The sequence below is a fragment of the Leuciscus leuciscus genome (genome assembly GCF_965113295.1).
Source record: "Leuciscus leuciscus genome assembly, chromosome: 24".
Lineage (NCBI taxonomy): Eukaryota > Metazoa > Chordata > Actinopteri > Cypriniformes > Leuciscidae > Leuciscus > Leuciscus leuciscus.
Window position 1 is genome coordinate 4210479 of NC_138723.1, and position 238546 is coordinate 4449024.

The 238546-nt window shown below is 40.8% G+C and overlaps 8 protein-coding genes and 2 long non-coding RNA genes across 24 annotated transcripts in view; 3 read left to right on the forward strand and 7 right to left on the reverse strand.

The window, feature by feature from the left end:
- Positions 1–10511: 10511 nt before the first annotated feature.
- hint1 (histidine triad nucleotide binding protein 1) lies at positions 10512–13807 on the reverse strand. Its single transcript, XM_082156821.1, has 3 exons — positions 13640–13807; positions 13092–13196; positions 10512–10806 (listed from the first exon to the last, which is right to left on the reverse strand). Exons 1-3 carry the CDS (start codon positions 13748–13750, stop codon positions 10642–10644), a joined length of 381 nt encoding a protein of 126 aa, XP_082012947.1. The 5' UTR covers positions 13751–13807; the 3' UTR covers positions 10512–10641.
- A 489-nt stretch (positions 13808–14296) lies between these two features.
- On the forward strand, positions 14297–22320 carry ubxn8 (UBX domain protein 8). Of its 2 annotated transcripts, none has more exons than XM_082157364.1 (8): positions 14297–14426; positions 18231–18334; positions 18457–18530; positions 18642–18764; positions 19805–19936; positions 20887–20928; positions 21039–21113; positions 21179–22320. In XM_082157364.1, the coding sequence occupies exons 1-8, from the start codon at positions 14407–14409 to the stop codon at positions 21338–21340; spliced, it is 732 nt and encodes a 243-aa protein (XP_082013490.1). In that variant the 5' UTR covers positions 14297–14406; the 3' UTR covers positions 21341–22320. The 2 variants fall into 2 exon arrangements, with proteins under 2 accessions (XP_082013490.1, XP_082013489.1); XM_082157363.1 differs by having other exon boundaries at positions 14299–14426; positions 18231–18356.
- Positions 22307–41727, reverse strand: ppp2cb (protein phosphatase 2, catalytic subunit, beta isozyme). The gene is made up of 7 exons (XM_082157362.1): positions 41337–41727; positions 33099–33308; positions 32847–33020; positions 32638–32727; positions 26935–27096; positions 26740–26858; positions 22307–23034 (listed from the first exon to the last, which is right to left on the reverse strand). Exons 1-7 carry the CDS (start codon positions 41436–41438, stop codon positions 22962–22964), a joined length of 930 nt encoding a protein of 309 aa, XP_082013488.1. The 5' UTR covers positions 41439–41727; the 3' UTR covers positions 22307–22961.
- A 472-nt stretch (positions 41728–42199) lies between these two features.
- On the reverse strand, positions 42200–72713 carry tex15 (testis expressed 15, meiosis and synapsis associated). 3 transcript variants are annotated; one of them, XM_082157323.1, is made up of 9 exons: positions 72618–72713; positions 51544–51682; positions 50886–51051; positions 50539–50773; positions 50301–50444; positions 50050–50212; positions 44913–49858; positions 43296–43342; positions 42200–43185 (listed from the first exon to the last, which is right to left on the reverse strand). In XM_082157323.1, the coding sequence occupies exons 2-9, from the start codon at positions 51656–51658 to the stop codon at positions 42531–42533; spliced, it is 6471 nt and encodes a 2156-aa protein (XP_082013449.1). In that variant the 5' UTR covers positions 51659–51682; positions 72618–72713; the 3' UTR covers positions 42200–42530. The 3 variants fall into 3 exon arrangements, with proteins under 3 accessions (XP_082013449.1, XP_082013447.1, XP_082013448.1); XM_082157321.1 differs by lacking the exon at positions 72618–72713 and adding an exon at positions 52739–53490; XM_082157322.1 differs by lacking the exon at positions 72618–72713 and adding an exon at positions 52059–52722.
- On the reverse strand, positions 54312–61633 carry purg (purine-rich element binding protein G). Its single transcript, XM_082157361.1, has one exon. The coding sequence runs from the start codon at positions 59991–59993 to the stop codon at positions 59049–59051; it is 945 nt and encodes a 314-aa protein (XP_082013487.1). The 5' UTR covers positions 59994–61633; the 3' UTR covers positions 54312–59048.
- wrn (WRN RecQ like helicase) lies at positions 71818–110189 on the forward strand. 5 transcript variants are annotated; one of them, XM_082157324.1, is made up of 37 exons: positions 71821–72329; positions 72493–72566; positions 73458–73576; positions 78728–78873; positions 78951–79099; positions 82235–82384; positions 82639–82681; positions 82873–82984; positions 85668–85917; positions 85996–86070; positions 88972–89077; positions 89643–89718; positions 89866–89933; positions 90384–90492; positions 90958–91026; positions 93278–93360; positions 93585–93691; positions 93762–93949; positions 95207–95381; positions 96465–96646; positions 96737–96838; positions 97073–97165; positions 97246–97375; positions 97628–97798; positions 98189–98286; positions 98637–98700; positions 98777–98862; positions 98992–99073; positions 99244–99356; positions 99709–99823; positions 100457–100579; positions 101528–101690; positions 101782–101906; positions 103703–103810; positions 104147–104296; positions 109314–109447; positions 109618–110189. In XM_082157324.1, exons 2-36 carry the CDS (start codon positions 72513–72515, stop codon positions 109428–109430), a joined length of 4101 nt encoding a protein of 1366 aa, XP_082013450.1. In that variant the 5' UTR covers positions 71821–72329; positions 72493–72512; the 3' UTR covers positions 109431–109447; positions 109618–110189. The 5 variants fall into 5 exon arrangements, with proteins under 5 accessions (XP_082013454.1, XP_082013452.1, XP_082013450.1 ...); XM_082157326.1 differs by having other exon boundaries at positions 71819–72329; positions 104156–104296; positions 109314–110189; XM_082157325.1 differs by having other exon boundaries at positions 71821–72215; positions 109314–110189.
- On the reverse strand, positions 107940–171061 carry LOC309488925. Its single transcript, XR_014202297.1, has 2 exons — positions 167586–171061; positions 107940–108467 (listed from the first exon to the last, which is right to left on the reverse strand). It is a non-coding gene; the product is annotated as an uncharacterized lncRNA (long non-coding RNA).
- On the forward strand, positions 116504–206711 carry nrg1 (neuregulin 1). Of its 8 annotated transcripts, none has more exons than XM_082157339.1 (11): positions 116504–117250; positions 151984–152158; positions 152440–152561; positions 187850–187988; positions 190849–190907; positions 195354–195377; positions 197720–197822; positions 197990–198104; positions 199299–199432; positions 200601–200801; positions 204114–206711. In XM_082157339.1, the coding sequence occupies exons 1-11, from the start codon at positions 116800–116802 to the stop codon at positions 204691–204693; spliced, it is 2103 nt and encodes a 700-aa protein (XP_082013465.1). In that variant the 5' UTR covers positions 116504–116799; the 3' UTR covers positions 204694–206711. The 8 variants fall into 8 exon arrangements, with proteins under 8 accessions (XP_082013465.1, XP_082013469.1, XP_082013467.1 ...); XM_082157340.1 differs by having other exon boundaries at positions 116533–117250; positions 197723–197822; XM_082157346.1 differs by lacking the exon at positions 116504–117250 and adding an exon at positions 146016–147201.
- LOC309488923 lies at positions 132367–145678 on the reverse strand. Its single transcript, XR_014202295.1, has 2 exons — positions 133810–145678; positions 132367–133572 (listed from the first exon to the last, which is right to left on the reverse strand). It is a non-coding gene; the product is annotated as an uncharacterized lncRNA (long non-coding RNA).
- A 23664-nt stretch (positions 206712–230375) lies between the features above and the next one.
- The window catches only part of pofut3 (protein O-fucosyltransferase 3), a 14378-nt gene continuing 6207 nt past the window's right edge, over positions 230376–238546 (reverse strand). The window contains exons 3-4 of the mRNA XM_082157352.1: positions 232957–233792; positions 230376–231708 (exon numbers count right to left, since the gene is read on the reverse strand). Coding sequence (XP_082013478.1) covers positions 231466–231708; positions 232957–233792 — 1079 coding nt within the window. The 3' untranslated portion in view covers positions 230376–231465. The remainder of the gene's footprint in view (positions 231709–232956; positions 233793–238546) is intronic.

The following is a 238546-nucleotide window of genomic DNA, read 5'->3' on the forward strand; positions in this document are numbered from 1 at the left end:
AGCCTGGCGTGACGTCACGGCCAATGAGGGCGCGCGCGCCCTCACGCGTCACAGCCCGCCAGAATGGGAGTGGCTTAGCGTATAAAAGGAAGGCTCGGAGGCTGATACCCTGGTTTTCGTCGACTGAAGCGAAATGAGCTCGTGGCGTGAGCACGGCGGGTTACGCAATACTCGTTCCCTCTTCTAGAGAGAACCGAGGTTACGTTCTCTTACGAGAGGTTCTCTCGTATTGCGTAAGTTAGCTTACGCTACGGGAACCCCTTGTCAACGCCGTGCGCGCCCAGCATCCACTACATGAGTCCCAGGGGAAGCCCGGGGAACACTGATAAGTGGGAAACAGGTGGCCGACAGAGTGGGTCAGCACATGTTCATAAGCACACATTAGGGGGTGTAGAGCGGCTCGGCCGGTCTATACAGATACGGACACAACCCTTTCTAGTGCAGCTCAACCAGGAGAGCTAAATCGAGTAAGTAGCCCGCGCACAAAAGTCTGGGCAGGGCATACACACGACTTAGACTGATAGAAGTTTAGCCTGCAGGGCGGGAACTTCCAGGTTATAAAACCTAACAAATGTAGAGGGGGAGGCCTAACCTGCCGCTGTACAAATGTCATGAATGGAAATCCCGCTGGACCAAGCCCACGATGAGGCCATGCCTCTGGTGGAATGAGCCCGGATGCCCAAGGGGCACTGCAGGTTTCTGGACGCATAAGCTGCCGCAATAGCGTCCACTATCCATCTGGACAGACTGTGTTTCGAGGCGGCGAGACCCTTGGTGCGCCCTCCAAACGAAACGAAAAGCTGCTCCGAGCGCCTGAAAGCGGCGGAGCGCGTGACGTAATTCCTCAGAGCCCTGACAGGGCAGAGGAGGTTACTATCAACCTCGCTGCCGGATGCCGGTAGGGCTGAGAGGGAAATGACCTGCGCTCTGAAAGGAGTGACCATCACCTTGGGGACGTAACCATGTCTCGGTTTGAGAATGACTATTGAGTCATTAGGTCCGAAGACACGCCGCGTTAACTGATAGCGCGTGCAAGTCACCCACGCGTTTAACTGAAGACAGAGCTATCAGAAAAACGGTTTTGAACGTGAGGTACTTCAGATCCACAGTGTCCAAAGGTTCGAAGGGATAAGCTTTCAGGGCCTCTAGGACCAAAGACAAATCCCAAATCGGAACCGAGGGGGGCCGCGGGGGATTCATCCTCCTGGCTCCTCTGAGGAAGCGGATGATGAATTCATTCCTTCCTAATGCGCGGCCGCGCGCCGATAGCCGCAACATAAACTTTGAGCGTGGAAGGGGACCTGCCCACGTCCAGCAGCTCCTGAAGGAAGCACAAAACCCACGAAACCCCACACGTTTGTGGGTTTAGATTTTTCCCCGTGCACCACTTGTTAAACACAGACCATTTTGACGCGTAGAGCCGTCTCGTAGAGGGGGCTCTAGACTGCGTGATCGTGTTCACGACCCCTTTTGGCAAATCAACGAGTATCCATTGATTATCCACGCCTGCAGAGACGAGCGCTCTGGATGGGGATGCCAGATCGAACCGCGGGCTTGAGAGAGAAGGTCTCTTCTCACCGGGATCGGCCATGGGGCTGAGTCTGCCAGCCGCATTTATTCCGGGAACCATGTCTGGTTCTCCCAGTGCGGGGCTATGAGGAGCACTGAGTGGCGCGTTTCTCTGATCCTCCCGATCACCTGAGGTAACAGCGAGATCGGGGGAAAAGCGTACAGCGGGACGCTGGGCCAGGCTTGGGCCAGCGCGTCCTCGCTCTTCGAGAAGAATATCGGGCAGTGGGCGTTGTCGTCTGACCCAAATAGGTCGACTTTCGCTCTGCCGAAAAGGCGCCATAGAAGCTGGACCGTCTGGTGGTGCAGAGACCATTCTCCGGGGGGAACGTTGTCTCTGGACAGTCTGTCTGGGCCGTCGTTCAGGTGACTGGGCACATGCGCGGCTCTCAGCGAGCGCAGTGAGCCCTGAGCCCAAACGAGGAGGCGTTCCGCCAGTGCGCAGAGGATTTGGGATCTGATCCCGCCCTGACGGTTCACGTAGGACACCACTGACATGTTGTCTGTGCGAACTAGTACATGGTGTCCTCGCAGGTATGGGAGGAAATGTTTCAGTGCATTCTCGACCGCTAGCATCTCCCGACAGTTTATGTGAAGGCATTTCTCCCGGTCTGACCAGAGGCCATAGACCGGTCTGCCCTCGAGAAGCGCCCCCCAACCTAGGTTGGAGGCGTCTGTCGAGATCGTTTTCCGGTGCGAGATAACTCCCATTGTAACTCCCCGTTGGTACCATCCGGCCGCCAGCCAGGGCTGCAGGGCTGAGACGCAGCCCTGATTCACACTGACTCGCGAGCCGCCGGCAATCCACGCTCTGCGGGGCGCTCTCGCTCTCAGCCAGCGCTGAAGCGGGCGCATGCGCAGTAAGCCCAGCTGAAGCACCGCTGCAGCTGAAGCCATGTGGCCCAACATCATCTGAAATGTTTTCAGGGGGAAACACCTGCCTTTCTGAAAAGACGCGGCGAGATGTCGAATACGGCGCGCGCGCTGTGTCGACAGTCTGGCCGTCATAGCCACCGAGTCCAGCTCTATTCCCAAAAAAGAGATTGACTGACTGGGTATTAATGAGCTCTTGGTCCAGTTGACCGAGAGACCCAAGCTTTTCAGATGGCTGAGTAGCGCTAGTCTGTGGGATATGAGTTCTTCCTCTGACTGCGCTAGAATCAACCAGTCGTCCAAATAGTTCAGAATTCGCATGCCCTGTGTTCTCAGGGGAGCGAGGGCCGAGTCCATGCACTTCGTGAACGTACGGGGTGCTAAAGACAGGCCGAACGGGAGGACGGTGTATTGATATACCTGACCGTCGAAGGCGAATCTCAAGAATGGCCTGTGACGGGGTATAATCTGAATCTGAAAGTATGCGTCTTTCAGATCGAGAGAAATAAACCAGTCCCTCGGGCGGATTTGCGCGAGGATTTGTCTGGTTGTGAGCATTTTGAACGGCCGTCTCATGAGAGCTTTGTTCAAATATCTCAGATCTAATATGGGTCTGAGAGCTCCGTCCTTCTTGGGAACGAGGAAATAACGGCTGTAAAAGCCCGTCTCGGTCAGAGAAGGATGCACTCGTTCTATCGCCCCCTTGCACAATAGTTTAGCTATTTCTGTATGAAGCAGATGGGCTGCTTCTGTATTCACTCTCGTCTCGGTCCGTGCTCGAAAGCGCGGGGGACGGCGAGCGAACTGCAGCGAATAGCCCCGTTTCACAATGTTCAGCACCCATTCTGACACGCCCGGGATAGCTTCCCACGCTTCCGCATGCATAGCTAGGGGTCGAATGGCCTCTGGATCCCGGCCGCTGCACTGCGCGGGATAGGGAACTCGTAGCAGAGGAATTTGCGCGGTGCGCGCGTTGTCGATGCTGGGGAACGGGAGCTCGCTGATAGCGATAACTGGCTGGACAGCACTCAATGACTCGGTCACTTGGGACGGAGAACGTTTTGCAGTGAGAAACCCGTGACGCAAGAGCGGCGTGGGTGTTAATGTGTTTATCAGTAAGTGTGAGCGCTCGTGGGCGGGCACAGGGCTTACATTCATAACACGGCCAGTGTTGGGGAGCTTTATGTGATCTAACCCCCGGGGCAGCTGTGTGACAGAGCGGGCAGTGGGTGGGTGTGAGCACTGACTCGTGGGCACAATTCCTACGCTTATCACTCGAGCGGCACGTGCCCGCTTTGTGAGAGTGAGCTCTGTGAGAGACACAGGGGAGATCGTGCTTGTGTGTAGGGGTGAGCACTGGGCTGTGGGCACATTTCCTACACTCAAAACAGCCGAATAACCAGAATTAATACTCTTTTTCAGATTTCTCTGGGTCGCTGTGCGAACGGCGTTTGTGTGCAGGCGAGCGAGTTGTGTAACTGACTCGTTGGCTGCAAAATACACATCTGCAGTCGCCTTTTTAGGTGACTGACAGCGCAAAATGCTTTGAAGGCTCAAATGTTTAGACTCTCATATTTACTCAAGCACCATCATGTGAGCGGGAGGGTGCGAGGGGCGGGTTCACTTTCTGCATGTGAGAAGCTGGCCGCGAGCTCGGAGCAGCGAACAGCATACATTTTTTTTTTTTTTTTTTGCCACCAGAGCCAGACTCGAACACGGGTCTCTGGCGCGAAAGCCTAAGATTCTGCCACTGAGCCACAAGGGGAAAATACATAGGCTATCGGTTCGCGCGAGCATATGATAGAGCGTCGTAATGTTTCGTGTCGGCGTTAGCTTGCAGGCGTGCGTGTATTGTAACAGGCTCGTTTACTGCAATATTAATATTTCCAGCCGCCTGAACTCAGAGGGGGCTGAGAAATGTGTGAGAATTGGAGATTGGCCCGGCCTCAGCGGGGCTACAAACACTCTCTCTCCTCCTTTCGCCGGTGAGTGAGGCACGCGGGGTGCTGAACATTGCTCGTGACCGTCCACTCTGACATCCCTTGAGAACGGCGCAGTTTGCTATACTGGCTATACTGCTATACTTGCTACACAAGCAAAGGGAGAGAGCGCGGGAAGAGGGGCGAGTAGCCAGAGAGCGTCATCATGTTTTGCAGGCGTGCGTGTACTATAAACAGGCTCGTTTACTGCAGTATTGATATTACCAGTCGCCTGAACTTGGGAGGGGACTGAGAACTATGTGAGACATGGCGGTCAGTCAAGCCTCGGCGGGACTCACACACTCTCGTTTCTCCTTTCGCCGGTGAGTGACGGGCGCGGGGGCGGTAGCTTTCTTGTAACGTAAAGAAAAACTAGCCCCGTGATCGTCCGCTTCATTACAGCAAGTCCCTGTGAGTCTGTGGCCAGCACTGTTTATCTGCTGGTCTAACAGCTGTGTGTGTGTGTGTGTGTGTGTGTGTGTGTGTGTGTGTGTGTGTGTGTGTGTGTGTGTGTGTGTGTGTGTGTGTGTGTGTGTGTGTGTGTGTGTGTGTGTGTGTGTGTGTGTGTGTGTGTGTGTGTGTGAGAGACAGAGAGTGTGTGTGTGTGTGTGTGTGTGTGTGTGAGAGAGACAGAGAGTGTGTGTGTGTGTGTGTGTGTGTGTGTGTGTGTGTGTGTGTGTGTGTGTGTGTGTGTGTGAGTGAGTGAGTGAGTGAGTGAGTGAGTGAGTGAGTGAGTGAGTGAGTGAGTGAGTGAGTGAGTGAGTGAGTGAGTGAGTGAGTGAGTGAGTGAGAGAGAGTGTGAAGGGAAAACTTTATGAAATGTCACGCTCATCCGTTCTCATAATACGCTCCTGCTAAAGTGCAGAAATTGATTAAAAGCTGCTGAGAATGCATGAAATGAAGACTTTACCAGAAAATATCATTATTCAGAATAGAATCTATTACAGTGTACGAGTGAATCTGCGTGAAGCTCTAAAATGTCTACATGAATGGCTCTGAAAATGATAAAGACATAGATGCTCTCAAGTGTTTCTGCTGCAACAATAGTGTATGATCATTTTGTTTCATTAATATTTTCATATGAGACTGTACAACAGATAGTTTGAAGCACTTGAAGAGCTGCTGTGTTACTCCGAGGAAGACTGTGCTGGGTCTCACATCTCCAGTGTGTGTTCATCAGCTCCTCACAGAGATCACAGTGTTCAGATGAAGAGCACGCAGCGCCCCCTGCTGGATCAAATCCATCTGGAAATATGAAAACATAACTGAGACTTTCATATTCAAATGCTTTCAATTCTTTTTATTGACGTCTTATTTATTTATTTTTTCCTTGTTATGAATCTTATTTATGTTTTCTTTATAAATTCTAGATCCTTTTTATGCCTTATGTTACATGATTCATCTTTTACATGTTATTGATTTCTTGAATCATTTACACATATTCTTCTTGTGCTCTAATATGATTATTTCCTAATCTTTTGTGTGTCTTCTGTAAGATTAAGTGTGTGTATTTCCCATCAGAATGGATTGTTACAGTTTTTCTCGATTGCTAACACACTAGGACTGACTCAGCCCCCCAAACCTTTCATTGAGTTCTAGAAAAACTGAACATTTTTAACACATTTCACACACGTTCCAATTTTCTCAATGTTTTCTATAAAACTCTACTCAAAAATGTCCTCATTTTGCCTCCGGTTTACCATGTTCTCATTCAGAAAACACAAGCCCTTCCCTCAGGTGTCCCACTGTGAACTCAGATCGCTCACATTTATACATGTGTACACATTAAACGGATGACACACCAATCAGAATCTCAGGATATTATAATTAGGGCCACGGGAGATGATGTGTTTTGGAGAATGAATCCTAGTAGAGGGAGACGAAGAGGAAGAGGAAGAGAAATGAAGGGACGGGGTCAAAGGTCATTTGTTCCTGATGAAATACAAGGCACTGTGGTTGACCATGTTCTTCTGCAGGAATGACCGTGAGAGAAGTTTCTCTACAGGGTTTATACTACAGTATAATTACAGGACCCAGTATCAGTCCTTCAGATGAGAGAACCTCCACTATTCTGTGTACAGTAAATACTGGAGCACATGCTGGACACCCTCAAACTCATAATTGTCAAACTGATTTGTAGCATTTCATATTTCTGCAGACCTGAGAGACGCCAGCCCAGCGGAGGAAGAGAAAGTCATGTGTCAGAGACTGAGAACTGCTCTTGTGTTCAGAGGATGAGGATGATGAATTATTTTGTTACTGTACTGTAATTGACAGTATAGTGTATTCCATACCAAGCTCATATTCACTTCATCTTTGGTCTTTGAACTTTTCTTTTCTAGATCTCTTCACAGAAGTGTAATGAAAATAAACTATTCTGAAAGCTAGTTGTTGAATTTCTCTGTATCTGCACCACTATATGCTGTTTACTGTCATAGACACGGAGCTGGAACACGATTCCGGAACACGATTCCTGATTGCCTAAAGTGTATTTGTTGGGTTTTGTGTGTCATATGAGGCCAAAGTTTGATTCTGACAAAAGAGAACGTGTTTTTGACTAAAATATTTGTATTTGAAGTGGAAGTGTGAGTGTGAGTCAGTGTGTAGTTATGAGAGTGTGTTTATAGTTGTGAGAAAATGGTGTTAGCATTCAAGAAAAACTGTAATACTTGGGATTAACTTATATTAAAAACGAATTTGCTACATTTTATAATTGTCCTGAATCAGCGTGAGAATCTGCTGGGAAGCGGTCAGAAGTCCTCATGTTGAGTCTACACTGCTGTATGTTCTCCAGACGATGCCAAGACAAGCGTCCCTTTAGCCGGATGTGTTGAAGCTCCATCGGTCAAGGCAAGGCAAGGCAAGTTTATTTATATAGCACATTTCATACACAATGGCAATTCAAAGTGCTTTACATAGAAGAAATTAAAATAATAAAAAGAAATAAGAATAATTAAAACAGTTTAGAAAAATAAAATGAAATACAGTACAGTACAGTCGGACGAACAGCGGCACAGTGCTCATTCAGTAAATGCATAGCTAAACAAAAGTGTTTTGAGTCTGGATTTGAATGTGACCACTGTAGGAGCACGTCTGATCTCTTCTGGAAGCTGGTTCCAGCATAATAGCTAAAAGCAGACTCACCATGCTTAGAGTGAACCCTTGGTATTTCTAGCTGATATGATCCTAATGATCTGAGTGATCTGTTGGGTTTATATTCAGTGAGCATATCTGCAATGTATTGAGGTCCTAGGCCATTGAATGATTTATATACCAGTAATAATACTTTAAAATCAATCCTAAATTTAACTGGGAGCCAGTGTAAAGACCTGAGGACTGGTGTGATATGTTCATATTTTCTGGTTCTGCTCAGAATCCTAGCGGCAGCGTTCTGTATGAGCTGCAACTGTCTTATGGTCTTTTTGGGAAGGCCAGTGAGGAGTCCATTACAATAATCCACCCTGCTGGTGATGAAAGCATGCACAAGTTTCTCTAAGTCTTGCCTGGAAACAAAGCATCTAATTCTTGCAATATTTTTCAGATGATAGTATGCTGATTTAGTTATTGCTTTGACATGACTACTGAAACTAAGGTCTGACTCTAGTGTCACACCAAGATTCCTGACTTGATGTTTAGTTGTTTGACCCCTAGAGAGAAGGTATGCGTTCACCTTGAGAACTTCATCTTTGTTTCCAAATGCAATAACTTCAGTTTTATCTTTGTTTAACTGAAGAAAGTTTTGGCACATCCAACTGTTGACTTCATCAATGCATTGGCACAGGGAGTCAATGGGGCTGTAATCGTTAGGCGATAGGGCTAAGTACAGCTGTGTGTCGTCTGCATAGCTGTGGTAAGCAATTTGGTTCTTTCTCATTATTTGGCTCATTGGGAGCATATACAGGTTGAACAGGAGTGGCGCAAGAATTGAGCCTTGAGGGACTCCGCATGTCATGGATGTCCACTCAGACTTATGGTCTCCTATACTCACATAATAACCTCTCCCATCTAAGTATGACCTGAACCATTTTAGGACTATCCCAGAAAGCCCCACCCAGTTTTCCAGCCTGTCAAGAAGTATGTTATGATCGACAGTGTCAAATGCAGCACTGAGGTCGAGTAGTACCAGCACTTATCATTTGCCTGAATCAGTATTTAAGCGAATATCGTTTATTATCTTTATGAGCGCTGTCTCTGTGCTGTGGTGCGGTCGGAAACCAGATTGAAAATTGTCAAAGTATCCATTCGAGCTTAAGAATTTGTTCAGCTGATTGAAGATAACTTTTTCAATGAGCTTGCCTATGACAGGAAGATTTGAGATCGGTCTATAGTTGCTTAATATGGTCTTATCCAGATTGCTCTTTTTCAGGAGGGGCTTGACAACTGCAGTTTTCAGGGAGTTTGGAAAACTCCCAGAGAGAAGTGAGGCATTTACCACTTCTAGAAGATCTGCTTCTAAACTGTTTAACACACTTTTGAAAAAAGATGTGGGAAGTGTGTCAAGGGCGCATGTTGATGTTTTAAGGTGCTGTACGGTTTCTACCAAAATTTTGCTCTCATTTTTTTAAAAATCAGACAAAGTTACTACTTTTTCAGGTGGTCTGATCTGTCTGACCCCAGCGCAACTCAAGGATGTGCTGATCACCTTTCTGATATTATTGATTTTGTCAGAGAAGAAAGAAGCAAACTCGCGAGAAGAAAGAAACAAACACGCGTTAGGCCTCGGCTAAGAGTTTACTCGCCTCAGATCCAAGAGATGAACGCTTTTCACAAAATTACATGCAGAATCTAAAAATAGTTTGGCATGACATGAGGGTAAGTAACTGATGACAGATTGTTTTTTGCAAAAAAAAAAAAAAAAAAAAAACACTTCAAATTTGTGAAAAAGACAAACCATGTTTCTTTCCACAGTGAGTGTTCCTTTTAAAGCACAACTCGCACTCATCATGTTGGCGTCAGGGGAACGACAGGCGTTCTTACTGAGGGCCGCATGACATCATGAATGTACAACACCCGCCGTGTGTCCGTCGTTCTTCACGTGGTTCCTGGCCAGTTTCAGCTGAGCTTAGATGAGCCTCATGAGGGCGGTGATGCCGGAAACAGCGTTTCACTGTCGGGTAACAGTTGTTCTGCGCGTGAACCACAGCTGTATATGCCATGAAGCCTGTTATTCACATTTATGTCTTGAAGCCTGTTGGGATTTTACAAATGTGTGACTGTATTCAATAAAGGAAAAGTTGAGCAAATGGAAAAAACTTGACTTGAAAGCACACACTGTAAAGCTGGCCGTTAGAGTCAATTCAATATGCTTTCAATTATTCTCAGTTTATTTCTGTATTATATATAATATTATTTCTGTGCTGTATTATTAAGAATTTAATTGAAGTTATCCTATTCAGTTTACTTAAAGTTTTCATTATATAGAAATTACTTGAAGTTTTCCTTATATAGTTTTCCTGTACTGCATTTACTCTAAGTTGTCCTTGTATATTTTACTTGAAGTTAGCTTTAAAGCCACTCCTCCTTATACAAGTATATGCTGTTTTAGCTAAAGGGATTCAAGAGAGGTTAAAGGGATTTAGCTAAAGGGATTCAATCTTACTGCCAAAAACGAGAAAATGGTCTAAATCGTAATCTAAGGACGATATAATGCGGATTTAAGACATGTAAGATTTTAAAGGAATTGCTTCAGCGCTGTTTGGAAGAATTGGCTGAATGAATTTCAAGGATTTTCTGGTTTTGCATTTGTGAAAATAAATGTGCAACACTTACGGACTGGCCGTGTATTTTTTGACGCGCGAGACACTTGAACTCCTAGTAGAAGCAATAAAAAGGTGGCTTTGATCCTTGTTTCTATACTGGTGTTATTCATGTAAAAGACTGATATATGAGCTCACGCACCGCAGTCGTTCAGTTGTTTCAGGGGGAAATACTCAAACACAGCCTTTATTTGAATGCCCACTGCCATCTCACACACTTTAAAACCCTTTTTATTTCTCAATGTCATAACATAAGATGACATTCAAAAGTCATTCAACTAAAAACACGCACAATATTTGTGGCAAGACTGAAATAATGACACATTTCAAACGGTAACATTGAATGGTTTTTATTGACATCCTCAGACAGAGCTTTTTTTTCAGTTGTTTTCTGGATGGATTCCTCCTTGACATCTAACACTTCACCTCAGCTGTGGCGGACAGAGACAGAATCTGCACAGGTGTTACCCCGGAGGCCAGCCCAGCTGCCGGCCGCCCAGCACATGGATGTGCAAGTGGTACACGGACTGGCCCCCGTCGGGCCCCTCGTTCAGCACCAGCCGGTATCCTCGCGGTAAACCCTGCTGGTCCGCACACTTCTTCGCCACCAGCATCAGGTGACCCAGCAGCTGCGCACAAACAGACAACAGATTACACTCACAACAACAGCCAAGACAGAAGAATAAACCTAAGACATGAGATACAAATATAGACCATAATACAACCTTTCAACTGTGTTTAACAACTGAATAATTATGAAGAGAATCTTCAATCTGCCAATCAGAATCACAGGAAATAGCTGTGACTGTCCAATCACATCTTCTATATCTGAATACTTGCAATAAACTTAAAAATAAACTTTTATATGATATATATATATATACAGTCAGGTCCATAAATATTGGGACATCGACACAATTCTAATATTTTTGGCTCTATACACCAGCACAATGGATTTGAAATGAAACGAACAAGATGTGCTTTAACTGCAGACTTTCAGCTTTAGTTTGAGGGTATTTACATCCAAATCAGGTGACCGGTGTAGGAATTACAACAGTTTGTATATGTGCCTCCCACTTTTTAAGGGACCAAAAGTAATGGGACAGATTAACAATCATAAATCAAACTTTCACTTTTTAATACTTGGTTGCAAATCCTTTGCAGTCAATTACAGCCTGAAGTCTGGAACGCATAGACATCACCAGACGCTGGGTTTCATCCCTGGTGATGCTCTGCCAGGCCTCTACTGCAACTGTCTTCAGTTCCTGCAGTATGCTTCTGGTCATTGTCCATCTGCACTGTGAAGCGCCGTCCAATGAGTTCTGAAGCATTTGGTCACAACATGCTTTTCTTCACAGCATTTGGCCAGATCAAGAACACTCTCCAGGAGGTAGGTGTATGTGTGTCAAAGTCAACAATCAAGAGAAGACTTCACCAGAGTGAATACAGAGGGTTCACCACAAGATGTAAACCATCGGTGAGCCTCAAAAACAGGAAGGCCAGATTTTGCCAAGCAACATCTAAAAAAGCCTTCACAGTTCTGGAACAACATCCTATGGACAGATGAGACAAAGATCAACTTGTACCAGAGTGATGGAAAGAGAAGAGTATGGAGAAGGAAAGGAACTGCTCATGATCCAAAGCATACCACCTCATCAGTGAAGCATGGTGGTGGTAGTGTCATGGCGTGGACATGTATGGCTGCCAATGGAACTGGTTCTATTGTATTTATTGATGATGTGACTGCTGACAAAAGCGGCAGGATGAATTCTGAAGTGCTTCGGGCAATATTATCTGCTCATATTCAGCCAAATGCTTCAGAACTCATTGGACGGCGCTTCACATTGCAGATGGACAATGACCAGAAGCATACTGCGAAAGCAACCAAAGAGTTTTTTAAGGGAAAGAAGTGGAATGTTATGCAATGGCCAAGTCAATCACCTGACCTGAATCCGATTGAGCATGCATTTCACTTGCTGAAGACAAAACTGAAGGGAAAATGCCCCAAGAACAAGCAGGAACTGAAGACAGTTGCAGTAGAGGCCTGGCAGAGCATCACCAGGGATGAAACCCAGCGTCTGGTGATGTCTATGCGTTCCAGACTTCAGGCTGTAATTGACTGCAAAGGATTTGCAACCAAGTATTAAAAAGTGAAAGTTTGATTTATGATTGTTAATCTGTCCCATTACTTTTGGTCCCTTAAAAAGTGGGAGGCACATATACAAACTGTTGTAATTCCTACACCGGTCACCTGATTTGGATGTAAATACCCTCAAATTAAAGCTGAAAGTCTGCAGTTAAAGCACATCTTGTTCATTTCATTTCAAATCCATTATTTGAATCTGTATTTGTGGCTTTGTTCCTGAAGTCATTTTCTTGTTCATTTAATAATTATTCTATAGAGTTCTGATCCAAATCAACCAGCTTACAACATTACAATCATTAATTTATATATATACAGTCAGGTCCATAAATATTGGGACATCGACACAATTCTAATCTTTTTGGCTCTATACACCAGCACTAGCTCAGGTAGAGATGGAGGCGGCAAGAGAAAAGGTGAAGACTGGGGAGTGGAAGCTCCGCAAATACACAAACAGAAAGAGCAAAGTGTGGGAGACATTTGCCGAAATAATGAAAGATGATGACCAAAGTGCTGGCTTTGTCATGTGTACTTCTTGCTATGCATTTACTACTTTTAAAAAATGCGGGTCAGGTGCAATATTTTCTTCTTTTCTTTTTGCGGTCCGAGTTGAGGGCGGGTTAGTTGAAAACGTCGGTCGGGTGCGGGTTGTTTATACATTGACCCGCGCATCACTGCTGGTCACCATAATGAAGGTGATCTCAGAAACCTGTAAACACACACACACACACACACACACACACACACACACACACAGAGTTTAATACTGACCTCTTTATCTGCGTCCTCTACTTGAGAGATCTGAGTGATGGGCTTTCTGGGGACCACCAGTATGTGAGTGGGAGCCTGAGGGGCCACATCATGGAAGGCAATGCACTGATCATACATTACACAGAGACAGAGAGAGAGAGAAAGAGAGATTAACAATGTGTATTATTCATTCAACAACTGGGTGTATTAAATAAAAAAGTGTAAAAGTAGTATAACGGCCGTGTAACTGAAAGCGTTCACGTTATTTTGCAGCGGGTTCTTCGTTAATCGCTGTTCAATGTGCAGAAACGTGACAGTTCACATTCAAGTGCAGAACATGTGAACTAGCACTGAAATCTGGCACAGTGCCAAATACTGAGCACAAACTCATATTTCACTGATACAAACTCATATCTCAATTGAACTGTCAGCAGAACTCGAGATGGATTTGCAAACGCGTTGAGGAGACACTCGATGACTCTCATTCGTATGATCGAGTCTGAAGCGCATTGAAACGCTGCAGAGCAGGCGCAGTTTCGCCATCGCTGTACAAACAGCTGAGATCGCACCTGATCATCTTCATAAATGATGTTGGCAGGAATCTCTTTACGGATGATTTTGCCGAATATCGTGTCTCCTCCTGGCAGCGCGCTCTGCGCCCGCGACACCTCATCCGCCATGATGATGATCACAGATCTGCTGCAGCGCCTTGCCTTCTGCACTCACTCAGCAGCTGCGCGCAGTGCGCATGCGCACACAGTTCATCGCCTATTGGCTGAGACCAACACGACACCAGAGCCATAGAGAGAAACGACAACACCGACTGGACAGCGCCCGCTGACGACCGGCTACATGATTGGACAGCTGAAAATGAACTCTTTTCATAATAAAAGCGATATGCCGATGTGATAGTTTATTGATAGACATAGATGTGTATAGTTTGTTTGCTTTCAATTGTTCTATAATGATTTGTCGATACGTACTACTATATGCATAATAATAAAACACAATTCAACTGAGAAGTTTCATAATTGTAATATTCTATTATTGCAATCTTGCTGCTAAAATGAGCACAGATCTGTTTTTTTTTTTTTTTTAAGCGCAGGAATAAACTGAATTTCAGTCTAAAGCTCAATGCAAACCTAAACACTCCATAATAAAGCAAGGTCTAATAAAAGACCAAAATAATACTATTTATGATTTTTTCCCGTCTTGTCAGCTTTTAATTTGACAAGACGATATTGTTTGACTTCCGTGTTGTTATTCGTATCACTGCTGACATGTCTGACAAATTTGCTGTGTTCCTTTGTTTACTGGGAGGATTTTGCTTCATTTCATGGAAACACTCGTTAATTGGTAACACGTTATCATGATTATCATTATTCTGGCAATAATTATTTTGATTTTTGAAGTAGAAAACCTTGAGTTACATGATGCTGTCTTTCACTTTAGCAGAGCAAAAACAAATGGCTCCAAAGTCACCATTCAAATGTCTTTTCTTGAAAGACTTGAAAAAGTCTTCAACTTGTAATCGATACAAAATGTAATCAATGAAATTGAATTAATTTGATCACTTATTTAGATACCTTTTCGATGTTTAAACATGTATGAAGTCCTATGGCAAATTTGGAATGCCAGTTTTTGTGAAACTAGCTTGTGTTAACGTTGCTGCAGTTGTAAAGTGATCCATGGCTGCTGAGATCTGACTTGATGTGTGTGTTACAGGTGTTACAGATGCTCTGACAGCTGTCTGATGTGTGTGTTACAGGTGTTACACATGCTCTGACAGCTGTCTGATGTGTGTGTTACAGGTGTTACACATGCTCTGACAGCTGTTTGATGTGTGTGTAACAGGTGTTACAGATGCTCTGACAGCTGTCTGATGTGTGTGTTACAGGTGTTACAGATGCTCTGACAGCTGTCTGATGTGTGTGTTACAGGTGTTACACATGCTCTGACAGCTGTTTGATGTGTGTGTAACAGGTGTTACAGATGCTCTGACAGCTGTCTGATGTGTGTGTGTTACAGGTGTTACACATGCTCTGACAGCTGTCTGATGTGTGTGTTACAGGTGTTACAGATGCTCTGACAGCTGTCTGATGTGTGTGTGTGTGTGTGTGTGTGTGTGTGTGTGTGTGTGTGTGTGTGTGTGTGTGTGTGTGTGTGTGTGTGTGTGTGTGTGTGTGTGTGTGTTACAGGTGTTACAGATGCTCTGACAGCTGTCTGATGTGTGTGTGTTACAGGTGTTACAGATGCTCTGACAGCTGTCTGATGTGTGTGTTACAGGTGTTACACATGCTCTGACAGCTGTCTGATGTTTGTGTTACAGGTGTTACAGATGCTCTGACAGCTGTCTGATGTGTGTGTTACAGGTGTTACACATGCTCTGACAGCTGTCTGATGTGTGTGTTACAGGTGTTACACATGCTCTGACATCTGTCTGATGTGTGTGTTACAGGTGTTACACATGCTCTGACAGCTGTTTGATGTGTGTGTAACAGGTGTTACAGATGCTCTGACAGCTGTCTGATGTGTGTGTTACAGATGCTCTGACAGCTGTCTGATGTGTGTGTGTTACAGGTGTTACAGATGCTCTGACAGCTGTCTGATGTGTGTGTTACAGGTGTTACACATGCTCTGACTGCTGTCTGATGTGTGTGTTACAGGTGTTACAGATGCTCTGACATCTGTCTGATGTGTGTGTTACAGGTGTTACACATGCTCTGACAGCTGTTTGATGTGTGTGTAACAGGTGTTACAGATGCTCTGACAGCTGTCTGATGTGTGTGTTACAGGTGTTACAGCTGTCTGATGTGTGTGTTACAGGTGTTACAGATGCTCTGACATCTGTCTGATGTGTGTGTTACAGGTGTTACAGATGCTCTGACAGCTGTCTGATGTGTGTGTTACAGGTGTTACAGATGCTCTGACAGCTGTCTGATGTGTGTCTTACAGGTGTTACAGATGCTCTGACAGCTGTCTGATGTGTGTCTTACAGGTGTTACAGATGCTCTGACAGCTGTCTGATGTGTGTCTTACAGGTGTTACAGATGCTCTGACAGCTGTCTGATGTGTGTGTTACAGGCGTTACACATGCTCTGACAGCTGTTTGATGTGTGTGTTACAGGTGTTACAGATGCTCTGACAGCTGTCTGATGTGTGTGTTACAGGTGTTACAGATGCTGACAGCTGTCTGATGTGTGTGTTACAGGTGTTACAGATGCTCTGACATCTGTCTGATGTGTGTGTTACAGGTGTTACACATGCTCTGACAGCTGTCTGATGTGTGTGTTACAGGTGTTACAGATGCTCTGACATCTGTCTGATGTGTGTGTTACAGGTGTTACACATGCTCTGACAGCTGTCTGATGTGTGTGTTACAGGTGTTACAGATGCTCTGACATCTGTCTGATGTGTGTGTTACAGGTGTTACACATGCTCTGACAGCTGTTTGATGTGTGTGTAACAGGTGTTACAGATGCTCTGACAGCTGTCTGATGTGTGTGTTACAGGTGTTACAGATGCTCTGACAGCTGTCTGATGTGTGTGTTACAGGTGTTACAGATGCTCTGACAGCTGTCTGATGTGTGTGTTACAGGTGTTACACATGCTCTGACAGCTGTCTGACGTGTGTGTGTTACAGGTGTTACAGATGCTCTGACAGCTGTCTGATGTGTGTCTTACAGGTGTTACAGATGCTGACAGCTGTCTGATGTGTGTGTTACACATGCCCTAACAGCTGTTTGATGTGTGTGTTACAGATGCTCTGACAGCTGTCTGATGTGTGTTACAGGTGTTACAGATGCTGACAGCTGTCTGATGTGTGTGTTACATAGGGGTGTAACGATACACAAAACTGACGGTTCGGTACGTCCCACGGTTTTGACGTCTCGGTTCGGTTCGGTTCGGTTCATTTAGGTGGAGTGGGGGGTTTAGAAAGCTAAAATTGTTTTTGTTTTTAAACAGATAATTTAATTAACAAATTGTGTCCTTGTCTTTAAATTAATTCAATTACAAGTAAACGTTTCGCAAGGATAAAACTAATTATCTGCTAATGCTGTAAACTATATAGGAGCCCTTACTTGCACATTACTATAACATTAAAGCTTAACAACAGAGCCAAGACTTTTAGCCTAAATTCAGTTGCTATTTATTTTTAGATATAATAATAATCAACACTCAAGTAACAAATTGTATGAAAACATGTAAACTGCACATAAGGCAGTTTTTACATTAACATATGTTTTTACTCTAATTTATTATTGAAATATAATAATTTACACAGTTGCTGTCATTTTCATGACAGATATTTTAAACATACATAAAATAATCAAGATGTCATTAACAGGTTAAGTAAAATATAATATATAGGCTAATATAGTGCATTTATTTAGTGAAAGAGTTCATTTCCTTAGCAAACCAACAAGCTGTGGACACTGAATGACTTGCCTGAGGTAAATAAAGCTATGTGAAAAAAGAAGCGTTTTATTGACATATTTCCGCTGTTGAAACACTGACTGAGCGATTACACGAGTTATGATGCCTTTCAGTAAGTATACTGTATCTTTCAACATACCTTCAGGTGTCCATTCATGTTTATTCTGTAACTGAGGAAGAGAATCGCGTTTACTCGCGCTCCGCGCTGCCGCTTGAAATGAGGAGCCTAGTACGGTGATCTGTCACGCCACATCAAAGAGCGCCAAAACGACATTTAATGTTTGAATTTCGTCATCAAATAGACAGAATTTGAAAGATTACACCTTGCTTATTATCGAATGTAACAAAACACTGAGCTTATTGCGATTAAATGTGGTTAATGGTGGTTAGGCAACGCTGTATTCGTTGTGTACACATAATGAGGTCCAATGAGCCGGGACAGCAGGGGGCGGGGCAGCAGGGGGCGGGGCGGGCGTGTTCGGTACGCCATGAGAGTATCGCGATTCGTATCGTGGGTGGTGTATCGCGGTTTTTTGGTTCGGTTCGAATATCGTTACACCCCTAGTGTTACAGGTGTTACACATGCTCTAACAGCTGTTTGATGTGTGTGTTACAGATGCTCTGACAGCTGTCTGATGTGTTACAGATGCTCTGACAGCTGTCTGATGTGTGTGTTACAGGTGTTACAGATGCTCTGACAGCTGTTTAATGTTTGTGTTACAGGTGTTACAGATGCGCTAAAGCTGGCTGGACGTGGGATCATATTCCTGGGCATCTGCACATGGCTGATTTACATGTTACCGAGGCTGAAATCTTTCTTCTTTCCAGTATGTCAAGAGCTCCCAGACAGTACGACCATTTTTATTATTGTTCAATTGTGTAGTTGTGTATTTGGTGTAACTGTAATGGCTTATTTTTATGATTGAAGTTACAGTCTGTTATCTTGCAGGCCCACTGCAAGAATCCGACAGACTGAGACAAGAGGAAGTTAGAAGAGTTCAACAACATCAACACAATGACAAGGTTCAGCACAACATCTCTGCCTTTAAAAGCTAAGAAATGTTCCACTGTAAGTCAGTAAATATGTTATGAATATATTCTAACCAGAAATATGCTGTTTCTCATATCATGAAGATGTCTGACTACTCTGAAAGAGTGTTAAAGCCGAGACAGAACTCGTTTCTCCAGCAGAGAATGGAGCGTCACTATAGCATGACAGGAGAGACCTGGAGACTGACCCAGGGGTTTCCAGTCGGGGTGAGCAAACTCAAACTCATTATCACTTCTGCCACATGCAGCAGGACGGGAAATGTGTTATTCTGTTTGGTTTTACAATTAAAAATAAGTCAAGTCACCTTTATTTCTGTAGCGCATTATACAATACAGACTATACCATCAGCTTTACAGTGATAAACAGGAAAATAATGATCAGTGATGCAAACAGAGTTCAGTTCTGCTGTAAAGAGCTCTAAAAGACAATAGAGTCAGTTCAGTGTTGATTCAGTTCAGTTCAATAAAGGTGTAAAGATCATCAATTATAAAAATGAGTTCAATTCATGAATAAAACAGCTATTCAGATATTTAGATTGAATTAAATAGCAACAATAAAAATATCTAGCTAGTTTAGCAGATTATCTTAAAAGTCCACAGATCTCGCCCTCAGTTCATACTGCTGATAACACTTTCCCAGATGAGCGGATGTGATGAGATCTGCTTCCTGTTTGTTCATGTGGTGATCAGCATAAAGCCTATTAATAGTAATCAGGGCTGACTACAAATAGAGCATTTCTATCATGACACTGGTAACAGAAACACTGCACTGGTTCCAGTAGGAGTCAGTCTGAGTCTGAGAAAGGAGTGTTTAATCCTGCTCCTGTCCCAGTCCAGCACACCTCAACCCGCTAGTCAAGCTCTTACTAAGACGCAACATACAATATTACAATACTGCTTAGTTGGGGACATTTAATATTCAACAATATTACTGATCTGCCTGCATTGACACCATTATATGAGAACTGAACTGAGCTGGATGATGACATCACTGTTTTCTCCAGAACGGCTATATATATATATATATAACTGAATTAATAACTTTTTTACAACAAAAATGAACCATCACTTACTTAAGCTGGACTATGACGCTATTTTCTTCTAGAAACAAACTTTGTAGCATTATTTTCCTGTTATCTCTGTAAAGCTGCTTTGAAACACTCAGTATTGTAAAAGCGCTGTATAAATAAAGCTGACTTGACTGAGAGAGCATGAGAGAGCACGTTTAATAGCATGCTGTGGTTCAGGGAGAAGAGGATCAGGAGTGTCTGGATGTCGGTGTAGACGAGAGCCCTAACCAGGGAGCCAGGAGGAGACGGACGCTGCTGCAGACTGTGACTCCAGATCCGGCTCGAGCACAGCCGCCCAAGCAGAAGAAGGTGGGAAACACTGCACTTGTGTGTGTGATGCTCTAAAGCCCTTAAGCACAGGCATACATGTAGGTAGGACTTTCAGAAACTTACATGGGCCTGTGTGGAAGAAATGTGTTTTTTGTAACACTTTACAATATGGTTAATTAATTAACATTAGTTAAAGTTACAATGTGTCATTTGTTTCGCCGCTAGGGGTCGCTAACCTCTTACAGTAACACAGGCGTATGTTGATGACGCATGAGCGGAATTATGGATCTTGTTCGTCATGCTGATGGATCTAATAATGTTTATGGATGAGTGAATACACTGATGTGTTTAGCATGACTGTGATATGAAGCAGGGCGCGAGTGCTAATGAGAGACAGATCTCAGCGCCACACGCGAGTCCCGCGGGTATAAAGCAATGAGGACATTTCATTCTACAGAACACACACACACACACACACACACACACACACACACACACACACACACACACACACACACACACACACACACACACACACACACACACACACAGGGCAGTTAATGTGACGAATTACACGTGTGAGGAAACGCACTGCTGTTTCACCTGGTCTACACTATCCTATGTTTCACAGTTTAGTGTGCTAATGTAAGTACACAACTGACAGACATATATAACACTGTGCAAGTGGTTTTTGCAACAAAATTCATACATATTGTACCTTTAACTACATTAGTTAGCATGAACTATTAATGAACACTTATATAGCATTTATTCATCTTTGTTAATGTTAATTTCAACATTTACTAATGCCTTATTAAATTCTTATCATTAGTTAATGCACTGTGAACTAACATGAACAGCTTTATTTGTGTTAACAAAGACTTAAATACAGTAACAAATGTACTGCGCATGGTTAGATTATGTTAGTTAATAAATTAACTAATGAACCTTATTGTAAAGCGTCACCATGTTTTTTCTTTCCATCAAAGGTCCTAGTTTTGCCCGACGAGCCGCCCGAGGACGCTGAGGGGGTGAGTGGACCAACATGTGACCCAGAGGAGTAGAAACAACATGATAACTGGCACTTTCTCCTGTGAACTGGTGTTCTCTGTTACATCTCTGCTCTGTGATGCTCTGACAGGTCGTGAGAATCGCTCTAAGATGTCCCAGCAGAAGAACCATCCACCGGCGCTTCCTCAAAAGCTGGAGCTCGACGGTGAGTCCTCCCTCATTCCTGTCCTCTGCTCTGACTAGATGATACTCACTTCTCCTGATCTCTAGCTTCTCCTGGACTGGATGATGAAGTCCGGCTATCCTCCTGCTCTCTACACGCTGTGCTCGTCCTTCCCGAGGGAACGCCTGCGCACGGCTGAGGGCCTGAGCCTGGAGGAGGCAGGGGTTCTCACACACACACTGCTGCATGTGGAGGAGAACAGCACCTAACAGCACTTCTGCTGCTCACACACTTACAGGACTTGAGATGCATTTCATTGTAACTCTTGTATAGTCAGTTAATGTTCAAGAGGTCAAAGAGGGACTATTGTACAGCTGATTTTGCGCTTCCAATGGTGTATGGATGAATCTTAGTTATCCTGATCTTAGTTTTTCCTATAATACATGAGCAATCCTGTCCAGATACAATGTTTATTAAATCAGCGAACAAAAAAGGGCAGTGAAACAAATGTTACCTTGCCGTATAAATACATTATTTTCTTTGATATTATGAGACTTTTAAGAGTAGTTTTCATACTAAGCTGCAGATTGTTACACTCGTCTTGTTTTATCTAGTATCTGAATGTTCATACACTAAAAAGTTTGAGGTTCATACAATTTTGACTATCTTTGATTAAAAAATGCAGGTGAAAAAATTTTTCTTTGTAATCTTTCTCCAAAATGTATTAACTTGCCCAACTCTGAGACAACCTTTGCTTGTTTTTTTAGCTAACGTCACAAGACTATTAACAGTCGTCTGTGTTTAGTCGTGGGCCGCTGTTGTAGATGCTGCAGCCTTTCTAAAAACACAAACACGTGGTTATATATTTACATAATGGTTATGGCAAGGCTAGAACTGAAGCGTCGCCTTTGGGATGTGAAGTGACAGTGACTTTGACCTTCAACCCCAGGGGAACCAAAGAATCAGACCAAAGCACTACAAAGTGATGAAATGTTTGCTTGCAAAAGTCTATTTTCTCAGAATACATGGATATTCCAGACCATCTGTGAATGGAGAAAGAGTGTGTAGTTTCAAAGCTTGAACAATGACCTGCATCATTCCAGTACAGAAAACAAAAACACTTCATGATCCAGGCAATCCTTGCCGGAAACTACAATATTTTTTTTTTACAAAAATGGTTTTACTGTCAATAAAGACGACAATCCTCAATCCTCAATAAAAGCACTACTAGTGTGTGGTTTTGGAGTAGCTTGCGATTAAAAGTACTTTATTAGTTCAAATACACCAAAGAAGAGGCTATCACTTATTAACAAATACACAGAAGACAGGAAACACAAAAGAAAAGAAAATGGTAAGATAAAGTCCATGTACACTTGTGTGTGTGTGTGTGTGTTCACTCCCAGAACGGAAGAGGCACGTCCTTCGGTTTCGACATTCCTTCCCGAAAGGATTTATTTTCTGTGTGTGTGTGTGTGTGTGTTGTTTTTTTGGGTGAATACAGGAGGAAAGAATGTCAGCTTGTGCACTTGTATAAAATGTTACCGTATTTCACATGCCTGGCATTGCCATGTTTTTTCCAGTGATACTGTAAGAGAGAAAGCTAGTCAACTTGCTTGTTTTTTTAACGATTCAAGAACGAAGGGAACATCTCTATTCATTGTATACAGCAGGCAATTTGCACTATATGCTAAAACGAGACACTTTGTAGCAGTACTGAGACAGAGCGATCGGATTTGGGCATTAAATGCTTGTATGGCACATTTGGTCCGTGTTAGTGTTGTGTCAGAACATCTCCCCCATGATATATACACACTGTGTGAATAGATGTATGCGTGTGTGTGTGTGGAATTGTCCTCATGTTTGGTGTTGCGTCCGGTCTCTGGCGCTGGCTTATAGGAAGTAGTCGGGGGTGCGGCGGGTGACGTGGGGCTCTCCGCGTCGAGGAGCGGGGTCGAACTGAAGACTGAGGGGGACAGAGGAAAACACAGCTCATGAAAACCTGTCACATTTCACTCCCAAACCTCAACAAGAAAGAAATGAAATGTTGCATAAGAATGAAGCATGTGTGAAAATGAAGCATCATTTTAGGATTTTTATTTTTTTGCCATTGTGACATTTTAATAGCAATTAAACATTTCTGTAATATAGTATTTTTAATTCCCACTATTCTCAATGGAGATTGTCATTAATGAGTCATTATTGCAAGTCATTCTTTCCTACTTTCTCCTTTTATTATTCAGCGAGACGTTTGTAGGCTGATTTCCCTGAAGTGTCCAACACTGGTGCTATGAAAACATTGCTCCGTTTGTTTGAACTTCTCAACACAGCAACACTAGCTCAACCAATGACAGGGCTTCGGGCCGGTTCTACTGAACCAATGGCAGATGGGGAAGTGTTCAGAGAACCAGCTTCAATCATTTTACTTGCAGTTTGTCAACAATTACAGAATGAGAATGAGAATTTTGCAGCAATATGGTTTAAGTATCTCTATTATACTATTTTAAAGGCTCCTAATGTAGTTTTGGAGTCTCCTACAATATGCTGACATACAAAAAATACTTTCATTCTCTCATAATATACATTGCAGCATCAGCTCGTCGATCAACGGTTGGATCAAGGATTTAGTATCATTTAACCCTTTCTGAAAGCCTCTGCTCGGGCAGACGGCCCGGTCTGCTGTGATTGGTCGAACGCTTACAGCACGTGTCAGAAACTCATTACTATATCTGAGTTTCAGCTCTGGATCTTCTTCAGCACTTGATGCACAATGATGCGAACCGTAACACAGGGTATCTGCACAATTTTTAAAGTCAAATTTAAGGCTTTTTAAGACCTGAAGAAATCAAAATTAATACCGTACATTAGGGGTGCGCAATACTGACAAAAATATGTCTAGATATTTTCAAAGTTTTGTTGATAATAATTAAATTATATTTTACTGATTGTATTTTTGTACTGGTACCCTGGCTGGTTTAGGCCTGTTGTTGACAGAAGACTCACGAAGATATTCATATTCAGTGGTCAGTTCACAGTAGTGACCGAAATTAACATTTTTATTAAGGGGCAATATTTGCCACCTTAAATTGATTTCCAGGGGCATTTTCACCTAGATATGGACATTGTTTCTAAACGTATTTAGAGGTATGCATCACGTTTTATGTCAAATTCTAACATTCAAATTAAATTATATTAGAATAACACAGTACCAATGTCAAAATAAATCATTAAATTAAAATCCATCCTTGCAGTGCAGAGGTGACACAGAAGCAGCATCAAAACTGGCATTAGCCTACTAGATTTACACTTCATTTACAATTGCATAAATAAACCTATTCAATATTTAAATATGAAATGATTTATAATTTTAACGTTTTAATTAAAGGATACTTTAAATATGAAACTAAAACCACCAGTAGGTGGCGGCAAGTCACTGTCTTAAGCGAGTTGTTGGAGTAATTTATTCAACAAACGGCTGATTCATTCAGAAAAACAAGTGATTGATCATTGAATCGTTAAAATGATTCGTTCAAAACGCGGATTTCAGTAAAAAAATAAATAAAATAAAATCACTGCTGTCTGTTGAACTACGGCTTCATTATGAAATTCTCGTTGGCGATATAGTGAAAATTGACAATATTGTGTCCAAAAAGTAACTCACAATGTTAACTTTGTTAATTTAACTGTTCTATAAAATAAATAGCACATTTGCAATTGTGCACAGGAAAACGGCACTCTTAATCATATGATATTCTAATATAACAACATAATATGATATAAATATAAGACAAAAACTCATTTGGGGACATCTATAACTGCACTGACACATCACGCAGTGAAAGGCAAGCATGAGAGACAAACGCGATGTCAGCTCGCACTCGCAGTGCCTCGTACATAGTTAAAACAATGATTACAATTATCATCATAGTTCATAGACAATATCGCACACTCCTAACCACAAAGAATGAACTTACAATTGAACTGACATTTACTCGTTTTCTTCTCTCCTCTGGCGTGCAGGAGACAGACGTAGGCTAATATACTGCCGTAAGTGACGCGAATTGTCACGTGAACAAGCAAATCCACCAAGATAGAATTAAAATAATACGTAGGGCTACGCTAATTAGATAGTTTTAATTTCGAAAGCATTTAGATAAGTCGAAGTCAAAGTGTCATCTAAAATTTAAGACCTTTCATAAGTAAAAATAAGACATTTTTTTTTTAAAAATTGTATTTTTAAGACTTATGGCCTTAAATAAAAAATATCTAATTTAAGACCTTTTAAGACTTTTTAAGGATCCGCGGAGACCCTGTAACAATGGCGTCAGTTTTACCATCTGAATTTCAGCAGAAGTGGATTCTCAACACGTTGCTTTCAGACACAACTACAGTGTTTGTTCATGGACAGCCAATGAAGACCACCGGTGGGATTATGCAGATGTGTTAAACACACACAGACGAGCTACGGATGCCAGACTGGAATCACTGATGACCAGTTTCAGCCGTTCACAATCACTTGTAGGAGACAATAACTTTATGCGTCATTCACTTTGATCTTCAAAACGTTGCCGACGTTACTAGGACTGTAATCTCCCAGTCGATTATTTGGTCGATACGTTCTGGCTCGACCAAAATTCTGATTGGTCGATTTTTTGTCGCGTTCATTTCATCAGTTTTGCCGCGTTCTTTTGATCAGGTGGAAAGTACTAATTGCTAATGGGGGTGTTTTCAGAGCACCGCTGTTTCACAGGTAACAGTTTGTCTTCAGAACACCCCCTTTGCTTTCACTTCTTTTGGATTAGCCCAACCCACCGGAGAAGAGAGACAGATTGAAGAAAGTAGGCTACTAGAAGGTTTGCTGAATATTGTTACTTAATCTGTTTGTTTAATAAATATTTGTATTTTATTAAAGTGGACGTGCCTTTTGTGTTTAAGAATAAAAGCTTTAAGTTAATAGTCTATTCGTGTCTCAGCCGCGAAGCTGAGCTCCTATGTTCATGCGAGCTTCCCAGAGCGGCTGCACAGAGCGGCTGAAATGATAGTGTCTGTCAGTTATTATAATACATATGACAAAAACAATTGTCTAAATTGTGTTGCATATTCCTCAAAAGTTCTTGAGATGATATCACTAGTTGACAACAGTACTATTTTCGGAAATCATAAGCTCTGATATTGCGCAGGTGCACGTGATGCAGCGCTGTCAGAGCCCACAGACTCGTGTGTCAGACTCATTTCAGTGCAAAATAATTAGGTCAAAAACGATTTAATATACTGCAAATAGCCTACTAGTTTTTTATGTTTATTTATAATTCATTTAGGCGGACAACAAGGCTACCAAGTACTGTGCACAGCTCATTACTTTAACGTTTTTTTTCCCGAACGTAATTTTTAGTCGAAAATTTCAGGACTTCAGTCGACCAAGATTTTCTTTGGTTGATTACAGCCCTAGACGTTACATTCACAGATAACTATTACACGCAACATGAACGTTAATATCTGAAAAGGGCGTAATAGTGCACTTCAATAGCCACAATATGAAGATAATGAAATAGAAACAGGCTTCATTTTCATTCTTTAAGTAAAACAACTGAAATATGGTTCAGACATGTTCTTGACATCACACTTTATATGAGGACATATTTGAAAGATTATCATAATAAGTGTAACTTACAACGAGTATTTAAGAGTATCATCCAGCTCCATAATGGCTGCCTGGTTCCCACAGCGATAGCAGTAGTTCGGCGCGCTGAAGATCGTGACAACGTTCCTGTCATGACACCAGTTGTACCCCTGGGGGAAAACAAGCTGTTTTATCTGATCTGTTATTGCAGTGAAGGGTTGTGAGGAGCTGAAGTGTGTATCTCACCTCCATGACCAGCTGATGGGCGCGGGACACCAGCGTCAGGCCGTTAGCGTGGTTGAAGGTCTCGGAAATGTCCTGTCCAAAGGTGTAACCCGCTCCTCGAGGAGAGATTCCCCAGCCACCACGATCATCAGGGTCCGACCACAGCAGGTCACACATGGGGCCCTGGAACACAAACACACACACTGACTTACAGCCAATCCCCAGCGAGAGCCTTCATGAGAACCTGTGTTGTACATGTGCCATATATCTTAAAGACTTTAATTAGTCTCGATATTCACAAGTACAGCTGGTGTCTTGGTTTCTTCATCTGAAGAGCTGAAGCTGAAGAGACGCTTCTACAGGTCTGGGCAGTAAAGAGTTCAGCTCAACATGACTCTGGTCTTGATAAGGGCAGACGAAAGCCCATAATGCACTGCAGGTGAGGCTGAATGAGCGTCTGCAGCTGAACACAATGGCCTGAGCTAGGGGTGTCACAATATACCGGTGTTGACGATAATCGTGATATTCAAAGCATGAAATATCGACATCGTGTTAATTTAGAGTGTGACAATATACCGGTATTGGCGATAACCACAATGTTTAAAATGAATAGGACTCTTATGATAACATGACACGTAAATACTCCAGCGCCAGTACCTGGCTGACCTCTCAGGTGGCAGTATTGCACCCGCTGACACAGGTCTGTCAAATAAGAAGACGACGCAGCGCTCGTCCGCGCAGCTAGAGTGGAACACTCTGTCCACACCCGAAAAAAGTAAGCTCGCCAGTATTAAGAACAGAGTTCTTCGGCTTCAAAGAAAACAGCACCTTAAAGGTGGTCGCACACCGGACGAGAAGCGCAGCGCCACGTCTTTAAAATTCGAACACATTCTCTATGAGTGTAACGTACACACACCGGCGGCCGCGACTCCCAGCAACGGCTCAGGACCATGTTCAAAATCCTGCCGCGACACAGAACGTCATTTACATCGTTTTATATTAAATTTACATTATATTTGTCTCAAATCATCGTAAATGATATACATTTAATTTTACATTAATTTACAGAAATCAGCTGCTTGAATGAAAATAGCTGATGTTATCGGATTTTCAGGTGATATTCTCAATTCATTCAGTTAACGGAAGCTCTGAGGTAAAGTGTTCAGATCACAGACTCAGCAACTATTATTTAATTGTACAGTGTAATTATAACATAGTACAGACATTATCTCAATTCCATAATGTCCTTAAACAATGATATTGCTGGCCATAAACTGAGACGCGCGTGCGTGTGCGATACCTCGAGTTGTCATAGACGCGACGCGGCTCCGGCTATTATTTTACTAGTCATGGAATGGGAAACGTGACATTAACTGTTAACAGGGGGTTTCTGTGTTCATATATAAATAAAGGGTGATTATTAAAATTAAGAACCCGTTTTCTTTACTCATCTTATTTTTGTATTTGTATTTGCACTTGCTATCTGCATGACTTTATTGGCGCCGGTGCAACAATAGGTTTAAGAGCTTTTCAGTTCTTCAGGAAACCTTCAGACAGTGTTTTGCTTCAGTTTGAAACCAGATAAACTTCACATGCTTGTCTTCCTTCACAAGAATTTGCCATAGATTGAGTACGCAAGAAGTAAAAAATGCATGTGCCTTGTCTATCAGTATCCTTATGTTTGTTGGGTAAAAAAGAAAAACTATATAAACAAAGTAAAAATGTGAATTTTTACTTTGTAAAATTCAAATTAATAAACCCCCCCCCCAATAGATTCTATAGATATCGCGATATATCGATATCGTGAATTCTTTTGGCCACAATAACCGTGGTGTGAAAAATCTAACATCGTGACAGCCCTAGCCTGAGCATTTCAGTTATGACGACACGTGTGCCGCTATTTAAAATCAGAACTAGCGCAGTGAATGATTATGCAGAGTTTTTGTTTCTGATGAACTGGCCATACGCGTTGGTAAAATAGTCTGATCTGAGACGCAGCACAAGCACTCGTTTCGCTCGTGATCTGACGGAGACGCAGCACAAGCGTTCGTTTCGCTCAGGATCTGACGGAGACGCAGCACAAGCGTTCGTTTCGCTCAGGATCTGACGGAGACGCAGCACAAGCGTTCGTTTCGCTCGGGATCTGACGGAGACGCAGCACAAGCGTTCGTTTCGCTCAGGATCTGACGGAGACGCAGCACAAGCGTTCGTTTCGCTCGGGATCTGACGGAGACGCAGCACAAGCGCTCGTTTCGCTCAGGATCTGACGGAGACGCAGCACAAGCGCTCGTTTCGCTCGGGATCTGACGGAGATGCAGCACAAGCGTTCGTTTCGCTCAGGATCTGACGGAGACGCAGCACAAGCGTTCGTTTCGCTCAGGATCTGACGGAGACGCAGCACAAGCGTTCGTTTCGCTCAGGATCTGACGGAGACGCAGCACAAGCGTTCGTTTCGCTCAGGATCTGACGGAGACGCAGCACAAGCGTTCGTTTCGCTCAGGATCTGACGGAGACGCAGCACAAGCGTTCGTTTCGCTCGGGATCTGACGGAGACGCAGTACAAGCGTTCGTTTCGCTCGGAATCTGATGGAGACGCAGTACAAGCGTTCGTTTCGCTCGGGATCTGACGGAGACGCAGTACAAGCGTTCGTTTCGCTCGGGATCTGACGGAGACGCAGTACAAGCGTTCGTTTCGCTCGGGATCTGACGGAGACGCAGTACAAGCGTTCGTTTCGCTCGGGATCTGGACGCAGCACAAGCGTTCGTTTCGCTCGGGATCTGACGGAGACGCAGCACAAGCGTTCGTTTCGCTCGGGATCTGACGGAGACGCAGCACAAGCGTTCGTTTCGCTCGGGATCTGACGGAGACGCAGCACAAGCGTTCTTTTCGCTCAGGATCTGACGGAGACGCAGCACAAGCGCTCGTTTCGCTCGGGATCTGACGGAGACGCAGCACAAGCGTTCGTTTCGCTCGGGATCTGACGGAGACGCAGCACAAGCGCTCGTTTCTCTCGGGATCTGGCGGAGACGCAGCACAAGCGTTCGTTTCGCTCGGGATCTGACGGAGACGCAGCACAAGCGTTCGTTTCGCTCGGGACCTGACGGAGACGCAGCACAAGCACTCGTTTCGCTCGGGATCTGACGGAGACGCAGCACAAGCGCTCGTTTCGCTCGGGATCTGACGGAGACGCAGCACAAGCGTTCGTTTCGCTCGGGATCTGACGGAGACGCAGCACAAGCGTTCGTTTCGCTCGGGATCTGACGGAGACGCAGCACAAGCGTTCGTTTCGCTCAGGATCTGACGGAGACGCAGCACAAGCGCTCGTTTCTCTCGGGATCTGACGGAGACGCAGCACAAGCGTTCGTTTCGCTCGGGATCTGACGGAGACGCAGCACAAGCGTTCGTTTCGCTCGGGACCTGACGGAGACGCAGCACAAGCGTTCGTTTCGCTCGGGATCTGACGGAGACGCAGCACAAGCGTTCGTTTCGCTCGGGATCTGACGGAGACGCAGCACAAGCGTTCGTTTCGCTCGGGATCTGACGGAGACGCAGTACAAGCGTTCGTTTCGCTCGGGATCTGACGGAGACGCAGTACAAGCGTTCGTTTCGCTCGGGATCTGACGGAGACGCAGTACAAGCGTTCGTTTCGCTCGGGATCTGGACGCAGCACAAGCGTTCGTTTCGCTCGGGATCTGACGGAGACGCAGCACAAGCGTTCGTTTCGCTCGGGATCTGACGGAGACGCAGCACAAGCGTTCGTTTCGCTCGGGATCTGACGGAGACGCAGTACAAGCGTTCGTTTCCCTCAGGATCTGACGGAGATGCAGCACAAGCGCTCGTTTCGCTCGGGATCTGATGGAGACGCAGCACAAGCGTTCGTTTCGCTCGGGATCTGACGGAGACGCAGCACAAGCGCTCGTTTCGCTCGGGATCTGACGGAGACGCAGCACAAGCGCTCGTTTCCTGTCTTCTACTTCCTTCTCTGAGTATCTTCAGATGTGATCCTGAACGAGCTCATCTGATCCAGTGCTTTTGCTCTCACAACCTGTGAGTTTGGACAGGCTAGATACACCAATCTACGGCTACACCACATTTATTCAAATAGAAAATTATTTTTATTTTATTTTATATTACTCTTGTAATATTTCACTGTAAAACACTAAGTATTTTAAAATAATTTATAATAATAATAATATTATTTATGGTCGTCTTAATTTTCAAACGTTAAACCACAGAACATTTATTTTCACAGGAAGCCCACAGATGTGTGAAGATGGTTGTGTTCCCAGACGCAACAAAGTCAGAAAGTTGCCAGTGTTTCTACGACAGACAGACAGGTTTGATTAAAGCCCAGTTTGCCAGCAGTGAATTAAAGCCCTTTAAAAAAAAAGTCTTTCTTCTCCCACTGTTGACTCAACTAGAGGATATGTGCCAAATCATCATGGCAACGGCAGAGCAGTCGAGATACATTTCACTTTTACACTAATGCTGCAAACACTTAAAGTCAGTGTAAAGGCAATGCAGAGATCTGTTTCTAAACACATTATAAATGTTAGAAACGTATTGCAGAAAAAAACATTACAAAGACTTTGAACTAGTTCTGAATTGTGGAGTTAGACCGTTAAACTGTTTTTCACCACCTCGTGGCCTGAAATCGTGGCTTGATGACGCACTGTGGTTCACCCACTAAATCGTAAGTTACTGTCATTACCATTAGTTACTGCAGCCTACAGTTTGCTAGCTAGCTATCGTCACGTAAATGCATATTACCTGGTTAATAGCACATTTTTCTGTGGTGTGACAAACTGTTTAATATTGCTTTACACAGACTTTAAGGAAACATCGATTCCTTTCAGTGAGTGATATTTCTTCAAGCGGTTCTTAGCTCATGTTTTTCTCTCCTCTCTCTCTGATAAACCTCAGAGATTGCTGCAACTCTCTTTACTCTGGCACGTCCACATCCTCCATCGCTCGTCTCCAATTACTGCAAAATGCCGCTGCAAAATTCCTCAAAGGCAAACGCAAACTCGATCACGTTACTCCAATTTTAAAACCTCTACATTGGTTACATGTGCATTTTAGAATTGAGTTTAAAATTCTTTATGTTTTTAAAACCTTAAATAGTCTGGCACTGAGCTATCTGTCTGAGCTACTCTACACAATCCCACACGAAATCTGAGGTCTGGTGATCAGAGACTCCTCTGTCATCTCCTCTATGCTCTAATGGAGATCTGGAGGTCGAGCCTGTGCTGCTGAATCGTCTCTTAAAACACTTTTTTTCCCTTGGCATTCAATTGAGTGTGAGCTTCTGTCATGAATGTGTTTCTCAGTTGTTTGTGTTGCTCAGCACTGTTGGGTCCCAGTGAGCGCTGGGTCACAGGTGTTTAGGGGGTGTTTGTTCCACCTGAGGCTCATTTGGGGTGAGCTACGACGACTGCGCCTGATATTTTGTTGCTTTTCATTACATTTATTTGTTTGCATCCATTCTAGACCTTAAGCTTACACTCCTCCTTAATGCACGCCTTCACTACTGACTTCCATTATTGCTGATTATTGTATCTTTTGTAATTATGTTTATTACGTTGAATAAATGTATTCTTTCACTACTTGCACGTCCGTGTGGCCTCTCGTTCACGTTACAATCTTGAGCCGGTTGTAACAAGCACAAGATGTGCTATATAAATAAAACAAAATTGAAACCAGTAGTGTGTGTTTGTACTGACCTCATGCGGCACCTCCTGCAGACGATCCAGCGCACGAATGTGATCCAGCGTGTCTATGGATGGAGAGAGACCACCGTGCAGGCAGAAGATCTGACAGAGAGAGAGAGTTACACGAGTTATCAGCGGCCGTCAGCAGGAGTCAGAGACGTGATGTCAGTTCTGGTGTTATGGTTATAATGTGTGTTTGTCAGAAGCGGAGGATCCCTCACCTGCCCATCCACCAGGGCTGTGAGCGGGAGGTAGTCAAAGAGGTCTGTGAAGTACTTCCAGACGTTTGCGTTGCCGTATTTCCTCAAGCACTCGTCATAGAAGCCGTACACCTGTGTGATCTGCCTGCTCTCGTGGTTTCCTCGCAATATCGTGATGCGTTCTGGGTAGCGAACCTACAAACGCAGTAAACATCAAGTGTCAAGAAGTCTGAAATGTTTGCAAGACCATCATAGCAAATGTAGTAAATGTACCTTTAGTGCAACAAGCAGTGAGACCGTTTCCACTGAGTAATATCCTCTGTCCACATAGTCGCCCATGAACAGGTAGTTGGTGTCAGGTGACTTCCCACCGATTCTGAAGAGCTCCATGAGGTCGTGAAACTGGCCGTGCACATCTCCACACACTGTGACGGGGCAGCGCACCTCCTGCACATTCGACTCCTTCGTGAGGATCTCTTTAGCCTGTGGGTGTGAGAACAGGACAGCACATCAACACAGGATCTCGTGTGTAAAACTTCCCGTAGAAGTGTGCATACGCACAAGACTTTTCAGATTTATAAAACCATGCATAAGCCAGAACCAGTGCAATATCCCCCTTATAAAACCCAGTCAGTGGAGGATTGTGCGCACATGCGTCTCCTCCCCGAAATAACTATATAAGGAGCTCACAGCGCCTCGTTTCACTACACACAACGTCATCTGCACATCATTTCCATATGCATATTCCCCATCTACGAGATACCAAGTTTAACGGTCCAAGACATTAGGAAAATATGAGATACGGACGCCATTTTGACGCCATTTTGCAATAACATTACATTAATAAAACTTTCGTATACTATATCAAAATATCAATTAAAAGCCATCTAAAATACTCATTTTATTCTCATTCTTTACCACTGACCAAATAATAGCTTTTATTGTTTAAATCGTATCAAATATATTACTTTGCAGTGAAAATATAATTGTCTGACTCAAAAACATTCTAAAAAACATGCAAATCTTACCGTTTCTTTCAAATTCTATCCTTCAAATACACTGGTATCTTCCCTAACGTAGATCACAGGAAGCGTATCATTAGGCTACAGTCTGTCTGCGCACGACATCATCAGCAGTGGGTGTAACTGTGCCATCGGACCCGTGCAAACCGGCCAACGGACCCAACCAATCCAGCAGCGACCTGCCGTAACAGAGTCGAGCGCGCATCATTTACTGTTCTCGCGGGGAATATTCTCAGAACACGAGTTCTGCAATTCAGAGGAAGCATAACGCGCCGACTAGCTCTCTTCTCTGTCAGTGAAGCGTAGCGTCCCACAGGAAGAGTGTTCAACAGCAGTGCATCCACTACAGAGGTTTCTAAACTCATCAGATTTTTTGTTTAACTTCTGGATAATGACTTCATTAATGGAGTTAAGCACTCAAATTACATAAAGCGCCTTTATCAGTATATTAGATCCGTGCATTCAGTCTTAAAGGGACAGCAGCCTAATAAACCTGTGTCAATGTGAATCAAACAAAAGAGAAAATCACTCACTGCTCTAAAATAAGTATAGTGAGATGCATTAACTGTTGTAGTTCGTCCACATGTGTGCATGAAACAGACGCTCAACCAGTCAAACTGCCCCATAGCAGCAGTCGGTCAAACATCACGGTTTCAGTCAATGATTTCGACCCTTCAAAACCATTTCAGCCTGAACATGTTTGGCAGCCTAAACTAGGTGAAGTGAAAGCATTCGGTGCGTGCCGAGCCTGGGCTACCCTCCAGCACACCTGAGCAGAACATGTACAAAGCCACAAAGATCCAGCCTTATCCCACACAACGGCAGCACCAAGCCTGCTTTAGACGATGTTGAGCATTTATTAACGGCGTCTGATAATGCGAGAGGCTCTACTCCTCTCATGCAGTGCGCTGAACCAACAGTACACCCGTTATCAGGACATGAACTCGCTCGTGCTTTTGTTAAGAGGCCAGGCAAGGGCCACTCAAACCATCATCAGAAAATGTAAAAGAAATCTAGTTTGATATTATAAATTCATGCTCCCATATCTCTCTGACACATCCCCTGTCTAACGCTGACCACGCTGAAAATCCTCAAGACCAACAGCAGCTCTCAAACGTGCAGAGATATGAAATATTAAAGCCACCACATCAGTGCTCATCTGATGGACGTGCATGTCTGTGCATCTGTATCGCTGTGAAAGCAAATCAATATCTGCGAGAGAACAACCCCCGTCACCATGGAGACCGATGAGAGAGAGAGTGTGGATGAGAGAGAGAGTGTGAGTGAGAGAGAGAGCGTGAGAGAGTTAGAGAGAGTGTGAGTGAGAGAGAGAGCGTGAGAGAGAGAGAGAGAGAGAGAGAGAGAGAGAGAGAGAGAGAGAGAGAGAGAGAGAGAGAGAGAGAGAGAGAGAGAGAGAGAGAGAGAGAGAGAGAGAGAGAGAGACACACCGACCTTTGGTCCCATTTCTACTCAGTCCAGCAGGGACACCACAGCACATGATCACAAGGGCAGATTTGGACATGCTCGAGGGCTCAACACTAGTACTGCTATTACTGCATACCTTCTTAAAAACTACACACAACACAAAAGGCATCATGTTTTGAAGACACATCGACTCAAACTCAAAGAAAAAAGCTTTTCTCTGCTCTTCCTGAAGAGCATTATGGGTAACACGTCATCTCCTGACAGTTATGAAAACACCTCTTTGTGTTTCAGGATTAAGCAATACCTCAATATTGCTTCATGTCACAATGTGGAAGGTATGTTAAACGTTCTGTCAGGATCAGATCTTCTACTAGAATAATGGCAACTAACAAATGCTCTTCATATATAACATTAATGATGGTGACCTCAATATTATTAATAACCAGTAACTCTTTTATAACAGCAACAGGGCTTTCTTTGCCACACTACAGGACACAGTTACTCGCTGTGTGTAACAACGCTCTTCAGCCACAACTAAACTCACAATATAGCACTAAATCTCATTCTTTATTGCCTAAATGAAAACCCTTAGACACCGTAAAGGACTCCAGATAAAGCCTTGCTACGTTTGACCCAGAAACACATGGAAACATATGGAAACTAGGGCTGTAAGAATTACTCGATTAAAAAAAAATCCTCGATTGCAATTTCCCCGTGTCGAGTAACCGGCAAAATACCGGAAGTGGTGCATTCCAAATACGAGAATCCATGAACCGCATTATTACACCGTTTTCTAAGCCTACGCGATCTATTTAAAACCATAGGGCTGGGCGATAAAACGATAATTATCGCGATATAATTTCTCGATAAAACGATATCAAGAGTTCGACAAATGTTCGATAATGTTTATGCGCCAAAAGCGGAACGAAACTCATTTGAACCGCGCAGAACACAGACCATTTATCCGCTCGCCTCAAAGTCCAAACGGCAGCGCGAGCGCGAACCAAGCGGGAAGGAAGTCGACCGGAAGTTGAAGCTGGCCGCGTGCCACCATCTTGTAGCAGAACTTCACCTGCTGTTAGCATCCCATTGACTCCCATTCATTTTGGCGTCACTTTGACAGCGAATAACTTTACATCTGAGGCGTTTGAAGACTCCATTTGTCCATTATTTATTTCTAAAGAAACACGACAATGTATAAAATGCTCCATTACCTTGTAGCTTCCGTTATGGCCCTGTAAAAACAGTTTTTGTAAAAGTAGGCTAACGCGTCATAACCACGCGACCCTCTGTCGCACAGTAGAGAGATTACCGTATGGACAGGAGGAGGAGCTCACGGGCAATCGGGGGGACGTGGAGGCAAAATGACAAAATAATTAATCAGAATACCTAGCAAAAGTTTCTCCTGCTCCTAGCTCATGGACACCTCCTACTCACGATCTCCGTCTCTGCAAGATTCGGAAGGGAATGATTCAGATTTCTCATGCCACAGCCACTAGAAGACAGATGGGTTGCTCACGTCACATCTACGTCGTCAAGCTCAGTTTGAGTCTGCGCGTCAGGAACGGAAGTCCTAAAAAAAAAATCGCTGAAAATGGGCTTCACTTGCCTCAATTGAGTTCCAATGAGATGACTCTGTCCATTTCTTATACTGTCTATGGCGCGAACTCACTAGAGCAGATGCGTTTACTCTGATCGCTCTCGTCACGAGATCCAGTGAGAAGCGCTTGAGTTCAGCGAAGAACACAATGTCTCCGTGATTTAAACCAGTTTAAAGGCAGATGAAACAGGAGAAACACTGTGCGCAACGATACAGTCTGAAGGCTTTTCCGTCTACAAATTCCCATAATTTACCATGGATTTACTGTAACGTTAGCCTAGTAATATTAACTGCACCATGAAATGTGGGATATACATATTGAATTGTATTATATTAATGTAGACAATGTATTAAAGGACTAATGGAATATAATTGCAGTATTTCAGTATTTAATAATGTATTTAGGCTACTGTTTTTCATACAAATACCTTAGAAACCATAAAGTTAGATTTTGCCATGATAGTGAGGTGCTACAGGGTATGCCTGGTTTTATCTGTGGTTATGATCTAAATGCATGAAACTGGATGACCAATGGTTAATTTTAATAAAACTCAAACTGTCAGAATATTACATTTGACCAAATAAAAATTAGCACATGCAGAAACTAAGAAATAATTTTTTCTATTAAGATATTTATTTTGTTAAGGAAGAAATGTTTGAATGTTCTACCTCAGGTTTGTGAAATTTTCACCAGTTTGGCAAGTGTTTTTCATGATATCTTCTGACAATAAAGAGTAGTTTAAAACCACAGTTAACGCTCTGGTTTCTACAACTTTCACTTAAGAGCAAAAATTTGCCTTTAAACTTGAAAGAAATAATGATTTGACATTTATCGTGATAATTATCGATATCGACTGATATAAAAAAATTATTGTGATAATTTGTTTGGGCCATATCGCCCAGCCCTAATTTACAATCATAATATATATAGCATAGTGCTATCATGAAATCACAAAGGCTGTGATTCAGCTAAAAATATGCGCTGGTTTTTTATTTTTTATTTTTTCACAGTCTGAAGCACAACGCTTCATTTATTTACATGCGTGCAGATTGTGTTGAAAGTAGGCTACCTCAGCTCCGTTCACAGCAAACTCTGCTCCGCACATAGGCACCTACTCAGTCGCTACATGTCCTGTTTGTTTAGGTTTCCAATAATGTTCAGTTGGGAACGCAAAACTTCTGATGCGCGTTTCATAGTTGCACTACGTAAGGGTTAATGCCCGACGAGGGGTCCATTGTCAGGTATTAATGTGAGGTTGCCTCCGCCGAAGTCCATTAATACCTGACAATGGACACCTCGAAGGGCATTAACCCGCTTATACCATGGTCACTTGCCAAATAACACATTTTTAAAACATTAGTTTATATTTTAATTAGTTTTACAATTGAAATCTAAAGTTTTTACAAACAATAACTTGGTTTCCCTGGTTACGCCTGACGGTTTATTTAGCAACCGGAGATATTTATAGTCCGCTCAGCCCGTAGAAGCCTTCAGTTTACTGCCTGTTGCTATGGTTACTCACAGCTGATGTAGCCAGCGCATTTATTTATTAATTTCGAACGGTAAACAGTTTCACCAGAACTCCTTTACTAGGTGTCCTCAATCACTTTTTAATGGACACCGTGCAGCCAATCAGAATCGAGTATTCACCCAGACCATGGTATAACATTTATGCGTGTCAGCGTCTCAGGTTTCTCAAACTCCATATCTCTGCGTGCTGTGAGTGTGTGGCTTATATCGTTAATCTGCACACAGTGTGCTCAATTTCACAATTCGTAACGCAACTAATTTGTAATATCTTTCTGAAATATATGCGAATTGTTGTTCATCGCGATTTCAAACTAGAAGTTTAACCCTTGCACTGAGTTTGCATGTTTTGATGTGCACATGTTCTTGTTCAAGAAATTACTGCAACTGTTGCATGTCTATCGTACTGAAGTGACCAAATATTAAAGATTAAGTTGACATTTGAATTAAATTTTGTTTGGCCATGATATTAAACAAGGATTTGATCATATCTTAGTGTAACCAGGATGTTGGCGCTCTCTGCGGACATTTCTTTTTACATAATGTACAATGTTTATATTGTTTTATATCATTTATTTTACATGAAGTATTTTAACAGCGTTGTTCAATAGAACCCATATGATTACTGTGATACTTTATTTGAACAAATAATTATTGCTTGTTATAATATATTTAGGTAACACTTAACAATAAGGTTCATTAGTTAACATTAGTTAATGTATTAACCAACATGAACTAACAATGAACAATACATTTGTAACTGTATTTATTAATCTTTGTTAATTAATGTTAGTTTCATTTTTTGTTCATGTTAGTTCACAGTACGATAATGTTAACATACGACCTTTGATTTTAATAATGTATTAGTAAATGTTGAAATTAATATTAACTAAGATTAATAAATGCTGTAGAAGTGTTGTTCATTCTTAATATGTTAACTAAGGTAGTTAACTAATGTTAACTAATGAACCATATTGTAAAGTGCTACCTATTTGTATTTTTAAGTAATTTTAAAGGCTGTTGTTCACTTGGATCTATTTTTATTACCACAATTTATCCGATTACTCGATTAATCGATGGAATAATCAGTAGAATACTCGATTACTAAAATAATCGATAGCTACAGCCCTAATGGAAACACATGGCTGTCTGAGCCACCGGAACGGCTTTATTTTCTAATTTTAATGGCAAGATTGCACTTTGTTACTCCTGTATTATTAACACCTTCAGTGACATCAAACAGAAACTGCACACATTTTCTTTGGATCATTTCAGGAGAGTCCAGATCCACAGAGTGAACATGCTGACGTCAGCCAGATGTGAGGTAACATCTGTGTCACATGTACACAACAGTGGTGAGTGTAAACACACGCAGCTCGAGTGTGTGTGCTGGAGGTCACCGTTCAACCACACACACTCCAGTTCACACTGTAGAGACGGCACATGATGACAAACGCATATAAAAAACACTGGCATGAATAACTCGGGCAACTAAACGGCACGCATGAATGAGAATATTGTATATATCAATATTGACGTGTGTCGACTGTGGTGTTACATCAGTCAAATGATGCTATAACAACTTACACTATCACATCACAATCTTTTTAATGTAGACAGTGACAAAAAAAAAAAACATGCAAATCAGGAGCATCATATGGAGAGGTCCTCGACACGGTTGGGTCAGCAATATGACATTTTACACCGCCCAAATCATTCAGCCATTACAGATTTAGTGTACGCAACACTGTACGTGTGTTTAAGGACTTACTGCGAACTTTAAAAACAATCAAAACAAAGTATTCATACTTCGCCACTATTCAGAATATAGACTAATATGTAAAAAGTAGCCTAATTTTCATCAGCTAAAAATGTATATCATCCTCCGAAACAAGAAAAAAAAAGATTTTTGAATTTAGTATTTCATGCTTTAAATATTTGAGATATTCACGTCATTGTTCATTGTTTAGAGCATAAGGGACACGTGAAAAAAAACTTTTTGCAAATATATTGTATTCATATGTTCTGCTATTCCTCTGTGGAGACAACAGGACTTGTTTAAAAACTAAAAAGACATGAAATGACAAAAACAATGGGATTTTTTCCCATCCACCAATACATTTTTAGGTTTCAGGGTTTTTTTAACCAAAATTTGTATAAAGATTATTCTCAACTTTGTTATGAAATATAGTAGATTTAATTGATTTACTTTATGCAATATGTGGGTAAAATGGCCATAAATGGGTTACAATGCATCTATGACCTGTATCTAATCTGCATAATATTAATGTATTCTTGGGGTATAATAATGGGGAGTTATAATGGGCAACATTTCCATAATAATAGTTAATATTTCATAGGAATATTGATCTATAATTTCACTTGTTGTGTCTCTACACTGGACATTCACAGTATGAAATCAAGTCATATTTGATTAGAAGAAACACCATAACACTTTCCTGAGATGTTGATTTATGACAAAGCAATTTGAAAATTTGTCAAATGATAAAATAGAATCATATTTCCATAAGAGTGCTACATTTGATCACTAAATGAACGTCAGTCACGTTTAAAGACCGAGCAGAAGTTGTCCTGGTGAAACCTCTGAACATTTGGTGTCTCTGAAAAGCCCTGAATCTGCTCTTTACAGGACATGCAGACTCAGAGCTGGCATGTGTGCTGTCAGAGAAGTACACTACAATATAGAGTCCACTACAGAGGACACGAGTCTAGTCCTGGCTCCCGGGAGGAGATATCAGTGTGTGCAAATCACATTCCTTGTATCTAAAATTGTGTAAAGAATCTTGATATAATAATGATGTATACCTTTTATTTGACTAGATATGTTGTATCTAGTAATGCTAGACGTTACGTTTCATAGTATGGTTTATGTTTATTAAAAGCTAATGATGTATGAAACTCGAGCTTTTCTTTACCTTCTCGCAGAGTGTTCGCACTTGGTTCTCGCTCAGCTGTTTGCACTCGTTCAGCTGCTCGACCCACTGGTCTAACTCTTTCGTGAAGGTTTTATCATCCATTCTGCGGTGTTTCTCACGGATTCTGCGGTGACCGAATCAGCAGTGAGTGCGCGCGCACTGAACACTGCCACACTCACGCGCGGGCCGACGCACGAGCACCAAACACTGCTGTTCGACTCGGCTCTCAGCTCATTAAACACCTAATGCGTGTCACCGGTGGTTTTATATCTAGGGTTGACGGTAACGGATTTCTGTCTTTGGACGGTCTCCGCGATCTGTCGGTAATTATGTTCCGTTGACTCGTCGCGCTTCCGACCTTCCTCCTAAACGCGCTGTGTAATGGCCGCCGCCCGTGACGTCATCAGAAAGGCATGCAGTGCCCGGGACGCTCTGCTGCCCCCAGTGGCCAGGAAGACGCGGGGAAATAGATTCGTGCTCACATGTTCAATGAAGGTTTATACTATAGGCTGTACATTTTTAATCAGTTATTCAATGCATGCTGTTTACAACGAGTAAGTGGGAAACCTATTAGACAACACAAGCATCTCTGTGCCTAACAATGCATAATGTAGGCAATATGTTCTGCAATAAAACAAAAGTAGTTACCCCTCAAATGACATTTCTAAACTGCAAAGTACAGCAGAGTAATACTGTTAGTTGTGTAAAGTACCTGGCAACATTGCGTGGCTGTGCCAGAATCATGAATAGTGCAGTGTAGTGTAGTAGCTATGTAAGTATCATGTTTCTGATGTGTAAGAGATCAGTAATCCTACTGTACAGTTCTGTGAGTGTAAGTTTCTGATTAAAAGTTACGAAGTGTGTAGAATTATCAAATCATTTCTTTATTTACGTTATATTGTTGTAGATTTTTTTTTTTTTTAATTGCAATAAATAAAGTAACTGAACTCTTTGTACAAAACACTGTTATATACAGAAGCCGACAAGGATGGTTTTACCTGAACATGTATGTTATATTATATAAAGTCACATTAAAGTACATTTGCTTAAAAGTACCAAGTGCATGTATGCATCAATAGGATTTTTAGTTGTAAGATGTAAAACCAGTTCTTTTTCATGTAACGTCCCTGTAAATAAAATTGTAAATACAACAAAAATGCAAATGCATGTGATTCTCTGGTATCTTGTAGTTCATCAGCCCATGGTGTTGGGATAATATCTAGTCTCAGGGTGAGCGGCTGCAGTGGATCCTGTGGTGTATGTTTGTCCGTTCAGAAGGAAGTATGGGTAATGAATGGCCGTAATCCTGCTGGGCACAGGCACATGTGTCAAAGAGTGAGGAGCAGGAGGAGGAACCACATTCACGTTCAGAGGACAGTTGGCTACATTATAAGGTTGTGTCATGGCTAAACTGAACCGGTTCACTTGTTCTTGTGTGAGCACAGGACGATGTGCTGCAGTGTTATTTTGTCGATATTTAACACTATCAAATGCTGGATGTGTGACACGAGAATCTCCTCGTAAAGTTGCTGGGGGAGCCGAGACTAAAGGCCATTGAGCTCTTTGTACGTCTGCTAAAGATCTCCTCTCATCAGATTGTGATAAAGTCACTCGTCTTTTAGACAGAAGATGAGGATTTATGTCTGAGTGTGCATGAGACGTGGAAGGTGCAGACATAGTCCAGTCCGCAGCCGTGCTTCCAACCTTTCCCCAATGGCCCGGGTCTACTCTGTGAGGAAGAGGGTAGTAAGGCCTCGGGATCCCAACGTGGGTTGCAGGAGTTGTTTGGAAATGGGGGTTCACACCTTTATTATGCATGTTACATTGTGTTACGGGTGGATGAGTTGCCCTGAGGACGTTGGAAACATTTATCAGCCACACATTTGTTAAAAAGGCAATGCAATATGCATTAAAAATAAACATTTGATCTTTATATTAAAAATTAAAAATGTCTCCTACCTCCTTTTGGCCATGTTGTCAGCCACCTCTTTGTCAACATTTATACTCTAGATTATTCAAAAAAATTAAAGCATTTAGAAAGATACACAATGTTTTTCTTTCAGATAGAATTCAATTTAACATCTCTATCATCCAAAAAGCAACATCCTTACACTCTTAAAAATAAAGGCTCCAAAAGGTGGGGATGCCATAGAAGAACCATTTTTGGTTTCAGTGATTTCAGTGATTCATTTTCTTGGTTTGAATAACATTTAAAAAATCTAAAGAACATTTTTCCACTTAAGAACCTTTTGTGTAATGAAAAGGTTCCATGAATTTCAAAGGTTCTTAATGGAACCTAGCCTAAGAAAACCCAGACAAACTTCGGCAAATTTAGATTTGCTCTGCAAGTAGTCTGGCAAAGAGCTCATTCAGAGCCGATTTCTAATCCGTCCAAATCGAGGCACCAATCAGAAACGTGGAGGCGGGCTTTACACGATGACGATCGCTCTGATTGGTTTTAGGTCTATCCAATTGCGCCCAGAGGCATTTGAGCGACGTCCGTTGGTGAAGTGCATCAACTTTTAAATGCATTTTTATATTCAAATTGCAAACACATGAGGACAGTCTCCATGAAAGACCCACTGGCAGATGAACATGCAGCTACATTTCTCTCCGAAACGGTAGGAAATTAAATTAGATTTAATAGAGGATTTTAACTGTGACAAGATGATTGACAGGGCAGTTTACGTGACAGGATGCACTCAGATCCGTCCGATAAAGATGACGAAGTAGTATGTCCCAAAGCTTGCCTACTTTTTTGCAGCACATTCAAAAGTAAATACCTTTTCTTCACAAAAAGAGTACATACTTTTATGGCGTAGTGTAACTTAGGGACGCAGCATATGGCTTTACACCAGGGGTGTCCAATCCTGCTCCTGGAGGGCCATTGTCCTGCAAAGTTTAGCTCCAACCTCAATTAAACACACCTGAACCAGCTAATCAATGTCTCACTAGGCATACTAGAAACTTCCAGGCATGTATGTTTAGGCAAGTTGGAGCTAAACTTTGCAGGACAGTGGCCCTTCAGGACCGACTTTGGACATCCCTGCTTTACACGATGATGATCGCTCTGATTGGTTTTAGGTCTACCCAGAGGCATTTGAGCGACGCCCCTTTGGAAATGAGTTATTAATGAAGCTTTGCCAGACCATAACTCAGTTACTACTGAGAATGGTCTGGTTTTAACCAGGCTAAATGGAACCACAAATGCCAATAAAGAACTTTTATTTTTAAGAGTGTAAAGTCAAAGTAAACTGCCATTTGCAACTCATATCGCAATGTATTTCTATGTGAAAGAAGATATTCAACGAGAGAAAAGGACTTTATTCACTGGGAACTGAATGGATCGAGAAAAATGGATGTTATGTCAGGAGCCAGATCAAGTAAGAGTTTGCTAAAATAATGCATTATATGAGGAAAGGGGAAAGTAATTTCTGACAAAGTTATTACATTTTAATTAAAGACAACCAACCCAAACAATTATTTTTCTTTGGAATAACATGAACCTTGAATCATCCACACTACAAGCCTAACGTTTTGATTTCATGTTGTCTTTATATTTGAGCGAAATCTTACCTGTGCATCACTGGGTTGAGAGGACATCCATAACTGTAAACCTTTGCGTTTCCGTGCAGGATCACTCTTATGTCTCCTCTCTGCTCCATCCATGGACGGAGGTGGCTGTTCCACTTTGTTCACGAGAGCAACACCTGACTCCGTCACCCCGAAAATAATCTGCGGGTTTGAATTCTTATATGTCTTGAGAACCTCACTTGGTGCACCATGACCCATGTCTTGCCACACGAGAACCTTAGAGGCGTCATAAAGAAGGTGTTCAATCCCAAACCATGATATTTTGCTAATCACTTCCTTGCATGATTTCAAGAAAATGGCTTTTTCTTGGAGATATCTGCATGCGATGGACAGATGCTCTGCTTTCCCCACATTAAATGTCCCAGGCAACTGATCTGATGGTGTTTCCACAAAAGTCATTATGACTTTATGGACCTTTTCCAGTCTTTCCAAACTGTCTCCAAAATTGATCATCGATGCAATGGGTACCGATAAAAAGAAGCTTTTAATATCGTGGGGATTCCTGAGTGCGGCCTCAGCCTCGAGGAGCTCACGCTTGCTCTTCAGATACATGTAGTAAGAGGCATCAGGCGCCGCATGGAGCTGTCGGTGCAACAAGGACACGGCACTGTAGTATTCCTGCAGTTTGCTGTAGCCCTCTTGTGCCAGGATATTTTGGAAAGAAGCGAACAACGACGACTGCTGCTGAAAGCCAACCTCCCCCTTGTAGAGTTCTCCATAAAGAGAGGGATCGTACCATAGCAAACTCCTAAATGTAGGTTTACCTCGCATGAAGTTAATTTTGTTTTCTACAAACTGCCAAGCTTCCATCATCATCTGCAACTCCAAGTAAGAGTTCACTGCTTCATACTTCAGGTCTACTTGTGCAGGTGGATGGTCCAAATATTGCTCTAAGATGAGGCATCTTGAAACGAAAGACTGGTTGAATGGCACTTTCTGATCTTGTTCAAAACTAGAGATGAAATGCTGCAACATGTTTTTGCATTTAGACTGCAAAGATCCCAGTTCGGTTAACGAGGTTGTCTCGTCAGCCAGTTTAAGAGTGTTTGAAATGTCACTGATGCTGTATTCATTGTCAGCGAATGTACTGCTTACATCGCCATCGTCAATGATTTCTATCGTGTTCAAAGACTGATTCTCTTGACTCTTTCGTTCACATAAACTATCCAAATTCTCTGAGGGATTTTGTTGGCCAGTTGTGCTCGCTTTTTGCATCTGGAACTGGGCATTGGGGGTGTTACGGATGGAGATTTCTGGGGAACCAGTGTTCAGGTCGTTCACTTGGACCAGAGGACTCGTATTATCTTTGACGGTGTCTAATGCACTGGTACTGTCAGGACTGACACTAATAACTGAGCTCCTTCTTGATCTTCTAGTGCATTTGGTTTGAGAAGATCGTCTGACTCTCTTAGACTCAACAGGCACTAGCAGGCAAACATCAGCTCCAGTTTGAGCACGCTCCCCTCGAGGAGCCCTCCTGGTTTGAACAGGGGTTTCATTGCATTCACTGGGACAGTCTTGCGTAACAGCGTCGCAGCTGGGAGGCTTCAGGCAGGGAAGATCCACCATACAGTACTGGCCTTGTTCAAACAACTGCTGTTTATGTGCTGTACTGTCAAGTGTTATCCACACCACTGATCTTTCCTTCAGATCTTCATTCACTGCATCTTGTTTCTTGACAGTGGACTCAAATTTGGTCAAATAATCTCTTAGCTTAGAAATAAGATGGGTTTCTGGTGAGTTTGCATCATCTTTTTTGTTTGGCTCTGGCCTTGATAAATCACATTTGTCTTTGATTATACTCACAGTACTTGGTGATTTGGTTGAACCAAGCGAATTGGTGTTGCTGCTCTTTATATTCTCTGAAGAAATCTCACATTGGCCATTTAACACTGGATCATCAACAGTAAGATCTACAACATTATTTGATGCACATTTCAAAGTCTCTAGACCACACTGCTTTGAATCTGATGTTGTGTCTGTATCAGTATTCAAAACACTGCTGCCATTAGATGTGTTGGTAGAAATTTCAAGACATGATTGGTTCATATTTGGGATATTTGCTGGCATGTCTTCTCTTACTTGTACATTTCGAGAACTAGCATTTTGCTCACATATGATAGTGTCTGTCTCAGCTGTATTATCGATAGTATCAATCACTTTGGCTCCTTGAGTCATGTTTGTCTGTTCAGTTGTATGACTGTTGTTTGTGTTGCTTGCAGCCATATCACTGCTGGCTTTTAATGCCTCATAATCACAAATACTCAAGCTCTCAGAAGTATCTACATTGTTATCTACTGATATTTTCATTGTGAAATCCTCATTGCTTAATGGATCCAATCGAGTCTCTGATGTGACTTTCTCCTCCTTGCGCTCTGTGATACTCCCATAATCTTTGCTAGTGCTTTTCATCAAGGATATTTTGTCTTGACTTGAGATGTTTTTAGTTGTCCTAACTGGTTCTCTTTCATCCACCATTACTGAGATTAGGTGTGAAGTTAAATCTTTTGACTCCTTCCCAGTGTGGTCTGAATTGCTTTCACAGAGATCTTCTGCCTCAGGAATAGTGTTGAAACCTATGGATGGTGTCAGATCTTTGCTGATAACAGACATGGTTGGACAACACTGATCTTGGATTATACTTTTAAAAGCATTAGCTTCCTGACAGCTCAACCACTGTCTGTCATCATCAGCATCCGATGTGTGGGATGTTACTCTTAAATTAGAGTCCGGGTCTTGATCTTTTTCAGACGACTGTGACAGACTGTTTGAAGAGTCTGACGTTGCCTTGCGGTTTACTGTTTCTTTGGCACTCTTAGCTGACACAATTCTTCTGCAAAGATTCTTCTTTGCTTTCCAAAAATGCGTCCTCTTGAGATATTTGCTTCTCTTTAGAGAGTGAGCTAGTGATAAAACAGTGTGCTGTTTTCTGAGACATGCCTTCTTGATTCCTGGTCTGCTCAAGCTCTTGCTTTTACTGAACCTTTGAGCTAGTAGCTGTATTAGTTCGGCATTACAGGTTTCCGTTTCTTTGTGTCCTTCACTGCTGCACATTTGGGTCCCTGGGGTTTGAATCACTTTGTTGTTTCTTCCACTCAGCTTCTTTTGAAGGCCTTTGATTTTTGAAAATCGTTCAGAGAGAGAAAGCATTTCTCTTTTATGGGCAGACGCAGACGTTTCGTTGGCCTTTAGATTAACTAAGAGATGGAGATTTCTCGAGCATCTTGTGTCTAGGTTTGTTTCAGCTTTGCTTTGATCTTTGCTTACATTTTTTGGCGTGGAAATGGTGTCTGCGGGTCTGCCCATAACTCTGGGTGTAAGGTAAGCCCTTGAGGAGAAAACATGTTTTTGATTTTCACTTGGCAATAGCTGATCAAGCTGAAGTCTTTTATACAGAGTTTCCAGCTGCACTGTTTCCATATCAAGCTCTGGAGATATTTCTGAGAGTTTGCAGCATTTTTCCTGTCTAAAAGAATCCATCTCTTGAACACTGCTGCAACTTTTCCCATCCCATTTTTGCTTTACTGCCATGGCAGGACTGAGATTGCAGTTGTCTGATGCCCCACAGCTAGAGACTTCGACACAGCTTGCAATTTCCATGATGTTGTTTGTATACACAAGGAATGATTTAGTGCTAAGCCTTTCATCCAAGTTAACCCCGGGAGCAGATCCATTGTCCTGCTCGTCCTCTCCTGCACTTCTGGAAAGCTCACACTCATTGCTGTGATTAAGAATAGCTTCATTAGAGGGACTCGGGTGCTTGAGGTCAAACTGAACACTTTGTCTATCAGTGTTTTCATTGAGACTCAGTGACCCCAGCACAAAGGATTGCTCTGAAAGTTTATCTGGAGACTGAATCAGACATCCATTGGGATCCTCCTGATGAGTCTCTGGTAGCATGTGATCCTGTCCCTTTATTTCTGTGCTGGGTTCTGGATGATCTGGATATTTGGTCTCATGAATGCGTGTTGTGCTCCATTTATCCCCGTTAACAAAATCATTGTAATCTGACAAACTTGCAGCATCATGTGGTTGTGCTTGTTCGGACTGATTCTGTTCGTCTGTGTGTTTTGTCTGTAAAACAAGATTTTCTTTGGGCTTACTTTGAAACCGACTGGAGGTCTCCTTTGTCTCATTGATTTTTTGAAAGAGTATGCCCTTTTTATACTTCTCGTAATAAACCTCATAGAAATGTATACGGTCAGCTAGTTCTTGCTTTTGCTCTGGTGACATGTTTTCTTGTGACCAGATTTTTTGATGTCTCTCTTCCTCATTTATTTTTAAGTATGCAGCATATTTCTGGAATTTCATTTTGAATAACTTCATTGAGGGCAATGCTGGGATGGGCACACATTGATCAATCATTGAGGATTTTAAGGAACAACCATTTTCTCTTTGAACTTCCATCTGGTCAATGTTTGATGGCTCTTTTGAGTCACACTTATTTCCAGCAAATCCATAACTATCCTCTTGGGTTTGACAGGCTCGTTGGCCGTTTATATGATCCCACGCTGCCTCGGCCTCTGAGCAGTTGGTCTGTCGGTTTGCTTCTTGTCTAGACAGACGCGGATCCCTGACCAAGCGTGAAGAATACACTATGGTGGAAATTTGGTCCAGTGGACTTTGAGGCATTTTGTCCCATTTACTGTCACGTCTTCCACGTGTGAATGCTTTCTTTCCCAGCGAGCTTTGGGAGAGAGCAGTGTGACCCGTAACTGGCACTGAACTGCTGTCCTCGCTGGCAGGAGTCCGGCACTGCTTTGGCTTGAGTGACTGAGTGTTTTGCATATCCGTCTTTTGAAATGGAGCTGGATTTTGAGGTGTATAATCCGTCTCAAAGCAGCCCGGCGTGCCAAAATGTTTGAATGTAATGGTGGCTGTGTTTCCTTTTCGTCTTCTCTCTGCCACAGTACAGGCTTTGAAACGATCTAGTGCATTTTCAGTGGTAGAATAAACACATGTTGTTGATTAAATAAATAGAAGCATAATTATGAGACATTTCTACAAAGCCGTTTCGAAATCATGTATTATGAAAAGTGCTATACAACTAAGCTTGACATGATAATGATGATGCATGTATGTATTTGATGTGTTAATAAAGAGGTTTGTGTTATCTCACCATGCACTTGGCCGACAGCTAGCGCTGAAGGAGAGAGTTGTAGGTTTACAGGTACAGTCAGAATGGCACTGCTGGCAGGAGCGAATGAAACTACGGCATACGGCAAACACTGCCTGGGTCTTTCACTGAGCTCCTGTTTTTCATTATAGTCAAATAGAAAAACCTAGAAAAACAACGTTTGATTAAGACTCCTGCTGATCTTTAGGTACATTTGATTGGATCGTTTGCTATTCTGAGAATAATCAACTCACAGCAGAGCCGAGTACTTGCTGGTGAAGAGTGTCTCGATGGGACGCTGCATCTTTACACATGTGACAGTCAAAGCTCACTGTGGGATCCTGCGTTTTGTTCCAGTCCAAGCTTGGAGCAATTTTTTTCACCTTTCCATAAAAAACCTGAAGCCCCAAGCACAAAAATGCTCACAAATGTCCTTCCACAAGTAAGTGTCATTTCAAAATGTTTAGAGGGTACAAGAAACATTCAACTAACCTTGAAAATGATCAATTTCTTTGCACTTAATGTGCTGGTAGCTGACTTTAATGCCACGTCGACATGCTTAAACAGATAAACACCATGTGATGGCTTTCCCAAGGCATGCTGGACTGTGTTTCCAACCCGCAGGCCATGCTGATAAATCTGGGCCGCCATTTGATCCGATGCAGCTAAAAAACAGAAACTTTCCTCCATTTCTCTCCCGTGTCTTCCTTTGGCACGCATCTCTGCCCTGCAGTCAGCCGACGAGATCAGCAACATTCACTTAATGAACCGCACAGCTACAGTAGGTAACAGCAGAATCACTGAAGATGTTATTGCACGATGCAGTTTTATGTAATTACCTTTTTTCAGAGAACTTTTTAAAGAGCTCTTCATTGTGCACTAAACAAACATCTCTCCAGATCCATGTGTTTGCTCGGTCCTTCCTCGAGTCCAGGTTGGAGTCTCTCAGTTTTGTCTGAATGAGACTGTAATCGCGGCTCTCCTCTGAACAACGTTCCAGAAGGACTGACCCAAGAGAAGTCAAACAGCACTTATTAAAAACAGCAGATGAACTCAACATTAACTCTGGATTGTGACAGTACTATCATCCGTTTAAAAGACGTCTAATATCAGTCTAAACACACCCCAGACGTCTAGGCTAAAACAAGGAAAGATTTGGGCTGTCAGTGAAAATGTAATAGAGGTCTAAACCATAGATCACGAATATACTAGTCATCAATTAGATAACAAAGAAATGAAATGAACCTTGTAACCAAACACCTTGTAATCACTGTTTACTTTGCTAACATGATGGAATATCGTACATCTCGCCAGTTATTTTGGCAAAAACGACATGTGACTACAGTAAATTCAAGGTTATTTTGGCTATAAGTGTGTTACTCATAGCCAGACTATATCGGGTCTATAGTTAACCTAGACGGTGAAATGACGGCTATTGCTTGCTGGCACAGTTTGCATGCCATCACAGATATGGCTTATGTGAAAACCTAGTAAAACCTTCTCCAGAGGAGCGTTTCTTCCTGGGAATGGTGAAGTTCTTCAGGGTTGCTGTTAACGCTGAGTGCTGTGATCTGGAGCCCTCTACCGTCTCCTCACGCTGTCGTCTCTCCATACTCGTTCACAGCTGACACTCACCCTGAAAAAGACAATATACCTTACTTAATCTGATGGTCAAAAGGAGTCTGATGACTCTTTGCCCAGCGATATTCCCACTATAACAAACAGATAAAACTCGGAAACCTTAACAGCCGATTCGCTTTTTCACACACACAGTTGGTGTCTCAGGTGTTTATATAAGATAACCAAATGCACACGGATTCAGGATCATTGGTGCAGTCGTATAGCAGTCGTGCTTTTAAGTGCATGTTCCTTAACCTGTTGTCCACTAGCACTGAAGCACACTTATCAGCACCCTGTAATCATTTACTTATTTACAGATCTGAAGACCAGCGTTACCGTACAGAGAACAGCCTTTATGTAGAATAATGTTTAGAGTTAAAACTAAATCTCACCAAATGTCATGGCAGCGAGAGCTTCCCTGTTGTCCAGATTACATGTACTGTATGCTAGTAGTGCACTGCTCACTAACGTGAACTTTGATTACTCTACATGCTGTTAAACCTGGCCACCTCTCTGTTTGCTCTCTTTACCATGTGACTACACAACCATAAAACGCCATTGAGGTTTTATTTCAACAATGACCCTTTAAACAGACTAAGAAGATGCTATTTTAGGACAAGGAGGGGTCGCAGAAATCTTGACTGAGAAAAAGAAATGCATCTTGGAAATGAATAACACTGCCAAAGCAAAACTCAACACACAACATGGTAAAACACCTCAATGAAATGCAAACATTGACACAGGTATTTTAGCTTTTACATTTGAGCTTTTACGTGGTCAGAACTGATATAACGGTTTAGGGAACGTTGCTGTTATGCAATGACAATCACATGGTTTCTAGAGAAGGCTGATTTTTGCTAAAGCTGTATTATCAGTAGATTTAAAACTACAAGTTGGTTATTTTCACATGACAGTGTATGTGAAAACACAGATATGAATATATATGAAATGTTTAATGCCTAGTAAACTCACACGTCTACACCATAACCAAGAAAACATACTGATATGTATCAATACTCCGATGAAAGATATCGTCGTTTTGCTTTGTAAGATCAAAGTTTTAGGTACTTACCATCATGTAAAATGGCAGTTAAACATGCATGACATGATCGAGGATGTCTTAGCAGGGAACTGTGCGAAGTTTGTCACTTCAGTTTGAGGAACATCAAGTGAGACATACCAAAAAGGAAATCGCTTGACCTCAAACGCTGAGCAGCAAAGCACAGGAAATTACCTAGTACTGTTAGCACTAACACCACGGGTTCTTCTTTAGTCCAACCACCAGTGAGCCTCGAGAAAATATCACACACACACACAAGAGATCACAACGTCTGGTTCATTTGGCTTTGAGAATATACTGTTGAGTTTTAGTATTATACTATTTGAGAAACTTCTCTTGATATATGGGTCAAGGGTCGCCACACAGAAAATAGAAAGAGACTAGCCAGCATATTCATGTAAAAGCCTTGCTTTTACAACGTGTTAAGATTCAAGATGACACTTGAATCTGAACAAAATGGTTGTTTCATCTCTCTCTCTTTTTTTGTTATTGTTTTTTGAAGTACTTACATTTCCAACATATGTGCAGTTCTCAGATGCACTTTGGATCGTTTATGCAAGAGAGGAAATGTTTTTAAGTTGAGGTTGCTTACCAACTGACCATCGTTCTCAGAAAGAGAAGTCTCTATTTACAGCGTTTACGCCCATCATCTCACTCGCCGGTTTCTGTGCTTCCTTTTTTTGCGGGTATTCTTGAGAATGATTCGAATCTCTGACAAAGTGCTTAAAATACTTGCACATCCTATGAATGCAGCTCTGTAAAACAGATTAAAAACAATTACTTGATTAAATAACCAGTATTTCTGAAAGAAAAGGCCAGAGACCCAGCAAGCAATAGCCGTCATTTCACCGTCTCTGTTAACTATAGACCCGATATAGTCCGGCTATGAGTAACACACTTATAGCCAAAATAACCTTGAATTTGGTCGGTTTTGCCGAAATAACTAGCAAGATGTTTGATATGCCATCATATAAGCAAAGTCAACAGTGATTACAAGGTGTTTGGTTTCATGTCTTTGACATGCATTGATGACTAGTCTATTCATGGTCTATGGTTTAGACGTCTATTCAATTTTCACTGACAGCCCAAATCTTTCCTTGTTTTAGCCTAGACGTCTGGGGTGTGTTTGGACGGCTATTAGACGTCTTTTAAACGCAAAATAGCTTGCTGGGAGAGGTCAGGATCGGGCAGTTATCGGTGACCATGGCTCTCTAAATGAGCCCGAGTCAGAGGGATATTTCGTCCTGACACGAGTGTTAAGATTCAGTATATGCTGAACACACTCGCCAAATACAACACTTAAAGGATTAGTTCACCCCAAAATGACATTTTCCTAAAATTTACTCACCCCAATGCCATCCAAGATTTCCATGTCTTTCTTTCCTCAGTGGGAGAGAAATTATGTTTTTTGAGGAAAACATTTCTGGATTTTTCTTCTAACAATGGACTTCATTGGTTACCATCGTTTTTAAGTCCAAATCAATCAGTTTCAAAAGTCTTTGAAGTGTTTAAACGGGCTGTACGCGATCACAGCTGAAGAAGAGGTTGTTATCTAGCGAAACGATAGGTCATTTAAAAAAATATATATAATTTATAGACTTTTTACCTTAAATAGTTCGGATTGAGCTGATCAACAAACGGACAGGGAACTACGTCATCACGTTGAAAGGTCACGCCGGCGCCGGCAGAAGAACCGACCCACTGTTTACAATGCGACCGTAGGAGGATAGTTCAAATAGTATTGTTTGCTATTATATATATAGTAATAGTATTCAGTGAATATGAATATGAATAGTATATGAATTACATTCTGATGAATATGAATAGTAGTTCAAATAGTATTGCCGGCGCCGGCGTGACCTTTCACTGTTTGTACACATTTGTCCTCGTGACTCTTCAGAGACTCTAATTATAAATAAAAAAACGTTTGTGTTTATATACCAAAATATTAGTGTGCAACGTCTAGAAAATAAGTTATGAAGTCACTTTAATGGAGAAAAAGATAAAAAACGTCCCCGTTTTGCCAGCATATCCTTACAACAGTCAATCAAATATATTCCTGTTAGCCAATGATATCTGATCAAAAGACACATTTTAAACATAAAAAAGTTGTACTTTATTAGATTGTCTGTGGAACTTTTACACACAAATATTAGGTAACTGTAAATAAGCATCACACATTTCAGCATGTACTTTGGTGAGGATATCCCCCAGGAGACACCTTGATTCACCCGCATGTTTATAAGCGCTGTTATTCAACGTAACGTCTGAGTATCAGACTGGGGTAGATGGGCTGCTCCCTGGTTGCACTCAACAGGGGAAAACACACCTCTCCTATGTCAACCGTAACGGGAAAACAACGGCCACCAACACACGGCTGGGACTCAGGATCACGAGCGCTCGGAAGAATGCATGACTTACAGTTACGCAAAACTGCTTTTGCGTTGAGAACGGGCATCGTGAGATTTAGGCCGGCGTCTGGCCTCGGGTTTGCTCTACTGTTTCCATTGTCATTCAACATGCATGCAGCTAGGGTCCAGTTCAGCACCTTTATTTGTTCTCTATAGCACCATTTTTTCATATATATACTGTCTATACTGTATATATACTGTAAGTTTGTTAGGACCCTACTGTTGGCATGCACATATGTCTATTTTAAACTTCATATTTCTCCAGATATGTATAATCCTACATATTTCACCCTTTTAAAAACATTACAAGGCAAATCAGGAATATTCATACTGTACCATACATGTTAGACAGAAACTAATACAGTACTCACATTAAAGAAAGTGCTACCAGACAGAACCATTTCTTTCTTGTTTTTGTTTGAGTCGTATAATATTCGAAGGCTCTACAGGAGGACACACTACATTACGGTACACCAAAATATCTTGTACATTTTTTTTTTTTGCCATCTTTTTAAAATCATTTACCAAACACCAACACGTCTTAATTCCAACGGCAGATGATCAACACAAAAAAAGAAAAAAAGAAAAAAAAGGAACAACTGAAAAAAGCTTGTGAACAACCACTGTTTTCTTTTTTTGGACGTCACATCACCCACATAACCACCAAGAACAAATACAGAAGTTTATGCATTTCTGCTCCATATTTCCAGAACTAAAATATTTGACTTTTTTGTGTTATTGTATTTTTGTGAGATCATTTGAAATACTCTTTCCCCTGTTCTTTTGTTTTCTTACATCATGCGTACAAAATGTTACGTTTTAGAGATGAAGGCAAACTACGTTGGAGCGACAATTTGTAACCCTAAAGTCAATCATTACAACCGCACCGTAATGATTTTAAGGCCTATGGGTTGAAAACGTGACTTCAGTACATGTAATGCATAACAGTCCAATTTCATGATTTCAAGTGTTTAGAGTAACTCGGATATAGCTGCAATACAATAGCATTTTGAGATGGCCTTTATAAATTGACATAGCTGTTTCCTCTAACACTAAAGGAAAATAGTCTTCACAATAATTGCTTTTTCTTTAAAATGAAATCAGCTGTTTATCAGGGTGATAAATTGTGTACACAAGCAATATTTGTATACCACCTATACATAAAGCAAGAAAAACATCATACGAACACTGCTCTCTTCTGGTCATGCATTGCACATACACGTATAACAAGCATACTTTACTCGTTTTCTTTGTTGGGAACAAACCTGTACTCAGATTTTTAAAGTGCACACGGTTCATCCATTTCGCATTAGCTTTTACACTGCTTCATAGGTAAAAGAGAACAACCTGCCGCTGCCTCATCATTCCTGCCCTTTAAGTACAGTTAATCTGAATAGGCATTATGACCCACACTAGCAGATACTGCCTCCTATAGCAGCCCTTATTGTAATACATCTGTGTGCAGACAGTCATAGGAAAACAACAGGCCGATGAGAACAATACAATCACAGACTTGAGTACGTGGTGTCAGTGATACACTAGTCAGACACGTCGCAACCGAAACAAACCCAGAAGTGCAGAGAGCAGACGGATGAACGCACTTCTGGAAGGCTGAGGTGTTGGTTTGGGAGCACGATTGTCACTCTTTCACGCGGGGCACAGACGAAGGTCCTCTTGCAGTGGTGAAGCAGGTGAAGCAGCTCAAAGTGCTGTTTGAATAAAGTGCTTCTGTAGGAGGTGTATAGATGTACAGATCAGCGCCTTAACACTGACCCATAGAGCGTACCCATAATTCAGTCATATTCTGGTGCAAGATAAATACTCTCTCTCTCTCTCTCTCACACACACACACACACACACATGTACGAACAGAGAAAAAAGGTATAAGGTAACAGCTGTTGATAGCTGAGAACTCACTAGAAGTGGCGAAACGAATTGCTTTTCTTGTCAGCTGGACAGTAATTACAGTACAAATAAACAGAAGCCAACTCACGTCAGACCTAAAACCAATGCAAATATTCCTTTAGTTGTGCTTCATCCAGAAAACAACTGCCTAGATGCACGAACGGCATGCCTCTAAATGCTACCGGCCCACGAAAAAAAGGTTTGGTAAAGGCCACTATAGTTAACATACGCTTTTTTGTGTTTCCCATAACAGCACACTACTCCACAGACACTCAGTGTGAAGAACACACACTCTGTGCATAGTACGCACAATTTCAGTGTAGTCTTTAAAACTGTAGCCTATGCCAAAATCTGCAAAACCATTTCCCACAATCCACCTAACTGGGAACGATGGGGACGCAGCAGTTTGCTTGTAATTTGTTCATTTGATCATACGCCATTTAAAAAAGGAATGACTAATTATTAGTTATGCAGTAGAAAATATGTTGTTTTAAACACAGCTATTGTTTCGAGCAGAATGACGTCATGTCAAATGCATTAAACCTTTTTTTAGATCTGTGTAAACCCATAATGCAACACCTCACGTAATAACCCTCCAAACCAAGCTAAATTAAACTTGGCTCTTTTAAACCCATAATGCTCGCTTTGCTTTTGCACAGTTCTCGTCTGATCCCAGTGACAGGAACTGATGAAGATCATATATTGCACACCTATCGAGAGCGAATCTGTATTCGTCTAGTCAGAGAGATGGATTTTGCTGAAATAAAGCCATGTTTAAAAGCTTTTAAATCCAAAAACCTAATCTTTGTGTTCATCATTTATGCTAAAGCAACACACTTCGATTATAGTTCAAGCACCTCTTGGGCATTTTTCATTAGGCTAGTGTGTAAATAATTCATCCAAATATAGTAAGTATTAAATGCACTTTTTGGTTTCTGATTTCAAACGGGGAAAGTATTGTTTGTGCAGTGGCAAAGTGTAGCAGATCTTTTGATCATTGAAATGAAGTCAGACTTCAAGCTTCAAAAGACAAAAAAGCCTTCACTTTGGACCATGAAATACTCGGCACTTGATCTCGTGTGTGTATCTCTGACATAAGTGCTTATGATTATTTGATTCTCAGCTTGGAGAAATTGCACAGCAGCCTCATTCACGTAAAGCCTGTGAAGGATGCAAAGAGACCAGATCCTAATGCTCTCATATGCACACACACACACACACACACACACACACACACACACACACACACACACACACACACACACACACACACACACACACAGCAACCCCAGCAGATGCAAAGAGACCAGATCCTAATGCTCTCATATGCACACGCGCACACACACACACACACACACACACACACACACACACACACACACACGCACACACACGCACACACACACACACACACACACACACACACACACACACACACACACACACACACACACACACACACACACACACACACACACACACACACACACACACACAGCAACTCCAGCAGATGCAAAGAGACCAGATCCTAATGCTCTCATACACACACACACACACACACACACACACACACACACACACACACACACACTGCAACCCCAGCAGATGCAAAGAGACCAGATCCTAATGCTCTCATATGCACACACACACACACACACACACACACACACATACACACACACACACACACACACTGCAACCCCAGCAGATGCAAAGAGACCAGATCCTAATGCTCTCATATGCACACACACACACACACACACACACACACACACACACACACTGCAACCCCAGCAGATGCAAAGACACCAGATCCTAATGCTCTCATATGCACACACACACACACACACACACACACACACACACACTGAAACCCCAGCAGAGCCTCTCTGCACAGATCCTGTCCAGATTCACACATCAGCTGCAGTGATGGCCATGGACGGAAGGGTCCGGACGGGCCGGTCCTCCAGAGGTACAGCTGGCACCGGAGAGGTCCGGAACAGTGCTCAATCCTCCGGTTCCTCCGTGTCTGTCCGCTTCTCTGTCTTGTGGCAGCTGAAGATGTGTCGCATCTCCTCCTCGTAGCGGGTGAAGTTCTCCCCGAAGCGCGCCCAGGCCTTCAGCGGCACGGTGATGGTGTTCCTGTAGGGCTGCCGGACCTCGCTGACCTTCAGAAACACGCCGAACCGGTTCGAGCCCACGTCGAAGTAGAAGCGCTTGTTGTCGACGCGGAAGGACGCGGCCTCGGGCAGCTCGGGAGACTCGTCGTGGTTCCGCGCGCACGCCCGCTCGGGCTCGTCGTCTCCGTACTCGTCGATGAGCTGCGAGAGCGCGTCGCGGAACTCGATGAGCCCCTGCGCGGGCAGCACGATGGTCTGCTCGATGCCCTGCCCGTAATAGCCCATGCCTCCGTGCCCGCGGGTGACGGTCTGCCGGATGCGCAGGAACCGGCCGCGCTGGTTCTCCTTCAGGTCCAGGTAATACTTCCTGTTGTCGCGCTCGATAAACTCGCTCTTCAGCACCCGGTGCGTCTGCTCCTCTGACGCCGCGGAGCCGCTGGGAGACGCCGCTGGTTCTGCTGCTACTCTCCGGCGGGCCTGTCCGTTGCTCTGCTCCTCCGCCCGGCACCCGCGGAGCCCGATGTGCGCGTAGTAATCGATGAAGTCCGCCAGGCAGTAGCGCAGGGCGGGCGCCATGGCCATGGACAGGGTGAGTTTGCTCTTGCGGATGTTGTCGTGTCTCCCTCGGCCGATCCACACCTCGGCGATCTTCAGGAAGCGGCCGCGCGCGCTCTGCTTCACGTCCAGGTAGAAGCGCTTCTTCTGGATGTCCACGCGCTTGGACGCGAGCTCCTGTATGTCCGACGCTTTGCTGCTCGCGTACTGCGGAGAGTATCCCGAAGTCATCCTGCCTCTGCCTCTGTCCCTCCGCTGACTGTCGGCCATACTCATGCACGGCTCTCCATCATCATCATCATCATCCTCATCCTCCTCTCTCCGCGCGCGGGGTTACAGCTCGAGCTCCGGCGCGTCTCCTCGACTGACCTGAAAACGGCGGCTCCGCGAACGGCTCATCGACTGCCTTTGTCCTGATGAGAGGTCAAGCGAAGCGCAGAGGCACGCACCGTTTGCACCATATTTTAAAAGCTCTTGTTTTTCGCCTCACCATCCATCTGACACATATTCCTGCCAGCTGGAGTGAGTGAGAGAGAGAGAGAGAGAGAGCGAGAGCGGATCTCTATGGAGGGCGCCGCTGCTGTAGTGCGAATGAACTCAATGACCCACTCACTCGCTCCCCCTCCCCCTTCCACAAACAGGGGCGCGCGCGCGCTCCCGAGCGCAGCTCAGCTCAACGCGCATACCGCTTCTGCGCTCTACGACGCGCGCTGTGCTGTGCACGGCAAAGTATGCAGCAATACATCAATAGTCCATACTACCAGATGTACGGTTTCTATGGAGGTCCATTTCAGTCACATGCAATAAATCATGCTTTTGTAAATCACATCACATGACATAAAAAGTCAAAAATATGCATTCTAATTCATAATTATGACATCAAAATGATGAAATAAAAAGGATAACACTGTAAAAATTGGCTGGCAACCTCCAATTGTTACCTTAAAGGGGATCTATTATGCAAAATTCACTTTTACATGGTGTTTGAATATAAATGTGAGTTGGCAGTGTGTGTACACAACCACCTTATAATAGTAAATACCACCAACTCCTCTTTTTTAATCCCCATAAATCATAAGCAGTGTCTCAGAACAAGCCTTTTGCAGATTCTAGCTTTTGTGAAGTCACATTGCACAAACCCAGCCCACGACTGCTGATAGACTCTGCCTTATTAGCATAGCTCCGCCCCTCAGTGATCTGAACACAGTCCGCCATGTTTATCTCCTCGCCAGAGCATTTAACAGCAGCATTAACGTAATGTTGTATTCTTATTAAAGCTACTAAAGTTATTCAATCAAGAGCAGTGAGTGATTTTCTGTTTTTTAGTTGTTGTTTGATTCATATTAACAGCATATCAGTAAGTACTGTATACTACGCTGCTTTAATACACAGATCTAATATACGCATGCGATTTCTTAACTTGCTGTTTACGTTCACAGACATAACTGACCGTTTATGTGAACCTTGTGTGTTTTTGACATATTCTTGTGTGTATTTGATAGTTTAAGCGCAATAAGACGTGAAAGAGAGCTTAGTTTAATACTCACGGGACATCCAGCTTTCTGTGTGCGTGATCCAGATGTGTGGCTCAGAAAACCATATATCAGAGGTTTAGACTGATATGATTTTAAAACGCATGCAGATAATAAACTTTCATGATGATGAAGAACTGCAATGTCACGTGAGCGCGATAGAGATGATAATCAGACCCAAACAGATATTCTAGTTTTCGGTAGAGTATGCGAGGCACGAGCTGTACAGGCTCCGCCCTCTTCTGGAAAAGGGGGCGGGAAGCAGCAGCTCATTTGCATTTAAAGATACATGCACGAAAACAGTGTGTTTTTTTTCCTTCCACTCAAAAATGATCTGTGGGGTATTTTGAGCTGAAGCTTCACAGACACATTATGGGGACACCTGAGATTACATCTTGTAAAAAGGAGCATAATAGGTTTAATGAGCTATTTCTACCTGATTTAACCCATATAAATTAATTTTGATGGTATAAATGAATTCATTTAGGTTGATGCAGTAGTGTTAAATAATATTTTTGACTTTAATAAAACTAGATAATTTAAATGTTTCCATCTTTTTAGGTTACTATTGTTTACAGTGTATGACAGTCATAATTTAGACTTTTTATCCCATCATTTCATAATTAAGACATGTCTCTTTTGTTATGAAAATAAAGTTGTTAGGTTATCAGTTATCAGTAGGTTATTGTACTGGTTATCAGTACATCTTTCAATAAAATTGTTTATGTTTTTATTCATTTGTAAATCACGTTGTATAAAAATGACTAACGTGATTGACTAATGAATTATAATCTTACCCCTGATTTCACAGACAAGGTTTAAGTCTAAAATGGGATAACATTGACAGATGTAAACATATTGACATATATTATTAAAATATATAAAATATGTTTTGTCTCAAAATGCACATGTTTATAAAAGCTACTTAAAACTAAGACCTAATCCTGGCTTAATCTAAGCCCGGTCTGTGAAACCAGGTCTTAGTGTACGATTAGCATTAGCCAGCACTTGATCTTCAAGCAGGAGGAACTGAAGGACATTTTCTGAATGAAACCAATTCACAATTCTGACTTGTGATGCAGCCTGAATCATAATCACACCATGTTTGTTAATTTGGCCTGAGGAGATCTGGTCTCCCGACTGAGCCTGGGTTCTCCCAAGGGTTTTTTCTCCATTCTGCCACTGATGGAGTTTGGGTTTGCATCTTTACATGCAGTTATTGAACTGAACTGAATCAACACTGAACTGAACAATGACTCTATTGTAGTCAACTCTCTGTTTGCATCATTGATCATTATTTTCCTGTTTATCCCTGTGAAGCTTTGAAATGATCTGGGCTGCGTTTCCCAAAAGCATCGTAAGCCTAAGTTGATCATAGAACAATCGATGGTCTCTACGATCTTAGGCTTACGTATACCCTGTATTGTATAAATCACTATATAATCAGTGTTAGACATAACACATAACACATACAAAAGTAAACTAATTAATAGCTGATTTAACATCAGAAGGAGTCTATAAGTTTATATTGTTTAAAATCTTTTGAGGACCCTTTGACCAGAAATAAGTTCAAAAGGTCAGATATGGACTTATATGGCTTATGATGCATCTGAAGGAGTTTATGAGTATGTGTAGAAAGTCCAAGATCGAGGACTCTTTGGCCAGAAATATGTTCCTTGGGTCAAATATGGACTTCTGTATGGCTGACGTAACATCAGAAAGAGTCAACGAGTACATATGGAAAGGTCAAGTTTCGAGTACTCCTTGGCCAGAAAAAATTCAGTAGGTCAAAAGGGGACCTCTGTATAGCTGATTTATCATCAGAAAGAGTCTATAACTTTATATAGTTTTAAATCTTTTGAGGACCCTTTGACCAGAAATAAGTTCAATAGGTCAGATATGGACTTCTATATGGCTTATGAAGCATCAGAAGGAGTTTATGCGTATGTATAGAAAGTTCAAGATCAAGTACTCTTGGGCCAGAAATGTGTTCAGCAGGTCAAATATCTGTCTGGCTGATATAACATCACAAGAAGTCAATCTGTATATAGTCAGTTACACTTCAACAGTGTAATTAGATTATTGTATGAATTACTCTCTCTAATAAGCATTGCACTATAATGAAATGGTACATTTATATAGCGCTTTACTATGTACTATACCCCCGAAGCGCTTTACTATCACACCTCGACTTCGACCAGTTGAACAATACAGGGGTGGACATTAAACTGCTCTTTTAACTCTTTTACATTTAAAACCAAATGTATGCTGTTTGGTAATCGTAAAACCGACACACAAGTAAAAGTTATGATTAATAATGTTAAAATAGAAAGTGTGTATGAAAATACATTTTTGGGTGTGATTCTTGATTATAAAATTTGTTGGAAACCCCATATCAAATATGTTAGAACAAAAGTAGCGCAGAGTATTGGAGTAAAGGGGAATGCAAGGCATGTATTGAGTAAAAAAGCACTTGTTATTTTGTATTGTTCACTTGTGTTGCCTTATTTAAGTGTTGAAGTATGGGGCAACACCTACAAAACCACCTTACAAACATTAAGCACAATACAAAAAAGAGCAATTAGAATAGTAAATAAGGTAGGATATCATGAGCATACTAATTCACTAGCCTATATTTCTGATTCTAATTATTGGACAAAAAACTTCCTCACGTAGTAACCTAGAATACTGTCTAACACTTGATGGCTGCTCTGTTAAGTCTTCGTCGTCGGTTAGGAACCTGGGTGTGCTCTTTGATACCAATCTTTCATTTGAAAGTCACGTGTCTAGTATCTGTAAAACCGCATTTTTCCATCTTAAAAATATATCTAAATTACGCCATATGCTCTCAATGACAAATGCGGAACAATTAGTTCATGCGTTCATGACCTCAAGGCTAGATTATTGTAATGCTCTACTGGGTGGTTGCCCTGCACGCTTAATAAACAAACTACAGCTGGTCCAAAACGCAGCAGCTCGAGTTCTTACCAGAACCAGGAAGTATGACCATATTAGCCCGGTTCTGTCAAAACTGCATTGGCTGCCTATTAAACATCGTATACATTTTAAAATATTGCTGATTACTTTCAAAGCACTAAATGGTTTAGCTCCGCAGTACTTGAGCGAGCTCTTAACGCATTATAGTCCTTCACGTCTATTGCGATCTCAAAATTCCGGCCAGTTAATAATACCTAGAATATCAAAATCGGCTGCTGGCGGTAGATCCTTCTCCTATTTAGCACCTAAACTCTGGAACAGTCTTCCTAACATTGTCCGGGAAGCAGACACACTCTGTCAGTTCAAAGCCAGATTAAAGACACATCTCTTTGAACTAGCATTCACATAACACATTATAGACTTCTATAATTCAATGTTAGGCTGCATAGATTAGGTCAGCCGGAACCGGGAACACTTCCCATAAATCCTGATGTACTCGTTACATCATGAGAAGAATGGCATCTACGCTAATTTTAGTGTCTGTGTTTATCTCGAGGTTTTCCCGCAGCCTGCCGGATCCAGGCCGTATCCAGATCTGATGAAGGACCTTCACCTGGACCCGATGACAACGCAGTGCTGAAGTGCCAACTAGTCTCTCCCTATGGAGGATCCCTTTACCACTCTCCAGATAAGGTGTTGTAGGGAAATTTCGTTTCGCGTTCCTACCCGAAGTGACAAAATAAAATAAAATTCTCTATCAAAATTTATAAGGAAAGCCCAGTACTTTGTTTAGGCTTGGTCTGTAGGGAATTCCAAACCTGCCCACATATATTCAAACGCACATAACTATAGAACCAATTCTAAATACGCATGTGAACGCCATCAGCGTTTCTCACAGGTTCGCGTTTAAAGTCTGTGTAGAGAGAATGGTGTCGTCTTAGCGGCCCCTAATTTAATAACAAATGATCGTTGCGACGGAAACAAATCAATCAAAAATAACTTTAGCTTGAAAATAACTTTATTAAAGAACCGCTATAAAGCCAAAACAATCTCTGTTACCTTAAATTATACGCTTGTCTCTGTAAAGCTGCTTTGAAACAATCTACATTGTTAAAAGCGCTATATAAATGAAGATGACTTGACTTGACTATATTTAAAATTGCACACTCTAAAGTTTAATGATCTCGTTAAATTTAAGACAGCTCAATTAATTATAAAGCAATAAATAAACAGTTGCCTGGAAACATACAACAGTTATTTACAGATAGGGTTGGGGGTTATAACTTGAGAGGGGATTTAAATTTGAGTCAACATAGGACTCGGACAAAACTCAAAAGTACGTGTATTTCGCTTTGTGGGGTGCTTTTGTGGAATGGTCTGAGCAGTTCGATCAAACAAAGTGTTAATATGTTGCAATTTAAAAAAAGGTACAAAAGTTTTATTTTTGATAAGTACAGAAGTGGAGAGGGTGAATGATAGCTCAGTATGGTTGTAAATGCTGCTTGATAATGTTTTTTGTTTATGCTTTTTTTTCTCTCTCTTTATCTTAATATTAAGATAAAGCATTATTTTAATTTGGTAGTTTTTTTTTATTATTTAAAACGTTATGTTTGATTTATCTTGTTCAATTGTGAATTGGTTTGGGTAGTTACTGGGGGTAGGTCTTGATAAGCCTAGGGCTTCTACCTATCCCTTTTCGAACAGGTTGATTATTATGCTAAACTTTTTTTTTTCTTTTTTTTTTTCTTGTTTATTTATTTGTATGGATATTTCATATACTCCTGTCTTTTTTAATTTTATTATTATTTTATTAATTGTTCGAAATAAAGATTTCATTCATTCAAACAAATAATAAAACATTCTTAGACTGACTGAAGTTTTTAAAGACAAAAGGTTACATTAAAAACATATATTTTAACATTAGATGTTACATTTGAATGTGAAATCCTCTATTTTTCTATTTAAAGGGGTCATATAATGGTACATGCACTTTTACAAGTTGATTGTACTGAAATGTGTGTTGGCAGTGCCTGTACACAACCATCATAAAATGATAAAAATCCATCCAGTGGTTTTTAAAAAATCTTCTTATACGTTTCCCCCCTCTCAAATCAAGCCGTTCGACCTAGTGACGTCACAAAATCAACGCCCCTCCCACGATTGTTGATTGACAGCAGCGTTTCAACACAGACCCGCCCTCGCTCGTGAGTGAACTGTCAATCATAGTCCGCGCGTCATTGTTGATACGCTGGAGCACTGTCTATGAGCAGAATGGCGTCTAAGTAAGGGTTAATGCCCGACGAGGTGGTTGCCTCCGCCGAAGTCCATTAATACCTGACAATGGACACCTCGAAGTACCATGTACCATCGAAGCTTATACCATGGTCACTTGCCAAATAACACATTTAAAAAATATTAGTATATATTTTAATTAGTTTTACAATCGAAATCTAAAGTTTTTACAAACAATAACTTGGTTTCCCTGGTTACGCCTGACGGTTTATTTAGCAACCGGAGATATTTATAGTCCGCTCAGCTCAGCTTCAGTTTACTGCCTGTTGCTATGGTTACTCACAGCTGATGTAGCCAGCGCATTTATTTATTCATTTCGAACGGTAAACAGTCAGTTTCACCAGAACTCCTTTACTAGGTGTCCTCTATCACTTTTTAATGGACACCCTGCAGCCAATCAGAATCGAGTATTCACCCAGACCATGCGATGGTGTTCTGTTCTTGGGTGTAATAAGGAACACAGTCATTTTGATGTTCCTAAATCCGAACCGCTGAAGACGCAGTGGCTGAGTTTTGTTTTCAAAGGGAATATTCCCCACGATCAACAGCAATGCTTTCATGTTTGCGCGAATCATTTCACCAGACTGCTTTATAAACGAGAACATTGAAAAAGGTATAGCTCCTGTCTCAGTATGTGTTGTTCTCTTACGAGAGGTCTCTCGTACTGCGTAAGATATCTTACGCTCGGGGAAAATCCTTTTTCCGCGAGATATTGAAGCCAAAAATTATCCTTAATTTTGTAATAATGCAAAACGCGTTGCGGCTGCATGCAGACATAGGCGAGGCAGCTCGCGTGCCTATTGGCTGCTCTGCGGCAACTGCAGCAGCCTATCGAGCGAGGCCTGGCGTGACTCGTTCCGCTGCGGCGCGTCTGTCCCGCTCAAGAAATTTCAGAAGATGCTGGGTCTCATGGCCTCAGCATCATCAGTGCTCCAGCTGGGCCTGCTCCGCATGCGCCCGCTGCAGTTTTGGCTGAAAGCGCGAGTCCCACGCCAAGCGTGGGCATCCGGTCTGTTTCGCCTCAAGGTCAATCAGAAGTGCGTCACAGCTCTGAAACCTTGGAGAGCGGACGACTGGTACCAATCAGGTGTAAGCCTGGGGACTTCCTCGAGGGTGAGAGTGGTGTCCACGAACGCATCCACCTCGGGATGGGGAGCGTTGCTCGAGGGCAGACCGTTCTTCGGCCAGTGGTCGGAACGGGAGAAGCTCCTGCACATAAACTGCCTCAAAATGCTGGCAGTAGACAACGCGCTGACGCGTTTTTGTCCCCAAATAAAAGGACGCCACGTCCTGGTATGGGCTCAGCGCAACCTGCGCTCGCTCAGAGCAGCGCAAGTGCCAGGGCTCCTAAATATAGGACCAGACAGACTGTCCAGGAACAATGTTCCGGCAGGCGAATGGTCTCTACACCCACAGACAGTCCAACTGCTGTGGAAGAAATTCGGCAGAGCGGAAGTAGACCTGTTCGCGTCTCAAGAAAACGCTCACTGTCCGGAATTTTTCTCCAAGAGCAGGGACGCGCTGGCTCATGTATGGCCCCGCCGCCCGCTCTATGCTTTTCCCCCCGTCTCTCTCCTGCCTCAGGTGATAGAGCGGATCAGGGAAGAAGGATGCTCAGTATTGCTTGTAGCACCGTTCTGGGAAAACCAACCTTGGTTCCCAGTCGTGATGCAGTTAACGAGCACTGCCCCGTGGCCAGTGCCAGTGAGGAGAGACCTCCTCTCTCAGGCCCACGGCTCGATCTGGCATCCTCACCCGGAATTTGGGTCCCTTCATGTCTGGGCCATCAACGGGTACATGTTGAACTCCCTAAGGGAGTATTAAACACGATCACGCAGGCTAGAGCTCCGTCTACGAGACGGCTCTACTCCTCGAAATGGTCAGTGTTTTCGGGCTGGTGCACAGCCTGTGGCGTGTCACCCACAGACTGTGGAGTGACGGAGGTGCTTTCCTTCCTACAAGAGCTGTTGGATAAGGGCAGGACCCCTTCCACGCTCAAAGTTTATGTGGCGGCTATAGCAGCGTTCTCAAGAACAACGCTTGGTCAGTCAATATGAAGGAACGATTTAGTCATCCGCTTCCTTAGAGGGGCTAAGAGACTGAATCCTCCCAGACCTCCCTCAGTCCCCGTATGGGACCTTTCTACGGTTTCTGGAAGCCATGAAAGGTGGACCATTCGAGCCTTTACAGTCAATTGATCTGAAACATCTGTCTTTCAAGACTGTGTTTCTGCTGGCTCTCGCTTCAGTGAAGCGCATAGGGGATTTACACGTGCTTTCTGTGAGCGCGACGTGCATGGAATTTGGGCCTAATGACTCAAAAGTTATACTCAAACCTAAGCACGGTTATGTTCCGAAATCCCTCAACACACCGTTTAGGGCGCAGGTTATCTCCCTGTCAGCCCTACCGGTCCCTGATGAGGAAAGAGACGCGGGCCTCCTTTACCCAGTCAGGGCATTACGAGCTTATGTGTCTCGCTCGTCTGTTTTCAGACAGACGGAGCAGCTCTTTGTTTCGTTTAGCGGGCGTTCTAAGGGACTAGCCGCGTCGAAACAGAGCCTATCCAGATGGATAGTTGATGCTATAGCGCTGGCATACGCCTCCAAGGGCATGCAGTGCCCGTTGGGTGTCAGAGCGCACTCCACGAGAGGCATGGCCTCTTCGTGGGCCTGGTCAAGTGGGATTGCCTTGCAAGATATTTGTACTGCGGCGGGCTGGGCCTCCCCGTCTACATTTATAAGGTTCTACAACCTAGAGGTTCCCGCCCTGCAGGCCAGGCTGCTGTCAGTCTAAGTTAACCAGTATTATCTGACCTGATGCTATCAGCTCAGAATGCTGCGTCTACTGAGCACAGCTCGATGATCGACAGTGAAAAGCAGTAGCACGAGATGTGCCTGGGCAAACTGTGTAAGACCCACATTTCCCCATCAGTTCAGGCCGTACCCCGCCCTGTCTGTATGACGAAATTTGCGTCTAAGCGACGCTGCCATATGTGGAAGAGTGCAGCTTCGCCCCTCCCTCTTCCCGGACTCCCTGTGAGTTCCCCGGGTGATTGTGCACTATATGAACCCCGGGCTTTCGCCCTTGGGTCTTTGGTGTCAGATCTCAGCATGCACGGCGTTTTGCATTGGGTCTCCTAGCGTAAGATATCTTACGCAGTACGAGAGACCTCTCGTAAGAGAACGTACTCGGTTACTAACGTAACGTCGGTTCTCTCTAGAAGAGGGAACGAGTACTGCGTATCTTGCCGTGCATGCACACGCTCTGGTTGCTTCGATGATGAAAAACCAAACCAGATAATAGCTGCCTGCGAGCGGTATTTATAGGCCTAGACCACGCCCGTTTCGGCGGGACGTGACGCAGCGGGCGCGAAGCACCCTCATTGGGTCTGGCGTCACGCCAGGCCTCGCTCGATAGGCTGCTGCAGTTGCCGCAGAGCATCCAATAGGCGCGCGAGCTGCCTCGCCTATGTCTGCATGCTGCCGCAACGCGTTTTGCATTATTACAAAATTAAGGATAATTTTTGGCTTCAATATCTCGCGGAAAAAGGATTTTCCCCGAGCGTAAGATATCTTACGCAGTACTCGTTCCCTCTTCTAGAGAGAACCGAGGTTACGTTAGTAACCGAGTACGTTTATGTGCCTAATAATGACTGTGTCATAGTCTCACAGACTGCTTATTTTTTAAACAGATCAGTCAAATGTTACGTTAGTGCTTCAGCCCTGACAGCTGTACCTAACACTGCTGAGATAACGTTACGCATCACGGACAAGCCTACATTTACCGGAAAAAAGTTTTTCATGACCATTAGCTGTAACATCAATCTGTCAATGAACTAACGTATACATCAGTAAACACACATAGCGTTCGTATCTCACTACTCTAACTTACCCTGCCAGTACATACAAAGATATATCAAAGTGACATTACGTTAACCAACCATTCAGAAACGTCCTGTTTTCCGACTCCGGTTAAAACTGATACGGTTGCACAGTGTCCTCAGAGACTCCCGCTGCCATTCTTCAAAATATACCCTAAACTGTTGTCAAGGCAACACTCCACGTGTGTTGTTGTGTCAAAACGCCCTCAGAACAGAGGGGCGGGGTGAGCAAAACTCATTATCATTTAAAGACACATGCACTTAAACGGCGTGCTGAAAACAGAGCTGTTTTTGACCAGGTAAAATTAGTGTTTTCTTACAATACTAATGAGAATTTTTAATTAAAGTATATTACAAACTTTTCATTTAGACCCTAAATAATCATATTAGCTTAATGCAATTACATCAGAAGTGACTGTAATTCAATTACAGAACGAAGAGTAATCCCTTACTTTACTTTTTAAGGGAAAAGTAATTAAATTACAGTAATTAATTACGTAGTAATGCATTGCACTCAGCACTAAATAAAGGCGACTCGGAAGCGACGCTGTTTTGACGCTGCTGTGACTGTGTATGTCAATGCAAATAGCCAATGATATCTGATCCCGCTCCGTTCCCAGGTTTAACCCTGTGCAATATTCAGTTGTTTTATGAGAAACAGTCACAATCTTTGTATTAAAGTATTTTGAGAGAGTTCACATCATATCTGAATAACTGTAATGAAGAGCTTTCATCTTGAACTCTTATTACCTTTTAAACCTGGAATCTTGGCACTGACATATTTTAAGATATCTCAGTGCAAGAGACTTCAGTTCAGACAGCTCCAGCATGCATTTAGTCTGGGACTAGCTTAAGCCTCGTCTGTGAAACCGGGGGAATAAGTCTAAGAAACATTCATGATATTTTATTTAAATTTTCCTTGTGAAATTTGTATCATTCTATTATTTTAAATAAAATATTCACACAACATGATGCAGACAAAAAAGAGAGAGTTTTCACTTGTGTCCTATATTGAATTTGAGTCAGCAGTCTATGATTAAGTTTTCACATATCCGATAGCCTATAGGCCAGTGGTTCTCAACTCCAGTCCTCGGGACCCGCTGCTCTGCACATTTTGTATGTCTCTCTTATCTGACACACTCAGATCAGTTCATGGAGTCTCTCCTGACGAGCTGATGATCTGGTTCAGGTGTGTTAAATAAGGGAGACATACAAAATGTGTAGAGCAGCGGGTCCCGAGGACTGGAGTTGAGAACCACTGCTATAGGCCAATGTGTCAGGAGCACTAAAGCTTTTAAAACGCATAAACACAACAGAGATTTTCAGTGAGTTTAAGACTGTGACACTTATGCATTTCCAAATGTATCTTCTTATTGAGAATTATGAAGCACTATTGATTTGTCAAAATAGCCTATATTAAATGTTAAGCATTGTAACTAGTATAATGAACCATGCTAGGTCCATGAAGACTGTGTTCACTTCACACACAGATGCTTTACTTCACTGTAAAAAGTGTTCAGGTCAATTACTTAATTTTTTTTTTTTTTGTAAACACGTTGCGTTAAAATTATTAAGTAAATAAACTTAATACTTAGGTTAATAAAAAAAAAAAAAATGTATGTGAACTTGACAATTCCACATACATTTTTTCGATTAAACATGAAGTTTATTTACGTAACAATTTTAATGCAACGGGATTCCTTTAAAAAAAAAAAAGTTAAATCAACTGATCACTTTTTTACAGTGTTATTACTTCATTACTGATTTCCCTCCAGTCCCACAGGTGGCGCTGCTCGACACACACACACACACACAGAGCGCGGGAGAGTTTGGCTGAAGTAACTGCAAATGTTGCGGGTAAATATAAATCAATATTCAAAACGAACAGACAGTCTGTGTGTTTTCAAAGCTTTTAGAGGAATATAAAGTGCTGAATGAAAAGCAGAGTCAGGAAGCGGGACATTCAGCGCGGTGAGCAAGACACGCGTGCTTTGTGGATGCATATACATATAAGTGCAAGTATATGCACAATATTATTATTGTCACACTGTAACTTTGTCAAACTCGGAAACAGTCTTACTAGCATTACTGTTATCATGTGCCGAACTAGCTTTGTGGTGTTTTCTTGTTAAAGACGTATGAAATGAAGCTGTAATGGGTGACAGGACTCTCCCTGAATGGATGAACAACAAACCTCAAGAAAAACAGGTGAGAAAACTCTACAACACTAACACACACACACCACTACACTACACTCACCTGTTTGCTCCTTTTCTTCGTCCATACACCTGTCCTCTTCATTGGTGTGTTGTGTGTTTGAGGAAATGCTCTCAATGTACCTGTGCTTTCGCTAATGTGTGTGTTTTCCATTGGTTGAGAGAGAAAAGGCCACTTATTTGCATTATTTACTGAGACACCTGCAGGACTATCATGCTCATATTCAAATAAAACCAAAGCACTGTTTGCAGGTCAACAGTCAAGAAATACTGGTTTAATACTGGTCTACTTATCTACTGGTCTACTTATCTACATCATACTCTGTAATACTGGTCTATTGTTAAATACACATCATTGTATAAATGCTCAGATGAAACATGCGTTCTTGTGCTCCACATTTATTGAGGTTTATGTAGCGTAAGTCCGTTCAAAAGCTTTTATAATGTCTATATCATGATCTGTAGTTTCGTGGCACTGAAGTGCGCTGTACTATGAATATGATATTTGCATGATGCCACCTTTGCCATCAGAACCGACATATTTCTGATTCTGTATCAGTCAATGCACAAATCTTCAAATCAACGGTCTTGTTATTTGTATTTCTAAATGTTGTTTTTAAGAGAATAGCTGTGTGGGTTAACCAGCTTCAAGTAGAGAGACAATAACTTAATTGTCTAAGCTGGAAAACAAACATGGTAAATATAGAAATCGCACACCTGAATGAAGGGCACCTGGCAGCCCTCCACATTGTCCATCTGACTGTAGTAGGATCATGTATCTCAGTGTCAGCGCTGCCGTGAACATGGACTCTTTGGTTGTTGTGCGCTTGCAGTAAATTTGCCTCAGATTTGTTCTGAATGGGCTTATTGTGTGTTTCTGCAGACATCAGGAAGCTATAAAAAGAATATTCTGGAGGATTATCTTCCTTATCTGGAGTTTGGTGGGACGGTCATATACAGCCAGGAAAGACACGACTGCTCATTTTTATCAGAAGATTTAAGGTAATATATTTGGATGAACTTTACAACTTTATTGTTGCATTTTCAGAACAATTAAGATGCACTACAAATGATTTCTCCTTTAAAGGGATAGTTCACCCAAAATTGTAATTCTGTCATCATTTACTCGCCCTCAAGTTGCTCCAAACCTGTGTGAGTTTCTTCGTTGTGTTGAACACAAAAGATGATATTTTGAAGAATATGGGTAACCAAACAGATTCTGGTCCTGTCCTGTCCATAGTATGTAAAAAAATACTATGAAAATCAAATGGGACAAGAAACTTGCTGTGTTCTCAGTGTTTCCCACACATAGACTAATTCGTGGCGGTGCGCCACAGAATCAACACCGGCCGCCACAAATTGCGCTTCGTTATAAAAAAATGTTTTGCGCTATTTAAAACACGCAGCGTATTCATTCAGCTGCATTTCCTTTCCCTGCTCTCCCTCCGTCTCTCTGTCACTCACGCGTCTCTCTCACAAGCGATTTTTTTTTTTTTCTCGCCAAAGCCTTATTTGATTGGTGAGTGATGTAGATGACTGCTGCGCTTGCGATAGGGTGCATATTACTGAAAGAACGAGCAGAGAGAGAGAGAGAGGCCTGGTCGCGCGCGCGCACCCTCACCGTCTTCAAACTATCTTGTTCTCTCTCGCTCCCTCGTGCATATTAATCAAAATCAATTGAGAATTGACACAATGGTAAAAGATCGGAAGACCGAAGTTTCACGTGGAGCATTCAGGTATTTTTTTCCTGAATTACTACTGGGTGTTGTGCTAAAAAATAAAAATTACGTTACCTTATCTTCTCTGAAAAGCGTTCCGCCCATTCAGCTGACATGAAAAACACTTTCAATAAACAAAACAAAACTATGATGAAATGTTTTCTGTGTTGACAAATCTTGTGCGATGTCCTAACTGCCGGGATAATCACACAACGCGTAGGCCTACAAGTCCGCTAATGACACGTCCGATTCGCGAACTAATGACTCCTTTGAACCATTGGAGATTCCTCATTCAACCAAAACAATCTTTTAGTTAGACTGTTTGCGGTAAATGCAGTTTGGTTGTCGAGGTCAAAACTCTAAATAAGCTGTGAATCAAATAAACTTACTATAAATAATGTTATGTCATTTTTTACTCTTACACTGAATATTTGGATTTTGTGAAGGTGTGAATCATTTTTGATTAACATTTAATATAATAAAGTTCTGTGTAACAGATTATTAACGGAGATTATTACCCGCCCCGCCACAAATTGATTTATAATCTGTGGGAAACACTGGTTCTGTTTACATATACCATAATAATCCGATTGCATACGGACTAGTAGCACAGTGGGAATAAAGTCACATGTAACTATGCCCCTTTTCACAAGATGTAAAATAAGTCTCTGATGTCCCCAGAGTGTGTATGTGAAGTTTTAGCTCAAAATACCCAACAGATAATTTTTTAGAGCATGTTTAAATTGTCACTTTTTGGGGCTCAGAAAAACGTGCCGTTTTTGTGTGTGTCCCTTTAAATGCAAATAAGCTGCTGCCGCCGGCACAGGGGCTTGCGCTCAGTCAGGACAATCTCATCTCACGGAATGATAATCTCAGAACAGAAACTCTCAGTAGAGGTGTTCATTTCAACCCGGAGTCGGGCAATAATGCCCACAGAGCAAGAGAATATATGCTGTATGGAGATAGAACAGGTATAGTTTAGTTTAATTAACGTATATGTCATCTGCTTTTAACCACTATTAAAGCTGCCGTCGGCAACATTTTTTTGATCATATTCAGTGTAATCGACACTATAATCCGACAGAACAACATAAATAAGGTGGTTTTAGAAAAAAAACCGAGCTTCTAACTCCACCTGGAGCGTGTTATTTGTTTTGCAAAAATCCAGCGCTCCCGCTTCATCAGGTCCAATCAGCGCAGGGGGGTGTGAGATCTGACTGTCAATCACAGGTCGTGCACACGCCACAGATCCCCCCTCACTCGCGCACGTTAATATCACATGCACACGCCACGCCTGAAGTTCGCCTGGAGATTGCATGAAGCGTGATGGCGGAGAGAAAATCTACTAACAATCGTCCAGTTTCTCGGTTATTGCTATCTATGGATAGATTAGCCTGGGCAGCCTACCTCCGAGTCCATGGTGTTGATAGATGCTGAAGAGACGGACGCGTTCACAGAAAATCAGGTACACACACGCACAGTGACGCACTGACGAGCACGACCTCGATGGGAGGGTGCTCGCTGGTAGTGGGGAGGGGCATGAGAGTTGTAAACATTCAAAATTTTGGCTAATCGACCCAATCTGCCAGACTTGCCGACGGCAGCTTTAATACAAGCCTGCTGTAGCGGACCGCGTACACGAATGATGGCCAAAAAATATACTGATGAGTTCAATTAAGTTTATTATACATTATCACTGTAAGAGCTGAATAAACACAGTATAAGAAGTGTGCATTAAAGTCTTATCCATAAACACTCTCTCTCTCTCTCTCACTTTCATTATCATCAACATACACAGCATATTACACAAAACACTCGTTACACCTAACAGTAAACCAATATATACACACCCTTTCAGTCGGTGCTTAATAAACTGGTAAACTGTATATCCGTACAACGACTCGATGAGCTGTCATAAAGTGTGTGCTCTCACTTTCATTTCTGCCGTGATCAGTAACGTTAGGCCAGTCGCTTCGGAGACTGTAAGCTGGATCACGAGCAGTTGGTACTGATCCATCCTCGAGTAACAACGAGAGTAACTGAAGACTGCTATGTTAATTCTTATTCTTATCTTATTACTGCTATGTTAATTCTTATAATACTGCTGTATTAGCATAGCCCCGGCCTGATGGACACTGCTGTATTAGCATAGCCCCGCCCTGAGTGAGCTAAAGACAAGCCCCGCCTACGACTGTTGACGGACACTGCTGTATTAGCATAGCCCTCCCTGAGTGAGCGAAACACTGGCGGCCTGTGTTTAGCTCACTCAGGGCGGGTCTATGCTAATACAGCAGTGTCCGTCAACAGTCGTTGGCGGGGCTTGTGCAAAAGTACGTCACATTGACCCGAATCTGAGAACGGGTTGCTCTGAGACACTGCTTATGATTTATGGGGATTAAATAAAAAGCACTGGGTGGATTTTTATCATTATAGGGTGGTTGTGTACACACACTGCCAACACACATTTATGTTCAAACACCATGTAAAAGTGAATTTTGCATAATAGGTGCTCTTTAATGAACGATTGAAATTTCATTCGGATTGTAAGGGGTGATTTAAACCTTTCGTAATCTGATCGAAAGGACATGAAAACACTTAATCTGATTGAAAACCGACACTGGAAAGTACTGCTCATGTGCAATGACACAGAAATGGTGTAATGACGTATGATGTGTGGAATGAGCTGCTGTTATTGTTCAATGAAGTGTCATAAATTACTGTCATGTCATTCTAAATCTTTCCTTCCACTCATCGTCTGTGAATTAGAGCACCATAACATCTCATCCACAGACGCCTTGTTTTAGCTGCTGGAAGGGCCGTTTTTACTGCTTGATTAATATAAGCAGCATGGCACAACGGTTCATGTGCTCTACTTTTCCTAATCAGGACCCGAAATAGATAAATATTAAGTTTGCTCTTAAAAAAAAGAAAGCAGCAATGTAGGAGAATAGTATGTGCAAACAGTGGGAAACTCTGTATATTTGTGCAGTGTGTGCATGTCAAAAAATCTTTTCTGATTTGAAGCTTGTGACATATAAACCGGCACATCAACCCGATCACTTTATTTAGCGTTCATCTCCTCTGGAAGCTTCCTCATTCCTCGTCTCTTCGCTCCTCGCCTCCTAGCTCCTCGTCTCCTCGCCTCCTCCTTCCTTGCCTCATCGCTCCTGGCCTCCTCGCTCCTCACCTCCTCGCTCCTCACCTCCTCATTCCTCTCCTCCTCGCTCCTCGCCTCCTCATTCCTCGCCTCCTCGCTCCTGGCCTCCTCGTTCCTCCTTCCTTGCCTCCTCGCTCCTGGCCTCCTCGTTCCTCCTTCCTTGCCTCCTCGCTCCTGGCCTCCTCGTTCCTCCTTCCTTGCCTCCTCGCTCCTTGCCTCCTCGCTCCTCTCCTCCTCGCTCCTCACCTCCTCATTCCTCGCCTCCTCGCTCCTGGCCTCCTTGTTCCTCATTCCTTGCCTCCTCGTCTCCTCGCTCCTCGCTCCTCACCTCCTCATTCCTCGCCTCCTCGCCTCCTCATTCCTCGCCTCCTCGCTCTTGGCCTCCTCGTTCCTCATTCCTTGCCTCCTCGCTCCTGGCCTCCTCGCTCCTCATTCCTCGTCTCCTCGCTCCTCACCTCCTCATTCCTCTCCTCCTCATTCCTCTCCTCCTCGCCTCCACATTCCTCGCCTCCTTGTTCCTCGTCTCCTCGTTCCTCACCTCCTTATTTCCTCTCCTCCTTGCCTCCTCGTTCCTCGCCTCCTCGTTCCTCGCCTCCTCGTCTCCTTGCTCCTCGTCTCCTCGCTCCTCGCCTCCTCATTCCTCGCGGTGCAGTTAGAGAATTGAGATGTCCTTCAAGATGGCTGAGTTCGATCGGTTTCCGGGTCACAGGCTGAAGGACGAAGGAACGAGGAAGCACCACCCTGTTTGGTTACCCATATTCTTCAAAATATCTTCTTTTGTGTTCAACAGAACAAAGAAACTCACACAGGTTTGGAACGACATGAGGGCGAGTAAATGATGACAGAGTTTCCATTTTTGAGTTAACTACCCCTTTAAGTTTTTGTTAGAAAATAACATTGTTAAAAACCACTAGTTTGGTAAGTCTAATAATGATTTATATAATGTCCATAAACCAATAAATAAAGGCTGTGACAGATATGCTACTTACTTGCTCAGATGACATCTTTTTCTGTCACGTCTTGTACGACTTTGTTCTTGCTATCAGTGATCTTGTTTTAGCTGATATGTTGATCACAGATTATGAATATTCTTCAAACCATCAGTCATGAACATTTCCATTGTGAATGTACATGTTTTTCTGCTTGCCTTCATTAAAAATGTTGGCGTAATGCTGAAGGTTCGGGGCTGTTCATTCAGTCCTGTGTAGTTTTGACCCACACAAATCTGGTAACCTTCCCCTTCTCTCCTTATGTCTGGCTTTTGTGTGTCTCATCCAGGTCTGGTCTGGTGTTGGGATCAGCAGTGGGATTTGATCTGGAATGGCCGCCCAGCTTCACCAAAGGGAAGACGAAGAAAGTGGCCGTAGTGCAGCTATGTGCCTCAGAGGAGCAGTGCTTTCTGTTTCACATCTCCTCCATGTCAGGTGAGCTCAGACAGAAGCTGTCGCTCAGTGTTCGTCTTTACCTGAGGATCTGCTCACGTCTGTCTCATCATGCCCAGGGTTTCCTCCCGGCCTGAAGCTGCTTCTGGAGGACGAGAGCATCATGAAAGTTGGAGTGGGAATTGAGGGAGACAAGTGGAAGTTGTTATCTGATTTTGACATCAAATTGAAGAATATTGTTGAGCTCTCTGATCTGGCCAATGAGACGGTACGTGGTCTCGGTATTTATAGATGTATTTCATTATGCGGTTGTTGGCTCGACATTAACGCTTTTTTGGGACAAGTGGATGTCCAGTGAAAGAGAGTTGTATTTGCCCGATTGGACAAGTTGCCTGATTACTAGGCATGTGCCGGTATCACATTTTCATGCTGCGATTAATTGAGTGATCTTTTATCACGGTATACGGTATTATCACGATATTTTAATTGCACATGAGAAACAGATGGATTTGGGGGGGGATGTAAAAAATTGAATAAAACTTGCATCACAAGGTGTAATTGTGATTATCAAAACATTTGGTAACTAAACTGAATTTTATTAAGTTTAGTGACAACATCATGTTACAATGATTACATGGTACAATGACTGGTAGGCTACTGTTTGTATTGCTTAACACAAATTTAACGATTTCAATTCAATACTTGGGATTTGATTTAAATTTTGATTCAATATTGACTTATTTTGGATAAATATTAGGAAGGCTACAGTAGATAGCCCACATGTTATTTTTTTCTCATGAAAAAAAATATCTCACATAATGCTATGTAACCATATAGAGCCCTATCAGCTGGTATTATTAAAGGTTACAAATAACTAATTAAATCAAATATAATGTGGTTTTCATTATAACAATTATGTAAAGTAAACAAGTAAAAATATAATAAATATGTAAAAAAGTGCAGTGCACATATTCAGCAAAATACTCCTCTTTATCTATATATATGTTTTAGTCATCTAACATGCTGCTGGTCATTAAATAGTTTAAATGTAACGTTCTGTGACACAATTGTTCTCCTGTTTCATATCAAAAGTAACCTGCTCTGTCTTGTTTGACGGTCTTCGTGTCCTCTTTGCTCCGCGATTTTTCTCTGCGTGAGAAAACGGATGTGTGGCGTGAGCGTGTGAGGAGTCTCGCGCTGAATGCGTCGAGTTGGCAGCTCTGCTTTTAGAAGCGGGATGGATCCGGATAGATCGGCGGCGGCCATAAACTGTAGGCGGCGGCGTTCCTCCTTCCGCCATGCTGCTTCTCCATGTGAGGACTGTTTACATTAGACTAGAAGTGCGCACCGGCCGCATGCTTATACACGTGGCGATTGTTTATATCAGAGTGCGCACGTGTTTCGCGCAGCATACGCAGTGTTTGTTTAAGCGGTTGATGGAAAATAAGCTATAATGCGCGTTCTAAAAATCTAAATTCGGATCTATTATTTTTCACGGTATTTTGAAGTGCCCGCGATAACAATATCGTGCATGTTCATTACCGCGATTTATCGCATTACCGAATACCGGCACATGTCTACTGATTACAATGTCAAAAACAACTAAATAACTATGGAATCACCAGAACGCGAGATTGATTCAGATTTAATTACATTTAGTGGATAATAATATATAATATATAATGTACTGACAACAAGATTGTGCTGTTGAGTCTCACACATTCTCACGAGGAGATATCAAGACAAATGAGAGCAGTACACACAATCTCAGTTAGGGCCTGTCCACACGGAGACGCGTTTCGCTGTATACGTATACATTTTTTATCGTATTGGCATTTCGTCCACACGGAGCCGGCGTTTTCGGAGACTGAAACCGCTATTTTTTTAAACCGGGTCCCAAGGTGGATAAATCTGAAAACGCCGCCCTTGCTTTTTCGTGTGTACGGCCAATCCGTACATTTTGTGAAACGATGATGAACCAACTAGATGGTCAACTAGTCAGACTCCGTTAAGTCACAGCAACTACATTTATGGTTTTTCATATTGTTCAACAAAGTTCTTGTTTAAAAAAGAAAAAAGAAAAGAAAAAAAGAAGCTACTGTGCCTAATATTATTGTTGTATACAGCCATAGTATACAGCGCGCAAGGTTTAGGTTTATGCGCATGCTTTAAGTCTTCTTCTCCGTTTTTAGTGTATGTCTGTGGCAGAATTACAGCGCCACATACTGGTCTGGCATGTATACTACATCGTTTTGAGTCCGTTTCAGTGGTTTCGTGTGTACGCAGATATTTCTTGAGACGACGCCGTGTTTACGGAATTTTTTTTTTGAACGGGGAAAAAAAATATCGGATAGGGAAAGCTCTGGCTTCGTGTGGATGTGGCCTTTACCTACTGCGGTAAAAATGTGAAGTTTTTATATTTATAACATATGATAATATGATAATATGAAAGTAACACTGATACAAGGACATTAAATATTGATTTGAGGTAAAATGAGATCTTTTTATCTTGAAGCTTCAGCTAAGGAAAAAATCACTCCATTACAGTGTAAAAAATTGGCCTAGCAACAAGATAAACACTAAAACAATATTACTTATATTAATGCTGAAGTAATTTTCACTGCAGTCAATAACAGATTCAATTCACATTTATTTGTACAGCCCTTTTCAAAATATGTATAGTTTCTGACTGTCAAAGTAAGGTCCATGTTTCAGAAATGTACTAAGATGATACAAATCATGCAGTTGGCTAACATTATGCGTTCATTTAGTCCGAAACAATGAGCATGTCAAAGCAATTATTACAAGTTGTGATTATGTAGATTACTATAGAAAATTTGGCAGTTTTGTGAAATAATTCAAAGTTGGCATCATCTGCTGTCCTGGCAGCATAACAGTGCAAATAAAATGACTGAAAGATGACTACGAATATCTGGAAATATCGGCCTGCTGGATGACACAATTGACCAATCAGAGTCAAGTTATCAATTAAGCCAAAAATAATGAATCTCACAGACTTGTGTTGAAGGCACTCGAGCCATTTCTACAGCCCAGAATCACAAGAGACTTGACTCTTTTGACTTGAGCCAGTAGGAAACCACCTAGCAACGACTCAGAACACCTTAGCAACCACATAGCAATGCACTTAAAACATTTAAAGCCCCCTGCAACAACCCAAGCATCGTAGCAGTGAGAGTTGAGAGCTGTGAAGCATGAAACAAATACAATAACAAACCATGTTATTCAGTGAAGCTCATTGTCCTCAAAAATAAAACCTTATACTAGGTCATAATGATAAAATCATGTATTGCATAAGATGAAAGTTCCTGCTGATTTTGAGTGATTTTGATGTATTGACGTGTGTGTGTGTGTGTGTGTGTGTGTGTGTGTGTGTGTTATTCAGCTGAGATGTTGTGAGAAGTGGAGTTTGGATGGTCTAGTGAAGCACTTGTTGAAGAAGCAGCTCTTCAAGGACAGGCTTGTGCGCTGCAGTCACTGGGACGACTTCGGTCTGACAGAAGACCAGAAGAGATACGCTGCCACGGATGCTTATGTGAGTCCTGATAAACCAGAGTAAATGGGTAAAAGTTGTGACAAACTAAACACTGTCTACAATTATTTGAACAGCATTTTTCGCAGGACCATTTGAAATGTGAAGACAAATAGATTATTAAAATAAATAGAAATGGTGACCATTTACAGCACCAGATTATATTCTTAACAGTATTTATATATTTTATCGTATAAAATTCGATCTTTACATCTTGATGCTAATAAAGATCATAATTGGCTTTATTTTCCTAACAGGCTGGATTGCTCGTTTATCAGAAACTTCAGGAAATGATGTCTGGTGAGATCACTTATGTTCTTCTCTGTTGTGCTGCGCTGTTCTGATGTTCTTCTCTGTTGTGCTGCGCTGTTCTGATGTTCCTGCATGTAATGATGATCAGATAATGTTTTGGCTCAGTGTAACCAGCACTTTATATGTAATATTTGTATATCTGTGTCTCTTTCTGTGCTCTTGCTCTGTTCATTTGCCAGGAGGCCGCTCAGGATGTTCAGCGCTTGGTTTGAAGCAGAGAGTTGTTCAGGTTGCTCATGATCTTAAAGATCTGGCGGATCATATTCCAGATGAACTCGACTGCTCGGACAGGTCGGTTTATTTTTCTCTGAGGTCCAGAGGATTTGATTATATGTTTGTTCAGAGCATATTGTTTTGTAAACGAAACAGTGTAATGGAGAGTTTGCAGAGGAACTTTTGTGCAGTGATGAAGCAGTGACGGTATTGGATCTGACAGCAGCTGCATCTCAAACGCAGAATTAAATTATTTCATCATGCTTTGTCTGTAAATGACAGGTTTATATGGATAAGGTTTTCAAAACACTTAGTATCAACGCCCACTCGCTATTGAGTGTTTCCTATGCAATGATGTTAGCCAATCATAAGTGAACCTCAAGGAGCATATTGAAATAATAAATAGATCCATGTCATGACCCCTATAAAAAGGTCTTAAAAAGTCTAAACTCACCTAAATAGTGTTTTAGACGGCTAGCTGTAGTCTCGCGCTGAAGTCCCGTGGGAACTCAGTTGTAGCCGGAAAAAGGTAAATAGCAGTGTGCAGGTGGGAGGAGCGTAGTGTGTGAAGAGTGAATATCGGAGTTGCTCACAAGTGAAGAAGAAATGGTTCGTGTTTGTTGCTGTTCCGAATTGCGGCAACAGAATGCGAAAATACAAGAACTTAAATTTTCATCCTCTTCCTTTCCATGACCTCGAGATTATGCAGTTGTGGCTAGTTGTACTTCAACTTGATGTGCAAACTCCCATACAAGTTCTACACGCTAAAGATTACCGCATTTGCAGCGAACACTTTGACAAGGATGACTACACAGACACAACACAGCGGGGTCATGGAAAGGGAGACGATGAAAATTTAAGTTCTTGTATTTTCGCATTCTGTTGCCACAATTCGGAACGAACAACTGAGTTCCCACGGGACTTCAGCGCGAGACTACAGCTAGCCGTCTAAAACACTATTTAGGTGAGTTTAAACAATGGCTAAGTTGCTAAACACATCTTGTTGTCATGTAAGGGTCCATGTTGGACAGACATTTTAATTGCATTTTGTGTCTGTAAAGAGGCACAAAGACACTCTTTAGGTTTATGCCCCCATAACTGCCGTTATAGCTGAGTGGGAGCTCTGGACATTAGCTGTAGCAGCTCCGTGTTGCAAGCCCCAATCCAGTTCGTTTTTTTTTCTATAGACAGTACTCACAAAGGTGTAACGATCAAGATTAACTTAAAAATTGCCCGGAGTTTCTCCTTTAAATTGATTTGGCAGTAAATGTTGCATGCATTGCAAAAATGTTACATACATTTTTGTCCTTTTTCTCAGTACAAATAATATGTCAAACCTCTTTAAATCAAGAGACATTTGCTTAAGATGCAAATGTAAAATTAAGTCAAAATTAAACAAGTTTATGCTTCAAAAAAGAACAAATATCTGTCAATGAGTTATGAAAAATTTCCTTTGAATTAAGTTCATTTGTCTGAGCCCATTGACATTTTTCTTGTTTTACTCATAAACTCGCTTCATTTTAATCAATTTCACTTAAAACAAGACTTCATTTTTAGGTCATTTTGCGTTGTGAGTTTTGAGAACAGAAGCCAGTATCAAGAGTACACAAATGTACGACACACTGTTCAGCTCTGGTCTTGGAGGGCCACTGTCCTGGGCTGTGTTTCCCAAAAGCATCATAAGCCTAAGTTGATCGTAGAGAGCATTGGTTGCAGTTGTGCTTTTGGGAAATGCAGCCCAAACACGGTCCTCCACGAATGGAGTCCAATAGCCCTCCAATAATGTACTGAATTTTGTCACAATGTGTGGCCACGATTAGGAAAGTCAAGCATTAAATGAATGAATGAAATGAATAACCTCTAGGAGTGTAACGATACCCTCATGTCACGATTCGATCACGATACTGAACTCGCAATACGATATTATTGCGATACTCAAGACATGTGATAAAAGGTTCACAAAAAATGTACTGTTGATTAAAATGCTAAATTTGGCGTTACATTGAGTGTGTAAATGAATAGTCTTGGACTTGGTGCTGAAACCCAAAGCTCAGGACAATAGAGACGCCAGAATAACAATATTCATGATTCTGGAGCTGAAAATACTGAATTATTTTAGATGAATATGCTTGTTCTCTGTCACTGACTAGATATATGTATAATAATGTAAGCCACTTTCTACTAACATCAGACATTTGGCATTATCAGGACCCACAAATATTCCCCCATTGCATTATTATCATTTATTCAACATTATATATAGAAGTTTAATGTAGTTCTTCTGACACTAAAACTCTGAAAACTTGATTCTTTTTTTGATTTTCATTTTGGGTGAACGATATATATTGTTACATTTTTGTATTGCGATATATTGCCACACCCCTAATAACCACGCTCGAATCTTGATCACAGTGTGCTAACACTTCTAGTCTTTATTCAGTGAGATGAGGAAGTCTCATGACTGGAATTCTCCATGTGCATCAAATCCAGCATTTTTCTTAATTTCTGTGATATGAGCATTTAAAGTGCTCTCTCTCTCTCTCTCTCTCTCTCTCTCGCTCTCTCTCTCGCTCTCGCGCTCTCTCGCTCTAAAAAATGGCATTTTCAGGGTGCAACTAATTTTACTTGATATGAGCCATGCTTGAAATGCAGAGGCAGAAATGTGATTTAAAATAAATTCCACAGTCCATGGTACATGATTCTCCCTGTGCATGATTGTTATAAAGACTATGATGTTAAAATGATGTGTATGATTCTGCAGTGCTGAGAGACTCGTGGAGGATCTGTCTCAGACACTTGCGTCCCTAAGAAGCGTTCTGTCGAATGGCATCAAAGCGGCGGATCAGTCTTCTCTAAACCACAACCTCAGCGATGCCAGAACCAGGACCGGTCCGGCAGGCGTTTGCACAGCTCCTGAGGAGTGTCCGGCTCTCTCGCAGTACGAGCTGCAAGCGCTGGAGCATCAGGCCAGGCAGGAGCAGCTGGAGGAGGAGTGCATCCTAGCTTTCCAGGTGAGCGCCGCACTCAGCCCTCCTGCGCTTCTCCTGCGTCGCTCACTGAGGCCTCATGACGGTTGTGTTTTCCTTAAGACCCAGCAGGCTTCAGCCCCCGAGAGCTCTGAGGACACGCAGAGGGATGAGGAGTTTGACGATGAAATGATGAAGGTGAACGTGTTTGTTTTCAGGTGATTGCTGTGGAGTGAGTGTTCACATACCGCCACAGCATTTGTCTTATTTGTCCATTAAGATGAAAACTGTGATCATTAAAGCCCCTTTCACACAGTGCGTTGATCCCGGGAAATTGCCGTAAAATTGCTAGAGTGCCTTCTGTGTGAACGCAAACACGTCCCGGGATTGATGCCGGGATGGGACCTAGTAATATTGCCGGGATCAGTCCCGGAACGCGCCCTGTGTGAACGAGCCAGGACCAATGCCGTAAGGGGTGTGTCGCAGTGATAATTTGACGCACAACGTAATGACGGCTTATCAATTTAACACATTGAAACGAAGTCATTAGCCGCGTTTCCATTACCCTTGAAATTGCGCAAATTGAAATTGCGATTTGAAAATACGCTTAATGGAAACGTAATTTTCGCAAAAACTCCCATTTATCGCAAAAAATGTTTACGCTCGCATGAGGTGGTTTTTCAGGCAATTCGAAAAAGAAATATTTCGCAAAACTACAATGGAATTGGTGAAAACTGCCATTTACAGGTCACCTGACGTAGATGACGCGGTGTGTTTGGACAGAATACGAGACAGAGTCTTTAATAAATTCATATAAGACAAAAGAATTACAGGAATAATGGATTCTAAACCTCAAATAAATGCCACAATCAAGACCTCGAAGCAGATCTGAGGGAGAAACACCCAGAAACACCTCATATGTGCCGCTCACAAGTATAAGGGTCGTTCCTTACCATTAATGCTTGGAAAAGACACATACATCTCCTTCGATTAATAATAATAATAATAATGGCTAGTGCAGTGGCTGAGATTACGTCCGTTGCCATGGTTTTTGGAATGATTTTAGTTTAGGAATTTAAGAAAGATATTTAGGAAAAAATTAAGTTTTAGTCGCTTAACATCGGTTAATGGAAACGCCATCATTTCGCAATACTTTTTTGCCGACATTTAGAAAAAATCGCTAAAGTTCTGCTCAGATCTGTAATGGAAACGCGCCTATTGTCTAATCATCTTTATCGACAAAATCACCGACATTTTTTGTTAATATCGCACACTCCTACCTAGGTGGCATATACAGTGAGGAAAATAAGTATTTGAACACCCTGCTATTTTGCAAGTTCTTCCACTTGGAAATCATGGAGGGGTCTGAAATTGTCATCGTAGGTGCATGTCCACTGTGAGAGACATAATCTAAAAAAAAATATCCAGAAATCACAATATATGATTTTTTAACTATTTATTTGTATGATACAGCTGCAAATAAGTATTTGAACACCTGTCTATCAGCTAGAATTCTGACCCTCAAAGACCTGTTAGTCTGCCTTTAAAATGTCCACCTCCACTCCATTTATTATCCTAAATTAGATGCACCTGTTTGAGGTCGTTAGCTGCATAAAGACACCTGTCCACCCCATACAATCAGTAAGAATCCAACTACTAACATGGCCAAGACCAAAGAGCTGTCCAAAGACACTAGAGACAAAATTGTACACCTCCACAAGGCTGGAAAGGGCTACGGGGAAATTGCCAAGCAGCTTGGTGAAAAAAGGTCCACTGTTGGAGCAATCATTAGAAAATGGAAGAAGCTAAACATGACTGTCAATCTCCCTCGGACTGGGGCTCCATGCAAGATCTCACCTCGTGGGGTCTCAATGATCCTAAGAAAGGTGAGAAATCAGCCCAGAACTACACAGGAGGATTTCCAAGGTTACTGTTGGTAATACACTAAGACATGGGACAGGGCGACTGCACTGTATTAAGGAGAGGATGACCGGGGCTATGTATTGTGAGATTTTGAGGAACAACCTCCTGAGGGAACAGTTAGAGCATTGAAGATGGGTCGAGGCTGGGTCTTCCAACATGACAATGACCCGAAGCACACAGCCAGGATAACCAAGGAGTGGCTCTGTAAGAAGCATATCAAGGTTCTGGCGTGGCTTAGCCAGTCTCCAGACCTAAACCCAATAGAGAATCTTTGGAGGGAGCTCAAACTCCGTGTTTCTCAGCGACAGCCCAGAAACCTGACTGATCTAGAGAAGATCTGTGTGGAGGAGTGGGCCAAAATCCCTCCTGCAGTGTGTGCAAACCTGGTGAAAAACTACAGGAAATGTTTGACCTCTGTAATTGCAAACAAAGGCTACTGTACCAAATATTAACATTGATTTTCTCAGGTGTTCAAATACTTATTTGCAGCTGTATCATACAAATAAATAGTTAAAAAATCATACATTGTGATTTCTGGATTTTTTTTTTTTAGATTATGTCTCTCACAGTGGACATGCACCTACGATGACAATTTCAGACCCCTCCATGATTTCTAAGTGGGAGAACTTGCAAAATAGCAGGGTGTTCAAATACTTATTTTCCTCACTGTATCTGAAGAAATGTCAGAATCCGAGAGCCAAAATCCAATCAGATTTCCTTTGAACAACTGGGCCCAGATGATTCCCCAGAGGTCAAAGATGATTGATGATTGAAGTTTAAAGTCTAAGCAACTGTGTCCTCCACATACGCAATATAGTCTTCCTTCCTGATATAACCACGCAAAGACGAATCACCTCAAACTGACCGCTCAAATGATAAATCATCTACCATCGGTTACATAAGACTTCAATGTTCAAAACAGTTAGGAAGACTTATAGCACTGACGTCTTATGTACTTCCTCCATAACTGCTTTTTGTTGTTGTTTTTTTTTACCAAAAAAGTTACATTCTGCAGCTTTAAAGTGAGTCTGTCAAGCTCCAAATATACCAAACAGAGCCATTAAAGAGAGCCAAGGAACTATTAAAGATAGTCACAAACTCAATGGGTTTGGCAAGACCTAAGGGTGAGGTAAATGATGCTCACTCTTGTCATGTGTCTCTTCTGTTGTCCGTCAGTGTGCTGATGACATCGAGAAGTTAAACGAGAAACCGGCCGGTGTCCCCCAGTCTGCTGCTGACGACGATGACGAGGATGTTGAGGAAGATGAGGAAGAGGTGTCTGGTAAATGTACCGTCCTTCATGAACATGAATGGCCTTCCCAGAGTAAAGGTCCTTGAGTCTGAAATTCGCCTCCGAAATTTTCGCACGTTAAAAAATAAATACGTTTTTCGGATCTGTAACAAGCATTTTGATTGGTGTTCTGACAATTCAGAGCCACCGAATAACGAATATGAAAAAACACATGTGAAACTTTCTGACTCTGTGTGCACGGACCTTAATATACAGTTATTTTACGGTTTTGTGATCTTTGACTGAAGACACAGCTTGTTCAGAGTGAATGTTATTCATGCTCTGTGAATATATCGCTCAGTTTATGGGGTTTCAGTCCTAATATTGTAAGAAAAATCTACAATCAATACAAGAAACAAAGCTTTTATCTATTTAAATGTAAATGATGCATGAGATTCTAAATAACACATGGTCAGGTTTCCTTTATGCACATACTTTTTGGTTCTATTGAGTTATATTGATTTTGCAAATATTTTTGATTTATCAGTATGTTCTTTTATTTAATGTTTGTTAGCAGCAGTTTTGGACCTCTACTAACTTGTTTGTTTCTGTTCAGATTCGAGTATCTCACCACCAGTTCCTGAACAAATTACATGTCTGAAAACGTACTTTGGACATCACCACTTTAAACCGTAAGTTTTGAAACCCAAGCGTTCTTGGTGTGTCTTTTTTTATAGTTGATTATGAAAGTTATGAAATTCTTCATCAGTTATTAATGGCGTTAGCAGCACACTGTTTGTTTAGTATCTGATCTGTCACATGATGCTCGTGTTTTTCAGGGTTCAGTGGAAAGTGATTCAGTCCGTTCTCACAGAGAGGAGGGACAATCTTGTTGTCATGGCAACTGGTATAACTTTTTCTTGATTTTTGAAGTTATGAGATATTTACTAAATGATCGTGTAGTCTTTATAGTTTGTTTTCTGAGTAATTGTTTATTTTTGTGAATGGTTTAATGGCGTTTAGTCAGTGTACATCTTTACAACACACACACGTGTCAGTTTAGTTGTAGTTCATTCTGCATGATCTGCATTTCTTGGCTCTGTTGTGCGATTAGCGTCTATCAGGAGAAGTATTTAAGTCTCCTAGACTTCAGCTATTAAGCATTTGTGTGTGAAGCAGAATGTTATCGCCCAGATAATCTGCTAGACATGAAGAGGTTAAAATATTATAAACATTTAGATCATGATTTTCTGTAAGGCTGCTTTAAAAACAATGTGTATTGTGAAAAGTGCTTTGCAAATAAATTTGACTTGGTTTGTGTTCAAATGTGTGCTCGCATGAAACGCTGTGTTGGCAGGTTATGGGAAGAGTTTGTGTTTCCAGTTTCCTCCGGTGTACTGTGAGAAGATCAGCGTGGTCATTTGCCCTCTCATCGCCCTGATGGAGGACCAGGTGCTTCAGCTGCAGTACGTCACAGTTATCATATCAGGCTTGATGACAGATCGCCATACGACTCTACCATCGAGTTATGACCTTTTGAATGTGCATTCAGGGCTGTGGTTGAAAGCTCAGGTTTGGATGTGTAGTGGAATGGTCAGCCTGTAGATCAGGGTTTCTCAAACTCGGTCCTGGAGGGCCGCTGTCCTGCAGAGTTTAGCTCCAACCCTGATCAAACACACTTAGCTGTGAGTTTCTAGTGATCCTGAAGACATTGATTAGCTTGCTCAGGTGTGTATCAGGGTTGGAGCTAAACTCTGCAGGACAGCGGCCCTCCAGGACCGAGTTTGAGGAAACCTGCTGTAGATGATACAACATTAATCAATGTTTCAGAAAAAGAGATCCCATGGCAGCTCTGGGAAGAGCATTGTGTGTGTTGTGATAAATCAGTCTCATTCATTCATCTTTCATTGGTCTTTGTGTTTGTGTTGCAGAATGTCAAACATCCCTGCTTGTTTTCTTGGATCTGCTCAGACCAAAAACCTAATTGAGGAAGTGAAGAGGTGAGAGGCTGTTTGGCATCAAATACTCTTGTGCACTTGACATGTCATGCGATGTTACATAAAAAAAATAAAAAATAAAAAGATTAATAATGGGAAAAAAATGTATTATTAAGCAGATACACTATACAGGACTTAAAGTCCCCCCGTAGTCAATTATTTTATCCCCTAAAACTCACCTTTGATGACCAAAATGACTATTGACACAAATTTCACAATTCTATTCGATTTCGATTCACAAGCTTTATTATTTTTTATTATTATTATTTACTATTATTTTGGATATCAGGGACAATACATTGCAAATTCTCTCAAGGAAAACAAATCTCTCCACTAATGCTGTAAACTATGGGAGTCAGTGGTAGCCTATAGGCTTCATTAGCTTACTGTAATACTGAAGGTGAAAATTAACTGATTTGTATACAAACACTTAAAATACACTTTTATTTATTTTTATAATAATAAAGTTATATGAAAAATTAAATGGTGGCTGTCAGATTTATTCAAACATGCATTAAATATTGAAGAACATTAAAAATTATAATGAATATGTAATATGGTGCATATATTTAACAAAATGCTCCTCTCTAGAGTACATTTTTCTAGCTGAGTTTATGGTCACTGGATATGGTTTTTCTGAGTTAATGTGACGTTACATGACATTGTTTACTGACGTCTTTCCACGGTTGAAACACTGAGCGAGAGATTCCATGTCACATGATACGGACTTCGATAAGTTGTACTCTATCTTTTAACACACTTTCAGAAGCTCATTCATGTTTATTTCGCTCTGTAACTGGTGTTATTAAGGCGGAAGAGAAGATCATGTGCTTCTCTAGAGCTGAGCCAGAGCGCCAATTAATGTTTTTGAATTTCGTAAGAAAATGGACGTAATTTGAAATCTGAGACTTTGTTTCATGTCAATAATAACGAAGCACAAAGATTAATGCGATGTATTGGATGGGATGCGCTACAGTGTTCCATTCATTCATCAACTGAAAACAGGATGACTAATCGATTCTTGGGATTTAAGAACCGATATCGTTTCGTAAAAATGAGAATCGATTAAAATCGAGAAATCTATATTTTTTACCCAGCCCTAAAAATGGCATATTTAATTGTTTTTTTCCTTGGAAAAAAAATCTAAAATTCTTAAATAGGGAAAAGAAAAATAGGGAGAAAACATGGTTTGTCTTAAAGCGTATTAAAAACACCACAGCACAGACATATAAACAACATTAAACACTGGATTTTCACCACAGGGGGACTTTAAGTGAAATCTTAATTTAAGTTTATAGTCCCCTATAAACACTGATCAACACGCATAACTACAGCTCATCAAAGCTCAACCAATGACGTTTGTTCTCGCGTGCCAAACAAAGAACAGTTGAGCTTCTGTTTACCTTATTTGATGAGCTCTATGTGTGTCTGTTGATCAGTGTTACATCTTCATATACATCTACCTTCAGAAGGCCTGGATTAAACTTCTTGATATGCATATTTATACTTTTATATATGGATCTCTTTATGGACTTTTTAACGTGTCAGAGTTTTGGGGAATGGATTTTCAATAGAGTGGCAGAAGTCTTCATTTGTGTTTCAAAGATGAACAAAAGTCTTATGGATTTGGAATGACAAGAGGGTGAGAAAATTAATACTCTTTTTATTTGTGGGTGAAATAGCTTTAACCCACACACTGTTCATTTTTCTTTTCTCCTCAAAATGTTAGATAATGTAATCGCATTGGACTCAAATGTTCCGACTTTGCTCACACAGTGTATCACACATTTTTTTTTTGTGTAGTTTTTTTTTAAACCTTGTTACACTTGTGGTGTTCCTGGTCAAAAATGACTGACCTACATAATATTGCATACAAATCATTGACCTGAGCTTATGCACTTATGAACTTTTCTCACTCAAAAACTGCTCAGATCAACTGCGATCCGTCAGTTCCAAAAAGTAATACAAAACCTGTCCTAAATAAAAGAAAACAAGTGGTGATGATATATAGCATAATGAGAGGTTTACAAGCCTGTGTCCAGCACAAGGACACCTAGCAGAGATGCTGTGGAATGACCTCGAGAGCCAATTTCATGACATGACATGACAGTACAGAAAACCAACTGTATATTGTCCCTCATACATTCATATTGTCTGTAACATTAAATCTTTAGGTTGTTTAAAAGTAATTGGCATGTCACGCTGAAACTAAAGCTGATTCAGTGATTGTTGTTTCCCGTTGTCTGGTCTTCAGGGGTGATTTCCGAGTGGTGTACATGACCCCCGAGTTCTGCTCTGGGAATATTCCTCTGCTAGTGCAGCTCGACACCACTCCTGGTGAGTCCGACACCAAGACATGACCACAGGATGTTTGAAATGATCCAGTGCTCCGGCGTAACTGAGGAACTTCTCTACTCTGTGTGTGTGTGTGTGTGTGTGTGTGTGTGTGTGTGTGTGTGTGTTGTGTGTGTGTTGTGTGTGTGTGTGTGTGTGTGTGTGTGTGTGTGTGTGTGTGTTGTGTGTGTTGTGTGTGTGTGTGTGTGTGTTGTGTGTGTGTGTAGGTTTATCACTGGTTGCGATAGACGAGGCTCATTGCATCTCTCAGTGGGGTCATGATTTCAGAAGTGCGTATCGTGACCTGGGGAAACTCAAGAAAAATCTCCCTGGTGTAAGTCATATTTGGTTTTGATTTGTCATTATTGACCAGTCTTACTCCTAATATGCTATTCTTTAATCAGGTTCCTATTTGTGCGCTCACGGCCACCGCGAGTCCGTCTATCCGTGAGGACATCGTTAAGAGCCTTCATCTGATCAATCCCATGATCACCTGCACCTCGTTCGACCGGCCGAACCTCTACCTGGATGTCAATCGCAAGTCCGGTGACGTTATCCAGGACCTCAAACAATTTCTGGTTAAAAAGAAAGGGTAGGCCATGATGATTCTCCAAATAACTTAAAGAAACATTTGCATAGAATTATTCTGATAAGTGTTTTGGCTCAGGATTGCCTGATGTACTGTTCTCAACCAGGGGCCCGGGACCCTGAGGGCCTCGTCAGGCTTCCCCAACCCCTAAAAATAAGACAAGACTAGCTTTAAAATGAGTTAAGAGATGAAGATGTAAGCTGAAACTTATTTTAATTAGTTCCCTCAACAACTGTCAATTCTATATACGTACCAGGATTCTCTCAATCTGGATTTATGCAGCAATTTTAAAAGTGTGATTTGTAGACCTGAAATGTTTATGAATATGCAGTTTTTTTTGGTTATTTCAAGCCGCAAAATATTTTATTCGTTTAAAATTTTATATTTGAGTCATAAAGGGCTGGGTAAAAAATATCGATTTCTCGATTTTAATCAATTCTCATTTTACGAAACGATATCGATTCTTAAATACCAAGAATCGATTAGTCATCCTGTTTTCAGTTGATGAATGAATGTAACATTGATGCGCTGCATCCCATCCAATAAATCACAATAATCTTTGTGCTTTGTTATTATTGATATGAAACAAAGTCTCAGATTTCAAATTACATCCATTTTCTTACGAAATTCAAAAACATAATTACCGTTTTGTCGCTGTGGCGTGAGATCGCTCTGGCTCAGCTCTAGAGAAGTTCTTCAATATTTAATGCATGTTTGAATAAATCTGGAAAGTTTATGACAGCCACCATTAACATTTTTTATATAATTTCATATAACTTTATTATTATAAAAATAAATGTGTAATTTAAGTGTTTGTATACAAATCAGTTCATTTTTACCTTCAGTATTATAGTAGGCTAATGAAGCCTATAGGCTACCACTGACTCCCATAGTTTACAGCATTAGTGAAGAGATTTGTTTTCCTTGAGAGAATTTGCCATGTATAGTCCCTGATATCCACAATAATCAATATTGAATCGAATCAAATCGAATCGTAATCGAAATCGAATCGAATTGCAAGCTTGTGAATCGAAATCGAATGGAATTGTGAAATTTGTGAAACTACTAAAGAATTGGTCTTAGTCTTACCATCTCCACTTTTACTCTAATCTTCTGAATCCGATGAGAGTCCCTTTACACACAGTACAGATGTATTTTTGAATGTTAGTCTCTCTCTCTCTCTCTCTCTCTCTCTCTCTCTCTCTCTCTCTCTCTCTCTCTCTCTCTCTCTCTCTCTCTCTCTCTCTCTCTCTCCTCTAGGGGTGGCTTTGAGTTTGAAGGCTCAGCCATTGTGTACTGTCCATCAAAGAAAGAGGCTGAGCGTGTGACAGCGGCGCTGTGTAAGCTGGACATCCCATGTGGAGTTTATCACGCAGGGCTGAGCATCAAGCAGAGGAGAGAAACACAGCACCAGTTCATGAGGGATGAGATCCAGGTGAACGTCATTCAACATCCACTCATAGTGCTCGTCTTGGGCCAGAAACAGAAATGTAGTTTTTAAAAGCTCATTTTCCTCTCTCTTGCTGTCAGTAGCGGTGTATACGAGTGTAATCGGACAGTGGGAATAAAAAAAGCCACATGTAAACACTTCAGTCGGAATGAATTGGCCAAATCCGATTGAAATTCTTTAAACCTTTTCTAATCCGATTGATAGAACATGTAAACACTTGATCGGATTGAACACCGAAACTGAAAAGTACTGCTCGTGTGTCCGTTTGTTTCGGACTCTCATCCACAGAACTTCTTGTTCTTGAACTTCTGGCTGTGTGATATATATATATATATTTTTTTTTTTTTATTTTTTTTTTACTTTCGTTCACTCAGCGTTCATGTTTTTGGGAACACTTTACAATAATGTTCCATTTGTTACAGTTAGTAAATGCATTAACTAATATTAACTAACAATGAGCAATACATTCGTTACAGTACTTATTGATCTTTGTTATCATTAATTAATAAAAAAATACAGCTGATTATTGTTAGTTGATGTTAGTTCAGGTTTATTAACTGATGTTAACAGATACAATACTTTTGATTTGAATATCATATTAGTAAATGTTGAGATTAATATTAACTAAGATTAATAAATGAAAAAGTATCGTTCATGTAAACTAAAGTAGTTAACTAATAAACCTTATTATAAAGTGTTACCGAAGTCATTTATGGACGGGTGATTTTTAATTAAACAGTTTCAGATAATTAATCATTTTAATAATGGCATATCAAACTGAAGAGCAAATGATCACCACGAGTCAAGACATCTGTGTCTCAGGATATTGTCCAAAAATATATTGCATTGAATATTTTATTGATGAATGAATGCATTTATGTAAACTCTTCCCGCCACACTGCCTGATCCGCAGCATCTCGTCATCATCAGGTGCCAGCATGTGCAGCTTTTGCACGGCCTCTGGTGGCCATGTGCTGATGACATCATCACGTGGTCTGGGGAAGATGAGCTGGTTTGGTTGGTAGCGCGCTCCGTCACTGTGTTGTTTCCTCATGGTTTTGTCTGCAGTGTGTGGTGGCCACTGTGGCGTTCGGGATGGGCATCAATAAATCTGACATCAGGAAGGTCATCCACTACGGGGCTCCCAAAGAGATGGAGTCGTACTATCAGGAGATCGGGAGGGCCGGCAGAGACGGGCTGCCCAGCGCCTGTCACGTCCTGTGGATGCCTGGAGACATGGCCCTGAACAGGTGAACACTCACCCTTCCTTAACTAGCTGGACTTACAAGACGTTTTCTGATGCGCCTACTTAACATATATCTGCTTTTGTTTTCCGGAAGATTCATACTCAATCAATCCAAAAGTGAGCGCTTCAGAGGCTACAAAATAGACATGATGGCAAAAATGGAGAAGTATCTAAATTCAACCAAATGCAGACGAAAGTAAGTGAATTTAATTTTGGGTGAATCTCATGAAGGAATATTTCAACTCAAAGAAAATGTGTTTTAGTGGGAAATTTTCCTACTTATGACAATAATGTCAAAAACTTGAGAATCATTCATAACATTATTATTTCATTTTTACATATTTATTAACACTTTTACAATCCTATTGAGATGTGATTTTTGTAATGTAAAGGTGATGGTTTTCTGAGCATTGTGTGAATTGTATCCTAGGTTGATTTTGTGTCATTTCGAGGACAAGCGCCTGAGGAAAGTGACGTCGGGAATTCTGGGTAGCAGTGCGTGTTGTGATAACTGCAGGACAGGGTGAGTGGATCTGCTCTCTGTGTGTCTTCAGACTGCTCAGTTCATGGAGGATGACATGCGTTATGGTGTTGTGCTGTCAGTGTGAACCGAGGCGATCCAGAGCCGGTCCTGCAGGACTTTGGCTCGTGTGCCTATCAGCTGATGAAGGCCGTCAGCACTATGGATGAGAGGTTTGGCATCACAGCGCCCATCCTCTTCCTGCGGGGCTCAGTACGTCACACACACAACACCCCTTAACATACGATAACATGCAAAACCAAACCCTCTGCCTCAGAATGTGGCCGAGTTTGTTTTGTCACTTAATTAAAATCAATTACTAACCCAAAATGTCTTGTCTCAAGATGAGGGGACGCAAAAGGAAAAAATAGGTGCATAGTGCATCAATGAGGCCTTTATTACATTATTTACACATGAGTTTTTAAACTCAGAACTACAAATGAGTATGTGTGATCTCTGCTTCAGAGCTCTCAGCGGGTTCCCGATCGCTTCCGGAAGCACTCTCTGTTTGGCATCGGCAGGGACGTCTCAGAAACCTGGTGGAAAGCTCTCGGCAGAGAACTGGTGGCTGAGAAATATCTGATGGAAGCCACAGGACACAACAAATTCAGCACTCTCTGCAAACTCACACCCAAGGTACTCACACCCAAGATATCTCATGAAGCTTTTAGTAAAGCATGTTTCAGGGGTGCGTCGCCTGAGGGGGAGGAAGGTGGGACTGCACTTTCAGCCGAGAGAAGAGAGAAGAAACGCTCATTGGACAGTCATTTCAGCACTTTATTGGCGGCAGCATGAACTCTGCACTGGATTTATTGTCTGGATGCATTCAAATCTCTAAAACTGCCTCTCATGATGGTGGTGTTTATGTTAAAATATTAATAGGGGGATTTTTAGGTGCCAAGTTCACTTATAGTACATGTTAGAATTATCACAGACTTTATGCATAAAATGTTAAATCTTCAACAATGTTTTCAGTGCACACACCATGATGTGTTCATCGAGATTGTTTGTGAATGTTTGGCTCAGGGCAGATCGTGGCTGAGTAAAGCTGAAGATGAGCAGCACAGGCGACTCCTGCTGCAGCCCAACAGGGATCTGTTCATCAGAGCCGTCACCGTACCGCGGTAAGACCCGCACACACACACGTGCACTGTGTAGGGGAGGACACACCGGGTCCACGTGGCAAACCTGAGTTAGGGGGTTGTGGCCAGTTTTTTAGGTTATTTTGCTCACAGATTCCAGTGACTTCAATCTAATACATAGCTTACCTCTAATAAACATTTTCTTGTGTTTTTTATCTTCAGTGATTTACATTTTGTTAGCTTTTGTTTTTTGATGTACTTCATGTAACACTGTGAAAGGTGTTCTTTTGTTGCAGAATAGCAGGCACTGGACATTTTCCGGCCATGCCAAATAGCGTGGCACAATGACCTCTGTGTGCATTTTTCATTGTATTCCTGTTGTGTCTTTGCAGGAGAAAAGCAGATCCTGCACATGTTGAGTTTACTGCTTCTGACCCACAGCCAGATTACACTCGGGTCAGTGTCAATGCGGAAATCTTCCTTTGAATGAACCGTTTTACTTTTAAATGCCTGATTTTATTGTTTTCTGCAGCCCTCTCTTGTTTCTTTTCAGAGGTCAAAGGTCAGTTCTGGAGTTGACACGCCTCAGATGGTGGAGAAAGCAGTCTTACCCTCAAGGTATGAATTATACATAAATATTTACTGGCAATATTGGCATTTTTCTTTGATTCTGGTTTGTGTATGTTGTTCAGAGGTTTGTACCTCTTACTGTGTCACGTCACAAACTGTCTTGGCATGTGTTTACAGATCCGCTGCCAGACCAACCCAGATCCGCACTGAAGTCCGAGCCCAGCCTCCAGCGGTCTCTGCTAGAGAGATCCAGCTACAGGTACTGAATGTAGATCAGCTCTGCCACAGTGAGGATCAGCCCAGTGCTGACATTTATCAATCCTTCTGATTTCTCACGAGTAACTGAGTGATTTCTGAAAGCTCACACAGCAGCGTACGTCTCTGGAAACAACAGCCAGGATCAAAGTCTTGTTTCTTCTGTTTTTGCAGTCTGAACTGTATGGTAAGCTGGTGTCTGAGCGTCAGAAGTTAGCTAGTCTCAGAGACATCCCACCAGCTCTACTGGCTACCAATAAAATCCTGTTGGACATGGCAAAATTAAGGTAATGTTTTCTTGAAGGAAAGGGTTTGTTGGCCTTTTGGATAATGTCACGTTTACCGTTGCTCTGTGCAATCTCGCAGACAAAATCTAGTTATTCTAATAGTAATCTGGAGTTTTGCGTGAGGGCGAAAAAGTTCCCCATGAAAGAGTCTTCTGTATGAGCTGTGCTTCATACATCGCTACGCGATTGACTGTAAACAATGGACCTTATGTGACCGCACTTTGTTAAAAAAAGCCAAATTTGTCCTGACGATTTAAAAGAAGAAATAAACCAGTGTTATAAGGTGGTGATGTTAAACTTAGACAGACATGACTGTCATATTTTGATGCTTCATGTGGACTTCGTTTGGCAGGCCGTGCTCAACATCCAGCTTGAAGCAGGTGGACGGTGTTTCAGAAGCCAAAGCGTCCATGCTCACGCCTCTGATAGATGTCATCACCCGCTTCTGTCAGACACACAGCTTACAGGTACTCATAAACACTGTACATTCTGCACTGCTCTTCAAAAGCTTGGGATCAGTACGTTTTGTTTTGAAAGACGATTCTTATGATCGCTTGCATTATTTGATGCTTTTTTTCTTATTTGATGCAATAAAATGTATCATTGCTGAATAAAAGGACTAATTTCTTTTAAAATGTGATCCCAAACATTTGAACGGTGTGCAAAAATATTGATAGTTTGATGTGCAAAAATAATCACTGTAGGCCACACTATATCAGGTGTCCTACTATATACTACTATATACCATTAGATTTAATACACTTACTAATTTCGTACATGTCGGTGCATTTTAATTATATTTAAAGTACTTGCTTAAGTAGTTACACTCTTAACACACTATAAACCTACTTTACTTTACCCTACTTTACTCCTAAAGCCAACCATACCTCAAACTAATTAGCAGTAAACGTGCGAGTGCATAGTCTTGTGGTTATTTTATGTTAGTACATAATAGTTAAGGCCACTAACTTTTTTTGGGATTGACCTGTCAGCATCCAGGACCCTGTCCATACATTTTATAGTGGATGTTACTGATTTATCATCTTTAGGAGGAAGTGTTACACTGTATGATTATGAAAATGAGTTGTTCTGTGAATCAGGCGGATGCTTCCTCCAGCTCGCCTCCACCCGTCCCAACAGCAGGCGTAGCATCTGGGGGCCAGTTTCTGCCGGAGAGCATCTCCGTCACCTACAGACTGTTCCAGGTGGAGCACAAGAGCATGGTACGACATTCCCCTCGTATTACTCGCCTTAAGTGCAGTCTCGCTCATGTGCTTTTGACAGAGTTATTATGACTGAGTGTGGTGTGATTGAGGTGGTGTGATTAGCTGGGGCTCGTTCAAGCTCAACGTTTGCAACGTTTTGCTATGGTTTCCGGGTTTCCTAGAAACGGTGTGTAACGGGGTGTAACAGGGTGTAACGGGGTTTGAGACACGTTTTGTCTTGTTTGGTGGGTGTGTCAAATGTCAGCCTCAGCAGCAACATGTGTATAAACCACGCGGTATTAAAGAGACTCGCACTATGGGTCCAAGTAAAGTCCTTTACAAACATGGCCGCTGCCGCTCGGTATACGCAACACTTGAAGATATTAGAAGACATGTTTGTCGTAAGAGTTTTATAGTAAAAATATAGCATATCAACAGTGATCAGCAATAATGATAAGCCTAATTCACACAATAAAAATAATAAGGTCATATAGATCATAAACACAGTCTCGGAGGTGAGAAGTGGATTGTCCTTCACCTGAGATGTTATCCTGAGATGCGAGGCAAATGTTGGATCACAATAATTAGGAACCACAGTTTCCACAAACCCCCTCACTCGATTGGGATGTTCTCTTGTATTCTGGACGGCGAGGGCAGTGACTGTAACATCGAGCGTATTTTGCATTTACACGTATTTATACCGATTTCACCAGGATCTGAAAATTCTTCAAAAAGAGCACAGAGAATGTCCTTCTCAGCTGCCGTAGTTGCAACTCTTGCATCATCAGAACAGGGAGTTCAACACACCACCGTTTCCGTTTAAAAAACTTTTTGCAACTTTTTGTCGGGGCTGAACACAGTTCAGTTGTGTTGTGTGTGTTGTGCAGAGGCAGGTGGCAGACGCGCGCTCTCTGCCCGTGGCTGTGGTGTGATGTGTGTGTGTGTGTGTGTGTGTGTGTTGTGCAGAGGCAGGTGGCAGACGCACGCTCTCTGCCCATGGCTGTGGTGGAGTCTCATCTGCTTCAGGCACAGGAGTCAGGCTGTGCTGTGGACACGGGCAGAGCTGGACTCTCAGAGGACCTCTACAACACCATCAGGAAACACATCGCCTCCGCTCCTGCCAGCTCAGGTCAAACACATCAGCACACTATCACTGATCTAAAACATCACAGTCATGAATAATTAATCTTTTATCTTACTTCTGTTTTATTCCTCAACAGATCTGAGTGATTTTAAAGCGATCCGCTCTCGTGTTCCTGAAGATATCAGTAACTTTCTGCTCAGGCTGGCGGTGTACCGACTCCAGAGAGACGCTCATCAGGACATCAGCTGGATCGAGCCGCGGGTGCGTCTCACCACTCGCATTTCATCGAAATCATTTTGTATTAGTTGAATATTATATATATATACAGTACAGGCCAAAAGTTTGGACACATTACTATTTTTAATGTTTTTGAAAGAAGTTTCTTCTGCTCATCAAGCCTGCATTTATTTGATCAAAAATACAGAAAAAAATGTAATATTGTGATATATTATTACAATTTAAAATAATTGGTTTTCAATTTATTATACTTTAAATGATCATTTATTTCTGTGATGCAAAGCTGAATTTTCAGGATCATTACTCCAGTCTATCACATGATCCTTTAGAAATCATTCTAATATTCTGATTTATTATGAGTGTTGGACACAGTTCTGCTGCTTAATATATTTGATGAATAAAAGGTCAAAATCAAAGTATCCTAAAAAAGTATCACAGGTTATGAAAAAATATTAAGCAGCAGAACTGTGTCCAACACTCATAATGAATCATCATATTAGAGTGATTTCTAAAGGATCATGTGATAGACTGGAGTAATGATGCTGAAAATTCAGCTTTGCATCACAGAAATAAATGATAATTTAAAGTATATTCAAATAGAAAACTTTTATTTTAAGTTGTATTAATATTTCTGAATATTACTTTTTTTTTTCTGTATTTTTGATCAAATAAATGCAGGCTTGATGAGCAGAAGAAACTTCTTTCAAAAACATTAAAAATGGTAATGTGTCCAAACTTTTGGCCTGTACTGTATATATATTTTTCATTTTATCCATGTATCATGTGTGTATATGGCAGAAGTGGAGGTCACCAGCAGAGGGCAGCACAGTTCTGTCTCTTCTGGATTAGAGGAACTGATAAACTGATCACTGATAAAATTACTGATTTCAGTATCAATATTTTTTTACAGCTGCTGTCTATTATTCATGTTTAAGGGTTTATTAATTCTTTCCACTTCCTCTGTGGTGAGCTATATTATATATATTATATATATCTGCTCTTAATAAGGGGAAAATGAGTTTTATTATCTCAGAAATCATGTCCCAGAAAAATGCATGTGTTCAGTTCAGTGCTGTGATTCAGGAACACACTGTAGTCAGAGAATCCTGCAGTGTGGCGTGACGAGATCGGTCTTACATCACTGTATAATGCTGATGTGCAGCTCATGTTGATTGAGACACTAAATGGAATATTTGTACTTCGTATTTTTACATAATTTTTTGTGTGCGCGTAGAATGCACTTTTTCTTGCACGTTTCATCCTAAAACCGTCATGCTGTTTGTCCTCCATGTGTGATGTGTGGCGTACTCTCATCTGTGTCGAGCTCTTGGAGTCTCAGTATTCTCATCTGTGTCGAGCTCTTGGAGTCTCAGTATTCTCATGTTAAGTCTCAACATCTGCTGTGTCTCTCAGACTGATTACGGCAGACCTACTTTATTTTTCTTAGCCGTCATCCCAGCATGCCTCCTGTCCAGATGTGGCATCATTGGCTTCTGCAGCTGTAGTCAAGTCTCCTTCATTTATATAGTGCTTTTAACAATTTACATGTTCAAAGCAGCTTTACAGTGATAATAGGAGATTACAGTCACAGAGATTGTTTGGGCTTTACAGCAGCTCTAGAATAAAGTTATTGTCCAGCTAAAGTTAGCTCTACACCTCATACTTGTATTACTACACCTTTCCCAGAAGCCTCTGCTAGATTTGATGATAATATTGGTGATGTCTTATAGAAACGGTTTTGTAGATGTTTCACGCTATTGCTTGTGTGATGGTCATGTGTTCCTGAGATGCCAGAATACAGAGATGTGTTTCTGCTGCAGGATAAGTCAGCGACCGCTGTTAAACGTGTGCTTGAAGAGTCACAGCTTGAGTCTGATGCCATGGACACGAGTGAAGATGAGCTCTTCATCAGTATCCCCATGCCCCAGGTGAATGACATCACAGTGTTTCTTCTTATGATTTCTGAAATCAGTGCATATGTGGATAGACTTCATTTAAGAAAGCTGATCTTTCATTAGTTTGTATCTCTAGTCTTCCTTCTGTCCCAGGATCAATGTGGTCCTGCATGATAGTTTAGAGGGAACATTATATCAGATTAAAATTATTAGTGTGCGTACTGATGTCCAGTCCCATACTCTTCACTCACTGACTCATTAGTGTCTGATTGCAGCTGAGGTAAATCTCTACTGATGTGATGCACACATGATTTCTAAAATCAGTGCATATGTGGACGGACTTCATCTGAAAAGCTGATCTTTCATTAGTGTGTCCAGGATGAGCCGTGCTCGAGCGCTGATGTCCGTCTGACGTCACATGACCCGGGTCCTCAGAGCAGTGGAGTGGTTCTGGCCTCCTGGAACCAGGATAAACTGGATAAGGACACACAAGATCTCTTCAGCGATTCCCCTGTGAAGGTGCATTTTCAAGAACTGATACATAATCGTGCAAAGAATAATCCACTACTGTTCAGAAGTTTGAAGTTTGGTACATTTAAAAAAATTGAATACTTTTATTTATCGATGCTTTAAATTGGTGTCAGTTAAGATGATAATAATAGTTACAAAAGATATGTTTTTTTTTTTTAAAGAGCACATTAAATTAATCAAAAGTCACAGCAAAGACATTGTAATGTTACAAAAAAATGCTGTTCTTTTGAACTTTCTATTCATCAAAGAAAGTGTCCACAGAAATATGAAGCAGAACTGTTTTCAGCTGATCATAATCAGAAATGCTTCTTGGGCAAATCATATTAGAATGATTTCTGAAGGATCATGTGACACTGAAGACTGGAGTAATGATGCTGAATATTCAGCTTTGATCACAGGAAGAAATTACACTTTACTCTTTTTATATATATATATATATATATATATATATATATATATATATATAAATTGTTACAATATATTCACATAGAAAACTGTTTTTATTTTAAATTTTAATCATGTCACAATATTAATATTAATTTCACAATGTATTGTTAATAATAGAAACTGCACAAAGATACATTTCTAGTTTCTCTTTATTAAAATTAAAAAAGTTAAATATTTTATCATGTGAACTCAAATGAGTCTAGGATACTACGCAGTAGGGATAATATAGAGTCAGACAGTTATTACAAAATAACCCAGACAAGGTCCCGCTCATAAAAATTATAAAGATAAAAAGACATTTAGTCTAAAAGTATAAAAAAAAATACAAATCTGAATTCGCTACATTGCTACTGAGTGAAAATTGTATGTTGTCCAAAATAGTATTGGGTACAGCATTATTTATGCTGTTTATTTTTATTTATTTATTTATTTTACAATAAAACTATGAATATATATATATAAAAATTGTGAATACAAAATAAATTGAAAATTCTTGTCAAAAAGTGACTAGTATAGACTGTGTAAAACACTTGAACTTCATTTCCGAACACTGTGACTATGATTGTAACATGTATGCTGTTTTTGATGAATGCAGCACCCTCATCACCTCATCACATGATGTTAACACACACGTCGTTTAGGCTGTAATCTGAACCCCAACCCTTGGTTTAGGTGTAATCCTGTCTGCCAGAGTCCCTGAGCATCAGACACCGTCCCCTGAAGAGCTGAGCACTGTCGCTGCTTTAGCATGAGCCAACTGTCTTAACCCCTGCTTGACCTTTGACTCGCACCATTACCCGACACCTCCCATTGTAAGCTCAAAGCCATTAAGGTCATAAGGTTGTGACCTGTGTCACTCCGCTTCACGTCTGATCTTCAGGGGATCAAGAAGATTTGATACGTTTGGCCCGTGTTTCTAAAAACAAAGGAAAAAGGCGAAGTGAAGTTTATTATGAAGACATTAATAACACAATGTAATAATACTACTACTTATTAAGACTAATATATTGCATAATGTTAATTTTTGTGTGCGTGCTTCACGTCTTTTCCAGTAACTTCCCGCCATAACTGTCTACCGTGCATCGCTCTGTCCCGTTATCACATGATCTGTGACAGAAGCTGGTTTGAAGAGCACGTCCATCATTGCTCTTTTGTCCTGCAGTGACACGAGCCTGTAGATCGATGTGAGATCATTAGGGCGTCTCTAAACACACCCTCCCTGATGTTCCCTCGCACAAATGATTTAACATGAAGACTGAACAGATTGCGAGGCAGGGAGATAAGAGGAGCTGGCTGGAAGGAAATGAAGTTTGGAGGGACACATAAATGGCTTATGAGGAATTGTGAGGGATGTTAATCCGATGGTGGGGTTTTCCTCTGTTGATGCAGCTGTCTGCGTCATGCAAGCCTGCAAACCCAGCGTCTGCTCAGTGCTGTGGCTTAAAGGGACACACTCGGAAAGACAAATCCGCACGCATTTTAGGGCTGCGCGATTAATCACAATAAAACCACACTGATTGCGGCTGATCAGTAGTAAATGCTGCCCCATCTGAACACCAGAGGGCGCTCTCACGCAAACACACTAAATATGCCCCGCCGCTGTAGCTGAATAAACAGGAGACTGAAACGCTTTGATTAAACATGACTAATAAACACACGACTGCCTTATTCTGTGTCAGAAGCACATCATCTCACAGAAGGAGGAGCTCAACTGTCCTTAAGAAGTGAGTCTGGAGTAAAAGCATGTTATTAAATGTGGTCTGTTGTTGGACAAGAGGTTCATAAATGCTTGGAGAGATGTTTGCAACAACGCGTGTTGTTTTTTCAAATGCACGTTATAAGTGACTCAAACTCAGTGCTTTCAGACGGAGCAGCGTTTACTGAGCCGTATGTCACTGACAAGCTGCACATAACAAATAATCACAGCCTTTACGATTTAAAAATCACGATAAGCCATCTCGATTTAAGTGCAATTACATGGAAATTGCGATTTAATCGTTCAGCCCTAATGCGTTTTGCGGAAGAGCGTTGTTTTAGTTGTGCTTCAGCTCTGCGTGACTGTGGATGAATATGATCTTCACAATAGATTTACAGTGAACTCTGTTAGAGAGCTTCTCATGACAGTTTATCTGTTCAGTAAAACACCTCACTCTCCTGTGGAGTAATAACACCATCACTTTTACAACATTTCAAATCCCTCCGTCCTCTCCATCTCCTAAAGCCACGCTGATGTTGATTCTTGTTTTATTACGAGCTCGTTCTCTTTTCTCCAGCAGACTCTCCTCTGTTCGGCGTTTGCTTAAACGGGGGATTCTCCGGAGGATGGAGATTTAGCGGCTCCATGTCAACCTTTCTCACTCGTTGTGTCAATTAACCTCGGCCACCCCTGCCAAGTTACACACTGTACCTTTGAAAACCAAACATTGATTTTTTTCAAGCATCAATTTGTGTGTGAACAGAAAACGGTGGACCGTCTGCGCAGGAATGGAGAAAGACCGAAACTTGTCTATTAGCCAGCTTTAGTACACGTGTTCTAGAGGAAACCAACTCAGTTGTAAGTGTGAGGAGGGACGTCTGTCCCTATAGCCACCGTTACGATTTCCTCCATTCATATACACGCACGAGTCATTTGACGTGACTAGTCCTGTTCCTTACACACACAGCATAAGGTTGAGCTTGGGCCATTGTACTAGTGTCAGATTCAGTCGTAACCGTGATGCTTTTTGGTGTTATGATCTTGTCTTTTTACTCCAAAATCACCATATAGAGAACTGATGGGAGCAAGCTTCTTCCTCTAATCTTTATAATTATTTGGCTTTAAAAGTTGAAAACTCATAAACATGTGTAACAGAGGCCAGCTACTAAGAGCTGTGCAGATCTAACTCTTTCCCCTGAGAGTAGGACCAGTTACACCAGCTACGGTTACATGCACCTATAATACGCCTATAATCCGATTGGTGGCTCCGTCAGACTGAAAAGCCTTCATTCTGAACCTCAGTCGATCCCAGTGAAAGTTTGATTGGAGCGAAAGGGGAGGTTAGACCCGAAATAATCCGAGATGCATATGGTTACATACAGTACAGGCCAAAAGTTTGGACACATTACTATTTTTAATGTTTTTGAAAGAAGTTTCTTCTGCTCATCAAGCCTGCATTTATTTGATCAAAAATACAGAAAAAAACAGTAATATTGTGATATATTATTACAACTTAAAATAATAGTTTTCTATTTGAATATACTTTAAAAAATAATTTATTCCTGTGATGCAAAGCTGAATTTTCAGGATCATTACTCCAGTCTATCACATGATCCTTTAGAAATCATTCTAATATTCTGATTTATTATGAGTGTTGGAAGCAGTTCTGCTGCCTAATATATTTGATGAATAAAAGGTTAAAAAGAACTGCATTTATTCAAAATAAAAAAAATATTTTCTAATAATATAAATCTTCTTTACTATCACTTTTTATCAATTTAACACATCCTTGCTGAATAAAAGTATTGATTTATTTCAAAAAAAAGAAAGAAAGAAAAATGACTGACCCCAAATGACTGACCAGTAGTGAATATTGCTGTTACAAAAGATTTATATTTTTAAAACATTTGCTTCTTTTTTTGTATTTTATGTTTTTTGTGTTTTTTTTTTACTTTTTATTCGTCAAAGTATCCTAAAAAAGTATCACAGGTTATGAAAAAATATTAAGCAGCAGAACTGTTTCCAACTTTGATAATGAATCATCATATTAGAATGATTTCTAAAGGATCATGTGATAGACTGGATTTTAAGATTTTAAGTTGTAATAATATTTCACAATATTACTGTTTTTTTCTGTATTTTTTATCAAATAAATGCAGGCTTGATGAGCAGAAGAAACTTCTTTCAAAAACATTAAAAATAGTAATGTGTCCAAACTTTTGGCCTGTACTGTATATTTTGTGTCTTACAAACGTATGTTTATTTAAATCTCATGTGTTAAAGGTCGTTCACCCAAAAAAAAAAAAAAAAATCCTGTAATTTACTCAACTTTACCCTCAAGTTGTTCCAAGCCTGTGTGAGTTTCTTTCTTCCGAACACAAAAACAGTTGATGGACCCCATTGACTTCCATACTATAGAAAAAAAATTAAATACTATGAAAGTCCACGTGGTCCATCAACTGTTTGATTACCAACATCCTTCAAAATATCTTATTTTGTGTTCGGAAGAAAGACTCACACTCTCACAGGCTTGGAACGACTCGAGGGTAAAGTTGAGTAAATTACAGAATTTTCTTTTTTGGGTGAACTAACTTTTTAGACATACAATCAGGGGAAAAAAACCGGCACAACTTGCGTTAGCTCCGGTGACGTGACATCTAAACATGGCGACGGGGTCTGCACATGTGCTGAGTTTTTGTTCAGAGTACATATTAATGAATGGGATTGAAAGGTTTAGGGTTGATATTAACAGAGGTTTGAGAATCTCGACTCAGATTGGACTTTAGCACATGAGCGTGAGCTGTAGATGCTCCGGCTGGTCTCTGAGCAGGATTAACCAGTGGCTGATGGGTGTTTCCACAGACGGCGAGTCAGCCTGTGAAGAGGAAACTGCCTGACTGGGCTGAGCGACCCAACGCCACAGTGACGGCTGCTGCTGCCGACAAGAAAACCAAGAAGAAGAAAGGACTTTTCAGCTGACACTCTGTCTAACCTGTGTAATGTTTTGATATTTTGTACAAGATTTCAGATTATTTTGTTGTTAATGGTTGTGAATACTAATATAATCTAGTTCTTCGAGAGCGTCTCCTCATTTGTCAGTATTTGTTGTGGAGGATCTGTGAGAGAAGGGGTCCAGAACTCAGATCACTGTTCTTGATTCACACAGATCATGTTTCTGATTCTGCGAGTGTCCTGGAGCTGAACGCCACTGTCCATGTGGAAACACTTCTCCCAGAAAACACCAACTCCCGGGCCTCAAACAACAGGGACAATTACAACGCCTTCAGAGGACTTTCTCCCTGAATTGGTTCATTCCTAGGTGTAAATATTAAGAAAAGAATTAAATATTGACCAGAGACAATATGATTTTTGAAAGTTGATATTGTTTATGGCTAAGGAGGAAATACTTTTGTTAAACAACACAAACACCTGTAGTGTGTGTGTCGGCCCTGTCACTTTGTACATTCTGCTTCTGTTAAACACCTGCATTATCAAGCATGACAGATTTCTGACCCCTCCAAACCTCCCCCGTCATCATCATCATCATCTTCATCTGATGCTCCTGAGCACTTCCTGTCTGAGTCTGTCTATGGCCAACATCAGCTGAACACGAACAGCTTTAGCACAACTGTAATTGATTTAGTGACGTGCGTATGGTGCTTATGTAACCAGTGTAAACCATTGTTTTGTATGAAAATATAACGGAAACAATCACATTATTAAAGAGATGAAACTGTTCCTGCATCTGTGGGACTGAGTGCCATGAGTCTGGGTTTACCAGTCGGAGATGAAGAGTCCAGGAGGAACACTTTAAAGATATTTCTCTGATCTATACAGACACATGATGACATGAATGTACACTACGGGACAGAGGTTCGTTACAGATAAAACAACAAAGCAGACACATTCTTTCAATAGAAAATTGTGATGTAAATTTTTATAATATCTTAATATCTTCATGCCTTATAGTCACATTTAGCAGATTAGAGCTGGTCGGTAATATAGTTTACATTTTGAGACGATACAAGCAGTTGAGATTTTCTATATAATGTATCGCCCAACAGTGTGTGATTATACTGTGTGTTTGCAGATAAATATGGATATACTATATCAAACTTTATATAAAGAGCTGGCTGATAATATTGTTACATTTAGCAGTGATATAAGCAATCAAGCATGTTATTGGTAAACTGCACATCTTTAGAAACGTGATATTGAAACTAAGATGTTCTAGGAATTAGTTTTCTTGTCTTAAAAAAGTAAGATTCTGCTGTTGGAGAGAGTTATAATCTACAGCAGTGTTAGTGCATTAAATCATTAACCAGACATACAATCTATGAATATACATTTTAACCATCGACTGCAAGCTTGCCTCCAACAAATGATAGAACAAAGTCCCCGTTCTTTTCTGATGATTTGTTTCATAAAATGCAGGAAAAGCTCTGTCTCTACTTCCATTTCATGACAACTTTCAGGAAATGTTTGATGAATTTTTAAAGAATTGCTGTTATAATAGATTTTTCTTAACAGAAGCTGGTTTTCATGTGGCCCCTCGACACCTTCCTGCCGGGACCTCCACCCTCTCAGGCTTGTCCACATGTTCGTGTGTGTGGTTGAGGAGGTTGGTGGAGTATCTCAGGAACTGCCTGAAGCTCTCTGTGACATCCACACTCTTTGTAGCCGCCAGCTGTACCGTGTGGCAGATACTGCGCATCCAATGTCAGTTCTGCATGGCTGAATCTCTTTGATGAAACCTGCCAGAGAACTGTGCCTGCCTTTCATGACACTGATGTTGTCGCTGATGAACATTCCCACACTGGCGGAGGGAAAGGTGCAGTTCCTCATGCCTGTACTACAGTCCATCTGTACCACAGCACAGGTGTCCAGCTCTGCTCTGGAGAGTCCAGCTCAAACCAGCTCCAAAACACCTGCCTGGCTGTTTCTAGAAAGCTTTTCTGCTAAAAGCATCATAAGCCTAAATTGATTATAGAGACCATTGGTGGCAATAGTTCTACGACCAGCTTGGGCTTACGATGCTTTTGAAAGTGTGCGGCTGCGTCCGATGTATGCAGTGACTTGTTGCCTCGCTGCCCAATCAGGCAATGACTTTGCAAGCAGTGTTTGCGCACGAAGGTCCCTCACAGAACTGATCTCAGACAGACTTCTGACGCAGTGTTACGGTTTAATGATCTACAGCAAAATAGAGCGAGCTTTGGTGAAAACTAAGTGAATATTTAATGACTACAATAGTAATTTCTTGCTAGAAATTACATTAGTGTAAAACGTTGAGCAAAAATATACATTTACACACAAACTGAAAACCAGCCACAACTTCCATGCCATCTTTATTTTTCTAGCTCAACTGTCACAGAATGGAAAGCACAGGATTGTGGGATATCAATGGCAGTGAAGGATACATCTATGCTGCCTTCAAAAATCGATCAGATGAAGGGATCTTGAAATGCATCCTCTGAAAGCAGCATTTATCAGTTTTCAGACACAGAGTTCACTAGTTCACTGATCAGGGAGTCGGCCATTTTAAGGTCTGTCTCAATCACAGAATCCTTCCAGGGCAAAAATCCCACAATGCACCGTATGACACGCGATAGAGGTTTTATAAAGTACAAACCATTATTTTATTATGTCAGCATAAACATACATCGCTAGACAGGTAAAGAACATAATATAGCAAACATTTTTTATTTATTTCCGGCTAAAATGTTGCACATATATGTAACCCCAAACAAAAATGTAATATATGGCCATATATGTACTTATATTTTAAATAGCCTGACATATATCTATACATATATTTGACTTATCTGAGAACACAATATAGCCTATGCCTACAACATATATGAACATTTATGTGTCCAAACATGTGAAGAAAATATTTGAGTTCATCCATATATGATACCATATATCTGCATATATTACAGTATAGTATTGGTTTCTCGCATATATGGACAACATTAAGTATAAATATGTGACATACATATTTGTTTTCCACATATTTAATAAATGTATGTAAACATACATGTGATACTGATGCATTTTTAAAGCTGTGGCATATGGTTATGGACTTATGGTACTTTGTGGATGTATTTGTCAAAAATGACAAAGAAAACACTGCATTATTGTATTAAAAATACTATATTTGGTATTTACACAATACAGACACAAAATCTCCAATTATAGGCATTTAATTACAAGGCATTCAGATAAAAGATACATATATGCGTCTTACATATATTTCACATTTATGTGCATATACGGGAAAATATATGGTACTGCATGAAAACGGCCATTTTTGCTATATTTTGAAATATATGTTTCATATATGTCTATGTGTTTTACATATATGAATTTTGCATATATTCTCATAGGCAGCAGACATACATGGGCACTGACATTATATATGTGATTTACATATATTGACATATATTACATTTCTGTATGGGACAGGCCGAGTATTTATCATAATGTACTTTAAATAACATTATAAGTAATGTCAGAAAGATTAATGACGTTGTCACTGGAAATAAAGTCATCAGCGTGTAGTGAGCCAGCGTCCTTACTGTCCTTTAAGTGCTTTGAGTACGCAGAAAAGTGCTGTATAAATGTAATTAATTACTATTATTCTTTTTATTATTACCAGTGCCCGAGTTTGTAAACACGATATACTGGTTCACAACCTAGGAATCTATAGGGAGCTGACTGAGACACACCATGAGTTTTGACTCCCCTGAACAAGAGGGAAGCAAAACACAATTTAATAAACTTTGAGCAAGTTGCTGGATGGAGACAGACGGTTTGTACTGGATCAAACCCAATGGACTGGAAGGGAATGGTTTCACAAACAGCTTGTTTTGAATGGGTGGTTCTTGGACACCATCAGCTCAGCTCTCCTCATTGGGTTCTTCTCAGAGCACTATGAGACTGGGTGAATCTTGAACATTGCCTGTAGTCTGAAACTGACCCAAGCGAGAATGTTTGCCCCCCTGGGCAGTTTAGTGTGACTGTGTGTTTAGCTGGCTCTAGTACTTTATTGGGACAAGTGCTGAAATGTTTACATCAGCCCCTTTTATCTATTCTAGATGTTACTGTGGTGGCAGAATCTTATGTTTGTGTTTAGGCACAGTTTTTGAATAAAACCAACGCTGGGTTTTATACATGAGACTCCATCAATGCAGGAATATTAGCAAATATAATTTTTTATATTTTTCAATGACTGCTTTAAATAACATACAGTCTAAGTTGACCACCAGTGGAAGTAAAGTTTTAGAAGCTTTTAATTATTTTTGGTGGTTTATTTCAGATTATTATTCTGCTCCATGAATTGTGCCTTGCATGTTCTTTTGTTTTTTCTTTTGAAAAGCCTTTTGAAATAGTTTATTTTAATTTGACATTATTTTAGAGGCAAGGCTATTCCTTCTAAGGTCACCGAACTCAATATCATTTGACTTTGACATGGAAAACCTTACTTGACATTATATGGCCACACAATGACTTTTAGGTCATCATAAAAGTGGCGTACCATGAATTGCTGTGTACCTTTACAGCTACTTTTTGTTCTGTGTATATTATAATCTGTGTGATTGTATTAAATGACATCATGTAAAATACAAAAAGAGGGGACCAATTGAAAGCAGTGGGTATGGCTGTGGGCACCACTGAGAAAGGCCCTTCTAAACAGCTTTTAAAGTTTTGACATCAAGTCTGTATAACTGAGAGTTTGGAAGCTCACCAGGGCAGGGCCAGCTGAGTTCACAGAAGATAATCTAGGATCAGACTGTTACATGTAAGTGTTTTGGTTCTGTTTTCCCTGTGCCTGTCATTTGACCCAGTTTTTCAGTTTGTTTTGATTAATCGTCCCGTTCAGTTCACCTGTGTTCTCATTAATTATCTTATTAGCTCTTTTGTTCGCTCCGTGTATTAAGCCCTCAGTTTGAGTTCACAAATCCCAGTCCGGTATTGTTTGTGTAAATGTGTAGTTTTGACGTTTTCTCCTTTTTCATTAAAAAGACTCAAAATAACGTTGTTATTTCTCAACTCAGAATACCGGACTTAAACATTTTCTTCCCATTTTTCTTTGTTTTCTCCCTTCTATGGACCTGCCAGCTATTCAGTTGCTCTGCCTGGAGCAGGGAGACCATCCCCTGGAAGTCCGCTGGGGACTTTCTACAGCTAGCGTGCCGAACGCACTACCCAGCGGTCTAAGGCACACATATTCCAGCAGATGGTCCTAAGGAAAACTTCGCCACATTCGTGGAGTGAACAATGACTTGCCTGGCTGAAGACCACACCAGCCCCACTCCACATCCAGAGACCAGCCACCCACGGGTTGCACGATGCTGACGCGAGAGCCTACCGCAGACGAAGGAGATCCACCGGGCTCCCTCGTCCCACTGGCTCCATCTTGGTCAGAGATCATCCTGACGGCTCCACTGGGCTCCCTCGTCCCACTGGCTCCACTTGGTCAGACATCATCCTGACGGCTCCACCTTGGCTCCTACAGAAACCATCATCCTGATGGCTCTACCGGGCTCCCTCGTCCCACCGGCTCTGCCTTGGTCACACATCATCCTGACGGTTCCACCGGGCTCCCTCATCCCACTGACTTCGCTTTGGTCAGACATCATCCTGCCTGCACCTTCTTCTCCGGCTCCCCCCGGCTCCGCCTTCGTCCTCAGTCCCACCGGCTCTGCCTTTGTCCTCAGTCCTCATGCTCGTGGCAGCGGCTCCACCTCGGTCTCCAGTGCCAGCTGTGTCGTGTGGGCTCTCCGGCTCGTCAGCTCCACCTGGGTCTCTTCTCCATCGGTCGTCTGCCCAGTGTCCACCTTGGCTCCTCCCTCCCTCTACTCCACCCTGGAGATTCATCCTGGCTGGTTTCTGGACCTCCATCTGGCTCCTCCTGCTCCTGGCCCCCCTTGACACCTCCCACCCTTCACTTCCCCATGAACTTATGTGTTTGACTTGGTTTTGTCTTGCTCCTCTCCAGTTCCTCGACCTCCAGAGCCCCCGTCCTCTCTCTTTACGGCGCGAGGACGCTCCTTATCAGGAGGGGGCATACTGTTACATGTATGTGTTTTGGTTCTGTTTTCCCTGTGCCTGTCATTTGACCGAGTTTATAACTTTGTTTGATTTAATTATCCTGTTCACCTGTGTTCTCATTATCTTCTTAGCTCTTTTGTTTGCTCTGTGTATTTAAGCCCTCAGTTTGAGTTTGTTTCCTGTGCGGTATTGTTTGATGTTAATGTGTAGTTTTGACTCTGTTTCTCTAGACGTGTTCTCCTTTTTCATTAAAAAGACTCTTTGCTATTTCTCAAGTCGTGCGTGTATTACTACACATGACAGACAAGCTGGACAAATTCAAATACGTTTTCCATCTCAATATAGTAGAGGAAATTGTGGATAGTTGTTAAACGGGAAAGTTGTCTCAATGTCTATCTAACAAAACTCTTAAAGTTTTTTTTGTTCAAAATCCAATTACACAAAAGCTTGTTTTCTCTTTTACATTAAGATGAGTTTGTCCCCCAAAGCTAAAATTCAATGTCGTCTAATTTTTTTTTTATGTTTGTTAACAAGTAAATACAGTAAAACACACTGACGACATTAAAACAAGAGTCACTATTGATGATTTCTTTTTTCTCAGATCAAGAGTATTTTTTTTCAGAAATGTCCATCACATTTATGGAGTAGATGTTATACATTTTATTTACATTCATTTTAGTTTCTATTTGCCAAAACGAGTTTGAGATTTTTGCTGTTTCGTTAAAAGCTGTTTAAATTTTTCTCAACAACTTTAAATAGCCTTTATTGGCCTATAAGCAATTGTTGGGCAAAACTGTAACAGCTTTTAATAAAACTTTTAAATACACACTCTAAAGAAATCTGGGTTGTTTCAACCCATGTTTGGGTGAAATATGGACAAACCAAACCATTGGTTTAATTTTTTTATTCCATTTTAAATCAAAACGGTTGGGCCTGTCCATATTTGACCCAAACATGGGTTGAAAGTTGACAGCTTCATTTTTTTAGAGTGCAGATAGGTTGTGGAAGAATACTTTTTTTTTTAGTTTTGACAGAATATCACAGGCCTATTTAATATATTTTCAAATCCCTAACCACTATTTACTTGGGCTATTAAGTCCGTTAACCCACACACGACGCGACAAATCGCGCTGTCCTTCGTCGCGTCGCATGCGGTGTCGCGGAGGGGAAATCCTCACCCCGCCTCCTGTAATACGATCAGCTGAAGAGCCGACAGAACCCACGCGTCTCTTCATTCACTTCTCCTGCTCCACTTTAATCCGTCCCGTTGAACGCAAGAGACGCGCGCGCGAGGATGCGGCGGATTCCGTCAGGTCGCGATTGTTCCGCGCTCTCCGCGCTCTGTGGAGTCGCCGTGTGTTTGTGCCTGTGGACGCGCGTGGTCCGGGGTGGGAGCGTCGCGTGCTCACCGCCCGCGGCGTCAGTGCAGGAGCGCGTGCGCCGCTCGGGGGTCGTGTTTGAGGGCAGGCTCCAGGAGGAAGAGCGGCCGGCCAACGCGTCGCGTCAGGTGCGCGTCAGGGTGCAGCAGGTGTGGCGGCTGAAGGCGGGAGGGCTCCTCAAGAACTCTGTGGTGTCGCTCATCTGGTTTGAAGGTGGCAGATGTTTCCAGCTCAACACCGGGATCCGGTACATGTTCTTCATGGAAGCCACTAATGACACGTCCGTGTTCACGCCGGTCTTCCCTCCGGTGGAGATCAAGCGCACCGTGAGGAAGGACGTGAGTCTAGTGCTCTGTCAGGAGTGCGGTAAGACCCTTATATATAGCCTACCTGTCAGAAGTGTATATGCACGGGAGTTTAGTTCCGTGACACATAGCAGAACTAAACTGGAACTTTCTTTGCGTTTTGTTTTGTCTCCTGACTGTTGATCTTGGTGCTGATGTGGAGCTCAGGGGAAAGTACAGTGATGCTATCAGATACACATATTCATTCAAAGCGCATTATAATGCAGCTTGGTTCTGGACTGGACATTTTAAAGTCACATTATTTTGCATAATGATTTTAAATGGAGTCTTTTCACATTCCAGGTTTGGGTAAACTTGAAGGGAAGCTACATTTGATCCAATAGCAAAAGAAAAATCAGTAATATCATGCTACTGAATGAGACATGATAGTATTTACAGGACACTCCAACATTCTTCAAAGTGGTAATGTCCATTGTAGTGTTGGACAGTGAGAGTTGCTATCTGATGTTCATTTAACAGAATAGTTAAGCGTACATCCTCTGATCTCAGATCTCAGACTGCTGTCAGAAGGTCTTGTGTGTTTGACAATATTGTATTCAAACTTGTTTGACCAGCTTGACTTGATGGATGGATAAAACAGTTTTTCATTTATTTTTTTTCATTTTTGGCACTCCAGTTCACGTCATGCAGGATAATTATTCAAAATCTGGACCGTCAGTGCCTTAAATCTGTGTTTTTGGCAGGATTTCCGCACAGATTATTACCACTAATGTCATCACCAGATTCTGATGGATTACAGAAATTCCTGCTCAACCCTGTTGCCTCTGTATTAAAGCTAACCCTGATGATTTGAGCGAGGAGACATTACCGGAAGCTTTGGCTTGTGTTCACTTTGATTAGCTCATGTCACATCATCTGTACTTACAGAACGTGAGGTTGAAAGGTTAGATGAGGTGTTAATGCGTCTAAAGTTAAAGATGATTCTTCTACTTCTCATGTTCCTGCTATAGTTTAGGCTTGATCATACTCATAGGTCTGACGTATTTTGACTCGTGTCTGCTAGCGTGCCTACCTACAGTCAGTTGATTTTGCTTGGTGGTTTAACACAAGGTCCAAGTATAGTTCAATTTTAGCATATAGGCTACACGAGTCCTTCTGCCTTTGTATGTTCCCTACACATTTATTTTTTGTTATGTGCACCAACAGTCTTAAAGTTCTGGCACTACACATCATAGTGAACCAGTTTGTTTGGGTTATTAATGGTTAACGGTTATTAGACCTGCAACATAACAGCATTTGTGATAGAAACTAATGAATATGTATTTTGGCTTTGTGATTGAGCTGCCTTTGTTTGAATTTGGCAAGATGAAATCCTCCAGTATTGCTTCATCGCCTGTGTGCAGCAGTAATGCTGTAAGAAGCTTTGAGATGTTCATGAGCTCAGCGTTGTGTTGTTTTTCTCACTCAAAAATAGTACAATAGATGCAATAAGTTGTTAGTCTTGAGTGTTCATTCCAGTTACACCAGTGCCGTGTTGGAGTGTGTTTAATACCCACTGCTGCCCTCTGGGAGAAGGTCACTCACTGCTCTGGTGCTGACGCAAATATTCCTCTGCTGTCTTTTAATCTCACTATTGTCAGTTTATCTACTTCCAGTCCTGGCATGACCTGAGAGATCTGTCCCATTAATATTATGAGAATTTAATGATGAGAATTTGAATAGATTATGGACATCTAGACATCATAAAGATTTAGGGTTTTGAAGAAGAATGAAAAAGCATGTGTCAAATGAATGATGAAGTGTTCAGAATCAGATCGGGAAAACATCTCTCATATCATGATGTACAATACAGTTAGCAAAAGCAGGAAAGGTTGCAATAATAATTTCAGGGACAGGTAATTTATGTTTTGTTGAATACTTTTAATATTAATCGTGTTTAAAGCGCTGATTTTCAAAAAAAAAAATTTTCTTCCAATTTCTATAATGGCTATTGAATTGATTTTAAAGGCTTCAACTCCTAAGGGAACTACAAATTCCATCCTTCTGTCAGATAATAACGTTATTCATTTTCTTTATTGAATCTTATTGATTTACAATTGCCTGCAGGAGAAGGCATTACTGAATGGAGTTTAGCCCAAAGTGACGAGGAGAATAATGAAGACGAGGAGAAGAGAAAACCGAGAGCTTCTAGAACATTATAATGCAGTTTAAAATGGGTTAAGTCGCTGCTGATCTTGGATTGTTATAAATCTTAATAATGTTTCATTGTTTTACTTCAGTGAATAAAATCAATCACACAAAATCCAAAGTTAAGGCTTCAAAGAAAAAATTGCAATTGCATATAATGTGATGCTCATAAACAATCAGGACAATTTATTTTATAAACTTTCTGTTTAACTTTAGTGGAATTCTAAATCGTATTGAATAAACTGGGTTGTAAAAGAAACGGCAGAGGTTAATTTGCTGTATTTTGAGTGTGTACCAGAGATATTTATTTGAAGGACAGCACCTGAGCTGGATCTGTGGCAGATGAATATGAGAGCTGAAGTTAAGACTGGACACATATCTCAGAAGGGTTACACAGATACCCAGTCATAATCCCCTGTCCTTTCACAGATTATCCCATAATCCCATCTTTATTCTGCATTCAAATGGCCCACATTCAGGACGAGCTCCTAGAACACCAAAAGTGTGACACCCTGCAGTTTTATTATGTTGCTTGCTATCTAGTTACAATTGCTAGTGTACTTTATTTATACAAATTAGTATTAGAATTACAAAATAATTATTCACATACAGTTGCTTTTCGAATGAATTAATGCATGCAAATTGCATATGTAATTGCATCATCCACAACACATGTGTTTTGTCTTTCTTTATTATTATTTTACTACCAAAGCAGTGTTGTAGTGTAAGGGCATGGTGTGTTGACACTGGCAAACCCTGGAGCGATTGCTCTGTTAGTGCGGATCATTTGAAGAAGTGTGAACGCTGCCATCGAACAAGCGGAACAAGACTTGTCCACTTCCAAACAAACTGAAATTCATCGACTGAAATATGAACGTAACATGGACCAAACACATCTAAACGAACCATGATAGATGTGACCCTAAAATGTGCTCAAGCATATCTGTTTCCACTCGTCATAGTCCCGATTCAGGACAGGCGTCAGAACCGCGTCTCCAGGTCTTCATGTGTCTGTGTGTGACGGAGGGATTCCTGCCACTGTTTTGACTCCTTTACTCATTTTATAAGCTCTTTACGAGTTCTCAGCTTGTCAAAATAGCATCAAATGTACAAGCACATACAACAAGCGCATTTAGCCCAGAACACAGCATTGTTTTAGATGTTTGATCGCATAAAAGCTATTTCTTTTGTTTTGTATCTTTAGGTTCAGTTTTTAAAATGACACTGCGAACGCTAAGCAAACCAGGACTAAATGTATCTTTATTTAGTCCGGACCAAAAGAACCAAGAGAGTTACAAGTGTGAACACCTCAAGTCCTGTAGTGTAGTGCTGGATCTCTCACCGCTGGCCTTCGAGGGCCATTGTCCTGCAGAGTTTAGCTCCAGCCTTGCCTTGATCAAACTCTGGTCTTCAGGAGCACTTGATAATTACAGGCAGGTGAGCTCAAGTGAAATGCTCTCTAAAGCTGTGAGCGCTTCAAGCGTTTCACATTACAAGGCTTTACAAGATCAAAAAATTGTGAGTATAAAGTATATTTAACTTCAAGATTGAAATTTGCGAATTGAAAATACGGCCAATGGAAACACGTCAATTTCGCAAAAATTCACATTTATCGCAAAAAAGTTTTTACGATCGCATGAGGAGGTTTTTCAGGCAATTTGAAAAAGAAATATTTCGCAAAACTGCAATGGAAACAGTTTTTGTGCATTTCCAGGTCACCTGTCGTAGATGACGCGGTGTGTTTGGACAGAATACGAGATGGAGTTCTTTAATAAATTCATAAAAGACAAAAAAATTACAGGAATAATGGATTCTAAACCTCAAATAAATGCCACAGTCAAGACTTTGAAGCAGATATGAGGGAGAAACACCCATATGTGCCGCTCACACGTATAATAAGGGTCGTTCCTCACCATTAATGCTTGGAAAACACACATACATCTCCTTCCATTAATAATAATGGCCAGTGCAGTGGCTGGGATATAGTACATAAACCTACTAACGTCTGTTGCCATGGTTTTTGGAATGATTTTACTGATCGCGAGAGGAATAAATTAAGTTTTAGTCGCATAACATGGAAACGTTTCGAATAGTTTTTTGTCGACACTTAGAAAAAATCGCAAAAGTTTTGCGCAAATCTGTAATGGAAATGTGCCTATAGTCAGTTTAAATGGGGAAGTTTGGCTCCGACATTTGTTGTAACTTGTTACTCATTTGTCAAGTTGAATGGGAGTCATATGAGAAGGGAAGAACTGTGTCTTTACCGCTGGAAGTACCCTGTATCAGTTCCAAGGCATGCTTATGAGACTGACAAATGCTCCATCCACATTTCTAAGATTTGTGGAGCTGCTGTTCTGGCCTGTGCTGGAAAATATGTGTCATCTGTCTTGATGATCTGCTAGTGTTTCGCTGGAACTTTACAGAACAAATCAGAAGCCTCAAGAAATTGCTTTTAAAAGTTAATAAATGTCTCTTTGCACAACAACAAACGTCATTCCTCAGCTGACAAATACAGCAGTGGTGGTCAGTGAGGGTCCAGAAAATATCCAGGAATTATGGACTCTTGACTTTTTACACAATGTAGTTAGTTTGACATTAACCAGTGACAAATGTCAGTCAAGGTCATTACAGCTTTGTCACCAAGACTTAGTGAAAATGCAGATAGGTTGTCATTTGCACCCCTGTAAGGCGAAGATAGAGGTCATCATTTCCAGTTATGTGAAATTTGTCACCATTGGATTACAAATTGGTGCATGTTTTGTGCATATTTTCACACCTCTAATTCTAACCTTCTAACTCATTTCAACATACTACCATTTGGGACACACTAACTTTATAACAGAGAGTATGTGAACTGGGACGCAGCATCGGAGTCTTACTAATGAGCTGTTGTGTTGAGTCAGGTGTGTTTGGTTAGGGAGTCACTGACCTTAGTCAATTGGGAGGAATTTGGTCTTGAGGAGTAACTGTGGTTTTCAATGATTGAAATTCTCAATCTTTCATTATTTTGCATATGCGTTTTATCCACTATAGTTTATACACGTGATGCTAGATGGTCGTCTTTGGCTCTTGCGCTGTGTTTCTGTCTTGCAGGGCAGTGAATCAGAAACACTGGTATCATTAGGTTTTGAGCTGGGCTCTTAACCTGTTCATAGAATGAAATATGTATGGAAGCTTGTTTCCGCCACAGAATAAAACATTTAAAAAGATAATTGCGACTTTTTATCTCACAATTGCGAGTTTACATCTCGCAATTCGGACTTTATTTCTCGCAATTGCGACTTTATATCTCGCAATTCTGACTTTATAATACGCAATTGGGAGATATAAAGTCAGAATTGCATGATATAAAGTCGCAATTGCGTGTTATAAAGTCAGAATTGCGAGATATAAACTATTCTGAGGTAAAAAATTAATTTAAAAGTCCGTCTTTTTTCCCCCCTTAGAATTGGACTTTATATCTCACAATTCTGAGTTTATATCTCACAATTCTGAGAAAAGATGTCAAAATTGCGAGATATAAACTCGCAATTGCGAGAAAAAAAGTCAGAATTCGGACTTTATAAGACGCAATTGCGACTTTATTTCACGCAATTCTGACTTTATATCTCGCAATTCTGACTTTATAAGACGCAATTGCGACTTTATTTCACGCAATTCTGACTTTATATCTCGCAATTCTGATAAATAAAGTCAGAATTGCGAGATGTAAACTCGCAATTGTGAGATAAAAAGTCGCAATTATCTTTTAAAATGTTTTATTATGTGGCGGAAACAAGCTTCCATAAATATGAGAACAAACGAAATGGAAAAAAATGAAAATAATCTATTACATATTTTAATTTGGCAATCAACCAATCATGACCATTCAAACCATGCAACCATTGCAATAGGGCAGCCTATGCTAATGTACCGTTGATGCACCAGTGTGAGTGAAATGCCCATGCTCAGAGGAGAGGATCATAGGCTTTCTTTACTAGTCCGCCACGACTGCTCTGCCGTTTTACAAACAATATGCGACTGCGGCTTTTGCCGCTCAGGAGTTTTTATGAGGATATGTCAACAATAATTAAAGAACTACATTTGAGTGAGAATAAATGGCAGGTCAGATCCAGTTTATTGTGTTTTAACTAGTGAAAATTGCAGGTTTCCTATGTTCTTTTCCCACTGAGGTCGTCACACACAGGTCTCAGAGTGTCCTCTCTAATGAAATCCACAATATGTCACCTTATCCTAGTGCCCCAAAAACTCCAGATTAAGAATAAGAATATTTCATGCACAAGGCAGATTTTGCACAGATCCTGTAGGCCAGTGGTTCTCAGTTCTGGTTCTGGGGTCTCTGGTGTTGTTGTGAATGAATGTTTGTGTTCTACATTATGCTATTTTGTTGATAGACATGATGTCATTCTAGAAAACCATTAACGAAGCTACTCAAGGTAAAAGAAAACATATAAACATGCATGATAAACATGTTTTTTGTCAATCACTAATGTGGTTTGTGCCAGGCCTGTCAGCGAAATTACATTTCTTTAATGGTAATGAAATTAAGATTTAATGTATTATTAATGGGGCTTTTATTACTGAGGGTTGAGGTTCTGTTTGGTGTTGGAACAAAAGGGACAGGGGTTCACCACCATGACCTCCCTGAATGTACATGGACACACCTATATACCCACACCTATACCCATGCCTGTGAAATTTAACGACAGCCCTGCACACACCACTGCATGATACATGATATATATCAGTACCAAGACGCTTAAACCATGGCCCTCTCACTCCCTTCCCTCGTCGGGGAAAGTTAACTTTGACAGTTCCAGCTCTGAAACAATTAGGATGCTGCAGTCTTAGAAATGCTGGCAAACATCACAGCGAAGGAGAGAGTTATCACCAAAATAAAACAAAATGTAATAAAATGCAAATCCTCATTACAAATAATTGCATCATCATCACAATCGGTGTGTGCACTTCAGTGAAATATGGTGACACCCTCGCCGGGATGCAGAACGTATGACAGACACCTCTTCCTACCACACAAAACCAACACAACTTAATGTAAGCCGACACGTCACGACAGGACTCACAGCAAAGCAGATACGCGACAGACACTTCCGCATCATAGACAGTGAACCGCGATCGTGGCCGTCTGGAGACCAACACCTCAAGTGTTGAGGATAAATCACGTCATTAGACTGGCACAGCACAGCAGCCTTTACATGTCTGGAACAGACTGTAATATACTTAGTTTATTTGGGGAAAAATGCACTATTATGCAGAATTGCAACAAATATTCATAATGGTCACAGATTTGGTAAATATACAGATTGACCGGGGATTCTGCAAAATGACTGTTTTCTCAAATAAAGCTTAACATGTACAGAGCAGTGGCGGCTTGCTATGGCTTGGCTCTGTAATTTATAGCGGACCACCAATCACTGAGCTGAAGGCATTAGGCAGGTTTAAAGAGTTTATTTCCTCAAAAACATTTTATATATATGTTGATTGTGAAATTCTGAATTCCTAAAATAAAATTAGAACTGATGACTTTTTATTAAAAAACAATATTTAAAAGTTTTTTTGTTGAGGCCCTCTCTGAGGTCTAGAGGACCTGACAGTTCTCCTCTGATATCTATGTATGATATGTCAATTACTCCACACCTCAAGACAATGTTCAGATGTTTTATTTCAAGACAGTTGTCAGGTGTTTGTCCTCACAACGCTCATTATGCTAATTTACTACTCATCTAATCCCAAGCCTTCGTTGCCAATTCCAAAACATCATTTTAGAGCTAGTAATGGAGGCTTGAGCCACTGATATGATGACTAATGCCGAGTCTGTATATCTCTCAACAGCGTCTCTAATAGCGGAGTTGTAAGTTTAACTGTGTCATGAACAGCAACGTTACTACATCGCCTCTTTGAAATGTCATCTTGCTTTTCAACTGCGGAACTATTTTATTGATATAGTCGCGTGGCAGCTCTGACAAGAAGTTCCTATGCACGTGTGTGTGTGTGTGAGTGTTAGTGCTGTATTGTGAAAAATTAGGATATAGTTTGCCATTTTTATCCTATTATTTGTTATATTTATATGTTTGGTCAATGTTTTGTGTGTTTTGGTTCTTTCGCTGTTGTCGGCTGTAAAGACCTTTGAAATAACTGAAATCATTTGGCGCAGTGATATGGAACGGTAATGCGATCCTGGAACTACTTTAACCGTGCGTTTACTGGAAAACATTTGCACACCTTAGAACACTCATCAACCAATCAGAATCAAGCATTCAGCGGCCCTGCAGTATTAATGCGAATAGTGCGATTGTGTCTTTTTTCTTCTTTCAGATTTAAGACTTTTGTTACATGTTGGTTCTCACCAGGTGCAGATGCAGAGATGTGGCTGAGACATTCTTAACTCTGTCTGTAAATAACCTACACAGAAGTGTATCTTACTGCAAACACTTATCATTTAATATCTTATATCTACAATAGTCAACATTTGAAATGGATCAAAACCTTTCATTAAGATAATACATGAATTTTGAACAATACCCGTTCTTGTCTTGTCTTAACTCTGATGAACTTTTTTGATCCTCTTCAAATGTTGTCTACTGTATATAGTGTTGTGTATATAAATGAATGACAGATATTTCGCATGATCTGCAGTTTCATCCCTGATTAGAGCTGTTAGGACTTCATGCGCGACACACACACACACACACACCTGTCCCGCTCTGGCGTGTGCCCACTAAATACCTTCCTAAACACACTTCCTCAGCTGCTGAAGACAACTGCAGATCAGCCGTCCTCTCGCTGCTCACTCTTCACAGGATCATAAGAAGTCCATTGTTGAAGTCATGTTCAAATTTCAGGGGTTTATGCTCTGAAATTCCTGTCGTAAAATGCCAAGACATTCAGCAGTTGATTTATCCCGGATTCGTCTTGCCTGCAGTAAATTATATCCAATCTGATAGAGCTTTTGACAAAATACATTTTTAAATAATACACAAGGAAAACGTAGAAGAGTGTGTTGCTTTCTTTTCTGAGATGATACTGTAAATAGAATCTGTTTTAAGCCACAATGATTTTTCAAAGGAATGGATTTAATCAGCCTGGCATTCATTACCATAGCAGTGTTTATCCAGCTTTGACCCCTGGCCTCATGCGTTTGTCCAGTGTGTGCCAGCTTGAAGTGGGTAGAGTAGCCAAATACTTGCACAAGTAAAATTACTTAAATGACCTTCAGCTGTTTTTGTTGTGCAAGTAAGAGGGAATGGTTTCTGTGCCGCTGAAATGAGCTGTGTTCTTTTAATGGAGATTATTTTAATTGGTTCAAGGATGGAGACTGGTGTCAAACTGCTAATGGACTGATCTGTGGGTTGTCTTCATTATTTTCAGGTAATTGTATTTGATGTTTTCTGAGAATGTTTCTGCATGACAGTTTCACACCAGTGGGACCCATTTTCACGATCTGGCCCACAAACCCATAGGCCAATCATATTCTGTATTGTCATTGATATTTGCATTCATATGTGAGCAAGTGTGGATGCTAGGTCAGTCGTGATGTGATGGTTTGCCTCTGCCTGTGTGAGTAGCAGGAATCCTTCATTTAGGCATGTGTTCAGATCTGCTGGGTCCTGGGCTGTAATGGACAGTAGCAGCTGCCTCTTCATCTCCTCCAGACACTAACCACCATTGTATAAGTTTGCTCTCCCCTTCCAGTACATTCCTCCACTGTGGCCTAGACTGGCTCAACTCATTCTCAACTCTACACGCTGAGAATAATGCTTCAGGGTGAAAAATAAAAAGGGATGCAAAATACAACCCCATTTCCAGTTGGGAGATTTAGTAAAATGCAATAAAATCAAGAATCTGTGACTAAATTCTATTCTCTTGAAACTTTATTTAACTGACAAAAGGTACAAAGAAAAGATTTCCAATGTTTTCACTGACCAACTTAATTATACTTTGTAAATATAAAGAAATATTGATTTTGATGGCTGCAGCACACTCCAAAAAAGTTGGGACGGAGGCAAAATAAAAGTAAAAGGATTGTAGAATATCCAAGTTGAACTCTTTTGAAAACAGTCCCCAATACACAGGTGAACTGGTAATAGGGTGAGGGAATCGTGTTTGGGTGTAAAAGAGCTTCTCAGTCTTTGCATGCAAAGATGGGTCATGGCTCATCACTTTGTGCCAAATATAATAAAAGAATTGTCAAACAATTAAAAATATCACATTTCTCTTTCACCCTCTACCATATTGTAAAAAGATTCAGGGAAACCAGAGAAATCCCAGTACAAGCCAGGAAATGTTATGTGACCTTCACCCCTCAGATGGCACTGCTTGAGAAACCTTCTCAGGCTCAGGACTGCTGTGGGATAACCGTGGTCACTGAACACTGTCTGCCGCCGCATCAAGAAAAGCAGCTTGAATCTCTGTTACGCAAAGAGAAAGATATACATCAGTTCTAGATGCCAGTGAGTTCTCTGGGCCCGAGCTCATCTCAGGAAATGTGTGCTGTGGTCACTGGTCAGATAAGTCTACGTTTCAGGTTGTGTTTGGGAAAAATGGACATCAACTTCTCATTTCCAAAGATAAAAGGCACCATCCAGACTTTCATCAGCGACTGATGCAAAAGCAAACATCGGTCATGGTATGGAGATGCATCAGTGCAAATGACATGGAAGACCTCAGGCCTCAATCTGCATTTGCTACAACAAAGTGGTTTTAGCCACTCTGTCCCATAGAAGAGATGTGCCTGACTGCCCGTCTGCGGCCCAGATCTGATGAAAAGGAGAATCAGGCAGCAACGACCAACCACGGACTTTCTTACATCAGTCGAGATTGCAGAATCCAGAGTAAACCAGCATGAATTCCAGGCTGGTTTATGCTGGTTAGTGCTGGTCTAGCTGGTGGACCAGTATAGTCATGGTGTTCTCAAGTAGACCGGAGCTGGTGAAGCTGGTCTCGCGGGGTTGACTGTGAGTGGCTGTCTGTATGCAAGCTGTGTTTTGGGGAAAAGCATTGTTTTTGCTTGCATATTTCTGTTTTTAACACATTAATGATGTAAAGGAAAAACAATATAAGATTAAACCATGATTTATTAAAATATATAATTATAACTTTGTAGTTTCTTTTGTTCCCTCTGTTGACAGTAGAATTAAATATTTTAATTGTTTTAATTATGATTATATTATTATTTAATGTCATCTTAAGTTTTAAACAAAGTAAAAATTCAAAACGGGTGAAACGTTTCAAAGGATCAAAGGATCGATGCACAAAACAGTTGTGTATAAAAGAGATTGCAAAACAAAAATATTCCGAAATATGAAAACAAAGAAAAATGCCAAATAACAGCATAATCATAAACCGTTTGTTCAATAACACAGGTTATGAGAAGAGCTCTTGCTGCTGAGATAGAGCTATTAATGATGAAAGCTCAAAATTGAAAGTTGCTGTTTTTAAAGACTTTAATGGTCATTTGGGAATTGCCATGTCAAAACCCAGCTGTCAGTCACTGAACCCAGAAGTGTACATAGTAAAAGACATGTCAGTGCAGTCAGGAGCATGAAATGTAGTCAATAATAATAGCATGCACTTTCAACAACTGCTGAAAAAGAATAAATTTAACCAAAGTCAGAGGTCAAGTGTCCCACTAAAAGTCACATAATGAAACACTGATCACCATAACGGTGACTTCAAACAGACTTCAACAACTTTTAACAAGTTTTGTTGAGGTCTTGCTGGAAGGAATCATATCAGCACCCAAAAGTCCACATATGCTGCGTCACCATCACACCATTCTCATGCTGGGAACCAGTGTAATTAAAAGGAAAGGTGTGATGGCTGTGATGTGACAGCAGTAAACAAGCCTCTTTCCCAACTTTGTTTGGCGTGTGTTGCAGCCATGACAATCCAAATGTGATTATGTTTACAAAATACAAATAAGTTGGTCAGTGAAAACATTGAAAATCTTTTTCTTTGTTAAATACAGATTAAAGAGAATAAACAGATTATTGATTTAATTTAATTTTACGAAATGTCCCAACTTTTCTGGAAATGGGATTGTCGTGCAGAATGAAAGGCTGGTCGGTACTGCGGTAATGAGACTTGTATAATGTGCTACATTTGTAGAGGTGGACGTGCCACTGTATTTCAGATCCATTTAATATTGGTGCTGTAGATCAGAGCTTCTCAAACCTGTCCCGGGACCCCCATCCCTGCACTTATAGACGTCTCTCTCACCGGACACAGCTGATCCAACTCTCCAGCTCTTTAGTACAGACTGAATGATCTGAATTGGGTGTGTCCGATGGACCCAGGTCCAAGGACAGATTTGAGAGGAACTGCTGATCTGGTTTTGTTATCATGTTGGTGTGTGTGTGTGTGTGTGTAGTGACCGTCTCCAGGTGGCAGTGTTGCACAATGATGAATTTAAACTGGCTAGGATTGGATCTCCCTAGTTGCCCATTTGGCTGTGCCAATCACAGTTAGCAGCGGGGGTCAAGGTTTGCTGAAATCTGCAACTATACAGCAAATATAAAGCATATTTCTCCATTGATGGCCAAGAGTATCTGTGTATTATGACAAAATCAAACTCTCAGCAAGCAACCTATGTTGCTGGTACTTCTTTATACACTGTAAAAAATGATATCATCCGTAAATCAGGAAAACTTATTTTTTTACATTAACTAAATTTTACATCAAGCAATTTATAAAAGTTATATAAGATTCAACTTGATATTTTTTTTATTCATTTGAATATAATTTAAGTTGAAATTACTTGTACTGCCAATTTGATTACTCAGGCTGAAGGAAATATTAATTTGCGTCTGATCCGTTCTGGATCACAGAAGAGTAGGATGCAGGAGAAGAAAGTTCAATGTTTTTTTCACACAAATGTGATGGTTTTACTTAATATATGGTTTAATTGGATCATCGAAGGTCAGCAGCAAATACACTGGTTAATAAAGTGAGATTAAATACATAAAGTATGTGTATTTAACATACTGGTTGCATTTTACAATAAGGTTTCATTTGTTAACTAGCATGAACTAACCATGAGCAATACATTTGTTACTGTATTTGTTCATCTTTGTAAACGTTAGTTAATATAAATCCAGCTGTTCATTGTTTGTTCATGTTACCTCACCGTGCATTAACTAATGTTAACAAATACAACTTTTGATTTTAATAATGTATTAATAAATGATGAAATTATCATTAATAAACGCTGTAGAACTGCAGCTCATTAGTTCATGTCATGATTCTCTCAGCATGGAGACGAGAGAGGTGTCAGTCGATACATGGGGAAACAAAGTCACTGTCTTACTTTGAAAAAAGTAAAAGTAATGCATTACTTTACTAGTTACTTGAAAAAAGTAATCTGATAATGTAACTCCCAACACTGATCACAACAAACACAACACATGCATAATCAAGTGAGCATCTTAGAGCTTCTTGTTATCATAAATGTTATGGAGAGCTTCTGTGCCATTGTATACCTCTACAGTCCCAATATATATATCTTTCAAAATATCAATTTAAGGGTTCGATAATACAGCACTACACCCACTTCCTGAGCGTTTCAGATTTATTGATCACTCTTGGTGGGTTTGTTCAGTACTGGATGGGTTGAACACAATTTTCAGTCGCAAGCAAACACTATCAACAGGAAATGTTGAACTTCCCTCCAGCCTCTCAGCATAAACAATGATCTCACTGAAGCTCCATTAGTCTTTCCATCAGAAGGTGTCTCTCAGATAACCTTCCTACGGGTGTCATACTAATGCACTCTCTTTAGTATACATTATTTTTCTATCCCAACACTTTGATGATTACGAATAACTTTTTGCTGTTCATTTAGTAATCCTGACAGTAAATCTAATGCTGGCTCAACACTTATGAGTGAGAGTCGAGGGCTGGTTTCATTCACTGGATTACTCAGTGTTGGGGAAAACTACTTTTGACTGAGGCTTGCCAAGACACAAGCTACTTATAATTCTTATAATTTGAAGTACTTAAATGAACAACTAGTCAATATTTAGTGATTTTCACAATTGAAATGGTTTAACAGCAGATAAGCAGCAAATACTTTGAGTGATGACTCTTATGAATTGGTAAGTATGCTGTCAGGTCACTCAATAAAGTTAACTGACTCATACAATCTACTTCTGCATGCAACCAAATAATGTGTTATGATAATCAGATTGATGGCTCAATTGTAGACCTGAAAAAGACTCAAGAAGACCTTGTGCACGTGCAGTGCCGTCATACGTATGTTTACGTGCCCTTTTACGTCTTATGAATGTGCATATGTTTATTTACATCTCAAAAAAATCTCTTGTGACAGATATATGAGCTGTCTTTTCACTCTTTTGGTGAGGGGCTTCTGTAGGTCTCTGAAGGCTGTAGTTGGGAATGCTCCCTTTCGGTCGGCTGCTCCCTAAGAGCCGTGTCAAAATACTGGTACGGCTATGTTGGGAATTTTCCCCTTAAGGCTCTTCTCTTGGGGCCGTATAGGGCTGAGGCCTGTCCCACAAGTGAGGGTGAAAGGTGTAACACAGCCAGGACTTCCCTTGTTGCCACCCCTGTCCCCTGCACAGGACAGGGGTGTCCAAACACTGTCCTGCAGAGTTCAGCTGCAACTTGCTTCAACACACCTGTCAGTTTCTAGTAGGGCTGGGTATTGACACAAATTTCACAATTCGATTCGATTTCGATTCACAAGCTTGCAGTTCGATTCGATTTCGATTCGATTCAGTATTGATTATTTTGGATATCAGGTACAATACACGCACATTTTCTCAAGGAAAACAAATCTCTTAACTATTGCTGTAAACTATGGGAGTCAGTGGTAGCCTATAAGCTTCATTAGCTTACTATAATATTGAAGGTAAAAATGAACTGATTTGTATACAAACACTTAATTTACACTTTTTTTTAATATAATAATAAAGTTATATGAAATATAAACATTTAAATGGTGGCTGTCATAAAAACCTGCCAGATTTATTCAAACATGCATTAAAAATTGTAATGAATATGTAATATGGTGCATATATTTAACAAAATGCTCCTCTCTAGAGTTAATTTTTCTCGCTGACTAACGAGTGTATGGTCACTGGATATGGTTTTTTTGAGGTAAATGTGACGTTATATGACATTGTTTACAAGCTGTTTTACTGACGTCTTTCCACGGTTGAAACACTGATTGAGCGACTCCTTGTCACATGATACGGACTTCGATAAGTTGTACTCTATCTTTTAACACACTTTCAGAAGCTCATTCATGTTTATCTCGCGCTGTAACTGGTATTATTAAGGCGGAAGAGAAGATCATGTGCTTCTCTAGAGCTGAGCCAGAGCGATCTCACGCCACAGCGACAAAACGCTATTTATGTTTTTGAATTTCGTAAGAAAATGGACGTAATTTGAAATCTGAGACTTTGTTTCATATCAATAATAACAAAGCACAAAGATTATTGCGATTTATTGGATGGGATGCAGCGCATCAATGTTACATTCATTCATCAACTGAAAACAGGATGACTAATCGATTCTTGCGATTTAAGAATCGATATCGTTTCGTAAAAATGAGAATCGATTAAAATCGAGAAATCAATTTTTTTTTTTTACCCAGCACTAGTTTCTAGTATGATTTGTAAGACCATGATTAGCTGGTTCTGGTGTGTTTAATTGAGGTTGCTGAACTCTGTGGGACAGTGTCTCTCCAGGAGCAGTGTCCGGTTGTATAAAGCACCTTAAAGGTGTCGTAGGTGATTCTCTGCAGATTTATGACCTTTTTTGTAGAACCTGAGATAAATTATTCCTGTATTATACATTTTTAAGGCCAGACGAGTAGTTTGTTGAGGGTTGATTTGTAAAAAAGGACTTCACGCCTGCACACATATATATTAAAACGCGCATACCTATGGACTGAACACGTGATACGCATGTGCGCGACGTCGGTGTTTGCGCAGAGATAACTGATAATCGTTTAGACCTTGGAACCTATTTCCGGGAGTGTGTTCTCAAGACACCAGGCACTGTTGTTGTGCGGATGGGCGGCCGGAGCGTGTGGAGGGTTTTCCTGTTAGAATGGTGTCGTGTTAGCGGCCCCTAAGTTAATAACTAATGATCTTCGCAACGGAAGTGAATCAATCAATCAAACTTTAGCTGTACAATAACTTTATTCTAGAGCTGACTTGACTTGAAGGTGACTTGACTTGACTTACGCTGGTTGAAAGTCTCCTCATATCCTGATAGAAATCACTCTGTTAAGCGGTCTTAATGTATTGTTATAAATATATGTCGTCTGTGGAAGGTGCAGGACCATAAAATGTTCGTTCAATCGTTGCGTTCGGTCCGAACAGTCCTATAAGCATGTGTTCCCTGTCAGTCAACGTGTGTTTGCACACCACTGCGCTGGCTGTTCACGCAGACATCATTCGTCATCAGTGCGTTCACGTACGCTGTCAGACAGAGCGAGAATGGCAGGCAAGCAGCAACAGCCTAACTTTCCTTCTGAACCAACAACAGGTGGCATTGGCAAAGCATCTACGATATATATATCTTCATCGGAGCCAAGCAGACTCTCATCGTGGAAACCCTGTCATGCAAGATATATTACTACACACTGACAATTTTTGCCAGCTAAACAAACCGAAAACTTGCTGCATCTAATTCTGTTTTTAAGAATTAGTTTACGTTTGGTATTGTAATACTGTTACTCACTGTACTGTAAAGTTCCCTTTCGAAAGGCAACTCGCACCGCGTCGATGACGCTTTGGGGAACGCCTCCACGCAAACCGGTGTCTGAAACGCTTGTCTAATCACGGCAATCCTATTGGCCGTCGACAGCCTATGGCATCACTACTAGTGCGACCCGGAGCCTGGAGAACATGTTAATAGCTTTTTCATCTTCAGGGACTGTTTTGTCTGTACGCTTCAACCTGAAACTTCAAAAAGGTAATGATGGCTTGTGAAAAACGCTTCAGGAAGTGTGTGCATCTGTGTCTAAGATATTTTACACCTTAAAACTTGTGTGTTTATTGTTTGGGCTCAGAGCACGCACGATGATGAGGGTGAAGAGGATGTACAACCCTAACCCGCGCAGCCACCCTGAGTTGTGAGTGTTATGTAATGCGTTTCAGCAAGGCTTCAGCTGCCATTGGAGCGCGTGAGGAAAGAGACCGCTCATGGCAGACTTGACGAATGGATTTCTGTCCAGCCATAACGCTCCAGCTCTCGTGAGCCTTCCATTCCTGCCCGATCTACACAATGAGATCGAAAAGGCATGGAAGAACCCATATTCAGCGCGCATTCATCACCATCAGTGCACAAACTACGCTGATGTTGAGGGGATGCGCGAACACGGGTATGTGTCGATGCCCCAATTGATGAGATGTGTGCCCCAGATGATGGCTGGTGATGCCTTGTACTCAATGGCGAATAAAAGAGTGTTGCAAGCACACCAGGCTGATCTGCTGTCAGATTTGGACCGCCTGAGTAATCCATAGGGCCCTATCTTGCACCCAGCGCAATTGACTTTGTACACCGACGCATGTATCATTCCTATTTTGCACCCGCACAAAGCGGACTTTTCCCTCCACAGACGCACGTCGGTAAACTAGCAAATGCATTTGCGCTCCCGGGGGCAGTTCAGCGCAAAGAGGAGGCGTGTTCCGGCGCAAACGTTTTTTGCAGGTTTAAAAAACAATTCCGCCACTGACCAGGAAAACCTAGTCTAAAGTCAGTGGCGCGTTGCGCATGTTATTCATATGCTATTTTAAGAGCGCATGCTTGGCCATAATCAATGTAGCGTGTGCACAACGCACATACACTTTGCTTCTCTCATCTACACACAGACGCAGCAGTTCTCATTTTTAGAAAACCATACATTATTACAAGGACAAATATTAACACACGAGGGAAATCATTGTTGTGTCCATGAAGATGTGAAAAAATAGGCATAAATCTAGCTTACACATTTACCCAAATTATTATACGCCACTTTAAGCGAAGCTAATTTGTGTGTTTCTCCATCCCCAATGTCACTTCTCTGTGTTTTACGGCCCTGACGAGAACGTCGGTCTCCTCGGCTGTGAACCGCTCCTGTCGTGCGTCTGGCAAATCCGCCGTTATAATAGCAGTCCGCCATGGAACAAGCGCGCCTGCTCTTAAAGGGAATGTGAGATGTCGCTCTGATTGGTTTATTTCATGTTACGCCCAAACCACACCTATGAGTAATGAAGCTACTTCAGACCAACACATTTTAGATTTGCGAGACCCGCCCACAAAGTTACTTGCGTTTCGCGCTTGATACTTGCGTTTCAGATCGTTAAAATAGGGCCCATTGAGTCAATTTATGCCCTACTATTTATGTGCATGTCCACAGCCTAGTGAGGCAGCATGGCGTAGTGAGTATTGGTTCCCCATAGCGTCTCGTTCCCCTTCTCAGGGAACCAGGGTTACACTCGTAACACCTTGTCAGTGCAGTTAAATCAGTAACATTGTTGAATATTAAGTGTCCCTAACTATGCAAGCCAAAAGGCGACAGTGACAAGAACCCAAACTCCATCAGTGACAGAAATGGAGAAAAAAACCTTTGGAGAAACCAGGCTCAGTCGGGGGCCAGTTCTCCTCCTGCCTAATGAGTGGCCTTAAACACGATGAACGTTCTTGTTTACTGTGTTTAGGTCCCAGCTGGTCCTGGCGTGGCACAGTCATTGCCGGCCATTGGGATCTGTGCCGAGGGCTCATCTAGTCACTGAGGATCTGTCCCGAGGGCTTGTTTCGTCAAGGTCTTTGCTTGCCGTGAAGGGCTGTTTGGATTAAATATTGTTATCTGTAACTCCGCACCTCTCACCTACTCTGTTCCCCAAATCATCACTCCAGTATCTCCTGCTCTATCTATTCCTTAATTTCATCAAACCTTCTAAAATTCTAATCCTATATTAGCCTCCATTTGCTGTGGAAATGTTTCTAAAGTAGAGTACAATCGACTGAGTATCAAAATTATTTTTTTCAATTAAATTTTTTATTCAAAACATTCAGTAAATCAAATGTTTCTGTAATTCCAACCTCTGATGTAGTTTGTGAGTTTTTATTTCCCGTTTGCACATGCATTCAAACTGGAAAGCCATTGAATGAAGGAGTAATCCCGGTAGCTCATGCTCTGATGGGCCAGTGCTGTGTGTGTATGTGCATATCGACTCAGAGTCTCTCTCCTTCTGCATGTGGCAGCTGTGGGTGCATCGGACTTCTCAGGCACTTCATTCCCTAAAGTCTTTGCGGTTTTTGTTGTAAAACGAGGGCTGTGCAGCTGTAAGTACACACTGCACATTATCCCTGTGGTGAATACTTCATCCATGTGCCCCAGAACAGCCCTGAAAACAAACAATTGTTGTGTTTGTATCTACAGTTAATGGTTTGCTTTTTCTTTGGTCCGAAAGAAGATTAGAAAACACAGAATCTAATAACAGCCGAAACATTTACATTACTATAAACTATAAACTATACATTTTTATTTTATTCTGATTTTTTTGTTGTAGCTTGAAGCAAATAGAATATAAATAACAATATTGAATAATTATTATAGTATTTATAATTTTGAATTAGCATGAATTCTATTTAGCTTTAATTTATTTTATTTCAGGTTTAGTTTTAGTAATTTTAGTACCTCAGCTTAAACATGTTTATTTCGGTTAGTTACCATGCAGCATTTGTAATTTTATTTATTTTAAAGTTTATCATTTAATATTTATATTTTATTTCAGATTTATTTAAATTACCGAAAAACTTTTTTTGATAGTTTTAGATAAAAATAACAACACTGTAAGCATATGTCCATTTTTACATGAAGTGCATCAATGCTGTACAGGGCCTCAACAAACTAATTTCAGATCAGTTTGAACACTAATATCTGTTCTGAGATCAGCTTGCGTGCATAATGTCATCAGCTCCTGTGAATCTGTTGCTCAGTGCTTCCAGCAGAGGGAACTGTCTTCTCTTACTAACACTTCTGATCTAAAGCCATACTAAGATGAATACGACTGGGCCTCAGTCAGTCTTTATCTTGTTCATTCAGAGATGTTTGAACCTCCGAACATATCCACACAATCTTTCTCAAAGAAATATTGAGAAAGCAGTTAGTTTGCCGTTTAAAGCACGCACAGCGTGTTTGTTATCCACCGTGTACAATAGGTGAAGTGCAGTGGAAAAGTCCAGAACAAATCTTGACTGATATCACTGTGACGTTCGCAACAAGAGTACGTGGAGAGAGCTGTTTGTCTGACCTTCTGTCATACAGATCTATTTAAAACAGATGATATTGGTGGAGATGTGTTCAGCGAATGCCCTCTAATCTGCTGTTTCACCCACGTCTCCAGGGCAGGAGAATGGAAACACCCTTCAGTCCTATCAGGAAGAAAAATAATGAACTCATGCTTTCTAATGTCTCTATAAATAGATGCCACAGGCCATAAAAACAGAAAATGCTGTTGGATTGAGGAGGAGGAGGAGGAAGAGGAGGGCAGGGTTGTAGAGGCCGGGGTCCTGAATCCCCATAGGGGTTAATAAGAATGAAGAGTTAAAATTGGGGGGTTCCTTTTGTTTTATTGAATTAGAAAAAAAAAAAAAAATCCTGAGTTTTTCTACACTTCAATCTCTGTTGCATTTAATACCAAAAACCAAAAATTATTCCGACACCAGATATAAGTTTTGATTTATTTTTTTACTAGTGTGTGCAGGACACTATAGGTCATTTATGTAAGTGAGGATTGCAAAATAAAGTAAACTGTGACATAATATACTCAAAAATTCTTTCATACAGTGACTACCACTAACATTTAGGCTATACAAATTTGGGACCAAAAATGATTCAGACATTTTGACCTGATCATGTTTTGCTGAAGTGTTTTTTCTTTAATTGCTAATGCGACATTTTTACACACAAACTGAACAAAATGAAGCATTGCTTGGTGATTGGTTGAGCTAAACTGGTATTATCTAATTGTGTAGTTAAATTTAACAGCTGACAGATATTCAACATAATTCATTTGTGAGACAGTCTAACAAAACCAGAGAAATATCAACTAAGTTCGTCATATTTTATTACCATTTTCTAAACTATTGTGACTAAACTGTGATAATGTGAGAAATGTTGAAGGAGTCTGAATACATTTTAGTTAGACTGTACAAGCAGGCATTTTTATAAGTTATGCATGATTAGCTTTGAGGTTGTTAATCAGCACAAGTCTGTCAAATCATTTACTATAATGAACCCAGTTTGATGATTCCTCCCCTGTTTCCATCCACTAGAATAGAGTTGATGGTAAAAGACTCTGGTCTGTCAGAGTGGATCTGAATCTAGGATGGTTTATATCAGGAGTTACTTTAAATGCTCCTCTTCCAGGTTTTAGGTTTGTTTGGTTGTCTTTCATCTCATATTGCCATCGGGGAGGGTTTGTGAAGCACTGTGAAGATTACTGGACGTTTCCTCAGGGATGAGTGGGTTTGTTTGAAGATCATATCCTGTTGTAAGTCACCCATCCGCCTCTTCTTAGCTCAGTAACACACACATTGCCATCGCATGATGAGGCAGCGCAGGTGGTGGGCTTTAATCTGTTTGGCTGCCTTCTTCTGCTGTTTACACTTGTCTACGTCAAGTTTCAAGAGGACGTACAGTACAGTATAAAAGATCCAGAAGGTGGGGAAGGTGAGGAGGTCATTCTAGGTCAGATGCATCACTGGATTCAAATCTGGTCGATATGAGTAACATCAACACAAAACTAAAATGAGTCAAGCTTTTAAAGACCTTCCACTTTCAAAACACTGTGTGTTTGATGTGTGCATTTCCATATTGAGATAATTTGATACTCTATCTGTTTAAATGTTGTTTGTCTGTGAGGTTTATGATTGACAATGAACTCATATAGGATACACACCTGTCTCAGTTGATCATAGGTCGAGGTTGAATTAATTTATTAATTCAGTAAATGTCTGTAAACTTACTCATTTTACCAGTGAGATGAGTGGCAGGTTAGAGGAAATTATGGACTATTATAGAATAGTTTTGTCCAGTGCTCTAAGATCAAGAGCTATTTCTGATATAAATAATAATGTAATGCAAAAGTAATATCAAACCACAATCACAGTCATTTGGACTATTAACAATTACTATTAAATGTAATACTTGTGCAACATCTATTAGTCTTAGTTCTACATTTACTAATACATTATTAAAATCATGCTGACAAAAGTAAAGCATCACTGCTCTGTGAACTAACATGAACAAACAATTGTAATTGTAACTTGTAATTGTTCAGCGATTGTGTTTTCATTAACTAACTTTAACAAAGGTTAAGAATGCTGTAAAAATATAGTTCATGTGAACTAATGCAATATTAACAAATGAGTCCGTATTGTAAAGTGTTAGCGATTTGTGGTGTATTTTATGCCCGTGTATAAACACTTCATGTCACTGTCGGCAACTTAACCTTTGTTCATATGAAGAGAAAACGTCATTAATCATAAAAGAAAAGAAAAATGGACAAATAAGCCTGACAGTTCAAACAATACAGGCGTATTGTGGAAGGGTTTGGCCGTCATTGCTCATGTATTATATATAAGACTGCACCAGTAAAGACACAGATCCCAGTGCTGATGGACCCCAGGGACAGACCGTGGATGGGACAGACCTTTTAATAGCACAATGACATAATCTTCAGGTACCTTAAAATGCTCCTTTTGACTAAATCAGCCAAAAGATGTGAAAAACTGAAATCTCTTGAAATCCTTTAACGTGGAAGAAGTAGTGAATGGCATGAAACAGGATTGACTTGTTTTGTCTTGTGTATATATACAGTATATATATACCCGAAGGTTCAAGGTACCTGAAGATTATGTCATTGTCCTATTAAAAGGTCCCATCCACGGTCTGTCCCGGGGGTCCATCAGCACCTCTATCTGTGTCTTTACAACAAAGCCCTGTATTTGGTGGACTAGACTACATTTCTACTGTGAGATTACAACATCTAACACAAAGGTAATCCAAAGAAGTCCCTTACCAAATGACAGCAATGCAGTGAAAGATTAGCAGCCTCTTTAAATCATTGGCCGATCCTATAGCATAGATAAGCTGCATTCACACTGGGCTTTGATTGTGAAAATGTTCTGGAGTGAATACAAGCTGGAACCAGAATGCCAGAATATTGATCCTGACATTAGGCCCTCGTAACATTTCCCAGAGACCAGACGTCTGTGTGTCGTAGTCCGATGTGTTCCTTCCCAGAAGCCATCGCTCTTTCATTTTGTGTTATCCTGTTGTAAACAATCACATCTCATCGAGCAGCTTGATTGTATCTACGTACAAAACAACTATTTCATGTATTAAAATATAAACTGCCCTTTATATTCCACATCACTATGTAAAAAACACTGCTATGAAGTCACAACACATATTATTAACACGTCAGGACTTCAGCATCACATGAGGCACATCAGCCTTTAAAGGAACACTCCACCGTTTTTTGAAATAGGGCTTATTCATCGTCTTTCCTACATTTAGATAGGTGGGCAAATGCATTTTTGTCTCAGTGCATGCATTGTTTTAGTTTGACAGGGTCGGCGCTAGCTTAGCTTAGCATAATGAATGGAATCCTTTGTTGCCAGCTAGCATGTCCTGAGTAAAAGTGATAAAAAAAATTAAAAACCCCCACCTAATTACTTCTTGTGGCCTGCGTATTCACAACGAGTATAAATAGCGATGCAGATTAACACTAGGCGATTTAGCCAGCTACTATTCACGCCGGTATGTTGACGGAAGTCGTGGGATTTCATGTGTTGCGTGATATCTCTGCGCCCAAGTAGCAGTGCTTCGCCTGTGCTTCCCCCTAATATAGTCCCAAGTCAATATCTGCCTAGGAAATCACCTAGTGTTAATCTGCATCCCTATTTGTACTCGTTGTGAATACGCAGGCCACAAGAAGTAATTAGGTGTTTTTTTGTGTTTTTTTTATCACTTTTACTCAGGACATGCTAGCTGGCAACAAAGGATTCCATTCATTATGCTAAGCTAAGCTAGCGCCGACCCTGTCAAACTAAAACAATGCATGCACTGAGACAAAAATGCATTTGCCCACCTATCTAAATGTAGGAAAGACGGTGAATAAGCCCTATTTCAAAAAACAGTGGAGTGTTCCTTTAAACATCAGCTGGAGGACTGACCTTTGCCTGCGTCTCGCTGACTCCTCACTGACTCTTCTGCTTTATACTTCACTGAAAACTCTGTGGTGACGCTCTTATTGGGACATTTTACAATAAAATGTATTAATGACAACTCTCTCTCATAAACATTGACTGTCTTTATGCACATTTTGAAGATTTGAGGTCTAATGATACTCAGCTGTCAGTAACCGATGATAGCACTGCGGTAAAAGCATCCAGAACGCTTGTGCGAGTTGCGCTAAGGTTGGGCTTTGTTGAGTGCGCTCTTCCTTCAGTTACAACTGTGTTTATGAAACAACCCAAACAACTTCACTTTCAGAAATGCTGAAAGAAAACAGTCCATTATGAGCAGTACACACAGCGTGCCGGACATCTGGACGAGAGAGCCGTCTTCAGCATTCGCTCTTTTCATCTCAGTACCTTCAGCGCATCCAGCACAGGGCTGGTGTTTTACACGAGCTTTCACACTAATCATAATATTTACATTATGCTCGTACAATTATAGTTTTTGTCATGTTTTTTTTTGTGTGGTTTTGATGACCTTTTATGGCGATGTAAAACATACACCTGCAAATTGGCTCTCTTGCGCTCAACACCCACATCCACAATTCAGAAAATATTTACTTCATCAAAGGTGCTTTTCTGCAAGAAAACAAAACGGAGTGAGTGATTCGAAGTTGGTTTGCAGTACTTACTGGGCTAGATGATGATATAAGATATATAAATAACCATAAACATGGGCATTGCAATAGACAAGATCTGCACTGCGCATTAGACCACTGTTGATGCATGTGAAACAAATCTTTCATCAAGACTGTCTTTCGGTTTGGTGATCGTGGCAATAACAACTCTATTTATTTGATGGTACTAAATTATATTTATGCAGTAGTTATAATCCATTTATTCACTTTTTGAACGTAGACCTGAAAATGAAAACTGTCATAAATCTTGACTGAAGTTTGGCCAGATTACCGCTAGAGTGAAAAACTTTGAAAAAAGAGAACTTAAAAAAAGTTATAGAATTCTAGATTTATTGTTATGAAATATGCACATACTATTTTCTAGAAATGTGACCATAAGGGGTAGTGTGTATCCAAGACAACAAATCCAATCCAAATAAATATGAGGGGAGAGCAGTGAGTGGATAATGTTCTGATCTCTTCAAGTTCGAACAGGCTGCCGGTTCACACTTCGCCCCTCCTAGAAACTCACAAAAAGGAAAAGGACCTAAAAACACACTCTTTTGTGACGTCTGACGTGTTTTGTGTTCCTAACTAAATGTATTTGACTTTTCATTCTCGTAGGCTATTTCCTAAAGCGCTCTTTTGACATGATCGTCATGACCCAGAGGATCCTGCTGTCTGTACAGGCGTTATATCCCTCTGCGAGACTGCAGGATCGTGACACCTCTGTGGAGTGAAAGTCTGAAAAAGAGAGAGTAATCATTGCAAAAATGATTTGAGGGTTGCTGTATGAACAGATCTGATCTGAGTGCAGAGATGGTCAAGAGCTTGTTTTGAGGACAGGGGGTTGTTGGGCCGTACGCTTTACATGTAGGCGTCATGTTTATACAGATTGCGCTCACGGAAATTCTGTGATTTCTCAGAAAAGTTATTTGGAAAGTTGAGGTTCTCTAAGTGCCTTGAACCCACTACTATAAATTGTTTGTTCAATAAGACATGGCGTAGGTGAATAAAAGTCACCAATTACGTATATCTTTGTCAATTATTGTTTAAAGGAAGTGACAGCATTGAGCAACGCAAGCGTGTATTTACAACACTGTTTTGTAGCATGATTCATATTTTTAAGCCTGTTGCAAGCCGGAAGGGACCCTATATCCAAATGTTGTGATCTTCTGCACCATCATGTTTCTGAGTAATAGTGCCCGTAATAAAGGAAACCATTTATATGGTAAATAGCCAACGCTACGGTCAGATTCCCCAAATGCCCATGTGACTAACAGATGAAATATCTGGCAGGAAGCTGAACTCACATTATTTATAATCACATTGCGTTACAGCACGTAGATTTCTACCAATATTTCACTTTTATTTGAATTAAAATATCATGCTTGCACTTTGTAGATTTGTTTTTGTTAATGCTAATGTAATGTTTTTTTATTTATTTTATGGTACTAAATTATATTTATTGCAGTAGTTATAATCCATTTGTCCATATAATCCATAGACCCGGAAAACAAATTTCCAACTCAAGCTGTAATAAATCTTGAATGTTTTGGAGCACAGACTGAAGTCTGGTCTTTTTAAAGACGCCACTTGCCAGATTAGCCTTCTGCTTAAGTGAACAAGTTTTTAAAAAGTGAACTTAAAAAAAGTTTTAGAATTTTAGATTTATTGTTATGAAAAATGCACATAAATACTATTTTCAGTTTTTATATCAGGTGTATATTTTCCAATACACGTTTTTCTATTAAACTGTGAGAAAAACAAAGCTATAAAGTTGTGCTCCAAATTTGAGCTTGATATCTCAACAATGAGCTTTTAGTTAGATTTGTTTGGGCGCAGTACCAAACGCTTCCACTAGGTGACATTCGCTTCCCATTCATTTCCAAAACGGTCAGTTTTGACCGCAAGGAGTACAAGTGTGACTATTTTATTTCAGGACCATTTAACCTTTTTTAAGTCATGTCCATTGTTTATTTTGTGTGTGTGTGTGTGTGTGTGTGTGAACAAAAATGAACGAAGAGCACCAAAGGGGTTACACTTACATTGGCCTCATCAGTCTCAATAGTTTCAATAGAAAAATTTGGCACACTTCTCTTTTAGTCAGTATTGTGCAGATTTTTCATTATCTTCTTCAACTTCTGTTCTGTTCAACTCTGTTATGGGAAAATTCATCATGATTTTTGTAAACAGAAAAAACCCCAGTTTTTTTGCACAAAGACTATCAAAATGATTTGATATGGTGCAACGGAATGTAGTTTCCAACGAAAAGCTATGTGAGGTTTCTTCCTGTCACTGACATCCCGTTTGACTCAGTGAGTGTGTTCCTATTCGCTGAGCCTGATCCCGATCCCGATGGATGAGCTCTGGCTGTGTTCACGCAGGTTTGCTCCGCTCTATTGAAGCCCACACATTCCTCTCCCTCCAAGATCACTCAACCGTATCGTTAACTGTAGCCGTATCTGTGACGCATCGGCCTCTGTACAGAAGGAAGGAGTCCTGGATTTCCTCGACCCCACCCACCTCCAGGAGACTCTCAGGATGACTACAGTACCTGAAGGGGCGAGTTTCATTCAACACCCACTGGGTGAAACTGAAAGGTTCGAATTAACCCGAACCGAGGACTGACTTTGAAGTGTTACCTGTTTGACGTGACGTGCCAGTGCTTGTGCTGAGGGAAATGGCTCAGAACTGGATTTGTGAGGGAGCATGTCTGAAGTTACCTCTGTAAATGAAGCATTCCTACCGCCTGATCTCAGATCTGATTTCAGACGACAAAATATCTTTAAGACAAGTAATATATGTTCTGCCATGCTTTCACTCGTTTCACTTTCGCTCAGTAATAAAAAACAAATATAAAAAAGACTAAGGCATTCCTACTTACCGATATTAATCAGCAAAAACACTCAACAAACGTTTATTTCATTAAGCGCCAATTTAAACATTAACATTCAAACATTTCATTCTGCTAACATTTTAAAAAGGAAAGCACCACTAACAAAAATACATATACTTTATTGTAAAAAAGTAAAAATACTTATTTGTGAATGAATAGGCATCCATATGGAAGCTTGTTTCCGCCACAGAATAAAAAATACCAAAGGCAACGTGTTATAAAGTCAGAATTGTGATATATAAACGTGCAATTCTGACTTTATATCTCACAAATCTGACTTTATATCTCACAAATCTGACTTTATATCTCACAAATCTGACTTTATATCACACAATTCTGACTTATATCTCACAATTCTGACTTTATATCACACAATTCTGACTTATATCTCACAATTCTGACTTTATATCTCACAATTGTGACTTTATATCACGCAAATCTGACTTTATATCATGCAATTGCGAGAAATAAAGTCAGAATTGTGAGATTTAAACTTGCAATTGTGAGATATAAAGTCAGAATTGTGAGATATAAGTCAGAATTGTGAGATATAAAGTCAGAATTGTGTGATAAGAACGCAATTATCTTTTAAAAGGTTTTATTCTGTGTTGGAAACAAGCATCCATAGAGTACATCCATTATAGGCTGTTATTACATATTTTTTACATTTATCAGTAACAGTGTGCATTGGAGTTGATATATATATATTGGTTGATATTTAATTGTACACACACATTTTCTCTGCTTGTACATATAGATTACCATTGTTGTAACGCTCACTTAAAGACAATCTTTAAAAACTAATAATTGAACAATGTAATCTTTAGCAAATCTCCAAATGAATATCCATTGTTCATGCTGTAATGGCTAAATTCACTTTTTTTAGTTTTATAAACTAACTTGTAGTTTTATTATCCATTTAATAAAATAATAGATGTTTTTAAATCTGCCATTTAATCAGCAATAATATGAAAGTAATGATCAGCCGGAATGTTAGTACCGGTGCATCCCTAAGGAAAACGAGGGATAATCCTGTATGAAGACAGATGCTTGTTTTCTATGTTAGGTGCACTCAGTTATTAACCAACACATCATTTTCCCACTTTTATAATGTATTGTTATTCAATACTCGTGTGTCAGTGACTGTAATTCAATCATTAGGCATATTTATATTTTAAACGTTTTATATTTAGGATTTGCCTATGATAACAACATGAGCAAAACATGTCACTTGTCTTGTTTTAAAGATAAAGTTCAAACTGTCAGATCTGCTGTTGTTCAACATATTTCAGTGAAAAGCCCGGTTTCGGTGTGGATGGCAGGAGTATTGGCACGATCTTCCTGGTTGGTGTATCCTGACATTTGTCCCACACGTCATGTCGATCAAGACCACAGACCCACATCAAACCGTGACAACATCAACTGAAATCCAGCATGTCTGGTCTTGTCAAGCGTGCCATGCTTATGTCGGCATGTGTCGTCACATCTAAAGAGAGGAAGACACAAGTATTATGTGCGTATAACACTTTTCCATTGATAAATTATTTAATTATTATGACACATTATGACACAGTACTTAGTTCAATCACAGTTTATGAGTACATGATGCCAGAACCAACGTGACAACCGTCCTGTTTACACACAATCAAGACCATTAGAGCTGAATGTCTTCAAAGATTAGAAGTCTTCAAAGTGGCTTTAACACACCAACACGGCGGCCGTTGCTAATGTATTAATAAAGAAGTGCACTGATTCGTGGGACATGTGGAAATCTGACACACTGCGAGTTGATCCCGCCTCTCCTGAGTAAAATACACTTGCAGACGGGAGAGAGTTTCTGTTCCTAGAGTTGTCTGAGGGAGTCCACGCTCACACACTCACACACTCACACCTCGCGCTCAACTCACACTGACTGACAGCTGAACGCAGCGAGAGAACACAGAGCCAGCATGTCTGAGAAACAGCCAAGGAAAGAAGGGAAAGGTGGAAAGAAAAAGGATAAGGACTCGAGCTCCCCGGAAGGTAAGCTCTGCTGTGCTGAGGTGTGTGTGTGTGTGTGTGTGTGTGTCGAGGGTTCGGGTGCTGGGATGGATTGACAGCTCCAGTATTGAGCAGATTTCAGTAGTTTCTGAGCTCGTGAGCTGCTCTTTCAGGTTACAGGTGTTGCGATCCACTGTGATGTTTGAGCGCATGCGACTCTGTCAAGCGAGAAAGGGCAGAAATGTTTGTAACCATTAACACGACCCACCGGTCTGGTGACTTAAAGGAGAGAGTTTCCCGCCTGTCACACCGGCGGTCCAACGCTTCAATACACACCTGGAGAAAAGGCATTACAGCATGTGTTTTACAGTACTTTAGTTTGAACTTCATTTTTAAGTTATAAAAGATTCAACTAGGACATTTTTTGAAGTCTGTTGTACAGCCAATTTTGATTATACCCAAAAATTTAAGGCAGCAACTGAACTTAAGTTGTTCATTTGAAGTAGGGGACATTTATTAGAAATATAAATGACGTTTATTAGCATAAAAATTTGAGATACATTTGAATTGGGAAAAGTGTAATGTGAGAAGGTCTCAGTATCTGTTGTGTCTCCTTCACTGTATTGACAGCAGGACTGGGGCTTCATCAGCTAAACCTGAAGATCATGTTCTCCAGCATTAATGCTAAATAACTCTACAATGCTAAATTCACTGTTTATTTCTAAGTTTAAATTCGATTTGAATCTCTGATTTTCAATGTGGTCTGAGCCCCACTGTATGTCACTGAACACACACTTTTGATTATTAAGTTATTAATTAGGTTATTGATTATTAAGTATTAACGTTACATGTGACACGAGTTAAAAGTTAGTGAACGCTTCATTCACAACCTACTTTTATTGTTATTTCTGCATGTGTTTGATGAGGAGCGTGACGCACGGCAGAGCGTCTGAGCGAGTGGATTCTGTGAATGATCTCTTGCTGAATGATCACTTGCACTGATTCAGTTGGAGCTCATGTTGAAACACGCTCGTGCCAGCTTTAGACGATCCTCAGCCGGATGAAATGCGTCCTGCTCGCTGAGTCTCATGTGTATAAACATGTGAGGAATTATTGTGTTTGAAGTATTTGAACTCTTGATTCACCTTTAAAAATGTCTGAACATATCTTTCCATGAGATATAAAATATCAAAGCAACATTTATCTATTGTAAAGAAAGATAGCACTTGCATACTTTGAAATGAAAACATAATTTGAAATGGTCAAAAATAGATCTAGTGTTTAAAATGAAGACCGGAGTGTTGTGGCTCTCTTTGGTTGTAGTTAGTCTATGGTTAATGTGATTTCGGTACAGCTGTGGTTCCTCGGCTTGGACACCTGTGTGAATCTGAGGAGAACTGACTTCATACATTCACCAAAACACCTTTAATAATCCTCCAGTTGAAGGCAATGTCAAGATGTTTCTCTAACGGGAGTTTGGTTCCCTCTTTAGCTATGATAGTTTTAGTCTTACTATAGGAAAAGATCTCTGATAGAAGCAGGATCTGGCGGATCCGTCCGTCTGAAGCTCATATTAGATCATGGATTTCTCCACTGGAATGTGGACCCTGATCCGACTCAATTTTGCGGCCTGAAAGACAGTGTAGGAGTTTCCCCAAAGGGAACGCGTCCGTGACACACAGAAACAGCTGGACGGGCAGCGCCTGGACTCTGAGACCGCGAGGAAACACAAATAACGGGATTCACTGTTATCCGTCCATGATTTTATCAGGTTAAAATACTGAGAAAAAAGAAAAAGAAGAGAAAAAAAGTCACTGTTTGGATTTCAATAGGCAAATGCTTCAGAGTCTATGACTGGATCATTATTGCAGTGATTATTATGTTTCTAGCATGTTATATGTTTGGCATCAGTTCTTCTAACACTATTTGATGGAGTGTATAGCTTTTCATTTCTTAAACAACCATGTAGGAAACACATTATAACCATATTTCAGGATGACAATGCCAAGATTCATCAGGCTCAGATTGTGAAGGAATGGTTGAGAGGAGCGAGAAGAATCATTTTCACCTCTGAGTCCAGATCTTAAACTCACTGAGAGTGTTTGGGATGTGCTGGAGGAGACTTTACAGAGAGCTGGACTCTTGCACTGACAATACCAGATCTGGACAGAAAATTGATGCAACTCTTGATGGAAATAACATCACAACATTTATATTTGGCCCATCAAGCAATAGCCGTCATTTCACCGTCTCTAGGTTAACTATAGACCCGATATAGTCCGGCTATGAGTAACACACTTCTAGCCAAAATAACCTTGAATTTACTGTAGTCACATGTCGTTTTTGCCAAAATAACTGGCGAGATGTACGATATGCCATCATGTTAGCAAAGTAAACAGTGATTACAAGGTGTTTGGTTTCATTTCTTCACTCATTTCATTTCTTTGTTATCTAATTGATGACTAGTCTATTCTTGGTCTATGGTTTAGACGTCTATTACATTTTCACTGACCGCCCAAATCTTTCCTTGTTTTAGCCTAGACGTCTGGGGTGTGTTTGGATGGCTATTAGACGTCCGCTTGCTGGACATGATGTGTTTTCTACATGGTTGTTTAAGAAATGAAAAGCATCTATTAGTGTTAGAAGAACTGTTGCCAAACATATAACATGCTAGAAACATCATAATCACTGCAATAATGATCCAATCATAGACTCTTAAACCAATTTAAATCCAAACAGAGACTTTGTTTTTGGCCTGGCAGTGAATATTACACATATATAACGCAGCAAGAGCAAGGAAGCCCATGAGTGAGGTTTCTCCTGAGATGAAGCACGTCTCTCTGTATTGCTGTCATCACTGTGCTATGCAAAAGATTCTTGTTATTAAAAGCACCTTGTCGACCGGAAGTGTTGAATGATAAGGCAACAAGATTTTTAAGCTGCACGCTTTATCATTTTGTGCTGGGAATAGGGCAAACAAACACCTTCAGGTTCAGCAGAAATCAGTGCTTCTGTTAGATTAACCAGCCCAACAACTGAAGAACACATTTACAGAGTAAATCAAAATCTCTGTGTTAGCCACGTATGAGAGCAGACAAATAATGTGAGTTGGTGCATTAAATAGCATATTCAGATCAATATACAGAGAGTTATTTTAACCATTCCTAAACAAATCTCACTATAATCAGCACAGCAACATTTAAGGGGGAAAATCTCTCCGTGCGTTTTTTGCTGGGAATATGCCAAAGTCGGAGGGAAGCTGCAGTTGGGACAAACAAGAGTTTAACACAAAAGGATTTTCTGAATAAATGGAATTGAGTTATCTGTAGGTCTCTTCAGACTTGAGTGTTCACTGCAGTATCACCACCTGCTGGTGCGGACTCATAACTTCACTCATGTTGAGCATCGGGACGTCCTCCATCAGTCTTTCCCCCAAAACTCACTCTCACGGGTTTAAGTAGCCGTGTAAATGCGGTCCTACCGATGCTTGTTTTGTTTATATAACTTTAATTATAGGGTAACACTCTAGATTAGGGAACACCATTCACTATTAATTAGTTGCTTATTAGCATGCACATTGTCTGTTTATTAGTATAAAGCACATATTAATGCCTTATTCTGCATGACCATATTCTACATCCCTTAACCCTTCCCCATACTTAAACATAACCACTACAACAACATCCTTACTTACTGTCAAAAAGCAGTAATTAGGAGTTTATTGAGGGAAACTCCTAGTTAGTAGTGAATATGTGTTCCCTAATTTTAAGGGTTCCCAAATATAGTGACTAACCCTACCATTTAAAGTAAACATGCTAAACGTTATTTAGTTTAGTTGTGAAACATTTTCAGCTTTGTCCTGTTGTGTTGTTTCTACTCTAAACTATAAGGCATGTTGTTCTCCCTCTCATTCTTTAAGAAACATGTCATGACGTACGCATGCTTTTATTCTGGGTCATGCCCAGGGCGAGCTTTCACTTATTTGTTTTACATGACATCACACTATATTTTACTGATGTGTGTTGTCACACTGTCACATAGGAACTCGTTATTAAACAACATATTCGAGGTTTTTCAGCAGAATTTAAACAAAATGATAAAGTTACATATGTAGAAACCAAACCAGTCACAATTTTTTTTTACAATTTGTTGATTATAAATATTGCAATTAATTGTATAAATGTACTGTATAATACGTGCCCTGGCCTGACATTTATGAAAAATACTTTTTGAGAACACAGTTCAAACTTTAGTTTAAATCTGCATTCATTATATTGTGTCAGATATTCCACAATGTTACTATATATTGGTTATGAATAAAAAATAAAATCCTAATTTAAGCAAGTTTTTGTGTTTGGGGCCAACATGCAAACCACTGCTTGAGGAACCAGGGGTGTAACATTGGGTGAGGTGGAGGGTTTTAGCAGAGTCCCAGTTTTCCTTCTGAGGAAGAATTTATCCCAAACCTGATCCCAAACCAGCCCGAATTTTGTCCGCCTGCCCAAACCAATTTTGACCGGCACACTCAAATTCAAAACCGCCCAATCTGGCGACACTGCCGAGAGGACAGCAAAGGGGAACATTTTGATCATATTTTGCTCATAAAATGAAGCCTATTAACTTTTAAGATTGTTTGACATTATTTTCATGACAATCAAGAACATTCTTCGTATCAAACCCCCCTACATTAAAAATATAATTACAGTAGAATAGGTGGCATACGGTGAAATAATATTAATGTATTTTATTACTAATAAGTTATAAGTTAACTTTGTTTTATCACTGTGGGTAATTTCTGTCTTCTGTTTTGTGTGTTTGTTTCAGCCGAACCGAAGTTAAAGGACCTGCGGAGCGTGACCGTGCAGGATGGGAAAAAGACTGTATTTAAGTGTCAGATCGTGGCGGGGAACCCAGTGCCCAGCCTCAAGTGGTACAAGAATGGGCAAGAACTCACAGGCAAAAACAAACCCAAAAGCATAAAGATTAAGGAAAGGAAAAAGTAAGTTCCTTCTGTTCATTGTTTTGCTCAAGCTGAATGAAGATTTGGCTTAACGGATATCTGCCGTGTGGCGTACAGTATGTGGACAGGTGTTTGTCAAAGTTTAACCCAGTAAAACCAAACAGTGCTGAGGTTCTCCCTCCTCATTACATTCGTAACCTTGAGGACTGTGTTGCGGTTTTGAGAAGAAATACTCAGATGTTACTCATGATGATGCATACGTTGCTAATGTTTATCTTGAATTGCAGTATAAACAACCAGCATTATGTAACTTTCCACAGGGGGAAAATATCCGAGCTATTGATCAGGAAGTCCACAGAGGGAGATGCTGGGATATACACCTGTGAGGCAGTCAACAACCTTGGAAAAACAAATACCACAGCGAGCCTAACCATCAGCAAAAGTAAGAATGCATCCTTTTCTCTAGCTTTCAAATCAATGATGTGTAAATCGGTGGCGAGGGCCACAGAAGGGCCAGGGTGACCCCGACCCACCCAGAGTGAAGACACAAGATACTAATGGAAACTGTAAAATCACCACATCTGTTCTGTATATATAGTTTGTAAAGTACATTTTTACAAATACATATAACATCATTGCATTTTCCGCACAACCACAATTTCTATGAATGCAGTGCGAGGAGCGATGAGTGGTGTTGCTCAACAAATGCTGTCTTTACTGTCGGCTCTCTCTTATATGTAGCCCTTCTCGTGTAACCTCGTTCTCGTGGTTCTCTTCATCCTAAATGGCTCATTTGTCTCTCATATTGTCAAGTCTGATTCAATCGAGGGGAATCGGCTCGTCCTCAGACCTCATGTAGCTTTGGAAAGCCTGAGTCATTCGTTTGGACTGTTCTTGTAAATGAACAAATCTCAAAAAGATTTTGAGTCCTCGTGTGGCATTGCATGTCTTTTTTGTCTTTGACTCAGGGACTGTATATAAATTATAGTTTTTTGTTGTCATTTTAAATATATCCTTGCGTTTCTTATTGATGTTTTCACCCTAACTTTAATTCTTCATTAATTTAAAAGCTCACATTGATATCATAATCATTCTAGAGCATCTCATCTCCTCTGTGCAACACCAGGTCAGTTTCTGTTGGTTAAACTTGTTTAAGACTTAATTACATTGATTCCAAGCAACTTTATGTGCTTTAGAAGTTCTGTCTTCCTATTCCCGAGCCTGAAGACCAGAACATCAGTGTGTCCTTCAGGTCAAAGAGCACTTCAGGCACCCGGATGATGCTCTTATTTATCAGGAATGTTGGACACTTCATGCACTCAACAGTTCTTACATAGTAGAAGTATGTGATAAACATATAGCAATGCACTTCAACAGCCAAAAACACTGTAGCACACTGCAAAAAATGCTTTTCTTACTTAGTATTTTTGTCTTGTTTCCAGTCCAAATAATCAAAAAAATTCTTAAATCAAGATGCATTTACTAAAGTTGTAAAATGCCATAAGATATTATGTCTTGTTTTCCGGGGGAATTAATCCAAATTAATTGAGTTTTTGATCAAAAATGAATCAAGCTAAATTATTTGTCCATGGGGTAAGAAAAATAATGAATTAATATTTTTCTTACCCCATGGACAGATAATTTTGCTTGTTTTAAGCAAAAACTAACTTAATTTTGATTAATTCCCCCAGAAAACAAGACATAATATCTTATCTAATTTGACTTATCTAGTAAATGCATCTTGATTTAAGAATTTTTTTGATATTTGGACTGGAAACCAGACAAAAATACTAAGTAAGAAAAGCATTTTTTTGCAGTGCATTGTGGGGAATTTTGCATGGGCAAACACCACAGAAAAATCTACTTAACTCGTTCTTATTTACATCCACAAATGTAACACAGCCCCAATTGTGATATTGATCATTTACGGGATCAAAAACAGCGGGTCATGAATATCTCCTGAAAGCTAAATGGGGTTTCTCCAGCTCAGTCGCAACATTGCAAAAATGATCAGTTTTCTGCTCTGTCATCCGGCTTCTTAATGCCTTTTTTCAATTAGTGAGCAGTGCATTTGAATGATTGCCAAAAGAGAAAAGTACGAGGTCTTCTGTGTCTTCCCTCAGGCATTAGAACAGCAACGACCGGCCAGTCTGTTAATGTAAATTACTGTAAACGTCCTGATATTGATGCCTTACAAACCTGGTAAAGAATCAGGTTATCTGACAGAGCTCAGATCATTGCGGAGGCAGATTTCTCTCATTGTAGGTCATGATTTTAGGATGTTAAACTAATGTGACGTAGTTTAACATGCTGTGCTCATTGCTCTGCTTTCTCTGCGAAATGCACAATAAAATGCAAACGCATGCAGCCCCGTTTCTAATATCCATCCACAAACATGAACGAGATTTCAGCTGAGGGGGCCAGACTTTTAAAGACCTCATTTAACCGTACTTTAAGGCTTTGTAGAGAGGATATGGTGTTCAACAGTGGTCAGTTATTGTCTGTGAGTTAGAGACAGAGCTTACAGTCGTATACCCGGAACTGAATGAAACCCTAAATCCAAGGCAGAATCTCTGAACGTATGGATCTGCATTTACACTTTATTGATTTGTGGGATTTGGTCGGAGTAGTTTCCCCTCAGGTTCTCCATGAATGCGGTCCTCTCTGGTAACGTGAGACCGCCGGCCACCATTAGACTCTTCCTCGTGGACTTCCACCAAATTCATCAAAGCTTCTCATTTGACCCATTTCAAGGAAACTGCATCTCTCCATTGCACTGATGGCACGTCTGGTATTATATTGCAGTTGATCACAGCATGCTTTTCAAGGACCACCTTTTTATCGAAACTAAAGTTCCATCCACAGAGCTGATGATGGATAATGACAAAGTATCTCAGTGAAGAATAGACTTTCTTAGAATTGTGAATATAGAATTATGTGCTTTTGTTTCTTTTTGCTAAGATATACAAAGCTAAATACGAATGCCACTCATCTTTTACAGTAAGGGTTTAGTCTCATTCTGTACACCAGATTCGGCTATTTACCGGAGTCACAACCACGTTTTAAAATGGAGCTGTCTTTAATAATCTCTCCACAAATATATCTCTGTTCACTCGTCATTCTCAAAACATTTCATGTGTACATACATAGCCATAGTTCATTTGAACTCCTCAGGCCTGTTCACACCTGGTATGAAGATGCGTTTTGATCGATCGGATCACAAGTAGACGAGAGACACATTCCCATTTACCTCTGGTGTTTTGATCCGTCTCTTTTGTCCACTTTAGACTGCTTTTGTCCTGATTTCTTTGAGGTGAGGGCCTATGGGCGAGTAAATGTATGGTTTCTTTCAGATCTTTAGATCTAATGGACAAATAAGCTTGCGCAATTTACATATGAACGCAACCGGAGACAACAGAAAAACATACGGAGAACATCAGCTTTATTTCTGCTCTGACAGCCGAAGACCAGCCGAACACAGTGAGTGTGTGTTAGAAATCAGGAATGGTGAGAGAACATTGTGCTTGGTATGTTTTTCATCTTCAAACCAAACTTGGGTCTCCAACAGTCAAAGTTTAAGTCCCGTCTGGCTAGAGCGTTTCCCATAATGTTCACGCGTTAGGCCAGTAGACGGAGATAAGACGGTCTTTAGTGGATGTTTGAACACATGAGTGTTTTCACTATGGAAGCAATCCGGTCAAATGTGTTTTCAACTACCTCTGGAAGTGGTCAAGAGTGGACAAGCTCAAAGCTTTTTAGACCCCGTTTACACCTGTATTAGTGTCGTCCACTTGAGAATCCGATCGACCAAACGCATCTTAATACCAGGTGTGAACAGGGCCTTAGTTTCTCTGAAGCAAGCATCCTTTGTGCCTCCAGCAGCGGTCAAGACCTCCACATAAACTCAAAAGAAAGTTCAGATGGGAATTACATTTCCACACAATGCTGGTGGATGTAAAAAAAAACAGTTGGTCATTTGTCCGGGAACTTTCTAATGGGAGGTGGGAGGAAAACACTGACATTTCCGTTTTTGGACCGCAATAAAATCACACACTAGCACCGAAAAATGCTGAAATGACATCATGGCCCCATGTAAAACAATTATGAGTGACATTTTAGGGCCGTTTTCATGTGTGTTTTGTCTCAGCAGAGCTCCAGTGGCTATATATGAGCTCATGCGTAGATGTTTCTGCTGTCGTGTGGTCTGGATCAGTAAAGTCCAGCTGTACTGCAGGATAAGACTCGAAAGATGTCATATGTGTGGTATTTGGATCCAGTATCATTCATTACATTTTCTGTCTGAATGTTTTTGTAAGTGGTCATCTGAACAGGTCAGGTTTCAATTACAGTGTCTAGACAGGTCTGTGGAGGACTGCCATTTAGTGATAGACAAAATATGAGGGAATAACAAGAGATTAGAGAAATACAGTAAATGTTGAAGGCCAAACCGGATCTGAGTGAAGAACATCTTGGTGGTTCACCGGTGTTGTGGTGGGTGGTTGCCAAGGCCTTGCTGTGCAGTTGCTAGGGTAGAGGTCAACCGATAGTGGATTTTACTGATAACGATAACGCACCGTTTTGTGTGTGTTCCTTTAAATGCAAATGAGCTGCTGCTCCCGGCACAGGGGGCGGAGCTTCAAGAGCTTGTGTCCTTTTACCGCACACACACATGCACTGAAAATGTCAAAAACTTTTAGCGTTTTATGTTCAAACCGGAGTCAGACAATGATGGAGAGACTCAAGAAGAAGTGACAACATGTAGAAGCAACAGGACATTTCTGAATGGTTAGTTGATGAATTTATGTAGCTTATGTGTAGTTATCTTCTAGTCATTGATTAGCATATTCTGTCATGATAATCTATAAATTCAGGGGGCGGGGTTTATGTAAATTCTAGGGTTGGTGATGTCACTAACCCGGGAGGAATGTGGTGTAGTCTCTACCAGCCGTTTGTTGTAGTCCTTAAAAAGCAATTTCTTTAAAAGCAAATATCTCCCTTTGCTTTGAACTTTGAGCGTTGTAACTTTGCAGATGTTGTTTATGCTCAAACAGCAACATTACACACTAACTAAAGTTAGAAAAGTTCAACCTTAATCAACCACCCCTTTAACTGTTTTTTAAATAATAAAATTCAGCACTATTTTACGTGGAGCATTATGTTTGTTTTCATTCAGTATCCATTTTGAAATCTCTCAGTGTTGCATCAGTGGCCAAAGAGCTGCGGCTCAACATGCAAATACTGGAAGTGTTGCTGTCAGCAGTCTCCCTCCTCCAATCTCTCCGAGAGTTGCCATGACAGAACTAGCTTTAAATATGCTACTTCTTTGGCTAATAAATGCATGGAAGTGACCAGCTGGATATAAATAATAATGCAAATAGATGGCAACAATTGTGACAGTAGACATTTGGGTCAGATTTACGCCTGTTTTTGTCACATTGTTTTAACTTCTTGAGATACTACCAATGTTAGCGTCCTCTCAGCCTTGGCTAATATACTGCTGTTCTCCACTAATGCAGCATCTAGGCAACAGATTAATTACTGTATAATGATATGAAAACATGAACTGATATATATAACACTGAGTTTAGATTTAGACCTATATTGTATTTATATAAAGCGTTCACAGGCAAATTTGCTTTATGTATTTCCCCGGCGTCAAAATCAGGCTCATATAAATGTCAGGAAACTGGATTCCTGCTGCGTGTCAATATCCATGATCACTGGATCTTCGGTAAGTTGTAAGGAACACTACTGTATATCGAGTCCAGCCTTTAGTTTAAACTGATAATAATTAGTTTTACTGGCGTTTCCACTATTAAATCCAGTCACGCAGCAGCTCTTCTGCCACTCGGTCCGGCAAATGGGGCGTGATCCCGCAGGAAAGTCAGAGTCAGGGTTACTGTAGTACTGTAGGTGTGGAGGAGTTACTGCAGTGGACCAGTGCAGACAAGCTCTTTGTCTTTAGTGGTCTCTGTCACGCCACACTCTTCCCACTGAAAGCCGTTTGGGAACAGCTCTGAAGGAGGGAACACACTGCACCTCCAGAACGCATGAATAATTACAGCACGCTGAGTGCTGCGCACTGCAGCAAGATCTCCAGAGTTTGGCTTTATAGAAGCATCATTATAAACTGACTAATGCTTCAGTAAAGGGCTTCAGGAGAGATCGCTGCCGTTTCTTTCATTGTTTATCTATTTTGGCCTTGAAATAATGGATAGAAACATGAATGAAATGAATTTGATTTTTAGTTATAGTTTGATGCACAAGCCGATACTGTTCGTCATAGTCACCTTATGTTGCGACGCAGAAGTGAGCTTTGTTCTGTGAATGTGTGGGTACTTCTGATTCATTTGCCGATATAGAGTTTTGTGAAATGAAATTATTTGTTTTATTATGGCCATCTCTTGGGAAGTCATTCAGTAGAGAGAGAGAGAGTGTGTGTGTTTAAGTGTGTGTGAGATGGATGGTCCTGCGCAGCGGCTCCAGTCGGGCGGGCTGTTGGAGGTGAGGGCATGAACACACAGTCAGACGTGACGCTGTGTGTGTGTGTGTGTGTGTGTGTGTGTGTGTGTGTGTGTGTGTGTCTGACTCCAGTCTCTCTGCTCATGACAGCACAGGAGAAAAGGCCTCTCTATTTCTGTAAAAGCTCCTCAGTGTTGGTGCGTCAGCAGAGAAAGGCACCGTTATTGAATTGGTGCCCGAGACCTTGTTCCGTGTTTGTTAATAAAACTCTTGCCTTGACGTGTTTGGCATGAGAAGCGTCTCATCTCCTAATGCAGCAGTAACCCTTCACCTGCCAAACCCATGCTTCACCTTACCGATCACACACTCTTCCAGGTCACATCTCTGAGTCCACATTTCAGTCCTAAATAATTCATTCAACTTCCTCTAAGAAGGGCTTAGAATTGACCTCATTTCACATTTTGAAAACTCAGTCAAGAAGGTCATTTTTCTGCGTTCATAGTTTTTATTGTACTGTTTATCATAGTAACTCTGAATGCATTGATCTTTACTATGTGAGCAATATAATATTTAGTGGTTCTTATACTTAGATATAGTCATCAAAGTCAAGACAAAATTGTGTTTGTTTTCTAGTGGCTAAAGATCTGTATGTTAGGGTGTTAGTATTATTACTAACACCCTAACATACAGGGCCCGTATTCATAAAGAATCTTAATGGAAAGAGTAGGTCCTAGTGACAAAATTCTAAGAAAATTCTTAGAAATGTGGGCGTTTACTCTTAAAATTAAAGAAAAAATCCTAGTAAAGAAAAAAGTAATTCAGAAAGCATCTTAACCCTTAAAAGAGGTCTTAAGGTCAAAATTGTTAGGAGCACGGACGAGGACTTTTAAGAGGCTTAAGACAAGAGTTTCTTTAGCAGAGGAGAAAATGGCAGAAAGACGAAGAGGGAGAAGAAATGTGTTGAAGACAATGAATAACAGTGAGTTAATAAGACGCTATAGATTAGATCGTGCAGGGATCATGTTTGTGACTGATCTTATTAGAGACACGCTAACATCTCCGACACAGCACAGAAATGCCATAGCGCCAGAAATGAAAGTAATCACTACATTACGATATTTGGCAACTGGGAAAATTCCATGTTTGATACATTAAAACCAACATTCAAACCACCACTTAAATAGACATGCCAGCAATCAGTGTAATTGGAAAGAGTGGAACAATTTTTATCATTCTAAGCCAATCAAATACCTTATAGGAAATTAACAGCATGGTAAATAAAATAGAAAGGATTTATATACACATAGGTCTATACACTCACCTAAAGGATTATTAGGAACACCTGTTCAATTTCTCATTAATGCAATTATCTAATCAACCAATCACATGGCAGTTGCTTCAATGCATTTAGGGGTGTGGTCCTGGTCAAGACAATCTCCTGAACTCCAAACTGAATGTCAGAATGGGAAAGAAAGGTGATTTAAGCAATTTTGAGCGTGGCATGGTTGTTGGTGCCAGATGGGCCGGTCTGAGTATTTCACAATCTGCTCAGTTACTGGGATTTTCACGCACAACCATTTCTAGGGTTTACAAAGAATGGTGTGAAAAGGGAAAAACATCCAGTATGCGGCAGTCCTGTGGGCGAAAATGCCTTGTTGATGCTAGAGGTCAGAGGAGAATGGGCCGACTGATTCAAGCTGATAGAAGAGCAACTTTGACTGAAATAACCACTCGTTACAACCGAGGTATGCAGCAAAGCATTTATGAAGCCACAACACGCACAACCTTGAGGCGGATGGGCTACAACAGCAGAAGACCCCACCGGGTACCACTCATCTCCACTACAAATAGGAAAAAGAGGCTACAATTTGCACGAGCTCACCAAAATTGGACAGTTGAAGACTGGAAAAATGTTGCCTGGTCTGATGAGTCTCGATTTCTGTTGAGACATTCAGATGGTAGAGTCAGAATTTGGCGTAAACAGAATGAGAACATGGATCCATCATGCCTTGTTACCACTGTGCAGGCTGGTGGTGGTGGTGTAATGGTGTGGGGGATGTTTTCTTGGCACACTTTAGGCCCCTTAGTGCCAATTGGGCATCGTTTAAATGCCACGGCCTACCTGAGCATTGTTTCTGACCATGTTCATCCCTTTATGACCACCATGTACCCATCCTCTGATGGCTACTTCCAGCAGGATAATGTCACAAAGCTCGAATCATTTCAAATTGGTTTCTTGAACATGACAATGAGTTCACTGTACTAAAATGGCCCCCACAGTCACCAGATCTCAACCCAATAGAGCATCTTTGGGATGTGGTGGAACGGGAGCTTTGTGCCCTGGATGTGCATCCCACAAATCTCCATCAACTGCAAGATGCTATCCTATCAATATGGGCCAACATTTCTAAAGAATGCTTTCAGCACCTTGTTGAATCAATGCCACGTAGAATTAAGGCAGTTCTGAAGGCGAAAGGGGGTCAAACACAGTATTAGTATGGTGTTCCTAATAATCTTTTAGGTGAGTGTATAATGTGTGTGTGTGTGAGTGTGTGTGTGTGTGTGTGTGAGAACGGTCAAATAGGCAAAATTACGCATGTAATTTCAAAGTGAAGGCTTAGAATAGACCCTATACTTAAAATCACTTTTTATTTTTTTTCCTTCTTGGACAACCAACCAATCACAGTCTTCAAAAGATTGTGTTATACATAGCAACGGGGTCAACCCCGCCTCCTTACTAAGATGAACGTTTTTGGCTTTTCCTTACTCAGAGTTGCTCTCAGATCGGTCCCGAATCGCTTTTAAGCTAAGACTCCTACGTAAAAGTTTTTAAGCTAAATTAAGAGTTTTCTTAGAGGATTCTTAGAATCTTTATGAATACGGGCCCAGATCTTTAGCCACTAGAAAACAAACACAATTTTGTCTTGACTTTGATGACTTGTTCATTTTGGCACGCTTGGGACCCTTTTTGGCACCTATCCCACATTATTAAGCCAATGACCTTCAGTATATCTATTATATGAGGTTATGCTACATATAATCTTTAAATGTCATTTTGACAGAATGGATTGTAAATTTTCCATCATTCTCTAATTTTCTACACAAGTGTTGTCATTGTCCTGATGAAAATGACATAGCCGTTTGCTATTTCCCTTCAATATGTTGATTTCATCTTTATATATTTAATATGAACATATTCAGTAATTAAAAATGACAATCCTAGTCCTATGGGGTAGCTTATTTTAAGAAGTAGCTTTCTGAACCCCTGGTGTCCTCCTTCACCAAGCAGATGTGGTGTTACAGTAGCGGGTTCACGTCACAGCTGTCTCTAAACTGTGTTTGGAAACATGTTAAACATTCTTTTAATAAGGAATGTGTATGAGTTTCTCTTCAGTTGTTCCTGAGTAGGACATTAGCATCTGTCCATATAATGCGAGTCCACTTCCTCTCTGCTGTGAGAGTTGAGGGGTCACGACTGTTGACCTGACCTTATGACCCCGCTGCATACACACACCTCGTGTACATTTGATTCCCAGCCTAATGGCAATGAGACGTGGGACAGCTTAACAGGCCTGAGGGGACCTAAAGCCCTCAGTATCTGCTTCATTTACCCCTGCAGGGGCTCTTGCTCGATGCCACGTGTTGTGTGGTCACTAATCCCAGCTCATCTGATAATGGTAACAAGTCATCCGTCCACGTCAGCGTGGGACGGCTTAGTTAATGCTAGTGGAAAAGCAATGTGTATATTTGTGTGCGTAAAAGAGTGAGTTTGAACGTCATCATTTAAACATCATTCAGAAACGTACACAGACGGCGATGATGCCAAGGATGAGTCTGAATCTCACTAATCTGTCACACAGATGGTCTCTGTCTGGGTTAGGATTTGGAGACCCTCATGTTTCAAACAGGTGAATGAAAATGAAACCTGTCAAGTCATATTTTATCCCAAAATTAAAACAAAAAATGTGTTTTGCACAAAGAAAAGGAATTTTTTTGGTGACATTTTTGTGACCTCCTTAAATTCTGAACACTGTAAAGCAAAAAAACGAATAGTTTTGTTTATTGTACGTTTCATTTAAGCTGATTTTAATAAGAAAATGTTTGTAATGTATTATAGTGATGAAAATCTGATGATAATTATTATCAAAAGTAATGGGAAAAAATCTGGATGAGAAGTGGGGGGACAATGTCATGAAAATCTTAAATTAAATTAAAATTCATTCATAAGAATAATCATTTTAAAAAAGCATCTTAAGCTTAACTGAAACAAAACTGATTTAGAAAGTTTAGTTTCAATGTGCCTTATTTTATTAGCCTGTTTTATCTTTGTAATATTTAGCATGTTTCATATTGAGCATCATTCAGCCTTTTGTTATATAATCACTTTACGCTCCCACATTATATAATGACCTTCAAGATAAATCCCACTGTGTTAACTGTGCAATCGGCTTCAATTTGAGATCACGGAAGCAAATGAATCTAATGGCAATGAAAGATTAGTACTGAACGACTTGAACTACATAATAGTGATAAAAACAGTTCATTAGTAAAGCCCTTGTTCTTACACTGTGTGTTAGCACAGCTGACGTGTAAAGAAAACGCCTCATTAAATGAAAGCACACTGATTTCCGGTGTGGCTGCACAGTATTCCCTCTGGAGTCTGTTCCTCATTCAGTATTTATTGGTCCTGGATGGGGGTTCTGGCCCGCCCGCGATCCCTCGGCCCCTGAGTCAGCGTTCCTGCAGCATGTGGAGGCAAATGTGATTATACCACAGTAAAGGGCAAACTGAATATATACACACATTACTCAAACAAATCAATTTATCATCCATATCAAATTTATTCAATTTTAACATCCATTCATGTTTTCTTGTCATTTATTATCAGCGCTGTTATTATCTGCAGTGTTTTTTAAGTAAAGATAATACTTAAAATCTTAAAGTCAGTTACAACGTCTGCCAGAAGTTTAAGCATTAGACTTCAGATCTCCTCAAATTTGTAATATGAAATATTATTATCGTTTGGAAAGTTGATGAAATGTTGTGTGGTATAAAATGCTTTATCTAAAACTATTTTAAACAACAGTTTTTGAATTATTTTATAATTATTATGCATGCAGGCTCATATTGATTTAATGAAAATTATGAATATTTGTCGTTTGTAAAATAAAGTGTTTTTTTTTAGTGTCATTGTTACATAAACAAAGCAAAAATGGTGTGCAGCACTTAAATACACATTTTATCTCATACATTCATATCAATTGTAACCTGAAATCTTTAAAAAAGTCTAACTATCTACTCATGCATATATATTGTAATCGTGTCTACCATCGCCCACCCTGCCTTCTAGATACAGTATTGGTTATTAGCCATTAAAAAACATATCACTCGACCACTAATAGAAAGAATAGCAGCATATTCCCCTGAGAAAGCGTCCCATCAGTGTGTGTGTGTGTGTGCGTGTGTGTGTGTGATACAACTCTATCCTCATCCACAGCAGAATCAATGACAGAGAGAGAGAGAGAGAGAGAGAGAGGGAGAGAGACACTGTCTCATTCGCTGCCGTTCTTCCTAATTGGATCAAGTGCAGACTTGCCCGACTCTCTGCTTTGTGTTTGTAGTGTGAGAGGAGAGAGCCACCAGACAGAGCGTGTGTGTTGGTGTGATGGATACAGAGAGGGAGAAAGAGGAGGGGTATAGGAAGGGGTGTGTGTAATCTTCACTCCGATCTCCTCGTCCTTCCGTGTGCCTCTGCGTGCAAGTCTGTAACGACCGGCTTTTGCTCCGTGGAGCCGGTGCTTTGATGGGACACACACCTGCAGCTTGTGGATGATTCGGGCGTTTCGGACAGCGTGATCCTCAGCCCTGCCCCCAGGTGAGCACTTAACTCTCTCCGGACCTCTCGACTCGCTCCGAGGCGGATCCTCCCCGGGGTGCTCACACACACACTGCTTCCCGAACACATGCCTTATTTATAGCCTCACTGCCGGTGTTTTTCCTCCTGCTCCTGTGGAGACCGTGAGCACGACCTGGGTGACAGAAATTAGAAGTCTTCCTCTTCCTCTTTAGTAACGAGGTTAGTCAGTCAGTTGAGCATCGTGTCCGAGTCCCTTCCCCCTCTCCTGATAATGGAGAGATCACTTCATGAGGCAGTAGAGCGAGCTCTGCAGCTCGTCTGATCCTGACACACAGAACCGGAGGGAGAGATGCAGTCGGAGGACATCTCGGCCGGGCTCGCGTCTCAAGAGGCTCCTTCAGAAGCGCTGTCCGAGGTCTCCACGAAAGAGACGCCCGAGGAGGCGGAGGAGGACGTGCCGGGAGACGGCGAGCAAGGTCCTTCCGGATGCGTGCCTTTGCCTTGCTGTGTGTGCCTGGATCTGGAGCGCGTGAGTAACTGCGTGCGCTCGGAGAAGATCTGCATCTTGCCTATCCTGGCCTGCTTGCTGAGCCTGGCTCTCTGCACCGCCGGCCTCAAGTGGGTCTTCGTGGACAAGATCTTTGAATACGAGCCACCCACCCACCTCGATCTCAAACGCATAGGACACGATCCCGTAATAAACTCGGACTTTACTCAGAATCCGGTATCAGTCTCCGCTTCCACGGCCAGCCCGTCTGTCCCGGGACAGCCCAAGGTGTTTGTGGAGGGGGGGTCCACGGCCGGCCCCGTCGAGGTCTCCTCATCTAAAGTGGCTGTTTTAACACCCACTGCAGCAGTGACTGTTCACATCAACTCTGTGTCTCCACCCAAACCCAAGAGCACCTTCAAACCTGTCCAGAATGCCACCAGTGCAAACCAATATCCAACTCTGGAATCTAACGAAATTGTTCCAAAGACATGTAAGTACACTCTGTGTTCACTTTGGGGGGGGGGCATGAAAATGTTAAAAGTTTAAGTTTAGGTCTAGTTATGAAGTCTCTGCCTTGAATAATGTAAAAGGTTATGTGTGTACCCCTGACAGTCCGCTCATACAGGATCAAAGAACATAAATTGTTAAGTAACTTGTTTCCCCGTGAGGTAAGAGTCGGATGTGTAGGATGTAGTGTAGTAAGCAGACGTGTTGTATCTTGCTGCACACTCCTGTGACTAAGCCCTGAAAGCATAACTAACCCGAGATGGGCGCTGATAGTGACGCAGACGCCCCTTTGAAGCTGCCTGTCAATTACTGTGTAAAATCCGAACGCATGAGTGGCGTCGGCACACGAGTGTGTGATCATGCAGTGTTGCTGCAGTGAGGAGGACACTTCCTATTGGCTCTGCTCCATCTCAAGGTCAGAGTCTCCACACAGACTAGCCGATACCCTTCCACAGAAAGATGATCGCCAGTAATACTATCTGCTCTCCACCGTGACTTTGAGAGCCTGAAGAATTATAATGGCTGGAGGACTGCCAGGCTTCCACTCTCGGATCTTGAATCTCCTTCCCTTTCCTCTTTCCTCTTTTTCCTTTTTTTTTTTTTTTTTGTTGATCATCTCTAGCACTTTTAGCAGTGTGCAGCGATGCACTGTCATCCTGAGAGAAGTTTCCTGAAGCCAGCCTGATAGCGAGGCTGAGAATGTGTCTGCAGGTCATTATGCAAACATAGAGCCAAGCCCTTCAGTTCTCTGCGACTGAGATTCCTACTTTAATCCATTTAAAAGATTGCATTATCTCACCTCATCTGTCTGAGGTTAAGACAGCTGCTTATGTGAAATACTGAGCTATTACAGAATTAAGAGCTGCCGGATGTCTTTGGGAGATCTTAAATCACACTTCTAGCCTTACATGTGATGGAGACATATTTGTAATGGAGAATGTGGTGTCAGGGCGGACACAGTATTTAATATGAGAATGAAAACGGATTTGTGCAGGACATTTTTTTGGCTGGAAATGTACTACCGTACTACAGTATAATCAATGTACACAACAGTACAACTTATTGTACGTCTATCCCTAACAGCTTAATTTAACATTTTTTTAATTTGTGTTAAATTATAATAATTGTGGCCGGACTTTACAGTCCATTTTTTGCTGAGACCTCTGAGACCTTTTTCCTGAGATCTTCCATGCCTCGATCTTCATAACCTCACTTCACCCCAGCGTTGTGCTTCATTAGGCTGCGGATGCACAGTTTGCTGGGATCAAGTGCTGCTGGGAAGCTCAGAGACCCTCCCACTGCAAGCACTGGGATCAATCGTCTGGGTCTGAAATGGAAATGCAATCGTTTTTGTGGACATTTCAGTCTAAATCAATAACAGACAGCAGATCAACTGACTAACAAGGAAGCTTTAGTTAAAGTGATTCTGAGCCTGATGAAATACATCACGCATTTTGTGAAATGAAAGATCAGGACAGAAATATAATGAGAGGCAAATGCATCATGGGTGCATATATGTGATGCTCTTACAGTACAGGCCAAAAGTTTGGACACATTACTATTTTTTTAAATGTTTTTGAAAGAAGTTTCTTCTGCTCATCAAGCCTGCATTTATTTGATCAAAAATACAGAAAAAAAAGTAATATTGTGATATATTATTACAATTTAAAATAATTGGTTTTCAATTTATTATACTTTAAATTATCATTTATTCCTGTGATGCAAAGCTGAATTTTCAAGATCATTACTCCAGTCACATGATCCTTTAGAAATCATTCTAATATTCTGATTTATTATGAGTGTTGGAAACAGTTTTGCTGCTTAATATTTTTTCATAACTTGTGATACTTTTTTAGGATACTTTGATGAATAAAAAGTAAAAAAATAAAAAAATAAATAAATAAAGCAGCAAATGTTTTAAAAATAGAAATCTTTTGTAACAGCAATATACACTACTGGTCAGTCATTTGGGGTCAGTCATTTTTTTGCGTTTTTTTTTTTTTATTCAGCAAGGATGTGTTAAATTAATAAAAAAAATGATAGTAAAGAAGATTTATATTATTAGAAAATATTTTTTTTATTTTGAATAAATGCAGTTCTTTTTAACCTTTTATTCATCAAAAATATTAAGCAGCAAAACTGTGTCCAACACTCATAATAAATCATCATATTAGAATGATTTCTAAAGGATCATGTGATAGACTGGAGTAATGATCCTGAAAATTCAGCTTTGCATCACAGAAATAAATGATAATTTAAAGTATAATAAATTGAAAACCAGTTATTTTAAATTGTAATAATATATCACAATATTACTTTTTTTTTTCTGTATTTGATCAAATAAATGCAGGCTTGATGAGCAGAAGAAACTTCTTTCAAAAACATAAAAAATAGTAATGTGTCCAAACTTTTGGCCTGTACTGTATATTCTAACCATGCAATTCATTTAATTTTACGTCCTTCGTTGTACTAATCCATTACATGTACTGTGCATTAGCACTCAAAAGCCCATGATTCTATGAAAAGAAGCTCATTGAAAGTTTTTTCAATAGTTTGTTAGAAATAGTTTGTTAAATAGAAATTGCTTTACTGCACAATATTCCCAAATACAGAGGGATTTTTGCTGTTTAATGGGAAACAGTGAACTCTGATCTCTCAGTAGGATGTGAGCTTGTAAGTGGAAAATAGTGAATTTTGTCAATTGTATGTGCCAAGCTGCAGCTGTTTGCATGTTGTGTAGAGTAATATTGACTTGATTCTCACAGTGCTGGATTACTGTAATGGTTCTGAATACTGGTACACATGCTGTCTGTGGGCCAACCTAGTAATGCTGCCTTTACTAGATTAGTATTAATGTGAGTTTTGTCAACTTTTTCGCATTTGGTAGTTTAGCAAATAAACCATCAAGAACGATTTTTGTACATGTATGGGAATCTTAGTTTGCTAAATAGTTATTTGGAGATGAACTAAGTTCCTGATGAAGGTTCTTCAGATCAGTGTGTTGGGATGAGCTCCTCAAAGCACCAGTACATGGAGGATAGCAAGGTCTTACACACAGTTCTCCTTCAGCATCAGACAGAAGTCACAGCTTCATCTGCTCGTCAAGTCAAGTCAGCTTTATTTATATAGTGCTTTTTACAATACAGATTGTATCAAAGCAGCTTTACAGAGATAACAGGAAAATAATGCAACAAAGTTTGTGTCTAGAAGAAAATAGCGTCACGGTCCAGCTTAAGAAAGTTCAGTGATGGTTCATTTTTGTTGTAAAAAAAAAAGTTATTAATTTAGTCATATATATACAGTACCGGCCAAAAGTTTGGACACATTACTATTTTTAATGTTTTTGAAAGAAGTTTCTTCTTCTCATCAAGCCTGCATTTATTTGATCAAAAATACAGAAAAAAAGTGTAATATTGTGATATATTATTACAATTTAAAATAGTTATTTTTCAATTTCAATATACTTTAAATTATCATTTATTTCTGTGATGCAAAGCTGAATTTTCAGGATCATTACTCCAGTCTATCACATGATCCTTTAGAAATCATTCTAATATTCTGATTTATTATGAGTGTTGGACACAGTTCTACTGACTAATATATTTGATGAATAAAAGGTTAAAAAGAACTGCATTTATTCAAAAAAATAAAATAAAATTCTAATAATATAAATCTTCTTTACTCTCACTTTTTATCAATGTAACACATCCTTGCTGAATAAAAGTATTGATTTATTTCAAAAAAAGAAAGAAAAAAATCACTGACCCCAAATGACTGACCAGTAGTGTATATTGCTGTTACAAAAGATTTCTATTTTTTTTAAATTTGCTTATTTTTAATTTTTATTTTTTTTTATTTTTTTTATTCATCAAAGTATCCTAAAAAAGTATCACAGGTTTTGAAAAAATATTAGGCAGCAGAACTGTTTCCAACTTTGATAATGAATCATCATATTAGAGTGATTTCTAAAGGATAATGTGATAGACTGGAGTAATGATCCTGAAAATTCAGCTTTGATCACAGAAATAAATGATACTTTAAAGTATAATAAATTGAAAACCAATTATTTTAAATTGTAATAATATATCACAATATTACATTTTTTTCTGTATTTTTTATCAAATAAATGCAGGCTTGATGAGCAGAAGAAACTTCTTTCAAAAACATTAAAAATAGTAATGTGTCCAAACTTTTGGCCTGTACTGTATATATATATATATATATATATACTGTATATAGCCACTCTGGAGAAAACCGTGATGTCGTCGTCCAGCTCAGTTCAGTTCTCATATAATGGTGTCAATGCAGGCAGATCAATATTACTGTTGAATATTAAATTAAATGTCCCTAACTAAGCAAGCCAAAAGCCAATGGCGACAAAGGCAAAAAAAAAAGGCGACATTGGCGAGGAACCAAAACTCCACCAGTGACAGAATGGAGAAGAAAAAAGATTGACTCTGAATTTGTCATGTGACTGGTCTAGTGTGTGTGAGCTCAGGTATAGTTCAGCCTCTCGACATCAGAGCTCACTGCTGACCTGGACTATAGATAGGCAGCGCTATCTGTCTTCACTCTCGTATATATTTTAGGATGCCTTGTGCGAACGACTGATGATTCAGATCTAACTGCAGTATTTCACTGGGACTAAAGCCAAGAATCAGGCTTGGTCTGTCTACAGTGCTGACAATGTGTGGAAACAGCACTGGAGGTCCATACATTTCCCCTGGGATTAGTGATCAGAGGCATTATAGTTTGGATGGCTGAGTCCTTTGTTGTATATTTTTAGGATTCAGATTTTTTTTTAATCAAATGTAAGGAAATTCAGGTTGAGCCTTCTGTTTGCACACACTACATCTGTGCTGTTCTGTGATACAGTATTGATGAACACATTAGCTTATGCTAGTAGACAGTGAAATACTGTACATGATAGTAAACATACAAAAGCCATAGGTCTCTATCCTGTAAAGTGTGCTGCTAATGAATGCACAGCTCTGTGAACTCATTAAATAATGTATGAATAACTTCCTATGGACTCCTGATGGCTTTATCGACCAGTGCTACGTGTCTCGCCAACCTTTTAAAATGTCTTCCTTATGATGTCACAGACTCGCTTCACATCATCACCGTTGCCATCAGATCTCGAGGACATAATGGAGATGATTTATTACTTATCAGCGAAATAAGACTTGTTTCTGTGCTGTGATTTTGATATCAGTTATCAGGTTTCATGTTTCGAGAACACTTACTGTTGTTTTCACTCTTTCTGTTTTAATTAAGCTGTTCATTTCATCACTGGGTCTGTTCTCGTGCTGCTTTTGCTCAGTGTGACGAGGTTCACAGAGAGTTCACGCCCCGCTTTCAGTAGATGAGCGACACCTTTTACCTCGAATAATGAATGTCTTATGGATTGTTTTTTAGCTAGACAGGAAAGGTTTCGTCTTTTTAATTGCAGCCACTGTTGTGTTTTATTGGCCATGTGATGTAAATGCCAATATGTTTGATTACCTCTATTTTTTGGTGTCTTCAAACAGGCAATACACTATCAGAGTTCTTCTCAACTGGTTTCAAGGATCCATTTTTACAAAACCCATGTAATCAATATTTTCTTAAAGGTGCACTATGTATCTTTTTTGTAGTCAATAATTTTATAGTAATAATCTTAATCTTATAATCTTTAATTAATAATCAATAATCTTATAATTGAGTCAATAATCAATCAATCTTTCTTCCAAAACATGTTTTTGTCTTACCCTGATTCACTATGGTAAGTCTATTATAGTGTTTATACTTTAGACATGTTAGGATGGTTTTCGTGGGATATTGCGTACAAACGTCTCTCATCTGTGCCTGTCCCGTCATATCCGTAAACAGTGAGTGTGTGTGAGAGTAACCCAAATTATAAATGCATCTTTACCTGTGCACATAAATGTGAACTGGCAATGGGGATAATGTGCTATAATAGCATGCAGCATGTAAGCATACATCATCTTTTATTAGCTGTGTCTCAGGCGTTCCCTGTCCCATGAGGCCCATCTGAACGTGGTTTGAAATGTTTCATGAAGCTCATAAAGTCTCAGCACCAGTCTCACACACACACACACACACACACACACACACACACACACACACACACACACACACAACACCCCAGGACACGGCAACAACGTGTTTCAAACACCACAATGAGTTATCTTTCTCCATCAAGCCCATCGCAGGATCTCAGAAGAGCTGTGTTGCATTCAGTCTAGCATGAAGGTAAAGTTTAATTTTCATAATTCACATCGCATTGATCACAGAGTGTTATTAACCCCTTCCATTCCTACACCAAATCCAAATCCAAACAGTGTATAGAGATGTGATTGTGAAATGGGGGGGTTGATGAATTCATTACTGTAATGGAGAGAGACCAGCTGAGGCAAACATCTCTGATTTAATTACGCTGGAATGAAGTGGCATCTGGCAGTTATGAGGAAGGTAGCGGTGCCGTCCCGAACAGAACCCTCTAATGGCCCGTTCGATCCAGTGACTCAGCACATAAATTATAGTCTTCTGATAATATATGCTGGACATCTGTCCTTAAAGTCTTTGAGTCAACAGCTTCCGCCTCACAAATGTCCTTGCTTTAGATTTTTGCTGAAAGCAATTTTTCCTGTCAAAATTTGAGCAGCACACAGTTGCGCATTGTTAGACACACACACTCACACACTCACACACACACACACACACACACATACATACATACACACACACACACACACACACACACACATACACACATGCACACACACACACACACATGCATGCACACACGTACACACACACACACTCACTCACACCCACACGCACACACACACACACACGCACACACACACACACACACACACACACACACACACACACACACACACACACACACACACACACACACACACACACACACACACATGCACACACGCACTCACGCACTCACTCACACACATACACATACACACACGCACATATTTAAAAAAAAATATTAAGATGTGTTCACTCACATATATTTAAAATGTAAACTTTTCTAGAAAATGAGACCAGCACGAATACAAAGAGGACATTTGAACTTGGCAGAGATTTGTCCAGAAGATTTTTCTCTATAGTACACACTCCTTTAAGTCATTAACCCATATTCTGCTGATATGTTATTTATTTTCATTTATTTGAGATCAAGTTTCCCTTAAACATCCAGTAAAAACAAGATAACTGTGGTTGGTCACTTTATTTTCCTGGTGGTTTTTGGCATGTAGATCTGAAACTGATAACAACAGTCTTTCAGTGATATCGAGGTGTCTGATGGTGGATTTCACACTTCTTGTGCGCATCATTTCTACTTTGTCATGTCTTGTGGAGCCGTTGGTGTCTGCAGAGGAACATACATATGTCCACATGTGATCTGGCCCTCTGAAGGCCCTGGACTGACTGCTTGAAATTTAGCTAAGAAACCTCATGAATATGCAGATATCGCATGTGTCTTTTCATGACCTTGTTTGGTGGATGGTAACAGGCTTTGAATGGATTGCCAAAGGCATTGTGGGTACAGCGAATATATGATACACTCCTGAGAACAGACGTCCCATGAGTCTCTGCTGCATAATGATATTGGTGAGATGCACATCAGTCTTATATTACAATGCACATGGACAAGGTCAGCGAGACCGGAAACGCTACGCCAGCAGAGGCTCATCTACTGGATGTGTGTGAACGTCACATGATGGCGGATTCTTCTGAATCTGAAGCATCATATCTTAATAATCTCTAATAGTCTGTTTTTTTCGTTATATATAATCATGGAGCAGAAACAGTGCTCACCGACAGAGAGATGTTTGAATCTGTGGAGAGCTGAACTGGGTTTTCCTAACGATCACCTTCAGAGTCTCATTAACACCACACACACACACACACACACACACACACACTGATGCGTGTGTTTGTGTCTGAGCAGAGCGTGTGGAAATCACATTCCCCTCTGAGCAGCATCTGATTTCCCAGCCGTCCACATCACACACATCTTTCTGTGTGTTTTCCTCCTCTGTTTGAGAGCTTAATGAGCATTTGAAAGCTAATGAGCAGACATCTGAGATTACTCAAAAACATGCCATCACCCTCTCTCCTGATCACTGCACACTTTAATGTGTGTGCTTCATATGCTGATATGATACACACATCTCAATTCTGTACAAAAACCAATAAGTTGTTGGAATGTCATTGCATTAGAGAACAAAATATCAAAGCAAGGGTTATTTATTGTAAAGAACATCACAGGCGTGATGTGTAGTGTTCAGGAGTGATGTGTAGTGTTCGGGTGTGATGTGTAGTGTTCGGGTGTGATGTGTAGTGTTCAGGAGTGATGTGTAGTGTTCAGGCGTGATGTGTAGTGTTCAGGAGTGATGTGTAGTGTGATGTGTAGTGTTCAGGAGTGATGTGTAGTGTTCAGGTGTGATGTGTAGTGTTCAGGAGTGATGTGTAGTGTGATGTGTAGTGTTCAGGAGTGATGTGTAGTGTTCAGGCGTGATGTGTAGTGTTCAGGAGTGATGTGTAGTGTTCAGGAGTGATGTGTAGTGTTCAGGAGTGATGTGTAGTGTGATGTGTAGTGTTCAGGAGTGATGTGTAGTGTTCAGGAGTGATGTGTAGTGTGATGTGTAGTGTTCAGGAGTGATGTGTAGTGTTCAGGCGTGATGTGTAGTGTTCAGGAGTGATGTGTAGTGTTCAGGCGTGATGTGTAGTGTTTGCGAGTGTTGTGTAGTGTTCGGGTGTGATGTGTAGTGTTCAGGTGTGATGTGTAGTGTTCAGGAGTGATGTGTAGTGTTCAGGCGTGATGTGTAGTGTTCAGGTGTGATGTGTAGTGTTCAGGAGTGATGTGTAGTGTTCAGGCGTGATGTGTAGTGTTCAGGAGTGATGTGTAGTGTTCAGGTGTGATGTGTAGTGTTCAGGCGTGATGTGTAGTGTTCAGGTGTGATGTGTAGTGTTCAGGTGTGATGTGTAGTGTGATGTGTAGTGTTCAGGTGTGATGTGTAGTGTTCAGGAGTGATGTGTAGTGTTCAGGACTGATGTGTAGTGTTCAGGAGTGATGTGTAGTGTTCAGGTGTGATGTGTAGTGTTCGGGTGTGATGTGTAGTGTTCAGGTGTGATGTGTAGTGTTCAGGTGTGATGTGTAGTGTTCAGGTGTGATGTGTAGTGTTCAGGAGTGATGTGTAGTGTTCAGGTGTGATGTGTAGTGTTCAGGTGTGATGTGTAGTGTTCAGGAGTGATGTGTAGTGTTCAGGTGTTATGTGTAGTGTTCAGGAGTGATGTGTAGTGTTCAGGAGTGATGTGTAGTGTTCAGGTGTTATGTGTAGTGTTCAGGAGTGATGTGTAGTGTTCAGGAGTGATGTGTAGTGTTCAGGTGTGATGTGTAGTGTTCAGGTGTGATGTGTAGTGTTCAGGAGTGATATGTAGTGTGATGTGTAGTGTTCAGGAGTGAGGTGTAGTGTTCAGGAGTGATGTGTAGTGTTCGGGTGTGATGTGTAGTGTTCGGGTGTGATGTGTAGTGTTCGGGTGTGATGTGTAGTGTTCAGGTGTGATGTGTAGTGTTCAGGAGTGATGTGTAGTGTGATGTGTAGTGTTCAGGAGTGATGTGTAGTGTTCAGGTGTGATGTGTGGTGTGATGTGTAGTGTTCAGGAGTGATGTGTAGTGTTCAGGAGTGATGTGTACTGTGATGTGTAGTGTTCAGGAGTGATGTGTAGTGTGATGTGATGTGTAGTGTTCAGGAGTGATGTGTAGTGTGATGTGTAGTGTGATGTGAAGTGAGACATGGTGTTGCAGGACATGTGTCTCTCATGAGGGATTCAGCACCAGTGAGCCTGTGTTTGTTTGTCCTTTCTGCTTCAACAGCTCACAGTGAACATCTCAAACCCCATAGAGAACAACACACACACACACACACACACACACACACACACACATACTGAGCACAATGACCTGCCCAATGTCACTCGGTAGGTCTAATGTTCATTGACTGTGAGTTTGAAAATATGATACAAGCTCCAGTTTACTAAACATTGAAGAATCAATGTGTCCATATCTTATATTCTTTGTGAATCAGCGCTTCTTTCTGTGCTTTTGTGTTGTTTTTTGCTTATTGTCATGGTTGATTTACTGAATTTAATTGCCTGTGCTGAGTAGATGTGTGTAATTGCATTAGTATCAGAAAATAAGCTATAAAAGCACATGCTTTATCATTGGGACTCACAGAAGCAAGACTTCAGTTGTTTAATCAGGGGAGTGCTGTATATACCTTTATATCCTCTAGAAACAAAAGCCTAGGTTGAATACCTTCCCTCTTCAGAGAAATCATATTGTATATATTGATGTTATATATCAGACATTAGCAGTGATCTAGTGTCTTGAATTGATTTGTTACCATAATTGGTTACCACAATATAGTCCATTCTTTCCTTGGATTGGCTGTTTCAGAATATTCAGCATTGATAGAGACACTGAATTGTTATGCCATGTCACATCAGTGAAATTAAAGTTCACAAAATAACATCCTGTGGCTGAACTTGTTTCAGCGGGATAATATGGGATCACCGTATCCATGAAAAACACATGGAATGTTGCCTCAGATTTAACCCAAACTGAGACAGGTCTTAGAAGGTGGGATGGCTTTACTCCTAGAATTGGTAACACTTTCATTTGATTGTCCACTTTAGACATTCTCTCATTTTAGACTATAAGTAACTTTGCAACTGCATGTCAGCTAACTCTCATTAGAGTATTAGTAGACTGTCTGCTTAATATCTACTAACACTTTATTGTGATGCTCCTCAACAGACATTAAACTGACTATAAGTTTGCAACTACATGTAAACTTATTCTACTAACCCGAACCCTATAACCTAGAACAGTCTACTAATACTAGATTTAGTTGACATGTATTGAAAATTAATGAGAGTTAGTTGACATGTAGTTGCAAAGTTAGTTATAGTTATTAGAATGTAGGGCGGGGCATTGCACCAATTACACGATTCCATTTGATTTGGAATCACAAGCTTGCGAAACGACTCGATCCAATATCGATTAATTGGGGGCCAATCAGGTATATGGCAAACTTCCTCAAGGAAAAAATCTCTCCCAACTAATGCTGTAAACTATATAGGGAACCACAGTTGGCATCGCTATAATATTAAAGGTTAAAATGAACTACTTATATTTAAATTACACATAAGGAAGTTTTTATAATAATTACACTATAATAATGCATTTTTAATGACATATTATGTTTCGTTTTTTTTTTTTATATAAACATTTAAATAGTGGCTGTCATATAAACATGACGTATGCAAACATACATAACATATTAAAGAACAGTTTAAGTAAAAATACAGTGAATAAGCAATGTGAGCACTATGCATATATTTAGCAAAATCCTCCTCTCTAAATAATTTTTCTGGCTGACTATCGAGTTTTTGGTCATTGAATGGCTTTCCTGATGTAAATGTGACGTTACGTGACATTGTTATTGACGTCTTTCTGCGGTTGAAACGCTGATTTAACGGTGATATGTATTTCAGTAAGTTGTTCTGTATCTTTCAACATTCCTTCTGATCATGTTCATTCATGTTTATGTGGTGTTGTAACAGGTAAAGCAGAAGAGATGATCAGGTCACGTGCGCTCCGCTTCAATTGAGGCATTTATTGTTTGAATTTTGTAATAAAACTGACAATTTAAAAGCTGAGACTTTGTTTCATAATCATGTGTAACAAAGCACAAAGCTGTTTGTGATTTATTGGATGGGAGGTGCTCTACAAGCTTATGAACAGCATACACTGAAAGATTGATTAGTGGGATTTAAGAATCAATATCGGTTCTTCAAAAATGAGATGATTAAAATCGAGAAATGTATATGTTTTAACCCAGCCCTAGTAGAAAGTCTATCGAAACAAAGTGTAACCCAAGATTTTGTGTGAAAAACTGCCTATTGTAGGTGTCCATAAGGATTGAGGAATCATGGGTAGATGTTCTTCAGGAGCAGCTTAAGTATTCCTAACCTTCTCATAACCAGTGCAACCATTATAACGTGTCGATTTTGACAATAATCATTATATTTTATGTTTTCCCTTCACCTGCCAGTCATTCTCCCTCTCTCTCCAGACGAGGCCTGGCCGAGTTTCGGTCTTGATGTGGTCTCTTCAGGGTCTCTTCAGGGTCTCTTTTCAGGGTCTCTTCAGGGTCTCTTTTCAGGGTCTCTTCAGAGTCTCTTCAGGGTCTCTTCAGGGTCTCTTCAGGGTCTCTCTTCAGGGTCTCTTCAGGGTCTCTTCAGGGTCTCTTCAGGGTCTCTTTTCAGGGTCTCTTCAGGGTCTCTTCAGGGTCTCTTTTCAGGGTCTCTTCAGGGTCTCTTCAGGGTCTCTTCGGGGTCTCTTCAGGCTCTCTTCAGGTTCTCTTCAGGCTCTCTTCAGGCTCTCTTCAGGCTCTCTTCAGGGTCTCTTCAGGGTCTCTTCAGGGTCTCTTTTCAGGGTCTCTTCAGGGTCTCTTTTCAGGGTCTCTTTTCAGGGTCTCTTTTCAGGGTCTCTTCAGGGTCTCTTCAGGGTCTCTTCAGGCTCTCTTTTCAGGGTCTCTTCAGGCTCTCTTTTCAGGGTCTCTTCAGGGTCTCTTTTCAGGGTCTCTTCAGGGTCTCTTTAGGGTCTCTTCAGGGTCTCTTTAGGCTCTCTTCAGGGTCTCTTTAGGGTCTCTTCAGACTCTCTTTAGGCTCTCTTTTCAGGGTCTCTTCAGGGTCTCTTTTCAGGGTCTCTTTTCAGGCTCTCTTCAGGCTCTCTTCAGGCTCTCTTCAGGGTCTCTTTTCAGGGTCTCTTCAGGTTCTCTTCAGGCTCTCTTCAGGGTCTCTTCAGGGTCTCTTCGCTTTTTACAGTTTACTTATCTTTTCATTGTAATTCTTAATGCTGAAGCCATTCACAGTATCAATAATTGGTTTTAAAGAGTATTTCAAGGGTCACTAGCCGCGTTTCCATTACCCTTCAAATTGCGCAAATTGAAATTGCGAATTGAAAATACGCTTAATGGAAACACGTCAATTTCGCAAAAACTCCCATTTATCGCAAAAAAGTTTTTACGCTCTCATGAGGTGGTTTTTCAGGCAATTCGAAAAATGAATATTTCGCAAAACTGCAATGGAAACAGTTTTTGCGCATTTACAGTCACCTGACTTAGAAGACGCAGTGTGTTTGAAGTCCATGTATAGCTACGCAAATAATAATAATTTTATATTATTTTATTATAACATTTAATAGGCTATATTTAGAAGAGGCTTTTATGCAAAAAAGGAACAAAGCTGAGCGTGGAGCGCGCACTGCATGACACGGAGGCGCGGCCGCAAACACTTGCATTTTCCTATCAACAGTGGAAACAACTTATACTCTATCATTTCTGGTCAGACAGAAAATAATAATACATTATTCTCAACCACTTTTATTTGTGTAAACTCACAATAACAAGAAAATGCTGTGCTTTTGTAAAATAAAAGAAACAATCAGACGCACATGATCTCCGTAAACTGGGGCGCGAGAACTGAAACAAAATATAGCCTGTGTAGGCTAAAGCTTGAAATGTCCACTTTAAAACGAACAAATTCGAATCGAAAGCTAATACCTTCTGATTATGTAGGCTAATCCGTATGAAAGTTGCATTTCTCTCTAAAAGCGCATCTGATAACAGCGGAGATGGAGATGTGATTTTAGCCGACACTTAGAAAACAATAGTTTATTAATTATATTAATGGCTCTTCTCATTCAGCACTGCGGGAAATACATCAATTCCAGTTTCTAATTTGGCCTTAGAAAACCAGTAAAATCGACATGTTTTCCATATTAATTTGTGAATATTTTAAATGTTTAATAAAGGGGCAAAAAGTCATAAATAAAGCACAGCAGTTGTGTGTAGCCAGTTCAAATAAAAATTTTGGTGTTCAACTTGTTTTAAGAAGACAACAACCGTTCATTTTTCGTTTTTCAATTAGGGGTTAAAAAAGGAAAAACAAATAGACACAAAAGTTGCCTACATGGATCATTTGGACAGAACACGAGACAGAATTATTTATTAAATTCATAAAAGAAACAATAATTAGCCTATAGGAATACTGGATTCTAAATCTCAAAGAAATGCCACAATCGGAGCAGAAATGAGGGCGAAACACCCAGAAACTCCTTATATGTGTCGTTCGGGGGTCTTTCCCTGCCATTAATGCTTGGATAACACGCCACGTCTCCTTCCATTAATAATAATAATAATGTCTAATGCGGTGGCTGTGATATTATAACCAACGTCCGTTGCCGTGATTTTTGGAATGACTTATCGCGAGAGAAAAAAAGACGTTTTAGTCGCATAACATCGGTTAATGGAAACGCCGTCATTTCGCAATAGTTTTTTATCGATATTTAGATAATAGCGCAAAACATTTGCGCAAATCTGTAATGGAAACGCGGCTACTGTCTGTGCTTCTTCTGCACAGCTCAGGTGAGACTAATTGTTTTGAAGATGTTGGAAACAAAAGGGTTTTCCTCACACATCTGTCCCCTGATCCCGGTTGCGTTCCCACTGTGGCCGTGGCAGGACAGTCATTAACTGGTCTTTCAGCCTGCTGGAGCACGACACGACCTCACACTCTTTAACATTAACTTGTGCTGTTCAAACTTCACACTATTAGTGCTCAAGTTTATATTCTAGATCTACAGATTCATAGAGATCACAGAGACTGAGGTTGAATAGACTGTGAATATACCCTGGTGAAAAATCCAGCATAAACTGGCATGACATCCAGGCTGTTTTATACTGGTCTAGCTGGTGGACGAGCAACAGTCATGCGGGAACATGTGCGACTCTAAAGACTTATCCTAGACTTTGGACGGATGAGAAACACATTGTCGGGTTAGAAGACTGAAATTATCCTTCAAATATCCTGTCTTCTGTTTTTTTAACAAATCACACCCTGGTTATACACATGTCAACATCACAGCAATGTTGTAATTCGTGTAATTAGTTTAATTAATTCCTAATTATGTTCAGGAAGTGTTTGGGGGCATCTATATATTATCCAGTAGATTATTATGGTCATCAGTGAGCCCTCTCTCCAAGCAGGCAATCCTGTCATGGTTACGCCTGGCAAAATATTAACTAGTAAAGTGAGATTGCCCTTCAAAAAATGTTGATATTATTATTACTAATTATGATGAGCAATCCCTAGCCACATATCAAATGCAAAAACTCATGTGCGAACGAGGTGTAAAATGAGAAACAGCTGTGTTTCTCCATCTGACATCTGTAAACATAATCATCAGGGCGCTGAAGTGTGTGTAACAACCTTCTAATGCCAGTGTCTCTGTTTGTAATGGTTTGCTTCAGAATTAGTCACTCGGCTTCTTTTGTAAAAACTTCCTCTCTCATTTAAAGTGTGTATGGTTTGCTGACGTAAAACCTTTGAAGAATGTTTAAAAGTGATATGTCCGTACAGGTCCATTGGAACAGGAAATCACTCCCAGAGAACAATCGTGCCGCACGAGAAGTCCTTGCCGTTTTTCACAGCCCGAAGCGATGAGTTCTGCTCTTTACACACATTGCTCAAGACACACATTAGTTTCCCTCTGGTTATGCTGAGAGAGACGTCAAACGAGTGGTTGCCGTGGTTACAGATAAACAGAGCTCTGAGGGCATTGCTGCAGCGCTGACTGGGCATGTGTGTGAAGTGAATCAGGTAAGCTGTGAGAGAGGTGAGGTGTGTGTTATCAGACACACTTCCTCGGCTCTCTGAATCATGCCACGCCAGAACTAACACTGGCAGACTGGAGTTGTGCAATTCTAGGCTTTCTCTGGTGTATCGATCCAGTTTGTTCTGCTGTTCTGCTATCTACTGTGAGAGTGAATTAGTTCTCTGGAAACTGAAAGTGGCAGATCTTTCAAAAGTGAAAATTCTCTCATAAATTTACTCATAACCGGACGTTCTTTCTTACATGATACAGAAGAGGAGAACATTTTGATAATGTACCAGTTGCTCTTTTAAAAATAAAAATGACAATTTGATGCTTGTAAGCTTCGGGAACTGACTTTCATGGTGCTTTTGCATTGAAGCTTGAACAGTTCAGTCCCTGTTAACTCTAATAAAACTGCATGCAAAAGAGCAACAGAAGCAAGTCAATGAAGACAGAATTATTATTTTTTTAGCATGAACTATCCCTTTAGTTGCCTCTCTGTGTTTCATTTGTTTGAATATTGAGTTTATGTCCTGTGACATGAACATGTTGTGTGGCACATAATCTTCATCTGTGTGTCTTCCCATATACGCCTAGTACGCATGTTGCGTTGCTCCCAGGAGTGATTTAGGGCTGTGTTTTAGTTTCGTTTTTTGATTTTGGCCTCCAATGATGCCGCTTTCCGATTGTTTTCTTTTAAAGCGGTGCGCTCTCACCCGTACGCAACATCTAAATCATTCGAATCATGTAACGTCACATAAAAGCGCATTGAGCTGTGAAAGAGATGCTGTTCAACATGTGGCTTTCTGTCCACGCGATCCAAGATGGAGAGAAACACGGACAAGTATAGGCTACTTTGGGCTTCTGGTGTGCTCCTGAACTGACAAATACACACAAAAAATGTCAAAATGTCCGTCTTTGGGACTTTTTTGACCTAAACGCATTCAGTTATGTCTTTAGTGAACAAACAACTATAGGGCCCTATTTTAACGATCTGAAACGCAAGTATCAAGCGCGAAACGCAAGTAACTTTGTGTGCGGGTCTCGGGCGCTGTTGCTATTATACCGGCGGGATAAATGACTCTTCCGCCCGACGCAAATCTAAAATATGTTGGTCTGAAGTAGCTTCATTACTCATAGGTGTGGTTTGGGCGTAACGTGATATAAACCAATCAGAGCGACATCTCACATTCCCTTTAAGAGCAGGCGCGCTTGTTCCATGGCGGATGCTATTATAACAGCGGATTTGCCAGACGCACGCCAGGAGCGGTTCACAGCCGAGGAGACCGTCGTTCTCGTCAGGGCCGTAAAACACAGAGAAGTGACATTGAAGTTGGAGAAACACACACAAATCAGCTTCGGTTAAACAGGCGTATAATAATTTGGGTAAATGTGTAAGCTAGATTTATGCCTATTTTTTCACATCTTCATGGACACAACAATGATTTCCCTCGTGTGGTAATATTTTTCCTTGTAATAATGTATGGTTTTCTAAAAATGAGAACTGCTGCATCTGTGTGTAGATGAGAGAAGCAAAGTGTATGTGCGTTGTGCACACGCTACATTGATTGGCCAAGCATGCGCCCTTAAAATAGCATATGAATAACATGCGCAACTCTAGACTACGTTTTTCCTGGTCAGTGGAGGAATTGTTTTCTGAAACTGCAAAATAGCACCAGGGAACGTTTGTGCCGGAACACGCCTCCTCTTTTCGCTGAACCGCCCCCGGGAGCGCAAATGCATTTCCTAGTTTACCGACGTGCGTCTGTGGAGGGAAAAGTCCGCTGTGCGCGGGTGCAAAATAGGAATGATACATGCGTCGGTGTACAAAGTCAATTGCGCTGGGTGCAAGATAGGGCCCTATGTGTGCTTGTGGTCTGTGCATTCGGTCTTAAAGTGACAGCAGCCTAATAAACCTGCTGCTCTCTCTGTCATTTAAGTTTAATCAAACAACAAAAGAAAACAAGAGAGTATTGCATTACTGAACGTTTCAACTCACAGTTGTTTGTGGACAGTGAAACTGCTCTGAAAGTGTAGATTAAGGGGTGGGGGGTCATTTTGTGACAGGGACTGTCTTCAACTGATTCTAGCCTTTAAGCAAACAGCAGTGCTGTACATCACAAATGCTGTTATCACACACATTTCACAGCATTGTTTGAAAGATAAAGCTGTCAGATATGCTGTGCCTTGAGCTCACAGCGCTCCCTGAGTCACATCAGCCCTGCAGTATGAGTCAGCAGAACACTGAGTCTGTACACCTGAGACCACAAACCCATCTCGAAGAACACAGTATGCCTCCGTGTGTGTGAAGGTAGCGACTGGAGTGTATTGGGCTGCCTGTGAGGGTGTGTGTGCACTGCCGGATCTCCTCGTCCGCTGCAGAAACTGCTGGTCCAGCAGAAGCACAGAGGCTTGCACTGCAGCATGAATGATGATGATGCAGTGTCTGTGCAGAGCTGGCGTCTCTGGTTTCTTCCCAACAGCAAAAAAAAATGAAATGTAACCAAATCGATGCAGCAGTGCCCCTGAAAGCGCTCGCTCGGGAACGAGACCGGAGCGCTGCTGCATTGCAGTGGATACGCGTCTGCACCTTATTTTTAGGGAGCGTTTATTTTAAGACTCACTGCGTCTTGCAGCTTTTCCTACCGACAGAGAAACCTGCACACTTAGGTGACATTACATACATTTTGGAACTTTAAATGCCCAGTGGTGTGACGAGTTTTACCATGTTTCTTACCTTTACTATTAACTACTATGCATGCCACTTTTATGATCACATTGTAATTAAGAGACGCATTTAATATTTGTGTTTTCAATATCCATTTGTCGCACTGTAGGACCATTTGTAATGAACTAGTGAAAGATATGCACTGTCCTTTTTTATATTCATATTAGTTTTAAGGCAAGACACGGCAGGCAAAAACATTGTTGTTTTTTTACCGGTCAATTTTGAGATTTTGGGATATTTGTCTTCAATAACATGTCTTCTTTCAGACTTGTGGTGAAAAAAAGTCAGAAATACACATTTAGGTCTTTATTTTACTACACTTTGTCTGTTTTATCAGCAACCAATCGTGAAAGTAAAAGGGCTGAATGCACAATCTCATTGGCTGATGATAAATCTTTAAAGCCCGTTTTCTCAAAATGACTTTTCTCTCATACTCCAAGTCCGAAATCTCCACTTCAGTAGCAACTATATACACCAAACTTTCCAGTCTTGTACCTAGTTATATTATGAAGACATTTACTGAGGGATTTGTAAATATATTATTCCTAGCCTGATTTATATAGCATTTTATTCCAAAAAACATGGCGAAAATAATTTTTTTAAGGCTATTGACCGTATATTCTGATTTACAGGATAACAAAAGTAGCGATTATTGACCGATATATTTGTACATCTCTAGTTTTAACCCTAAGATCTTGATAACAGAAAGTCCATGGACTTGTTATGTGTCAACTCCACATAACCATCCCAATCCTTAACCACTGTAAACATGGACTTCCAGATTAACAAAACCTTCTTTATGACCAGGTCAGAGTTCATTAACATGTAAAAAGACCCGAGTACAAGCATGAAGTTCCCTCAGCAATCCAATGTTCCCTCACTCCTCTCCTTGGCTCGTCACTCATGTTTGCGGCCAGACTTCGACTGCATTGAGAGAGGTGCTCATACGTGAGCTGAATGAATATGCTTCTGTCTCTTCTGTCACCTTGAAAAGACTCAGATGTTCTCCTGCTGTTTTGATGACACTTCCACTTCACCGAGGTGCCCGTCAATGTGAGCGCGGGATGCCAAGATGCCAACATCACATGAATAGTGTCTATTTAAAGTCTTGTCGTTCTACTTACAGTCTTTTCATTCGGCGTTTTCTTTCAGGCACTTGATGGTCAGTCATATGCAAATGCACGTCACTTTCCCTTCCTCAGAAAACACTGAACGCTGTTGTTATGTGACGGATGATCAAATGTGCCTGATCACTAATGCTGCAGGTTTAATGGGAGTGAAAAACGGCAATTAGATTAACGGGACAAAAGCAATCTGTTACGCTGTCAATTATTCATGCGGTTCTGGTTGTCTCAAACATCAGCAGTTCGGATGGTAAAGATTGAATTACATTGAGCTCAAAGGCAGAACGTCTCCTGCTTCAGTGGTCACCTGATGGGGTCTGTGACCTATGAAATCACAACGAAACTAACTGGATTATCTGCCAGGATGAAGGCTGAGTTTTATTCTAGCCTTGAAGTATCCCCAGCGTTCAGTGGCTCATGTCTCGCACCGACAGTGTGGAAGGGAAGTCAGGACGGCCGGATGTGGCCTCGTGTTCCGGCCCATAAACCAGAGTAACTTGATGTCAGAGGTGGTTAGAGATGGCCATCAATATTTCCTGGTGGAATTGGTTTGGTGCTTAAAGCAGAAAAGAGAGCCATTAGTGTGCGATCATGAAGTCGCTTCGGGAGGTTCTCGGTCAGGAATTCACGGTTGGGTTGACCGTCCCTTTCTCAGAATGGTGACAGATTCAGAAGGATTGCGGATGTGTGTGTGTGCGTGTGTGTGTGTGTGTGTGTGTGCGTGCCTGTGTGTGTGTGTGTGTGTGTGTGTGTGTGTGTGTGTGCGTGTGGGTGAGGGTGTGTGGACAGAACGATACTGATACTGCTTCCTTTGAGAAAGAAGTGCACTTAAGCATACTTTAAAAAAAGTACGTATTACAGAAATAATGTGCTTTAAAGGAATATACTTAAGTTATGTACCTGCATGTTATTTACAATTAAATAAATGTATTATAGTTTCAATTTATATTAAATGCATTTAGCTGAGCATTACAGTGATTTTTTGACCCACTTAATTAGGACATAAGTACATCTGGTAAACTTTATAATACAGTTCCTTCATTAATGAATAACTACACAGGAACAAATGAGTAATGAGCATATTTTGATAATGACTCAAGTGTTACTACATCCTTCTAAAGGAATTACTAATTATTTGGATCAGTTTTCTAAAGTGAACATCATGGGAGCACACTAGTAATGACTAAAGTGTTACCAAATTAATAGGGAAGGAATTACTATCCAAAACCTTACAAAAACCTCAAACGCTCACCATAACTTCATTACTAATGAGTTGCCATGATCTTCACTTTAGAGTTAATTATACATTATGCGTTATTCACATTAATTATGAACCTGTATACAGTAGTAGTTCTCAGGGAGGCATGAAAAAATAGTAGTTATTGATTAGCTAATAGTGAACTACTTTCTGAGCGCTATTACTACTAATTCATTAATCAGTTTCTTGTTAGTTAATAGTAGTTGCTAAAGTGTTAATAATGTGTTACTCATTTGTTCCTGTGTTATTACTCATTATTTGACGGAACAATATTCCAAAGTGTTACTGTGCAAATATGAAATTTCATACTTCTTTTTTCTATTGAAATATGGTACTGACAAGCTTTTATGGTAAACTAATGTCATTTCTATTGATACCTTTATGTCATGTATTTAAATATATTTATAATTACACATTTGGAATGAAAAAGTTGCAATTTAGTACATTTAAAATATATTAACTTAAAATATAATTACACTATAGTGACTAACTATAGTGAATAAAATTATAATCAAGAGAATAATTGTATATCTTTAGAACATGACAAAAGATTATTATATCATAATAATTTAAAATGTCCTTTAAAGTTAAACCTTTAATTTCGCATTATTACAAAATAAGTGTAAGAAACAGTCATAAACACTCTCTTTAAGTACACTTAAGTAGCCTTTTATTTCATTAATGTTATATATCTGACAGAACAGATTTTTAAAAATGTACTTTTATGATTTGAGGTGCACCTTCAGTCCAGTGAAGCGCTCCTGTTTCCCGCTGGTCGGAGTGTGAGCGCTCCTGTTTCCCGCTGGTCAGAGCGCTCACCGCTGCGCTGATGACGTGTTAGAGACTCGATGCCAGGCGTGACGTCACGTGCGCAGTGAACTCGTGCGCTGCCGTAGAGGTGCTCATTTAAAAATGATGATGAGCAGAGGTTTTGCAGATGGGAAGTGCAGAGGAAGGCTGTCGGTCCAGAGTGCTCGGGGAAACACTTTGTCATCGCAGTGGCTATCGACACACCGGAGTCATGCGCTTTCACATATCCAGATATTATCGCAATGTTACAGGTATGCAGGGATATTATTTGATGTTGTCTGACTTGCGATTTCTTGAAATAGTTTGACATTTACAAGGTTGCCTGAGCTGTTTTCATTTTGAAATTGTCACTTGCTTTAAACTAAATTGGTATGTTGCATGATAGTCCATTGCTGCTTTGTAAGTATTTGAAACATTGAAACATTGGTGCTCATCTTTTGCTCTGTGTAGGCGCGTAATGAAGTCGCTGTTTGGTTGAGAATGATTGCTCTACCTGTGCACTCACATTCTTTTTGTAGTGAAATGCGATGACCCTGCATTTACTTCAGTCTGATCAATAGCTCTCTTCTAATATTTCGCAGATGTTTTGTAAAGGTCGTTTGGATCAGACACACGTATTGTGCATGTCACCAGACGCTTTTAAATTCTTGATCTCAGATTAGTGTTACACCTGAATAAGATCCTCTGGGGTAAACCTGCTCCTTTCTCAGTGCTCTGATGTGTTGTGTTGTTCTGTGCAGCGGCCACCAGCACCACTCCCTCGGCCAAGACCTCCAGTCACATGACGCCCTGCAGCGAGAGCGAGAGAAAGTTCTGCGTGAATGGAGGGAAATGCTACACGCTGGAGGTCACACCGGGAAACATCAGACACCTCTGCAGGTACAGCTCACATCCGCACGTGTGTTACAGGTGCAACACTGAGACTGTCATTCTGCTGATCTTAGATGAGGTTTAATTAATGAATGACCTTTGCAACACCAAGGTTTGGTTCTCAAGCAATGTATGGAGTGATACAATGAATATCTTCAATGCAATGTTGGATAACGTATGAAATGCATGATTGTAAATGTCAAACCATGTTGCAAGCGGAGGTTTTCTGCGTGCATGACTTACTGTCCAATCCAGTGAATAAGCATAAACCGTAGTGCTGATGTCAGGGCTCTGTTCTCATCAGTAAGCACTGCAGTCGAGAGACAGACAGCAGCGCTCCTCGGGGACTGGAGATCTGTGGTCACGTGACCCTTAACCAACATGTGGAATTAGTGCTAAGTCAAGTATGACTGTACTAGTGCTCATAACAATGTGATCAGACATTGTGAAACTAAGATTAAAGCTGAGTGTGTGCATCATCCTGCAGCATTTGTGCTCCAGACATGAATAATTCCTCATGTTGAGGAGATTTAAGATATCGGATGCACTGATTTTCACTGCACTACAGATGCACATTGAAGGAGGCATATCTAGAGACCAGAAGATCACAGAGGATGGATTTTTTTCATTGGAGACAACCACCCAGTAATCCTTGACCATCACCTAGCAACACCCTGGCAACCAGCCACAACACCGCAGCATCAAAGCGACTGTTGGATGTCCGAGCATCATTCACCTTTTCTTCAAGCAATGCGACATATCGAGTTGATCTTGTTAACGTTTCTCATCACTTTTGATGAATCTGAAACAGTTTGAAATGCCTGAGGACCGGAATACCAACACAATCTCAAGTTGCGGAAAATCATAACTAATTTACATTTTAGAGAATTGGTGGCAAATTAATTTCATTCGTATGTTTTTGTACGATCTTCTTATGCCCCAGTGATGGTTGTGTTCTGGGGTTTGGGAGGAACTTCATACTCCCTTTTTCTAAAGAATTCACATCATATGAATTGATATAAAACAGCGACCTCATAAAATTGTTCTGATTTCCCGTGAGATTGGGTTAGGTATACTCTCAGCTGCTGACAGCGACGTTTGGATGAATATGTGCTGCACGCTTTCCACTCAATAACAAACAGCAGTTCAGAAAGCATCTGATCATAGTGATGATGTGGATATGTTTGCACCAGCTCTGCGATTTAGCACTCCAGTCACATCAAGTCTCGTTTATTTACACTGCACTTAATGTCGCTTTCCATTGTTCATGTTTTCACTCGTGTCTTAATTTGACGGACTGAACGGAAGAAATAAACCGGAGAAGATTTCCACACCGAAGAAGGCGGAGCCTCAGAGCCACACCTACCTATTGCATCATCGCCATGGACCAATGGCAGTTTGAAGATTTTGACTAGACGGAAAGTTCAAGAAATGTCAGAATTTGTTTAAAATATCACATCAGTTTTTTTTCCGATTACACTTGAAGTACACTACCTTTCAAAAGTTTGGGGTCAGTAAGAATTTTTATTTTATTTTTGGGGGAAATAAATAAAATAAATCAATACTTTTATTCATCAAGGATGAGTTAAACTGATCAAAAGTTACAGTAAAGACATTTATAACGTTAGAAAATATTCTATTTTAAATAAATGCTGTTCTTTTGAACTTTCTATTCATCAAAGAATTTTGAAAAAAATGTGTACTCAACAGTTTTCAACATTGAAAATAATAATGAATGTTTCTTGAGCATCAAATCATCATATCAGAATGATTTCTGAAGGATCATGTGACTCTGAAGACTGGAGTAATGATGCTGAAAATTCAGCTTTGATCACAGGAATAAATTACAGTTTAAAATATATTAAAATAGAAAACAGTCATTTTAAATTGTCATAATATTTCACAATATTACTGGGGGTTTTTTAATTAATTTTTTATCAAATCAATGCAGCCTTGGTGAGCAGAAGATACTTCTTTTAAAAACATTAAAAAAATCTTACTGACCCCAAACTTATGAACGGTAGTGTATACCAGGGCCTGTTGAGAAAGACAGCTGCCCAGCTGTTGAGCCCCTTTCAGGAGAACAGCTGGAGCTCTACGGCTGTGTGTGGGTGTGTGTGGCAGGAGTGCTCTTAATGTCATCAGAGAGCAGTTGGTCAGCTGAAAGATCAAGACTGGAACAATCTCAACCCTGGACCTTTTTTTTTTTCTTCTTCTTCTTCTTCTTCTTTTTAACCATAAAATAAGTGAAATGATGACGTGACAGCAGAAGTGAATCCGGAGGGGCAGCTCACGTTTGTGAAGAGCAGAGAATATCCCCTGTTCTTGAACCGATCATGACCCATGCGTGTGTTTGTCTAGTGTTGTAGTGTAATGTTGTGTTGTGATGTGATGTGTTGTGCTGTGTTCATCCTCTCTCTAACCTAGGTGCCTTCCAGGATTCACAGGGAACCGCTGTCATACCAGAGACCCTGTGAGAGTCGTAGACCCCAAACGTATGTGCAGTCAGTGAACGCCCCCTTCACCCCCAAACACACACTCCATCGCCGCTGTTTCTGCGCTGCCTCGCCACCTCCGCCATTTAGAAAGCACTCTTTCTGTCAGAGTTTGCCAGGCCGCCCATCTGTCCCGGCGTCAGATGTGGACAGGTGCACGATGGGCTGCCAACATTTACCCCAGAGATACTCCCCACTCTTCAGAGACTAGTCATGTCTAAACTGTTAATTGGCTCTTGGAACCCAGGCGGACGTTTGCGAGACATTCAGCGAGCAACACCGGAGACACGCGTGTGTGAGGGGGACTTTTGGGTGTCAAACTCACTTCCTGTCTTCCTCTCTTTCTCTCTGTGACTTCTGTCTTTCCCTCTCAGGTGCCCCAATGAGTTTACTGGTGATCGCTGCCAAAGCTACGTAATGGCCAGCTTCTACAGTACGTCTATTTCCTCTTCCTGTCTGTGCTTGGATTGGAGCATGCTCAATCAGCGCTACCTCCTGTTGCTTTGGTTTTGTGTTTTTGACCAACGGGTAGTCAGATCAGACAGATCAGATATTTTTTATGTTTTCCATTCCTTCTCTTTGCATGTTTAGCTTTTATTAATCTAGTTTTGTTATGTTGGATGCTAGTTAGCTGACAATAGTTAGACAGGGTTGACATCCATCAGTCTGGACACGTTAGTTATTAGGGGAGATCGGGTTTGTCCTCATTCACATCATCTTTGACTTTTTCGGGAGTAGATGAGATGAGTGTATGAAGCTCTGTCGCAGACAACATCACACCACCTGGCTCAAGAGGTTATGAACTGACTTTACTCTCAGCTTATCAACATGTTTAGTGAGCTAGTCATCATGAATACCTAAGTCCTGTGAACCTGTGCCAAGGGTCACTCTCAAGAAATTGTTATAAGTGTCATTCTCAGTGTTGATAGTTAACTAAAACTATAAAAAATATGTTATGCTAATTAAAATAAAACTAAAATAAAATGTGAATTTTAGATGAAAAAATTTAAATCTAAAGAAAATTTGAAATGTTGCCTTGGCAAGTACTAACATTAATAAAACGTCTCAGGTTACGGCTCTAATCCTGGTTCCCTGAGAAGGGGAACAAGACATTGTGTCTTGAAATTATGCGATGGGGAACGCCATTAGCAAGACCGGTGTCTGAAACATGTGTGAAAAACATGGCAATTTATTGGCTGACGACAGTCCATGATGTCACAAGCGGAGCGCTGTTAAGTATCACAGGGTGTCTGTAATACACGTCATCAACTTTTTTGTCTGAGGCAGGCCAAAGGCATGGCAATGAGACGCAGTGTTCCTCTTCTCAGGAACCAAGTTTACAGTCGTAACCTGAGACGTTACTTTTCAAAGTCGAACACCGACACTTGAGTAAACCTTAAGTAAAGACACTCTACCTAAGATCCGCTTTAGCTAGCGCTTCGTCTTTTCCTTTTAGCACTAGACCATAGTTTGTGACAGATAACAAGGAGGGAAGCCCCGCAGACGAACTTCCTCTACTTGTTAGCATTTAAAGCCAGGCCACAGTAGAGCACCCATCAAAGGGGTGCGACATCCCAACTTGAAAACCCGACAGCAGTTGGGGAGGGAGGGAAATGAAGAAGAGAAAATCTGAACGGCCCTACAGATCTCAAATCACCTAGCATCAACCCTTAAGGCCATCCAAAGGGGAGATATGTCTCAGACAAGATAAAGGCAGTCTGCTTTTTCTTTAGTTTGCCAATAATTCTCATCCAGCATAAGCCAACCCCAAGGAGGACGCAGAGAAGCTTATGCCCTACATAAAATACCCCAGTACTCTGGGGGAGAGCAGCTCAACCCTGAATAAAATATAGGTACTTCTCCAGGACACACTATAGTTAGCGCTTTACTCTAGTGCTAACTATAGCATGCAATAGATAACCAGGAGGGACGCACACAGGCAGTCTACCTCTACCTGGCATGTTCTTGAACATGGGTCATATTAGAGAGGCCTATAAATCACCCATCCCAAGGGGAGCATACATCCCTACTTCAAGACACAACAGTAGTTGGGGAGCAAGGTAAACGAGGTATAGGGAATCTATACTGCCCTTACTCCATTCACCCTGCATCAGCCCTACAGGGGTATCCACCAAACAATACAACATAGCCAAGCATACAGTTCTACTTTAGACATAGGGGAGAATATAGCTGACCCTGGAAAAAGATACCTCAGGATTTCAGAGAGATGCCAGAGATGATAAACCTCTGCCCTCAACCACTGATCAATGCCATTCTCACCTTGGGGGCATGTGAAGGATGTCCTCAGGCATGTGCCCATCCTAACACCTAATCTGAAGTATTTTAGCCGGAAAAAAGTGCCGGCATACATAAGCCATCAAGCACTGCTTAGCGTACAATATGAAACATGCAACAGAGAGAGTGCTTTCAGATTTCTGTTTTCCTGATAACCAAAACCTGCTCCATTTCTTTGCCGGTTTGGCAATGGTTGCTTTGAACTCCTCCCTTAGGAGGGGTCCATGAAAGATAATGTAGAGTCTCTACATTAGGGCAATATACTGTAGGCTCTATAGCAAGGTCTTCAATATTCAAGTCAAGTCACCTTCATTTATATAGCACTTTTAACAATATGGACTGACGGGTTACGGGTGCTCCGCTTGTGACGTCATGGACTGTCGTCAGCCAAGTAATTGGCGTTTGTCAGACGTGCTTCAGACACCAGTCAGGCTGATGGCAACCCAGGTGCAAACTGGCTTAAGACATGCTTTTTTGGGTGTTAAATAATGGCACAAATACCAGTACATTGACTACGGCAAACATTTAGATACTCTCCTCCCGTAAATATTGCATCTGAAAGGGAAAGCTCCTACCAATGCATATGCAATCAGCTGCAAAAGGATTTGTCCAGGCCTTTTCATTTATTTTTCATCTTGACAAATCCTGACAGTAGTTTTTTTTTAACCCCATAAGAGCGTTAGTAAATCTGAGAATCTTCTCTGAGAATGACTCTTCTTAAACTATTGACGTGACCTACAGGACCACAGAAATAACCACAATTCCCTTAATTGCTTAAAGGGATAGTTCCCCCAAAAATTAGAATCATCCCATGATTTACTCACCCTCAAGCCATCCTAGGTGTACTGTATATGACTATCGTTTTTCAGACAAATACAATTGGAGATATATATACATATCATTGCTCTTTCCAGCTTTACAATGGCAGTGAATGGCGGTCCTGATTTTGAAGTCCAAAACAGTGCGTCCATCCATCATAAAAGAAGTCCATACGGCTCCATGGGGTTAATGAAGGCCATCAGAAGCAAAGCCATGGGTTTTTGTAAGGAAAATATCCATATTTAAAATGTTTAATACTAAAATAACTAGCTTCTGGCAGACGGCCATACACATTAATTTAAGGCAAAAGAGTAACCCCTGTTTTAAATATTCATAATTTTCTTACAAACAGCCATGGCTTTACTTCAGAGGGCCTTTATTAACCCCTGGAGCCATATGAATTACTTTTATGATGGATGGATGGACTTTTTTGGACTTCAAAATCGCATCCTCCATTTACTGCCATTATAAAGCTTGGAGGAGCCAGGATATTTTTACTATAACTCTGACTGTGTTCGTCTAAAAGAAGAAAGTCACATATACCTAGGATGGGGTGATTTTCATTTTTGGGTGAACTATCCCTTTAAGACACAGAGCCGTGTAACAAGACCTGAGACCCATCAATGATCACAGTGGAACTTGCTCAAAAGAGAGTTCCACCTATTGTATTGAACTGGACATCTATATCATACATTTGGGTGATATTCATTATCATTTCTGCATTTCAAATAGGACAGTGAGCAGACAGAAAATCTCCATTGATCAACTAAAGTGCTAAAATAGCTACTGCACACTTACTGGAGATCTGCAATGACAATCAATTCTCAGCTATTAATAATATTTGCTAATGTGTCCTTCAGAGAATGACCTTCATCAGTAGGTGCTCTGGTTCAGTGCCAGTGGTTTTATCACGACACGCTGCTCGCAGGAAAGATCAGGGCTATCAGTTTATGAGCAAATCATTGGGCCTCTAACAACACATCATTATTAGGTTATTAGCATTACAGTTAAACAATTGATATCATTTTAATTGGTGATTTAACCTTGTAATGACACTCCAACTTTATGTCTGTAGTGCCATTTTATGCCTTCTGAAATAACAGGATTATATTTCTGCAAACCTGTTCTTAATGTATAGAGTAGGAGATCACATTCTGCCACTGTTAATCTCTCAAACTTTGACGGGCTCAGGGATCAGTCCAACAAGCAACAGCTTCCGACCGTCAGATAGTTTAGGAAACCGAGAGATGCATGTGTTTAACAGCATGTTTAACAAGTGCTGGTGTAATCACATGAATTAACTGAGTCTGACTCTGTCTGTATAGTGAAATGTGTGGAGGATCAGTGTATATAATGACGTGAGCGCAGTGACGTCTGCATGTGCATGTCCTTGTGTCATAACGATGACCAACCATAAGTGTCTGTATATAGAGATGTACATCACTATATACGTGTGATAAACCATCCATATATCTCTTAATGATTTCTAAAAGCATTAAATGATGCATTGTCATGGTGGGTTTAAAGTCAAACAGAATAGGTTTGAATCATTTCTGCTGTCAAATATGTATCTGTGTATGTGTGTAATGTACCATGCAATATATACATGCTGAGAAGACTTCAGGTATATGGTGTTTTTGGAGGAGTTTGAGGTGGAGCTGATCTGCGTGTTTGTGTGCAGTCAGTCAGAGTTGACATCACCGCTCAACTGTTTTTTGTTTGTTTGTGTTTTGCTTTCTTTTCATCACCTTGTCTGCCTTGGCAGAACATCTTGGGATTGAATTTATGGGTATGAATCGTTCTTTCCTCCTAGTTTGCAGATTCGTAGGTCTAGAAGCTTGAGCCTGTTTCCTTCAACTTCAGCTGGTTTCCTTTTGCTCATGAAGGGATCAAACAGCCATAACAGATGATTGGAGATTGACATCATTATTCTTTATTATATTAATTTGCTTAGAGCCACTCTGCAGGTTTCTAGGGTTTTAGACAAGAAAGTGGATATCCACTCCGAAGCATGTGACGTGCGGGGGGGCATTAGCCTGCATGCTAGGAAGGATGTTGTTAATAATTCATCAAGACCTCTGATATCTTCCATTCAAGGCAGATATGAAAAGCTCTCTCACACACACTCACACACACACACACACACACACACAGAGAGAGAGAGAGACAGCTAAATTTCACACACAGTTCAGCGGTGCAGAAGAGAAGCCGTACTGCAGTAGTTATGCTGTGTTTAGATCCCTTCAGCTTTGCTTTGCCCTCCATTCATGCATCCCTCTATCTTCAGCATGACATCTCATTCCTCACTTTCTTCTTGGTTTTCTCCCCCTTTTTCTACTTCTCATCAGTGTTTTATCAATGTCTGTACATAGTGATTGCCGTTGTGTTGTGTGCATCAAGAATGTGTTTGCTATACTCTAAAAACAGCGATTCAAGATAGAAGTTTCTAAATCAAACGAGTGGTAGCGTTTGCTCACAGGCTTCAATACGCTGATTTCACGCAGCCGCCATTTTGAAATCGAAAGTGAGGCTCCGGTGGGAAGAACCCCGGAAGTAAAGATAAACAACAATGCCTTGGATTACCAACCTGAAGCTGCTGCCGCGATTTACACTATTGGATGTTAATATTCAATATAGGATATGTATATAGTTAATTCCTGCTTCTGATTTTACATTCTGAATTATATATAAAAAAAATATTTTATTTATAAATGAATTTCACTGTATATAGTCTAAAGTATGAAAGAAATGTATGTACATTTTTAGAATTGACACAACATCATTAAACACAACAATACGCCATCGCATTCACAACTCACCTGTGATTAAAGGCGACACTTCCGGTTTTCTTCCCACCGGAGCCTCGCTTTCGATTTCAAAATAACGGCTGCGTGAAATCAGCGTATACGCTTTGTGTGACGGGAACCTACAGTATTCTGTGCCTTTAAGACCCCATGAAGAAATTGAACATTTTAAAGCAGATAAAATGGGCCAAAAATATTGATGACATCATCGTGCACTCAGGGGCGTACACAATTTTGTGTCCAGTCAAAATTGATTAGCTGTGTTTAATTAGGGTTGGTGCTAAAACCTGCAGCAAACTGGCCCTCCAGGGTCAGGACTGGACACCCCTGCCCTAATAACACCATGACTAAACTAAACAAAAGGGGGGGAAAGCTGTGGTTGCCAGAACTGGTAAAGAGAAAGCTACAAGATTACCCAAAATGCATCACATGTAGCTTTTCCACAAGCTGATGCAAATAAAGGAAGGTGTACAGTCATACAACACCATCATGACACTAAAATGATGCAATAAACATTTAACGACATAACATAACATAACATAACATAAAACCCTAATGTACATAACTGATGAGAATAAAATAAGACAAAATGGCAATGATAACAGTATTTTACTGTAAAATTACATGAAATGTCACAGTTTTTCATGCCATGTAAACTAAAGGGGAGGAGCCCTTTTCTATGTCCCACTCAAGCTTCCTTCAAACTGCGCATCAACAAAGGAAAGAAAAATATACTCGTCAAACATTTTCATGGGGTCTTTAGCATGAAACAACACATAATGACACATTCCCCAGCCAACCAGTTTGTGAGTCTGTGAGTTTGTGCTGCTACCAGTTCATGACTTTTTATTAAAGCCTTTAGCATTCCATATCTATTGACCATTCACAAAAATATACATAAAAATAGTTGCTGAAGGCTTCAATAAATTCAGTCCGTCACTGTTGTGATCTAAACCTCATAATGAAATGAGTGAAATGCATGAGTGTTGAGTGTTGCAGGCATCCCAGAGGCCTCAGGCCCGGCCGGGATTGCATTTCATGTCATTTGTGACGACATGATGATTTTCTGAACTGACCTTGAATTAGCCTGTCCTGTTGTCCCATCCCCTCTCAGCAAAACTACATCCTGAGATCAATAAACCCTGTCTAATTAAAGCATCAGCGGCACGGGAAACATACATGTGTGCTAGCTTATGTTCTTACTTGGAAATCAGTTGAAATAACATTGTTATTATAAAATAATGATTCCAAGTAAGAATATGACTGAGATGTAATGTGTGTGTGTGTGTGTGTTCAAGCTTGAAAAGCAGTCTGTCCTCTCTTCCAGAAGCTGAGGAGCTCTATCAGAAACGCGTTTTGACTATAACAGGCATCTGCATCGCTCTTCTAGTTGTTGGCATCATGTGTGTGGTGGCTTACTGCAAAACAAAGTAATTCACTTTTTGAAACGTCTGTTTGTACTAAGTTACTTTGTACACTTAGTTTGTACTAATTTTTTACTCAAAAACTAAAATGAGCCATATTAATTATTGATTCGATATCTGATCTCCTAAAGTCTAAGAGCTGTTCTTTTTACATTTTTTTTTTGCGCGCGTAGAAAACAGAGGAAAAAGCTGCATGACCGCTTGCGGCAAAGTTTGCGAGAGCGAAACGCTGCGGCCAAAGGCGCTCAGCCGCCCCAGCCTCCACCCGAACACCTGCAGCTGGTCAATGTGAGTGTGGTCACTGCATCTCAAACATCACGCTGACATGATACAACTATTTTAAAATCAAATCAAATGTTTAAAACATTGGTTAAAAACACAGCGCCCCCTTTTTGGGGATTTTAGATAATTCATTCTTAGAAAAATGGTGCCATTTATGTTAATGCCGTCAGTGTTAAAGGATTAGTTCACTTCAGAATTAAAATTTCCTGATGATTTACTCTCCCCCACGTCATCCAAGATGTTTATCTCTTTCTTTCTTCAGTCGAAAAGAAATTAAGGTTTTTGAGGAAAACATTCCAGGATGTTTCTCCATATAGTGACTTCAATGGAGTCCAACGGGTTGAAGGTCCAGATGTGAGTTTCAGTGCAGCTTCAAAGTCTCGACACGATCCAGCCGAGGAATAAGAGTCTTATCTGGACAAACCATTGGCCATTTTCTAAACAAAATAAACCATTACATACTTTTTAACCACAAATGCTGGTCTTGCACTAGCTGTGATACGACACACATTACATAATCACGTTGAAGGGTAGGCGGAAGTACGGACCTAGTGTTTACAAAGCAAACATGCAAAGACTAAGTCAAACGCCATTTACAAAAATAAAATAAAAATAAAATGTAAAACCACGATGTCGGATCATTTTGAAGTTGGAGGAGAAAATGAAATGGAGTTTTTCGCCCTACATTTTTAAACTGGAACACGCGTGACCTTTCAACGTGATCACAGCTAGTGCAAGACCAGCATTTGTGGTTAAAAAGTATATAAATGTTTATTTTGTTTAGAAAATGTCCGCTGGTTTGTCTAGATAAGACTCTTATTCCTCGGCTGGATCGTGTCGAGACTTTGAAGCTGCACTGAAACTCACATCTGGACCTTCAACCCGTTGGACTCCATTGAAGTCACTATATGGAGAAACATCCTGGAATGTTTTCCTCAAAAACCTTCATTTCTTTTCGGCTGAAGAAAGAAAGACATGAACATCTTGGATGACGTTGGAGAGAGTAAATCATCAGGAAATTTTCATTCTGAAGTGAACTACTCCTTTAAGATTAATGGTCAACAAGTATTGTACCAATCGACTAAAAGCTAATTTATAATAAAGTTTTTTTTTAATATGTGTTTAAACAGTTAAAGTTTATCAGTATCATCCAATACAAGAAAAACAGTGATAGACCAATCAACTTTTGTCTGATTTCAGCATTACATGCCGAAAAATCCCGTCCCTCCTCACGTTCATGTGACAGACAGAGAAGCGGAAACATCTCTGTCCTCCACCGAGTTCACGTCATCAACACATGTGTCCAGCGCCGTCACTCGCTCCTCCAGCCTGAGGTACAGTCCCATAATCACACATCACACACACACACACACACACACACGTTTACTGTGTTGAGAAACTGTCCATATGAAATGTGAGACAAATCAAGTCATATTTATTTGTATAGCGCTTTTCTCAGTACATATTGTTTGAAAGCAGCTTCGCAGGAAGTTATATTGTTTAATTATAGTTATACTGATAACTGATAGTCATATTAGAGTGCAACAGCAAAGCTTCCTGACATAAAAGGCCCATTGATTCAGTATTTCACAGACCATCCATTAGCTCCTGAGGTTTTTGACATCTATGGAAGCCACAAGTTAAAAAAGAAGTGACTTTCTGTTCAAGTACCACACTACCCATAATCCTGAACTGAGATCCAGAGAAATTGTTACCAGGCAGGTTAAAAAAAAGAGAAAATAATAAATTGCCAGCTCGTGATAACTATATAACTTTAAACCGTGCCTGTTAAATATCTAGCTAGCTAACTAAGTAATGTTAGTTAGTATTGGATGTTGGATGACTGCAGAGGTGTTTTCAAATGTGACATTAAACCTCAGACTGACTTGATTATGTCTTTAATTCAAGATAAATCAAGGTTTGCGTTCTCAAGCCCCAGGCACTGTTGTTGTGCGGATGAGCGGGCCGGAGCGCATTAACGGTTTTCTGTTAGAATGGTGTCGTGTAAGCGGCCCTAACACGATCTAATAGTGATCTCCGATCATTAATAACTAATGATCTTTGCAGCGGAAGTGAATCAATCAAAGCTAACTTTAGCTGGACAATAACTTTATTCTAGAGCTGCTAAAGCCAAAACAATCTCTATTACTGTAATTTCCTATTATCACTGTAAAGCTGCTTTGAAACAGTCTATATTGTTAAAAGCGCTGTATAAATGAAGGTGACTTGCCTTGACTTTAATATATATTGCTTTATGGAATGAGAAAGTTAATTAATTCCCTCATAAGTACAAATTCTACCTTTGTAATTTTTCGATTTTCAAGCATCACAGAACTGGTTAGAAAAGTTTTCATTCAATGTTTTTGTTTTGTTTTTCAAAGAAATCTTTGAAATATTCTATGGCATAGCATATCATTTTATAATTTTCACTGATAAACATTCATAAGAACACGTGACTAGATGATGTGTATGATGAGCGTGTTCGCCTTTGGTCTCTCACAGCTGGAGTAATGGGAAAGCAGACAGTGTGGTTTCTGACACTCATGCAGTCCTGGTGAAGTCCTCGCAGGAGAGCAGCCGGCACGGGACGCCCGGTCCCAGAGGGCGTCTGAACGCCACCGGAGGCGTCCATCAGCTCAACGATTACCTGACGAGCTGCGGAGACACCCAGGTGTCCTGCAGAGACTCCCCCTACAGCGACAGGTACAACCCCTTCAGCCCGAAGTAGAGCTCTGCACGCCAGGGGCGGGTAACTCACATCGCCCCATGTTTTTCAGTCGGCTTCATTTGGAAGAAAGTAAATTGACGGGACCCTGTGCGGGCACTATAAGCACCCATGACTGTGAAGATTGTAAGATAAAGACATGAACACGCCAAAGCAAACAGGCACTGCATTGCAACACGCTACAATGAACGCTTCAATGCAATGACATTTTCAGCTCTGCTCCCACAGGATTCTCGCCCACTGTTATGTGATGTTTTGTCCTGCTTCTGCCTGTGACTCTGCCCGTAAACGCCCGCAGGTAGAGGTGTGAGCAGATTTACAGCCCATTTCTCGTGAAATTCTGTCTGGCTCTGCTGCAATCGTCTATTTTATACAATTCTCCCAAACACACAACGCTTCAGATCTTTCTTTGTTGCATTTGTCACAGCAGGCAAAAGAAAGATGCTTTGCCTTATAACCTCGCACCTGCTAACCGTTTATTAATAACATTCTGTGCCATACAAACATAAAATACTGAACATTTATTTTATCTTGAGATATTTTAAATTTTTATATTTTGTAGGATCCCCCTGAGTCATTTCTTTCTCCCACTTCCTGTGCACACTTCAAAATCTTCCCTCCCCCACTCCGCAAATCAGGTTTAGTCCCACTGCAGACCTGTAGCCCTTCCATACTTCACTTGTTGGTGTTCATCTCACGGACAGTGCATGTGACCGAATGTTTGTCACCAAGTCCTCTTTTGACTGTGCATTGTCTGATTGCAGCCTGTTTTTGTTTGCTGTTGTTTTTGTCCATATGAACTTGTGGCGCGTCCATCCGCACTCACGGTCACTGAGGCATACTTTAAAAGGCTTGTGCTCTTAACTGTGCTCAAAACGGAGCACAACATGAGAAACTAAGTAGACTCTGAAGGGATAGTTCACCCAAAAATTCAAATTCTAAACAACAACAACATTTATTTATAAAGCACATTTAAACACAATATAGATTGATCCAAAGTACTATACATAGTACAAAGCAGGTCTACACTATAAAAAAATAAAATAATAATAATAATAATTACAGGTTTCCAAAAGCGAAAGAATAAAAATGCGTTTTAAGAGTAGATTTAAAAATGTCCAATGACGGAGCAGACCTCACATGATAAGGGAGACGAGTCCAAAGCTTGGGCCGAGCCACAGAAAAGGCCTGATCACCTTTTGAATGTAGCGACACCGTGACACATTTAAGAGGAGGTGATTGGAAGATCTAAGTGCCTTAGCAGGACAGTATGGCACAATAAGATCACTAATGTACCTTGGTGCACGGCCAGACAACGCCTTATATACAAACATAAGGATCTTAAAATCAACTCTGAATTTAATGGGAAGCCAGTAAGGGATGCTAAAACAGGGGAAATATGATCCCTCTTTTTAGTCAAAAGTCTTGCAGACACATTTTGAACAACTTGCAATCGAGATAGTGAAGATTGAGGGAGACCAGAAAAAAAGAGTTGCAATAATCTAATCGTGATGTTACAAGTGCATGAATCGCAACTTCTAAATCTTTGCTTGAAAGAAGATTCTTCAACTTTGCAATAGATCTTAAATGGAAAAAGCTTCCTCTAATAACAGCACTAATTTGTTTATCAAAAAAAGAGTCAAAGATCACTCCAAGGTTTTTGATTTGTTTGCGTACATTTGTTGAGAGAGGACCTAACTGGGCTTTCAGAGCAGGAGAGGAACTTGCAGAACAACCCTGAATTAAAACCTCTGTTTTATCCTCATTTAATTGCAGAAAATTGATATCATTTACACATTCCAATAACACATCAAATGAAGCAGTGGTGTCAAGCCTTACTGGAATGTAAAACTCAGTACATAACAGTGATATGAAATGTTGTATTAATGAAAAATGAGGGCCAAGGGGAGCATATAAAGGGGAACAATAAAGGTCCCAAAATAGATCCCTGGGGCACACCAAACAAAACATGCGCAGATGATGAGGAACAATTTCCTAAATTTACAGAAAAAGTCATTTTTTCGAGGTAAGAAGCAAACCATTGTAATACAGTGCCCTTGACACGTACCATACATTCTAGCCGTTCAAGAAGAATGTTGTGGTCAATGGTATCAAATGCCGCGCTCAGGTCCAACAAAACCATTACAACACAAGAGCCTGAATCCAGAGCAAGCCAGATATCATTTGTAACCCTCAACAGAGCTGACTCACTGCTATGCAATGATCTAAAACCAGATTGGAACATGTCCACAATATTAAAAGAATCCAAATAAGACTGTAGCTGTGAGAAAACTACTTTCTCTAAAAGCTAAGAGATGAAAGGCAGTTTAGAGATCGGTCGATAGTTACTGCACATTTCTGGATCAAGTTGAGGTTTTTTCAGCATAGTTACACAATTGCATGTTTAAAACTAGCTGGAACGACACCTTTGGCTAAAGAGCTGTTTATGATAGCGGTTACCATAGGACTAATAGTAGATAAAACATCCTTAAAAAGACGAGCCGGGATAATATCTAACTTAGAACCAGAACACTTCATAGTAGAGATTACATCAGCTAGCTGAGTTGGAGAGACAGGTTGAAAGTTAGAAAGACAACTCATAAGACAAGGCGGTTGCAAATGACATGGTTCAGATGAAACAATCGAGCTTCTAATATCATACATTTTTTTAGTGAAATATTTTGAAAAATCTTCACAAAGCTCTGAAGAGGCCTCAGATAAAATATTCGTAGTCGGGTTTAGAAGAGAGTCAATCGTGTCAAACAGGACTTTTGGTCGTTTCGCGTTGTCCGAAATTAATTGAGAAAAGAAATGAGATTTTGCCTTCTTTACTGTCGTTTAATAGTTGAACAGACTTGATTTTTTTGAAATTCTGTCATCATTTACTCGCCCTTGAGTTGTTCCAAACCTGTATGAGTTTCTCTCTTCTGATGAACACAAAAGAAGACATTCTAAAGAATGTCAGTAACCAGACAGTTGATGGACCCCATTGACTTCCATAGTGTTTGTTTCCCATAGTCAATGGGGTCCGTCAACTGTCTGGTTACTGACATTCTTTAGAATGTCTTCTTTTGTGTTCATCAGAACACAGAAACTCATACAGGTTTGGAACAACTCAGGGGCGAGTCCCTTTAAGTCTTAGTAATGTAGCTATCTTTGTTTCAAAAGAGCAGCTGTTATTGAACCACTATACATTATGAGTGAGCCTTTGAAGCGAGACACAGTGTAGTATCAGCTGATGGAGAGGCAGTAGTTAAAGCGAGTGTGTGTGTGTGTGTGTTTCTCCACAGGTATGTTTCGGCTATAACTACCCCGGCCCGTGTGTCCCCCGTGGGTCTCCTCTCTCCAGCGACGCCCTCCGAGACGTCGGCTCCTCTCTCCAGCCTGGCGACCCCTGTCCCGTCCAGTCCCTCGGGAGAGGAGGAGCGCCCCCTGCTGTTCCTGCGGGACAAACCCAGCTCACACCAGAGCCAGACGGGCCAGAACCTGCGCCACTCGGCCCACTATAACCACGGGCAGGATCTGCCCAGTCCTGTGCACACGGAGGAGCAGGAGAGTTCGTCACAGCGGTTCACAAGCACAGGTGCCCCGTCCTCCCCGTCCCACAGCCCCGGGACCAGGACTCAGACGGCACCCGAGCCCGAACCCAGCGGCAGTCCCTCAGAGAGCAGCGGCTCAGAGAGCGAGACCGAGGACGAGGACACGCCGTTTCTCGGCTGCCTGAACCCTGTGGTGTCCGGCGGGCTGGTTCTGGACGGGCTGGAGGGCAGCAGAACTAACCCTAACCCTGCGCTGCTCCTCTCGCCCAATCACGACCTGCAGAGCAGACTCACGGCCCGCATGGCCAAACAAGACCCCATCGCTGTGTGAGACATGCAAAGAAGAAGAAAATCACCACTAAACCTTTATTTTCTATAATTAAGTATTGCGAAAAAGAAAAACTTCAACTTTTATTTTAGTGATGTTAGTGAAACAAAGACTTTTATAATGTGTGCAATGTGTTTGTGTCATGGAAAAAAAAAGTGCCATTCACATGTAGCTGAGGTCACAGTATTTCAATGGCAGAAAAAATATAATCAACGGTGCCTTTTAATTTCAGTTGGGAAAAAGAAGAACTGCATTATGACACTGGGCCATATATTCACGACTCGGCGGCAACAAAACACATTCTCTGTGACTGAAAGAAAAGAAGAAAAAAAATCCACCAGCACTCCATGTCTGAATTCCTGCGATCCGATTAAAGTGTGTAAAAGTGCATCATGGTCTTTTCAGTCCTGATCTTGGTCCGTTTTGTACGTCTCTGTTATTTAACACGGCTGATTCAGGTCATCAGCTCCATGTGTCAGATGACAGAGACGTCCAGAGCGGGCTTGAAAACCTGATTTAACCAGACTTGTTTTATTTACATTGATACTTATTTCTGCATTTTGATTTAAAATATCGATGCGATGCTGCTGCGAACTGAAAACAAGACAATTCAAAAGCTATAGAATTAAGAAAAAAAAAGGAAGCAAATCATGTACGATCGGCTATTAATCAAACATAATCATTCAATATTACGGTTGTCATGTACAGCAGACATTAGTTCTATGAGACTTTAGATTTGATTACTGATTCACGACTGAATATATGGCTCACTTTGTCCATCATGCTCATTGGCTTCTCTAACAATGCATTGTGGGAAAGTTATAGCACCACTTTTATGATACTGACACCGACATTTTTATTCCTATATTTTATTTTATTAGTTATTGTCCAGATCACTTTTTTTTTTTTACATTTGTCCATTGCTATCCATGTAGAACGTTACATTATATTCAAAGTGTTCCTTTATGTCTCATCATGTTTATGTGTATATGTGTGATCATTTAAAGAACAAATCACCTGTTGTACAGTATTTTGTTATGTTTGCGTCACCAGATTAATACAGTAACTTATGTATTCACAAGGTTTTACTGAAAATAGCCTCTAATAGTCTAATCCAGCTTGCTGAACAGAAGAACTGGTCACACAGACAACACTTTTAACCTAGAGCTCACTTATCAAGCTTGTGTGAAGGCCTTTTCCCCTCTTCCATCAAATGTGGCCCATTTTATTGTATTTATTTTCTTTATTTATTTGTTATTTATTTATTTATTATCTGGGCCTTATGGAATCTAGCATCTATAAATCTATATTTTAATAGCATTGACAATAGGAGATATTTGCAATCTTTGGGTACATCAACAAAACCTTATTTTTAATGTGTGTTTTTTTTCTCCTCATCACTCCATAATATATTTGTGTGTTGTTTTTCCATTTAGGCCTAGACTCTGTTATTCAACATTCTGTCATTCAAACTCATTCAGAAAAAAAACAAAAAAAAACAATAAATGTTCACCATGACAAATATCCATGAAACTGATTGTACAATAAAAACGAGCTGAACTGCTTCTGGGACACTTTGAGAACAGCCTTTTTTCTGTTGCTTCTAACGCAAGCCTTTATGTAACTCTTCCGACCACTTTGAGCTGTCTGATGTTGGATGTGACACAGATGGAGGCTTTAAAGGTGATCTTTGATCTTCCATCATCGTACATATTTTTGTTTTCCGAAATGGCTGTTCATTTACTTTTTTGGATGAAATTAGACGTGTGATCTCTAAACGATCAGTGTTCCAGCATAGCAGATTTTGGCTTATTGGTTGATTGCCAATGAAGATAAATGAAGAACAGATGCTCTCCACAGAGACAAATAAAGTGTTTCTGAACGCTGCATGAGGACAAACACAGGCATGCCTGGCACAACACATGCAAAACAAGCACGGTCAAACATGACCACCAAAATGTTCAGTTTCATTTGCTCTTGTGTGAACAACTCTATAAAATGTCTGGCCGCTATGTATGATAGCTTTATGTGTTGGGTCTCCTTATTTATTGCAATGCAATGTCTTATTCTCCGAACAAATTGTAAGCTGCTCAAAGCAGGTAAAGCTGTTAGCATCTGATGGCAATCTTAACTCCTAAAGACATTTGATTAGCTTTCCTCTGCATGGATGTATCTGGTACATAGACCTGTATGGCCGAATGCCATGAAGTTTGGATTAAACTGGAGCAGGAATCAGTTCTGCTAGTGACAATTATAGGGGTTTTCTTTAAACTCATTACTTTAAATTTTAATCTCAGAAATTTGGGTCAGATGATGCCATTTAAAGTTATTCTGATGTACCAAACTGTCAGGAAGTGAAGACATCTTCACAATGCTTCGGCATATTGACATAAAGTTTGGTACGTGTCATCACAATGATGCTTTTCTGCTAAAGCTAACACCACACCGGCTCTCTTTACCCAGCATTTTCCTTGCCAATGTACGGTCGCTGTTGAACAAAATGGAGGAGATTCGACTCAACATCACATACAGCAAGAGACTTTTGAACTGTAATGTTCTAATTTTCACGGAAACATGGTTAAACAGCGGAATACCGGACAACGCTATTGAGCTAGCGGGACGCCATACATTCCGGGCGGATAGAACATTAGATGGCTCCGGTAAGACCAGAGGTGGTGGATTGTGCATTTACATTAACAAAGCTTGGTGCACAAACTCTGCTATTGTTGGGAGACATTGTTCAGCTAACCTTGAGTTTCTCATGGTTAAATGTAGACCGTTTTATCTACCGCGGGAGTTCACTTCCACTATTATAACTGCAGCCTATATTCCCCCGGATGCTGATGCCAAGTTTGCTATGAAAGAACTTCACGCAGCCATCAGTAAACAACAGACCGTTCACCCGGAAGCTGCGTTTATTGTCGCGGGTGATTTTAATCATTCAAACTTAAAGTCAGTGCTACCGAAATTTCACCAGCATGTTTCCTGTCACACCAGAGGAAACAAAACCTTAGACCATGTTTACACAAACATGGCTGGAGCTTACGTCGCGACACCCCTCCCCCACCTGGGACAGTCAGATCACCTTTCTTTGTTCCTCACCCCCAAATATGCACCTCTCATCAATCGCGTGAAGCCATCAGTGAAGACCATCAAGGTGTGGCCTGCGGGGGCAGATTCCTCACTCCAGGAAAGGTTTCTACACACAGACTGGAGTATGTTTGCTTCTCAAGCCACCAGTGGCTCTCACACGGACATTGACTGCTACACCTCCTCTGTACTGGATTATATCAATACCACCATTGACAGTGTTACAACCCAGAAGCAGATCACCACATACCCAAATCAGAAGCCATGGATGAACAGGGAAGTGCGACTCCTATTGAAGACACGCAACACTGCCTTCAGATCAGGAGATGCACAAGCCTATAGCACATCCAGAGCAAATCTGAAAAGGGGCATCAAAGAGGCCAAGCACTGCTACAAGCTTAAGATAGAGGGACACTTTTCCAACGCTGACCCTCGGCGCATGTGGCAGGGCATTCAGGCCATCAGTGACTACAAACCCTCTCACTCCACCCCCGCAGCCACTGATGTCAACTTCCTGAACGAGCTAAATGACTTTTATGCTCGCTTTGAAAGAGACAACAGAGAAACTGCCACCAAGCTCAAATCCTCAGCTGACCACCCGCCGATCACACTCTCCTCCACAGATGTCTGCAATGCACTGAGCAGGATCAGCGCGCACAAGGCTGCTGGACCAGACAACATCCCTGGACGCGTACTCAGGGCATGTGCGGAGCAGCTCGCTGGGGTTTTTACAGACATTTTCAACCTGTCTCTTGCCCAAGCAGCTGTACCAACATGCTTTAAATGCACTTCCATTGTGCCAGTGCCAAAACACTCCAGCCCGAAGTGCCTTAACGACTACCGCCCTGTAGCACTCACACCCATCGTAATGAAGTGCTTTGAGCGGCTGGTCCTGGCACACCTAAAAGACTCTCTTCCATCCACATTGGACTCACACCAGTTTGCCTACCGTAGCAATAGGAGCACAGAGGATGCAGTTTCCATGGCACTGCACTCTGTGCTCACACATCTGGACAATAAGAACACTTATGCACGCATGCTGTTTGTTGACTTCAGCTCAGCATTCAACACTGTCATCCCAACTAAGTTAATAGCCAAACTTGGAGACCTGGGCATCAACACCTCCATGTGCAACTGGATTTTGGACTTTTTGACCAACAGACCCCAGAATGTTCGATCAGGCTCCAACTGCTCCACGTCCATCACACTCAACACTGGTGTACCACAGGGCTGTGTGCTAAGCCCGTTTCTCTACTCCCTCTTCACCTCCGACTGCAAGCCTGTGTACGGATCTAATTCCATCGTCAAGTTTGCGGACGACACTACGGTGATTGGTCTCATCAGCAACAACGATGAGACTGCCTATAGGGAGGAGATCAAGCACCTGGCCACATGGTGCACTGAAAATAACCAGCTCCTCAACACCACCAAAACGAAGGAGCTCATCGTGGACTTCAGGAAAGTGTCAAGAGGCACACACGACACCATCCACATCAATGGAATGGCTGTTGAGCGTGTCTCCAGTTTCAAGTTCCTGGGGACCCACATCTCGGCGGACATGACCTGGACAACCAACACCTCCAGCCTGGTCAAGAAGGCTCACCAGCGCCTTTTCTTCCTGAGGACACTGAGGAAGAATCAGCTTTCCTCCACTATCCTGGTGAACTTCTATCGCTGTGCAATAGAAAGCATCCTGACCAACTGTGCTACAGTGTGGTATGGGAGCTGTTCTGTTGCAGAGCGCAAGGCACTGCAGCGGGTGGTGAAAACCGCCCAGCGCATCACTGGGACTCCACTACCTGCCATCGAGCACATCCAGAGGAAACGCTGTCTGCATCGAGCTCGCAGCATCCTTAAGGACTCCTCTCACCCAGCCCACAGACTGTTTTCTCTCCTGCCCTCCGGCAGGCGTTTCAGGTGCCTCCGGACCAGGACCAGCAGACTAAAGAACAGTTTTTTCCCCAGAGCTGTCTCTTTATTAAACTCTAACCCTCATTGATCCCACTCCCCTCATATACTGATTGACTCTCCTCTCCCTCCTCACACCTGCCTCCATTTTGTTATTTGCAATACTATAATGTTCATTTGCACTGCTGACTGTTATTACAGTAACAACTGTTTACATATGCATCTTGCACTACTACCTTGACTGGAATATGCTCAATTTGCACTGCCGACTGTTTATTTACAGTACCGACTGTTTACATATACATTTGCAATACCATACTTTAACTGTAATATGCAATTACTTCCACTGCACTTTCACTCGGATAGCTTCTGTCCAAACTTTATTTGCACTACTTTAAATCCATTGTTATACTGCTCATTTTAGCCTAACTTATACATATATCTATTTGTAAAATTCTGTTTATAGTAATAGCCATCTGTATATTATGCTCACATTCTGTTTATAGTAACACCCATCTGTATATATATATATTCATAGTACATATCTATCTGTAAAATTCTGTTTATAGTAATAGCCATCTGTATATTATGCTCACATTCTGTTTATAGTAACACCCATCTGTATATATATTCAGTACATATCTATCTGTAAAAATTCTGTTTATAGTAATAGCCATCTGTATATTATATTCAGTACATATCTAGCTGTAAATTCTGTTCACAGTAATAGTTATCTGTATATTATATTCATAGGACAAATCTATCTGTAAATTTTTGTTTATAATAGTATTCAACTCTATATTTATTCAGTACATATCCATGTTCTGCACTATGGAACCACTGTATATCCTGCACTTGCTGCTATTGCACTTCTGGTTAGACCTAAACTGCATTTCGTTGCCTTGTACCTGTACTTGTGTAATGACAATAAAGTTGAATCTAATCTAATCTAATCTAATCACAATACCCTGAGCTTACTGGATTTGGTGACAACGCCACCTATTGGTAATATGGAGACTAGGAACTGGAGAAAAATCATAGTGTTTCCCAGCCGTGTTCTTGGAGGCACACCATGGCTGTGTCTGATATCGCCCCTACACCCTTAAACAGGGCAGTGTTTGAGGGGACAGACATTTGTTGTGATGTCTGAAACCATAGTGGACATTATCTAGTGCACTCATTCAATCCCACAATGCACCACAACTGATGTACACTCAACGGCTAGAAAATACCCACAATGCACTGTGAGAGTCGCACGCGCAGCTGAATCATCCATCCATCCGTTTCCAATCCGCTGGTCCAATGTGGGTACAGCGTAATATCATACAGGAATAAAGCATACTCCTTTTTAATTGTTTAATTAAGATTTATAAATGCTAGTGTCCGTGACAGAGTTCAAGATAATTCATAATTCATTTCTACTGGAGCTACCAGTGTGCTAAGTGTCATGTGATTATCAAACAGCACAAACTAAAAGCAGCAGCTCTTCCGGCACTCATGAATTCACTCACTCGTTTCCATTCACTCAGTCAAGTGGACTATATTAGTGGAGTAATGTAGGGAACAGTGAATGGGGGCGGTTTCAGACACAGTCCAGCAATGCTCAAACTCTTAATCAAACACACCTGAATCCACTCATCAGATCATTAGCAGAGACTCCAAGACCAGAAGTATATGAGTCAGACAAGGGAGACATCCAAAAAGCTCAGTGTTGGTGCCTCAGGGAACAGGGTTGGGAAGCACTGGCGGAGACGTACGTTTCAGTTAGTCTCTAATACTAATACAAATGGATAGCACTACACTAATGTGCTTGGGCTCACCATCTAAAGGTAGGAACTGTAGTTAGATTTCAATCATGCTCTTTATACATTTAATACTTTCAATAAGTTTGTTTATGTTGCTGTTTTCACTCATAAGTAAGATTAAAATGTCATATTTCCAAGCAAATGCCTACATTAGTTGTAGAGCACAGATAACTGCCCAGCTTACACATTTAGGCTATATAAATGTTGAGGGAACAGTGTTTTGAAATGTTCCTAAAATGTTCTTGTGGTGATTAGAATATTTACTTACCAGACCATTTCTTAAAACATTCTACTAACTGTATGTTCACTGTTATGTAACGTTACTTGAACTAAGAATGTTAAAACGTTTTTGTTTAGTTTTTTTATGTAAGAACGTTTTTTCTTGGTTTTGGGGAAATCCTCCAAACATTCCCCCAGGAACATCGCTTCTACTCTTCCATTACTCTCCACACCAGCGATGCTCTCTTGACCTCCGCTGCGTGTCTCTGAACCGTGGCGGAGACTGGAGGACCTGAAGGAAACCCACACACTGTTACATGGAGGATTAGTTAGTTTGGAGGACACATAGAGACCTTAGTTTCAGTAGTCATGTCAAAGCAATAACTAAATCAGCATACTATCATCTGAAAAATATTGCAAGAATTAGATGCTTTGTTTCCAGGCAAGACTTAGAGAAACTTGTGCATGCTTTCATCACCAGCAGGGTGGATTATTGTAATGGACTCCTCACTGGCCTTCCCAAAAAGACCAAAAGACAGTTGCAGCTCATACAGAACGCTGCCGCTAGGATTCTGAGCAGAACCAGGAAATATGAACATATCACACCAGTCCTCAGGTCTTTACAATGGCTCCCAGTTAAATTTAGGATTGATTTTTAAAGTACTATTACTGGTATATAAATCATTCAATGGCCTAGGACCTCAATACATTGCAGATATGCTCACTGAATATAAACCCAACAGATCTCTCAGATCATTAGGATCATATCAGCTAGAAATACCAAGGGTTCACTCTAAACATGGTGAGTCTGCTTTTAGCTATTATGCCAGCCACAGCTGGAACCAGCTTCCAGAAGAGATCAGATGTGCTCCTACAGTGGTCACATTCAAATCCAGACTCAAAACACTTCTGTTTAGCTGTGCATTTACTGAATGAGCACTGTGCCGCTGTTCGTCCGACTGTTTGTACTGTACTGTATTTTATTTTATTTTTCTAAACTGTTTTAATTATCCTTATTTCTTTTAATTATTTTAATTTCTCCTATGTCAGCAGGGCATTTAGCCCGAAACTGTAAATGCCCACTCAGAAGGTAAAAGAAAGTGATAATGTGAAAGTGACGTGTATTAATGTGGGTTTGAAAGTAGAACAGTGTTTAAATGACGATATTAAAGTTTTCGTCTGAGAAAGAATGTGAACGCAGTGCTAAAGAAAGTGAAAAGAACGTGTGAGTAAATGAGGGAGAAAAGAAAGTTAAAGGAAAGTTGATAGATGGAAGTCGTAAGAAGATTGAAGGTTAAAAGAAGGAAAGATTTAAGTCTTAAGGGAATCCTTTGAAGGAAAGATCTATAATAATATTATTTTTTATTTTTAAAAGTACTGTATTTTATTTAATTTTTCTAAACTGTTTTAATTATTCTTGTTTCTTTTTATTATTTTAATTTCTTCTATGTAAAGCACTTTGAATTGCCATTGTGTATGAAATGTGCTATATAAATAAACTTGCCTTGCCTTGCCTTGCCTTGCCTTGAGGATCTAACTAACTGCTAACTGATGGCTCAGCCGGGACTGGAACCCGTCAGGTGACCGGGAGACCCACTGCTGCCCTGTTTATACTTATGTTTATATGAATTCAAGTGATAAAAGTAGATAAGATGTAAGCAATTCATTTCTTACAGCCACAGGAATGTATTTCAAATTAACATAATTTGTAAGTATCAAAAACTGTAAGGGCCCTATTTTAGCGATCTAAACTCATTGCGCACGGCGCAAGTTCACTTAGGTCGGTCCAAATCCACTTTTGCTAGTTTAATGACGGGAAAAATGGTCAGCGCATGGTCTAAAAGGGTCATCCCTATTCTCTTAATGAGTAATGGGTGTGTTTTGGGCGTAACGTGAAATAAACCAATCAGAGTCTCATCTCCCTTCCCTTTAGATGCCAGTACTCGCGTCATGGCGGATTCACTACTTACATGGAGGAGTTTGATAGTGGAAAGACTGAACGCTTCTCCAGAGCGGAAACAGATCTGCTCGTGTGTGTGTGTGTGTGTGTGAGAGGTTAAAGCACAAGCAGACCATCTACGGGACAAGATTCCACCATATCTTTATGTACACAATAATAATCTCTTACATTGTAATCCTTTTACTTAAATATTTAAAACTTTGTGTGCTGCTGCGCTTCCCTGTGTGTAACAAGCAGAGTGTGTGTGTAATAAACAGTGTGTGTGTGTAATAAAGAGTGTACGTGCGTTGTGGACCCGCCATAGGCTCACATTACTAACCCGCTCTTAAAATAACAAAAAAATACAGCGCCATTGACTTTAGAGCAGGTTTCAGTTGGTCAATGTCTCAGTCTCTTTCAGTTCCTCAAAATAGCAACGCTACAACAATACTCCAGAACACACACCTGGTTCTCAGACCAGAAGCCCATGGGCGCAAATGCATTTGCTGTTTAAACATCGTGGTGCAGGATGTGAAAATGAAAACTGCGTCAGGCTGAAACTAGCAAAACACACTTGAGTCGCGTCTGGCGCTGCATTGCTCCGGGTGTAAGATAGGGCCCTAAAGGTTAAAAATGAGTAAAAGTTTCTAAGTGCATTAAATATTATCATATCATTACAAAAATAACAGATAAGGCTTTAATTTAAGATTCATATTTTACTGTATATATAGTCCAAAACATGGAATCGTAAAGAGCAAAGCTTACATTTTCCACGTCAAATGAAAGTCCTGAATGATTAGTGTAATGCATTAGGTTCAATCCCAGCTAACATGGAACGTTCCCAGAACTCTCACTAAAGTTCTGTAAATGTTAGGACAAAACAGTCTTAAAACATGCAGAAATAACGTTTTCATAACTTAATGGGAATGTTAGCAAGAACATATTTTTAGCTGGGATGAAGTCAGTGTAGGATTATTCCTGCTTTCCTGTATAATTGATGCACAGCTTGCATTAATTGTTTGTTCCTTATTCTCTTTAATGATCAAATAACACTCCAAAGATGTTTCACAAAAATAGTTCTCAAAAAGTTTTATGCAAACATTCCAAGAACATTTAGCAAATATTAATAACATCATAAAGATATTCTGAGAATGTTGTTCTAAAAACGTTTTCTCCCAAAATTACGAGAACACATATGAACTATTAATAGCAATATAAGAACGTTCCATAAACATTATTTTAAGAAGGTTTTGTCCTAACATTTCCATAACTTTTAAAGAACGTTATGGGAACGTTCCCTGTTAGCGGGGTGGACTCGTTATTTCTGCATGGTCTGTCTTTCAGAATGTTCCTATAGGCCTAATGCAGTTCATGTTAGCAAAATGTTCTGATTTTGAAGAAAAATGGATGAAATGGTTTGCAGGTTCCCGGACTAAAAGCGATGTTGACACACACCCAGGCAAAGGATGTGAACGGCATCTCCGGCATGCGTGGCATTTACAAGAACAATCCAGTTTGCCAGAAACCGGAACAACCCAAAAATTCCCAGAGACAGAAGAATTTGTCCACAATTGATCATAGGACAAGATAAATAGTTTACATAAAGACTTTTATTAGTGTGACCTTTCTAGAAATGGCAAGTTGTAAAATGTATTGCTCTGCCGTTTTTACTCTAAAATTAGCACCATTTTTTTTAATGTCCCACTGATGCTTTCATAATGTCAGCAGTTGCTGTTAAATTAATATCAAAATGTTTCATTTTGGGTTTACAGTCTAACAAACCTAACAAATTTCAAACAAAACCTGTGAACAGACCTGTGCCACACATGCAGTGTGAAGGTCTGTCCACGGGTCGGACACGGAGAGAAAATCAATGTATAGTCTCAAGAACACTGCAGCGTTTGAGCTGTGGATATCACACAACACTTCTGCTTCAGCTGGGTTCTTCAGGCCTAGTTCTCTCTGCCACTCTTGCAACTGCTGAAGATAATCACAGAAGAACATCCAACCAGAAATGAACCATCACTGAACTTACTTAAGCTGGACTATGACACTGTTTTCTTCCAGATCTGCCACAGCAGAAACAATCTTTGTTGCATTATTTTTCCTGTTATCACTGTAAAGCTGATTTGAAACAATCTGTATTGTAATAAGCGCTATAGAAATAAAGGTGACTTGATAAACCTTTTATAGAAGTATATCCGTAAATTACAGAACAATCCTAGTAATTTCTTCAAAAGTCACTGGAATGTTCCTGTTACGCTAAAGCAAAGAATGAGGTTTTAACTCGTGGGATAGAAACTCTTTAATGCCGTCCGGTATGTGCTATCAGATATCTAAAATGATTGAAATGCTTTTCATTTAACCTTTAACTGGTCTGTCAGGATTTCATTCATTAAAGAAATAGTTCTCCCAAAAATGAAAGTTCTCTCATCATTGACTCACCTTCATGCCATCCCAGACAATCCCACAGTCAAGTCAAGTCTCCTTCATTTATATAGCGCTTTTAATAATATAGATTGTTTCAAAGCAGCTTTACAGTGATACTAGGAAATTACAGTAACAGAGATTGTTTAGGCTTTACAGCAGCTCTAGAATAAAGTTACTGTCCAGCTAAAGTTAGTTTTGATTGATTGATTCACTTCCGTTGCAAAGATCATTAGTTATTAACTTAGGGGCCGCTAACACGACACCGTTTTAACAGAAAACCCTCCACACGCTCCGGCCGCCCATCCGCACAACAACAGTGCCTGGTGTCTCGAGAACACACTCCCGGAAATAGGTTCCAAAGTGCAAACGATTATCCATTATCTCTGCGCAAACCTCTGCGCAAACACCAACGTCGTGCACATGCGCATCACGTGTTCAGTGCGCGTTTGAATATATATATATATATATATATATGCGCTATTTTATCTGTAGAGAGGTAAATTCCTCTTGAAACAAATTTGTTGTATTATTTTAATTTAATACTGTGAAGCTGCTTTGATACAATCTGTATTGTGAAAAGCGCTATACAAATAAACTTGACTTGACTTGACTTAAAGGGAAGGGAAGGAGGCCTTCACAGGGGGAGACTAGTTGACACTTCAGGACTGTGTTGTCGTCGTGTCCAGGCGCCGGTCATTATCAGATCTGGATACGGCAGGCTGCGGGAAAACCTCGGGATAAACAAAGACACTAAAAGTAGCGTAGATGCCATTCTTCTTATGATGTAACGAGTACATCAGGATTTATGGGAAGTGTTCCCGGTTCCGGCTGACCTAATCTAAGTAATCAGCAATATTTTAAAATGTATACGATGTTTAATAGGGAGCCAGTGCAGTGTTGACAGAACCGGGCTAATATGGTCATACTTCCTGGTTCTGGTAAGAACTCGAGCTGCTGCGTTTTGGACCAGCTGTAGTTTGTTTATTAAGCGTGCAGGGCAACCACCCAGTAGAGCATTACAATAATCTAGCTTTGATGTCATGAACGCATGAACACATTTTTAAGCATTTGTCATTGAGAGCATAAACAACGTCTCTGCGGCTCAGCATAAGTAATCCATATGACTCCACTGTTTTAATCCACGACTTCTCAAGAGATCTAATCAGTTTGGGGTGAAAACAGACTAAAAATTGACTTTTTTCTTCACTGCACTAGCCATTGCAACAGTCTCATGGTCATGCATTAGTTTAGGGTCCAATTCTCACTAATAACTAATTATTAACTATGACTTTTGACTAATTACTGCTTATTAATAGTTAGTAAGTTGTTAAGTTTAGGTATTGAGTAGATTAAGTATGTAGAATATGGTCATGCAGAATAAAGCATTAAAATGTGCTTTATAAGTACTAATAAACAGACAATATCCTAGTAATATTCATGCTAATAAGCAACTAGTTCATTGTAAGAATTGGACCCTAAACTAAAGTGTTACCTACTCTTTAGCATAATACTGATTGCTTGTCTTGTGGTCTGTAAAATCTGATTTGCGATTAAACCAGATGATAGCAAAATTAGTGAACAAAAATATTATTAGTTTAGGCTCCTAAACATTACTTTGGCATTAGTGGAATTGCATTGGCTTGTTTAAAATCATAGTTATCTGACCGTTATCAGTTCATAGTAGTAACCGAAGAGATGTCGATCACAAGTTCAGTATGGCATACCACAAGGCTCAGTACTAGGACCGTTGCTGTTCACTCTGTACATGCCTTGGGAGATATCATTAGGAAGCATGGCATTAGCTTTCACTGTTACACCACGACTTCAAGACTGGATTATTGTAATGTGCATTTACTGGTTGTCCTGCATTGTCCATAAAAAAGCTACACAGTTAGTTAAATATTTGAGAAAATATGACCATATCACCCCAAATTCTATCATCAAATTTTGCATAAAGTATAAAATACTGCTACTTATTATACAGCTCTAAACAGCCTAGCTCATTTATATTTAACCAATCCTCTATGCTACAATCCATTTTAAGGTAAAAAACTATTGACTGTACATATAGCAAAGTCCACGAAAGGAGGAAAAGCTTTTTTTACGTTCTGCTTCTAAACTCTGGAATAGCCGTCCTGATAATGTTCGGGGCTCAAACACTGAACATGGCACTTTATAAATGTCTTGATCCTTAGGAAATGCTCTGGTTTAACTTTTCCACTCACTAAGCTCCATGGACAAGCGCAACTTTGTTTTATGATAGAGAAAAATTCCCCGAGAAGCATCTGCCTTCAGAAATGTGATTGAGCGTGTCTGGTGGAGGGGCTCCACGGCTCCACGCTGGTGTCCTGAGCTCTTGATCGGAGTGAGTGAGTGAGTAACCCTCCAGAGTCCTGTCAAACTGTTTCGCACTGCTCCACTGCCACAGCTGTTGCTGAATTACTGGGAAAACTCCCTTGGAGGTGGAATGGACTGAACTTTCCCTGGATGATTCAGACTCCTAATATAGATGCTGAAAACAAATTCTCTAAAGTCAAGCATGAAATATAGTGATAATTGAGGTACTCTGTGTGTAAAGTTGCAGTTTCTTTTTTCTTTTTTTGTATTAAGCAGAATGTTTATAATTTGCAAGGATGAAAATGAGTGGACATTGGAGCTAAACTCTCCAGGACAGTGGCTGTTCAGGAGCAGGACTGAAGGACTCTTCTTTCCTGCAGAGTTGAACTCAACCCTGATCAAACTCATCCGCCTGCAGCTTGAGTTTGATCAAAGTTGGAGCTGAACTCTTCAGGAAAGTAGATCCCGAGGGACAGGGTTGCCCAGCGCTGGCAGATTACAGTGGGTGCACTGGAGAGAGGAAAATACCGTTCATTTCAATTATGATCTTTCTGTATATCCTCATGTCACTTGGTTTGTGCAATGTTGTCACCTTTTAGAGCAAATCTCAAGGACCTTCAGGGCCAGAATTGCCCATCCTTGTTCAAGAGGGCAATGAGGGAAATGCTCATTGTGGACTTCAGTGGAATAATCTGATATTTCTTTGGATGACATTATCATGCTGGCTAAAATAACTGGACACGAGCCTCTGCCGACTGGTGTTCCAGCATCTCGACAGCTGTGGTTTGCACTTGCATCATTTGACAGTGGACATGTTGTCATCTTCAGTAGCAGCCATTTTGTGCATGAATCACGTCAACCTTACCTTATTACTCCTCACCCAGCAAGTCAAGTCCCCTTCATTTATACAGCGCTTTTTACAATACAGATCGTTTTAAAGCAGCTTTACAGTGATAACAGGAAAATAATGCAACAAAGATTGTTTTGGCTGTACAGCAGGTCTAGACAAAAGTCATTGTCTAGCTTAAGTAAGTTTTTAATTGATTCATTTCCATTGTAAAAAACAGTTATTAACATGTGGGCACAGTTTTCAGCTGGCTGTACAAGCACTCAGAAGAATGACTGCTTCACTGGCTGAAAGAACTAGTGTGATATTGGAAAGAGCCAAAGTGGATGTAATGTTGTAGGACCAAAAGAACTTGTTAGGCCTAACTTGTTGCACTGTTAGGCAGGAGAAAACGTCTGATCTGCCACACAAGGTTGTGAACGGATCAAAAGACTATGTTTAAGTAAAACAATAGAATATAATTGTGTACTTTTCTATCATGCCTCTGGTGTTCAGTGCAAATAACCATGGATGTTTACTTGAATTTAGACTTACTAAAGTCATGGTCAAACTAGACTTAGACTTAAACTAATACTTATATTAGTACAAATGTTAGCAGAAAAGCCCAGAAAAGTTTAATCTTCCACTGCATACCAAAATTCGAGAAATCTGAAGTAATTATGTATGCATTACAAGGCTTAACTTGTAATGAAGAGAGTAATTCTTTCAATGTAATGTAGAATAACTGGTACTGAGAAGCACACAGAATTTATTAAATGCTTTTGCAGATCCGCAACATGAGTGCTAACTCATCAGCAGCAAGTACTGGCATGTGATTGGTTCATAGGAAAACGCAAGAATACTACAATTCTTACTCTTTGTTCTTGCAGCTTTTTGTTTTTTGCACAGATTAGAAGAGAATCAGTCCTTCTATTTTTAGTTACTTTTTGCCAAAAGTTGCCTTTTATTGTTCTGATGCAAGAGTTGTACAGAGACTTGCTATTGAAAATACATCCACAGACAAGCTGATATGTGACCCTGGACCACAAAACCAGTCACATGGGTAAATTTTTTTAAATTGAGATTCATACATCATATGAAAGCTGAACATAAGCTTTCCATTGAAGTGTGGTTTGTTATGATATGACAATATTTGGCCGAGATGTGACTGTGAAAATCTGGAATCTGAGGGCGCAAAAAATTGAAACATTGAGAAAATCTCCTTTAAAGTTGTACTTTTATGTTCACGATTGTGCTGCATTCACTCACAAAAATACATGTTTTATATATTTACGGTAGGAAATTGACAAAATAGCTTCATGGAACATGATCTTTACTTAATATCCTAATGATTTTTGCCATAAAGGAAAATTCTATAATTTTGACCCATACAATGTATTGTTGGCTATTGCCACAAATATACCCGTGCGACTCGGGTCACATATACTGTAAGCATGTAAGACACACTGCTTCTGCACTAACAACACATGAACACACACAGCAGATCTATATACGGGTGGAGCTGGGGGAGGTGGAGGGTGTCTGAAGTCCTGCTTACAGCGAACACTGAACCAAAGGATTTGACTCTATCACCGCTCGCGTTTTTTTTAAAGTTGCCAAACCAATTTTATTGTTTTATTTATTATTATTCAATTATTTTTGATAATTGTCACAAAACTTTAATGGTCCCCAGATTATTTTGGTTGTATGACAATCTGAAAATGCTATATAACAAAAGAAGGAACAGAGGTTTTTTTCTAGCTTCATTTATTCTTTTGTATTAACACTTGAATGAGGGTAAGTTGAATAAAAAGACTAAATTTGTTTTTAAAAAGCTGAGAAAATCTCCTTTTTTTTTTTTTTTTTTTTTAAGACTACAGCGTGCATAATCAATGCTTTTCTCGCTTGTTTTGCTCCTTTTTTGCCTGTGTTTTGCTCCAGAGATTCTGTACTCTTTCAGAAGCTGTGTAATAGCGCCACCTACAGTATAACAGTGAAAACACGGAAAGCTAGAAAATTCTATCAGTGCTATTACCCCCCGAAAGAGGTAAATGTTGATTAAGAAGCTCATTGGATGCAAATGCAACAGAGACCCATCAGTTTGTGCCATGTAGTGAATTATTTACATTTACATTTATGCATTTGGCAGACGCTTTTATCCAAAGCGACTTACATTGCATTATCCTATACATGTATACATAGGTAGGTGCAATCCCCTGGGATCGAACCCACAACCTTGCGTTGTTAACGCAATGCTCTTACAGGAAAGCTGTAAAATTATGTGATAGCTAGCAGATTGCATTAAGGACCAATCAGATAGATAGATAGCAAACCCTTTAGTGTGGGTTCTGCTCCTCATACCTAACACTGTAAGCATTACGCTTCGCTCTGTGTCAGTCAGTTTAGCTCCATCAGAAGCTGTTTTTCTTTATTCTGCAAGCGTGAGTGTTGTTTCCTCTTCGTCCACTTTGCTTCCCGAGAATGAGCCTGTGTGAGGAAGTGTTTTTGAGATAACAGTGGTTAAACAGGCTGTTTCTCTCACAACCATCATCATCATCATCATCAGCATCTGTGCTGGACACAGTATGAGTTTATCTGCGGGTGTCCAATGAGAACCAGTGACCTACAATTACATCAAATATAGACATTACTGTTGTACTTTCTCTTTTGGTGACAGACATCTGTTGGTCTGCTGCTGCTCTTCTCAAGAGAAACCTCTTCTGTTCTTCTTTACCCACTTCTATCTTTCCTTTAACATCTAGGGCTAATATGGGGAAGACTTAGATTTATAGTTTCCACACTTTTTAGATTAGGCTTGGATAACTGCTGAAGGCACCACCATGACTCTACAGTAAAGACCAACTTTGACCAGCATTAATATCCATGCAAAAAAAACAGTCTCTCTGCTGAAGCCGGCTGAGCAAGGATCTCACGGTGGTTAGGCTAGTTAAGGATCCAAGTGGGGAAACAAACAAGCATCCAAAGCACTGCTTTCCTGCTGAACATCTATGCTGCTTGTAACAGATTATCACACGTGTAGCGTATAACCCTGGCTCTTGAGGGACATATCTGGCTCAACGTGCCGCTTATCACAGCCTCTCTCCAGAAAACAGCACTAGTATCATCCTATCGGAGCTTGCTGATCTCCAGACCAATGCTCCAGTATCAGTATGGTTCACCATTCTTGGCCTTCACATGTCGCTATATTGCTAATCTTTGCATCAGTTTAACATTCCTTTAAGTTGGCTATCAACCTATCAGAAGTTTATCACTGCATTACATGTAAAAACTCGCCAACAGCTAAAACTCATCCAGAATGATGATTTCTGGACTTAACCAAAGAAAAGTAAGCAATGATTCATACTGTCGCCATTGTTCAGCGGTGTAGAGATAACAAGTACTCACTTGAATTTGAAAAATATCTGCAATTCCAGTTTCCAGGTTTTAGGCATCTGAGGTATTTCTGTCTGAAATGCCACTGGTGACTATCAAAATAATCTGATGGACGGATAAAAGTGAACCAGTGACTAAGTTTTAACAAGTTATTAAAGCATTTGAATACATAATTGTACTTTTGTAGCAGATTAGCAGAACTTTACATGGATTACAACCACACCTATAGTACATGCATTTCATTTTAAACCTACTATACAATCATCTTCAATATCAGATATACACTGACGAATCAAAACATTATGAGCAGTCACAGGTGAAGTGAATATCATTGATCTTCTCCTGATTAAGGTCTGGATACATGTTGGAAGCAGGAGAGATTGGCAGGAATGAAGATCTGAGCGAGTCAGTGAGCCAGTTATAGCAAGGCGATTGGCTCAGAGTATCTCTGAATCGGTCAGCAGTGCTGAGGAGGATCAAACACAAACCGGAGACAGGGTGTTGAGCAGCGAAGGCTATCCCAACAGGACCGAGCTAACAGAAGGTCCACTGTGGCACAAGTCACACAAAACTTTAAAGCTGTTATAGGAGGAATGTCACACACTTCGCTGTGTATATTGGCTGAGTAGACGCTGACCAATCAGAGAGCCTATGATGACCCTGTCCACCGGCGAAAGCACCTACAATGGGCAAGAGTCAGAACTGGACCTTGGAGGAGTTGAAGAAGGTCGTCTGGTCCAATGAGTCCCACTTTATTTCTCATCACGTGGCCTGCTGTGTACATGTGCGCTGTTTACCTGGGGAAGTGATGCATCGGGATCACTGTGGGACGCCATGAGCCGGTAGAGGGAGAGTGATGATCTGGGAGACGTTCTGCTGGGAAACCCTGGGTCCGGCCATTCATGTGGACTTCAGTCTGACACCTACACCTGCCTAAACACTGCTGCAGATCCCTGGTGGAAGTGGCTCATTCTGCAGGATAACACCCCGTCACACTGCACACACTGATCAGGAATGGTTTGAGGAACATCATTATGAGTTTGAGGTGTTGTCCTACAAATACTCCCAGGTCTCAAACCAATTGAACATGCTGCACCACTTTTGGTGAACATGCAAGTTCAATCCACTTTTTCCATCGGTGTGTATATATTCATAAATGTGTGCTGGTAACCTCCGTATAACTCATTGTAAATATTACTGCTCAGTAAGCATTAGCTATAACATCTTGTACACTTTTTCAACATTGTACTAAAGAACCAAATCCATATTCTAATTTAACAACCTATCAAAAAGATACATAAAAAGTAGCACTTCGAGCAGCAATACTGCGGATAAAATATAGAATATTATCAACGTCACTATTAAATTGCTATTTGTCTGCATTCAGAGACGAAATGCAGAAAGGCACATGTGTGTACATTCATTGTGGATGTTTGTCTCCATCTAGTGCCAAAAAGGGTGAAGAGGAAGCACTTCTCTCAAGGCCACAGCAATAAACAAGGGAATTTTTTTTTTTAAAAGCCTTTTATACAAGGCACTGTGACTCCTATCATCTATACTAGAATGTGTAAAGTTGTCATTTGTTTAAAGAATATAAGGCAATGTCTGCTGTCTTGAGGACTAATACTGACTACATAAAAACACACAAGACCTGTTTCACCTTCTGCAATCTCATTTTAACACAAAGGAGATGCTCAGGAAACACAGTGCTGTAAACACATAAAAAAAACATTGCTTCTTTTCTGATTGGTTGCAGATCTTCAACCAGAATCTGTGAATAAAACTATGAACGTCGCAGTCCATGAACAAAAAACACGACGCACGTCTTTCATGTTTTTATTACAGAGAGTTATACAACACTCAGTGTGAAGTGATTGTACCTTATGAACTAGTAAAATAAAATTCTTCTTCTTTATTTAATAATTAGAAATTAATTAAAATAAATGGCATAAATCATAGCCATAAATTGCATGTTAGTTTGTTTTAATTAAGGTTTTTTATTGACCTCTAGGAGCAGGATTAGACACCCCTGTTGAAGACATTTTGGAAATACGTTACAATAAGTCCCATTTGTAAGTCCCATTCAACTACATTAGTTAATATGAACAATTAAAATACTTCAAAAGCATTAATTTCAACATTTATAAATACATTATCATCAATATTATTTAATAATTTTTTGAATGAACAGTTTTTTTTAACTAACATTAAAAAAGATTAATAAATACTGTAACAAATGTACTGATCATTGTTAGTTAATGCATTAACATTATCTAATAGGACATTATTGTAAAGTGTAACTGTAAATTAGTAATTAAGTAACACATGGTCAGTGCATATCCTGCGCATTGCACCGACTGATGTCCATATAAAGATTGTGTGTGATAATGTTATGAATGACATAACTTTCCAAATGAGTGTGAGTCTAGACACCGTGTGATTCGAATAACAACTGTGTTCGGGATAGCAAACGTGTAACAAATCTCAAAACTGAAATGGTCGTAAGAGGACTAACAAATTCATGGCATGATGTTACGATCATGTGTCTTAACACCAAAGAGCCAATCTGTGTAATCCTCTTACGACCATTTCAGTTTTGAGATTTGTTACACGTTTGGTATCCCGAACACAGTCGTTATTCGAATCACACGCATCATCGATGATCTTATGCATCAAGTCAACCATCTGGCCTCTAAAGTAATCTTTAAACATAGAGTCTATGGTAGCTCTTAAAGGGATAGTTCACTTTGAAATTAAATTTTGGTATGTTTTAGCTTACCTCAAGGGCATCCAAGATGTAGGTGTCTTTTTTTCCGCAGTAGTTTCAATTTTGATATTTTTAGGTCAAACTGTTCTTGTCTGTCAGTCATATAATGCAGGATGCACTAGATGTCGCCTTGGCTACGGTTTCGTTCCAATGAACTGCCGTAGCCAAGGCGACTTCTATTGTATATATCTATACCCGCCCGCGCTCTCAGATCACTTGGACGCGGCTGTGTACAAGAGGTAAAAACGATATAAATACTGTTCGTTTTCTCACACAAACCGCTCGTTTCGTGTCTTAGGCCATCAATGTGTACTTACGATGGGGAATTGTTTAATTTGGACAATGGGGAATTGTTTTAATTTGGACTCTGTGCATGCTCTTTGAGACAGTGACCATAGACCTGCATTATATGACTGACAGACAAGAACGGTTTGACCTAAAAATATCAAAATTGAAACTACTGCGGAAAAAAAGACACCTACATCTTGGATGCCCTTGAGGTAAGCTAAAACATACCAAAATTTTATTTCAAAGTGAACTATCCCTTTAAACGACACTCTTTGCTCGTGGCACACTCGTACACCGTCGGCTTGTGCGCAGCATCTTCAGAACTCAATGGGCCGTCGCTCTCCATCAAGCTTTTAGTTAGAAGTTTTTAGAATAAAACTTCGTGGATGGTATAAACTTTTTCCCCTATTCGATGTTGAAAGATTCGGATAGTTCCTGGAATGTCATGTGATTGAGTCCTTGTGGCACTATCGTCCAAGTCTTGTGGATTAACGCTCTGAAGTTTGTGTTTATGGGTCAGATCCTCCAAAGTGTTATTAGTCGAAGAAGCGCAATTCGCGTCATGCTTAGGCATACAGGAATGTTCAAGCGGTCTTTGGTAATCCATGTAACAACCAGAGTCAGACAATGTTCCTTCAACCTTTGATCGATGAGATGTTGCAGTAGCACAGGTGTCTACGCTGGAATTTACATTGACCTGTTAGGTCAGCTCTGTTAGGAGGTCGACTGAGCTCTGTGTATCTCTGTGAGATTATCAGGTTGGATATACAACCCCCGCTGGAGGTGTTGTGTAGGGGTGTAGCCGTCATGACGTCGTAAACAGTGTTAGTGACATACACAAAATGACTGTGCTGTGAAATGCACATCCAAGTGTAATAGTTAGACGAGTTTGAAGTGTAATAGTTTTTTAGGAAACAGAAAAACAGCAATACTCATCTTTCATGTCGATGTTTCGTAGACATAGCGAAAGATGTTCTAAAATAAATATGATTTTAGTCTTAAACACTCTCATGTAGGAGGACTGTCATTTAATACGCTTTATGCTATATTTGTATGTGTTTTTCATAAATACCTATATGAACATGTTTGACCACTCTCAGAGACTATAGTTTTTGCAAACTGTACAAAAAGAAAAAGAAACAAGATGTAAACAGCGTAATCGGCTAGTATATAAAATGTCAATTACAAACATTCAAAAGCCAAAACTGATCACAAGCGGCTTTTCTGTATTTGTTTTAAATGGCTCATGCTATATTTACTTTTTAGCAAGTTGACCTCTAGAATTTACTTTTGTACAAAGCAAACATAATCTTTGAATTGTATCTGCAGGTTTTAGCAGTGTGGAACTTTAACAACCTCAAGCTTTAATGAATATACATATCTCAGTGCAATAGTCAGATGTGATTCTGTTGTAATAGTTTAAGTGTAAAACAGCATGCACTTACTTTGTGTGATTCAACATCATAGATGGAGGGAAAGTTGCACTAAACAAAGTATCAATTTAGTCAAACATTCTTAAACAGAAAGACTATCACTTAAATTCTTAATTGTCATTTATTTCTATAAACACTGAATGTTGACGGCTCTCAAAGAAAAGTCTTCACCTAAAACACATACAGTCCAACATACAAAATGTGAAACAGGGTCATCATTTGCAAGCTTTTGTGTATTTATTATAAACGATGCTTTTCAGCCCTCTTTCCTTAGTGATTTGGTCTTTTGAATCTTACACGGATGCTTCGGACACACGTGATTCTGTATAAAGATGATGTTTTAAAGTTAGTCCATAGGCTTTACAAGAGTGTGGTACTTTGCATCACTACGGTGTGACAAAATATGTTGGCGTGTAAAAATACACCCAATGATTTAAGCACAACTATTTACACACATAAGTAGGAGAATATCTAACATATTGTAGATTGTGAACATTCCATTATCTGTTTATTTGGGATTAATGAATGTTTCTTTAATTTGTGCAGGATGTTATAGGTATTAGTTAATAACAAACAAACAAACAAAACTTTAAAGCAACATAGAACCATAATATTAATATATAAAATATGGTATAATTACAGTTTGAAAATGACTTCCATAATATTTTCTTTTAGTAAAGCTATGCCTGGATCACCCAACACAAAGTTGTGCGTTTGTGGGTGAGATCTCTCAGAGATTACACCAATATTAGCTTTCTCGAACATTGCATGTTTGCACTATGCCTGAAACTTAGAAATCAACATGCCTTTCCTGTGGTTGTTAAACGCCTCAGGTAATTAATATGAAATGTAAGTTTGTCAGAAGAAAAAGGATCAGCCATACATTTAAAAAAAGTCTTCTAAGTGAAGATGTTGTGTTTGTCACAAACACATCTAAAGAGGTTTTTTTATACGTGTGAGGAAACCTCTCGCAATATTACTAATCAAGTAATCACAGAAATAATGCAGGTCACCAGATTGTTTTAAAGAAATTAAAGCATAAATAAAGGTGAATCTTTATTCAAAGAAGATAGACTTCTGCTTTTGCAACACACAGATGTATAAACATTCAAAATCGTTTGTGTCTTTGACTACTTCTAATCCATACTTTGAAGCATCATGGTTTTAGGTCTGTAAAAATACAGAATAAAATAAAAAAAAGAAAAGAAATAACTATATGACTGTAGGGGTAAATGAAATATCCTATTTTGTGTCTTGTTTTAGTGTAATAACAGTTTTTGTAAAGCAAAGAGTTGTATTAATGTTTTTTAAAGTCTCCGTGAACCGGAAGTTGCCAAACGACTTTTCTCCAGTGTTGTGACGTATTTCCCAGTGAAAGAGAATATTGAACAGAGGGCAGGGTTTTACTCTAGCGCTCCTCCTGGGAGTGGTTAAGCGTTTTCAACCCAAGCCGTCAGACTGACGACATCAGAAAAGAAACGCCATTTCCAGACCGGAAGTAACTTTCTAGATTTTGATTAAAGATTACCATGGCAAACAATTTTTCCTGTGTATTAACTTGTACAGATTAATTGTTCACCACAAGACTAGTAATATGCGCTAACAAAGTAAATAGGGTAAATTTTGATTTCATGTCGACTCTAAAAATAGCTTTTCATCAATTTCTTGTAGAGAAAACCAAAAGTTTAGGCTACAGTATCACCCAAAGCTCACAATGCCATTAAGAGTTCACAAGAGTTATTAAGGCATAACACAGTATGGTACAAACTAAGTGATGCTCTCTCTCTATGATGTCGTAAAAGTTTAGTTGTTCATCCGTATGTGTGTGCGTGTGTTGGCTGTGCTAGAGGACCGATGTTTGAAAAATTAGGCTAGAAAGATCTAATAGTGAATTAATAACTAAATTAAATTAAATGTAAAAAATGTAAAACGTTGTTTTGATTAAGTCTTTTTACCAATATTTAAATCTGTAGCTATACCTCTGCACATGTGTATTCTCATGCTTTAGCGGAGTCTTTAGGTGTGCGGAGACTCGCTTCACAGACCGGTCTATTTCTCATTCATGTTTTGCTTTCCGAGCACGAGGATGCTTTGCGGGACGGCGAAATATATATTTTTAGCTAAGAACTAAACACAAGTTTAGTAGTGATTTGTAATGTTAAAAAGGTTTGCTTAAAAACTATTAGTTTTATGTATTTTTTAACTGTTGTTGTTTGATATGTTAAATGCTCACGTTTGAAACATTGTTTAAAAAAACCATAATTTACCATTTTTCTGGTATCTTTAAAAGTCGTTCGTGAAAGACATTCTATAACTTGTTTTAAATGATTTAACGTTGACTTTTTTGTTTTTAACAGGTTTTAAATCTGTATAGTGAAGGAAAACATTCTAACTTGTTTTACATTTTTCTGATAGGCCTAACGTTTTAAATACTAGGCTATACACATTTGTATTTTAAAGGTCTGTATCATTTTAAAAAGTGATTAAAGTTGTATGTGAAAGTGTTACATGTCTGTGAAAAAAAAAAAATAGTTTGCCTACCGTTTTAAAGTTTAAAGCACATAGTTTTGAACAGATTAATCATTTTTTAAATCTGTATGTGAAGGACCACATTCTAACTTTTTCCAGATAACGTTGTAAAATGTACGAATACTAAACCATTGCATTTTAACTTTAATACAGTGTTTTTAAAGTTTAAAATATTTGTGGAAAACAAAACTTTTCTTTAATTAAAAACAACTCGCTGCTCTGTTACCCAATGCATTGCTTAAAGCACATCGTTTTTAACGTTTTAACATTTTACAAATGTATAGGAGAATTTAAATGTATACGTTTTAATGCCTTTAAACACTATGTAATTGTGAAAGTACAACTTTTCTTCAAATGTATGTTATAAAATAGAACTATTTGCTTGATATAATTTTAATACATGTTGTTTTAGATGTTTTAATTCTAGAACATGTTTGCAATTCAAACTTTTTTAACATTTTACAAATGTGTGTTATACCACCCTTTGTATTTTAATGATAAACATTGTTTTAATGTCTTTTTTGTATGTTATTGTGAAAGTACAACTTTAAATGTGGACCGTGGGAATTTTCCCACGTTGGAGGGCTCAGTCCAAAAGTGGGGTGGGGTGGGGTGGGGTGGGGTGTGGGGTGGGTGTTTGTGTGAGTGTGAGCCAATTCTAGCCTGTATGAGAGCATAGAGTTGTAAATTAAATATAATTTCTCCTGTGACATAGGCGAAGCAAGGCATAGCAAGTTTATTAATATAGCACATTTTATACACTGGCAATTCAAAGTACTTTACATAGAAAGGATTAAATAATCACAGAATTTATTCAGCCAATCGATGCTTTTCTGTGGGTATCCATTCGTTGCAGCCGGTAATCCTATTGGTACGTTGGTCGCTCCATTTAAAAAAGCTACGTGATTTTTGTGATAGAAAAAAACTGTTCCAACACAGGTAAACCTTCCATTGAAACATGAATTTTAAATCGTAGTAGGCTATTTTAAATGCTCATAGGCCACGAACATTCGGGTACATCCATTCCAAAATCACTGCAAAGTATGTAAACGTAATCCTCTGGGGTTTTTTTTTATATAATCCGCGAGAAGTCGGTTTCTTGTACCCGTGGTTAATCCAGCAGTGGCTGCTATGAAAACCGGTTCACTTCCATCATCTTTCAAATCTCTCCATACTCCTGTATAAAATAAAATCCAATCCCTTTCCGTAAAACCCAAATCGGGATCCTCTGTTGTATTCGTTGTGAATCGCTCGTCGTTATCCATTAACCAATCTGACTTCACGATTGTTTTTGTCAAAATCATATGTAGCCTACACGCACGTCCTCCAGACAAGTGAAAAGTATTTCACTTGCGCTCCGCCGGCTCGTGGAGAAATCCGCCGCACTAAGGTCAGATCCTCCATAGCTTCATCAATGTTTCTTTCAGGTGTTTTGGGGTCTGACGTAGCCATAAGGTGTGTTCGACATCGGCTTGAATTGATGTGATTTATGAGTCCTAAGCATGACACGAATTGCGCTTCTTCGACTAATAACACTTTGGAGGATCTGACCCATAAACCCAAACTTCAGAGCGTTAATCCACAAGACTTGGACGATAGTGCCACAAGGACTCAATCACATGACATTCCAGGAACTATCCGAATCTTTGAACATCGAATAGGGGAAAAAGTTTATACCATCCACAAAGTTTTATTCTAAAAACTTCTAACTAAAAGCTTGATGGAGAGCGACGGCCCATTGAGTTCTGAAGATGCTGCGAACAAGCCGACGGTGTACGAGTGTGCCACGAGCAAAGAGTGTCGTTTAAGAGCTACCATAGACTCTCGGTTTCCTCTGGGTCGGTAAAGACTTCTCTCCAGAACTGTGTGACGGTGAAGTTTCTGTTCCTGCGCAGCATCAGTCCGAGCGCTCTGGCTTCTCTCTTGGACTGCTCATAACTGGATCTCCACATCTGTCGAAGAGGCGAGCTTGAGCTCTTGGCAAAGTCAAACAGTTTTGGAGATGGGCACTTGAGGTGGCTCTCTTCAGCCCGCCAGACTTTAGACGGCAGCTTCTGTCATCGACCGAATAAAAGAGAACTAGTTAACAATAGCAAAAACTTTTGACTTAAGTTAAATCAACTCAACTTAAGTAAAATCAACTCAACAACTTAACTCAACTTAAGTTAAATCAACTCAACTTGACTCAAGTCAACTCAACAATGTCTCTTAACTCAACTCAGCAATTTATCTTAACTTAACTCAACTCACGTCAACTCAACTCAAATTTAAAATCAACTCAACAATTTATCTTAACTCAAGTCAAGACAACTCAGCTCAAGTCAACTCAACAATTTATCTTAAAGGGTAACTCTCGCCAAATTGCAACTTAGGGTCTTTTTGTTAATCTACCCGAGTCAAACTTTCGTTTAAAAGCATAATTAGAATGGAAACGCCACTTTTAAGATTGACCGTATTTTTTTTTCGGTCAAATTGCCTTTTGAATGGGAGTGAATCACTACTATGATAGCATCAAAAATCGCTATTTTTAAAACACTTGCATGAAACATGAAACTGTGCTGGAAGTATCACCAGAGGCTCTACACATGAACTCCAGCATTGACTACATTGTTTGTGTACACAGAGTTTACTAACAAGAAAGGTTTTGAACAACTGTTGTTGTTTCCAGCCGCCGTCATTTGACAATCAAATCGATCTCCGAATGCGAATGAACTGACTCTGAATTTTAGTATTGTTTCTTATTTAAGGATCCTTTTTCAAATACAAGGTCAATATTGATTTTCACTAATGACAAAACAACAAATTATCTGTGAATTTGTATGTAACTAAGCTTTAGGAGCTTTCCATCTTTACTCTCCTCCCTGTTACGTTGCATTCGGAGATCGACTATTTTTGACTGACAAAATTCCAGCCACCGGAAACACTAACTGATAAAGTGAGTAGTACAAAATCTTTCTTTTTAGTAAACTTTGTGTACATAAACAATGTTCTCAATGCTGGAGTTCATGTGTAGAGCCCCTGGTGATACTTCCAGCACAGTTTCATGTTGTGTCGAGCCTTCTTAGTGTTTTAAAAATAGCGATTTTGATGCTATCACTGAAGTACCCCATGCATTCCCATTCAAAAGGCATTTTGACCGAAAACGAAAATACGGTAAAACTTAAAAGTGGCGTTTCCATTCTAATTATGCTTTTACACGAATGTTTGACTCGGGTAGATTAACAAAAAGACCCTAAGTTGCAATTTGGCGAGAGTTACCCTTTACCTCAAAACAAGTAAATGTAGAAACATCAAGTCATTACCTTTTCCTGCCTGTGGATATTCTCCCAGACCCTGTTGCACACCATGCACTCAAAGACGTCGATGAAGTTATCCTGACCGATATCCTGAACACCCCACGGACGTTCCTTCAGTTCTGTCACCAGATTCACATTCGAGATTTCACGCTTGTGCTTCCACTCCAAGTACTTAAGATATTCCCAGTCATTCTTGTCCAGCCTCTTTAAATACTGAGCGAGCTTCTCCGGCGGTTCGTCGGGATGGACCACGACCGCGCTCCTGTTATCCGGCAGCCACATGTGTACGTTGGGAGCTCCGTAATACACTGGCACAACACCTATCTTGAGCGGCCTCCACAGTTTCTCAGTGATATAGTCCTCACAGATGGCGTTCTCAAAGGCCAGGATGAACTTGTACTGGGCGAGGATCTGGTAGAAATCCTGATCGTCCATTGCAGTGGAGTCTCTCAGATGGGGCGGCAGGTCTTTATTATGAAGACACTGCCCGTACGAGTCCACTTGAATGTGCTGCATCAGCTCTTGAACGTAGACATCTCTATCGGACGGCGGGTGGCAGTCAGACTGGACGTACACCACAGGTGCCAGGGTTTTCCTCAGGTGGTTTTTGTAGGCCAGAGGGAGCAGATGTGTGTGTGCGGTGAGCGCGCGGATGCCCTCCAGGTGTTGTGTGGTGAGGGGCAGGTGAGCGTGCCGGCTGAAGCTTGCCGTGTGGTTGAACAGGGTAATGAGCGGCTCGTGGAAAAGCTTGTAGTTGTTCTTGGGCGACTCCTCGTGAAACAGCGCCCACTGGTGCTGCTCGAGTCTCGGGAGAGGGAGACTGTCAACGCTGAAATCAGTACCTGATGAAAACAAACAAGTAGAAGGAAATGGGTGAGTTCAGTACTAGGTCTGTAAACACTATTTGTGCAATTATGTTGAATGCTATTGGTCCAAACTGAAAATAATATTAAGATTTAATAAATAAACATGGGATTGCTGTTCCAGGTGGATGAGCTTTTAGTTATGTGATCTCACATGAGATCCACCAAAAGCAAACCACAACATTCATGATGAAGGAGGTCCAAAAATATATAAAAAGCATAAATAAAGCAAACCACTATACAAACAAGAACCAACAAGGGACTGAACTAAACAGGGGTATACACACACACACACACAAGACTAAATGAGTCAATAAACGAGGAACAGGTGAACACAATGGGTTGCCATGGAAACACATAACACATTAGAAAACTAGATGCATGAACAAGGAGAACGTCTCGGGTTACGTATGTAACCCTCGTTCCCTGAGTAGGGAACGAGACGCTGCATCGATACTCGATACTTTGGGGAATGCCCTCGGCATGACGCGTCTGAAGTCTACTATACAACTATTCCAATCTTGATTGGTGCAACGTCATTACGTCACGCGTGACGTCGCATGTGACGGTGATCCGGAAGCTATAAAACGGTCACAGGAACCAGGAAGTATTAGCTTCTAATTGGTCAAAGCAAGTCGTTCTCAGGGCGCGAAAAGTATGGCCGAGTGATGCAGCGTCTCGTTCCCTACTCAGGGAACGAGGGTTACATACGTAACCCGAGACGTTCCCTTTCGTAAAGGGAACTCCCGCTGCATCGATACTCGATACTTTGGGGAACGAATACCCACGCCGCCATACTGAGAGAAAAAACGCCCTGGTACAAAACATCTGGTACATCTCACGGACGATAGAATAAGTAGAGTACAGATCCAAACTAGCTTGTCATAAGATTTGGTGTAGGAAAGAGGAGGTCTGGAACTAGAGGCTCGACTGACCTCCTGGATGGGAGCCCCATACAAATAGAAAGCATTGAAAAAGAGGTGAAGGCAAAAGCGCACCTTATACTTCAGATAAGTCTATTGGTTTATAGATAGCCAGCTGCTCTCTTAATAATAAAGGGAAATAGCTCCTAACCTTGACCTCGCTAGATGGACTAACTCCTTTCAGCCTGAGGCCTATATAGAACCCTCCAAGGCTATGACCTTGACCATCCGACACATGCGATGGAGGATAAAATACCTTGAAGAATCATAATTATTACCTACCGGCACCTTAGTACCGGAGCAACAATGATGCAGAGTGGCTCCTCCAGTAATAAGTGAGAGGGGGCAGCATCACCACTCTTACAGGGAGTAAGATAAACAGGAAACCGACTCATTAGATTCTCCTATATATATTCATATATACTCATATATATAATATATGCATCCACAGGACATGATGGGTGCCAGGGATAACCCATCAGCCTGATGCCAATAGGCTGGATGAAAAGGATTCATCCTCCAATCTACAGGAACATGGAGTTTCAGTGGAAACGCCCTTTCGAGAACACCCTTAGAGGCTTGCGGAGGGCACTGAGGCCGCCACAGAGCAATGAACAGGAGATCCCGTTAGAGAGCGGGATGGAACACCAGTACTGAAGCCAGTGGGCAGTAATAAACTGGGTTCAATGCCCTCCCTAACTTAATTGTTTAGTTCCTAGTAGAGTGGGGTTCTAGTATGGATGTCCTGACCACCTCGGTGGAAAGGGCAACCTAATTATGGGTGGGACCCCCTCAGGGGCCAGACCCATAGTCTCCATAACTGTGGTCTGGGATGAAATATTGTACCATCAGCCTGGGACAGAAGATCTCTCCTAACAGGAATTTTCCATGGAGGACTCTCCAGGAGACTATTAAGGTCCGAAAACCAAATTCGGGCCGGCCAGTACGGAGCTACAAGGAGTAGTCTCACTCCGTACCTCCTGACCCTTTCTAGAACCCCAGGGAGCAGAGCGATCGGGGGAAAAGCATACAGAAGTGACCTCGGCCACCTCTGTACCATGGCATCCAAACCCAAAGGAGCTGGATGTGAGAGAGAGTACCAGAGTGGGCAATGAGAGTTTTCATGAGAAGCGAACAGGTCAACCTCCGCCCGGCCAAACTCTCTCCATATAAGCTCAACCACTTCAGGGTGGAGCCGCCATTCCCCGGGCCTCAGCCCCTGCCTCGACAGGATGTCTGCTCCCATATTTTCAACCCCAGGAATATAAATGGATCTCACAGAGAGAAATTTGCCCTGGGACCAAAGAAGGATTTGATGCGCCAGTCTACAAAGAGGGCGAGATCTCAAACCTCCTTGGCGGTTGATATACGAGACCACCGACATATTGTCTGTCCTAACGAGAACATGATGGCCTCTGAGGTATACAAGGAAGTGCCTCAAGGCAAAGAATACAGCCAACATCTCCAAACAATTAATATGCAAAGAGAGATGATGGTCCTTCCAAGCACCTCGGGTGTAACGGCCCTCCATAACCGCACCCCAGCCCGTGAGGGACGCATCCGTGGTAAGAGTCCTTCTCTCACATGGTGCTCCCAAAACCGGACCTTGAGACAGGAACCCAGGTTTCTTCCACATGACCAGAGAACGAAGACATTTGTGCGTAACTCTGATCGTGCGAAAAGGGTTTCCCAGAGGAGAAAACCCCTTGTTCCTGAGCCACCACTGCAGGGCCCTCATATGAAGCAGACCAAAGGGAATTACCGTGGAAGCTGCAGCCATAAGACCCAAAATTCTCTGAAAATGTTTTACAGTGATAGCCTGGCCTAACCTGATACTCTTCATTGTGTTTAAAATGGTTTCAATACGAGCGGGAGACAACTGTGCCCGCATCGTGACTGAGTCCCACTCTACTCCCAGGAACGTAGTCCTCTGAAGAGGAGTCAATGAACTCTTCTTTACATTGAGTCTCAGCCCCAAGCACCTCAAATGGTTCAAAACAACATCTCGATGTTGAATTGCCAGTTCTTCCGACTGAGCTAAAATAAGCCAGTCATCTATATAATTCAGGATACGAATCCCCTGAAGTCTCAAAGGAGCAAGGGAAGCATCCATACATTTAGTGAAGGTGCGAGGGGATAAGGCTAGGCCGAACGGAAGAACCCTGTATTGATAAGCTTTACCCCCAAAAGCAAATCTAAGAAACTTCCTATGATGTGGGATGATGGAAACATGAAAATACGCATCCTTAAGATCTATCGTAACAAACCAGTCCTCAGATCTGATTTGTTGAACGATCATAGGTATAGTTAACATCTTGAATTTAAATCTCCTCAAAGATTTATTCAATACCCTAAGATCTATAATGGGACGCAACCCACCATCCTTTTTTGGAACTATGAAGTACCGGCTGTAGAACCCGGAATCCCTCTGCTCTAAGGGCACATATTCTATAGCCTCCTTAGCTAAGAGAGTCTGAACTTCATCTTCCATCACCTGAGCCTGATCAGGAGATACCAATGTGTGAATGACGCCACTAAACTTAGGTGGTCTAAACTGGAACTGGATTCTGTATCCCTTCTCGACTGTATTCAGGACCCACTGAGATATATTTTGAAGACCTTTCCAGGTGTCTAAATAATCTACTAAGGGAATCAGTCTCTCAGGACTGACCTCAGGTGCTATATTCACATCTGTATTTCTCTCCTTATTCTTGTATTTATTTTTATTATCGGTGACCTGAAGCAGTTTTCTGGCAGGAGCTAACCGAATAATTTTTTCTACAGGCCTCGTGAGAGGTAGCGAATGTTTTAGCCCACTAGATGTTATAAAAATATTCTGTGTAATACATTCGCTGGAACTCGATGCGTCCCGAGGCGCACTCGGCGGCGGGAAGCAACATCGATTTCCTGAGGGCTCCGCGGAGCGAAGTTTTAAAAAGCCCACGCGGAGGGGGATGCCCTCAGAGGCCTGGGTGTCCCGTCATGGCCTCTTAGCCGAGGCCTTCTTCGCCTGAATAACAGTCCTCAGATCTGTTTTCGGCTTAGAAGACCTCGACTGAGGGTGTTGCTTCTGCCTCCAGGCCCCTTGGGGGGGAGCACGAGAAGCAACACTCTCCTTCTGCCTCAGCAGGTGTGAGGAGCTGGCGGCGGCCTCGTGGGACTGCCCCCTGGCAGCAGACCCACGAGACCTGGGACGACGGCGGGGGATAAGCTCTTTAAATGCGGCTGACAGTCGTTTCGCCTCCTGAAACCTCTCGACGACCTGGTTGACTCCGTCGCCGAAAAGGCCAGAAGGCGAAACCGGGGCATCGAGGAGACAAGCCCTGTCCTTGTCCCCGATGCCCGACAGGTTCAGCCACAGGTGTCTCTCCGTAGCTACCAATGCTGCCATGGAGCGGCCGATGGCGCGGGCCGTCTCCTTGGTAGCACGGAGAGACAAGTCAACCACTCGACGCATCTCCCTGATGTCGTCGAAGGCGACCTCCCCGCTGTCGTCCACCTCCTTAAGGAGGTCGGCCTGGTATGCCTGCAACAGCCCCATCGTATGCAGACAACTACCAGCCCGACCTGCCGCCATATATGCCTTTCCCACCAAGGCCGATGTTGTACGGCAGGGCTTGGTGGGAAGCGTCGGAGCCCGCAGGGATGATGCAGCGTCAGGGGAGAGGTGCGACGCAAACGACTCTTCAACCCTGGGCATCATCCCATAGCCCTCCTCCCTAGCACCCAATATATTCGAATATAAATGAACATTGGGGCCAGATATACGTGAGGAGAAGGGCTTATTCCACGATCTCGACACCTCAGTGT

Coding starts and splice junctions, on each gene's coding strand:
- hint1 (XM_082156821.1), bottom strand. CDS start 13,750: ATGGCGGATGAGGTGTCGCGGGCGCAGAGCGCGCTGCCAGGAGGAGAC. Junction 13,197..13,639: donor TCATTTATGAAGATGATCAG/GTGCGATCTCAG, acceptor ATGTATGATCAG/TGCATTGCCTTCCATGATGT. Junction 10,807..13,091: donor TAGAGGACGCAGATAAAGAG/GTCAGTATTAAA, acceptor GTTTGTGCGCAG/CTGCTGGGTCACCTGATGCT.
- ubxn8 (XM_082157363.1), top strand. CDS start 14,351: ATGTCTGACAAATTTGCTGTGTTCCTTTGTTTACTGGGAGGATTTTGC. Junction 14,427..18,230: donor ATGGAAACACTCGTTAATTG/GTAACACGTTAT, acceptor TTTGTGTTACAG/GTGTTACAGATGCGCTAAAG. Junction 18,357..18,456: donor ATGTCAAGAGCTCCCAGACA/GTACGACCATTT, acceptor GTTATCTTGCAG/GCCCACTGCAAGAATCCGAC.
- ppp2cb (XM_082157362.1), bottom strand. CDS start 41,438: ATGGATGATAAAACCTTCACGAAAGAGTTAGACCAGTGGGTCGAGCAG. Junction 26,859..26,934: donor CCCATCAGCTGGTCATGGAG/GTGAGATACACA, acceptor GTTTTCCCCCAG/GGGTACAACTGGTGTCATGA. Junction 23,035..26,739: donor GATACTCTTAAATACTCGTT/GTAAGTTACACT, acceptor TGTCCCCCTCAG/TCTTCAGTTCGACCCCGCTC.
- tex15 (XM_082157323.1), bottom strand. CDS start 51,658: ATGGAGAGACGACAGCGTGAGGAGACGGTAGAGGGCTCCAGATCACAG. Junction 51,052..51,543: donor GAAACGCTCCTCTGGAGAAG/GTTTTACTAGGT, acceptor CTCTTGGGTCAG/TCCTTCTGGAACGTTGTTCA. Junction 49,859..50,049: donor AGCTGTCGGCCAAGTGCATG/GTGAGATAACAC, acceptor AAAATGCACTAG/ATCGTTTCAAAGCCTGTACT.
- purg (XM_082157361.1), bottom strand. CDS start 59,993: ATGAGTATGGCCGACAGTCAGCGGAGGGACAGAGGCAGAGGCAGGATG.
- wrn (XM_082157324.1), top strand. CDS start 72,513: ATGGGTGACAGGACTCTCCCTGAATGGATGAACAACAAACCTCAAGAA. Junction 72,567..73,457: donor ACAAACCTCAAGAAAAACAG/GTGAGAAAACTC, acceptor GTGTTTCTGCAG/ACATCAGGAAGCTATAAAAA. Junction 96,839..97,072: donor TCAACCAAATGCAGACGAAA/GTAAGTGAATTT, acceptor ATTGTATCCTAG/GTTGATTTTGTGTCATTTCG.
- nrg1 (XM_082157339.1), top strand. CDS start 116,800: ATGCGGCGGATTCCGTCAGGTCGCGATTGTTCCGCGCTCTCCGCGCTC. Junction 187,989..190,848: donor AACATCAGACACCTCTGCAG/GTACAGCTCACA, acceptor TTTCCCTCTCAG/GTGCCCCAATGAGTTTACTG. Junction 197,823..197,989: donor GTGGCTTACTGCAAAACAAA/GTAATTCACTTT, acceptor TTGCGCGCGTAG/AAAACAGAGGAAAAAGCTGC.